The sequence below is a fragment of the Astyanax mexicanus genome, chromosome 20 (genome assembly GCF_023375975.1).
Source record: "Astyanax mexicanus isolate ESR-SI-001 chromosome 20, AstMex3_surface, whole genome shotgun sequence".
Lineage (NCBI taxonomy): Eukaryota > Metazoa > Chordata > Actinopteri > Characiformes > Acestrorhamphidae > Astyanax > Astyanax mexicanus.
Window position 1 is genome coordinate 22,480,143 of NC_064427.1, and position 243,793 is coordinate 22,723,935.

Consider the following 243,793-nt stretch of genomic DNA (forward strand, 5'->3'; position numbering starts at 1 on the left):
ACATACTCTACACCGACATCAAACACTCTACAGTGGCGTCAAATACTCTAAAGCGGCCTCAAATACTCTATAGTGGCATCAAGTACTCTACAGCGATATCAAATACTATACACCAGCATCACCTACTCCACATTGGCCTACTCTCTCTCTCTCTCTCTCACTCACTTTTTAACTTACTCTAAGCTCACTCTCAACTTACTCTCAGCTCATTTCCAACTCACTCTCTTATTCTCAGTGTTTACTCATTCTCTCTCTCTGTAGGAATGTAGGTGTGTGTAAGGTGTGTGGGGTGTGTGTGAAGTGGTTAAGGTGTGTGAGGTGTGTATCATTACCTGCCGTGTCGTACAGGTTGAGCTGAATCTCCTTCCCACCGTGAGTCACCGTTGTTACGTACTTTTCGAAAACTGAGGGGGCGTATTTCTGCCGGACAAACACAGTAACATTAATACCACAACACATAAACCTCTTTAACCCCCTTTATATGATCAATTACGCATGATCAAACAATTAGCATGGACATGTTTGTGAATGACTACATGGATAATGAAGCTAATATTCTTTATTCTTAATCCAAATCATTCCCTACCAATTAGCCCTGAAGCTACCGGGCTAACGTACACAACACACAATACAAGACCAGAGGCGAGTATTTAGTGTGATGCTGTGAACATTACAGTTCATTCTGTTGAAATGTGTGTGTGTGTAATATGTGTGTGTGTATTGTGTGTGTGTGAGATAGTTTGGGGTGTGTAAACCATTGTTTTGCAATTGGATTTCCTTCCTTTAGGTTCATCATTAAGATCTAATTTCAAAACTTCCCTCACTGTAACCAATAAACACTCTTCATACTGCATACTTAATCATTCATGACAGTTCCAAAATAATTCATACAGAATACTAAATCATTCATAACAGTTTCAAAATAACTAATACAGAATACTAAATCATTCATAACAGTTCCGAAATAACTAATACAGAATACTAAATCATTCATAACAGTTCCAAAATAATTAATACAGAATACTAAATCATTCATAACAGTTCCAAGATAATTCATACAGAATACTAAATCATTCATAACAGTTCCAAGATAATTCATACAGAATACTAAATCATTCATAACAGTTCCAAAATAATTCATACAGAATACTAAATCATTCATAAAAGGTCCAAAATAATTCATACTGAACACTAACCGTTTCATAACAGTTCCAACATAATTCATACTAAACACTAAATCATTCATAAAAGGTCTAAAATAATTCATACTGAATACTAAACCTTTCATAACAGTTCCAAAAGAATTAATACTGAACACTAAATCATTCATAAAAGGTCCAAAATAATTCATAGTGAATACTAAATCATTTATAACAAGTCCAAAAATATGAATGCTGAATACTAAATCTATCATAACAGTTACAAAATAATTAATACTTAATACTAAATATGTCATAACAGTTCCAAATAATTCATACTGAATCCTAAATCTGTCATAACAGTTCCAAAATAATTAATACTGAATCCTAAATCTGTCATAACAGTTCCAAAATAATTCATACTAAATCCTAAATCTGTCAAAACAGTTCCAAAATAATTTATACTGACCTCGGGGAAGTCTCCTTTAGCGTAAACCATGAGTAATGAGGTTTTGCCGCAGCCACCATCTCCAACTATCACGAATTTCAGCTGCTCACCGCCGAGCATCGTTTCAGTCGAACCGTTCTGCATCCTGTCCTCTGCGGTCAGCACCCTTATGTCAAAGGTCACACATTTACATGAAAGTTAGGTTAGGTGCCTCAACTTGGCTTATAGCCAATCAGAGCATAACTCATTTACATATATCAGTTTTAAAGGACTAGTGTGTTTACCGTACCCATTCGGCATCTATCAGCACAGGAACTACATGAGGCTGAAGTTTTTGAAATTTCTTATTCCACCATAAATGGTACCAGAATGTAACTGGTGTACAATTTAAGGTGGAATGAATAATTCCAATAAAAGACAAACTTGATCAGCCAGAATGTGACAGATGTACCGTTTAATTCATATAAGAGACCATTTAATTTATATAAGAGACGAACTTGATCAGTCAGAATGTGATAGGTGTATAGTTTAAGGTGGAATTGACAATTCCAATCAGCCAGACTGTGACAGGTTTAAGGTGGAATAGAGGACTAACATAAAAACCAACCATGTGGTGCCAGGATGTAAAAGCATTTACCATTTAAGGTGGAATAGAGATTTAGAAAAAATGGAAAGTAAGGTCAATAGAAGTATAAGACTTCTTCTTTTATTTATTATTTTGGTGTATAAATAAAACACCACCACAGAACAAACCAGAACCAGGGAGTGGGGTTTAAATGTTGAACTGAATCTGAGTGTAATATAATATGATAGTAATTTGAGTTTACTGAAGAGTGAGTCTGTACTGAAGAGTACCTGAGTAAATGTAATTAGTACCCACCTCTCGGGGTCAGAAGGTCATCGGGTCCAGCAGTCCAGCATGGAGCATCTCATGGGGTACAGCACAGACACAACCTCACAGACACTCTCACACACACACTCTTTCATACACACCGCCGTCGACTTCCTCTTTCTCTGAGTTCTACATCGCGTGTGTGAGAGTATCCTCCCAGTGTGTGTGGTCTGTGTGTGTATGTGTGTCTGTGTGTGAAAGCGAGGCAGCACAGTTTAAACTCATCATTAAGTTCAAAATGAGTGTGTGTCTCCTCCCTCAGTGAGGTGTGTGTTCTGCACAGTGCCACTCTCTGCCACACGGGGGAACACTGAGCCACAGTTTCATGGAACTCACACCTCTGTGTGTGTATGTATGTGTGTGTGTATGTGTAATACATTTGTAATACATTTGTAATGGTATTATTTAGTATATTTTCCTCACAGTAATGGTCATACCGAATACACAGCGGATAAACAGAAGTTAAATTTGTGTTTGGGGATCAGAGGGTTAATTATGAGATAAATCACCTTCTGTGATGCCGCGTCAGTTAACTCAGATTAATATAAATATAAAACACTAGAGAAGAAAATAAATTATCAGAATAAACACACGAAAAGTACAGAGCCACTAAGTAGCACATATTGATTAAGCTAAGCTGGCTAAAATGCTTTTGACTAGTCAGAGAGATCGCACAAGATATCTACACACCTATCAACTTTGAGGTACTGGTTAGGGCTGCACGAAATTGGCAAAAATGGACATTAGTTGTTTTGTCTGCAATATATATAGTGATATTTCAAAATGCAGGATATTTTTTTAAAACTTTTAACAGAAGTCAATGATCCAACATATCCTGGTACCATGTGCTCCATACATCCACAATTAAAGTAAAATAAATTATATTTGCCTGATATAATCTTTCTTGCTGATATTTAATTGGAAAATAGAATTTTACTTTTGTTTCAAATAGCAAAAAAGTTGCTCCCTGGTACAATTTTTTGGCCTTAGTAGAAGAATGAAAAACAGATAGTTCCCAGATAGCAAAGGCAGGTAAATTAATGTTGGATTTTGGGGTTTCCTATGGTCAAAAGTTATTATAGGTAGAAGTTCTAAACGTTGTTTAACGTTAAAAGCACAATGTGGAATCAATGTTGATTCAATGTTCCTTTGCTGTGTTTTCATTTCCAGTTAAATATCTGCAAGACAGGTATATCAGGCAAATATACTTTATTTCACCTCAATCCAGGATTTACGGAGTGAACTTGGGCACTGGTAAGTTAACACAACATGCTGGATCGTTGACTTCTGATAAAACATTGAATAGCACCATTGCTTAAAGGTTGCTTTTTTATTGGCAACATTAAAGGTGTCCTTCTGCTAAAATTCACTTTTTCTTGTTCCTTGTAAAATACAATAGGTCTCTCTGAGTTGTATATAAATGCTGCACATGAAACCTTTCTTCAAACTCCATTGTCTGCAGTAGCTAGTAAAAGTCGATCAGGAAAAGCAACCTATCTGCGTCAACCTGGGAATTAGTATTCATGGCCTCGCCCACCTTGGCTCGTGACCGCCTACAGGCGGAGCTAAAGCTAGGCAGGCGGCCAGGCAGCTACATGTCTTGTCAGATAGGAGCTAACAGCATTAGGAACATGGCAGTTTGTTCCTGTGTTATTTGTGCCAATAACACATCAGTGTTATATGCTTTGCCCAGTAATTCAGAGCTAAGAAACAAATGGTTAGAAACTGTCTATGGAACACTACCAGTGAAGTACAATTGAGAGGTAGGTGTATGTTTAGAACAGTTTGCTTACACTAGTTAAACTTAAAAAATCCATGAATGGATTTGTACCTTCTGGACCTGGGCTACCCACCTCTGTGGATGCAGTGTTGTTAGCAAAACAGAGGCAATATGTTTGCACACACACACTTGTCCACAGGACTAAAGAACATTTTACTGGATCATCAGAGCACTTTTTTCCGCAAAAAAACAGTTCACATGGCATTTATTCATACTAGATACCACAACTAGAGATTTTACAATGAATGAATAAAGATGGAATGAGACCTTTAAAAGACCTTTTGAGACCTATGTGCTATTTGGGTCGTAGTGATATTTTCATGAATTGCACAATTTTAACATTTTAAGGTGGAATTCCCTTTAACACATTCAGTAAAAACAGGAACACAGTGTGTGTGTGTGTGTTCACACTCTCTCTCTGCTGCACACACTATTCTACACAGCTAGTGGCCATAGAAGGCAACTGCACAGAATGTTCTAGAAAGAGAGAGAGAGAAAGAGGGAGGGTAAAGCTTAGTCTCTCAGAAAGCTGTTTTGTTCATTAGGCAAGGCAAGGGAGGTAAATGTTTACCCCTGATTTTGGCACATTTCATCACATTTTTTATCATTTTATAAGCTTTAGAAACCATGCATGTTGTTGATTTGTGTTTTTATTCTCATCAGCTCACAACTGTAATCGAAAAGTGGTTAAATCTTTTTTTATATATCTCATTTTTACCATTGTTTTTGTTATGAATATTGTGAGCTATAATGTGAGCTATAGTTCTAAAAATAACATTTTAGCCAGCTGACATACCCACTAATAGGACATTTAACCTACACTTTCCACACGGGTTAAATGTGCTTCGAAAACGCACGAGGATTAATTATAATATATTTTTATATCTTTTCCTAGAGAAAAGTGATAAATTACATCATTTTAAAGAAATGGGACAAAGTTCAAATTGGCTTGTTTTTCAAATCGGCTTGTTTTTCAAATCGCCCGTTCCACCTTAAATGATCCAGCAGTTACATTCAAGCGCCGCGACGTCGCCTGAATGTAACTGCTGGACAATTTAAGGTGGAACGAGATATTCGAAAAACAAGCTAATTCAAGGCTGTTTCGAGTTAAAAATGGTGACACAATCAAGAAATAAAGCATTTGATGCGAGTTTATCCAAAAACAGGCGGTTGTAAAGCACCGAGATATTTACCTCAGAAAATGTTTTTTACTACATAAAACGTGTTTTTTTTTTCAGTTCAGTAACTCGGTGGATTTAACAATATATCGCATTTTTCCTGTTAAATTTACCTCAGAAAATGACTGTAAACACACTATAACACTAATTTCTAGAGGGTATAGTCTGGGCAGTATGTGGTGAATAGTGAATGGTGCTGTTGTTGAGGGGAAGGGCGCCATTTTGCAGCACAGCAGCAGCAGATCCGCCATTAAACAGAACTGAACACACACACACACACACACACACACACTAATACCACCTAAAAACACACAGTAAAGTTAAATAAATGCTAAAATAATTTAAATCTTGATATCTTGATTTTAACTTCATTTGAACACTTGTTAAAGTATAAAATGCACACAATACCCTTTATAAAGAATGTAATAAACATAATTCGGCTTAAATCCCATAATATTCATTTATGTAAGCATATTAAACATAAATAAAATTACACAAATATGCATATATATGCATATTGTATGCTCAGATGGCACATGATTGAGCTCCTCCACTTTAATTAAAGTACACACACACTGTAGTTATACTTAGATAAGAAATAAACAGATAAAAAAGATTGATGGATTTAAAGATAAACAGATTGGCAGAAAGATCACTTTATTAAAAGGAAATGTACCTATTGCAGAAAGAAGTACATAAATGAGCATTAACAATCTAATATTATGTGTACATAAAAATATTAAGAAATGCAAAGAAAAACAAACCAATTGAAAATATATATATAAGATTAACATAAAACAGTATGTGTATAGTGCAAAGTATGTGCAGGTATGGTAAAAATAATGTTATTCCTATGCCTAATGGCTATATAACAGTAAAATGTTTTTTATTGTCATCATTGTTACCTTATCAATAAAAACAGGCAGTCCCCAGCCCACAGATGGAAATGTGAACATGCTGCTGTCTAAAAAATGAACAGCAAATGCTTGAGCAGGAAAAAGAGAGAGAGACTGAAGGAAGGGCGAGGAGACAGTGAGAAGGAAAAAGAGAGAGAGATGATTTGCATATCTATTTTCTGTAAAAGTAATTTTTGCAGCTGATTTGCAGCAGTTTGGCTCCTCAGTCTGCGCTCTGTGGCTCCTTCACTGCTGATATTTTATTTTTAATATGAATTGATAAAGGAGGATTTAGAGCGGGTCTGACCTCCTTTTATCTAAATCAGTCGAGTTACAGGACGGCGATGGGAGTGAAAGCGTACAGTCTCCTGCCTTTAGGCCTGATAAAATTATTTCAGCAGAAAGGCGAAGGTAAATATCCTCAATGGGCTTTTTACGGGTTGTGTTCTCGGGCTGATCTCGGTGGTTCAGCAGCAGCAGGGTAGATAATGTTCTGCAGGATGAGGGGAAAATTACAGATATGAGAATGTGCCCTTGACTCAAGGTCAAACGGGTTAAGAATGCTTTAGAAAGAATTTTAATTGTCTTATTTTTTGTTTTGAAGTACGACTGATGGATTATTAATATCATTACATAATCCTGAAAAAGTCCTTTACTGTAGTAAACACTACTAGGAGATTAATCAACTGAATAAACAGGCTGATCAATAAAAACACAGTGGCAGTTTCTGTAAAACGAGTTACAGGGTTTTAGCAGAACAACCACAGGCTGTGATTCAGCATTTCTTCCTTTCCTTTGTGAAAGGCCGTCGACCTTTTTTCCTCTGGCCTGATTTTTTTTTCTGTTTCCTCTGAAATGAGTTTAAATAGATAAACAGCAGGCTGAGTGTAGAAAAATGAGAAAGGTAGAGAGCAGCCATCACTCAGTGCCATGTATCCTGAGGGACCAGAGATATAAAACAATACAAAAGAAATTAAAAATGGTAAATAATAAAACAGCCAATCCAAGTGAAGTTTGTAATAAAATATATTTATATATGAATACACATTGACACATCTATACATAATAATAATAATAATAATAATAATAATAATAATAATAATAATAATAATAATAATAATAAAGATAATAGTGAACTTACTCTTAGGCACATTCACATGCTCGGCCTTGCGCAGGGGAGGGCCTGCCTACGCAGCTGATGGTAACATTTGCATGTGTATTTTTTTCTCTTTTTCTTTCTAAAACGTTTGTTTTTGTCAATCAGCTGTTTATTCAGTAGCATTTCACTGTGAGAAAGTAGAGTAAAATGCTGTGATATGGGTGTGCCATGACCTAGTTTGCCAGGACAAAGATGGATTCCTGGAAAAAGAGAGAAAAGAGAGAGAGAAAGAGAGAGGAAAAAAGAGAACAAGTTTAAAAAATGTCAAAGGGATTCGGTCCAACATTTCTTCCTTCTTCTCAGATATCCTGCACTCAGAGAGACAGTATGTGTGATAGTCCGTCATGAGGAGCTGGAATGAAGCTTTAGATCCTTTTAGGAACAAAGGAACCGCATTAGGCCTCAGAGCGCGAGCTCAGCGCTCCCACTCTCTGCTGCACGAGCTGCAGGCTGGGGCTCTAATAGGAGCGGCGCATGCGCTGTTTCTAATCTCGCCCGCTTTCCGGCAGGGCCCGCCCCCCGCTCGGGCATTGGCTGACGCCTAGCGGGTACTCGGGGGTCGTCTATTGGACGCGCGCCCGCCAGCGCGAAGCAGCGGCCAATCACAGTACGGAGGAGGCGGAGTTTTGGCGTAAACGGGTGGAAAACGAAGAGGCGATGCTGATGCTCTCTGATTGGACAGAACCGGCTCTGCTGTTTTAACCAGCCAACTGCCCTCAAAACACACACACACAAACATATATATATATACACACACACATATATGTATAAAACACATACAATAGAAACACCACATTTAACACACAGTGCGGGTTTCACGAGGAAAACACTGTTATAAATGAACCAATCCATTAATTAGTCAGTACGTCAGTCTTTATTTTCACACTGAGGGTGACCCTTATTCTAAATGACAGGGATTGAAAGAAAAAAACTAAATACAAATAATATTTATGCACCTTTAAACAAGAGAAAAACAACAAAACAAGTTAAAACCCCTTTAAAAACAATCTAATAATATAAGGTGACCAAATGAACAGTTCGTTAATAACGAGGCTGAATACATTGATCAATTAAAGTGGGTAAAAGAAAAGTTAAAATTAAGCTAAAACTAAATATTGACCAAAATAATACAATAATAGCAATAGTAAATAAAAGTAATACATACAGCTAACAGTAATATAATATGAGAAGATATAGTGAATTTTACACAGTTTTAATTAGAGATTGTAGTTAATGGATAATAAAACTAAAACTAGAGCGTTAAACCCTCTACAGGGTTTTTACCCTAGCATGTACACTAACTCTCAGTACATTATTCAGTATTCAGAATTGTATATGTTTATTTAATGTGTTGATATGAAATTGTGTTTAATGTTGGGGTAAATCGGGGAGAGTTTTATATTTAAATAAACAGAAATGTCCATCTTCTGTTTGCCATCCAGGTAAATCTATCCCGCAGATTCCACGCGCCGCCCAGCGCGCCCGTATTCCGCCAAACCGCGAGCGCAGATCAAAACAACGTGTAGGAAAATACTGCATATCTGCTCGCGATCCTACGCAGATAAATTGAATGAAATCTTAGTTTTTAGCGCGGTTTCTGCGCGTGAAGCGAATTTTCGGTCTTGTGGCGAAAGTGCTGCGGCTGCGCGGCTCGCGGGGCTGTAGTGGTGTATTGTGGGAGAGACAGCAGAAAGCAGCTCGAGACACACAGTATGTGCAGGCGCGCGCCCCGCGGATCCCTCAGCTCCCGCACAGCCCGCAATATAGCCCGCAGCACAGCTCGCAACATGTAAAAGCGCGGCGGCGCGAGCTGGACGCACGGGAACGAACTCACGCGCCTCGACGCTTCACCGTTACACACGGACTCGAGCAGGACGCCGCGCGCAGAGAGAACACACACACACACACACAACAATGTCCAGGCCAGGGGAGAGAGATAGAGGCAGGGTGAGTGAGGAGCACAACCGCAGGACTTCAGGTAAGGATCTCCCTCTGTTTCCCTATGTCTCTCTACTATCTCTCTCTCTCCCTCTGTTTCCCTATGTCTCTCTACTATCTCTCCCTCTGTTTCCCTATGTCTCTCTACCATCTCTCGCTGTTACTCTATGTTTCTCCACCATCTCTCTCTCTTACTGGTTTTCTATGTCTCTCCACCATCCCTTTCTCACTATTTCCCTATGTCTCTCCACTATCTCTCTCTCTCTCTCTCTCTCTCTCAGTTGTGTTTCTGTGAGTGGGACCCCCCCCCATGTTGCCATGTGTTTGTGTGTATATATGTGCAATGTTTGTATACATTGTGTAATAATGTGTAATTGTTTGTATGGGAGCAGCTCCGATGAACGGGATGGAGAACAGTTCGGGAGAGAGACGCGGCCATCACTGGAGAAGCTACAAGCTGATCATTGACCCGGCACTCCGGACGGGTTCCCACAAGCTCTACAGATATGATGGGCAGCACTTCAGCTCACCGGTCAGTCTCACACACTGACACCTGGTACCCTTCCTTCAGCCAGGGTCCAGCAGCGCTTCTGCGGACTTTAGTAAAAGAAGTAGCAGAGGTTCAAGGAAGGTCCAGTAGAATTTATACAGGTGTAGTAGTGTCAGCAAAGTTCTAGTAGAACTTGAATACTGGAAAAACCCAGTAAATGTTCAGTAGAACTTTGACTGGTACAGTATAAAGTTTTAGCAAAGTGGCAGAAGAGGTGCCAGAAGTCTAGAAAGTTCAGATAAGGCACTGGACACCCAGTAAAATGTCCAGGGAAGGTCCAGGAGAACAGGTATAGGAGATCCACAAAAGTTGCAGCAGAGGTGTCGGAGCTAACAGTGGTCCTGACGGAACTTTTGACAGCTCCATCACTGGCTAAAACTTTACCGCCAGCACTTCCATTGTACCTGTACCTTCTGCTAGATGGGTCAGTCTAGGGTTGGGGGTGGTTAGTGATTACAGTGTTTACAGTGTGTGTGTGTTTTTACAGAATTCTGGAATCCCCCCGGTGGACATAGTCAGGGACCCCCGGATCGGCCGCCTGTGGACAAAATACAAGGAGACAGATCTGCCGGTGCCCAAGTTTAAGGTAAGCTATCTCACCCTGCTCTAGGATACTGGAGTGATTCGGGGGTGTGCAGACTGGCCCACACTCTCTCTCTCTCTCTCTCTCTCTCTCTCTCTCTCTCTCTCTCTCTCTCTCTCTCTCTCTCTCTCTCTGTCTGTCTGTCTGTCTGTCTGTCTGTCTGTCTGTCTGTCTGTCTGTCTGTCTGTCTCTCTCTCTGTCTGTCTGTCTCTGGATTTCCTCCAGACGAGCTGTTCAGTACCGGCTCAGATCACTAATCGGGTCCGTTTCTCTGGCAGATTGACGAGTGCTACGTTGGCCGCATCCCCCCGAAAGAGGTCACCTTTGCCCGGCTGAACGACAACATCAGAGAGGGCTTCCTGACGGACATGTGCAAGAAGTTTGGCGAGATCGAGGAGGTGGAGATTTTGTACAACCCCAAAAACAAGAAGCACCTGGGAATAGCCAAAGTGATGTTTGGGTCGGTGCGTGCCGCAAAGGACGCTGTGCAGAACCTCCACAACACCTCGGTCATGGGGAACATTATCCACGTAGAGCTGGACCCTAAAGGTGAGTGGGGTGGGGCTTGGTCCGGAGTGCGAGCACCTGTCAGAAGTTTGTTTACACAAACCAGCGCTTGTTTATTTGTGTAGTTTATTTGTAATGTTGCGGCTGGGCTGAAGATTTACATCGGTTGCCTAGCAACCAGGGTCCTGCTGGCAGAGTGGAGGCTGATGAATGAATGGTTCTGGCCGGGCCGGGCCAGGGGAGAGGGGTAGGAGTGTTAGACTGAGTTTCAGACAGATCCAAGAGGTCTGTGCTCAGCCCAGTTAGTATTTGGTGGGAAGCTGTAGATGCAGAGTCTGGAGGAGTTTCAGTCACTCAGCTGTCCAACTCTTAAAGAGACAGAGCCAGTCTAAGGGGGCGACCGAGGACACGAGGACTCTCACCGTCCCACAGTCACAACATCTCGGCTCCACGTGTTTATACGGCACTGACATCATTTACAGACCAATGCAGTGGACATAAGAGTAAATAGACACTGTTTTAATTAATTTAGTCTCCATTTAAAGTATCTGCACATTTAATTATGTCTATATAATATATATTTGTTTATTTGAGGCTGTTCGGCTGCTATGTATCTATATAAAGTTTTACATGCAGACACTGATCACTGATTAATGTTTATTTCAGTTTATTCTAATGTTATATAGAGTGAATTACAGATAATATTATTGAAGTTGATTGTTTTATTAAAGTTGATAGGTAGTATTAGTAATGTTGTTCATTAGTTAGGATGTTGTTCAGAGTGTATCCCATGTGAATCACTCCCTCACAGAACAGTTATACACACTTCGAAGCTGCCTGACATGGTTCTAGTTGTTTACTGCAGTTCATTATAAACATTAATAACCAGTGTTACTGGATTTGCATGACTTGACTGATCTGGACACCCACAGCTTTCTGTCTCTGGTGTCTAGGTGTTCCAGGTGTTTTGAGATGCTCAGAGAGTAAACTCCTCTGATTGGTTTAGAGCTTCATTTGCATACTGCAGCCTTTTCTCCTGTTAGTAATGGGAACCACCAACAGTTCTGGAATTCTGATCTGAAATTTGTGTGTGTATAGTCTATTATTTGAGAATAAACATTATTAATACTGTGGCATGTTGGATCACTGACTTAAAAATAGCAATATATGTAATAGAAATCTATTTGATTATTGCATTGGCAGTTTTACTTATATCTTGTAGTCCTAGTTCTGTACAGTATCAAAGGGTTCCACTATCATTATGAGCTCAAAACATGTGTGTACAAAACATCAAATCTGCTAAGGCATTTACGCAGAGGAACAAGTACAAGGTTTTGGAATGATCGTCTGTCTCAGTCCCCAGATCTGAATGTTATTGAAAATCTGTGGTGTGATTTAAAGGGGACTATACATGTTAGAAAACCATCAAACCTAACTGTAATGGAGATTTTTTGTAAAGAAGAATGATTCAACATACATTCAACCAGAAGCCAGACTCTCATTGGAAGCTATTGGAAGTGTTAAGAGGCTGTTATTACTTTAAAAAAAGGATCTACTAAATATTGATGTAATTTTCTGTTGGGGTTCCCAAATTTATGCACCTGCCTAATTTTGTTTAAAGAATTATTGCACACTTTCTTGAAATCCTATAAACTTCATTTCATTTCCCAAATATCACTGTGTTCATCTGCTACATTATATGATCAGCCGAACAACCAATGATTTATAAAGAAAAATCATGAAAATGATCAGAGGTACCCAAACTTTTTTATACCACAGTATGATAAGAATAGCGCTGCTGAAGTAAATATATGATTATAATAGCATTGCTGAGGTACATATTTGATTAAAACAGCACTGCTGAGGTAAATCTATGACTAGAATACCACCACTGAGGTGTATTCATGATTAGAAGAACTGTGCTTAGCGAAATGCATGATTAAAATAGCAGTGCTGAGGTTAATTCATACTTAGAATAGCTAGCTGTGTTGAGGTAAATTAATCATTTAGAATAGCACTGCTGAGGTAAATGTATGATTGGAATAGCAGTGCTGAGGTTAATTCATACTTAGAATAGCTAGCTGTGTTGAGGTAAATTAATCATTTAGAATAGCACTGCTGAGGTAAATGTATGATTGGAATAGCACTACAGAGATAAATGTATAATTAGAACAGCACTGCTAAGATGAATTCGTAATTACAATAGCACTGCTGAGGTACATGTATGGTTAGAATACCAATAAATAAATAAGAATATGTTTTACTGTATATATGCTTTTTCTTTAAAAATATGACAAAAGTGACCAAAATGGCAAAAAACTTTTTTCATAACTCTCCTTTTTTTCTTATCTCCTCACTTACCTGTCCAGGTGAGAATCGGCTGCGGTATGTCGAGCGCTTAGTGAATGGCAGTTACACGCCGCTCACGCTGCCGGTGGGGGAGGAGTCCTGCGAGGTTTCTCCGCGCAGCTTGGCTGAGGCTTTACTGGTAAGATGTGGACAAAGGATTTGTACACCTGTGTGGACCTGATGAATGCTTTTACCTGAGAATTTTAATAAATAAAGAAGGAGAAGTTAATGTGTAGCTGTAGACACGCCCCCAAAACCTTTCTGTTGTTAACCTTTTGTGTGTGTGTAGGCGTGTGAGCCGTTGCGGAGACTCTCTGAGAGCAGTTCCTCGGTGGTCGCAGGCACCGTGACTCCGGGCAGCACCAGCACCCCCCTGAGCCTGGACACGGCATACTCCAGCCTGAGGCAGGAAACCCCCCAGTCCCAAGGAACACCCCACACCCCCCGCCCCACTGGAACACCTTTCTCTCAGGACTCCACCTACTCCAGCAGGTATAGACCAATTACTGTACACACATTAGCTTCAATTGATTTGGCCACACCTCAGCAACCACCATGGGTAGCATAGCAACCACTCAGTGATGCCTGGGAAATTAGCCTGGCAACTTTAGCAACACCCTGTAAACCTCCCAAATCCTCAACTGTTATTGAAATGCCACAACAACTTCTTTGCCATCACCTCTGATAGCACATTAACTACTGAGTGACACCCAGATGACAACCCTGTATACCTTGAACTGCTTAGCTGTACCTGTACAACCACCTACCAAAACCCCAGCAACCACTATTCAGTGAAACAATAAGTATTTTATATTGTACTAATTATAAGCAGTCATCAGCTAAACTATGATCCTGTTTCTTTACCCCCTCGCAGGCAGGGCACCCCGGCGTTACAGCCGAACCGCACTGAGGGCTCGGGTGGGTACAAGTCGAGACGACACGAGACCAAATTTCAGAATGCCTACAAACGTATACCACAGAGACACTATGTGCATTTGGCGGGCGGAGCTTACCGGGCCAATGCAGAGCAGTCAAGCAACTTTAAACAGCACCAACCACCTGAACCCCCGTCACCTGCATTTTTGAACACACCTCCGCTCCCGGTCACGCCCAGCTTCAAACCCGCCTCCTTCCCGACCTACCAGCCCCCCCTACCGCCAGTGTACCCTCACGCTGAGCCCCCGGCGTACCCGCCCCAGCCCCTGCAGCGGGAGCTGGAGTACCTGAGGCCACAGGCTCCGCCTCCCTCTACCCCCGACTTCATGACCGTCAGAGACCGACCTAAAACCCCGCCCATGCCCGAGCCACCCCCGGAGCCCACCACGCAGCCCACTGCCTGCACCCCGCCCCCCAGCACACCTGACCCTTGCCCCTCCCCTGCCCCGGAGGTGGAGCGGAACAGCCTGGACTCCCGGATCGAGATGCTGCTGAAGGAGAAGCGGACGAAGCTGCCGTTCTTGACAGACCGCGGCGACTCGGACGGAGAGGTGCGGATGGAGGGAAGCCCCATCTCCTCCTCGTCCTCCCAAATGTCCCCCATCCCACCCTGCCCGGCACAGCGTCCCTCGCGGCCCTCCAGCACTGGTCTGGAGGACATTAGCCCCACTCCCCTGCCCGACTCTGATGAGGACGAGCCAATCGCCGGCACCGCCTCCCTGATGCTCCGCCCCCGGAGTACATCGCCGCCAAACGCACACGGCCTGAACATGACTGGGGGCCCGCGGACACCGACCGAAAAACCTGACTCGGTAAGAGCATCTTCTCATACTCTGCTGTGATTTACTGTACTGTTCTGTACTGTGGAATAGCTTGATGCTGAGAAATTGTGGAAATTTGATTGTTTCAAACTGAATCAATTTAAACCAAATTGTTTCAGACTGAATTGAACCACACTGCAAAATAACCTCAAGCAATTGTTCTTGCTTATATTGCACGGCCAGAATAATGGAAACACCCCAGAGCTTTTCTTAGTAGACCAACTCCACACCAATGTGTGTGATGTATGTGTGTGTGATGTGTATGTAGGACCCAGGGTAAGTGCAGTGGGCGAGGATCTGACCACACAAGCAAAGCGCTAAGCGTGGGGCCCCTGTGCTCAAACAGACAGCGCTGCAGGAAGTTGTGAAATCTGCAGATAGAAATATTACAGAACCATTTTCACTCGCTGCTCACTCTCATCTCATGCTCAACTGACTCTCCTCACACTCCTCTCATGCTCATCTTACTCTCAACTTACATCTCACTCTTAACCCACTATCAACATCCCAACTAGTGCTGTGAATGTCATCACTCAGTTTGATCTGTATGGAGTGTGAGTTTACAGGGTGACCCTGTTCTGGGTGTTATTACAGGCCTTGTGTGTGTCTGTGTGTGTGTGTGTGTTTGGTTAATCATTTCCCCATCTAAATCAGTCAGACTGAACAGCTGAACACCAGCCCCCCACCCACACACACACACACACACACACGGACACACACGTGGACACACACACTCCTGCCCCAACCAGAGAAATGTCTTCACACACTGCAAGTGAGTGTGTGTTAGTTTGTATCAGTCCAGACAGTGTAACTGAACTTTGCTCTCTTGCATGTTGAGCTGTGAGCTGATTGGTTGAGGCAGAAAAAACACTTTCAGTTCCTCTCACTCCACAACAATGAACCCAACGCCTTACTTCCTGCCTTCCCCTCCTTAAACCCGCCCTGTACTAAACACACCTGCAGCAAATCTCTCTCACTCCCTCTCTCACTCTTTCTCACTCACTCACTCACTGTTTCACTGTCTTACTCTCTCGTCTCTATCATATCATTTGTTGAAAAATGAAAATGTTATTACAGACATACGCTTACCTCAGTAGTGCTAAAAAAAAAAAAAAAAAAACCCTAACCAATCGCTGTGTGGACCTGAGGATCAACAACATTGCTTGTTTATATCTATAAAAAACATTTAAAACACAGGAATATTTTAATTATTCAAACCCCCCAAAACATGATACAGTGGGGAGAACAAGTATTTGATACACTGCTGATTTTTCAGGTTTTCCCACTTGCAAAGCATGTGGAAGACTGTAATTTTTATCATAGGTACTCTTCAACTGTGAGTGATGGAATCTAAAACAAAAATCCAGAAAAATACATTGTAGGATTTTTAAAAAATTAATTTCCATTTTATTGTGGGAAATAAGTATTTGATACACCAGAAAAAGAAACTTAATATTTGGTACAGAAACCTTTGTTTGCAATTACAGAGATGAGACGTTTCCTGTAGTTCTTGACAAGGTTTGCACACACTGCAGCAGGGATTTTGGCCCACTCCTCCATACAGATCTCCTCCAGAGCCTTCAGGGTTCGTGGCTGTCGCTGGGCCACACGGACTTTAAGCTCCCTCCAAAGATTTTCTATTGGATTCAGGTCTGGAGACTGGCTAGGCCACTCCAGGACCTTAAGATGTTTCCTACGGAGCCACTCTTTAGTTGCCCTGGCTGTGTGTTTTGGGTCGTTATCATGCTGGAAGACCCAGCCACGACCCATCTTCAGTGCTCTTACTGAGGGAAGGAGGTTGTTGGCCAAAATCTCACGATACATGGCCCCATCCATCCTTCCCACAATACGGTGCAGTCGTCCTGTCCCCTTTGCAGAAAAGCATCCCCAAAGAATGATGTTTCCACCGCCATGCTTCACGGTTGGGATGGTGTTCTTGGGGTTGTACTCATCATTCTTCTTCCTCCAAACATGACGAGTGGAGTTTAAACCAAAAAGTTCTATTTTTGTCTCATCAGACCACATGACCTTCTCCCATTCCTCCTCTGGATCATTCAGATGGTCATTTGCAAACTTCAGACGGGCTTTGACATGCGTTGGCTTGAGGAAGGGCACCTTGCGTGCACTGCAGGATTTTAATCCTTGACGGCGTAGAGTGTTACTGATTGTTTTCTTTGAGACTGTGGTCCCAGCTCTATTAAGGTCATTGACCAGGTCCTGCCGTGTAATTCTGGGCTCATTCCTCACCTTCCTCAAGATCATTGATGCTCCACGAGGTGAGATCTTGCATGGCGCCCCAGACCGAGGGAGATTATCCGTTATTTTGCATTTCTTCCATTTTCTAATAATTGCACCAACAGTTGTTGCCTTCTCACCAAGCTGCTTGCCTATTGTCCTGTAGCCCATCCCAGCCTTGTGCAGGTCTACAATTTTATCCCTGATGTCCTTACATAGCTCTCTGGTCTTGGGCATTGTGGAGATGCTGGAGTCTGACTGATTGAGTGTGTGGACAGGTGTCTTTTATACAGGTAACGAGTTCAAACAGGTGCAGTAAATACAAGTAATGAGTGGAGAACAGGAGGGCTTCTTAAAGAAGAAGTAACATGTCTGTGAGAGCCAAAATTCTTACTGGTTGATAGATGATCAAATACTTATTTCCCACAATAAAATGGAAATTAATTATTTAAAAATCATACAATGTATTTTTCTGGATTTTTGTTTGAGATTCCATCACTCACAGTTGAAGAGTACCTATGATAAAAATTACAGTCTTCCACATGCTTTGCAAGTGGGAAAACCTGAAAAATCAGCAGTGTATCAAATACTTGTTCTCCCCACTGTATACTAGATTGTGTTCTATTTTATATACTCTATATATTGACAAAAGTAATAAGAAAACTGCAGATCTATTGTTTCTTCTGAAATCAAATGTATTAACAGAGTTTATCCTGTTTTTGTTGAAGTAACTGTCTCTACTGTCAAGTCTTTATACTTGATTTTGTAGCATTACTGTGAGGTCAGGATGTTTGACCTCATTTTCTCTTTCTTTTCAGGGTATGCAGTCATCAGGAGAGGATATGGAGATTTCGGATGATGAAATGCCGGGCACGCCCATCTCAGGGGGAGATTGTGCAAAGGGCATCATGGTGAACTCGGCTCTGTCTCCATTGGCACCACAGGCCTTAGGCATCCCTCCCCCCGGTTTCCCCCCACTACCCCACCACCCCCAGGCTGGCTACGCCCTGACCCACCACCATTTAGGCCCCCACACCACCGTCCCCACGCCGCACCCCACCCACCTGGCTGCACATCTGATGCCCCCGCTGCCCCCGTACCCAGGGATGGTGCCTATGATGCCGGTGGACCTGATGAGCTGCTTGCCTCAGTGGGGCAGCGTGCACATGTCCTTCCAGATGCAGACGCAGGTGCTGAGCCGTATCGCCCAGAGCCAGCACCCTTACCCCTACCCCCACTACCTGAGTGGCGCAGCAGGGGCTGGTGCCAGCGCTGGTGCCATGCAGTTCGGGGGTCCGTACCAGCCTCTGTCTATGGTGGGTACCCCCTCAGGAGGGGTGGGGCACGGACAGCAGTGGCCTTTACCCAGCATGCCCAGGTATAACCCCACTGTGCCACCTCCCCGGTACGACACGCAGAAGGAGGACTCCCATAAAGCCACGGTGGACGGAGTGCTAATGGTCATCGTCAAGGAGCTCAAGGCCATCATGAAGAGAGACCTCAACCGCAAGATGGTGGAAGTGGTGGCGTTCAGGGCCTTTGATGAGTGGTGGGAGAAGAAGGAGCGGTCAGCTAAGGTGAGGATTAGGTGGCTATCACTGGTGGTGGTGGTGTTACCATTATTTTTATTGTTGTGTTTAATATACTTAGAACACAGTGCAGCAATCAGGACCAATTTTAGGCAGGAGGAAGTCTCAGCAAAAATAGGGCAGTGTTAAGCCACACCAAGTCAAGTGGGGAAGGGGTCTCTTACTAGTAGTGATTTAGACCAATTACAGTTAAGAAAGGAAACTCATGGCATTGATTCGGAGGACCAGTCATGGTCAAAGAGTCAGGGTCATGGGGAGGAGTCTCAGAATAAATGAAGTAGTAATTACGACTAATCTTGTTCAGGGGAGGAGTCTCCGACTCAATGAAGAGTGCTGATTTAGAACTAATAACAGTCTGTGGTTTTAAATCAAACAAAGCTGTCAGGAGAGGAGTCTCAGAACAGTCCCATGACTGTATATATTGTAACTGTATATGATGTAAATATTATTGGTATGTTTGTCTGCAGGCAACTTTGACTCCGGTGAAGCCGGGCGAGGGTAAGGAGGAGGAGAAGGAGCGGGCAAAACCGAAGGAGACACTGTCAGCCAGGTTGCTTGAGAACTGGAGTAAGGGTGAGGGTCTGGGCTACGAGAGCATTGGCCTGGGCATCGGCTTGCGTGGCGCCATCCGCCTGCCTTCCTTTAAGGTAGGTTTCTGTTTCAGGTTCCAGCACTAACAACACTCTGGTGTTTATTAGATGTTTAACCGATGGTGCTGTTCCACAGGTGAAGCGGAAAGAGCCCCCTGACCCCGCCTCCTCTGCGGAGAATAAACGAGCACGGCCGTCCACACCTGTAGACGATGAGCTGGATGATGAAGGTCAGTCATTTCATTCTTTTCCTGCTTATAGACTGAGGGATCTAGGCATTGAATTCACTGTGTTGTCTGAGCGTGTTGACTCCTGAGTTGTATTACCTATGTGGAGTGCCTGTTGACTATAGTGTCTGTTAGGGATATGATGAGATCTCGCGAGATTAAAACGTGACGATATTTCTCGTTAAGCTTAAACCTGTCTCGCCGCGAGTGCAGAGGCTGAGCAGTGAGAGCAGCTCTCAGCAGAAGAGGAAAATTCGGGCATTTGCATAGAAGATGCTTATGCTACTTTTAAATTGTATGTCTGGCTGCATTTTGGCTCCAGTGGAAACAATAAATTGTAACAGAGTGACCAACAAGACACAAACCATATATAAATACTGTAAGTAAATCGTACATGTGACTATTTCATAGGCAGGTGTACTAATCCCTTAGCTCTGTACTGTATTAAAAAAATGTTCTGTCTCTGTTTGCACTTCAAGCATAGTCTTAATATGACTGATTATGGTTATGCATAGTTAAATTACAAGAGATTTAGGAGAAAAAAACACAAACCATAGGCTTAATATGACTGGTTGTGGTTTGCACTTATTGTTTGCACTATATAAGACCTAGAAAAGTTTTATTTTTTATTCTTATTTTTATTTCTATTTCTTATAGAATCAGTGTGTGAGAGAAACCAGTCTGTTAAGTGTGCATTATATGATTTTGTCAAATAAAACTCTAGTTTTCAACCCATTTTTAATTTTTTCTTTAATATATATATATATATATATATATATATATATATATATATTTTTTTTTTTTTTTTTTTTTATAAATCTCGTCTCATTATCGTGAACCCAGTATCGTGTTTCGTCTTGTCTCCTCTCGTGATATTAGTGTTTCGTCACACCCCTAGTGTCTGTGTGAGCATCTATTCAGCATATTGGCTGAGTGTGTACTGATGAGTGTCTGTTAATTTCAGAGCGAACGGATTTGCCAGCAGATGGCACCAGACTGGATGCTGATAATTCTGCTGCTAAGCGCCGGCACTCCCGGCCGGTGGAGCTGGACAGTGAGGGAGAGGAGGAGGAAGAGGAGGAGGAGGAGACGTCCGGCAGAGAGGAGTTGTCCTTGTCTGACCGGGAGGAGGAGCCTGAGGGAGAAACATCAGAGAGGCTGTCAACTGGCAAGGTAAGAACACACCTGAACTAGGTACACCAGGTAACAAAGGGGTTGGGGCCAAAATTCCCCACGCTGCTCTTCTAGAGCAATGATTTGTCAGAAACTGTCCAGCTTACTGCTGCATGATTATTAGACACAGTAGTGACTCATTTATAGTTAATTATTTCAAATTAAGTAAGTTGCTCAGTTTCTGTCCCTGTGTAATGGCTGTTTCAGGAGCCGGGTGATGATGAGGAGGAGAAGGATGAAGAGAGCGAGTCTGAGGCTAGTTCTTCTTCTGATTCGTCTGATGAAGGTAAAAATTGAGGAGCATAATGAGGGTTTGATTGTACCTGAACTGCACCTGTACCTGAACTTATAACAGGAGTGTTGTATTAGCAGTAGTATAAAGTTGCTATGGTTTTAATAACAATCATATTCTGTTCTGTGCTTCATCTGAATCAGAGGGTTCTTCCTCCTCCAAATCTGGCCCAGACTCCTCCTCCTCCTCATCTGAAAGCTCCTCTGAGTATGACTCCAGCTCGGAGGAGGAACGGGAGGAAGAGGAGGAGGAAGAGGAGGCGGAGGTCGCCATGGAAGTAGGTGAAGAAGAGGAAACGCGTACGTCCTCAACCTCCTCATCTTCTTCATCCTCATCATCTGATGAAGAGGAGGAGTCTGAGGTGAAAGCCCTCAGCACTCCTCCAGGCCCCCCACTGGAGAAGGAGTGCGAGTCCGGGCAGCAGGGGGCTGAGGAGGCGGTTCCACCTAACAGAACGGCGGTAGAAAACCTGCGGCCGCCGTCACCTAAAGGCCTGCCAGGTAACACCTCGCACATCTCACAGCTTATACTTCTACTGTCATAACTCTGTTCTGTTTAAAGTTCTTATATATAAACTAAACACTAAGATACCTTCGTACTGTACTCAATGATTTTAAGCACAATGAAAAAAAATGGGCGAATATAGGATAATAGGCTATGGAGGGAAGCAGGAGAATCTGACAAACTTACTTCTTTTGATAAAAAGGTAGAGAGATGGATTGCATTTATGGAGAACAGAGAACTAGAAGGAGAGAGCCAGAAGGTAGCATAGACACAGAGGCACCCTGAAACACTAACATTGACCTTCTCCATAATGATAGTGTGCAAATATCAGGATGACAGCTCCAGCATTTCGTTTTATCCTATGTGCAGGAACACAACTGTTTTGAACTTGTGTTAACAAGTGTTAACTTGTGTTTCATGTTCACAGTGGAGGAACAGGACGTTGACGTGGACATCCCTAAGGTGGAGGTATCTGTAGAGGATGTGGGAACCCTGCGGCCCCTTACCCCAACAGGTTCTCTAGCTGACAGCGACTTGGACGTCCGGCCAAAAAGCCAGTCAGAAGAGGAGGTACCGCGGACCCCTGGGCGAGATGGCCCTGCACCTTCAGAGCTGGACACCAATACCCAAATGACATCTTCAGGTCAGTCTATTCACCTCCCTCTGCCCACCAGCCATGCTCTCCTGCCCCCTCCCCCAGACTCCTGTGGGCGGGTGCGTCTGCAGACGGATGAGGAGGTCCCACGGACACCTGGTCGAGATCTACGGAAAGGTCAAAGCACTGAGACCGCCCCTGAAACTCCCGGCAGCGATGCCCCGCTCACAGGTAACAGCTTAGCTCTCAGCTTGGCTCTTAGCTCACCCCACGTTCCTGGCAGCCCTTTCTCCTACCCTGCCCAGTCCCCAGTCCTCAGTGCGGGCATTCCGCGGACTCCAGGCAGGGACCTGACCTTTACACCTGTTTTCCCCGACCCTGCTGCCTCCTCTGTCGGCCCCTTGCACAGGAAAGCCTCGTCTGACAGTCTGGAGGAGAAGCCTGTGTTTAAAGAGCCGGCGTTAAAAGAGCCTCCGCTCAGCGCTTACTTACCTACTACCACTGCTGCTTCCCTCACTCTCCCTGCCGCTGCCGCCGCTGCTTCCCCCCAGGAGCTTTCTGCGGTCCCTCAAACCTCACCGCCTGCATCTATAGAAGGTTCCACCCCTCTACCCTCCACTGACCAGCCTATTCCACTCACAGAGATTCCTGTACCCCTAGATGTCACTCCAAGCAAGAAGAAAGCGGGACGTGCCAAGGCTAAAAAGCCCCCGACACCTGTAACACCTGAAGATGCTCTGCCGGAGCCTCCCCCAGTGACCCCCTCGCTGCCTCCGGAGCCTCCAGTAAAGGACCTGTTCCCAGATCGCCCCGACCAAGCGTTTGGGAGGCCGGATGCGGAGCCCCAGCTTCCTGAACCTGAGCCAGACACTGATGACCTGGATGATCTTGGTCAAACAGTTCTGCCCCCTAGTCCTGGAGTCCATGACGACATGCTGTACGAACCAGTGCAGAAGACCCGTCGTCAGCGACGCAGCTGGGAGGAGCTCCTGCTCTCCATGCATTCTCCAGCTGCCTCCCCACCACGGCCCAGCTACGTGCCCCGCTCTGAATTCGAGGAAATGACCATCCTCTATGACATCTGGAATGACGGCATCGACGAGGAGGACATCAAATACTTGAAGATCACCTATGACAAATTGCTTCAGCAGGACAACGTCAATGACTGGCTCAACGACACACTTTGGGTCCATCACCCTAATATCCTTCACTACTACACCCCCTATGCTTCCTATAGTGTATTACAGTCTGTCAAAATGACCATGTGGAGCATATGTATATTACAGAGCGTTGTAGAGCACCCCTTACGCTGCCTGTAGTGTTTTACAGTCAGTGAGCGTGTGGATCATATGTATATTATAGAGCGTTGTAGAGCGCCCCCTACGCAGTCTGTAGTGTATTACAGTCTGTCAAAACGACCATGTAGGTCGTATTAATAATATAGAGTGTTAAGACAAGTGTGGAGAGAAAGTGCTCAGCTCTGGGCAAAACTAGTTTGTGTGGTTGAGCCTGTTTTGGTTTATTGATGGATGAACCTGTATTACTAGCCTTTTTGATTAATGGAACTTTTCTTTTAAAGGCATTTAGATTCATTTAACCAGGCCAGTAAGTATTTCCACATATTTAAAAAAAACTGTTATGGTTTTCCAATGAACTGTTTACTAAGAAACTTGAACTTGAGAACATTTGTTGTTTAATATTGCGTTTAATATTATGTAAGTCTGTTATTGTGTATAGTGTGTGTGAGAGGCTGTACTTTCCTTAACCCCCTGCACCCACCAGCGGGGGTAGTCTGCCCGGCCTGAAGAAGAAGAGGCGTGAGGATGGGATGCGGGATCATGTGACCGGCTGTGCTCGCAGCGAGGGCTACTACAAAATCGACAAGAAGGACAAACTGAAGTACCTGATCAGCTCCCGGCCTCAGTTTGACGAGCCGGACAAGGACACACAGGTAAGCCACAGCACTCCCTACAGGTTCCCTTACAAACACTGAGCATAATATCGACCCATATGTAATTCTGTGTATGTGCATGCGTGTTCTTTCTCTCAGGGGAAGAGTATTCCTGCCCAGCCTCACGCCTCCACCCGAGCCGGTTCCGAACGCCGGTCCGAACAGCGCCGCCTGCTGTCCTCTTTCAGCTGCGACAGCGACCTGCTGAAGTTCAACCAGCTTAAAGTAAGACTGCACACGTGCTACACTAACGGCTTCAGCTGAAAAGACTCATTATAGTCATCCTGTGTATTTATTAATGAATCTATTGGTCACTGTGTAAGCATAGAGTGACGTTACAGTTTAAACTCTTCAGTCATTTCACAAGTTTTCACGAGGGACCGGAGTGCAATGAAGATCATGCTGAACACGGACGTTTTTCTAACGTTTGGGTTTAAACTAAAACTGAAAAAGAATGAATTGATTAATTGAGATGAGTTTTAGTGTCTAAATGATTTTGGTTGGTTAGGAGGTTATTGGTTATGGTTCTGGTGCTGCTGAATTTCTGCAGATTCAGGATTAATATTGTATGTTTCTGTGGTTCTGTTCAGTTCCGTAAGAAGAAGATCCGGTTCTGTAAGTCTCACATTCACGACTGGGGGCTGTTCGCCATGGAGCCAATCGCCGCCGACGAGATGGTGATCGAATACGTGGGTCAGAATATCAGACAGGTGATCACCTGATTATTATTATTTTTATTACTATTACTGATTTACATTGGGGGTCTGCTGCAGCAAGACTGTGGCTGTTTCTTAACTGTGTTCTAATTACTAACAATAGCTTGTATTTGAGTGTGTAGTGTGTACACTCAGAACCGGGTAAGTTTGGGTGTGGGTCCAATGGACACTATTATCACTATAATTTGGGAGTATCAGAACTCGGACCCAGAGGATTCAGAATTTAAACTGTGTGTGTGTGTGTGTGTGTGAAGGTGATAGCTGATATGAGGGAGAAGCGTTATGAGGAGGAGGGAATCGGAAGCAGCTACATGTTCCGGGTGGATCACGACACGATCATCGACGCCACCAAGTGCGGCAACTTCGCCCGATTCATCAACCACAGCTGCAATGTGAGTTTAACACACACACTTTATACACAAACAATATAATATTGAAGCAAATATTTAGAGTAGGGACTGGTTACTGACATCTGGTGGAGAGAACAGGAACTGCAGAATGAACTGCAACATGACTTTTTCTTGTCTTTAAAGCTGACTTTACATTCTGAGATCAAATCATATTGATTTATTGATTGAAGATACAATTAGGATTATGGATTAGTAGACTAGGTTTAGGGATTAATAGATTAGGGTTAGGGATTAGTAGGTTTAAGGTTAGGGTCATGGATTAGTAGATTTGAGTTAGGGATTAGTAGACTAGGGTTAGGGATTAGTAGGTTTAAGGTTAGGAATTAGTAGACTAGAGTTGGGGATCAGTAGACTAGGGTTAGGGATTAGTAGATTAGGGTTAGGAAGTAGTAGACTAGGGTTGTGGATTAGGGTTTGGAAGTTGTAGGTTAAGATTTGGGTTAGGGATTAGTAAATTAAGATTAGGGTTGGGGATTAGTAAATTAATATTAGGTTTAGGGATTAGTAGATTAGGGTTAGGGATTAGTAGGTTAGGGTTAGGGATTAGTGAGTTGAGATTAGGGTTAGGTTTAGGAGAGAGTTGAGAGGGCAAAGGTGTAGCATTACTGCACAATAGTGCTTAGCAGTACATAAAACGTCTGTCTGTGTGTCCCACAGCCAAACTGCTATGCTAAGGTCATCACTGTGGAGTCCCAGAAGAAGATTGTCATCTACTCTCGACAGCCGATCAACGTTAACGAAGAAATCACGTATGACTATAAGTTCCCCATTGAGGACGAGAAGATCCCGTGTCTGTGCGGAGCCGAGAACTGTCGCGGAACACTCAACTAGCCGGCACCACTGCCAGCCCAGACAACAGCCCTGCAGCAGGGACACGATGCGCACTGCCGCCCTGTGGAGAGGCCGGGTGGGGACGGGAAGCGAGGGGTGGCGCCCCCTGGTTGCCAGGTGAAACACAGCTCGGTGGAGCGCTTTATAAACCCGTCTGATGATTGTTTACGATTTACCGGTGCTCTTTCATCCACGTTCAGATCTTTTTCTACCACTCTTCCATTCTGCTTCGTATGGAAAAAGAAAAGGACTAGCCCCGCCCCCAGTCCTTCCCCCACGCCCATTCCTGTGACTGTAGCAATGGGGTGGGAGGTGCTTTTTGGGTTATTGGCCTCCCTGTTCCTTTCTGTAAACCAAACCACCTGTCTCTCGGTCTCTCCCTGTCTCTCTCTCTCCCTGTATCTCTCTGTCTCTCTTACTCTGTCACCCTTATTGTCTGTCTCTGTCTCTCTCTCTATCTCTTTCCATACGCACAATAAGTCCAGCTGCTGCATCAGGAGAACAGGGTTTGGACAGCATCCCACCACCACCAATGTTTTCTTTATATATAGTGCTGAGTGAGGGTGATGTGGGTGGGGTTAATTTGGGTGGGTGCGGTTTCAGTGGTTTTTGCTCCAATCAGCTCTTTATCCCTTGCTGTGTTTTTTATGTTTGTGCGCAGAGAAACTTAGACCTGCATTTTTCTATAATCAGACAAGATCGGACCTACACTACTTAAATTCCCCCAGTACAGTTCTGCAGTGCCCCCTGCAGGCTGCCTGCTGTGACTGCAGCGTGTTGAGGGTCCATTTTTGTAAAGAACTCACATCCTGGAAACTTACATTTCTTACAAGTTTAAAATAACGCTAAACATCCTGTTTACCCAGTTCAGTCCCTTCATAGAAACTCTTTTAAACGCTTTTAATTCACTTTCTCAATTCAGTTTAGCTAAACACATTCAGCTTACAGCAGCAGTTTAGCTCCACCCATTCAGCCTACACTATCGTCCTGCGTTGTCGTCACCCAGCGGAACCGGTCCAGTTAGCCTGGGTTCAAAACAGCGCTGCTGTTGATCATTCCCCTTTAGAGCTGCTTTACCTCCATTCCTTCCTAAAGCCTAGTATTACCTGCATTTGAGTTAAACTCCGCCTAGAACCGGTACCTGCAGCTGTATTGGTTCTAGTGGAGCGCTTTTGGTCATGTGACATCCCGCTGCTACATATATAGTAGTTAAATCCAGATCCAGAGTTTAACTATATGGACCTGGATTTGCTTTGTGCTGATTTGCACATATTGGCTAGCTCAAGGTATGCCCACAGTTTAAATGAGATTCTGTACAGCGTGTGCAGTTTTACAACAGTAGCTGTGGAATAATGCGTTTGTGGGCGGGGCTTGAAGCAGCTCAAGTTGGGTGTTATGCCCATATAAAGAGGTGTAGGCACTTCCCTCTGCTGGTTACCTTTAGTATTGCGCTTTGTCTTGTAGCGTTAAAGCTGTATTTCTGAGCTCCTCGGAGCGGCCAATAGCATTAATCCCAGCTCACCAGGCAAGCAATCAGAGTGCCAAACATTTGCATATTACAGAGGTAATTGGTTAAAGATTAAGCTCTTTCTCCATGTTATTTAAGTGTGTGTGTGTTTGTTGTGTAAACCTGTTGGAACAGCACTGTATTATTCTTGCAATACCGAAAGTGTTTAAAGCGATAGTTTGGTCATCCAACCCCCCTAACCTCCATCTTTCAGCCTAGATTTGTATATTTAATCTGTTTAGTTCTGCACAGTGACGAGGCTAATAGAAGTAATGAAGGTTTATTCCCCACCAATTAATTTAATGCTAACTGTTATCTGTGTTTTTTCAATATTGCTACGTTAGCTTTTAAAACTATTCACAGCTGATAAAGGAAGATATTCTGTCCTTTTATTTTTCTTTCTAAACTATCGCTTTAATAAGGAGCTGTGTACCGCTCTGCGCCGCGGGTCGGAACCGGTCCAGTCTGGCCAGGCGGAGTTTCTTCTTATTTCTCTGTGTTTTGGTGGTTTCGTTTAAACACTATAGAATTGTTGTTGTATTTCCTCCAACCCCACCCCCTACCAGGCCACGCCCACCACCCTCCCCTCCCACCACTTCCTCTACAGCTACGCACTGCAGGGGCAGAGCCTTTTCTTTTGGAAGGTGTTTATATTGTACAGGATTGGATGATTTGTACGGAGGAACGGGGCTTTTTATCCCCACAGGGAGTTACAGAGACGATGCATCTGCTTTTTTTCTTTTCTTTTTTAATAAGCAGAAATCTTTGAGTATCTGATATTTTTCAGGGATCTTTAAATATATTAAAAGGGGGTAAATCTAAATCTCTATGTAATAATAAGTGATGCATCCTGTATATAAGTGATCTGATCTCCCTGTGGAAAGATTGTTTCTTGTAGAAACGTCTTTGTCTTCTGCCCGATTTTCCTTTATAAACTAATGTGTAAATACGCAAACTGTGAATATATAAATATATAAATATATATAAATATATTTTTTGTTCCTGAGGATTTGCTACGGAACGGCAGCTCAGAGAGGTCTATAGCGTGTGGGCGGAGCCGGGGGCAGTATTTCAGCTTGTGTCAAGCTTTATTTTTTATTTTCTGTTGTAAATTCTATGAAGACTTGTTTGCAGTGTGTGTGGGGGGGGCAGGGTCTGATGAGAATTGGCGAGGGGAGCCGTTGGCTTTCCAAGTCTATTTATTACCACAAATGTATGACAATGGAGATCATGGGAAAAATAAAGGATTTTTTTTTCGAAACACTTTGTCCAGAGACTTTCTTTTTAAGAGCGAAACTTAAATCCATACAGTCATGATTCTCCAGTTTAACCCCACCTGTTCATTCAGCCTGTAGCAGTTATGTATTCTGGGTGGAGAACAGCATCAGCATCTGTGTGTGTGTGAGCCTCTGCTGGGGCATATCACTAGCGCGTGCGTGCACACGTGTGTGACTGGTTGGCTGTACCAGGGAGTGATATGCCCCAGCAGAGGCTGATACACACACACACAGCAGGGCACTATCTTAGTGTTTGTTTTCATACAGCCAGTTTTACAAACGTCCTCACAGCCTAAATCTAAAACCACATGCAAATAATTCATATTATTGATGAATGCTTAGCAGTTGCTAGAGTAATAATAATAATAATAATAATAATGATGAATACATTTAACACAGACTGCAGCAGGACACCATGTGATCAGTTTATCACAAATAATGGTTTTTTTAGAAAAGACTTTTATTTTGAAATGAATAAAAGTATATCTAGTCTTGGGGTGCAGAATGTTCTGGGGGTTCTCTGCTCCAGGTCTGACCTTTGACCTGCTATGTCTCGGCCTGTTTCTCCAGTAGAGGGTAAACAGATAAACAACTTAACTACGCTTAATAACACCAGAAGTAAACAGTGGGTGGCGCTGTTGCCAGACGTTGGGCGGATGTGGGTGAAGGAGGGCGGGGCAAGCTGGTGATAAAACCCTCTGAATCCATTTTTTTTTTTTTTACAGTAAATTATACACAGTTCCTCCCAAACACCTGCTGCCAAAGAAGCGTGTCCACTTCACTCACAGCCCTGCCCTCTCCCCCGCTGAGATCCGGTCAGCTAATCAGGCCGAGTGCTGGTATGAGGGTGGTGAGGGTGAGGGTGAGGGTAAGGGTGAGGGTGGTCTGCTGGGGGGTGCTGGAGAGCAGGTGGGCGTGTCTGGAGGCGTAGACGGTGCTGTAGGCGGGGTGAATATGCCTGAAGTTGTTCTGCAGGAGAACCGCATGCTCCGCCCCCTCCTGGGTGGAGTAGATTCCACTGATAAACAGCTCAAACTGAGGAAGACAATGAAACATTGTGATGAAGAGCGTGGTGTTCCCATAAATACCTTAGTCTGGAATGAGTGTGTGTAGGAGTGTGTGTATGTGTAGTAGTGTGTGTGCTTTGTTTACCTGTTGCCAGGAGATGGTGATGGGCACCTCATACACGGTCCACAGGACAGCCTGTGAGCAGGGGGGCGTGGTCAGGCTGCCATGGTAACGATAATACTGAGAGAGGTTGGCGTGGGGCAGCAGAGTGAGGAGGGGGAACGGCCGGATGGACTTCTCCTGACCTGAAGCAAGAGGGCGGAGCCAACAGGTCATAACACTCATTTACACTACAGTACTTTACAGTAAAATACTACACACCACAATACCTTACACTACAGCACGTTACAATAAAATACTTTACACTACAGTACTTTACAATAAAATACTTTACACTACAGTACTTTACAATAAAATACTTTACACTACAGTACTTTACAATAAAATACTTTACACTACAGTACTTTATAATGAAATACTTTACACTACAGTACTTTACAATAAAATACTTTACACTACAGTACTTTACAATAAAATACTTCACACTACAGTACTTTACAATAAAATACTTTACACTACAGTACTTTATAATGAAATACTTTACACTACAGTACTTTATAATAAAATACTTTACACTACAGAACTTTACAATAAAATACTTTACACTACAGTACGTTACAATAAAATACTTTACACTACAGTACGTTACAATAAAATACTTTACACTACAGTACGTTACAATAAAATACTTTACACTACAATACTTTACAATAAAATACTTTACACTACAGTACTTTATAATAAAATACTTTACACTACAGTACTTTACAATAAAATACTTTACACTACAGTACGTTACAATAAAATACTTTACACTACAGTACGTTACAATAAAATACTTTACAGTCCTTTACAATAAAATACTTTACACTACAGTACTTTATAATAAAATACTTTACACTACAGTACTTTACAATAAAATACTTTACACTACAGTACGTTACAATAAAATACTTTACACTACAGTACGTTACAATAAAATACTTTACACTACAGTACGTTACAATAAAATACTTTACACTACAATACTTTACAATAAAATACTTTACACTACAGTACTTTATAATAAAATACTTTACACTACAGTACTTTACAATAAAATACTTTACACTACAGTACGTTACAATAAAATACTTTACACTACAGTACTTTACAATAAAATACTTTATACCACAATACTTTACACTACAGTACTTTACAATAAAATACTTTACACTACAGTACTTTACAGTAAAATTCTTCACACCACAATACCTTACACTACAGTACTTTACAATAAAATACTTTACACTACAGTACTTTACAGTAAAATACTTTATACCACAATACTTTACACTACAATACTTTACAATAAAATAATTTACACTACAGTACTTTACAATAAAATACTTCACACCACAATACTTTACACTACAGTCCTTTACAATAAAATACTTTACACTACAGTACTTTACAATTAAATACTTTACCACAATACTTTACACTACAGTACTTTACACCATAACACTTTACATTTGAGTACTTTACAATTAAATACTTTACCACAATACACTACAGTACCTAACTATAAAATGCTTTAAACCACAATACATTACACTAGAGTCCTTTACACTGCAGTACTTCAAAATAAAATACTTTACACTACAATTATTTACACCACCATATTTTACACTACAGTACTTTACACCACAGTATATAACTATATTGTATACTGTTACAGAAGTTACTGCAGCTTGTAATAAGGTTATTTACTGAGACAGTGGCCGTTTCTCAATACACAAATACACAGCGCATTCGGGTATTAGTTGTGTACTTGGCTAACTGCGATCTTCTGAATGGAACAGTACTTGGGCTGCGATTGATGACGTTTCCCCATTCCACAAGGACACAAGTACAGACAAGAACGTAGATTGCGAAACGGCCAGTGAATCAGTGACGCTGTGAACCAGTGCAGTGAATCTGAGGATCAGTGCAGTAGTGAATCAATTATTCAGTGAATCAGTGGTGTATTGAATCAATGGAGTAGTAAATCAGTGCTGTAGTGAATCAATCAGTGAATCAGTGCTGAAGGTGGACCTTTGTAGGTGATAAAGGGCAGGGCACTGGAGATCTGCAGGAAGTTGTCATTGTCGACATAAACAAGCTGCAGGGCAGAGAGAGAGAGAGAGAGACACCAGTTAACACAGACAACCAATAAACACCGACCATACTAACAGGGGGCGGAGCCTATTTACATCAATAAAGACAGCAAGCACGGCCAGGCCGGTCGGGTCGTCCAGAGCAGCGGTCAGGTTTGGGTAGGTGGACTTCACACTGATGATGTGCATCTGTAACAACACAGTACACACTTACACATGCAACTCTCACAAATCACCATCATCACAAATTAGAGAACACAATAAATACAGAAATACTACAGCTGTTTAGCCTTGCCCACTCAAAGGGTTATTTGTTATGTGAAAAATGCAAAGCGGTTTAAATTTCCCCTCTGGTATACCGGATGAACCGGTAAATTGCCCAGCACTAGTGTGTGTTGGCGTGTGCGTGTTAGTGCTACTGTGTGTGCTAGTGTGTTTTAGCGTGTTTTAGCTTGTATGTTAGCATGTCTCATGCGTCTCAGACCTCCATAGGGAACCGCTGCTGGAGGAGTGTGTGTTCGGAGCCATTGCTGGACGCGCTGCCCCAGTGGAAATGCAGCTGGACGGTCCGATACGATCCAGGAAGACCTCCACCACTCACCGACAGACCACCACCCACCTCCAACACCACTACACACACACACACACAGAGTGGGGGTTTGAGATTAACTAATTCAGAGTGGGGTGTTAAGATGAACTCATTCAGAGTGGGGGTTTGAGATTAACTAATTCAGCTTGGGGGTTTGAGATGAACTGATTCAGAGTGGGGGTTTGAGATGAACTGATTCAGAGTGGGGGTTTGAGATGAACTGATTCAGAGTGGGGGTTTGAGATGAACTGATTCAGAGTGGGGGCTTGAGATAAACTGATTGAGAGTGGTGGGTTTGAGTTGAACTGATTTAGAGTGGGGGTTTGAGGTGAACTGATTCTGAGTTGGGGGTTTGAGATGAACAGATTCAGAGTGGGGCTTGAGTTGAACTGGTTTAGAGTGGGGGTATAAGGTGAACTGATTGAGAGTAGGGGTTTGAGATGGACTGACCTGAGTGACCCTGGTTGGTGAGTCTCCAGCGGCCGGTGGGGGTGCTGTTGAAGCCAGAAAGTTCCAGTGCGTCCAGACCACCATCTCGGATCTCCTGCTGCCCGAGATCAATCGGGGAATGATGGGCGTCCAGCAGTGGGTGACAGGACGGGTAGTAATCTCCCCACGCGTACGGATCTATATATATATTTTTGGGTGGTGGGTGGTTATTCTCAGCACTGCAGTGATTAGCACTGATTAGCATGGTGGTGGTGTATGAGGTGTAAGTGTGTTGTGCTGAAGGTACAGTGAGAGGATGTGATACAGCAGTGCTGCTGGAGTTTTTAAACACTGTGTTTAATCTCTCACTGTCCTCCACTCTATTACACACTTCTATTTACAGCTGAAACAGTAAAGTCAGATACAGAAGCTCTGTTGCTGCAGAGTTAATAGTTTTGCTCATCATTCAGTCCTTTATCAATGGCTAAAGGACACACCACCATGCTTATCAGTGTCTCTGCAGTGCTGAGAACATAAACACACTAAACCCTTTACAACCTCCACTCTTTTCTGTACGCAGGTATACTAATAGGTAGGTAATACTAAAGGTTGGAGACGGGATGCTGGAACTTGAAGATCTGTAATTTAATTCATATGGCCCGAACCCATCCTAATCTACTGGTATATCAAAATTTACACTGCCAAAAGTTTGAATAGCCTGCTGTAAACTCTGATACACACCACTTGAATACATTATTAACTCCAACACACTAAACTATCATCATTAATTGTCCATTATTATCATTTAATAAATAAATAAGACGTTTATACTGACCACACTGACCGTCATCATAACAGAAATCTGAGAAATCAGACAGAAATTAATATCAGATCAATAACCAGAAATAACCATCAATAAGTAACACAGACTGATTGTTACACTCACAAAACATACTGGATAATTCATACTAGATGCTGAATCATTCAGGTAGAGTAATAAATGAGTATACAGCTCTGGGAAGAAATAAGAGACTACTTGAAAATGATGAGTTTCTTTGATTTTATCAAATTGAAAACTTCTGGAATATAATCCAGAGGAAGATGGATGATCACAAGCCATCAAACCAAGTTAAACTGCTTGATTTTTTGCACCAGGAGTGTAAAGCATAAAGTTATCCAAAAGCAGTGTGTAAGACTGGTGGAGGAGAACATGCCCTGATGCAAGAAAACTGTGATTAAAAACCAGGGTTATTCCACCAAATATTGATTTCTGAACTCTTAAAACTATAATATGAACTTGTTTTCTTTGCATTATTTAAGGTCTGAAAGCTCTGCATCTTATTGTATTTCAGCCATTTCTTATTTTCTGCAAATAAATGCTGTAAATGACATGTTTATTTGGAATTTAGGAGAAATGTTGTCTGTAGTTTATAGAATAACACAACAATGTTTATTTTACTCAAACATATACTGAAGTGGTCTCTTAATATTTTTTTCAGAGCTGTATTAGTATAGTTGTATTAGTATAGGACTATAGTAGGAGTATAGGTGTGTAGTGGTATAGTAGGTTAGAAGTATATTGGTAGAAGGGTGAAGGGGTATTCGGTAGTAGTAGAGGGGTATAGTAGTATAGGAGTATAGTAGTAGAGCTAAGTAAAGTATTATGAGAGTTTAGTAGTAGAGGAGTGTAGAGGTATAGTAGTGGAGTATTATAGGGGTATAGTAGTAGAGTATTATAGGGGTATAGTAGTAGAGGAGTGTAGAGGTATAGTAGAGTAGTATAGGGTATAGTAGTAGAGGAGTGTAGAGGTATAGTTGTAGAGTATTATAGGGTATAGTAGTAAAGTATTATAGGGTATAGTAGTAGAGGAGTGTAGAGGTATAGTAGTAGAGTACTAGGGGCATAGTAGTGAGAAGTCTAGAATTTCCCTATCTATCTATCTATCTATCTATCTATCTATCTATCTATCTATATAGTGGAGTATTATAGGGGTATAATAGTAGAATGCTATAGGGGTATATTAGTAGAGGAGTATATAAGTAAAGTATTATAGGGTATAGTAGTAGAGGAGTGCAGGGGTGTAGCAAAGGAATATTATAGGGGCATATGGTTATAGTAGTAGAGTATTCTAGGGGTATAATAGTAGAGTATCATAGGGGTATAATAGTAGAGGAGTATAGTAGTAGAGTATTAGAGAAGTGATGCGGAGTGATACTGACCGGTGTGGGAGAGTGAGAGGGTGATCAGGGTCAGGACCAGCAGCAGCAGCATGCTCCCAGTGTTCCCAGTGTAACTGACCATCAGCACCGTCCCGCAGGGTTAAATACCCGTACTGCAGGACGTCCTGCACCACTGACCTCATCACCCGGCACAGCCGGACACACACACACATGCACACACACCAGCCCAGAGTCTGTGTGTATGTGTGAGATTGTGTGTGAATGTATGTGTGTGTGTAAGAGTGTGTGTGTATGTGTATATGTGTAAAGGTTATTTATTATAATATTATTTAAATCAGACGGTGGTTGATCAGGTATTCCAGCTGGGAAATTGGAAGGCCCATCAATCAGGATCATTGCTCAGGCCGGATCTGTTCCCCTGGTGCTGAATGGTCACACTGTGTTCACTTCATCACGGGTCGGTTCAGTTTCCGGACGCTGTTTAATCCGACAGGTTAGATTACACCTGGCATTCGGAGCTTAACGGACCTCCGGAACCCCCGTCACCGAGCGCCGGGAAACCCAGCAACCTGATCCAGCAGTTGTCAGAGGGAAACCCCCGTCAGAGGGGAACCCCGACACAATCAATAGCAGGGATGTCCCGAAACGTACAAAATTAGGCTGATAAAGAAAAAGCAATTATAAAACTATGATTTAAAATTATTACTAAATTAATAAGTGTTATTAAATTAATAACTAGAGCTCTTTTAATCATAATACAAAGCAGCACTTTCTCACAAATATACCTCAGTAGAGCTATTCTAATTTTAAATTTACCTCCATAATGTTATTCTCAATTTATATATATATATATACACTGCTCAAAAAAATAAAGGGAACACTCAAATAACACATCCTAGATCTGAATGAATGAAATATTCTCATTGAATACTTTGTTCTGTACAAAGTTGAATGTGCTGACAACAAAATCACACAAAAATAATCAATGGAAATGAAATTTATTAACCAATGGAGGCCTTTATTTGGAGCCACACACACAATTAAAGTGAAAAAACACACTACAGGCTGATCCAACTTTAATGTAATGTCCTTAAAACAAGTCAAAATGAGGCTCAGTATTGTGTGTGGCCTCCACGTGCCTGTATGACCTCCCTACAACGCCTGGGCATGCTCCTGATGAGGTGGCAGATGGTCTCCTGAGGGATCTCCTCCCAGACCTGGACTAAAGCATCCGCCAACTCCTGGACAGTCTGTGGTGCAACGTGACGTTGGTGGATGGAGCGAGACATGATGTCCCAGATGTGCTCAATCGGATTCAGGTCTGGGGAACGGGCGGGCCAGTCCATAGCTTCAATGCCTTCATCTTGCAGGAACTGCTGACACACTCCAGCCACATGAGGTCTAGCATTGTCCTGCATTAGGAGGAACCCAGGGCCAACCGCACCAGCATACGGTCTCACAAGGGGTCTGAGGATCTCATCTCGGTACCTAATGGCAGTCAGGCTACCTCTGGTGAGCACATGCAGCCCGTGCAGCCCTCCAAAGAAATGCCACCCCACACCATTACTGACCCACTGCCAAACCGGTCATGCTGAAGGATGTTGCAGGCAGCAGACCGCTCTCCACGGCGTCTCCAGACTCTGTCACGTCTGTCATGTGCTCAGTGTGAACCTGCTTTCATCTGTGAAGAGCACAAGGCGCCAGTGGCAAATTTGCCAATCCTGGTGTTCTCTGGCAAATGCCAAGCGTCCTGCACGGTGTTGGGCTGTGAGCACAACCCCCATCTGTGGACGTCGGGCCCTCATACCATCCTCATGGAGTCGGTTTCTAACCGTTTGTGCAGACACATGCACATTTGTGGCCTGCTGGAGGTCATTTTGCAGGGCTCTGGCAGTGCTCCTCCTGTTCCTTCTTGCACAAAGGCAGAGGTAGCGGTCCTGCTGCTGGGTTGTTGCCCTCCTATGGCCTCCTCCAAGTCTCCTGGTGTACTGGCCTGTCTCCTGGTAGCGCCTCCAGCCTCTGGACACTACGCTGACAGACACAGCAAACCTTCTTGACACAGCTCGCATTGATGTGCCATTCTGGATGAGCTGCACTACCTGAGCCACTTGTGGAGGTTGTAGAGTCCGTCTCATGCTACCACGAGTGTGAAAGCACCACCCACATTCCAAACTGACCAAAACATCAGCCAGACAGCATAGGTTCTGAGAAGTGGTCTGTGGTCCCCACCTGCAGAACCACTCCTTTATTAAGTGTGTCTTGCTAATTGCCAATAATTTCCACCTGTTGTCTATTCCATTTGCACAACAGCAGGTGAAATTGATTGTCAATCAGTGTTGCTTCCTAAGTGGACAGTTTAATTTCACAGAAGTTTGATTTACTTGGAGTTTTATTGTGTTATTTGAGTGTTCCCTTTATTTTTTTGAGCAGTGTATATATATATATATATATATACACACACACCTCAGTAGAGCTATGCTAATAATATATATTTACATCAGTAGAGATATTGTAATCATGAATTTACCTCAGAAAAGCTGTTCTAACTATATATTTATCTCAGTAGAGCTATTCTAATGATATATGTACCTTCGTATCGTAATGCTGTTCTAATCATACATTTACCTCAGTACAGCTGTTCTTATGATACATTTACCTCAAGAATGCTACTGTAATCTTATCTTTACCTTAATAGAGATATTCTTATGTATTTACCTCTGTAATGCTGTTTGAATTAGAAATTTACCCTAGCAAAGCTGTTCTAATCACTTATTTACCTCAGTATTATTATTATTATTATTATTTACCTCATTTTAATGATAAATTTGACCTCATATATATTTATCTCAGCAACTGTGTCATACATATATGCAAGTAGTGCTATTTTAATCTTAAATCTACCTCAGTAGAGCTATTGTAATTATAAACTTAACCCAAAAATGGTGTTTATCAAACAAGTTTACTTCAGCAATGTTGTTCTAATTATATATTTACCTCAGGAAAACGGTGTTAGTCATGCACATATATAAGCAGAGCTATTCCAATCCTAAAATTTTATTTTAACAAATTTACCTCAGCAATGCTGTTTTAATGATAATAAAGATACCTCTGTGATGCAGTTATAATCATAAATTGTCCTTAGGTAACCTGTTCTAATAATTTATTCTAGAGATATTCTAATGATCCTGGATTTACCTAAGGAATGCTGATTAAATAAAAAAATTAGCTCAGCAATGCTTTTCTAATGATAATTTTACCTTAGGAATGTTGTTCTAATCATATATTTACCTCAACAATGCCGTGTTAGTCATAAATATATGCCCAAATAGAACCATTAAAAATATTAAATTTACCTTAGTCGAGCTGATGACAATTGATAAGTGTACTTCAGTAGACCTACTTAAATCAAACATTTACCTCAGAGAGCTATTATGACCATATATTTACCTCAGCAGCACTATTCAGAAACTAAATGTGCCTCAGCAGTGTTATTTTAGCCATATATTTATCAAATAGTAATCAAACACTCAGATGTGCTCAGTGTGGCCTTTACTGTGCTTCACTGGAGTTTTATTTGGCTTTTGATTAGATGTACATCTACATCAGAGTAAATCCCGCCCCTAAACAAAACTTAACAAATAAAAACATTTTACATTAAAAAACAGGAGATTAAAACTGTACTATTTTTACACAAAACATGGTTTTCTGGTTGCACTACGAATGATCTACTTCTAATGTTTCAGCAGGAGGTTGTGGTTGAGGGCGTGGGTCGGGGATTGGGGTTATGGGGATAGGAGGTGTGGTCAGAGTAAAACTGGACAGAATAAAAGTCTACATGCCCGAAAAGCCAAAACATGCACAGCAGCTACAGAACTTTAAAAACTCGATTAGCGACTCCGCCCGCCCCGCCCTTGCTCGGAAGGAGGCAGGACCAGGATGTTCAGCTGACGACTGTCCGTGGTGCTGGTTGGGCAGTGAAACAGGAGGACGGGTGATGGACAGCGAACAGAACCGTCGAGAGAGGAAGAGGGGAGATCCATGGTTCAGGTTTTTGTGCCGTCGCGAGTCCAGCCCACATAAAGCCAAACAGTTCCAAAATGATTGTCAAAATGTCCAAAAAACCTCATGTTTTCTCCTTTCATACAAATCAGTTTAGTCTCCTTTTGTCTGAAACAGCCAAGACTTTTACAGTGGAGAAAAATGAACAGTCTGATAAAGAGACTGCACCACCTTTACAAACCATGCTGTGTTCCATTTAACTCGGAATATGAATTTAGAAATAATGTCACTTCCCAGTTGATAAAGCTCCTGTTAAAGAATTCTAGTAATTTTACACAATTTCTAAACATTTCCTTAGTTTAACACTAGTTTACACTCATTTACTAGTTTTCTTGAATCTAAAGATGTTTAAGGGACAATCAATTTCAAATTGAAATATTATGTTCAACAACGCTGTATTGATTCTCAAAAACACAGTAAATAATTTTAATCCTTACTTCAGATTAGTAAAGACTGTTGTCAGAAGTGGTTCATTTGGTGTAGTGTTCATATTCCAACCACAAGGTAGTAGTGTTTTACTTTTTCTTTACTACGGTCGTTTTTTTTCCTAAAATTTGATTCAAACTATTGCAATATCACCTTGCTTACAGTATCACAATATATTGAAAAGCTATCCCTGCATTGTGATACATATTGTATTACTAATACACAGCGCTAACATCTAACCAGAATATTTTTCACATGTTACAGTCTTCTTCTCCACCAAAGCAGAAACAGGTCCACCGGATTCTTAATGAAATCCGAACTATAGGACTATAGGTTGAAATTTTCTATGTGGAGTTTTTTAACATCCGAGTTTAGTTTAAATGGAACACAGCGTATCCCCGCCCACACGATTAGATAATTTTTTACTACCTCAGAACAATATATGACTGGTGAAATGATCAGGTACCTGAACACGCAAAACAGTTCATAAAGCCTCCACCCTTGAGAGCGTTCGCAAAAAAAAATCCAGTTTATAGTATCACGATGCGTGTGGGCGGGGCCAAAGGGTCTCCACTGAGTATTCACATAATATTCCCATAATAATCATTATAATCAGTTTTGTAGCAAACAGGAACATAAAGTAAGAAGCACACAAACAGCTCTAGTCCCGCCCCCTGTCAAAACCCCACCCCCACCAAATCCCCACCCCAATCTGAACCTTGTCCCAAAAAAAGAAAAAGTGAAGCTGAACCTGTGCAAATATATTTACACCATCCCATAATATTATAACCCAACACGGTAATATAACATCATAACAACCCCACAACTTTCCACACACACTCTCTCTCTCTCTCTCTCTCTCTCTCACACACACACACACGCACACACACACACACACACAATCACTCACACACTATCACACACATTTATACACACACATACTCACACATTTATACATACGCACACACTACCACTCACACTACACACACACACACACACACACACACACACACAGAGACAAACTGAAGCAAAACCTTGTACAGCGCAGTCACGCATCAACAGTGAACCCCTCAGTGACTTCTCAGGTTCTGATCTGACTTGGTTTCTAAAGATCCAGAACATGCACTGAAAGGAGCTCATGTTCTAATTAGAGTTCCAGCCTTCATATTCCTCCAGATCTCTGCCAGAACCAAAACTTCAGAACCTAATATTCAGAACCAGATCTCCAGAACCTAAAAATCAGGATCCAAAACTCCAAAGATCTACATCCAAAACAAAGGTCCAGGAGATCCAGAACTCCAGCGATGAAGGGCGTGTTCCTGCAGTGATGCTGCACTGCTACAGTGTTAAATTCATACCTGCATTCATTACCAGCCCAGTCCCACCTGCCTACCCACAATCCCACTGTGCTCTTCACCTGAGGAGAAAGTGATGAGGAAAGAGACGCAGCAGAACCACTTTGCTCCAGAACCGCTCTGCTCCAGAACCGGGTTGCCTTGGTGCGGGGCTATGCTGGTGTAGGAGAGCAGGGGTCGGGTGAGGGTCCGAGAGGCAAAAGGGTCAGCGTTAGTGTTTACGGTGCGCCTGATGTTCAAGGTGGTTTCGGGTCGGTCCGGACAGAGCAGGAAAGAAAATGATCCAGGTTTAGAACCACACTCCAGAACGTTATCTGTTGGGGTCCAGCAGAGGGCGCAGTGCCACATGCTCAGACAAAAAACTAATGAAAAAAAACCCTCAAAATTAAGGAGCAGTGACTGTACGACTGTATTTACACGCTAACCGTTAATTGAGCCGGAGGCCACGCCTCCCGCCCCTCCCTAATCCCATCATGCTCTAGTGTTGGAGTTTTTAGTGTTTTTAAATTGAGCCCTCAGGTTTTCTTCACCTGCACCGTCAATAGACCAGTCACTCATACAGTTCTCAAGCTCCGCCCCCAAAGCCCCACCCCTCTTGCTCCTCACACCACTGTGCTGAGGGAGGTGGGACTGGAGGGGTCATGGGTGGAGCCCTGGGTGATGTCATGCATCTCTGTGGGCGTGTCTGGGGCCACCAGCAGGGTGCTGCTGTCAATGGATTCCGCTCTTTGCTCGAGGGCATGTTCTGGTCTCGGAGGCGGAGCTGGGGGCGGGACTGGGAGAGGCCTGCAGAGACCGCTCACATCTCCAACCATCTGGGGGGAGGATAGGTTCAATCCGGTCCGGGCTGATAGAAAGAGAGAGAAAGTGAGAGAGAGAGGGAGGGAGAGAAATAGAAAGTGAGAAAAAATGAAGATACAGATCTGTACCTAAACTCCTCTCAATGTAACAAAGCTCCTGTCCCTATTACTCTGACTGCTCCCTGTATGATAATTAACCCCTTTATGATATAAAATAAGCCCCACCCCTCCTGCTGAACTTACAGAGATCCACGTAGAGGATGCTGTCTGGGTTTATTGACGCCTCATACGGAGGGGGCGGGTCATCTGGGTGCTGGATGTCTGGGTATTTGTATGCAGCGTAAGGAGGCGGCGGCTCCTGGAAATGAAAAGCCCCACCCTCTCCATCGTCCGACAGGTGAAGTGGCGTCAGTCCTGTCCCAAACGCGTCCGGACCGTAATCAAAACCCGCCACACGTCGACCCAAATTAAAGTGATGCACTGCAGCACAGAACCACAAACAGACCACATCAATAACACTACTTAAACCAGAACATGACAAAGACCTGGGCGTGAATTACCGAGTACTAATACTTCCAGGTACCCTTCATTAAGTGGTTAATGTGGGTGGGTCAGTGAGGGGTTAATGGGGGTGGATCAGTGTGGGGCTTAGTGAGAGATTCAATGGGGGGGTGGTCAATGAGAAGTTAGCTGGGGTCAGTGAGGGGGTTAACGGGGGTCAGCAATGGGTTAACGGGGTTAGTAAGGGGTCAGTGTGGGGTTAAATGGGGGGTGTCAGTAAAGGGTTATGGGATCAGTAAAGAGGGAGTTAGTGATGCGTTAATGTGGGGTCATTGAGGGGTTCACAGGGGTCAGAGGGGCATTAATAAGGGTCAGTGAGGGTTAAGGGGGTTAATGAGGGGTTAACTGGGGTCAGAGAGGCATTAATGAGTGTCAGTGAGGGGTTGATAAAGGTCAGAGAGGCGTCAGCGAGGGGTCAGCAGGGTTAATGAGGGTGTACTCACGGTTTCCTCCAATCAGAGTCTCGATCCTCTCTCGGCGTCGCTGCCTCAGCCGATGCACCATGAAGAGCAGTAGCGAGAGGATTAGGAACGACGAGATACAGCTGACAATCAGACGCATCCCACTCGCCATGGAGTCAAACAGACTGCTGCCATCTGATACACACACACACACATACATATATATAATATCATTATATACATTCACGTACACATAGTACAAATAGTCACTGCAAATGCATTGAACAGTGCTTTAGTAGTACACACTAAGAGCTCCATCTAGTGGCCACATGTAAACATTACAGCTTTAGACACAGTGTGTGTGTACCTGGGTCAAGGCAGGTAAACTTGCAGCACTCTTTGGGGTCTTTGCGAAAGTGTGTGCATCCCTGTGGCCGGTCGCACAGAGCCGCCACACACATCTCCGGCTCTCCATCATGGCAGGTGCAGCTCAGACATGGATCATCTCCTTTAGGCGTAAAGTAGTACCCCTCACTCACCACGTTATCCTTAATATCCACACACGTCTGTCCTGCACGCGCACACACAGACACAGACACACACACACACACACACATTAAACAACGCTGTGGAGGGTAATAGGGTTATAGTTAATACATGGTGCAGTGGAGGGTAATGGACCGTGCAGCGGGAGGCAATGGAGGGTAATGAACGGTGCAGTGGAGGGTAATGGACAGTGCTGTGGAAGTTAAAGGATGGTGCTGTGGAGGACAATGCAATGGAGGGTAATGAACAGTGCAATGGAGGGTAATGAACAATGCAGTGCAGAGTAATGGATGGTGCAGTGGAGGATAATGGACAGGAAATAACAGAGGGTGCAGTGGAGGGTAATGGACGGTGCAGTGGAGGGTAATGGACGGTGCAGTGGAGGGTAATGGACGGTGCAGTGGAGGGTAATGGACGATGCAGTGGAGGATAAGGGACAGTGCAATGGAGGGTAATGAACAGTGCAGTGGAGGGTAATGGATGGTGCAGTGCAGGATAATGGACAGGGAATAATAGAGGGTGCAGAGGAGGGTAATGCACGGTGCAGTGGAGGGTAATGAACAGTACAGTGAAGGGCAATGGACGGTGCAATAGAGGGCAATGGTTGGTGCAGTGGAGGGTAATAAACGGTACAGGGGAGTGTAATGGAAGGTGCAGTAGAGGGTAATGGAAGGTGCATTAGAGGGCAATAGACGGTGTCGTGTGTGCATAGTGAGTTAGTGTAGGTGTGTACGTACTCCTCTTGCAGAGGAAGGGGTATTGTTGGTAGCAGTTCTCTGCATGCCAGCTGTGCAGTCCGTGTTCGTTGATGTTCTTGTTCTGGAACCGTTGAAGTTGAGCGCAAAACACGCTCTCCTGTGTGGAGCCGACCTCCGCGAAACCCGTCAGACCCTCTGGGGGGAGGAACACCTGCAGAGAACCTGTGTGTGGGAGAGAGACCCAATAATCAGGTCAAGTCTGTAGTATTTACAACATTACAGAACCTGATCATTTATCAGAAGTGTGTCAGTATTGATGTACTGAGATAGTGATGTACTGATGTGGAAATTGTTGGCTCTGTGTTTCTGTGGGTTTTAAACTGTAATTAAATTATATTATATTATATATATATATCACAACAACCGAAGGTGAGAAATATAAGCAGTGTAATTCAACTGTCTATTACTCATCAGGTAAAGCTGAAATGATGAAAGAGATGCTACTGAGGATCTGGTATTAATCTGAGCTCATCCTCACCCACCTTTATAGGCCACCTCCCATCGGCCCTCCAGAGAGTGACTCTGATTAGTGATGACGTACTGATATCCCACCCAGAAACTGCAAACACACACACACACATTATTATTATTATTATACACTGATCCAGCATATCTTTATGATGTATGTATAAGTTGTCTCAGTACAGCAGAGACATTGAGGTGCTTAAAAATTCTACTTGTACAAGCACAAAACAGACTAACACCTTATACACCACCACCACCACACCACGATAATCAGTGCTAATCACTGCAGTGCTGAGAATAACAACCCATCTCCTAAATAATAATAGCTGCTCTGTGGTGCTCTTTCCTGTGGGTCCTGAATATTGAAGAACAGGGTAAAAGGAGGATAATAATAAAGTATACAGAAAAACAGATACAGAACTACAGAATGAACTATATGAACAGTGAGTAAGGAGGTGGTCATAATATTATGCCTTCTTGTTGTGTACGTATTATAACACAAACAGGTAGTGGGGGCGGGGCTTATGGTCTCACTTGCACTGGTCTTTGCGTTCGCACACATTCTCGTCGAAGTCGACCTCGATCCTCAGGATGAACTGCAGCTCCTCATTGGTGACGAAGGTGGCGAGAGATCCGTTCACCCGCTGGCACGTGTCCACCGCCTGCCAGTAATTCTCCTTCCTCAGGTACACTTTATAACAGCTCGCCGTCTTCTCATAGTGATGCCACCCGCTCGGGCACTTCTCTACAGGTCACACACCATTAAACACCCCGTTACACACTAATATATACACTGTTACGCACTAATATACTCTGTTACACATTAATATATATTGTTACACACGAATATACAATGTTATACACTGATTTACACTGTTACACACCACGTTACACACTAATATACACTGTTGCACATTAATATACACTGTTACACACCCTGTTACACATTAATATACACTGTTACACACTGAGTCTGAACTGCTTTTAAACAGTGGCTGACCAGTGTAGCGCCCCCTACAGTACTTACTGTTGAAGCGCACCGGCTGTGCCACCCCCATTACTTCCTCCGTCTGGTCAAAGGTGTTTCCATAGCGATAGCGTGCCTCCTTCATCGCTGTGGGAAAACGGTCAAGAAGCATTAGCACCTTCTTGTATTCTAATAACATTACACTGGGGATGTTGAGCTATATGTGTGTGAGAGAGAATATGTGTGTGTGTGTGTATATGTAAATGTGTGTGTGTGTATGTACATACGTGGACAGTCAAGTTCATCGCTTTTGTCCTCGCAGGCAGTCCAGCCGTCGCACTGCCACTCCAGTGGGATACACTGCATCTTCCCACTGCGACACGCAAACTGCCCTGCATTACAGCGCTGCTCTATAAACACACACACACACAAACACACACACCTCATATATACACATTTACAACACACCTCATACATAATTGCCCCCTTTACTCCCACATCTCTGAACTTACATCTGAATCTGAAAATAATATTCACCAAAAAAAACTATATAAGCTAAAAACAGCCTTCAGATGATTCTAGATCAGATTTAGGATCACACCAGCTTTGTGTAATGACCGTGTTATGAACGTTGGTCAGTGTAAATAAGATACACTAAAATATTGTAGAGCTGCTTAATAATCGCTTTTGTTAATATTTTAACATTTTCTATTGCTATATGTAATGACATTGAATTACTGTCCAGCCCTAAACAAACAGTATTGTAATGCAAACTTTTTAAAATAAAAGGAGTCTGATATTTCTCTGATTGGATTAAATATCGGATCAGAACCATTGACTCTTACCTGAGAGCAGCCGGGCCACAGCTAACCGCCGGCCTGCGGAGAGAACACCACACAGTTACTGACCACAATACTAACCACATCATTACTGACAACACTGGTACTGACCACAATAATGACCAAACAGTAACTAAGCAGACCACCACTGACTACACCACCACTGACCACACAAATACTGACCAAACATTTACTGATCAAATAGTTACTGACCAAACTATTAGTAACCACACCATTAATGACCACATGAACCACTGAACACACCAGTACTGATCACACCACTACTCAAAAAGTTCCTGACCACTCAGTTACTGACCAAACAGTTACTAAGCAGACAGCCACTGATCACACACCACTACTCACCACGCTGACACTGACCACACAGTTACTGACCACACCGCCACTGACCCCGTCATTACTGACCTTACTGGTCACACCGTCACTGACCACATCATTACTGACCTTATTGACTATACCACTATTGGCCACACCATTACTGACCAAGGTGCCACTGACCACACACTACTACACGCTACTGACCACACCGTTGCACACCACCTCTTACTACGCCATTAATGACCACACCACTATTGCCTACACAATTAGTAACCATGCTGCCACTGACCACACTTCTAGTGACTACCAGCTCAGTCCCTACATTTTCAGGTCTCAGACTGGATCGGATATAGATTAGATTGTTAAACCAGTGATTAATTCAGTGTAAAAGTACAGGAGTTGGCATGTGGTGTGGTGGATTAGGCTTGTGGGGGGAGGGGGATTGGCAGCAGGCTGTGTGCGGTGTAATTAATGATCCTAGCGACCTCACCACCTGTGTAACTGACCACACGCCAGTCTGAGTCCTAAATCTCCTGGGTGATGCAGAGTTCTGCTGTGTAGTTTGACCCATAAATCACCAACAGAACCAGACCACACAGATTCATCAGCACTGGTGGAAACCCCACCCATGGTTTAATTATGCTAATTTTCGGCTTAATTGATCAATTACGATATGATCAGAGTGGGTAGAGCTGTCTTCTAATTTTACATTTACTTCAGCAGTGTTATTATAATTATACATTCACCTCAGCAGTGCTATATTTTAATCATGGTTGTAGTGGTGTGGTTCTGGTTGTAGTGGTGTGGTTGCAGTGGAGGTTGTGTGTTGGTGTGTGTGTAGGGGGGGATTAGAGGCGTCAGATTTAGAGATGCAGCAGACACTAACACCGCCCACCTGACCTCCACACACACATACACACACACACACACACACACACCTGTTACACTCCTTCTCAAACACACACTCAATAGTGATTGAGACTAAAGTTGCTGGATTTTTAACTGACGTGATCTGATAATGTGATCTGGAGAAACAGAAATAAGTAACATTCCAACTAAAATATCGAAAATATAAAATGTAGGGGTTTATTATGAAAGAGAATCACATTAATAAAGTGATTAGAAAATGTTTAAAAAATGACTGAAGTGAATAACAGTGCATGAATTGCTTCACACTCTGACCTTATAGTCACACAGACTCAAATGCTAAATACACAATCCACCCTATATAAACAAACTGACCACTGCTTCTTCACATTACCATTCAGCACTAGTGATATCACATGACCAGATATTATACAGCATGCAATTTTATATAATTTTAGCACTACTATTAGATTACCATCATGACTTCTTGTAAAACATGGTAAAATCTGGTATTACTTATTACTATAATATGTATCACAAAATATATTGCAATTTATTTTTTTTTGTATCATGCAGAACTAAGACAGCTTACTGCAGTGCAGTAAGATTCGCTATTATATGTTTGGATAAAATATATTGCGACAGAATTCAGTGCCAGGCAAAATGACCTAAATTCGGATTCATGACTAACTAAACATTTTGCCTCGTTTTTAATTAATGAACAATCCATGGTTATGAAAAGTAATGAGTATATATTTTTTAAATATTATGACGTGGTTCATCAATGAGTTTACAATACATTAAAACAGGTTGACAATCTTTATGATAGCACATACTACAGTACAGTAATTATAGCACAGTGTATTATAAAACCAGACGTTATAACAGTGCATTATAGTGTGCTATAGCACAATACATAATAGTAGAGTACAATATATTGTACTGCATTATAGTACGTATATCGCAGTAGTGCATCACAGTACTGTAGATTATAGTACAGTGCATTATAGCGTAGTGCATTATGGTGCGGTGCATTATAGTACTATATGTTATGGCACAGTACATTATAGTACAGTGTATTATTGCGCACAGCATTATGGTGCAAGGCATTCTAGTACGGTACATTATAGCACAGTACATTGTAGTACTGTACATTATAGCGCAGTGCATTAAAGTACAGTACACTATAGTATAGTGCATTTTAGTACAGTACGTTATAGTACAGTGCATTATAGTACAATCCAGTATAGAAAGGTACATTATAGTTCTGTACACATTATATAGCAGTGCTTTATAGTACAGTGCAGTATAGCGCAGTGAAATACAGTGCAGTGAATTATAGTACAGTGCATTGTAGCACAGTGCATTATAGTACAGTGCACTGTTGCACAGTGGATTATAGTACAGTGCGCTACCGTTACTAGCATGCAGTGTTTATGGGGGACTGGCTCCTGCAGGGCCGATCACTCAGTTACAGCCCGTCTGTCTGCGCTGTTAAGGGTCTAACGCTGCTCTGTCCCCTTGGATCGGCGGAGCGGCCTGCCTGCCTGCCACTGCCAGGTTGACTGACCTGTGCCCGGCGGGTCCGTGTTGATGGCGCCCAGCAGCGCGATGAGCAGCAGCGGGGCGGTGCAGCGCGCCTTCCCCCACATCTAGCGCTCATACCGCGGCTCCGGAGGACAGAAGCGGCCGCGGAGAGAGGGCCCTCCGCCTGACGCCTGGAGCTCCCCGGAACACCGCGAGTCCGGTTCCGCTGGTACCGCCTGCAAATGGAGTGGGTGTTTGTTGGTGCAGGTGTTAGGAGGGTGTTTGTTAGGTGGGTGTTTAGGGTGGGTGTTTGTAGGTTTTCTCCGCAGCTCCAGATCGGCCCAAAACACAACAAGATGGCTGCGCTCTCCACCACCAGCTTCTGCTCACTCCGCCCCGCAACCAATCAGCGGTCAGTAAGGGAGATGAGTCACGGGTCTCAGCCTATCAGCACACAGCGGGGGAAGAGCTACAGGCCGGACAGCCAATCATATTGAAGCAGAATCGAGCCTCTCTGAGCCTGTAGCCGCTGCTGCACAGAGCCGCTCTGTGCTTAGTGATCCGAATCCTGAAATGATTCGGATCTTTGACTCGCTCAATCGAGTCAAAGATATATTTGTCAAAGATATATAGAGTTAAAGATATATGCTATATAAACAGCATTATTTTCTGCATTAGAGTTACTGTGTTTTCTGTGATAACAGAACTTGAATTTTATGAATTCATTAATACATTATTTGATACCGAGGCAGAATAGTAATTATACTGCGTTAAACTCTTAAATGAGTCACAATCAAATGTAGACAATATTTTTTGGTCCACATATTAAAATTTAGTCTCAACTAAATCAAAAAAGCTAATATTAGATTAAGATTTTCAATTGCTTCAGGTTATAATTCTGTGTGATCGCAGGGTAATCGTTTACATTAAGGATTTGAAAGAATAAATATATATAAATAAGTCACACACATCCATGTTTTATAAAAAAAGTGAAGATTTACTGTACAGTTAGATTTAGATCAGCTCTATAACACAGACAACAGATACAGCGTACAGAGTTACTCAATACAACGCTGGAAAAATATTAATATCAAAAACATTCACAGGGAAATAAAATACAGATTAGCAAATTAGCATATTAAAACTCTAAAATAAATGGGGTACAGTCCATTAATAAACGGAGGGCCTAGTTCGTTAACAAACATATGAGTTGGGTGTGGTACAGTCTGTTAATAAACAGAGGGCCTAGTCCATTAATAAATAGGGGTGAAGTGGGATGGTACAGTCCATTAATAAATGGAGGGCGCAGTCCATTAATAAAAAGGGGGCCTAGTCAGTTAAGAAAGGGGGGGGGGGGGTGTAGTAGCGATACTGGCAACCATTCAGTAAATTTAAACTTTAACGATTAATTTAATAATGAATTAACTCAATAATAATGAACATTTCTGGCTGTATGGAACAAAGACTTTCTGGCTCCCTGTTGCGGAGTTCAGGTGTAATGCTGAACAGGAAGTGGAGAAATCTTCAGTTACCTGGTGCAGGTGTGCTGAAACTGTTATACCGCTGAGGGTTTTAAAGCACTGAGCAATGATGTAGAAAACAACACAGTGGAGAGAACTCAGATCAGCCTGACGCACAGTTCACTAAGCTTCGATCCATGTTTGGCACCTCTGTAAGGTACAGCGACAGTCCTGCTGTGGGTGATTAGCGTTGTTAGCTCACGCTCCGTTTATTTTCTAATATTGCACATAAACATAAATCATCTCAGACTCTTTATTAATGACTAGACCAAGCCAACCTGGCTCACACACACTCGTGCACCCCAGGTCACACACACTTGCATACACTCATATGCACCCTGGGTCACACACTCACTTACACTTGTGCGCCTGCGTCACACACACAAATACACTAGCGCACCCCAGCTCACACACACTCGAGCTCCCCATGTCACACACACTCACATACACTTGCGTGCCCCAGGTCTCGCACACTAGAGTGCTCTGGGTCTCTCACACACACACACACTCGCTGGGGTTGGGGTCTGGTGACGGGAACAGAGAACGTGTTTGGAGTCTGATCATCAGAGGCGCACTGTCCAGCAGTAGTACTGTAGAGTATTTTGCTGATCCTCGCAGTCCGGAGCTGAGAGTGTGTGTGTTAAGATTTGAAGACGTGCACGGCTCTGACGACGTACTGCCGACAGATCGGACACTCGTTCATTCTCTTGCCGCACTTGGTGCAGGTAACCATGTGACCGCACTCCAGCAGCACACAGTCGATCACAGCGTCCATACAGATCCGGCACAGGTTCTCATCCACTGCACCCAGCGGTGCCACGGCAACGGCGTCTAAAAACACACACACACACACACACACACATTATTAACACCAAACCATTTAATTTAAAGCACTCCCCACCACCAAAACATCTCTGCTGACATCACCATGAACCAATTGGTGGTACCAAATAATATTAACCAATGATGCTGCCCACCCCCTTCCCACCATACAGAATCATAATACCATTTGCCCCCTTATGGACAAAGTTCTAGACAAGGCTAAATGAGCGGGATTAGACTGCAATAGGCTTAATGGGTGGAGATGAATAAACAGAAAAGTATGAAAATGTTGTTTAAGGAGGTCTTTCTAACAATGGGAGTTTTCTAGCAGTGCCCCCATCAACCTTCTGCCATTAAGCCGCACCCCTTGCCATACATCAATGTAATCAGAACCGAGCTAATTTCCATATTAAAGGTAGCGTGTGTGGGTAAGAGGAGGGGGGTATTAGGATGAATGATGAAGTTTATGAACTTCATTAAGCTCAGGATGAATTATAACAGACTGATGATGTAACACGATGCAGGTGAATGTAAAGAGAATAAAAAGAAAAGAGCACTCCCAGCATGCACTGCGGCAGGACAGGTGTTCTTACCTGCTGCTTCTCCGTCGCATATTGGATGAGGATACGCCACAACTGCAGTGAGAGAGGAGGCGGAGCAGGACTCAGAACCCCACCCCAGATGTAACAGTTCCACTATTCTTAGATTAATCCGAACATTTAACGAGAAAAATACTAACAAGTCACACCATTTAGCCTGAATACCCCAGACTGGCTCAGTGTTGGGCTATGGGTGTGTCCATAAAATAAGTCACACCCCTAACCACACCCAGTTTACTTTCAGAGGCCTAGTTTTGGCAATCTGTAAAAAAATCGTGATTGTGAGTTTCTTCCAAACTTTCTTTTTCACCTTAAATAGTGCAATGCATTCTGGCGTCTGAAGGGTGATTGCACATTGCACATGGTATGCCACGCTGCTTTCCGCTCTGCTGTACGCTGGCCAGTTGTGGTTGCGTTAAGCTGCTGTTGACGCCGATCATCGCCAGGAGATAATAGGCGGAATTTTCTTAAAAACACGTGACATGTTATTCACTAATCATTAATATTACTCATTCGAGAATGTTTTTTTTTTTTTTCCTTCACGTGACGTTTTCTGCCACGTTACCGGTCAACGCGAGGTCAAAGTTGAACCACGTTGAACTTTGACTGGGTGAGAAGTAGCATAACTGTAGTTATGGATGCGGAAATGCTTTCTGTGGCAGCGCCAAACTTCTCTGCTTCTGGAGAAACAATTGAATCCAATAGGGGTCAGCATACAGCTACTGTGTGCAGTGAGAGAGCACCTTTACTTTACTACTGTACCATTTAAGGTGGATTGGAAAGTTCTCAGTAGCGGCATTAGTCTTGTAACTTCAACGCCAACACTGAAGAACTAAATGTGCTGTGACTGGTGTAGGTCAGTACTGTGATATAATCAGAGTAATTCTTTAAAAACATTATGATTATTACCTGCTGTGATGCTGCTGCTGCTGCTAACATTTTCTACTGCAAAGAAAAAAAAGAGAAAATGAAGAAACAGATTAAATACAACACTGATCACAGTAATAAAACACACTGATCAAGTCAAACACACTGGGTGGTGGGTGAGTGGTGGATGTATAGTGTAGTGGGTAGTGGTGGGGGGTGTATATTGTAGTGGGTGTGTAGTAGGTGGGAGGCGACAGGGTGAACTGACGGGAGATGCGGTTGATCTGGCTCTCTCGGTAAAGTCGGTGAACTCGCTCCACCAGTTCCCACTTCTCACAGCATCCCGAGAAATTTACAAAGTTCCGCGCCAGGATTTCCTTTAGCTGCCGAACCGTCAGCACCTCGATATCCTCCTCCCGCGCCAGGTCAGAGAGAGACGCCCGCGCCCGCCGCTGCACCACCGGACTGGACTGTACACATGCATGCACAAACACGCACACATACACAAAAACACAAACATACGTTAAAAAGTGTTAAAGAGAATTCACCACAGTTTACTGTTACTGGGTTTACTCACCTCTAGTAAACGTTCACTGGGTTCCAGGGTCAGCAAAGAGACAGACGCACTGTCGCCCTGTTCCTGAACACACACACAAACCTTAAACTATTGTGCAACATTTAGTGGATATAATGAGTGGGTGAGGCTAAACTTCTGTAGGCAGTATGTATGTTTATGTGTATGTAATAGAGTGTGTATGTAGTTGTGTACCTGGCTGGTTCCTGAGCTGTTGCTGGGACTGGGTGTTTCTCCCTGAGAGGCGGAGACTGAAAGTGCAGAGACAGACTGCTGAGAGGTGGAGCGTGCTGCAGGGGGTGAGGAAAGGTCTGTGGGCGGGGCTAGGTGCAGGCTGTCTGATGCCACCTCCTCCTCTTCCTCCTCTTCCTCCTCTTCCTCCTGATCCTCCTGGTCCTCCTGGTCCTCTGGTAGCTGAAGCTCCGCCCCCAGATGTCTGAGCACCAGCTCCACCAGGTCCTCCTTCTCCCTGCAGGTGTCGGTGCTGATGTTGCGCAGACGTAGGTACTGCCGCAGGTCCTTCACACGCAGACGCATCAAACGCCGCCGCTGGAACGCTGTTCCCCACAGCAGGTGACAGGTAACACAACGGCGCAGGTTTTCCTGCAGCACTGAGCACAGTGAGCAGAAACTCTTCTTACAGTCCGAACACACATGCTGAGAGAAAGAGAGGGAAGAGGCAATCAGTGCATCAGTGTAAACACTAAGGTATCGGGTCAGTGAATGGATACACAAGGTTAGGTTTTTCTAATAAAGTGGCCAATGATGAGCAGTGATTATTGATCAGTTGGTCCTACCTTGCGTCTGAAGACGGAGAAGGCAAGTCCACAGGCTTTACACACCAGGCCGGCGGCAGCGTTGGCTGCGGTTGGGCTGGGGGTCGGGGGGTAGGTGGAGTACCCGGCACTCGGTGCGAAGCGGAAAGGTCCGGCAGCTCCACCAAACCCCGGCTGCTGCCCGCGCACCGACCCGGTACCAATCACCTCATTTAGCAACCCGCAGCACGACGCCCACATGGACGACGCCCCCGCCTGAGACAGGGGGAGGGGCATAATCAGGCAGAGTGCTTGTCTGATCTATTGCATGTAACCATTAGTGTGTGTGTGTGTGTGTACACCACCCAACCCAAACACCACACAGCATCACCCGACCCAAACACCACACAGCATCATCCCAGCACCACCCAACCCAAACACCACACAGCATCCCCCCACCCAGTTTCACTTATCACTAACACTCAACCAAAAGCACTTTCTGTCAAATAAGTGAAAATGCCAACAACTTATTTTTAACAATTTCTAAATTACTTTACTTCATATTGCATTTCAGCAATGGCTGCAGATTTACACACTTTTTTTTTTAGAATACTCTACTGAAGCAAATGTATGATTAGGAGAGCATTGCTGATGTAAATGTATGATTAGAATAATACTGCTACAGAAAATGTACTGCTCTTTGTTGAAGATATGTTACAGTGTTTTCTTTGGAAGACTATACATTAACACTTGTAACATCATTTAGACTACACATACAACTTTGTATTGGTAAATAGTATTAAAAGTAATTAACACCTGGAAACACCCATGTTCAGTACTAATCCTTCAGAAAAATGCTTCATTTTGGTGCATCCCTAATGTAATCCAAACTCAACCCACTGAGCAAAAGACAACTCAACCAATACAATTCAACCCCCTGAACATAACCTCACTGGGCACAACCAAACCCAACATAACCCTGCAGAGCAAAACAAACCTCACAGACCACAACCAAACCCAACCCTACTGAGCACAACCCAACCCAACCCCACTGAGCACAACTTACCCAAACACAACTCAACCCCAGTAAGCGCAACGCATTGCAACTTAAACCCACTCTGCACAACCCAACACATCACCACTGAGCACAAGCCATGACAACTCAACCTTACTGAGCACAACCCAACACAACTAATCCCAACTCAACACACACCACTGAGGAAAACCCATCACAACTCAACCCAACTTAACACACACCACTGAGCACAACCCAACCCAGCCCAACACAATTTAACCCCAATCAACACAACCCAATCCAATACACCCCAACTAAGCACAACCCTGAGCAAAACCCATCACAACAGAACAGCAGCAGAACCGCCATTAAGCAGGCCGGACTGAGCCCCCCTCCTGGCCGCTGCAGCGCGGTTCTGCCGGGGGCTGAGGGGAGGGGGTTCGGGTTGTGGAGGGTCTAGGCGGTACGGGTGGGTTCGGGTGTGTAACAGAGCGCGCGGGGAGACGGTACCTTCATTGCTGCTCCGGGCTGACCGCTCCTCGCGCCGCCGATCAGCCGTTCCGCCGCGCCATCGCGCGCTGTTTGGGGATCAAAGCATGACGTAATTGACCAGCGCGCTCCCGCCAATCAGTGCACAGCGCGAGCAGCTGCTATCTATAGCAACCAATAGCGTCGCATAATCGCGGGGGTGGGCGGGGCTTGGGCGACCGGACCGAGCTGATGATGCAAGCTGATAATCAATCACGTTCAGACTGCGATGGGGCGCGCGCTGTTCAGCTCAATAACAGGAGATTTTATAGTAAACATTTCTTACAGTGTCATGAATATTATTACTCTTATTATTACTACTATGATGTCATCAGCGCTGAGCTGGCCTGCTGCGTGTGTTTACAGCCGAACCGCTCTTAAAGGGCCAGTCCACTTACCTCACAAAAAATCCCCCATAATGCACTGCGATAGATAATCTCATCCAGAGTGGGGATTTATAATAAACTCATCCAGAGTGGAAGTTTATATATAATTCATTCAGAGTTGGGGTTTATATTAAATTCATTTAGAGTGGAAGTTTATATTAAACTTATTTAGAGTGTGGTTTATATTTAACTCATTTAGAGTGGGGGTTTATATTAAATTCATTACATTAAATTGTTGGTTTACAGTGTGAAACACTTAATTGGATGGTTCTGACTTTTTTCAGATCAGTTGAGTTGAGTCAGACCATCACCCCTATTAAACAATAGAAGAAGAAAAAGAAGAGGTGCTGAAATCCATCTCCCCTTTGTGATGTGCAGGAGTATCAAGGCGCAGTATAGGTACAAAAGATTACAGTGGGATTTTGTGTGTACTGTAACTGTAGATTAATCCTTATTTATAAACACAAATCAAAGGAATCTGATGAGAATCTGTGAATCTGGGCAAACCTGCACTCGAAAGATGGAGTTTCAGTTTTACACTGCAGTTTAGTGACTTTACTACATCCTGTCATTACAACCTACATAGACAGAGTCTTCTTATGCTTCACACTGATTGGTTTCTAGAAAGAGTGTACCAGATTCCCCTCAAATTCCTTTTATCTATTTATTTTTTATTTATTTAAAAAGTCTGTATCAATGTTCTGATACCGAGACAGTTTTTTTAATTTGATTTATTTACTTTTTACTGAGACAGTTTTCCATATCCCACCATGCCCCACCCTGAGTAAAACCATTAAGCCCGAGGATCTGCAAACCTTTATTTGTGCATTATGAAAAAACACTAAAAAAATCATTTTAGAAACAGAACCGCAACAGTACCCCTGAGCGGACAGGGACAGATCCTAAACATAAATAAAATGCAGGAGAACACCAACCCAAAACCCACAGTCAGCAGGTCAGTCACTGTCCAATCCTGCAGCAGTCCCGGTCCGACCCAAATAAATAACACTGTCCCACTTGGAGAACCGCAACACTCAGATACTTAGAGATCCTAAGAGTTCTGTCTGTTTTAATGTAGTAGTGTGGAAATTCTCCTCGGATTCGTTAAAGAGATAAAACAATGAATAAAACAAAGCCCGGGTCTAACTGCAGGACTAAGCGCACCTGTGATTACCTGTACTCCCTCTCCCTGATCGAGAGAGCTGCAGTGTAAAAGTGCTGACCACGACCAGCTCTTGCTACAGGTCAAAGTATAAATGCTTCATCTCGCCTGGTGGTGAAGCCATTTCCCTGATCGAAACTTCCCGTGCAAATCCTGATGCTCCTCCGGTTCTTCACCCCCCCATGAGTACTGCGTGAGAAAGGCAGGGTAAGGGCGGACGGCGGAGTGATGGCCGCGTCGAGAGCTGTGTTCCACCGGCCTGCGGGGCTCCGGACCCTGAGGGACAGGCAACAGGCCAGGAGGTCCCAATAGTCCATGGGGTCCTGGGAGTCCAGGTGGGGGTCCCAGGAGTCCAGGCGGGGGTCCCGGGAGTCCAGGCGGAGGTCCCGGGAGACCAGGCGGAGGTCCCGGGAGACCAGGCGGAGGTCCCAGTGGTCCAGGAGGGGGTCCCATCGGGGGAAACCTCAGATGGTGGTTCACAGCCCCCGGCTGAAATGGCCTGAATGAGAGAAACGCCGGACAATTAGAGCTTCAGTTCCCACCTGAAAAAGGATTTAATAATAATACTGACAACCACCCTCCCGTTTCTGCTACTCCACCCCATTATTATTAGGGTTCAAGCACCGAAGGTGCGTAGAACCCTATTGTTTTTGCTAAGATTTTTCTTCTTCTTATTATTATTATTATTATTATTCTTTTTCTCCTGTAAAAACAGTTGTGCAGCCTAAACCGTAAGTCATAGAGAAATGAAACTTGGTAGGTAGATGTAGGATCAGTGCATCTCGGTGGACAACAAAAATGGCACCGATTGGTCAAGTGGTGGCGCTATAAACAAGGAAATTCATTTTTCACAATTTTCTCAATAACTCAAAAACCATAAGACCTACATTCAAAATTCTTTTTTTGATGGATTCCTTGGGTCAATACCAACAACTTTCCAATTTGGACCATGCACTTCCGTCTATATAGATTTTGTGCTAATTTGCATAATATGCAAAACCTACTTTTGCAAACTAGTCCTAGGAATTTTGACCAATCCTGGCATGTTTGGTATCAAAACACTCGTGAGAGCATGCGCTTCAATATTCATTAAGAAAAAGTTGAAATATGTAAACAATATGGCCGCCATATGCAAATTAGTCCTTCCGGATATATGCCCCATTCACTTCAAGAGGTAAATTTGGAGCACTGTTTCTCAGCAACCGTGCAACCTAGCAAGTTGAAACTTTGCATGCAGAATCTATCATACAGCCTCTAAAGGATGTTCAAAGGGCAACTTAATCAATCAACATGGCTGAACACCATCAGCCAATCAGCATTCAGCAGACATTTTGGCAGGCTGAATGTTGCCCAATCTAGATGATATTTGGCAGTTATGTTCAGGTGGAGACACTGTAGTGACCTGCAAAGTGCTGAAACAATCCGCCCACTGGGGGGCGCTGTTCCAAAAAAACGAGTATATGTCAATCATGCTGTACTATTTTGACATCTAATTGTTTTTGCCATATTTAGTACAGTGGCTCTGACAAATTTCTCAATACAACTATGTTTAAAAAGTGCTTTGTTCATTCATAATTGCTAATTTTGAATTGCTAAGTTTGAAAATAGCTATATTGAAACTACTCTCTGGATATTTGGCCTATCACCTCCATTTCAGTCTTGCTGCACACTGTAGAGTCTCTAGGTAAATGTTCATTAAAAACATTTGTGAAAATTTCACATACAATACTCTCCAGGCATCAAGCAATCTGTGCGTCCTTGGAATTTCTAACCTAAATTGCTGTAACTCTGCAGTATTTGCTGTAATCTCACAATGTTAAAGACCTCTGTACAATATCACTCTGATGAAGCGCCATTTAATACAGAACTAGATTAAGAATAACTTGACATTACATGTCATATCAGAACATTCACTCCTTTGTGCCTCTTCTCAACATTAATAACAGGTGAAAGACTTTTGATCATTTTAAATGTGACAGAATGTCTCCAATTGTGTTAGACCTTCTTACACATCACCATCCTATGCTCTAGTAGGCACCATTGTGCTAGTTGGTGCTTGATGAAGCGCCATTTAATTCAGAACTAGATTTATAATAACTTCGTAATTACATGTCATATCAGAACATTCACTCCTTTGTGTTAATTTAAACTTGTTTGGTCAAACATTTCAGCTTGTTCTGCAAAGGTTCAAAGGTCAATCTGAATACCACTTTGTGAACATTCTGGTTGAAGCCACCTGATCAATACCAATAACATGTAGACACCTTTTGACTAGTTCTAACTCACTTAATGAATATCCTACAAAGTTCACTAGATTTACATGTGAATTTAAGCACTGATCAGGTTGAAAGGCCTCTGCTCAACATTAATAACAGGTGAAAAACTTGATAATTTCTAAATGTGACAGGGCATCTCCAATCATATTAGACCTTCTTACACATCACCATTCAATGCTCCAGTAGGCACCATTGTGCAAGTTGGTGCTTGAACCCGATGATTGCCGCTTGCGGCTATATTTATTATTATTATTACACAGTTAGAAGATTAAAGAAGACCTACATTACTTGACCGTATTGGTGTGGTGCTCTCCAGCTGAAGCGGGGGCGCGTGTTCTGGGGGCTGGGTCTGTGTGGTTCAGATAAAGATTCCTGCTGTTCCCCGCACTGAATGGGTTCCCGGTCCGGTGTCTCCATCCCTTCATTACTGCAGAACATAATCAGAACCTTCACACACCTTTACACAACCCTACATCACACAGAGACTCTGAGCAAAATTCTACACATCATCTCCATCCTGTTACACAGTCCAAACTTTTCTTACCCCAATGTTTCTCCAGCAGAGACAATACTATTGTACATTCAGATAATCTGCAGCCATAGCTAACACAGATATGCAAATGCGAACACGAGTTGTCTAATCCCTGTAGTGGAGAAGAGTGCCAATAGAATAGGACCACTCTCTGGAGTAAAAAATTAAGCTGTTGGCATCATGCCTTATGCCAGGCATGTGCTAGAGGGGTCTAAATGAGTGAGTGAGAGTGAGTGAAAGAGAGTGAGTGAGAGTGAGAGAAAGTGTGAGTAACAGAGTGTGAGAAAGAATATGAGAGAGTCAGTGAGTGTGTGTGAGATTGAGAGAAAAGATTGCGAGAGTAAGAGAGTGTAAGAGTGTGTGCATGTGTGAGAGTGAGACTGTATGTGAGAGAGTGAGTGTACCTGCGGATTGGTCCTGATTTCAGATCATCCAGGTAATTCTCCCTCTCTATACGGTGACCCCTCGATGCATTAAACACTGCAACACACACAAACAGTATATAATCTTCAATAAAAAAGAAAGAAATAGATAGGCAGAAAGAGAGTGACAGAGAGAGAAGAGGAATAGAAAATAGGAGGGAAGGAGAGAAAGTAATCAGGGCAAGTAAGGTTTACTCACTGTCAATGGCTTCAGCAGGTTCAAAACCGTCCACATCGATTAGATACCTAATCAATACAATATATCATTACAACATAACCATAATTCACCATAACCACACACAGACAGACACACACACTTATACAGACACACACTCACCTGCAGACGAGGTAACCGGTGCGGTTTAGTCCATGAGTGCAGTGAACGCCGATCAGTTTATCTGTAAAGGAAACCGGTTTATTGACCTTTGCTGTAATGGTGATTGATCTTCACTGTAACTGATGTCGAGTTAAATTCGGGGTTAGACAAAGAGTTAGAGTCGGGGTAAGAGATATGGTTATCTGAGAAACTGAACTTCCTGCTGTTTCAAATCTCAGATTACTGAGATACCTTTGGAATTCTTCCCAAAACTATACAGGCTAAGCCTGAGTGGCCACATTAATGGATACGACGAGTTCTGGGTTCTCCTGGGTTCTGTTGTGTTTCTTACCGTTATCCTGGTTCTCCTGCAGGAACCGATGCACCGCTCTCTTAAAGCTCAGGATGATTTTGTCAGTTGGCACATCATGTCCCACGGTGTAGAGCTTCAAATACTGACACGATTCTGGCAGGTCCTGTATACACACACACACACACACACACACACGTTACACACAAACAAACGTTACACACACAAACGTTACACGCTGTAATAAATAGAGCTAAAACAGTCCTGCACTGCTGTTCGAGTAAAAGAGAAGACAACACAAACCTGGGGGCAGAGTAGTAAAGTGAGGGTCTCAGGTGGAGCTCACCTGTGGTTTGTAGTAGCGGTCGGTAAAGGTGAGGTCGATGACGAGTCCGAGCTCCTGACCTTCCTGCTCCATGATCTCTTTCAGATCAGCCGGCCCGAACCTTTCCGACTGATCAAGCTGCTTCAACATGGCCTAAGAGAGAGTTGTAAAATTATAAACTTTAATATAGTTTAACTATACAGTTAAACACAGGAGGAAAAAAAAGGAAAGGTAAAAGTCCACAGAAGTAATACTGGGGGAGGGCTTGTTAATCAGTAGAGTTTGGAGTTATGGTTACAAATCCTGTATCCTGCATTCGTATTTTGTACCTGTATTTGTCTATTCTCCAATAATTAGCAAACACTTTCCCTCAGTTGGAAAATCTTTTGATCTGTTTACATGCCACTGTACTGAGTCCAAATTCTCTGCATATTTGTAAATTAGTGGTGGTGTGTTTTCTGCACTGTTTAATCCAATGTTAAAATCTCTCAGGCCTGGGTGAACACCAACATTATTCCATTGTATGTATTTACTGCTGCACCAATCATCACATTTACAGACACCTGTTTCAACAGAAATCATCCAACCGGTAATTTTAATTATATCCACTCGTTATATTTCCATATTTGAAAACCGTATAGACCACTGTGACATAAATATGTATAACTTACCAAAAACTCAAATATGAATGTTTTACGTTTCTACACATACTAATAAACTGTATTTATGGTCGAAAACTGACCAATTCCGATATCTGTGGACGTACCCTTTTTAATGGGACTTTAAAAGCGATGAAGCGAGTTCCATAAATTCTCTTCCCCACTGCAGTATAAAGCCTCCACCTACAGTGTAAACAGACATTAATTAATCCGCATTTAGTGGAAATGACCACTAACCTGCTAAAATAAACACAACTCATCCTTACCCGATCGGAATCTTGTTTTTGGCAGGCATATTCACAAACCAGCAGCAGATCTTAACAATAATAGACAAACTCAAATAAATAAAACAGTTCAGCGCTGAATTATCCGGTCCACCTTAAATACTGCAGCTGTTCCTTCAGGTGGACAGAACAGATCTACGGCTGTATTTAAGGTGCACCACATAATGTGATTTAGACTTCAGTAACTTATTAGGTTTAATACTAATAGTTAATATAAAACTTTAATATACTTTTAATATATTATTATATGTATCTATATATTTATTATATTATATTATTATAAATCTGATAGTTAAACTGTTAGCCTCGGTGCTAAAGCTAACTCAAACACACAGACTAACACAGACTTTAGTAAACCAGCGCCAAGTGCTTTCTCCTGTACTACAGTAATCAATCACTAATTATCAGTATTAATATTCTAAATCAGTATTATATACATATATATTATTTTATAATGGTTTAATAAAAATTGAAACGCTGAGAAATAAAAACCCACCCAGCAACAACCTCCACGAGTTCGGTGACGTCAGCAGCCACCTAAAACATTAGCGCGGAGTGGAGCGCCCCCTGCTGGACCCTCCCGGACCCTCCCGCTAACAAAGCGCCGCCACAAGACAGGTCTACCCAACTACACACCTCTCAAAATTCAGAATGGGTGTTTGAGATTTACCGAACTGAAAACCTCTGGAATATAATCAAAAGGAGGTTGAATGATCACAAGCCATCAAACCAAGCTAAACTGCTTGAATTTTTGGCATAAAGTTATCCAAAAGCAGTGTGTAAGACTGGTGCAGAAGAACATTTCAAGACGCATGGAGACTGTGATTAAAAACCAGGGTTATTCGACCAAATATTGATTTCTGAACTCTTAAAACTAAAAAAAAAAAAAATGAATATAAACTGTATTGTTTTTGTTTTATTTAAGGTTTAAAAGCTCTACATATTTTTATGCTCTAAATGACAATATTTTTATTTGGAATTTAGGAGAAATGTTGTCCGTAGTTCATAGAATAAAACAACAATGTTTATTTTACTCAAACATATACATATAAATAGCACCATCAAATAAATAATTCAGAAACTGAATTGGTCTACCTTTTTAAGAGCTATATATTTTTTTACATATTCATGTTGAATAAAATGTACGTTAAGAAATTTGTAATGTAAATATTAAAATATATATTTTTACTATTAAACAGGTCAGAGTGTTTAGTGTAATATACTGAAGTCACAGGGTCAGGACTGGGTTGGCTGAAATCACAGCCGGATGTCTCTGTGACTCACATACCTTAAACCAATAAAACCGTGCACTTGACACACACCTGCAGACACACATGTAGACAGGCGGCTCTCGCTCTGGGCTCTGACTGCTCTGCATTTGACTATCATAAATTACTGATTAGAGACTGATGATGGCAGGCTGCAATCGTGCACTGATCGTGTCGGTGTCGAGTTTTTACCCCGGGGTTCAGCTGAGCGCCCGTCCCGGAGCCGAGCGTGACACCCGCATACTGCACCGTGCCCTGCACACCCGCGGGTACCGCACCCGCATCCTCACCGACCCCGACGCCCAGGACATCTACACAGCCTTCCACACAGGTACCATACACACACAGACAGACAGACAGATGTATATATACAGGTCTGAAAAAAACTAAGAGACCACTTCTCTTTTCAGTTTCTGAATCAGTTTCTCTGATTGTGCTATGTATAGGTATATATTTGAGTAAAATTAACATTGTTGTTTTATTTTATAAACTACCGGCAACATTTCTTCCCAATTCAAAAGCAAAATATTGTCAAGAGCATAAGAGCATTCATTTACAGAAAACGAGAAATGGCTGAAATAACAAAAAAGATACAGAGCTTTCAGACCTCAAATAATGCAAAGAAAACAAGTTTATATTCATAAAGTTTTAATAATTCAGAAATCAGTATTTGGTGGAATAACCCTGTTTTTTAATCACAGTTTTCTTGCGTCTTGGCATGTTCTCCTTCACCAGTCTTACACACTGCTTTTGATAACTTAATGCCACTCCTGGTGGAAAAAGCTTGACTTGTGGTCATCCATCTTCCTCTTGATTATAATTATAGAGGTTTTAAATTTGATAAAATCAAAGAAACTTATCATTGTAAGCAGTATCTAGATAGAATAGCGAAGTGATACAACTGGGGATCCAGTTGCCCAGCCTTTCCTCGTTTATCTTTTCCAGATCTCCAGCTGTATAACTTTACAGGTGTAATGTCCAGCTTATATAAAACAGCTATTACTACAGGGGAGCATCCCATAGCTGGAATTACTTCTTAATGGAAAGAGATGTTACTAGTGTTACAGGATGCTTAAAGCTGACACACCTATGAAGCCCCCATTAGGGTATTTCGTTAATAGACGGGCGGGGGGTTAACTCATTCAGATTTGGGGTTTGAGATGAACTAATTCAGAGTGGGGATTTGAGATAAACTGATTCAGAGTGGGGATTTGAGATAAACTGATTCAGTGTGGGGGGTTGAGATGAACTGATTCTGAGTGAGAGTTTGAGATGAACTGATTCAGAGTGGGGGTTTGAGATGAACTGATTCAGAGTGGAGGTTTGAGATAAACAAATTTATAACAGCTCAGTAGTGATATCAGAACCGTGACATACAGACTCAAACCGAGTAGAGGAATCTTTAGCTCAGAGTTGAGTAACTTTACCATCACCTGATTTATAGGAGGTGAAGTTCATGTTGGTCTAAGGAGCAGCTTTACAACCCTGTTATTAACAGCGGCATATTAATCTGTCACACAAACACACACACTACACATACACACACACACATCACACAAACGCCCTCACTGATGTGCATAAAAACAACCAGCTCAATAATATCAAACACACATAAATCAGGAACTGACCAGTAATGAGTAGGGTGTTTCTGATAAAGTGGCCAGGGTGTGTGTTAATCAGACTGCATATTTGAACAAAGCTGATGTAAAACAGAGTGACAGCACAGAGTTTCAGGCTGTTCAGTCAGATGTGATTAAAGTGATTATAGTGATTAATGTGATTAGAGAAGCTGTTGGGTAATGCTCACTGAAACTATGAGCAGCAGGAATGTCCTGGAACTGCAGAACATCTCCAGATGTGTGTTTATGAGACTCATCACACTGCTGTGGAATAAACGTCCGCTGAGCACAGGGCTTCTATCAGTCCACTCCACAATAATGAGTGTTTGTTTCCCTCCTGCAGAAAGCAAACAGGTGACGGATGGCTGTTTTATAGGAGTTATCTCCAGTCATGGGGAAGAGGGTGTAGTGTTCGGAGCAGACGGGCGCCCGGTCCAGCTCTCTAAAATCTACAGCTACTTCAGTGGACCAAACATGGCGGGAAAAAACAAACTCTTCCTCATTCAGGTTAGTCTATATCCTATACAAAATCAACTACACCTAAAGGCAGATTTTTATGTTATCACCTAATAAGTTGCTTTGGATAAGAGCATCAGCTAAATGGCATAAATGTAAAACCAGCTATTTTCTCAGAGCAGGAGAGCAATGACTGAATGTTTTTATAGGAGTTTTTATTAACTGTCAGTGTGTGTGTGTGTGTGTGTGTTTACAGGCATGTCGAGGACACCTGCTGGATGATGGCGTTGAGGTTGAGGCTGATTCTGTAGGCTGTGAGGATGAAGGATTGTCAGAGTATTCCTCTGTCCCAATCAACACTGTGGTCATGCATGCTACAGCTCCAGGTGACTTAACCACATTACATACACCCTGATCACAGATATCATAGACTGAGTTAGTTTTACCCAGACAGCCAAGTATTCTCTCTTCTTCTGACCAGAATATCCCCTCTTCTTCTGATGCAGTGATTCTGAAGCGGTGCTTCTTAAAGCATGGTCCTGGAGTGTCTTAATGTTCTAAAAGTGCCTTTTGTGTTCATATGTTCAGGTTACGCAGCCTTCATGAACTGGGCGGGATCCATATTCCTGCAGACATTCTGTAAGCTGCTGAATGATGGAGGGACAGACCTGGAGGTGACATGCCTGCTGACCCGTATCAGTTACCACATTGCCCACCACTTCAGTGCCAGGGGCGGAAATCTGCAGGGCAAAAAAGAAATGCCCTGCTTCATCAGCCGCCTAACCAGAGAGTTCTACCCTTTTCGGGATCACCAGAAGAACCGGGGCTTTAGACTTTCAGCTACAGAACTCCTCGATGAATCATACTCCACACGCAAAAACTCCATCAGCTGATTCTACACAACATCAAATTGTAAAGTAATGCACAAATACTGAGCTGGAACATGTCAAAAGCCTTGTATCTCCAAAACATCAACTTTACAGGAGGATTGACTTGCAACTTCCAATACAAGGCAATGAACAAAGAGAGATACTAGTGATTTTCTATTATGTCAAAAAAAGTAAAACACATAAAACATGGAAGTTTTTAGGGTACAATGTTTACAATAACCTGCAAAGTTTCAAAAGTGTTACATGTATTTATTGTTTTATAAGAGACAGAATAACATGGTAACTAAGGGAAATGAAAGGAAGTGGGTAAGATTAGGGAGTGGGAATATTTCTTGTTGGTTTATTAAAGGAAGTGGGTTTTCCAGACAGAACAGCGAAACAAAGTGAGGAATCCCGAAAGGAAATGAAATCTGAGAAGAAATTATGAATTTGGGATGAAGGGCGAGGTTTCCCTGCTGAAAAGTTTAATTCTGATTGGTGGAGAGGACAGTGATGAACCCAATTAATAAAAACACTGAACTGTACAGAATTTTGTAAAGATAACAGGGCGATCTGATTAACTGCAGTCTTTATTTATTTGTATTGTTAAAATTTAGATGAGACTTATTAATATTTATATAACTAGATCTGATTACATATAGTAATAAAGTTATATAATAAAGTGATATAATACAGCTAAGTCTGATGCATGACTGATTAATAACTGCTGACACTAAGGGAAACTGAGTGAACTGGGTGGACTGGGTGTGTGTGAGGGTCATGCACTAATCAGAAAGTGGAACAGAGTGTACTTTACCTGGAATTTCCAGCTGCTATCACGTACAGTTGAGAGACACCTGTAATCAGCTGCTTCCTGTCTGTGTAAAATTTCTTTAGACAGGAAAACAGTTACAACATACACTCAAAAAAATAATTCGTTGGATTTACTTAATCCAGTTATGTCAACAATTTCCACTAAACTGAGTTGTGTTTGATATAATTAAATCATTTATTTAGGATTCAAGTGACTATTTTTTGTAATACCAACATGGCTGTATTAAACACAACATAACTGTATTATGTAAATTCAACATGACTGTATTAGGTAAAACCAACATGACTAGATTATTTACAACCAATATATTGGTGTCAAAGTTAGCTTGGATTAAATTAATAGGTTTGTGTATAGATAACTAAATCGACCAACATAAACTCAACAAAATGCTCTTTCTTTTGTTTTAATTAACTGTGTTGATTAATGACAACAGAAAGGTATTTCATTATACTGAACTAAGTCACTTATGTAAATGTAACATAACTGCTGGTTTACCAAAGCTTAAGTCAGTTAAGTTGAAACTACAAAGTATAGTTAGGTAGGTCTTTCTCAATAGTAATATATGTCTTTCTAAAAAGTATTTAACTAGTTTACAAAACTAGTACATAACTAACTGTTACAACTGCAGTTATTTTAAGCTGAATAACAAAATCTGACAGTCAGCATTTTCCAAAATGTAAATTCAAATCACAATCACTTTGTTTCTGTGAAATAATTATTTAGCACACAGACAAACCATGGTCAACTGCATACATTGCAAAAAAAAAAGGAGTCCTTTATGGTCATTTGCAACATTTAATTGGTATTTTTTGTCCTTTTACAAGGTTGTTTTGCAATGTGCACACAACAAAAAGTACATGGGATCCCAATTTACCTTTACTTACACACAACCTTTAGCTGAACTGTTACAAATCTTTTGAACATCTTACATTTCTGAACTCTAAATCCCTTTTAACTCATTAGCCACACATTAGATAAAACACAACTGCTTCTGAGTTACAATTTCATCCTTCTGAACTGCATTTAAACAAACATTAAATCAGGTCTTTGTAATCCGGATCCAACGTGATACACAGTTAGCCTAAAGAAACACGCTTAATTAGCTTTACATTTGAGAACCCCAAGAAGTATGTCAAAACCTGACCCTGGTTAAGAAACCCTGCATTAGATCATTTTATTTCTTCATATAAAAAAAAAACATCTTCCAATAGAGAATATAAAATTGCCTGAATTGAACTTTCCTGTTTACTTTTGAGACTTGAAAAACATCTGACTTAATAAGAACTTTATATTAAAACATCTCTTTTCAATGCCAGCAGTTTCTAATTATGATAAAATAATTTTTAAAAGCACATCTTCTATTACATTGACCCAATATAATAAGGCATAAAATAAATAAGTAAATAAAATAAAATTTCCTTTGCTTATCAATTCCATAAGTGCAACACATTAGCCAGATCATTATCAAAACACCATGCTTAAACCAATACATGTAAAACATGGTACCAGTGACTTCTGTTCACTTTTCCCCTCACTTTTTTAGCTCCACTGATCCTATTAGACACAGTTTAGTTTTATAATTACAGACTGCATTTAGTATGCCTATTTTATCCTCTTGCCTGTCACAATTATATATTGAATAATATATTTATTTTAAATTATAAATGGACCTCAATCTTTTTTCCCCTCTATTACTCAGTGCTTACTTAAATCATGTGAATTAGTTAGTATATTGACTATTTAAAAACAGTGGTTTTCTTTATCATTTTAAACTTAAATTTTTTTACTCATATTCCAATATCTGAATATTCAAATTAGTTAAACATTTATCCTCCATATAGCAGCTATTTGCGTGGTGGGTCTTTCTGAGCACTGCAGTGACACTGGCATGATTGTGATTGTGTCAAATGGATTATGGTGGAGCAGTGTGTACCTTAATTTTAGTTGGGTTGCTCAAATCCAGTGTGCACACAAAGCCAGAGAGAAAGGACTATAAGACTAAAAAGTGCTACTGTACGGTCAGTGGAGCTGTTCAGATAGACAATGTGAATAGAAACAAGGATGATTAATGTTGTAGCATTAATATAAGGGTAACGGAAACCTTGTATCAAACAATTAAGAAAATTTAAAGTGAACCCCAGCTGGTATCACTTGTAAGCCTAATATGGTGCAAAATAATGGCGGCACCCATATGTCAAATAAGTAGAATAAAAGCACTTCTCAAACTAATAATTTATTGTCCGTTTTTTTTTTTTTTTTTTAACAACACCATAGCTTAGTGATTTAGAGTAATAACAACATATTAAGAAATAAGTGCTACCAGGCAGGGTTCCTTTTAAGAAATAATACCCTTTGATGCATGGCGTTTTCCTGTTCTGGCTTTTAATATCCCTCCTTACTCCCTTTTGTGAACATTTTTAAAACGTTAAAACATCAAACATTAGAACTTCAAACAAAACCAGAACACTAACATTCAAATTGTCCTGGATTTCAAATACCTCAGGTCAAAGTTGTCCTCTTTGGAATACTCTGAAGTGGCACTCACTTTCAAAGTCTACACTTTCCCTTCCAACAGTTTGTTTTTTAACACTTGAGCCTTTCTTGACAGTTGTTTGTCATCCAGTTCCATAACAACTTTCTGCAGAACCTCAAATGTGTACTTAAGATTGGTTGGGTAGCTCAAATCCAGTGAGTACATGAGGCCAAGTAAAATGGCAACTGCATTTGCAATGTTACCAAGGGTGCGAAGTACTTCCACTCCTTCGATGACTATACTGACATCTTCCAGGTCATCAGTGGGTTCTGCCCCCTCCTTCTTTACAGCAAAGACTCCCAGAACTGTCTGCTCCATCTCCTGCTTGTCCTCAACATCCTGAAAGACAGAAAAAAATACACCATCAGCCAAATGACATAGACCCACACACACACACAACCAATTCCAATCAATTTTTTCCAATCATCAATTTGAGAAATGAAACTGCTTTAGCACTGCTGCTAATTAAGTTAGTAAAAAGGAATTTCACTATGCAGTTGTGACAAATATTTCTGTCTTTGTTGAGGGAAGGACGTGAGGGTTAAATTTGCATATGGATAAAAATCAATAATTAACTTCTTTACTTAAAACACTGCATGTAAATACAAAGTCTAAAATATAAAACTAGTGAATCTGTGAATTTTGTGGAAAGCAGAAGAAAAAATCCTTACAAGATACTCCCTAATGAGGTTTTCGGGGTCTTCATTCAGGTAGACAATTAGTGCCTTCAGTACACATGCTCTTCTTGTTTCAATGGCATCATTCTGCAGCAAAAACGCAAGAGAAACGTGCAAGGTATTCTATTATACTGTACAGCGGTTAACACCTTTGCTGATCACTGCACAAGCAAACAGTTTAGGCTACTAAATTGTTACTTCATGATTTCTGATTGCATCATATCTGCATATATTACAATAAGCAACAATGACCTTAATCAAATTAATTAAGGTCATTAATATATTACCTATTGTACTCCTCCGATTGCGCTATACCCAAAATTTGGCTAGTGATGTTTAAGTAATCTGACAACAATAAAGGCAACTAAAATGATCTTAACATGATTTTAATACAAAATAATCTTAACATTTAATTAGGACAAGAAGATTCAATATTGCTAAATGTAATGACTCACCCATCCACATAATTTAATTCAGGTATATCACCTACATGTCCACTACAGGTGTATAAAACCTATAATCACCTAGGCATGCAGACTGTTCTACTAACATTAGTAAAAGAATGAGTCACTCTCAGGAGATCAGTGAATTCCAGCACAGTGAAAGATTGCAACCTGTGCAACAAGTCCAGTCGTGAAATTTCTTCATTACTAAGGATGCAGTCAACTGTCATGGTATTATAAGTGAAACCGATTGGGAACAGAAGCAACTCAGACACAGGACCTTATAGGAGGAGACGTGTTCTATGAAGTGAAAGTTGAAGCTATTACAGCTGCAAAGGTCTATATTATATTACATCTATGAATTAAGAATAGAATGTTCATGTGTGTGTGTAAAGGCAGACAAGCATAAACAGTGTAAATGCACTTTATTTAAAAGGTGCACTGTGTAGGATTTTCTTGATTATTCATCATTTTTAAAGAAGTAAATTTACAACTTCAAAATCACTGTTCCACTCCATTGAGGTGTAATATGCAGAACAATATTCCTCTTATGTCTGATCTGGGCTCCACTGTGTTAAAACAAGGCTATGTAAATATTGGGGTGGGCTGCTCTCAGAACTTACATAGCCTTGTTTTAGCACAGTGGAGCCCAGATCAGACATGAGAGGAATACTATTCTGAATGTTGCACCTCAATAGAGTGGAACAGTGACTGTGAAGTTGCAAATTTACTTCTTTAAAAATCATGAATAATCAAGAAAATCCTACACAGTGCACCTTTAACAGTTTTGGTTTTATTAATTTGTCAAGATGATAGTATATAAAAATAAGCATCAGTTTTAACGAATATTGTGTGAAGAGCTGTGTGAATAAAACATTCTCCATAAACCAGATAACTTCGATATTCAGTTCCATGCATAATTACCTTACTTTGTTTTTGATAATACATTTGTAAGAAACACACATACCTTGTCCACGTCAGCAAAGATATTCTTTATTTTTTGTCCAGCTACTCCTCCTTTCCGTGGCAAAACTTTCATCAGCTGGGAAGAGTGGTAATCAAGTTGCTGCATGAACTTAGATCTCAGTGGGACAGTGGTGATGCGTGCAAACTCTGCTTCAACCTACAAAACATTTAATATTGAAAGCAAAAAGACAAGTTTTGAATGAATCCAAAATATGTCCAACAAAATATTGAACAATAAAAACATACAATAACTTAACTAATTAAATATTTTTTACTTCTTGATGCGTTTTAGATAAAACATTGCTACAGTTGTACATAAGTGTGATCATCGTTGAAATAAAGATAACTTCTCCATAAATGTACAATTTTCATGGAAATTAAAGTCATTTCCTGGTATGATTTTCTGAACCAATCCCAATGACCACAAGTGGCCAGACTTTGAACACATTTACCACAATGCTGCACTTTATCAAACAGCAATACATATAGCAATACCTGAACTTGTATTAGAATAATTTGAAAATTATTTTATTTATTGTCATGTTCAAATGAACATTTGGTTATCCATTTAACCCCAAAAACCTTACATTATTATCAACACAGCATTTAAGAACTTGTCTCTCGCTCAGAGAAGAGAGCTGGCCACCGTTCCTTGAAATTTGCAATGAACGGCTTGTCTTCAATCACCTCATGCCGTCTGTAAGCGAATGTCTTTTCCATTTTCACCTTAACCACCTGTTCATTGTTTTTCTTCGTCACCTCGGACAACAGTGACAGCCTTTCTTGCTCTAGGCTCTCTTTGGTATGGCCGACAGGAAAGTCTGGACAGTAGTTCACCTCTGCTCTTCTAGGTTTCTTCACTTGATTTGGAGATGTGTGCTGACATTGACATTCAGTTCTGAACATCCAATGTTTCGCAGCTTAGTGCGAAAATTTGCCATCTTATATTTTAGACTAATCTTCCACCCAGAGAAGCCAGTAACAGATCCTTGCTCCCTTAAACATGGGTGCTTCTTCACCAGTGCTTCAGCTACTGCATCAAATTCAGCATTTGAGGGATATGCTTTATATTTGATTATTTGTGATGCCAAGCATTCAAGAATGTCAGACTTCATTTTTGGACTAGGACTGAAGAGGGTACCATTACTTTCAAAGTCACTATTTGCCCGCTGGAGCTGGATCTCAACATCATAGATAAACACTGGCACAGGAAAGGCATCTGGCCATGGTGAACATCGCAGGGATGGTGACGACGAAGACAATGACAATGATGATGAAGATGAGAGAATGTCTGTGTCTGACGACATGGATCTGTTCTCATCCTGGGTGGGTGTCTGTGGTGAAAGGCAAGGGCTGCTTGTAGATGAGGCACCTGGGACGTAGATCACTTTGAGTGTTGCCTTGTTTTGAATGTCTGAAGTGGAGGTCAAGTTTAAAAACTCATCAAAATCAATGTCCTTGTACTGCATCCTAAAGTCTCCTGACACATCACATTGTCTCTTTATCTCACTTTTAAGTTCCTCAACAGAGTCTGGTATTCCAAAGGGCAGGGTTAATTTAGTGGAGTCATCTTGCCCTAGGATGATGCGAAGCACAGCTGAAGCAGACATACTGGTCAACAGGTTAATCTGTAAGAAAGGAAAATTATAAAACAGTAGACAGAATTTGATTATTAGTACATATACCATAGATATACATTTAAAAAAAATAATTATTCCCCAAACCATAAAAAATTATCATTATTTACCTTTTTTATTATTTAAATTGGATCTTAATAAAAAAAAATAAAATAAAAAAAAACATATGGTGAAATAAATATTAAGATTTATTACCAGATGTGTATATGTATCTTTTAAGGGAGACCATTCGGTGGATTCCACACTTGTAGTCAACCAAAGGGTAGCTGTCCGTCAGTTCACTTAACTCAACCAACACAATTTCTCTTGCTGAAGATGACTGAAGTTCAAATGCTCTGTAGTGCTCCCTGTACCATGAACACAGTTTTTTACAAATGAAAATCAATGTGTCTACAAATACACACATTTGAAGAATTTCTGCAAAATCAGGCAGTCCACCTACTGATCCATGCACAATGATCATTCCATTTCTATATTCCATGCCACTGCTAGAGACCCTCTGAGCTAGCGTTACTGTTGAGAGACCAGGGTATTTCTGTCTTAGGTGATGTGCAATGTCCTCTTTCATGACATCTACTGGAATTGTTGAAACGTGAGTCACATCAAAAGCTGATCTCCCAAAACTGCTTGTGTGCATGTGATAGCCAATCATAAACTGGTGCTTATTCGCTAAGGACAGTGCAATGTTTTTGAAACACTTGGTGTGTCTGACAACCTGTTTAAAAAAACTATGCTTGGCCTCAAAGCGCATGGTCCAAAACATCACAATGGGGCCAAACTGCTTGATCATCTCTGGATAATGCTCCAGGAAGTGATGTTTTGGCAGAAGAACCTGACCAGGAAACACTTCTTTGTATCTCTGTCTGTGCTCTGAGATTTTACACTCCAAGTATGCCACTGACTCCTCAGAATGGACAGGGGAGACAACAAGCTCTACAACATCTTTTAAGTCCAGAATTACTTTCCAAGCGGGCTCATCTTCAGGGATCAAATGGCCAATCATAAATGGTAATAACTTTATCAAGCACCAATTTTCGTGTGCATTGCCACCGATTGTTTTACGGCGTTCAAAATGAAGTGGCACCAAATGAGGACGATTTTTTTTGTCCCCCCACTTGTACTAAAAGTTTTTAATCCTCGTATTGAGGTCAGAAAGTGTAAACAGCTTTTTGGAAATAAGCTGAGAAAAACAATGAGCAAGCTCAACTGGGACTATGCCTTCAAAAATATCATGAACAACATCAGGGGATACCCTGATGTTACACAGAAATGAGCAAGTCTCTCTGTGAAAATGCACGCTTTTTTCACACCTAAAAAGCTGCTTCCTTTTGTCTGTGCAGTATTTACATGGACTTGGTGAAGCTCTTTGTTTCTGCTGGTGAATGCACCGAATTTTACTTCTTTGACCTGAGTTTCTGCACGCTGTGCTGTGCAAAACCTACAAAAATACTGGCCTGAAAAACTTTCTACAAAGCCAGCTATTCCATGTGCTGCAAGATTGTCTGACACCACACACTGCAGCGTCCCCTTCAAAAATGTACCCAACTGTGAGACAAAAACTCCCTGCTGCTCCAAGGTAACAAGGTCTTGAAGAAGTGGCTCAAATATTTTGTGATAGCCATAGGTCTTCACATCCTCACTTTTACATAAAAGAGCCAGGTAAATTGAGTCCAAAGTAGAATTGCTGCCAGGAATCAAATTCCCCAAAACCCAATAGACAGCTCAGAGTTTGTGCGTTTTACGTGAAGTACCGAGGGGGTTGCAAAGCTCGAAATCATCTACATATAGACAAACAGCAATTCTCAATTCCTCCCCTGAGAGAAAATCATTGTTCTTAAAATACTGCCCATCCTCAGAAAACCTGTAATCTAGATGGTCATGCACTACCTGTTGCTGTCTTTTCTTGTCAACGATCTTATTAAGCACATCTTTTTGATTAACTATCTGGTGTAAAACCTTAAGCAACGGTACATACTGAAAACTTCTTTTTGCCGTTGCATCTAGGACATACTGAACTGGATCAACAATATTGAAATGATCCTTGTAATACTGCTTCCGTTTAAAATAAGTGGCTAATGGTCCATCTTTCCCTAAAGCTTTTGACAATGGGTTAGATGAACAGATTACACTGCCTAACACTTTGATGAGTAACTGATCAATTTGCAGGTTATGATTATTGAAGAAATCAGAAACAATGTTATTAGAAAAAGACGCTGAACTAATCAAATACTGTAACTCATTTAGCAGTTCATCAACGGCAGAGCTTGGTACATGAAAACAGTTTTCCAATTTTAATAAAACAAATGCCAATTTCTCTTCTATAATTTGTTGGAAATTATCTTGTTGTGGGACAAGTGCATTGTCTTCAACTTCAACATCCAACACTTCACTCTCTCTCAAACATGCATCTCCTGCACTACAAAGTGAATCTGTTGTGCCATTCTTCACAATACCTTCTTTAAAATCATTCAGTGTAAATTTCTTGTGCTTTCTGTTCTTGTGAGTTTAATATGTTCCGTAAATGTTTGTTTGGAAAGAACAATTATCAAATATACAACTGATGGTTTCATGCCTTTTTAGATGGCTGTTGACGTGAGCAAAATAATCTCTTAAGGAAGCAATGTCATTACAGGAACAATGATGGCAGCTAAATGTTGTGCAATCTACTTTGTGCATCTAATCTAATCTGTGCATCATCTTTGAGATGTCTGATCAAAATGTGATCTACACAGGTGGCTTCGAAGTGCATTCCAAGTTTTAAAGGTGCAGGGGCAATTTGAATATGTGCATGGATAAGGGTGTCTGCGGCCAAAGTGGCCATGTTTTAACCTGTAGTGTTTCAGTAACTGAGATCTTGTAGCTTCTTCTGCATCACAGTCTTTACACTTCCACATTCATGGTACTGAAAAAAAACAAACATAAAAAAATGCATATACAATTACCATTTGATATCTGTTGCTATTTTTATGCATTCCCCATAGTCCATTTTACTAGCTCATATTAAATATATGTCTAGTTTTAGCCTTTGTTTGTTTATCAAAATACTGACTAATACTGATTAATAGGGAGGCTATTCCAAAGTTGGGGAGCTTTATAAAAGAATGCTCTTCCTCCTGCATAGTTTTTTCTAATACGCGGGACTAATAACAGGCCAGCGTCTTGGGAGCCGAGTGAACGCGGCGGATTGTAAGGAGTAAGGAGTTCCTGTAGATAATGCGGGGCCAGACCATTGAGGGATTTATACGTCAGGAGAAGTATTTTATAATCTATACGAAATCTAACAGGTAGCCAATTTAGGGATGAAAGAATAGGTGTAATGTGATCGAACTTTCTAGCTCTGGTAAGCACCCTTGCAGCTGCATTCTGAACTAGCTGGAGTTTATGGAGTAATTTATGTGGACTTCCAGCCAACAACGCGTTGCAGTAGTCCAGCCTGGAGGTTATGAATGCATGTACCAGCTTCTCAGCATCTTCCAGAGAGAGTATACTGCGGATTTTAGCTATATTTCTTAAGTGGAAGAATGCAATTTTGACTATGCTACATATGTGAGCATCAAACGAAAGAATTGGATCAAAGATGACCCCAAGGTTTCTCACAGTTTTACCAGGTATAATTAAGTGACCGTCTATGTCTACAGTATTAACATTTATGTTTTTATCAATATTAGGACCTAATAGAAGGACCTCAGTTTTATCAGAATTAAGTAAGAGAAAGTTGTGTGTCATCCAATTTTTAATGTCTTTAATACAGTCTGTTATTTGATTTATACAGAGCTCCTCGTTGGGTTTAGCAGATATGTAAAGTTGCGTGTCATCAGCATAGCAGTGAAAGTTAATACCATGCCTACGGATAATTTTACCCAGTGGTAGCATATAAAGAGTAAAGAGTAATGGACCCAGTATTGATCCTTGAGGGACACCATATTTTACTCTAGACTGATAAGAGCATTCGTTATTTAAGTAAACACACTGGAATCGATCTCTCAGATAAGATCTGAACCAGGTGAGGGCTGATCCTTTAATTCCTATAAGATTTTCTAACCTATCAAGTAGAATAGCGTGATCTATGGTGTCAAAGGCAGCACTTAGATCTAGCAGTACAATGATGGCATTACTGCCCCTATCAAGAGCTGAAAGTAAATCATTAGTTACTCTAAGTAGAGCTGTTTCAGTACTATGGTTTTGTCTAAATCCAGATTGAAAAACCTCATGCATACTATTACTTTGTAGATACAAGCGCAGCTGGTTAAACACAATTTTTTCTAGGATTTTGGCTATAAAGGAAAGATTAGAAATTGGTCTATAATTAGCAAGCTCACGGGGGTCCAGATTTGGCTTTTTGATAATGGGCTTAATGACCGCCAATTTAAGAGAATTGGGTACGTAGCCCATGCTAAGGGATGAATTTACTATTTCTAGTAATGATTTTCCCACCTTTGGCAGTTCCTGTTTCAATAATTGTGTGGGTACTGGATCTAATATACATGATGTTGATTTTGATGAGTTAATTACACTAAGTAAATCTTCTTCTGTAACCGGGCTGAAACACTCTAGGTGTGTCTCAGAGCTGGAGCAGCATTCATCGATATCTATAAGTAAATTTTGGGGGTGATACTGAATTTTTTGTCTAATGCTATTAATTTTATCATCAAAGAACTTCATGAAATTATTACTATTAATGTCGACAGGGATAACGGAGCTAGTTTGTTTTTGACTGCCGTGAGTCTAGGATTGTCTCTATTTTTCTCAATAAGCGATGAAATATACTGGGATTTTGTTTTAATTAGGGCTTTTTTGTAGTCTGTGAGACTATGCTGCCATGCTAGCCGGAAAAATTCTAGTTTTGTGTGTCGCCATTTACGTTCAAAGTTACGAGCGGTTTGTTTTAATGTACGTGTGTGGTCATTATACCACGGTGCTAGCTTTTTATCCCTGATTTGTTTTATTTTTGTCGGCGCTACGCGGTCAAGGTTAGAGCGGAGCACAGTTTGTAGATTTTCTGTTTTGTGCCCACCACACCGCTCTATATCCCTGTGCCCACCGCACTGCTCTATAACCCCGTTCCCACCACTCCGCTCTATATCCCTGTGCCCACCGCACCGCTCTATAACCCCGTGCCCACTGGGCCGCTCTATATCCCCGTGCCCACCACTCCACTCTATATCCCCATGCTCACCACACCGCTCTTTAACCCCATGCCCACCAAAACGCACCACTCTATAACCCTGTGCCCACCACACCACTCTATAACCTCGTGCCCACCACAACGCACCACTCTATAACCCCATGCCCACCACACTGCACTGTAACCTCATGTCCACCACACCCCTCTATATTCCTGTGCCCAACAGACCGCTCTATATCCCTATGCCCACCACACGCTCTATAACCCCATCCCCACCACACGCTCTATAACCCTGTGCCCACCACACCACTCTATATCCCTATGCCCACCACACCGCTTTATAACCCCATGCCCACCACACTACACAATAACTCTGTTTTATTGACCTGTAAATCTATCCGTTGTCCTCCAGTCCTGTAGAACTCAACACCACCTGTCAGGTGAACAGTGGAAGGGCTGCGTCTGCAGCAGGGCAGGGTGGAGAAACATCGCCCCCTGGTGGTCGGGGCAGAGCAAGACTGGAGGAGGAGTAGTACGGTAGTTTATTATTCATAGACCTGTGTGTGTGTGTATGTGTGTTTGTGTGTATGTGTGTAAGTGTGTGACGTTTAGTAGTAACATCATACTGGGTGTCTCAGCTCTGACCAGCAGGGGGAGACTCTCGCACACTGCTGGATATATTTTTGCGACTGTAATGATTCGTCTAATATATCTTAATTAAATTATCTCAGCAGTGGTGGAGACCCACAGTAACGTTTATGAGTGAAATAGCACTGCTAAATTACATTTATGAGTATATTATTATTATTATTATTATTATTATTATTATTATTATTATTATTATTATTATTATTATTATTATTATTATTATTACTATTAGAATAGTGATACTTGGCCTGCTACTGAGATGAATATATGTCTAGAATAGCACTGCTGGGGTAAATGTATGATTAGAATAGTACTGCTTTGGAAAATTTATGATTAGAATAGCACTGCAGGGGTAAATGTATGATTAGAATAGCACTGCTGGGGTAAATGTATGATTAGATTAGCACTGCTAAGGTAAATGTATGATTAGATTAGCACCTCTAAGTTAAATTTATGACTAGAAAAGCACTGCTATATGATTACTAAAATGGTACATTATTAATACAGACAGACAGCATTTATAGAATGTGATGTTACAGGTCAAACTGGTGTGTGTGTTTGTGTGAGTGTGTGAGGTGAGTCCTCCTAAATGTAAGAAACTAGTTCAGCCTGATTTTTGGGATTCTCGAGTCACCTGACTGACACTACATCTGAGCTGAAGCTGAGGTCAGGTGTGTCCACGAGTCCACAAGTATTGAGGTATACTGGTAAAAATAGGTACAGTTGTTGAGTTATACAGGTAAACAGGTGTACAGGTGGTTATGGCTGTAAACCTTAGTAAAAACGGAGATTCGCTTTCAGTGGCTTATAAAGAAGTTGTGGACAAAAATATTGACACTGACTGGTAAGTTTCTTCTTTTTCTCTTGTTCAAATCAGTGTTTAATCCAGTGATTATCTGGTGCTTAATCTAGAGTTTAATCCATTGATTAATCTAGAGTTTAATCCATTGATTAATCTAGTTATTACAGTGTTTATTCTCTGATTGAAGGAGGGTTTTAATGAGCCGCTCTGTGATTAGATGAGAGAGCGTTAATGAGCTACTCTGTGATTGGAAGAAAGGGGTGTTAATGAGATGATATCTGATTGAAGGTGAGGATGTTAATGAGCTTCTCTGTGATTGGATGGTTGATTAATTAGACCCAAAATCTTTCAGGGTTTTATTCACTTATGAAGGAAACACCAATGACATCCAGGTTGCAGGAAAAGGGGGTGAGTGTGTATATATTGGTGTGTATGTGTATATTTTTGTGTGTATGTATTTGTGTGTGTTTTTACTGTTTGATTCTTGATTTATTATTACACACTGAACTGGATTCTTAAATCTGATATTTGCTCTGTATGTATGTGTTTGTGTGTAGATGGGGGTCTGGAGGAGATGGTGCAGGAGTTGAACAGTGGTAAGGTGATGTACGGGTTCTGCAGGGTTCTAGACTCCAGCTCTGGAGTGTCCAAGTTCGTCCTGATAAACTGGGTGAGTATTTTCCTTAAGGCATTATATTCAGGAAATGCTTTATTATTTTGGGTAATTGTCCTGTTGCATTACCCAAGTTTTTCAGTTTTAGCTGATGCACAGACACCCTCAGATAATTCTGTAGAATATTTTGATGGTTCTGACTGGACCCAGATTCAGCAAAGCAGCTCAAATCATAATGCTCTCTCTACCATGCTTTACAGTTGGGATGATGTATACATTGTGATGTGCAGTGTAATTTTATAATTTATATATGTGTGAGTATAATGTGTATGTATAAGGTCTGTGTGTGTGTATAATGTGTGTGTGTGTGTGTGTGTGTGTGTGATCAGACGGGTGAGGGAGTGAAGGGTCTACGAAAGGGAATCTGTGCTAATCATGTCCAGACAATGGCCGGGTTTCTGAGGGTAAGTTTCAGCTTCTAACTGTTTGGTTCTATATATGAAGAGAGAGTGTTTGATATATGGAGAGCAGGGTTTTTTTATATGGATAGTTGGAGTTATCTGGTTTGTGTGCAGGGAGCTCACGTAACGGTTAATGCTCGGTCGGAGGACGATGTGGAACCTAATGTTATTCGAGATAAAGTGTCTAAAGCAACAGGAGTGAACTACAGCATCCACGAAGAGTCTGTCAGCAACTCCAGCCAATCACGACCACTCGGCCCTGTGGTGAGAACACGCCCACCCCACACTACACCCACTGAGTAATAAACACAGCAGTGCAATTATTTAATCTAAAGAAATAATACACTCCCACACAATTAATATTCAAAACAGAAAGGGGAAATTAAGAATTGTGTCACGTCCTGGCCCTGTTCCTGTCTTTTCTTATGTCTCTGTGTGTTATCCCCATTAGACCCGTGCTCCTTTGTGTTTCTTCCCCAGTAATTTTCCATCACGTGTGGCCCATTTGGAGCTCTGCCCTTACCCCAGGTGTTCGCGTTTAGTGTGCGTTTCCTGTTTGTATATATAGTCCTCCTGTGTTACTTTGTCCTCGTTGGTCTTTGCACCTTCTCCTGTTGTTTTGTCTCCCAGCGTTTCTTTGTATTCCATAGCCCTAGTTCCTTGTTCCATGTTTATCTTAGTTCAGTGTTTATCTTCTTGTTTTTATCTTGTTTATTTTTGTTGTTTTCTTTGCCCTGTCTAGTTTATTTTTATCTTTTTCTAGTTCCTCTTTTGTTTTGTTTTATTTTGTTTTGTTAGCCTCCCTATTGTTTATATTTTCGTTAGCCCTCATTTGTTTGGTTTGTATCTTTGTTTCTCTGTTTATTTATTTAATAAACCGCCTTACCTGCATTTGCGTCCGCCTCCCCGTCTTCCTGCCTGCCGCATCCCTGATTGGGGGGAAGTTAAAGCTGGACTCTGGACAGAAATAATTGTTATGACATTGCAGAAGCTTGTGGAAATAATGCCACAGTGAATGTGTAAAACTGTAATCAAAGATTTACTGTACAGTGTTCAGTGTATTAGGTTTAGGGTATAGTGTATAAGGTTTAGTGTGCAGTGTGTAAGGTTTAGTGTATAAGGTTTAGGGTGCAGTGTAGAAGGTTTAGGGTGCAGTGTGTAGTGTATAAGGTTTAGTATATAAGGTTTAGGGTGCAGTGAATAAGGTTTATTGTGTAGGGTGTAGTGTACAAGGGTTTAATGTATAGGGTCTAGTGTATAAAGTTTAGTATATAGGGTTTAGGGGGCATTGTATATAAGGTTTAGGCTATGTAGTTTAGGGTGTAGTGTATAAGGTTCCGTGGTTCTGCAGGGTTTTAATGAGTGTGGTTCTGCTGGGTTCTGATGTTGTGTGGTTCTGCTGGGTTCTGATGTCTGTGGTTATGCATGATATTTAATGTTGTGTGGTTTTGTGGTTCTGCAGGGTTCTGTGTATAAGAAGATCAGTGCTGTGGAGGAAATTAAAGGTATCAATAAAGATCAGTTCTGGGAACAAGCAGAGGTAATGTGCAAGTGTATGTGTGTTAATGTTTGGGCCTGTGTGTATGTAAATCTGTGTGTGTTTGTGTTAATATCTGTGTGTGTTACCGTGTGTTATTGTGTGTATGGTCAGAGTGAGGAGAGGCGGCGGCGGCTGCAGGAGAGAGAAAGAGCTGCAGGTGAGCAAAAGCGTTTAGAGGAGGAGAGAAAGCAGAAGGAGGCGCAGGAGTTGGCTGAGCGAGAGCGCAGAGAGAGAGAGAGACACAGAGAGATAGAACAACAGAGGTGAGAGAGAAATATATTAAAGTGATATTCATAACATGACATGACTTTGTGTTGTAAATTTGTGACTTTGCCCTGACTCAGGTTATATGAGAGGAGGCTGGAGGAGGCGGTGCCAGAGCAGAGGCGGGAGCAGGTGAGAGATCTGAAATTCCTGAATTATGGCTTATATCCTATACCCTGGGTAAGGCGCGTTGTTATGCTCATTGCTATCTGACACTCCACCAACAATCTATTTTCACTCCTTCCACCTGCCTCGTTTAAATAGCAACAGTGCTTCTGAATATATGTACACTGATGTCTGGTGCATTGCTATCTTGGCAATGGAAAACACAGGTGCACCACTGACTGAATACAACCTAGACATACATAAACAGTCAGACATTTATTGCTATTTTGTCATATAATGTTATTGCACAGGTGAACACACAGCAGCACAAATCCAACTATCACAGTTACTATTACATATTACTATTACATGTTACATAGCAATAAACAGAATACTAAATAAAATAACATTGCTGTTACTGTAAATGGGCTGCTGGTGCATCTTAACAGCATAAATGAGCAGGTGAGTTTCCTCTGCTGAGAAGTATCAGAAACGTCCATGTAGCTGCGCCGTTAAAATAGCAATACGGCGAAGTCAGAACGTACTTGGCTCTTAAAGGGAATGGCAAGTGACACGCAAATGATTTATTATACATTGCGCCCAAAACATACCCACATTGTATTAAGAGAATTAGTTTGTGCCTTTTGCACGTTTCAAGCCGCGCAAGGTAAACTTTTCCTGTGGTTATGATAGCAACGACACACTGACCCTAAATCTGATGTTGTGTGGTTCTGCAGAGTTTTGAAGAGCCAAGTCTAGTTTAAACCATAACCAGACTAAAAACATTCACAGAATAAATCCTGCCGAGCTAACTCTGTCATAGCTGATCTGCACATGGGGAAACTAGAAACAATTGGAATGAAAAAAAAAAGAATCTCAAACAAACTTTAACGTGAGCTGTGCTGGTGCAGGAGGAGCAGGAGCAGCCGACCAATCAGAAGAAAGGAATACGGAATGCCAAGTCAGTTAAGACAGCAAACGTAAGTAACAAGTGTGTTCAGAGATAAAGAAAGAGAGAGAGTAACGAAGGTGAAAGACACTAAAGCAGTGTGTTCCTGCAGGAGGCGGCAGCCATCATCTCTCAGAGAACCGTAAACCCCAGAGAACTGTTCCAACAGAAAGAGAGAAACTCCGAGAAATTCAGCAACGGAGCTCCGAACCCCATCAGAGGACCAGGCATGAACTCCCAACATCACCAGTTTATTATAGGACACTAAAACAGTATTATAGATGACTATACTTTACTACATGACTCTACACCAGTATTATCGATGACTATATTTACTACAGGACACTACACCAGTATTATAGATGACTATACTTTACTACATTACTCTACACCAGTATTATAGATGACTATACTTTACTACATTACTCTACACCAGTATTATAGATGACTATACTTTACTACAGGACACTACACCAGTATTATAGATGACTATTGTTAATTACAGAACAATACACTAGTTTTATAAATTACTATAGTTTACTAAAGGACACTACAGTTTTATAGATGACTATTGTTTATTAGAGAACATTACGCTGGTTTTATAAATTACTATACTTTACTAAAGGACACTACACCAGTATTATGGATTACTATTGTTTACTACAGAACAGTACGCTAGTTTTATAAATTACTATAGTTTACTAAAGGACACTAAACCAGTATTATACATCACTGTAGTTCAATATAAGTGAGTTCCAGTACATTAATATACGAGTGTTACAGTATGTTGTGATTGTAATAAAGTAAGTGTTTTTTTTTTTGCAGGACGTCTGAAGAGTCCATTTTTCACCCAGCAGTCCAACAACAGTAACAAACCCACCCTTAAAACATCCCATTATTCACCTCCTCCGGCACAATCGGTTCCGACACAACCTGCCCCAGCACAATCTGCCTCATACCAACCTGTTCCCATTGAATCTGCTCCAGTCTTTCCTCAGCAGAATCCAGGTCTAAACTCTTACATTACCTAATTTATTTAATTACATCATCAGCAGCACATCGCCACTCACTGAGGATGATGATAATGGTGGTGATAATCGATGACTGTGGTGATGATGGTGGTAACGATGATGGTGGTTATGATGATAATGGTGGCAATGATGATGGTGATGATAGTGATGATTATGATGATGATGTGACAATAATGATGTGGTGGTGATGGTGGTGATGGTGATGACGATCATGGTGATTATGGTGGCGATGGTGGGGATGATGGTAATGATGACAATGGTGTTTTTGATGATGATGTTGGTGATAATGTTGATGTTGGTAATGATGTTGATGATTTTTTCCTTTTTACCTTGTATAGAAAGTTTTTTATGCCCTTTATCTTTCAATTGCAGAACCTTTTGCAGATGATCCATTTATTACCGAACAAACTGAAGAATCAGACGAAGAGTGGCAAGGTACTGTGTGTGCATAGTGTGTGAATGTGTGTTTTTGTGTATATTGTGTGTGTATAATGAATGTGTAACGTGTGTGTGTATCTGGCGGTTGTGGTGGATGGTGTAGATTCTGATGACGAGGATTTATATGGTGTTGAGGATGAGAACCTCTATGAGACGATTCCCTCGGAACAACAGGTACGTCTCTCACTGAATATCAGCACACCTGTGCAATCTCGCACATGCACACACACACACATGCAACTGTGTCAGTAATGAATTGTTTGCCTGTGTAAGCAGGAGGAGTGGCCTGCAGGTTCAGAGGGACAGGGCGTGAGTGTGCGTGTGCTGTACGATTACCAGGCGGGTGAGTAAATCTCTTAATCGCTGTAAATCATTGTTAAAACATCCTTAAATCTGGTTTCTGTTTTCAGAGGATGAGTCAGAAATCAGCATTAACCCTGGTGATATCATCACGGAAGTGGAGATGCTGGACCAGGACTGGTGGCGAGGCTGCGGTGCAGACGGGTGCTACGGCATGTTTCCTGCTAATTACGTAGAGCTTATTTAAACCTGCGGATCCTCAGGAAGTGCAGAGAGCTTTCTCCTAAACAAATTTTACTGGTTTATGTTAATAGAGCATCTTCTGTCCCACTGTGATACTTGTTTTAATGTTTGTATCAATACATTTAATAAATGGTTAAAAAAATCAGGGAGTAAAAAATAGTAATTACAAATGAGGGATTGGGATTAATGATAAACCATTAAAAATAAGGAATTAAAGATGAGGGATTGGGATTAAAATGAGGGATTAAATATGAGGGATTGGGATTAAAGATAAAGGAATAAAAAAAAGGGATTAAGATAAAGAATTGGGATTAAAGATAAGAGACTGAAAATAAGGGTTTAAAGATAAAGGATTGGGATGAAAGATTAGGGATTAAATTTGAGGGATTGGGATTTAGGATAATGGAATAAAAATTATGAATTAAATTGAGGCATTGGGATTAAGAGATTAAAATGAGAAATTGGGATCCAAGATAAGGGATATAAAATGAGGGATTAAAGTTGTGGTATTGGGATTAAAGATGAGAGATTACGGATTAAAAAAATTGAAATTGGCATTAAAGATTATGGATTAAAAATGAAAGATTAAAAGTTTTTATTCTGTTCCACATGAAATTACCATTCTGAAGACAGAATCAAGGACTGATTTTTTCCTTTACCAAATTTAAAGATTTTGCGAAATGTTTTTTTTTAATGATCATTTTATGTTTATTCATGTCATAGCGTCTTTTTTTATGTAATTGTTCAATGTAAAGAATGGGTACCTTTTTGTTGTGTAGTAAAAACTTGAAAATAATGCCTTTTGTTTACAAAAAAAAAATCTCAGGGAGAGTAGAATTTACGTATAAATAAAACTACATATGTTAAGATGTAGGGCGAAATTGAGCTTCCCCTCCTTGAAAGACCAGCATCCGCCACTGCTATAAATATATCATATCTATAGCTCAACTATATAACTAACAATAACTATAGCTCTTTATAACTATAAATACATTTATAACTATGAAAACAACTATATAACAATTTACAACTAGATGTTTATAATTATATAACTTATATAGTTATAAACGTATAGTTATAAATTGTTATATAGTTGTTTTCATAGTTATACATGTATTTATAGATAGTTATAAACGTATAGTTATAAATTGTTATATAGTTGTTTTCATAGTTATAAATGTATTTATAGTCATAAATAGTTATAGAAAAAAAATCTATATAGTACTATATAGTAACTATATAGTTATAAATATATTAATAAATAGAATTATAGTTACAGATAATAATTCATATAGTTAATGGTCTGATAATTCCAGCAGGGGGCGGCAGGCTATAAACCAGAGCGTTCTCTTCCTTCTTAGATATTATGGGATGTTACACAACTGCAGGTTTTACTTTACCTCTGCCCTCAAAGCTGATCAGCCTGACCTTCTGCAGATTATCAATAAACTCTGGAACATGTTTATAATTCATTTTAATAAAGATTATCAATAAACTACGAGACACGTTCATAATCAGTGTTGGGAAGGTTACTTTTAAAATGTAATCCCTTACAGATTACTGATTACCTCACTCAAAATGTAATTTGTAACGTAATCAGTTACATTACTTCAAGTGAGTAACGTAATGTGATTACTTTGGATTACTTACAATATTGTCGTTTTTTTAAGCCTGAATGAATGTAGCAACCACATATTGCATATTATCCTTTTATTTTTCTTTCCAGTTCTATAAATTGATGAAAAAAATCATTAAAAACCATTAAAAACCAAACAATGCAACAACAACTGTAAGCTATTAATTTGCAGGTTTGCCACTTTCTGCAGGTGGATTATCTAGGGGTGAAAATCACAAGATTCATTATGATATGATATGATTATTTTATTCAGCGATACGATAATGTACGATACCTCAAATTATGTCACGATACGATACGATTCGGTTCAATACGATTTTTACAATCTGTTCCTTTTCTAAGAACTCCCAAATGCAAACAAAATATAATTTGAATGTTTTATTATTAAATGTCAATTGCAGTGTAATCATAAAAAGTAAACAATCATTCACTTCAACACTTTAATTTTCATTCTTTAGGTTCCATTTGAGAACATCAAATGCAGAAGAAAATGTTAAAAAAAATAAATAAAAAAAGCGCCTGTTATAATTAGAGTTAACAATGTGTGTATGGATGTTGGTGATGTATAGTCAATCATTCTCTACATTTCCTGATTCAGTAGGGTCTTGACAAACAAATTACAAAATTGGTAATTTATAGCACAATGCATTAAAAATTTGCACTGCATTATATTAGGTGTCCACCAGGCGTCTCCAAAGTGTTCAAAACCTACACAAAGATACACAAGTAAATTTGTCACTATACAACAACAGTTTGTAATATTTTTGTTTGTTTGTGATAAAATAAATTAATGTCTATGTCAGAGTAATATTAATATTTTTTTGATGAAATGACACACAAAATCACACGTATGCGCGCACCTTTGTTTACCAGAGGCATTTTGGTGACAGCTGTTAGGCATGCCCCACCCCCAGCCATTAGGAGACCAATCAGGGCAAATTACGTACCAGTGTTTTCGTCTAAGGGTGGACTATTGGTTGAAATAGGTGTCAATCACTTTTGTGACCTTGGAGAAAGGCTATGACCGGATTTGATTGGATTGGATTGATCCAGCGCTCACGTTATTGGTTCAAAAGACGATCACTCAAGAAAAATAGTGGTTTGTGGACCAATAAAAACCACAGAATCGACAAGAGGACATCCTTAGCTTTATATTCACGTACAACTTTACGTGAAAACATTACATGTGTGGTCGCTAGGAGTTTGAGAATATGACGTTGCGGTTGCGCTGAAACTAAATGCATGTTTGTGAGGAGAAGTGAGCTGGAGAATAAAGGACTTTATGGATGTTTTATCTGCGGTTCAGTGCTGTATTGTGGATGCTGTGATAGTAAGTGATTTTTCTATAATCTTATATGATGTTATTTCACATATTAATAATATTTTATAAGGCTATTTTGTTGGGGAGGCGTGTTTCACATGTAAACAATGTAAAAATACAGGCTGTTTTCAGTTGGAGATTTCTGGCGACTGGTTTCATGTAGATGTAAATTTGCGTGCAGGTAGTTAAAGTAATACTAAAGAATATGAGTTGGTTAGTTGGTCGGTGTGTTTAGAATATTTTACGCCTTTAAGCATTCTACTTTACATAGTCAGAATGGGCCCGCCGACGGGCCCGCTAGGGGGCGCTTCTGCAGTGAAAACATTCTGATCGAAGGTTGTGAATCATAGAATATTCTGATGTCGTGATTTATGTGAATGTGATTGCGTTTTGTCAGTGTTGGATTGGAAGACCAAAAATAGGGAAGTACCGCAATGTAATCCATTTATTTTAGCAGAGTAACTGTAATCTGATTACCACTTACTGAAGCAGTAACTGTAACGGATTACAGTTACTCATAATTTGTAATCTGATTACGTAACGCCGTTACATGTAATCCGTTACTTCCCAACACTGTTCATAATTCACTTTAATAAAGCTTATCAATAAACTCTGGAACACGTTCATAATTCACTTTAATAAAGAAATAACTCAAATTAAATAACAGGATTTACAGCGTTTATAAGAATCAAACATCAGCATCAGATCCGGAATCTGGATCATCAAGTTAGAGAGGAACCACCTTTCTCTATCTCCTCTTCATCCCTCCCCCTTCACCCCCTCCTCCTCATCCCTCACTCCACCTCTACTCCGTATCCTTCCTTCCCTTTTCTCCTCCTTGTCTTCATCCCTCACCCCCCCTCCTTCTACTCTTCATCCCTCACTCCTCCCCCTCTTCATCTCTCACTCCCCCTCTACTCCTTGTGCCTCCTTTTCTTCATCCCTCATTCCCCCCTTCTCTTCTTCCTTACTCCCCCCTCCTCCTCATCCCTCATTTGCCCCTCCTCTTCATCCCTCACTCCACCCTCCTCTTCATTCCTCATTTGCCCCTCCCTCTCTTCATCCCTCATTCCCCTTCTTCCTCCTCCTTATCCCTCACTTCCCCCTTCTCCTGTTCATCTGTCACTCCCCCCTCCTTCAACTCTTCTTCCATCACTCCCCCCTCTTATGACTCTTCATCCCTCACTCCCTCCCTCCTCCTCCGCTGTGTCCGTTGGATCGTCCCGGTCGGGGTAGTTGAGGATGCGCCGGTTGGCCTGGATGAGAAACTGCTGCTGCTTAAAATAAACCTTCAGTATCCCTTTAATCACCACGAACGCTATCCCGCCCTGCAACACACACACACATTATAAACAAACACACACACATTAATGACCCAGGCTAAGGCACACTTCCTCATGCTCACCAGTACAGTCCGCTGCAGGTTGGACGGTACCCTCCGGAACAGCAGACGACCCACCAGCCCGGCGACAGAGGGGAAGACCAGCGCACCACACAGTGTCCGCGACACTGAGATATGATCCCCCCCATAACCCCCAGCAACCGGCACTCGGGGAAGGGGCCTCCCAATACCTGCTCTCACACACACACACACACACACATTATATATACACCCATTATACACACACATTACACACACTCACACACGCACTGTGTTGGTTATGCAGGGTAAGTACCAGGTACGATGGCGCTGAGCAGCTGTAGTTTGGCGGAGTGACGTTGCCAGAGTCGCACAGCATAATCCTCCCACCGGATCATCTTCCCCAGAACCAGCATCACCGGTATTGTGGGTAAACCCATCAGCAAGAATAGTGGATCCGCCCGCTCCATAACATCCAGCCCCTTCTTATGACCCACCACCTTCATACACATTACACACACACACATATTACACATACATTACACACAAACAGACATATTACATACACGTGTGTTGGGTGAGATTAGAACAGTGTAAGCGTGTTGTGGTTTACACTGTAGATTTGTACTGTTAAACAGAACCGGACCTGCATGACTGTGACGGCTCCATAGGTGACAGCTGACCAGTAAACCGTTCCCACCACCACACCGGCAGCTGCAAATGGACTGACCCGGGACAGAGCTCGGTCCAGCTGCTGCAGGAAATATACTAAAGGTCCTGAAATACAGAAATATAACGGGCTGTTAGCCAATCAGGTGCTTCCGTAATTACACATAGTTACTGTCATAAATTAACATGAGCTTGCTTCGCTTAGACCAGGCTGAAGCAGAACTGCACGGTTCTGTAATTCGATTCTGCAGTGTTTAGCTTCACACTCTCATTTTCAAGGGACTAGGGATATGGGGTAAAAGGTCACGGCTGACTGAAAAGTTTATGACGTACAGTTGATAATAAAAACTACAGTTATGTGGTGGACTCTGGTATAATGTGTGTGTGTGTGTGTATGGTGGGGGATGAGGGGGTTATGGGTTTTATGTGGTAAAGTCACTGTAACACACAGCAGAGTCTTAGCCACTATTTTTGCTGTGTGAATGTAACTGAGATTTATAACATGTTTATAAACACCCTGACAAATAATGATTCATTCTGAAATCAGTGATTCAGGGTTAGTTATGTCGGTGCACCATTATTAAAAGGGAGCATTGTGATTCTGACCCATTTTGGGGAAGACAATACGGTATTCTGTGCCACACTGTGGGCAGCTGACGGTTCCGCCGCTGTTGCCCTTCTGCTTTTCATCCAGCCAGCGCTGCAGACAGGCCTGGTGGATCCACTTGGTGCAGCCTTTACACCGACATGGACTGACCCACTCAGCCACCCGGTCCTCCCTCTCTGTTGCAAAACACACCCAGCAGTGCCTGAAAACACACAACACAAACACACTGACCACAGAGTACACAGCTCCTGCACATAAAACCATAGAAATACCATTCATATTTGATCACCTTTCAGGAGGTTCATCTGCAGAAGCCATGATCAATCACGTCTGACCATCAAACTGATTGATCATCAGTCTGTCTGCCACAGCAGCTGATTTACATAGAGATAATAAAAAACAATTATTGCAACTAATATATTACTAAAATATGAAATATTACAAATTAAAACTGCTGTTAATCATCATTCCTCTCTTATCGGAATAACCCTGCCACCAGATTCAGGTTAGCTCAACTAAACATGAACTTAAACTTCTAGCCGGCGCTGAACTCTGCGGTCCACCTTAAACAGTGCAGCGATCCAGTCAGACTACACAGACACAGCTATTAAACTGCTGCGCTTTTTAAGGTGGAACTGAGAATTAACTACAAAAAAGACTGGAGTCCAGTTTAACATTAATCCGATCCACTTCCCAGTTCTAAACACATTAAACCCGACTAATAAACAATTATACAGCATATAAACCAGCTTAAATTCGCGTTCTTACCTTTAAAAAGCAGATTTAAGATTTAAGAGTTTATAACCTGTCAAGTGTTTACTAAGCCACTTTTGGCAACTTCCGCTTTAACCACCTCACAGAGGAAATTTCTATCGAGCACAAAATAAGAGTCCTCAGCCAACAAACACATAAATATTAGAATTTAAACATATTAATACAAAAGGGTGTGCTGACAGATATATGAGCTTAGTAGTCTGTACACAACTAGTAATTAAAAATAATTGTAATATTTAGATTTATTGTGGATAATGGAAATGTATAGCTGTTTTGTAAAATAAATAAATATAGCTATACAGTAATTGTGAATGATTACAGTCATCGATATTGTAGGCGATTTAATTCCTACTTCTCACAGTTTATAAACTTTTGATTTATTTTTGATAGCCCATATAGCCAGCTAACTTTCAGCTCACATACATTTTTACCCTGTAAACATCTTATAAACCCTTTAGTTTTTTATTTAACCTTTAGTTTAGTTTTACCTATTAGTTATATTATTTATTCTTATAAACATAACAATCGTATCTACAGATATATACTCTCACAGATAAATTTAATCATTTGTTTTTATTTATTCTGAGAAAAATAAACCACACCATAGACCTTTGCAAGCCCCGCCCCCTGCCCGCTGTGCGGGAATGCGGTTGGCTGCTGCAGCTGTCAGTCAGCGCGGGTTAGGTTGAGCAGTGTGCGGTAGGTTGGCGGAGCGGCTGTGTGCGCGAGCTGCAGTATTTATATGATTATCAATTTTTATTTCTCGCGGATTTCTCTCTTTAACAGTTGCGCGAGGAGCCGCAGAGCCGCCCGTTCAGCATGGAATCCTATGATATAATCGCTAATCAGCCGGTGGTGATCGATAATGTGAGTATGATGTCACCCACCGGTCCACACCCTGCGCTCGCGCTAGCCCTTCGGCTCCTGCGGACAATACAGCGCTCAGTTAGCTTAGCATAGATCCGCTCACTGTACACAGACACCGGGCCGGTTCTGGTTTTAATTCTGGTTTTGGTTCTGATTGTATACAGTTTGTATGTTTAGCGTGTGAGGAGATGAATTCTTTGGTCCACCTTAAAAGCTGCAGAAGTTCCAGTCTGGAGTCTGAGGAGTCGCTGCTGAAGCGGCTGCGGTTTAAGGTGGACCGGATATAATCCTAACGTGCGGATTACTGATACACTGTAATAGTAACTGTAATGATAACCGATGTTGCTAAAACACAAATATTTACTCACAGTTACTTTTTATAAATCAGTTATTTTTGCCGAGAGCAGCTCCGCGGGGGCCGGGCCTCCTCCCGGCGGGCTGTTATTGTTTCTGTAATGGCTGCTCTGCTCTGGACCCACCTAATAAATTAAGTCAAGTAGTTTAATTGTCAGTATTGCATATGAACGGGACATACAGAGGATTGAAATTACGTTACTCTCCTCCCAAAGGTACAGCTAAATAAGATTGTAATTAATAAAAGTATGAGAGACACTAAATGTAGCTACAACACAGCAGGGTCACAGATGTAGACATCAGAAATAGACAGACATAGGTGAGACAAGAGACACAAAACTATAGTGCAATATAGCTAAGAGTGAGAGTGTACCAGTTAGGTATGATGGAGGGATTGAAGAGGGAAGGCAGTACCAGTATTAAAAAAAACATGTATAAACATTAGTGCAAGTATAAAGAAATAAATGCTTGGTAAAGTGAACCTCAGTTGTAGGGGGAGTTGGAGTGGGTAAGATGGTGCAAGTATAAGCAGTAGTGCAGGTATGGGGTGTGTTCCAGTTCCAGTACTGTGTTGATTCCAGTACTAAGTTTGAGTACTGTATTGATTCCAATACTAAGTTTCACTACTGTGTTGATTAGAGGGGGGGAGTGGGGAGGGGGAGCAGAGAGATGTTTTGCATCCTCACAGCCTGGTGGATGGAGCTATCCCTCAGGCCCACCTACATGAATCCGTATATTTTTAAAAACAGAGGTTTTCCAGGCTTTCCAAAAACGCCTTCCACGGTGAAGATTTTAAAAAACTTATCCTTCTGAAAATGCTGACCTCACACAGCAACTCTGCGCATGTCTTCTTTTTGTTTACATTAGCTTAGCCTGTTCAGAATGAGCCTGAAACCTGGACAGTGCATGGATTGGTTCTGTTCTCTCAGTGATTTGCAGATTAATAATATGTTCACAGCTTCATTTAATGTTACTCTCACATACCTAACACAGCGGAGGCACCAACATGTGCACCTGGTGGGACAATTTTTAAAATGAAGAAGTAGCTGCTGAGGAGTGGCAAGAAAACTTCAGAATGTCAAGAGCATCCCATGTCCATTTCAGCGCTTTTAGGGGGTATAATGTTTCTGTGTGGATGGGGATATATTTTTGAAAACGCTGATAATTTGGTCAAAACCCCCTGTTTAAAAACATCCTAGTTTGTGTGGACAGGGCCCCAGTCTGCTTATAAAATAGAATTAAAATAAAATAAAAAGCATTACTTTGACAATAATATATGGCCATTTTGTTTCCTGTCCAAACCCACCAGTCATCATACACCAGTCTACTGAGATTCTATCATAAGGAATATTTTTTGACCCTTCTTTGGATATATATTCCTCTACCAGCTTAATAATATTTTATATTAAATAAATGTTTTACAGACCCAGTCTTCTCAGAACTGTGTGTCAGGCATCAGGCAATATTTTTATAACCACTAGGAGTAATAGCTCACTATGAGGAGCTTTTAGAGCTCCAGACGTTCCATTCTCCAGACCTTGGAAAATGATCTTGAACCCAGTGTTCCACACCCAACACTTTGATTAACTTTTTTCTAAACTGTTTAATTATACAGAGAATGACGAAAATAAGTGAGTTTTCCTTTTGTAGGAATTAATGAAATTTGGAAATTGGAAATTGGGGTGTTTTTTATCTTTTGTACGTAAAGCTTTGCTAATTTTGCCCTGAAGATGTGTCTTATGACTAGATAAAAACAAGAGGAGCTCAGAGAGGAGTTTACTGTTGAACTGAATCAATCGGGCTGTTGTGATTCTCCTTCACGTGCTGTTCTTTTCCCGCAGGGATCTGGAGCCATCAAAGCCGGATTTGCCGGAGACCAGATTCCCAAATACTGCTTCCCAAATTAGTAAGTTCTGCTCTTATCATTCCAGCACATCACATAACAGATCTCTATCACATAACAGCTCTCCATCACATCTCATAAAAGATCTCAATTACATCACATCACAGCTCTCCATCACATCTTACACCTTCCACAGATGTTAATCACATCACATAACGGATCTCAATCACATCACATAAAAACTCTCAATCATATTACAGCATAGCTAAACTATGCCACCTTCAGTCTGAAACAGTGTTGATCTGCTGTATTTCTGAATGTGCTGTGTTCTGATCTTAGTGTGGGACGACCTAAACATGTGCGTGTGATGGCTGGAGCTCTGGAGGGGGACCTCTTCATCGGTCCGAAAGCTGAGGTACCGCAGTCTGTATTCACCTTTCTGAACCCGTGGTTCTGAACTCAACTGTCTGAACCCGTAGTTCTGAACTCACCTGTCCAAACCCGTGGTTCTGTACTCACCTGCAGAGCTTGGTTCTTTTTAAAAATACATAAAAACTAAAATAAACTTTTAAACGTTGTGTTTTTGTGTGTGTATGTATGTTTTGCAGGAGCACAGGGGGCTGCTGTCTGTGCGCTATCCAATGGAACACGGCATCGTTAAGGACTGGAATGATATGGAGCGGATCTGGCAGTACGTTTACTCCAAAGAGCAGCTCCAGACCTTCTCTGAGGAGGTGTGTGTGTGTGTGTGTTTGTGTGTGTGTGTGGTTATTCTGACACTGATGTTTGTGTCTCTGTTCATGCTGGTTGCAGGTACGTGGATTTAGTTTAGAAATGTTGTGTTGTCCAATGGCAGGGTTCTACTTTATGCTAATGAGTCTGACAGGTGTGTTGCGTGTGCTGCTCGTTGGAGGACGAGTGATTGGTAGTGAATGTAGATCCTACAGAGCTCAGTTACATTCTCAACATTATAAACTTCAGATAATAATAATAATCAGAGTTTTAGGTGATTCCTGTTTTGATAGTTGTGTAGAAGAGCAGGGTGGGCTGTGAGGGTCTAGTGCAAATGTTCTAATCAGTGCTTGTTCTGCAGCACCCGGTTCTCCTGACTGAAGCTCCACTGAACCCCAGCAAGAACCGGGAGCGAGCTGCCGAGGTCTTCTTCGAAACCTTCAATGTTCCAGCGCTCTTCATCTCCATGCAGGCCGTCCTCAGCCTGTGAGCAAACACACACACGCACACACACACACTTCCCACACTGTCCCCTACTGTCCCCCCTGAACTCCCACTCCCCACCACTGTCTCGACTATGCTCCCATTCACCACCACTGATGTCTGTTGTCTTGTCTGAGGTTTGCAGGTATGCCACTGGTCGGACCACTGGTGTGGTTCTAGATGCCGGAGACGGAGTGACCCACGCTGTTCCCATATATGAGGGCTTCGCCATTCCTCACTCCATCATGCGGGTGGACATTGCCGGCCGGGACGTGTCCCGATACCTTCGGCTGCTCCTGCGGAAAGAGGGATACGACTTCCACACCTCCGCTGAGTTTGAGGTTGTGAGGACCATGAAGGAGGTACGGCATCCAGAAACAGAGAACACACACATTCACACTTATGCTGCACACACACATGCTATGCACGCACACACATACTCGCATACTACACTCAATCATACTACATACACATACTACACACACTCTCTCACACACTCACACAGAACCGTACTCTTACTGTAAAGTCTGAATTATTAGAGTTGTGTGAGGTTTTAAGTGTCTGAATGACATTAAAAAGATACGCTGTTAGGTGATACCTTGTTTTTTTGTGTTTCAGAGAGCTTGCTATCTGTCGCTAAACCCTCAAAAGGATGAGACTCTGGAGACGGAGAAGGCGCAGTACACGCTGCCGGACGGGAGCACAGTAGATGTAAAGTTTGATTATTTTAGTTCAGAATTGGGAAATTATCCATGATTTGTTCATATATAATCAGCCCTTCTTTAAGGTCATTTCCACACCTTTAGTTGGTTTCTTTGGTCTGGATCAGATAAATGTGTATGCTTTATGTGTGTATTGTGTGTGTGTGTGTGTGTATGTTTATATAATTTGTGTATGTGTTTTTATAATTGTGAGTGTGTTTATATAAATTGTGGTTGTGTGCGTGTGGTTGCAGATCGGGCCAGCAAGGTTCCGGGCTCCAGAACTGCTGTTCCGGCCAGATCTGGTGGGAGATGAGAGCGAGGGAATCCACGAGGTTCTGGCTTTCGCTATTCAGAAATCCGACATGGATCTCCGGCGCACCCTGTTCTCCAACATCGTCCTCTCAGGAGGATCCACACTATTTAAAGGTACACACACACTATATATATATATATATATATATATATATATATATATATATATATATATATATATATATATATATGATTGTGGTGATGATAATGATGATAATGGTAATGATTATGGTAATAATGGTGTGTGATGGTGGTGTTGGGTAGGGTTTGGAGATCGGTTGCTGAGTGAAGTGAAGAAGCTCGCCCCCAAAGACGTTAAAATAAAGGTGAGTTGTAGTAAATCTTTAATGATTTTTTTTTATTGTTCTGTTTCTTATTTTTTTCTTAATCTGTGTATTTTGTTTTAGATATCTGCACCGCAAGAGAGACTGTACTCCACGTGGATCGGGTAAGAATTATAATCTTAACTGGTCAGCTGATCCGTTGTGGATAACAAACCACATACAGCCATTAATAACATGTTAACACATTTATAACACAATAATTACACATTAATAATGGGGATAAAACCATCAGCGCATTATTTTATTGTACTGTTTGTTCAGTAATGCCTAAAATGAATGTTAATGTAAATTGAGAGATGTAATGCTGTGTGTGTGTGTGTCTGTGTGTGTGTGTGTGTAGGGGATCTATCCTAGCATCTCTGGATACGTTTAAGAAGATGTGGGTTTCTAAGAAGGAGTATGAAGAGGACCGCGCTCGCGCCATCCACAGGAAGACTTTTTAATAACCCCTTCTCCACCTGACTCCACCCCCAGACCTACACCCACACCCCTGTCCCCGCTTCCCTTCTGTCTCCATCCATACTTTTCCTCCCTAAACTGCTCTGCGTTACTTCCTTTTAGTCTGCTCCCCGACCCCTATCCTACCCCCCACCCAGCCATGGCATGTCCCTTGTAGTCCTGCCGTATTAAAGCCCTGCCCCCTCCTACTGATTGGGCCTGGGCAGAAGGGGGATTGACCCGTGGCCGTTAAGTGGGAATGGTGTTCCCGGGCTGCGCTCGATCCTTCCCTCTCGTTCGCTGAAGGAATGCTCGGATATTTATTACTGTATTTTCTTTCCCGTATCGTAAGCCCGCCCCCGTAGTGCAGCGCTCTCCGGTTCCTGTTCAGCACCGGCGCTGGGACAGGAGAACCGGATCAGAACCGCCGACTGTATTACTGTAAAGTCCATTCCAGAGGCGGAGCGGGGGTGTGGCCGCCTCCATGTGTGTTTGTGGCGTTTCGATTGTTAGTTTTATTTGTTAGCTTTGGAATTGATCGGTGCTTGACGGTTTGGGTCGGCACCAGTTTAAAGGAACTAAACAGAACACACTCTGTTCCAGAACCCTCTGCTTCCACTTGCCAACCTCGGAGCAGATGAACCCATAGTGAGATGCACTCTAATTAAAGATCCTACTTGGCTTTAGCCTCACAGATTCTGATAATGCTCCTAAGCCCCTCCGCCCCCATGCCCCTGGCCCCAAGTCCACGGTCCTTCCCTCATGTCCACGCCCCTTTCCCCACACCCCTTTCCTCATGCCACTTTCCCCATGCCCAGCTCTTACTGATCTTTCAGATCTTTCGTTTCTTGTTGGTGGAGTTCTGCTTGTCTTATGCGGGGCCGGTTCTCTGAAGGGTGAAGAAACTGAATCGAGGGTCCGGTCTCGCCCACTAACCCCCAAACCTGACCCGGCCCAACCCAGCTGGGCGCCTTCAATCACAGGAAACACTAAACAAGAAGGACAGAGAGTAACAGAGGGTCAACCCTTGTATAAAGAATGTGACAAAATAATGGAAACAATAGGTCGTCGTAACGGAACCAACAGAAACCCTATCAGAACCCGACCCGAGGTTCTGCAGAGACCCGACACCACAACCTCCTTAACCTCCAACCCACACACTCACAAACACAGTGGAGCGCAGAGGTGAGAGTCCGAGACAGAAGCACGGATAGACGGAGAGTGGTTTTGGTTCTGTTAAATGTGGTTTAAGGAGATTTTTTTTAAGCCTTTTCAGCTGTTTCCATTATTTTGTCTTCACAGCTGGTAAAGAGGCGTGGCCGTTTAGTCTGTGTGATTGGTCAGTAAGAAAGTTCTTCTCATTTTATTTGTTGTTTCTAAGATATAATGATGATGATAATAAAGAGGAGAATGATGATGATAATGAGGATGATGAAGGTTAGCCTTGTGTACAGTGGATTTAAATAAACACAAATGGACTAAAATGTACCAAATTGTTTCTTCAGCTGTTGCTTTTTCCATTTTGTAAAAAATGATGTGCGATAAATAAACGTAGGCTGTCTGATCTCCGACTAAGGGCTGTGTTTCTCACGCTGAAGTTCAGCATGACCAGATTAACTTTGTTTCTTAACAAAAACATACAACATACACACATTTCCCATTATATACACAGACCCTTTATTATATACACATCCCATAATATACACACACCCTTTATTTTACACACATAATATACACACCCCATAATGCACACATCCCATGATAAACACACACAAACCATTATACACACATCTTTTAATATAAACACACCCCATAGTACACGCACATCCTGTAATATACACCCCATAATACATACACCCTATAATAGACACACATCCCATAATATACACACATTCCAATATGTACACATTTCCTATGATACACAAACACGCCTTAATATACACACATCTTATAATACTTAGTGGTGTGAAAAAGTGTCTCCCTCAGTTAAAATAACTTCACTGTAGTTTATCACACTTAATTTCTCTAACCACACCCAGGACTGATTACATACACCTGTTCTCTATCAAGAAATCACTTAAATAGGACCTGAAAATCTTTTGGGGACCGAAATGATGGTGGCAGTCTTCAGGCAATGAGAGAGGCATTGAAGATATCCGCCAGAACATATGAGAGCTGATCAGCACAATCCCCTAGCACCCATCTGGGGATGTTGTCCAGGTCAGCAGCTTTCAGGGCGGAAAAAATTCTCCTCAATAATAAAAACCTTTATTTAAAAACTGCATTCAATTCATATGGTATGGCAGTACATAAAAAAATATGTAATAATAGGTTAATACCAGATGAACCGCTATACCACCAAACACTACAAGCCTAGCACGACTATTCCTTATACCTTAAACCCTATACCCTAAACCATAAACTCTTACCATAAACTTTACTGCACTAATCACTAGTGTGTTTGTGGGTGTTTATTGGCATTAGTGTTAAGAATTAACTGCACTGATTATTGATTTGAGCCCTCAAAAAAGTTTCTGATTTTTTTTAGTTTAATAATGAGCTTCTTCACCTGCATTATCATTTACCCCTTCAGAGAGAGAGAGAGAGCAAGTCCAATTGTGCTCTCTCAGGGCTCTGGCAGCTGATGGCAAACTGCACAAACAGGATTCAAACTGGCGCTTAGCCCCCCTGTCAGAATAATTTTGAGCCGGTGAAAATGCTGAACTGGCACTGGGGGTGCCGAGTGGTCCGGCGGTCTTAAGCGCTGCCACTAAGAGCGAGAGGTCGCTGGTTCGAACCCCTACTCATACGGCTTTGCCATCAAGCTGCCGGCGCTCAAAGGAAGCAAATTGGCCCTGCTCCCTCCAGGTGGGTGGATGGTGCTCTCTCCCCACATCACTCCTAGGGTGATGTCTGCAGCACAGGGCGTCTGTGAGCTGCCGTACCGGAACCAAGTCGCTGCGCTTTCCTACAAGCACGCTGACTGCTCGGCAATGCTGCATCAGCAGCAGCTCAAAAAAAAGTGGTGGCTGGCTTCACATGTATCGGAGGAAGCATGTGTTAGTCTTCACCCTGGTGTGTTGGGGAATTACTAATGATAGAGGGAGTACTAATGACTGGGTTGGGTAATTGGCTGTGTAAATGAGAGAAAATGGGAAAAAATTGAAATAAAATTAGAAAAAAAAAATTGTGAACTGTAAAAGTGACCTAATGATTAAATGATTTTGTTTTATTGTTAAACTCCTGAATTAAAGCCAATCTTCTCCACTGTGTTTCATAACATTCTTTGCTGTGTCCAAACACTGATTAGTAATTTTAATGCAATAAAATGTAAACAGCTGAAACTCTTCTCTTGTAAATCAGCATTTATTAAACACATTAATTATTACAGTTATTATGAGTAAACATATTTATTGATTATTATTATTCAATATTTAATAGATTAATATAAAGAACAATCAGTTAGACACAGACAGAATATTGATTTGGCTCCGCCTCACGTGCCTCTGAGCACAGGAACACCATTTGTGGAAGAGCTGACGGATCTCTTTGGTTCTGAAGAAGTACAGGAAGGGGTTAAGGAGAGGCGGGATCAGCCAGTAGGTGAGTGTGAAGGCGATTCGATGGTTGATGTCAAACTTGACATTGGGCAGGTACGGCGAGGTCAGGACAACGAATCGTGGGACGTAGTGAATGCAGATGATGCAGAGCTGAGTTCCGCAGGTGGAAAAGGCCTTGGTTTTGCTAAGGCTGCTGGACATTCTCATGACGGACACCACGATGCTGAGATAAAAGAAAGTGATGATCAGGAGAGTCAGCGAGATGATGCTCGTCACTAACGAGGTGAAGACGAAGCTCTGGGCACTGACGTTGGAACAGACCAGGCTGTATAAGAACGCTGTGTCACAAAAGCAGTGGACGATCCGGTTCGGCCCGCAGAATGGCATCTGGGACATCTGAGTGGTGATGAAGGCCGGGATGATCATGGAAACGGTCCATGAGATCCCATTTAGGAGGATCATGATCCGGTTGGTCATCAGAACAGGATATCTGAGGGGGTAGCAGACCGCCAGGAACCGATCCAGAGCCATCGTCGTCATCACCAGGAAGTTGACGTTGGCGAAGTAATGGACCAGCAGCCTCTGGAACATGCAGGCATGGAAGGAGATGGTGCCGCCGTCGAGGAGATACCGGGACACGGTTTTAGGCAGGACCACGGTGCAGAACCCGATATCCGCCAACGCCAGGTTCATCATGATAATGTACATCGGCTTCTGCAGCCGCGGCTCCACCAACAACATCATCACGAACACAGAGTTACTGACCAGCACCGTAATGTACACACTCAGGAACAGCGCCCCCACCAGTCCAAAATACTCCGCCTGCAGTCCGGCAAAACCCAACAGAATAAACTCGCTAACCACCGAAACACTCGTCTGATTCTTCACTGAAATGCTGCAAATAGAATAAGAAAATATATAATAAGCTATATCTTAACATATTCAGCTCTGATATAATTATTATTACACATGTATAACAACCACACAAAAAACAGCAATATTAATAGTTTTGCTTTATTTAAATGCTACTGCATATGTTGTATGAATTGCAGTAATATGTATCTTTATTTTCACTATGAGATACTATAAGCGTTAATTTTCACATTCACAATAAAATACAATAAAAATGAAATCAATGTTAATAAATATTAACAGATAATAAGATTTAATAACAGGCAAAACAGATAAAAGATAAAAAATAAACAAACATTATATAATAATAATAATAATAATAATAATAATAATAATAATAATAATAATAATAATAATAATAATATATGCAGACTGAAGGTGACTAGAATTGGTTTAAAGTTTACTGCAGTGGATTTTACATTACTGGTGTTACTGCGACTTAATGCTCCCAGTACTGGGCAGCAGATCCAGCCACTACAATGGGTCTGATAATTACCTTTATTTATTTTATTAATTATTTATATTATTTCTAAAAAATATTAAAAGTAGCCCACTACAGACAGTCCAGTTTTTCATTTATTATAATATCATATTCTAATTATGATTAGAATTAATTACTAATTAATTTATTGATGAATTAATTTATTGATTCATTTCTTAATTTATTTATTTATTTTAGTGAGTTTATAATTTAGACAAATGCAAGGAAAAATAATATTCTGTAAATCTAGTTGGATACTGCCAAAAAAACACTTACTATTCACAGAATTAAAATCAGTAAACAGCATGAACTAAAAAAAGATCTTATACAGAGATTAATCAGCAAGAGTCAACTCTTTATATTCTTTAAATATTTTTTGTGTTCTTTATTTTCACACTCTTCGTATTCTTTATATTCTTTATATCCATACTCTTCATACTCTTCATATTCTACATATTCTTTATATTCTTTATTTTCATACTTTATATTCTGTATATTGTTTAAATTCATACTCTTCATTCTCTTTATATTCTTTATATTTTTCATACTCTTCATAGTCTTTAAATTCTTTATAATCATTACATTCTTTATACTCTTTATATTCTTTATAGTTAATATATTCTTAATATACTTTATATTCTTTGAATTCAATATATTTTTATATACGTTATATTCATTAAACACCTTATACTCTTTACATTCTTTATATTTTTTACAACTTTTATTCTATATATTCTTAATATACTTTATATTCAATATATCCTTTATATATTTATTATTTCTTACATTCTACACTCTTTATATTCTTTATATTCTTTATTTATTTTATATACTTTATATTTATACATCATTTATATACTTAATATTCTTTATACTCATATTTTTATATACTTTATATTCAATATATTCTTTATACTCTTTATATTGTTCATATTCTATATGTTGTGTGTGAAAATTATAATCATATATTGATAAAGTTTTTAAACCACAAACTGTTATTTTACCATACAATCATTACAATCCATTCCCATTGTATATTTATAACTGTTATAAAATTCATTGCTGTTCTGCAAAAACATTGAATTTGTAATTTTTCTTTTTTCTCTTCATAATGTAAATCTGTTTATAATTTATAATGTAAATAAGTCTGTTGTATTTGACTTTGGCAAAGAATGAACTGGAGGAAATGCTCCAGAATTACCTGTAATAAAATATATTTACTTTTTCAGAAATATAAACAGATTTATTTCTATGTTGGAGATACAAGATTTTTTTCCCACAGTGATGAATAACATTTTTTATCATGAATATTTAAATATTTGCAGGTAGATGATTACCTTTCCATTTTCACAAATAATTCTGAACTGCCTCTGAGAATCTGAGAGAAATCTTCTTCAGTAAAACAGCATAGAAATTAAAAAATCCCAAAATTCATTTGTTGTTTCAAAAGAAACAGTTTGGTCACTTTACCTGTACCTCACCTGTACCTGCACAACCCTCACCTGTACCTCACCTGTACCTGCACAACCCTCACCTGTACCTCACCTGTATCTGCACAACCCTCACCTGTATCTCACCTAAGCATAGATAATGATCCCACAACACTTTAAATGCACAACGTACCTCACCCCAACTGTGCGCACCTCACCTGCACTTTATCCATATCTGCACTAACCCCACCTGTACCTCACCTATACCTGAACTCACCTGGATCTTTTGCAGCTTTACTCTCTTTTATAGGATGAAGAGGTGTAAGAATGACCCACATAGCAACACCTCCACCTGTCAGAGGCCAGTTCAGACCCCACCCTAATTCTATCCTGAAACAAACAAATTAACTGAACATTTAATAAGATAAAAACAGATTTACAATAAAACAAAAATATAAAACTAAATATAATAATGGTTATTATATTATTATTAGATAATGGTTTTCTTCAGATAACTAAAGGTCCCCAGGGCCCCATCCTCGCAATTCTTTTTCTTTTTATAAATACTTTTTATTTGGCTGACACAAATAAAAAAGCTTGAAAAAAGTATTTATGCCCCTTGAACTTTTTCACATTTTGTCACCTTACAACCACAAACTTAAATGTATTTTATTGACATTTTAAGTGATAGACCAACACAAAGTAGCACATATTTGTGAGAAGGAACAAAAATGATATTATACATGGGTTTTAAAACTTTAATCAAACTAAAATCTGAAATGTGTGACTCGTTAGTATTACAAGGTCTCAGGTGTGAACGAGGATCAGGACTGTTAAATTTGGTGTTCTGGGTTAAAATCACTCATGCTGGCCATTGGATAGTTAACATGCCACCTCATGGCAAAGAGCTCTATGAGGATGTGAGAAAAACAGAATCGTTGCTTTACACATAGATGGTCTAGACTATAAGACGATTGTAAACACCCTGTAACTGAGATACAGCATCGTGGCCATGGTCATATAATGTTTTTTCAGAACAGGTACCACTTAGAACAGATTTCATGAGGTGGTGCATTGGTGAGGAGTACCACGACAACTGTCCCTTGCATACAGTCAAACATGGTGGTGGTAGCATACCTGGTTTGGGACTGCATGAGTGCTTCCAACACTGGGGAGCTGAATTCCAACATGTACTGTGACATTCTGAAGCAAAGCTTTATGCTGCCTTCAAGTCCTCCTCGGAAATTCCTACTCACGAGGTTGGACGTTGTAATTATGACTTAACATGCGTTCAAGTAGTTTTTGATTTGGTGGAAATGAACGCCATTAGAAAAATAATTTTGTTTATACTTTTGGTTTATCATCATAAAAAAACAGGAGGTATTTTGCCATACCCCAAGAGCATAAGGCAAATAGAATAAAAATAAAAAAAACTGTTTAAAAAATATGTTTTAATAAAATAAATATATGTGCACAAGGCAAGACTTGGGTCCTTCTAATTGGCTTTGTTGCTTAGTAACATTAGTGCAAGTCACCCTCAAAACTAAACTTAAGAACAACCTGTACAGTTTAAAACCATAGCTAATAAGCTTTACCGTTTACTGTAGGAGCAGAATCCATACTGGCAGCCGCCATGACGTCTTGTTCTGGGAAACTCTGGGCTTATCTTATAATCCGAGTTTCCCACTGGTGATGGCGTTCACCTCCTCTCATCTCATAAACACAGTTCACGATTTCCGACACGACTTAATGGCAGCATTAGATCACATCCATACAATAAAGACCCCAAACACACCTCCAAGGTCACAACCGCCTTGCTGAGGAAGCTGAAGGTAAAAGTGATGGATTGGCCAAGTATATCTCCAGACTGAAACCCAATTGAGCACCTGTGGGGCATCCTCAAGCAAAAGGTGGAGGAGCACAAGGTCTCTAACATCTATCCACCGGCTCTGTGATGTCATAATGGAGAAGTGGAAAAGAATCCTGTAGCAACCTGTGAAGTTTTAGTAAACATTTCGTAAATTTAATTGTGTAGATATTTAGTTATGTCTAAGAGTTAAGTTACCATGCGTACGTTAACAAAACGAATGAAATAGCGAAAATTTAAAGTGAAAATACATTTTCATTAACTAAAACTAATAGAAACGGTAATTAAAAGAGAAATATGAAAATTGAGAGTTTATAAAACTATCTCAAACAAACTGAAATTACAAATAGAATGCCCTTCGTTTTTTGTGTTTGTAAATTTTTTTAGAAGCGCTGTTTCCACTCGAGCAGTTTGCAGCACCTCTGCACCTCGCTGTCCGTGACTTTACTTTTGTTTACCATCGCCAGCTAGCTGCAAAACAGCGACAGAAAACACAGAGAAAGCTGCAGAATTCTGCATAGGATTAGAATATGATAATTTGGGTGAAAATGAGTTAATTGGGTTTCTGAGTTTGTTTTATTGTGTCTCAGATTCAGCTCTCTATATGGGATGTGTTTCATGTTCATGTGTGTTTTATTGGCTATTTTAATCAGCAGTATTACATATACTTTGCACTTAAGGCTGCTAGCTTGTGGACTGTTACAGTCTTGTGGACAGTTGGTTGTTTCACAGTGACAGAAAATGTATTTCTAAAATGGTTTCTTTTGATTAATTTTATTACATAACACCTTTTTAAATCCTGCACCTCACAAATAACCCTAAGTATGAAAAAACAATTTAACTAATACTAGAACTAATAAAAACTAAACCTAATCACTAATAAAAAAACACAGTAAAAACTAGTAAACCCACTTTAAAAACGAATTAAAATGGACTGAGTTGGAAAACGAAAAACGAGTTGGAAATAATTACAATTTTAAACTATTATAACCTTGGTACAAACTGCATCACTAGAGGATCAGCTTGTTTCTGTGCAACAAACCATTAATGTCCCGACTCGATCCAAATTCTCACAGATGCTGGGGTGGTTTTACTCAAAGGGAAAACGGACTGGACGGAACTGGACTTTTAGAATGGAAATCAGTTTAGAAAAGTCCCACTGGTTCTGCTCTTTACTAAGTTTTAATCTCTCAGGACCCATTTCCTGTCAGACACTCAGGATTCGCCCGCAGAGAATAAATTAAAGGTTTAGAGACAAACAATCCTGACTGTCCCACTGGTACAAAGACTTACACACACACACACACACACACACACTCATGCACACACACTACATTGATTTGTTTTAAATGATGCCATAGACACAGCAACAACCCAAACTCACAATATAAACGAACATTCTAAACAACATCAAATCAATTGATACAAAATTATTACTGTTAATACTGTAAACTGATTAATCAGATAAAGTAATATGAATATGTAGAGTTCAAATAAATATCTTTATTTTACAGAAATATAATTTAGTAATTAGAGTTAGGCACAGCACTGATATCAAAAACATAGAATACCGTACAATATTAATACATTAATCAGAAGTGTCTGAGATCAGAAGTCTCTGAAGTTCAAGTTTTCCACTGGGATCCAATAGTCCTTCTGATTAAATCTCTATTCTTCAACTCTGTTAATAGAATTATTATTGTTCCGTTGGGGGAAGAAGTGGGAATATGGGAACTCGCGCATACATACATTTTCTCTTAATGAGCTATTAATGAGCTTATTAATACCTTTTTAATAGTTTATTAATACCTTCTGACCTACGCCAAAGACATTTAATATAAACTGGCTAAATGTAAAGGAGAAATCTGAATCTTATGGAGAGTCCTGACCTCAACCTTTGGGATGAATTAGAGTGGAGACTGTGAGCCAGACCTTCTTGTCCAACATCAGTGTCTGACCTCACAAATAAGCTTCTGGAAGAATGGTTGAAAATTCCCATAAACACACTAAACCTTGTGGAAAGCTTTCCCAAATGAATTAAAGCTGTTATAGCTGTAAATGGTGGACCTTAAGGATAAAGAATGAAGTGTCACTCAAGGTAATATGCTTGTGAAGACAAATGAGCGAATACGTTTGGCAATATAGTGTCTCTTCTCTTATAAAGTTACTAAAACAGGTACTACCAGATATAAATAAACCACTGTAAATGCTTTGCTCTTACCTGCAAAAAAAAAAAAAATCTATGAAAAATTCCAATCTGGATTTAGGCCTCATCATAGCACAGAGACAGCTTTAATTAAAATACCAAACGATCTGCTGCTTGCCGCCGACCAAAGGCTGTGTTTCCCTACTGGTACTTCTCGATCTGAGCGCAGCCTTTGATACAATAGATCATACTATCCTTCTAGAAAGATTAGTGAACATGGTCGTTGTAACTGGAACTGCTTTATCGATATCAGCTTGTGAGAGTAAATTATAAACATTCCATTTAAACTAAGGCTGACAAACCAAGTCTCCCTGAAGCTGTGGGAGTCTCCCGAATTTCGGTAGTGGCTCCCTGATGCCCGCGAGTCACAAATAATCAACCGGAATTCAGAACGAGAACCTCCCTGAAATCAACTTTTGCAACTTGGGATGTCTGCTAAGGTAAAATATGGAATTACACAAGGTTCTATTATTTATATCATACATGCTCCCACTGGGCAAAGTCATTAGAAAACATGATGCTAATTTTACATTAAGCAGATAACACGCAGCTCTTCATATCAGCCAAACCTGATGACAAACTGAGAATAAAGAAAATCGAGAAATGTGTAAAAGTTTGAAATCATAGATGTCAAACAACTTTCTTCTTTTAAATAGTAATAAAATAGAAGTTCTTCTATTAGGCCCCAAAGCTGCTACAAATAAATAATCAGACTCGGACTCTGTTCGACTTCTCTGTCAAAAACGGTTCAGCAGCTAATAATCTTGGCCTTATCATAGAGTATTTGCAAGACCTCATCTCCTATTATGAACCACGACCTTTCCAAATATATTCAAGACTCAGAACCTGTTTCAATCTTTAAGTCTAGATTAAAAACTAACTTGTTAAGTTTGGTGTTCAGTGTTAATTTTCGATGTTTTGTCTAATTCTCTGTTCTGTGATCACTTTTCTGTAAAGTTGCTTTGTGACCGCATGAGTTGTAAAAAGCCCTATACAAATATATTTGATTTGATTTGAATTTATATTTATTAATGACTTTCATCATGGTGTCATCTTCTTCTGACTAAAGATAATCCCCACAGTCCTGCCATCACATTTTTTTATGATCATAATTACTGTGTTCACTCAAGTCTAATGAGCTGAACTCTAATTAGCTAAACACTAATGAGCTGAGACACTACAGTTTTCAGGTGAATCTCTCAGGTATCTTTTCCATATTGGTTCTCTGTGGAATTGTAAGAAAAGGAGCACTAATTAGTGATGTTTTGTTTTATTGGCATGATAACCTTTATGGCATGATTTATAATTTATATATATATATATATATATATATATATATATATATATATATATATATATATATATATATATATTTTTTTTTTTTTTTTTTTTTTTTTTTTTTTTACTTTTCTTATTATTAACCATTCTGAGAGTATGCAATAGTGAGACAAAGCCCATTAAAAATATATTAAACTTTTTAATTGTTGTATTGTTATGAAAAATCAAAATATATTAGTGTATTAAATATATAAATCATGATTTTTTAACTTTTCTCATTGTTGACCATACTGAAGGTTTTTAATAGTAAAGCAAAGTCCATTAAAAAAAGATATAAAACTTTTTTTTTGTTTTATTGTTGTGAAAAATCTAAATATATCAGTGTATATATTATTCACAGAATAAAATCAGCACCCCATTCAAGTTTCACAGTGACACGTAAGAGGAGGACATGACGTCCAGTAAAGCCTTTCTTTCTAAAAGTCCCTGAATAAAGAAAGAGAATCCATCTTTTTGGAAAATAAAGCACTGTGGTTTTCAGGAACAGCAGCGGTGGGCGACTGGATGTGTTTAGTACTGAAGAAAACCTAAAAAAAAATCCCTTATGTGAGCTTTTATTCCTGTGGAATCTCCTGTGCGAAGGTAACAGAGCTGGAGGGGCTCGAGATGCGGTTCTTTGTTTTGTTAGCTAGCGTTAGCTTAGCTGTGTGGCTAACGGTTAGCACCTCAGCTAACTAGTTAGATACTTAGCTTAGCCAGGCTAGCTGGCGTTATTTATTTAACGGTAGACAAAACCTAAATTGACATACAGATAGTACAGATATATTCTCGTATATGTTATCTATAATACTGTATAGATAGTTATTGTTAGTGAGTAGTCTGGGTCTATGCTTTAGCTAACTAAGCTAAGCTATTCATAGGACAGACTGATGCTAAAGTTCCGCTTTTGCTTTCCTATCGGTTCCTCATTCGCTGACCTAAGCTAGGTTATCTAGCTTCATATGTTGCTATGAGAAAAGCCAGACGTGCTTTACTCTTGATTAAACACCTAACTTAAATAGGTAAATACGTTTAATGTAAATAGCTGTACAATCCCTGTTAGCTTATCTTAGCTCAGTAAACCAACACAGCTTTCTGAATATGAATATAGCTATGTTAGAGCATGGAGGTGAAGTGCTGGCTAGCCAATTAAAAACACAATGCACATGAGCTGATGAGCATGAACTTGTTGAAGAGTTTGTTCTGTTTTTGTCTTTTCCTATCCAGATAGATTCCTCAAAAGATAACTGATTAAATCGTATTTATGAGCCCCCCCTTCAAAAACATTGTTAAATAGATACAAGATTTTAGGGGTGGCCCTAAATGGCCCTAAAATAATAATATAATATTTCATGGTATTTTCGCGATAACGATACTGTGAACACTGAATTGAAACTAAAATTCAATAATCCACTACTACAACAAAATGAATATTTAAGTTTATTATTGTGTACGATATGATATGGCACACCCCTGAGATATTAAATATATAGAAATATAAATACAAGAATTTGTGCAACAGAAGTCAGTAATCCAGAATGTCATGACACTAATAATTAGGGATGCAGTGATTAGTCTATAATCGAAAATGTATTTGCTTAAAGAATTAGGTCAGCTGACTACCTGAATATACTGAATATAACCGGTTACTCCATCAGATTTCCCATTACTTCAGAATGATACAGTAACATGACCTGAAACATAGACTTTGAAAACATGAGAACGAATTTAATGGCGTGTTATAACACTTTAATTTTAACGTTATATAGAATTTCAAACTCCCCTTCCCTTTAATTCAAATTCTATTACTTGAAACATATATATTGAATACTATTATGGGGTTCTTCAAGATTTCAGAAGTGCTATTTGATAATCCTTTGATTTTCTTACTTGACATGAGTCTAAATTCTGGTGTATATACAACCAAAATTTAAACGGGTCTACTAGCAAGACTGTCTGTGTGCAACAGGGGCTTCACAGTGCACATGCACCTCCAAGCCCCAGAAATGCAATCTCAAGCCCCAAACCTTCAGTGGCCAATGAAACTGGGTGTGTTCAGTCATAGAAGAAATCAGTATGAACATGTGGGTAAATTGAATGCTGATATCACTTTAGCCAAGTAGCTAACTACTTATTAAATGTAAATGTATCAACGTTTCAGGTAGATTGTTTTAGCTTCTATGAGTAGCTAGCTAGCTAGCATTAAGCACATTTTATTGCTAAATTGCGACATGTCAGTTATAAAAGTAGTAAGAAGCTAACTGGTTAGGTTGGCTAACTAGCTTACCTAACTGCTAATCAAGCTAACTAGCTATCTACAGCGTAACAGTAAGACAAAACATAGACAATAAAGCTTAAAACATTTACTATTCATGGGTTTACCTAACAATCAGTCCACCCACAATGCAACAACTTGGGGCTTGAGAGCGCATTTCTGGGGCTCGGTAGTGCATGTGCACTGTGAAGCCCCTGTTGCACACAGACCCCTCTCTACTAGACCTTTGTATACAAGTTTACATTGAGTTGAACATACATGTGCTGGCCATACTAAGGGGAGGTTCCAAGCCCTTGCACTTTACTTGCATAGCTTTTTGTGCTGTAGTTCATAAGCCATAGGAGCAGCAACAAATCCCTAAATGATTATGTAATACATTGGAAAAGGAATATAATACGTTTTTAATAGTCAACAAAGATTTTAACCTTATTTTGTATCTTCTCAGGAGGCGACGCTCATCATGGACGACTGTTTGCACACCTCCACGGAGAGCCTATCGAAACTAGTGAAGTGGGCCCACAGCCATGGGACGATCTGCACACTCATCCCTAACCTGAAGCACCTGCTTACTGAAGGTGCCCACGGAAACCTGACTGCGCTCTGGGGTTGCAGTGCTGGCCATGCGTACCACTGGCCCTTAATGAGCTCCTGTAAAACAGCCCACAAGGAGCGACCATGCTACCCGAGCAGCAGCCGGGGTATCAGCTCGAATGCCCTCATACAGGGAGCCTCATCCATGCAGAGCAGCCAGGCAGAAAGGTTCCTGAGCAGTGCGGGCAAGAACAAAGGCGGTGACTCCAACCAAACCCGCGACTCCTGCGACTTCTCCAACTGTAGCGAGCCATCCGAAATAGACGACAACACAGATGAGTACAACAACCACTTGTTCGACATTGTTTGCGAGTCTTCTGCCACAGACGAAGAGGGAGACTCCGAGCCAAGGGTTGCTCAAAGAAAACGAGGCCCCAACGGGCCAGAAGACACTACAGACCCAGAAGCGAAGAAGATCAAGCAAGAGAGGGCTGAAGACTATTACACTGTGGCTAACTCCCAAATTCCTGGTGGCTCACAGGGTCCTCATACAAGTAGTGGGGTGCCCCAGTTACCCAAGCCCAATTCTCAGACTAGACCCTCATCTAGATCATCAGCACATCAGCGGTCCTCCGACATGGACGGGGAATCAGGAGGTATATCTTTATCACCACTAAATAACGCCTCGCCATCAGTCTCCAAACCCACACGCACCTCTGGAAGCAGTTCCCACAGCAGAACGCACATAAACTCTACCCCAATGGCCAGTCACAGTGCAGCAGCCTCAAACCGACCTGGAAAGAGCGACATGTTCGAAGGTCTACCCAACGGAGACATTGACGTAGCCTTTGGAGATGCATCCGGCACAGTTAACACAGAGATGGACATTCTAGGAGAACAGGCTCTCGGAGAAGATGCTAAAGGAGAAGGCACAGGTAAAGTCTTAATGCACCTCATATATTAATTACAGATGATAATTATAGATGGTAACATAGATAACTACAGATAATTATAATACATTTCTTTCTCAAAACAGGTTTACACACTGTATTTACTGGTACATTAAAGGCGCAGAGGGGGTGTTTGGAAAATAAACAAACAGAAAATATAGCCAAACCAATCAAAACAAGTACAACACATTTCAAGTGGAAAATATAAGGCCTGGGCAGTATGACAATATTTTATTATATTGCAATAAATCTTATAATTATCTGAGACAATATACTGTACTTTTCTGACCATATTGTTGTTAACCTAAAGGACACTGATCTACTGCATGTAGATCAGATGATTACAATTCTTAAGGGGAATTATTGTGCTAAATGTATTGGACAGAATTTGGATAGCAGTTTTATGTATTTGCCTCCACTGGCGTATTCCTTTAAAAAAATATTGTTCTAAATCTGATCTGTCCTGAAGATGTCGTTGAAAATTGTGATACAATATTTTTTGACCATGTTGCCCAGCCCCACCAATTGCAATTTAAGATATTCGTTTTATTTTTCTGTAGACATGTCAGGAAGAGATTTTTATTTATTGTCCAGGGCACAGTGCTCACACTTATTGTTTTCTTTACATTTCTACACTTATTCAGAACGTTTACATTTTATCATTGTTTTAGGTTCCTAAATCTGATTTTGGCACGATACCATATTTTGCTTATATTTTTTAAGCTATTTAATACTTAAGTAGGCTGTCATGCTTTATTGTACTTTCTCTCAAACCCCTTAGGAAAGAAACTGTGGGGTAGGAGAGCTTCCCCACCTCAATTTGAGTTATTTCCAGTTCCCACCCACTAGTTAGGACTGAGCAGTTATCCTTCACGTGAACGGAGAAAGTGGAAAAACATGCAGACATGAAAAATGTTGAAATGAGAATCTGTAAAATCTGAAAATCATGCTTAATGGGTTCAAATGCAGGGATTTTACTTGGAATAACACATTGAGTAATCTATCAACAACCAGCCTGCTTTATTATTAACTTCATAATTAATAATAGTAATTGTCAGAATACAATAGTAGTAACTACTGGTGGTCTCTCCAGGCAGGCATGGGATTTTCTGACCTTTGCACGTTACAATTTAACAGCAGCAATCTGTAAAACAAACCAATCTATTCATAATGCCTCTGCTGAATGTGTTACATGGCAATCAAATGGATAAGCTCATGGCAATCAAATCATAAGTTGGGTAGCGTGCGTGTCTGCTTATGTGAAAACAAATGATCACATGCGCACATTTCAGAAGGCTGGATGTGTCCCTCTGTCAATCTGGACTGCAAAATATATTATTTCAGCATTGTTATCCCAATGTGCATGTGCAAATAAGCAAGACATGCAGTATCAAATTTAAAATGTACATTTCTTTGCTGGAAAATTCCCCAGTTTTTGTATCTGCCTAATGTTGTTTATTTTCTTTTCATTTTGGATTCACACAATTCATTATTAATATCTCTGAATGTTGAATACTTGACCTCTGGTAAAATCAAAATTTTGGATTTTTTTTATATTATATATATATTCTATACACAGGTCAGCCATAACATTATGACTACACCATTATCAGTTTCATTAGCTCCGCTGATCATATATAAAAACTTTATAGTTCTGTAATTTTAGACTGTTTTTTTTCTGAATAGGTTAATATTATCCTCATTCCTTCAAAGGTCAGGACGCACAGAAGAGAGTCCACCACAGAGCAGATAGTATTATTATTTGGGTGGTGGGTAATTATTCTTATCACTGCAGTGTTAAGCACTGATTAGCATGGTGATGGTGTATGAGGTGTTAGTGTTTGTTGTGCTGGTACAGTGAGTGGATCAGATAGAGCAGTGCTGCTGGAGTTTTTAAACACCTCAGTGTCACTGCTGCACTGAGGATGTTGTTTCTATATTTTGTTTTAAACAAAACATTTCAAAACAAAATATTTTAAGTTATAACCCTAACCTACAGGAGACAGTTCTGCAATCAAATTGTGGAAAAAGTAACAGATAAAAAAACAATTATGATTGTCATGTAAGTCTGATTGTCTCGTTAAAATATAGTTAAAAGCGTCTGTAACTCCATGTATCACGGAATACGAACATGTTTATCCTGCTTGGATGCGAAGCTTAATTTATCTGCGGTTAATTTTAAAAAGACTGGACTCCTTCCTGCTCCCTTCATACTCCAAAAACCTTTTTTCTCAAGATGTTCTGTGGATATTTGAAATTACCCAATCAAAATAACACAAGGTGAGTGTATTTTACGCAATTTCTCTTTATACCAAGAGACAATCTCACCGTTTGTGTAATGCATATAATGAATAAAATATATTATTTTATTTGCATGGAAGAAATATTTGAGAAAAACTTTCTGATGCTTCGTGTGGATAAAATATATTTTTTGGTCATATTTTCAGGTGGTCTTGAAAAGAAGACGGAAAAAACGTTGTGAATGCCTTCCATGGTTAGTTATTTGTGCAAGAATTTTATGTTACATCTTCACTGTATTACCATCAAGTTGTTAATTCTTTTGTTATTATTTTAGCTAACATGGAACATCATAATTTTGTATTTCAGGTGCATGTCCTTGAATGAGGCAAATGAATTTGGAGGACTTTGCATAATTGCAAATAAAACAATTCCAGTTTCTTTGTTGAAATTGCTTTTTCTGTTTTGTTTTTAACACTCTGTCGACCGGCCGAGGTTCTTAATGCGCCGTTTCTGTTTGCGATTTGTAGCAGTCCTCTACTAACAGGGACACGGTGTGGCTATTGCATTGGTTTATGTTGGTCAGAAATTAAAACAGGGCTGAAGAAACTCTCTTGTATGTCATTGTAACTGCCTGATGTTTAATTTAACCCCTTAACCTTTACATTTATGATCAACCTTAAGACATATTATTCAGTAAGTAGTCGGTAAGGGTGTGTAACTATGAGGGTGGGGAACTCTTGCAGTCAAACTGCTGCATTAAAAAAAAAGTGTATTAATATTAATATAATATAAAGTGTAAAATATTAATAACAGTTTAATTTCCATGAAATTCTGTCAGCCCTGGAAGTGAGGCAGATTGGTGTTAAACTTGCTCACTGGGTGTGTTACAGGCTGCCTTGCACCATCTACTATGAATTCAGAGGAGCACTACTGGCCTTCTGCATCCGAGTTTTCCCCAAATGCTGAGCGACCGGCTGAAGAGAGAAAAGAGCTGGAGGATTTCATCACAACTATCGGTGAGATTTGAACCTGTACCTGATACAGGAAAACAGTTCTCGACTGTTCTGTTTTAACAATGTAAACACAGTGCCCAATCAAATTTTAGATTAAGGAGGGCTGCTCAGAGAATAAGAGTAAATTATGCTAATGACATGACGTTGTAGTATAATTCTTTTAATAAAATATATCATATAATATTTGTAATACATGATATATAAAATACAATATAGTGGATTGTTGAATTAAGTTGAACAGATTTTCCCTATTCTATTGTTACTTAAAATGTTCAACACATGTTTCCCATTGCAGTATTTTCATTTACAATATACAAATTCGGTAGTTAGTAAACAGTTTATATACATTTTAGCAAATTATGCCAATGATGTTAAATTTGACAGATTATGCTGATGCTAAATTGATACATTTTTACCTATGACAGCATTTGTCAGTTTAAATTTATTTGACAAATTAATTAAATTTGACCTTCATAGTGTTGAAATAAAAAATAAAAATTAAATAATTTACTAAAATAATTTACTAAAATTTACATTTATTTTTTTTTTTTTTTACATTTTGTCCATGTCAATGTTGTCAATTGAATTTTTTTGACACTGCAGCTAAATGATTTTTCTATTCTTTTCCTTGCAGATCCTATAACATTACAGAACCTGCAGGCGGTAATTTCCAGGGTTCTCGTGATTCACGAGAGAACCCGTGTTCCTGAGGTCAGCCCTCCGAGGGTTGGGGTGCAGGAGCTTTTTCCGGGCTGTGGACTTTACCTCCCCACGTCCAGACTGACCACCATACACCAGGAGTCCAGACAGGACAGCATGAGGCTCTTTCACCTGCTGTTTGAACACTTCTTCAGTGAGGAAGATCTTATAGGAGCTGTGGCTTTTGGAAAGAGGGGGAAGGTGCCAGATGGGAAGAAAATACTAGATCGAAGAACTGTTGATGGAATTATAGGTGAGTAGTTTTTTATGGAACAATTAGGGTATCTGCAGATACTTAATCCTTCAGGATGTTTGTCAGTTTTTTCCAATGACTGAGTATTCTAAATAATAATAAAAAAGTCACTCTTCAAAAGAGTATAATTGCATTATAATGCTCATATATTATCGTAATACAGTTGACATAAAATTATCTTGGGTAATTTGAGAATGTAATATTTACAGAAAGAGGTGCATGATCAGAAATAACAATAGAGTGGTAAACGGAGAAAGGCAATCTGGATAAGAGGACTAGCAAAGAAAAAATAATCGAAGTGAGATTACGCTTTGTGTGGGTGGAAGTAAAAACAAAACTGTTTATTGTTTAGACAAAAGGATCCATGGTGCAATTAAAATCCACATATTTGTACTCTTTCAGAAATAATTATTTATATATATATAATATACACATATATTATATATATATATATACATACATACACACACACACACACACACACACACACACATATATATATATATATATATATATATATATATATATATATATATATATATATATATATATATATATATAAATTAATAAATAAATAAAAAATGTATGAATAAATGTAAATTTAATGTAAAACACTTCTCAGAAAATACAGCAAACATAAGCTTAATATAAAATCTGTGAACTTAATATTGTTTGTTTGATTGGTGTTCATTTGAAAATTGCCTTAATTGATCCATACCTGCAGATACCCTGAAACTATTGTTTTTTTGTTACTTTGCTCCGCCCATGTTACAAATAATGATACTTTGGTCACTGAAACAGTTTGTAATAAACATTAATTTAATTTATTTTTTCAGCGTATGTGCTGCATTGCTCCAGTTTGGATGGATGGACACCTGTGGAATCAGCCAAGCTGAAGAAAGCCTGTATCAACAAGTGCAGATTAAGAATTGGTCAGAGGAAAAGGCTGGCACAGGAGCCCTACCTGTTCCACAGTCCACAGAAATCCGGGCCTTCTTATATGTGAAACCAAACATCCGAAGGACCTTCACTCGGTTCAGTCCCATCTCTCCATCGTACTCGTGTGATCAGTGTTATTTACTGCTCATATTCTGTAAATGCACAAGAACCAAACAGCGTACTCACTTTATTTTCTTGGCCACTGGTCAGAGCCCAGATCCTCATTTCCTGAGTTTTATGAGTTTTGAAGACGATTTGATTTGAAGACAAATATTTGAATTTCACTTTGAAACTGGTGTGTTCAGATCTTCCACCATTAGTTTATCAGGTGACCGATGCAGACATAAAGAACTGTAAATGTGGAATACACATTAGGCTTTTTCCACTGCAGAAATACCGGGACACACATTTTAGCACAACACATTCAGTGCACACACACACTTAATATCTGGTTACTGCTCAATATTTTTTACTGATGGAAAAGGTACACGCGCATCTATATGATGGGTGTTTATGATAAATTGGCCAATTAATTTAGGTTGATGGTAACCCTGTGTGTTTTAATTTCTTAGACTTTCCTAGACTGGTTTCGTTTTCAGTAAATCAGAATTAGGTCTGGGCGTGTTTGTTCTATTCAAGATTTTCTTTTATTTCTATTCTTTTGATAAATTTAAATTCTTTTCTTGTTAAGGATTTTGAGTTTATATAACCTCAACAAATTCAACCTTACTGCAGTGAACATTTTGGACACACTAGTTCCCATGCAGTGCCTGCATAGCTTATTCCATTTAGTAAAGACTGTTTTGGCTAATTGTGACCCCTTATATTTGAAGTGTGAATTTAATTCATGTTTTTAAGCTATTTTGGTATTGGAAAATATTTTAAGTGGTGTAAATTTGCAGTGTCAGTTGAATATTTTCTAAATTTAGCTATTAAATTTTGAATTTTCAGTCAAACTGTGGTTCCTCTGAAAATATGTACACACTGATAAATTCATAACAAGATGAATTGTTAATTTTAAATTTCACAGACATTTTAGAAAGGGCAGTTTTGGCAATTTTTTATTCTAAAACAAGTCACATACATAGAGTGTGTGATCATCGAGATAAACTTTAGCACTGATCACTGACTGTGTTTGAGATTTATACATTTTAACCAAAAGGCCTAGCTCTAAGTCTGCATTGTGCTTTACTATGGCAATGAAAAGCAGTGGTCTCCAACTTATCCAGTAGACTTTAGCTCCAACTACTAATCAACCCCACCTGTTTCATCTGTTTACTGCCTCCAGGAGTGCTTGATGAGTTAAATGGGGTGTTAGGCTACATTCACTGAGCGGGTAAAAGTGTCTCAAATCTGACATTTGAATTTGCTTGAACAGTTCACGTCCTTTAAAACGCTTCAAGTGAAGTTTCGGTTGCATCTTTCCAGAATTACAGAGAGAGAGAATATACAGCGTTTCAGCTTGTTGTAAAGACTATGGCCACAAATTTGGTTTGGTTTTATTATATTGTTCTTAAGCCCTGTCCGGACATTAGAATTAGTTTCTCAGGGGGACATCTGTAAAAAAAAAAATCACACTTCTACTCAGTGATAAAACTCCTGCATCTGGACTCTTGGTCACATGACATCATATTCAGTAGCTTCTCCATTTTTACTCGCTGTTGTGTTTATGTGGATCTCTGTGGAAACATGCACCCAAAGTGCAATTACGGGGCGCGGCAGTGGACAAATAGCTATTTTATTAAACGCGGAGGGACGGAACTCAGAGATGTGGATCCAGACTGGATTATAATTACCTGAGGACCAGAGTTCAGCCAAAAACAGTAGGTAATTCAGCCTGTAATTTTTTTTAAAAGACGTCTGAGAAAAATACATATACAGTCATTCCACATGGTAATTAAATCATGGGACCCTCCATAAAAGAGAGAATTACCCTAGTACCCCCTGAGAAACTAATTCCATCTGAATAGATTTTAAGATTTTTACTTGGAAGCTGCAGCCATATTCTGTGCCTGTGTTCTGCCAATTAATATCCAACTCAGTATTTTGTCATAGAAACCCTTACTGACTGCTGTCATCCATTTTCACATCTCGCTGCATTTTATCATTTCCCTTGACGTAAATTTTTTCTTTATTTTTTAGACTTTACTGATTTCTGAAAGAAATTTAGCAGCAAGCAGCCAGTAGTGTGTGTCACATGGCAGAAATTGTGCCGCTCATTCCTGCTGTGTGAACGTGTATCCTTAGATTTGGGATGGAGGTGTAAGCTGCAGAACAGTAGCTCTCCAGGAATAGGGTTGGATACCCCTTCTAAAATAACCAGGGTTCGTCCTGCAGCATCCTGTCTAGAGTGGACTGGTTGGGTTCATTTTTGCTGTTATTTATTTCTGTTTTAGATAAACCCTCTTACAGACTTTTAAAGCTTTGAACGATTTCGGTACATTGTGTGAACTCTACTCCAGTGTGAATTGCATAGCCGGGTCAGATCATAAACTGTTGTCCACTGCGTAAGTTACCCATTTTTAGCTGTACATACATGGGTGTGTATATATATATATATATCATTTGCTCTGAAAGTGGTGAGTACATCTGAAAAGACTGAATCCTCAAGACTGTGGTATACTAACAGTCCAGTATTGCAGATTCTGTGAATAAAAAAAATGACACTTTTATCCGATTTATGAAAAAGAGTGAACTTTGTCCGTACTGCAATCTCTATTCGATCTCAATGTGTAAATAGTTGGTTTTTATATTTGATGCATCATGAGTGGTCTAATTTGTTATTTTCTAACAAGGATTGTAATAAAAATATTATAGAACAATTATGTATGGTTTGTGTGCTCATTTAGAAAACGTGTGGTAAACATACTGTACCTACTTCTCTCATACACTGGTTCTTCTGTCAGACTGTCGGACAAGAATATTGGGATACCTGCTCATTCATTGTTTCTTCTAAAATCATGGGAATTAACAGTCTTTTCTTTCTGTTTGTTCGTTTTTATTAGAGTAACTGGCTCTACTATCCAAAGAAGGATTTTTAACAGATTTTTGCAGTCACTGAATGCAGCCAAACCCTCACAGCAATGCTTCAGTATCTAGTTATAATAATAATATCTGTAAAAACAGCACCAGTAGAACAGGGTCTTCTAGAGCAGTCACACGTGTAAAATAAAGATGTATCATATTTTGATATTTGGTCCTGTAATCAAACCTGTATTGATTCTCAAAAACATTTTTTTGTTTTTTAAGTTATTAGTTTAGATGAGTTTTATTGAGAAGATTGATTATGTTTTTAAACCACTCCCACTAGAGGGCAGTGTTGCTGCCTTTAGATCCCATTGTTCTAATAGGGTAAAAAGTAAACTTTTTTTTTATACTCAGGTTTTATAAACATGATACTGTTTTTATTAATGGTGTCAGTTGATTAAAAAAAATTATTCACAACACTATTCTATAATTAACTACGATTAATCGTACTTGTTCTTCCTTAGACGCATGTTTTTATAGAGTATATTTAAGTATAAATAAAAGAATGAATGTGTATATTTATAATAGTGTTGTCAATTAAAATACTAGTATATACTTTTAGTACATGTTTGAGGGAATATAAAGTCAATGTGAAATGCAGGAATAAAGAATGCATAATAAATTGGATAGAGGAACCTTTTTTTTCCCTAAATTGCAGGACACACCGACCAACGGAGTCGTAGGTGTGGAGTTCAGACATTGGGCTCAAACTATGTGGCATAATTAATATGCGTAAAAAAATTATATATTTGCAATTGCAATATATTTATTTGCTTATAGTATCACAATATATTAAAACGTAAGGCCTGTATTGTTAAGTTCTTTCCAGTACACAGCACTAGTGTCTAGAATCCTCTCAAGACAATCGTCAAGATAAATATTTTGTTTGGATGGTATTTTGTACAAGATATAATAGTAAATAATAATGATACTAATAATTTTATTACCATTTGATGCCATTGATGTAGTAGTATAGGAGTAATAATACAATAGCATATTAATGCAATTACATCCTTTTAAAGAGCAATTATAATATCATAATTCTTAAGAATGTTCAGACATTAGGACTGAAATACAAAAACATTTTTTTTTTTTTTTCGAAAGACAGGTTCTCCTAGCCTAGAAAACTGTATGATAAGTCAATAACATGATTAATATTATATTTCTGCATTCTTTATATTTTTTTTTATGCAGTGTCTCCGGTGTTATATGAGATCGAGAAGCTGAAGACTCTTCTCCAGGCTGAAAGGTCTAAGAGTTTGATGTTGGGTGAAACCATCAGCAGCCTCAAACAGGATAAAGAGCTGCTGCAGCAGGAACTCACCAAAAAGGCTGAGCTCATCTGTGAATTCCTGCAGGACCAGCTCCGGCCAGGTAAACGCCTGCACCTTCACACTGCAACAGAACTCACATAACCAATAAACGAACAGAGAGCAAGTGTTGCACCAATCAGCAAGAAGGCTACACAGTAAATTAATTCATTTGCATTCATTTCATTTTATACTGCCTAATATTCGCAGGAAAATATTGTAATTTTGGCAAAACCAAAGAGGGAAGAACCAGCATGAGGATAAAACAGCATAGTGTTTTATTGCGATAATGACCCTGCAGCATATAACCATTAAAATCTGTCTTTTTTGTGTCTTTGCAGAAAAGAGAAGAGGTCATCCCTCTAATCAGATGGAAGCAGGAACCTCCCATCAACTGATGGGGTCGTTCCCAGAGGAGACTGCTCCTTTTGAGCCCCCTGCGCTCTTTGATTCCTTCGAAGAGGTGGAGCTGCATCCATTAGAACGACAGAGAACCATCAAGATTTCCTCCAAGAGAAGCAGGGATGGAGAAAACACACGAGTCAGAAGTATGTGATGGGTTCAGTCACAATCAGTCATATCCGTCAGTCGTCATTTTGTCCCATTTTGTGTAATATTATATGTTTAATTTTAGTCCTTTAGTCCGATCCGGACAATATTTTGCCCCAGAAATAATTGTGATAAATGTCCAGCGGGCTGCCACTATGAGCGGGAGATTTCTGGTTTGAATCCTGGTCATGCAGCTTACCATCAGCTGCCGGAGCCCTAAGAGGGCACAATTGGCCTTGCTCTCTCTGGGTGGATATGTGACGCTCTCTCCCCACATCACTCCAAATGGTGATGTTGATCAGCTCAAGGCATCTGTGAGCTGATGTATCAGAACCGAGTCACTGTGCTTTCCTCAGAGTGCGCAAAGCTACTTGATAATGCTGCATCAGTAGCAGTTTAAAAGAAGAGGCAGTGGCTGACTTCACATGTATCACCTGAGATATTGGATAAAAAGCTTACCTAATTGGTGGAGAAAAAAAGAGCAGCGCATTTATAATCATTACAAATATTAAGACATTGGAATTGGAACATACATTTTTTAATAAGTGAACAAATGAGTTCAGCAAACAATTTTTGAGGTTGTGTTTATAAATAATAATAAAATAATGCCATACACATTTATTTGCCCATTAATACATTTTATTAGTTTTTACATTTAATTGAATGTATTTAGTTCATTTTGTGATAATCACCATATCTGACCTTCTCTCCTCTGCAGTGAAGAACGTGGTTGGGGTGATCGCGCGCTACATGACGGCTCTGCAGGAATTCCGCCGGAGCGTCTCCATGAAGGTGGCGTTCGACCGGGTCGGAGTGGACCGCAACACCATCTCCCGCACGGCGGCCATCGCTGAGCTCAGCCTGGCCGCTCCTGAAGTCTTCCACGCTTTGCCTCCGTGGGACGAGAAGGAGGAGACGCTGGCCCACTACGCCATCCGGTGTAAGCAGGCCATGGACGACAGCATCAAGGCCAAGATTAAAGCCATGAAGGCGAAGGGGGAGCTTTTACCCATCGTCAGTAAATGAAACCCAGTAATGAACTTCAGTGTGGCTTCATTATACAGTATGAGAGACACTGTAACATGCTCAATGTGAAAAAAAGCTTAATGTAGCATAAATTGTTCTAAAACACGGACAACTTTAATTAAAAAATCTCTTAATTCAAAACCAATATTACTCAAAAATTGCTCATTATGTGACCTGCACTGCTAGCTGTTCCATGAAAATTCATACCAGATTTCAGATTTCTGAATCATGCTTCAAGACCTGACACAATCATTTTTCTGACCTTAGTATTGCCCACCATGTTTTTTTAGTGAGTAAATGAACCGGTATATCCTTGTTTAAAAACAGTGGTTTTATTATATTTTTATTATATTTTTATTATCGATTGCAATTTAAATGTCAGAAAAGTTTAATATATAAAGCTCTTTAAAAGGTTGTAATTACACTTTTTTTTTTTGCATTACATTTTTTTCCGATGCTAATTACCCAACCTACTTCTTAGGCAGCCCCCCCATACTAGCAATGCCCCAAACACTAGTAGTTAATACTGATGTAGCATTCCCAAAATATCAGCTTACAGACACCCTGTGCAGACTGACATCACGCTGGGGGTGAAGTGGGGAGAGAGAGCATGGCCAATTGTGCTCTCTCGGACTCCAGCTACTGATGGAAAGCTGCATGACTGGGATTCAAACCGGTGAACCTCAGATTGTGGCACATTTAATATGGGTATTAGACAGTGCCTGGCCAAAGAAAAGGTCACACGCACTAATATTTGTTCGGACCACCTTTAGCTTTGATTACGGCACTCATTCGCAGTGGCATCAATTCACAAGCTTCTGCAATTTCACTATTTCATTTATTTCTGGACAGTACTGTGTGTGCAACTGATTTAATTAGACACTTGTAGATAGCTCTCCAAGTTTTTAAAATAGGAATTCCAACTTGTGGGTTTTTTGTAGTTACTTTTTCCTGCTTGGAGCTCAGAAATTCCGACATCCCTGTTTAACTGGAACACATACACGATTTTAAACTATTTCTTCACTGTGAGTTTGAATGGAGAGAATATTCTTTTGTACACTTTTGTTGTTTTGCCAGTAGACAAAAACATTTAGTACAATATGGGGTTTCCTAGATAGTGGGTAAGGCTAGTTTTGTACTACACACTCATTTTGAATTGAAATTTTCTCGTCCAAGACTGCTTAATCCCTGTCTGGGAAACTGCCCCTATGCTACATTAAGCTTTTCTCATATTGAGTCACATTTTGTGTTGCCCTCTCACAGTGACTTAACCCACCTTTTCCTGGACACTTTCCCGTGTCTCCCATTTCCTTTGCCTTATTGGGTCACTTCCAGGTGAGGAGTTTCAGTTGGTTGGGAAAAAAACACTAAAATTCACTCCCCCAGTGTTCCGCTTGGTTGGTGGTTAACTGTTCGATTCTCCACACTACACTATATGAAGTTATCGTTTTGTGTGTTTTATGTATGAACTTGACTATGACTGCTATGACCAGTATTGACCTCAGTGTCACACACTCTTCTCTGGTGAACAGAAGCACTTTTATCAGTCTGTTTGTATCATTTTTGAATAATGCATGCTCACTTGTCACAAGTTGTCGCAACACGTGTGGCCAAGGCATTTTCCCCTCGTTCACATAGTATTGTCTCAAGGTTCGAGTATCACTACCACACGTAATAGTTAGTGGTTTTACTGACTGCCAATAATAAACTCAACTTATTGTTTGTCCTTCCACTCAAAATACTGTTATGTGTTTATATTGAAGAAATTGGGCGTTCCTAAAGACAGGGCCAGCTTGGATACAAGAAACGGCTTTCTTTTAAATGATCTCTGTGCCACATGAAGATATTTGCTGGCTTATATCTGATCGGCTCTTATATAAAACCATCAGCACTGCAGGTTCTGTCAGTGTGAACAGGAGAAGTAGGTATACGGTATATAGGGGCAAATTAAACACTTGTTCAAGTTTAAACTGACTTCCACATGGTAAAGTTGGCGTAACTGTGGCGATTCATCGCTTAATTTTACTTGCTTGTTGTATTTTTTTTGCTTAACTTATTTTATTAGCAGTTAGAGCTGAAGTACAGTAGACAGGAAAACATACTTATTTTATGTATTTCCATAAATATCCCTTTTCTTCTTCAGTACAAAAATCAGGTTAATACTGTAAAAAACAATCTGTAAATAGAAAAAAATCAGATAAATATATTTTACAGAATTACATTACATTTATTGCATTTATCCACAAACTCTTATCCAGAGTGACTTACAAGGTTATTACCAATACAGAATTGAGCCAATGTAGTGTTGGGTTTCTTGCCCAAGGACTCATGTTCACATTACAAGCCACATTACTCAAATCTGATTTTTGGCTCAGATCGGATTTGGATTTCACATTTGGAAATGTAAGTAATTTGTATCTGTGTTTAATGTGAATGAATCTGTCCCTAAAACGTCTCACATGCTCACATTGATACGTGTATAAACATCGCCTTCTTTAAAAACAACAAAAAACAGAGTAACCAGCTGGTCTGAAGTACATGCTCAGGTCCAGGAGGTGAAAAAAGCACAGGCGGTTTGCTTTTGCTGTTTTTGCAGCTTTAGCTGCACAGCTGCACCAAGAGATGTGTGGGTATGAGAGAGAAGCACGTAACGCATGCTTAAAAACAAAAAGATGCATGAATTCCAATTTGACTGTTCACTGCTTTAGGACCACATATTAAAGAGACTCATATTAAAACTCAAACTCACATATTAAAAAATCAGATCTGAGCCACATTAAGCAAAACATTGGATTTAAGTCACTTCAGCCTGGTAATGTGAATGTAGGAATTTGAAGGTTTTCTTTATTTTTTAATTTCCATACCAGTATTCACACCTTTTCTTTTTTCCCCATTTTAAATATCATACTCTCAGCCTGTGTCTAGGTACATTTTTCAGCTTTAATTTAAGGTTGCACTAAAGTCATCAACTCAACATGCCTACCCATTATATTTCACTGCCTCCTCAGGAGCAGAGATACAGAAGTCCAGTCCTGGAGGATCGAAATCCAGCAAATTCTCACTCATAAACTCATCAATTATATAATATTCATTTTAGTTTCAATTTTGTGGTCTTTTGGTTGAACCTTAGGTGTAGAGATGTGCATTGCAGAGTATATATAAAGACAAATCAAGCTCCTGAACCACCACTCTATGACCACTACCAACATTTGGTTAAAATTTCTTTATTTTATGTAAAATACAAAAAAAAAAAAAAAAATCAATGTACAATCAGTATACACAACAGTCTATTTGCTGAGTGACATGAATTAATCAGAGGATGTAATAACCTTTTAAAGACTTGAATTGAACAAACAGAGAGTCCTTGTAATGCATGGTATGGTATTTTATTTCTTCATCACTCTGGATCAAGCCTAGGCAGGACGGGAAGAATGAGGTTTCCGAAAGAGGAATCCTGAGTGATAAAAAAGCCTGAAGAGTGCGCGTGTGCATGCTGGGGAAAAAAAAAAAAAAAAAAACCCTTAAAAAACAGATTTAGTTAGACCTTCGTAAAATCTAGTACAAAAATGGATCTATACTCTTTAATTAGTATTGCACAATATAGAGAATGACTGTTAAGTTGGTGCTTTTTCACTGCATGATTCCTAAAATATAAATACTATTAGTGGAAGAGCAAAAAAGCTGAGTGAACTGGGTTCAGACACCTAAAACAAAAATAAATGTCAGTGGCTGAGCCTTAAATAATTAAACATAAAATAAATTAATAAATAAAAAAATTCAAGCGCGCGCACACTGAATTCTACATTAAAGTGTAAAAGACACTGTTTTAATTAAATATATTTTAATTTATGGCGCTTTTTTCTTTAAATCCGAAAATCTTAAGTTACTATTTTCAAAAGAATGTCTTAAACAGTAATTTGCAGCACCCTGCACAATGAAAAAAAAATGGCTTAAAATTCTAATTTATGAAAGCTGCAGTCAAGTAAATTTCATAACACAGATTCAAATCAATAGAAAAATGTCTCCTCAGTACTGACCTACAACATAAGCAGCTTTTAAATAATCAATTTCAGCAAAAATCAAGGTGTTTATGTACAATTCTAGAATTCTCAACCCCTCAGTGCTGAAGTTCTGACCTGTAAAGCTGCTTTCTGCTGGGCAGCGATGTGCTGCTGCTCCGCATGGTCCCGGAAATCCTTGTTCACCGCCGGTCTTGAGAGAGGGATACTGCACGCGCAAACCAAAAGAAATCAATACTGATCTTACACTGGCCAGCAACTCCTGAGCATTAATTTAAGAAGAAATGCAAACCGATCAAATCGTTTGGCTAAAACATAAGTTTTATAACTTTTTTTTTTTGTAAAAAATAACGAACAATATAACAGATTTAAATAATCAGGTTTAGATCTGCTGTGTGAATGTACAGTGTGTTAAAACTGCTTTACCTCGCTCCTGGGTTGTTCATGGACTGGTTCTGTATGAGGCGTCTCTTCTCCTTGTCCAGTTCAGCTAAAATCGCCACTCTGTTTTTATTCTGAAATCCTGTAGAAATTATAAGAATACATTTCATTTGAAAATACATACATTCGAAAGTGAAAACTATGTTATATATATTGCGATAATTATATTTTTATATATTTTGATCCAAAAACATATTCTACAGCTACTGCATTTGATTTTGTTGAGGCACTAAAGCTTTTGAAATAATTAATCTATGGGCTTAAAAGCATTAGTTTCAATCTGAAACTGGAGGATGAAGCTATAAATGACCAGCCTGATACCTCCAATGAGCCATGGTTTATCAAACAATGATTTGGATGTCCCAGCTCTAAATGTTTTTACATTCTGGTTAAAAGCATCGACATTGAAGTCGATTTTAGAATTATAAACAATATTTAAATAAATGAGCTTCTACAATGTTTTTATGGATCCGTCAGAAATGTAATTTTTTCATTAAAAGCAATAATGGAGCTGTGGTATAATCGCGATAATCCACTTGAGGTTCACGCTATAATGTATAATATTGGCACTGCTGTGTATATAGCAGTTGCAATATTACACATTATAGCACTCCCTGTCATGTATTATTGCTTAAAAAATAAAAATAAATTCACTGTGTTTTCAAAGAAGTTGTTAAATGTAATTGTCATTAAAATTAGTAGAAATATCATCAGTATCGGTATCGAGTGAAGCTCATAATGTAAACATCAGTATCGTGCCACCTCTAGCTAATAACTATCAGCCAGTGCAGGATGCTGCTGCTGTACACACAGTCCTAAAAGTCCTAATATTATTTATATCAAAAACAGAGCGGGTTAAATCTAACATCACGACTTTCTACATCCCCAAGAGACTTTATTCCTCTAAATTACACCTGCTTTAATAAATCTGTTTAATCAGAAATCAGTTTATAAGCTGAAAGAACTGGAGACACAGTGCTGATCCCTAACCCCAGTGTTACCTGCTCCCGGCGGGTTAGAGGCCATCTCTCCGAGCTCCAGACTAAACACACTGAGCTGAAAACCGCTGATAAATAAAGAGAAATTAATAAACTACTGCATTAATATCAGAATCATACTGCTGCACCTCTAAACTCGGCGAGGTTTGTATTGTTATTCTTCCTCTACGGCTTTCTGTCCTCCTACCGCCACACTGCTCCCTACAGCCCGGGCTGATCCCTGCACTCTATACTAGTGCATCTCAACACACTACAGTATCACTGAGTTAAGAGTTAAAGTTACTTTATTTAAATAATTCAGTTCAAAATGTGAAACTCATATATTATATAGATGTATTAAACACAGCGTGATCTATTTTAGGGGTTTATTTCTTTTATCATTGATGATTATGGCTTACAGTCAATGAAAACCCAAAAATCAGTGTTTAAAAAAAGAGTTATAAATAAGACCAATTGGTACTTTTGCAGTGTGGGCAGTGTGCCAAGTCCTGCTGGAAAATGAAATCCATATCTCCATAAAAGTTGTCAGTAGCAGAGGAAAGCATGAAGTGCTGTAAGATTATGCGAGAAAACACTGCACTGACTTTAGACTTGATAATAAAACACAGTGGATCAACACCAGCAGATGACATGTTCTCCAAACCATCACTGACCATTAGTAAATTTTACATTTCATTTGTAAATCCAGAAAGCAGAGTCTGGAGGAAGAGTGGAGAGACACACAGTCCAAACTGCTTGAGGTCTAGTGTAAAGTTTCCACCAATCAGTGATGGTTTGACTGAGACATATCATCTGCTGGTGTTGATCCACTATCCACTAAAGTCAGTACAGTGTTTTCCCACAAAATCTTACAACATCTAATTTTCTGAGACACTGACTTTTGGGTTTTCATTGGCTGTAAGCCATAATCATCAACAATAAAAGAAATAAACACTTAAAATAGATCACTCTGTGTGTAATACATCTATATAATATTAGTTTAACATTTTGGACTGAATTACTGAAATAAAGTGTAGTATCTTGAGCTGTGATGCCATGTAGATGCATGAAATAAGTCTTCGCTGATACTGTTCTTTGTATATAAGAAAATTTATTACAGAAAAAAGAATAATTAGTACAAAAGATAACAGCATCATTAACAAGCAAACCGGTTTTGCAGGGAGAGAGCTCTTTTCCCAAATCTGATCCGTAGCTCTCTGGCTGGAATTGCTGAAGTCCAGCCTTTATGTTTGAAAAACACCTCACAGCTGGAAACACTTAACATACGCTCCTATAGCGCACATACATAGAACATACACAAGTTAGTCTGACGCAATGCATGGGAGGGGAAAGAAGTGCTCCCCCACACTAGCCTATGCTTGAAAAAACAAATGTGTTTAAGTTAGGGCTAACTCCATCTGTTCCCTGTGGTCCAGTGGTCATTCTGTGTGGAAAATATATATGATAATGGTGAATATGGTGAATATCCCATGTGTTTACAACTGTGTATGCTCAAATATACGTCAAAAGTAAGTTCTCAATTATATTCTAATTGTTTGAGATGCACTAATACTTTGATGTTGCATTTCCTGGTTCCACAATCTGGTAAGATTGAACGCTCCACCTAAACTCAGATGTGAGCTACAAAACTAAACCTCAGTACACAAAAACAGCAGGCAGTGGTGCACGTCCATGTCCAAGTGAACCCCCTGTTTCAGTTCTCTTCTTAATGGCTGGATCAGTTGTTAAGTGCCCTAATTATGTCTTTCCAATTCATTGTATTTCATATCTACCTCTTTACAAAAAGTGCCACAGCCTGAGCTTTATTGACAGCTCCATTAACTCTTAAAGCAGAGTAGGAATTTAGTTCGTATGTAGTGTGTGCACAATACAATGAATACAAATCTTACTTTCCGAAATATTTGTTTGGAATTGTTTTCTTTTTATTTGGAGCGTCAGATACTCGGTGTTATCATATTAAGGAGAATAAACAGGAGATAAATTAAATAATTAGACAGAAAAATAAGGTTTACAACAATAATGTGGGAGAATATAGAAGTAAAAAAGAAAAAAAAAAGAAAAAGAACCTTGATTTGATGTGTACAGAAATACAGCGAATGATCACGCCAACATATACAGCCCAAAACAAACAGAAAAAAAGCAATCAAAATACACTAGCGCTGGTTAAGATTTTCCTTACATATCTGCAAACAATAACAATAATTTATTAGTTAGGTGGTCTAATTTGTGGCAAAGACGTTTCGTATTGCAATTTTACAAAAGGAGCACTACAGATCTTCATTTCATTTACATTTATACATGTATATTATAGAAAAGTACATGGTCATATTATTTGGAAAAGAGGTGACAATTCTCCTGAAGAATGAACTGATTACACCCACCAAGAAGCCAAATCTAAAATATCATATACATTTTATATTAGTCTCTTAAACCACAGCTATTTTGTAGAGGATTCGATTGTGGGATCCGTTGCAGTAATCTGAACAAAAGTGAACCTCCACAAATCCCCTAAAAGACAAAGACAAACGAGCAGATGCAGGCTTGGGATGGCACAGGTGATGTTCTCGGGAAATCTGGATTGTAGCAGCTCACAGTGATTGTAAATCAGAAGGATAAATTATCAGACTAAAGTCCTCCACGAGGCAAGATCTAGCATCCGTATTGTGATATTTTAGAATATTATCCAATTTTTTAATGATCAATTTTTACATGTAAAGACAGTGGTTCACTTTGTGTTGTTTTAACTCTGACCACTAGAGGGCAGTGTTGTACTCTTTCATTAGATCCCACTGTTCTTATTAGTTAGAAATGTTACTTTTCTTTTTTATTTATTTAGTTATTTAGTTGTCCAACATAATATAATGCAATATATTAAATATACTGAATTGTATTGTACTGTATTGTGGTGCACATCACATATTGCCATGTTCTTGCCAGTACACAGCCCTACAATGAAGATGAACCTAAGAATGGGTAAAAATTGAGAATCTGCTATTAAAAAGTGGATGATACAGTTTGGTCCAAGCCCATTTCACTACTTCATCACAGTCCATCACATTCCAGCATACAAACCAACTGGTCTGACTAGTTTCAAAGTTTCATACTATCAAAAGCAAACTACAGAAAAACCAACAACGCAAACCCTGAGCACTGAGGTGGCAATTAAGGCTTACCAGGATACATCAATTACACGATTCTTCTCATTCTTTGTGAGACACAGACTAACCTGTTTTTTGTGTTTAGAGGAAGAAGAGTCTGTAAAATTTGTCAGGAATTTCACATATATAACTTATTACAAATAACCAGAAACAAAATTGGAATGGTGATCTAGGACCAGTTTCTATCAGTAAGGTGGTCAAGGGATGTTCTTTGATATAATTAGAGAATAACATTGGTATTAGCACTACCATTAGCACCACTGGATTGCATTTATAATCTACATATAATTAAATAATTAAATATGTATAATATGTGCCAAGATACTATATCTGTGGACACCCCTTTAAATTAAAAATGCAAGAAGCTGTTTTTACTTTTACTGGCACTCATTCCTTATTAGACAGCTATGTCAACAATAGAAGGATCAACTATAATAAACTTTATATATATATATATATATATATATATATATATATATATATATATATATATATATATATATATATATATACAGCTCTGGAAAAAAAAGAAACTTAAAAATTATGAGTTTCTTTGATTTGAATCAAGAATCAACGAATGATCAAAAGCCATCAAACCAAACTGAACTGCTTGATTTTTTGCACCAGGAGCGAGTAGCATAAAGTTATCCAAAAGCAGTGTGTAAGACTGGTGGAGAAGAACATGCCAAGATTCACGAAAAACTGTGATTAAAACCAGGGTTGTTCCACCAAATATTGATTTCTGAACTCTTAAAACTTTATGAATATGAATGTTTTATTTGCATTATTTAAGGTTCAAAAGCTCTGCATCTTTTTTTGTTATTTTACCCATTTCTCATTTTCTGCAAATAAATGCTCTAAAAGACATATACACGTTGTTCATAGTTTTTAGATAGAAAAAACAACAATGTTCATTTGAATGTTCAACCGATTCAGAAACTAAAGTGGTCTAAATGTTTTCCAGAGCTGTATATCAGTGCTGCTGTTTTAAGTAGATTTTTAGTAGTATTTTGTTTATATGTCAGCATCAACACCAGGGGATATGATATACATCAGCCTGTCACATTAATTACATGACCTCAATAATATTTGATAATAGTGATATGATCTGTTGTTTGTATGCATATATAATAGTGAACAGTATTTTAGCCAGTCATGCGAAAAGACCAATCAGTGCTTCAATAACTTTGACTCCATACACAGTGTGGACTGCAGTAGGTGAAGAAAAAAAGGATTTATTTCCCAAACTATGATTAATTACTAATTTTGCTGTCTCTAAAATGGTATAATTGTTGTGTTATGCTATTATTATTATTATTATTATTAATATTATTATGTGGCATTTAATGCTCTTAAACTGAAAAAAAAAAAAAAAAAAAATAGCACTATAATTTCTTGGATGATATATTGTCCACCAAAAATTGTTACGGTGACAGGCCTATATATACATAAAACAAATTGGAAAAATCTCGTAATTAGACCACAATTCCCATATCAGAGGAAGAATCCGATCCTTTATCACCACTCCTACTCAGATAACTTTTAGTGAACACAGGCCCAGTTACAAATACCTCAATTCCCAAATTAGTTAAAGTTATGTGATTAGATCATGCATTCTTAGCTATGAATCATGCAAAACATATCAACTCCCTCAACATTTTCATTGTAGTCCAATCAGAACCAGCAAGACATAAACAGGTTTAAAACTGTGTTCAAATTCTACACTATCTGAATCTGAATCGTCCAAATTTGGATTTACATTAGTTAAAATGACTTCATTAAAAATGACTGATGGGCCACATTCTTAAATCTCTTAACTGCTTTCGTGCTACTCTTTAGGAAGCTTTTGGAATGCACACTCATATCTCCATTAGCAAAAACCCCACACTGAACAAGAATTCAAAATTTATCCTGCGACTTGAGAAGGCACTCTGAAACAGAACATGTACTACAAGAAAAGGACTCTTTAAAAATGCGGGGTTACACCTGCTTACAATGTGATTTGTATCTGGATAGTATCCATCTAAGATTTTAAACGACATGCATTTATACTTTGCAGCCAAATCCAACTTGTTGCATGGTGTTGCATTGTTTTACTGGTGTCTGGTTTGTACTTGTTTGAATGTTTCTTGGAGAGACAGATGTGTTTACGATGCCATAACATATCTTAAATGGGTCTCAGCTTACCTTTAATGAAGTGATTTGAGTGATCAGATTTGTATCTGTTTTGAAATGTGTACTGGGTGTGTTCACACTTACAGTGAATGTGATTTGGTCTTACTCAGATATAGAAACTAGATATAGATACTCAAGCCTGATTGATGTAAAGAGTTCTGATCAATTAGCACCTGGATTATGAGTATCTGGATCAATGAGCATCTGGACTATGAGTATCTAGATAAATAAGCATCTGGATTATGAGTATCTGGATTATTATGAGCATCTGGATTATGGCAAAGTCACATAAAACCAGTGTAAGTGTGAACACACCCAATACATTTTTAAAACGTACAAATTCAATCACTCAAACAACTTTAGTAGCTGGTCTGAGACGCATTTTAGACACGTTTAAACAGTGTAAACTCATTTGGCTTTCTAAAAACAAATACATTTTTTATCAGTATAACTAAACACCATTAATAATTGATGAGCAATGAGCTGATTGGAATATTCTGCTCCACACAGCAATCAGATTATGGTGTGACTAACTGAATCGGCATTTGTCTAACAAGTGTAAATGCATGTGGTTCCAATCCAGGTACTAGTCACATGACTAGTCAAAACAGTGCAATTTATTGTGACTGTATAGTTTCCAAATCACTTGGCCAACAAATTAATCTTTAAATTAAGATTTGGGTGATGGCAAACAGATTAGTATGAAAACCTGTAAACGACCACCTGTGCCACCTGTGGTTAAATAATGACTCTTGATGACACCATTACACCAAAATGAGCCAACCAATCAATCTGAACAGTCCAAGTATGCCAAGTATGCATAATTCTGGTTCAATCAATTTCTCTATACACTGTTGGTTTGGATGCGTCAAACTCAAAATAAATAAAGATTTTAAACCCCAAAGAAAGCAGAAAGACCCTGAAGTCCCCATACAGTCGCTTTCAGTATATTTGCATATTTAATCAGTGGGCTGAGAGAGTGAGAGACCACTAAAACTGACTGAAAAATAATAAATAAATGAAGCCTAATGACCCCTATACGACTCAATAAACTGTGCAGCTATACTGAGCATATTGGAGCACTTCATAGTCCTACAATTCCAGAATGTAGTCCTGTATCTGTTTCTCTGCATACTTTATTATTATCCTCCTTTCATACTGTTCTTCAATGTTTAGGATTAGTGGACAGCAGTGCTGCTGGAGTTTTTAAACACTGTCCACATTATTAGACACTGCTATCTACAGCTGCTCCACTTTGTAGATAAAGTAAATTCAAAGACAGAAGCTCTGTATCTGTTGCTGCACAATTTACAGTGTTTATCGTCCTCTAGTCCGTCATCATTGCTCTTTTAGGACGCTACTGGCTACATACTTTTGGTTGGTGTATCCTTCTCAGTACAGCAGTGACACGGAGGTGTTTAAAAACTTCATCAGCACTGCTGCAGTGTCTGATTCACTTATATAAGGACAATTCACACACTAACAAACCACCTAAATAATAATAATAATAATAATAGCTGAGTATTGAACAGTGTGAAAGGATAATGATGATAATGAAGTATGTAGAAAAACAGATACAGGACTACAATCTGTAATTACAGAAATACAAATTGCTCCTATATGATCATTGGAGCTGAAAAATGATAATAGGTGCGAGTATGTTTATGCTTGGTAATTGTATACATTCTGCATGTATAAATAACGAAGTGAAGATGTAGATAAATTAGGGCGCTGAGTGGGAGATTGCTGGTTCAAATCCTGGTCATGCAGCTTGTCATCAGCTGCCAGAGCCCAGAGAGAGCACAGACCTGATTCACTCCAGGTGGGTAGATGGAGCTCTTTCCTCTCATTACTACAAAGGGTGATGTTGATCAGCACAAGGTGTCTGTGAGCTGGTGTATCATAACAAGGGAAAAAAAAAAAGATACAGGTGAATCTTGTTTAACAGTTTGGTCATGTTTGATGCTCCTGGTCTTTACAGTGTGGATATTCTGCTCTGTCAGCACTGTATTCTGGTAATTCTGTATGCAGTGTAGATTTCCACCTTCTCAACTAATGCCCAAGCCCTGCAGGTTTTTAAACAGGAAAAGCATTAGATGACCAAAACAGGTAAACCCACCAAAATGTGTAGTGCAGGGTGTGAGTGTGTATGTGTTTGTTTTGGGGGGGTGTAGCTGGGACTAAAAAGCACCATTTTCTGACATTAAAAGAAGAAGACTTACAGAGTGATCAGACAGTCCCCTGAAGTTGTGTGTTATTCTGCAGTGCTTGTAATGACTGTTTTTGGCACTCTGGGATTAACCTTCAGTTTCAGATTGGCATATGGACTGGTTTCCTCAAGAGGGATTAAGTCTAGACTTGGACTACAATTTCTGAATGCAGCTTTCTCTTTAAACGAAAATGGAGTCTACATCTAGGCTTAATCCCTGTCTGGGAAACCAATCCAATTAAGATGTTTCCCCAAATAGGGCTTAAGCCTAGTTGTAGACTGCATTTACTTTCAATGGAAAATCTGCATTCAGAATTTGTAGTCCAAGACTAGATTTAGACTATATTTAGAATTAGATTACATTTAGCAACATTAGTATTTTGACCCATAAACATCCTCAAACCAGAAGATTTAGTTCAGATGTTAAATGAAAATGAGAAGCATATACTCTAAACAGAACAGAGTTACCACAACCACAACAGGCCTGTCATTATCATTACTTTATCAAATTATCATACAAAAAAGGAGCATGACCTTAATCAATTTTGCTGACCTTATTATCGTCGAACATGTTATTCTTAGGAAGGAGAGCCCATTAATGTGAATGAGCAACAGAGATATTATTTTATTGATGTATATATGTATTCTTAGAATATTTAAAATATTATATTCCAACCCCAATGTCTAAATATTTTTAATAATTAATATTTTTCATTTTCATTAAATTAATGGAATAATATGGTCTCAAAATTACAATATCATTTATCATAATTATGTTTGGGACACCATAATCTCCAAACAAACAGTTAGTTATCATGGCCTGCTTATATCACAGGATGCAGTAATATCTTCCACTGAAAACTAAGGGTAGACCCAGCGTGCCAAACCTGTTAACAAAAAATAACACCACAACTTCTATTAGGCCAAATACAGAAATTGTGAATTAATGGCGTACCCTTTCATCACACCAACAGGAACCTGTTAATGCAACCAAGCTAGAAACTACTGTGTGATGCTTGGACTCAGACACAGTCAGCTTCTTTGGGGAGTTTCTGCAGGCCAGGAAAACAGCAAATAAATATCAAGAACATAATATAATAAGAGGCTACAGTATAGGCTACTTACTGTATAACAAATCATGATTATTGATCATCTGAGGTCATTGGCGGTAAAAATGAAAGAAAGAAAACAGACCAGGAAATGAAAAATAAAAAAACAAGAACTGATTAGTATGAATGAAAGTCTTATTTTAAAAGAGTAGAGTATGAAATGTCATGATTGCAGGTTTAAAACAAACAAACAAAAAGGAAAAACAAAACCCTAAAAATCTCCTCCAAATTAGCGAACTGTGCAAGCCCACACACAAAGGCTACTGTGATGCAGGAGAGGCAGATGGATGGCGTGGCCAACCCCTATGCAGTCCTCTTCTCCTCCTCCTCCTCCTCTCTGCTGCTGCTGTACAGTGTGTAGCTCCTCTCTGCCCAAAACTTCTCAGATGAGTCCTCTGTAAACCACCCAGAGTCTTTCTCTGCATCCAATACAGCCCATCCAATCCCTGCATCCACTGATCCCGATGTAGGATCAACCAAGAAGCCCCTAAAAATCTGCAGCAGGCCTACTTAGCTTTTTTATGTGAGTCAAGAAGCAGGAAACACATCCAGGAAACTCTGGAAACTCTGTGGCTGGTGGGGAGCATAAGGAGTTCGGCCAAGCTCTGATCCGGGGCCAGTCAGCCAAGGACTAAATAATAGCTGAAGCCTTGGTTTGGCCCGGCCCAGCATATCCCAGTGCAGTGCAGCTGTGTCTGGCAGGTCAGTTGTTCAGTCAGTCAGTCAGTCAGTCCTAGCAGTTGATAGAGCAGTCCGTCTTGGCTTTGCTGGCAAAGCTGATGATTCTGCGCAGACATCGTCCAAACTCCTCCAGGATGAGCCTCTCAGCCAGGACTTGTGATTGGTTGGTCAGCTCAGCTTTCTCGGCCTGCTCCAGCAAGCAGTCGCATGTCGCCTCCGCTACTTCCTTTGTTACGAATGTGTATGGCAATCTGCGTGAGACAGAGGAGACAGGTGAAGACCATCTTACCAGTGCAAATGACAGGAGAAACAGCACACTATCAATTTCGGGTAGTAACACTGCATTTACAAGACTCCGTGGTGTCAACGCATATAAATACACTGCCACCCCTCCAACTGGTCACATGTGGGCTTTGCAAAGGCGTTCCGTGCGTCGTCCACTTAAATTGTTTTATTCAATAGAAAATAGTTTTATACAAGGTTTATTTCCCATGAACTAAAATATAAATATATAACACCGTCTAGTGAGCAGGCCACCTGTAGGTTACTTGCACAGGCTCTAGGCAGAAGTCTAGATATTACATTACATTACATTACATTACATTACATTTGGCAGACGCTTTTGTCCAAAGCGACTTACAATATTGAAGTGCAAATCAAAAAGCTTGAAGATTTGATATAATATACATTTCCTCCTGCTCTTTTTTTTATTAAATGGGTCATGTTATACCTCTAATTACACAAGTAAGGGCTATACAAAACATTTTCAAGTTCTTTACACAAAATCACTCTCACATAAAGAAATATCACCAGTTTCAGTCCTTTTAAGAAGGAGCTGTTTAAGGGCTCTGTCACTTTTATGCAAATAAGCTGTTGCTGGCTATGCCCCATGTGCTTTTCCTTTGGCTGTAGCAATAGCGCTTGGCGTCTTATGTATGGTGCTTGTAAAACCAGCAGACTGAAATAGCAGATCATTAAAGTGATCCAGTGGGTGGGGCTTTGGTGTGGAGGTTGATGAGGCTTTCTGTACTGTGACATCACAAGTGGAAATACAAAAGCATGTAAAAAAGTGAGTTTTGCATAACATGTCCCCTTTAATTTTTTCCAGATCTTAAGGTAACTGTTCAGCACAGCTTTTAAAACACATAAAAAGCAGCTGTAAAAAGCAAAACAATGTATAAAACCAAAAAAGTTTACTTACTTCCCCCCTCCGCTGGTGATAGCTGGTGTAGTTCTCGTGAGCAGGTCTGATATCTGAGAGGACAGCTTAGTCTTAGCTGCTGTCTGCTGCTGCACCCGCACTTCTGCAGCATCGGCCAAATGCATCAGCGTCTTCCTCTCTGGACTCTCCTCAAAGTTCTTACAGCCCACACACTTACAGATTGACGAGCACATGATCTTTGCCTAAGAACAAAAGATATTTTTACATTTTCACTTGTTTCCAAATTCCACCCATCAATCAGAGTAAAGCCATGCAACCCATCCAGAGAGAGCTAGGCCAACTGTGCTCTCAAGGCCTTCTGGCTATAAATGGAATCACCAGATGATGGCACCACTGCTTGGATAACTGTGGATAATATCGCCACTTGGAAGCAAATAGAGCAAAAACAGCAAATCTCTGTATAAAATAAAGGGCTGAATTACCTCATAGCACTCGCAATAATTCTTCAGACAGCCAGACTTCTTGCAGTTGCAGCCTTTGCTGTGCCGTCTGTCTGATTCTCCCTCTTTTCCTTTGCCAATTTTGGGTTTAAAGGCTACTGGGTTTCTGTCCAAGCAAGCCTACAGCACAAGAACATATTTTATAGCTCATCATTTCATGAAATGCCTAAAATCTGTTTTCAGTTTTTTTCATTGTGTCATGTAGGAACTACAGCTACTCTGTACCTTAATTGCTTTGAGTCGTTCACTCTCATGGTCGAGGTTGTTGAAGCAATTTACGCAGTTGCAGTTATTACAAAACTCCCCATTCGCAAAGCAGTCACAATACCTGCAGGTGAAACACGCAGCTTTTACTAAGCTCTCAAACCCAGACAGAAGTCTGCTCTGCAGATGTTCTGGAAATTAATAACAGCAGCCAGAAGTAAAGGCACACTTACAGTTTCAAGCACTGTGACTTTGTGCAGTTGCAAGGCTTTCGTGGTCTTGAGGTTGTATCTGGTGCTGATAAACTGCAAAAAGGACAAAAAAAAAAGTGTTAAAGCATAAAACAAAATAAAGAATTAAATCAAACAAATACATAAACCAGTGTACAGTATGTTTATATGCAGAGATGAAAACACATATCTACTTTGCAACCAGTCAATAATGTCACAGAAGAAAGCAGCGTAAAGTACAAACTTTCTGCCTCAGCATTTCGTAAACATTCACCCACTATAGGTTCCAATAAAAATATTGATATTTTACACCATGTATCGATGCGATCAATATATCGTCCCAAACCGTGAAGACAGAATTTCTGCTAAGAGAAGAAATGATCTTTAATGCAAAAACTGAGAAATCCAATAACTGTGCAAAAATCTGCTTTTGTCTTGGCACCACATATCACAGGACGTGTTCAGATCTCTTGCAAAAGGAGTATTACAGATAACTGCAATAATAATTACAGATAATATATAATTACAGTAGTATTACAATAATAATGTTTTGGCTCATCAGTGCATAACTTTTTAAATGAGTTAGGCAGATCATCTGATTATTTAAAACAATCTGTCAGTAAGCTGGAGAGAAAAGCCACTTTTCAACAACAACAAGCGGATTATGATGTTGGACTGCTTTAGACTGCTGGTGCATTTCTAAATTTCATCACAGCACAAAAACAGATGCAGTGCATGGTGGGTCATTTACCCGTTGAGAGGAAGCCTGGCTTGGGTCTGAATGGAGGTTGGGGCGGAGAAACCAGAATTGCTGGCCAAAGTCACAAATGCCGATTGTGGAATCTACAAGAAACAAGCAGAATCAATTAGACACAAACTGGCTCACCTCAGCTGCACTGCATGCTCTAAAGGGTCTTTAAAACATTTTCCTATAAAATACCAAGTACATAAAAACAATCTTTGCGTTTTCTAACAATCAAATATTGCAAATATAATTTAACATTTTGCAAAAAAAAATAAAAATAAATAAAATCTTCTTTAATTGTGTCCGGTGAAGACCTGGAGACAACCAAGCTGTTTTTTTTTTTTTTTATTAAAGGGGGCACATTATACCCACGTTATTATACCCAAGTTAGAACAGGTCTATGGGCTTTGTTCTTTCAACAAAATCAAACAAAATTCAACAAGATCTCTCCAACTATATTCTTCTTAGTTTCAGTCCCTTTCTGAATGAGCTGGACAGTAGGTATAGATCCCTCCCTCAGACGAAGTCTACATGCTAATCTATTCCAAAATGATGTTTCTTTAACTGATTTAGTGGGCAGGGCTCTGGTGGGCATTGACAGATAAAGAGGGTGGAGCCAGGGTGGTTCTATGCTGGATTCCTCATTGTGACATCAGAATAAGGGAGCATCCAAACAGAAAGCAGATAGATGGATTTTTTTTGTGCTTTGAGTGTTTATAGGAGCAGTCAAGACCAAAGTAGAAATACAAAAGCATATATCCCCTTTAAACATACACTTCCCATGCCCTTAAATCACTAGACTTTATTGTTATCTTATGAAATTTGGTATTTATTGTTGGTGGCATTTTTAGAACCTTTAAGAAAAAATTAAAGCATTTGTTTTAGCTAAAAAGATTTAAGAACCTTTAAAACTTTTTTTAAGGATGACGAATAACACCTGACGTGTGTAATTCAAAACAATCACATTAAATCAACAAAAGGAAGAAAGCCTATATTAGTCAGAAAGAACAAAATGTTGGATTAACTGTGCTGAAGTACAGTCTTTAGACAATGTGGTGTAATATTTTCTAGCCAACTAAAAAGGTAAGCACACACACACAGACCTGTGTAACATATTGAGCTGGCAGCACAGCGTAGCCCATGTTTCCAGCACCAGGGGCAGGGGCGAGCACGGTGCCCGGGGGCAGGTTGGTCAGGTTGGGCTGAATCTGAGGCAGTGAGGTGGCTGGCATGATGAGTCGCTGCTGCGTCTGGCTGGTGGTCACCACCTGGGCTGCTGAGGTCATGGGCTTTGGAACCACCTGAGGAGAAATTAAAGCAGATCAATGCAGGGTTAAGGCTAAAACATCTACTAATTTAAATACTATCAATCTCACACAGCAACTGGTCATCTGACCATGGCTGAAATCATCAACTGAAAGAAGCCCAAACAAAAGCTGCATAAGGGAACTGATATAGATAGAATTGATAGATTGATTGATTGATAGAATGCATGAGGTTTGTCAGATACAGGCAAAATTTAGACAACTGGGGAAGTAAAAACACCTTGTTAAAATACTAATATTAGAATAAATAAATCTGGAAAAAAAGCTTTTTCCCTCTGACTTAAAAACTTTTTTAGAATAAGATTTGTTTTTTATATGCGCTGAATGTAGGTTTATCTACATCTGTTCTAATATAAATATCTTTGGGTTTTAATTAATATCTTGTGCATTTGTGTCAACAATGCCAAAAAAAAGTCTTGCAGCTACAAGTGGCATCAAGATAAACACTCTCTTATGAGAGTGGAGTGTTTGAGATGAGAGGTTACCTGTTTGACGGTCTGTGCTGGGACTATGGGAACAGACATCCTCACAGCAGCAGTGTTCATCATCATGGGCTTACCTTTAGAAAAAGAAAAGGCACCCAAACATTATAATCTCCTCTTATAAACTATATTGAACTTTTTAAACTAAAGAAGCAATAAAAGGGCCAAAAACTATTAAAGTACTGAGCTTAGAGTAAGGATTCGGCTTAGATTCCTATGGCATGTAAGTCACATGATACATGTAACACATGCAGTCACATGAGATGAAAAATATTTTCCTATAAACGTTTCCTGGAAAACCAACCCACAAATATAATATAATATAAATATATTGGATATTTCAGATATGCCTTTCAAAATAATTAGTAAAATGTAATCAATAGATGTTTATTTTGCCTAATGTCCCCATGACTGATTTACAAAAATTGTACTGGGTTTTTTTTTCTATTTTTTTTCCCCCCATTTTCACGGCCAATAACCCAACCCATTCATTAGGACTCCCCCTATCACTAGTAATGCCCCAATACCAGGAGGGTGAAGACTAGCACACGCCTCCTCCGATACATGTGAAGTCAGGCTACGCCTCTTTTTGAACTGCAGCTGATGCAGTATTGCCGAGTAGCATCACAGCGCACTCGGAGGAAAGCGCAGCGACTTGGTTCCAATACATCAGCACACAGATGCCTTGTGCTGATTGACATCACCTTTTGGAGTGATGAAGGGAAAGAGAGCCATCTAACCATTTTGGCTTACAAACATAAAAGCATCATCTGTATGTTGGACTAGAGCTGGATGATATGCTCAACATGAGATATGCTTTATACATTCATAACATACTTAATTTCCGTCAATATGATCTAATTCCAATATTTATATGAACATTATAAAAGTCTCTGTCCTTGACGTACATAATCATGCACTGACAGAGCTGGGTGATTTGGCAAAATATGATATCACAATATTTATAGATTATCTTATGATACACAGTATTTATTATGTATTGACTGGCAGACAAAAAGCACCTGGAGAAGCCGATTCTCAAAAAATATCCTATTTAAATATTATTCTATGTGCATTATAGTGATTTACATTACATTTTTACTTGACATAATTCAATTAAACTGAAATTGTACACTCTCTGTAATAAAATACAGGGTTGGGTTGTGTATAAAACTGTAGAAAATAAGTTTGTTTTACATCCCAGTACCTGGCTGGATGGAAGGGTTGGTGTTAGTGCTGGGACTGGCGGTGTGTTGGGTGCTGCCCCCCGTTGTAGCTGTGACCAGGCGCACGTAGTGGAAGCGGCTGCCGGGCACCTGTATCTGCTGAACGTTGGGGGGTGTGGCCAGGGGGATGATTGTTTTAAATTGAGGCGTGCCACCTATCGCCACTGTCTGCACTGGCTTTACTGCCTGTGAACACAGCAGAGGGAAAACATGGTATTTCATTCAGAGTCCTCTATACGCATGAAAACATCTGCAAAATACAACATGCTGCATTATTCAGACATGTAATTTTCCATTTAGTATCAATAGTACCCTTTAGTTTCTAAAATAAAAGGGGTTCCAGCTACGTTTGACTTGGAAAAGGTGAATAGTGGCCTACTAAAAACACAACAGCAGCTCTGAACATGCCAAAACATTAAAAACAGTATCCAAAGCCCTGGGCCTGGCTTGTGTTTGGTTAGTGCCCTGAAACAATGTGATAGTGAGTGAGCTACCTGGGCAGTGGACTGGCTGGTTCCTGCTTTAACTGGGGAGGTTGTTGAAGTCTGCTGCACAGTGAGGATCTGCTGGCCAAGAGCCACATTTAAAGGCAGTGTCATGGATTTCTGAGGAGAGTTTGGAGGCTGGCTGGCCACTGAAACCACCGTCAGCTGTATGTTGAGCAGAAAAGAAAAAACAAAGGAGATAAAGTTTATTCAAAGACAATTAAAGAGTAGTTTTCAACCCTGGAGGACACATGGAAGACACAGTTTAGTGATTTCTACTCCAACAGAAGGGCTAGTTCTGGATTTCAAATTTTATTCTATTTTCCTCACCAATTTACTAGGCCAATTACCCAACCCAACCCAACTAGTGATGCCCCAACACCAGGATGGTGAAGACTAGCACATGCCTCCTCTGACACATGTATAGTCAGGCTCCGCCTCTTTTCAAGCTGCTGCTGATGCAGCATTGCCGAGTAGCATCACAACACGCTCAGAGTATAGTGCAGCAACTCGGTTCTGATAAATCAGCTCACAGACGCCTTGTGCTGATCCACATCACCCTTTGGAGTGATGAGAGGTAAGAGCATCATCTACTCACTCTAAGAGAGCAAGGTCAATTGTATTCTCTCAGGGCTCCGGCAGATGGTGGCAAGCTGCATGAACTGGATTTGAACCAGAGATCTCTCGATCACAGAGGAAGGGCTTGTTAATTAGATAATTAGCTGAATTAGGTGTGGTTGGAGCATGGTTAACATCAAAATGTGCAGAGTCAGTCCTCCAGGACCAGGATTGAGATCCAGTGCCTTATAAAATTCAGAAAATTCATTTTTTTTTCCCTTTTAGCTCAACAAGGCATAGTTTTATTTAGTTTAAAGCAGCATTTCATACAGTTAACAAACTTTACATAATTCAATTTGCAGAGATACTTACAAGTATGTGAGAGGTGTACCTACTTTTGGAAGATACTGGAAGTTCACTAAATACATATTCTTTGGTACCTTTGACATCTTAAATTTTAGAAAGCTTTATTCAGGTGTCCTCTAAAAAAAAACCACCTTGCTGGGAGATTTGAGGGGAGATATGGCGACTTTGCTGCTGCTGGAGATGTTCTGTGGTGTGCTGACTGCTTCCCCGACAGCAATGCTCCGTGGAGGAGTCAATGGCGTGGTTTGTGAAAGCACCCTCCCTGAAGGAAAGAAGCACAGAAATATTTAAAAATCCAAAATTTACACCAATATATTAATACGTTCCCATTTATACACTTATACCAAGTCATTTTCAAACTCCCCCTGGATAACTGCACAGTCCTACAGCCTACAACTGCAAGTTACTGACAATTACAACTTGCACGCTGTGCTCAAGGTAAGAAGAAGAACATCACCTGGGACCATGGGAGCCTGCACTGCAGCCTGACCTGTCAGACCCTTGCTGTTTAAGGCCTTTGTGATGATCAGCTTAGTTATCATGGGCCCTGCTGTGGAGACCGGTGTCTTTTTTGTTATCTGTCAAAAGAAGGACATCAAATTAAAGAAGATACATAAATAAATCAGAACACCATATTTTAGCTGAAGCTGGAGCCACAAGAGAAGAGATTAAAAAAATTAAGATACAACATTCTTGTCTTGAAGTTTAAAGACCATCAACTACTCTAGGTTTGTTTTTTTTTCTTTTTTTACTAGTGATGCTACAAAAATAAGCCATTCTTCATCTCTATTTCCTCCTTATTTCTTTATTTTATTTTTTTCCATTATACACTGTCATTTTTATTTGCAGTATTAACTGCATTATTATTGTGTTTGCATACATGCATGCTTGTCTTAATGTTCCTGCTCCTGTTTACGCCTGTGTTGTTAAGCACTTTGGAGTTTTCAGGGATGTGCTATTCATATAAATAAAATAATATTACTAATATTACTATCATTATTATTATTATAAATTACCAGACATGTGTAGATCTGGCTGGCTTTAAAATAGAACATTAATAAAAACATTATTAGGACTGTTTTAGTGTTTCTGTCTTCATAAACAATCTGCTTTATTGTGATACTTTTAACATTTATGGATTTTCGGCAAATAAGTTTACTGTATGAGCCATTCTACCATCATAAAAAAGGTTGCCAATTTTACATTAGAATTTCAATTATGATTTAAATAATTAAAGGTAACAACCTGATATATTTTGCTTTTACTTCTCACATCCTGCTTAACCTGCTGATCGAGGAGGAGACAAGCACCTCGTATATTTACACAAATAACAGACAGCCAAAAGTTTAGCTAACTATGAAACCATAAAAAAAAAAAACATACAATGATTAATTTGGCCTTAAAACGTTAATGTACACTGTAATCTAGTATTCTAGGAAATATGAAAATAGTGAGAATAAATTTAGCACAGAAGTAAAAAAAGTAATGCTTTTTAAATTCTAGATTTAGACGATGATCATTTCATTCGTTTTCTTGGTGTCCCATACCCAGCGCTACCTGTGTATGCACACATACACACCTGAACAGTCTTGAGCTGCTGTGCTTGCAGAGACGTTGAAGACCCCAGAAGCTGGCTGGTCGATGTCACAGCCTGCACCCCAATGACAGGCTTCGCCCCTGTTGTCACCACTTTAAACTGCGTGGGTTGAGCTTTGCCGTCCCCCGTGCCCTGAGACGTGGCGGGCTTGCTCCACGTGTGAGGCAGCGCCAGCACGAGGGGCTGCCCAGATTTACTGAGTCCAGTGACCAACAGTTTCTGGCCTTCCTGCTTGAGGACAGTGGTGCCTGGAGACTTGCCATCAGCAGCCACTTTGCTGAGAATCAGCTGGTGGTTGGCTGGGAGCGTCAAAGGGGCCGAGAGTTTGGGAAGGCCCTGGCCCACTACAGCACTGCTGGACTGAGTGGTGGAGGAAGTGACAGGCTTAAGGCCAGCAGAGGAAGCAGAGGTTACAATAAGCTGCGTTCCAGAGCTGATGCTGCATAAAGTGGAGTCCGTGGTGGTGGATGTGGTCAGAGCTTGCGTCTTCTGTGTTGGAGCGGTAGCAGGACACAAGCTGACAATTTCAGACACCTCTATTTCCATTGGAACCTGAGCTGGCTCTGGTTCTGACTGCACGGATGGTGCAGGAGGTTCATTGGGAGGATCCTCCTCCATGGCAATGGCCTCAGTGTCCATGATCTCATCAGGGAGGATACTGTTCAGATCGGGCGACACCACGTCCATCCTTTCACACGCACTCAGTCACTGAAACAAAGACACATTATACAGGTCAGTGAAGGGAATGACCGCCAAACACTTGCTAAAAGGAAAACTTCACCAATAACAATGTCATATTACAGGGTGCAGCAATGCCCTCTAGTGGGTAGGTTTTAAACACAACACTAAATGAACCACTGTTTGAAACCAATCTTTAAATGTAAACAAATACTTGAAAAAATGAATAGTGTTTAAAAAAAAAAAAGTATTGCAACACTAAATTTTAAGTAGGGCTCCAATTAAACATGATAATGTGGCTTAAAACAAACAGATGCTATATTGGTTTATCATATTCATCAGAAAAGGGTGCCTGGCTTTTTAACAGCTAATAAATTCATTTATAGGTTTGGCACACCTGATTAAAACATGATTAACATTGTAATAATACAGTCGAAGGCAAATATTAATTTTGATTCAGTCACAGATTTAATTTAGCACAAACAATTTCTTTATGGGGTACTGTCACTGATATTAACTAAAAAATATTTGGCCATTAGTAGAAATAATTTAATTTCAAGTAAAATTTGTAAATAGATGTTAAGAAAAATTGGTATTAACAGTAGTTTTGTGACAATAAACCATAAGGGAAAAGCCCATAAGGGAATATTATCTTTTTTTTTTAATAGTAATGCATTGCCACAACATATTATTTAAAGAGTGGGAACAAAATTATTAGCAGTGACCACAACATATTTAAAAAAATTTGCCACCAAAAAAAGGTCACGCACTAATACTTATGCTGGACCATATTTAGCTTTGATTGCGGTATTGTTTCGATAAGCTTCTGCAATGTCAAGATTTATTTCTATCCAGTGTTGCATTCATTTTTCACCAAGATCTTGCAGCATTGATGATGGTAGAGTCTGACCACTGCACAAAGCCTTCTCCAGCACATCCCAAAGATTCTCAATGAGGTTAAGGTGAACAAGCCATGTGTGAAAATGATAATCTCATGATCCCCTGTCTTTTTTGGGATAGTTCAATCCAGATGGAGACTTTTTTTGGAAGGCTTAATTATCTCGTTCCCACATAATATTTATTTTTATTTTATTTTTTACACAATTTCACCTTATATGCTCCATACTAACATGCAAACAGCATTTATTCAAAAACAAATATTATATTGAGCGTCAACAGTGGCCTTACTGTTGTTAGTTACTAATCAGCAAGTAAACAAACTGAAATAGAAATAGTACAGATTCAAGAAGAACTGTTTTTTGGCCAAAAACTAGGTGCTTATTTGGCGAATGGTGCGCTATTAAAACAGACACCGTTTTTACTTAATAACTCTCTGCTTGTGTGGATTAGGAAATAAACCAGATTAACATTAACAGGGCTGTAAAGGGGGATGAGCTGTCAGGGCTGGCTAATATTTGTGTGGCTAGCTTACCTACCTAGCAGGGTTAGCTAACCTAACATTAGGTTATAGGTTTCAGTACATAAAACTGTAGGAGCCAACAGCCTCTGGCTAAAGAAACACGGACTGGTTTGCTGGTAAATTCCTGAAATTTGATCTTAAAACTAACGCTAACTTCCTAGCTAGTTAAATAATTAATTCTATAGCTTAACCAACCTGACGCTATATCTAAACGCAGTAACGTTAGGTTAGTTACCAGAGGCTTTGTTTTTCTAGCTGTTTTAAAGCTAAGGGTCTTAACATATATAAAATACGGTGCCTGTGAATGTTTAAAGTATTATTTAAAGGCTTATTTGGATGTAATCTTATGGTATATACGGTTTAGGTCTCTTTAATCAGCTCAGAACTAACAAAAAAATTACAGTTTGTGTCCTACCTCCTCTCTCTGTGAGTGTGAGTGCTGGTCAGAAAGGCGAGTCAGGCAGCTAGCGTTAATGTTTTTCAGCAGCGCTGCTCCTGTTTAAATGACATAAATCGCGACATTACTCTGCATTCTCTGAATAATCATTAGTCGATATAAAAGTACACATATCCAGGCTGAACAGGGCGAGGTGTGGTGATGAAGAGCCCTGCGGAAAGCGGGCAGCGGGGCTGTGTTTCTATTTCAGGCCCGGGTTGGATTTCGAAAGATCCGCCATTTTCAACTCGTCATCAGTTCATTTCCAGACGCGAGAAAAACAACAGCGGAGCGGCTTGGTGCGTTTTGGGTGGGATTTGGTTAGTTTTGGTGGGTTTTTAGTGGGATTATCGTGGAGGTAAAGAGTTTAAAAAGCATATTCAAACGTGCAAAAAATATATACATAAAAAAACAATTACAATAGTTTATTTGCTAGTATGCAGAGTAGGTGTGGTTAAAAAACGTTAAAACAAAAACGAAATATTGCGAAAATAGCAAAAATGTTCAGTTTATTTGCACTTTTTGTAGTTTAATAATCTATAAATAATCTGCACATTAGTATTCTTGTAGAGTTTTGTTGTTATATTACTTTATATTGTTTCATACACAATCTGGTTAAAGTCTGGGTAAGTTATTACAGACAAAAGTTTAGAGAGTTGTTTTTCTACATAATGTCTTTACATTTATAATAAGTAAAATATTTAAAAAATAATTTAACAAAAAAAAACAATGTTTGCTCATATCTGCAAGAATATCCTTACTGCAAAAATACCCTAAAGAATTGCAATGTTAAGAATCATAGGGCTGCAATGATTAGTCAATAAACTCGATAATGTTGATTTGACTACAAATGTTATTGTCGACTAATCGTTCATTTGCAACAGTGCCGTATTACACAAGTGCTGGGGACAGAAACGCAATGGGAGATGGATAAATGTCTCACTCAAACAGTTTATGCTCAACTCCAAAAGTGCCCAAACACAACAGATTACATACTTACTCACTAAGTGTCAGTATCTTTTTACATTTATACAACATTTAGACACGTAAATTCCTTTTAAATCTCATGATCAGCTGTTTTAATTGTTTTTAGAAGTGGAGGACATAGCAGAAATATTTGTTGACTAATTGAAAAAAATAATTCAGATTAGTTGAATACCATAATAATCATTCGTTGCAGACCTAAAAATTTGTGATGCACAGCATCGGTTCTGCTTAGCACTAGCTACAAAACTTATTATATTTTATCTTGATTAAAATAAGCTTGATTATTATTCAAACCATAATGCATGCTCTTATTGACACATATTTTGCCGCATGTTAGCATATTTTTAAATGCCAGGTGATTTCTTTAAAAACACCTAATGCCAGCTATTAATCTCAAAATACATTCCACCTTTCATCATTAATGCATTGAATCAATGTTATGGTTTGCAGTGAAGAAAAGTGTTGAAAAGCTCATCTGCTCAAATATTTTAAATCTTAAATTACCCCTTAAGCAATGATAAATAAATGTTATTTTAAGGTTGTTTTTTCATTGTCAACCTTAAAAGATGTAATGCAACTAAACTTGTAAGTTTATTCTGTTAAGCTACCAATACAATCAGTTTACAGCACAAATAAAAAAAATCTGATTCTTCTCAAGCTCTAACCTAGTAACATTATAGTTATTTTAATTAATTAGTTAATCAATCATAATAAAAGATCAATAAAAATAATTGCCTCGATTTCACACTATTAAGGGGTTAAAATGTTATATATTACATTAATTAAATGTAATATAGCCCTCCTGTTTCAGAAAAAACACATTAACTAGCTATAGCTAACTCACTAAATAGCTGCTGTCATTACTGTCAACTCAGCTAAGCTAAGCTAAGCTAGCTAAGCTACCAGAAAAAATGTCACAATTTCCTCCCTCAATTAGACTGTAAATTAACTGATATATACTTATATTATAATCGTATAGTCCTATAACATTAATCAGTGGTCTGCAGCTCTATTTTGAGCCACTTCTATTCAGGGTGTCAGCAGTTTTACAGCGAAGCCGCAGCTGAACAGAAAGTCCGCCCTGCTGAACCTAAACAGCGCATATCAGCTGTTAGCTCGGCGGCTAACCCGCTCCGATCCCCCCAAACCCGCAGCTCAGCACCGGGAATCTTACAGTTCTATTACGGTCGCTTCCTCGGGAATGTGGACGCTTGTCGCCGTGTTCGTGCACGGCCCAGTCCGGTCCGGTACAGCTGGGCCCCGCACCGCTTTTCTCTCGCTACGTTTCCCGAAACAGATCCGATTGTTTAAAATACCGCGCCGAGCGCCATTTCACCCCTAACATCCCATAATGAGGCTCCGCCTCCATGGGAACCCGCGTGTTACGTCTACAGGGAACGCCCGCGCGCAGGAGTTGGCTCCTTCTAGTGTCTCATCTTCCACGCTACTCCCTACGCCCTACTCCCTACAACTACCAACCATATTCTGCTCACTATTCACTACACCCTTTCTACTAACTACACAACACTTCTTCTACACTATTCCCTACTCCCATATACTGCTCACTATACACTACACCCTATCTACTAACTACACCAAATAACTACACAACACTTCTTCCAAACTACTCCCTACACCCATATACTACTCACTGTACACTACACCCTATCTACTAACTACACTAAATAACTACACAACACTTCTTCCGCACTACTTCCTACACCCATATCCTGCTTACTATACACTACACCCTATCTACTAACTACACAACACTACTTCCACACTACTCACTACACCCATTTCATTGCTTGCTTTACACTACACCTATAACTACTAACAATACCATATACATACATACATACATACTTTTTTACATTACTCCATGCACCCAGTGCCACATATACAACTGCTCCCTACACCCTAACTACTAACTACAGTATCTTCCAAACTACTCCCTACACCCATATACTGCTCACTATACACTACACCCTAACTACTAACTACACCATATACACAACATATCTTCCACACTACTCCCAACTCCCAGTGCCACATATACAACTGCTTACTACACCCTAACTTATAACTATGGCATATTCATAACCCATCTTCCACACTACTCCCTCCCTAAACCCTAACTAGTAACGACTCAGAGGACCAATCACAGCTGCTGCTGTCCGCATCGCACAGTGCACTGTTACACTTTTGGGTAGGGTCTGCATAGGGTATGGCATAGGTTTGCTACAGAAATATAAATTGGTCTTTAAGAATGTGAGGCCATCTGTACAGAAAACTACGTGAATCCTCACACAGCAGAAAGACTTCTGCATGGAGGAGTGGGAAAAACATTTCAAATTTCATTGTCAGGCAAATGGGGATATACCGCCTATTATTTGGGAGGTAAAATGAAATGTCAAAAAGCTATTTGCCATTTTAGTTAAGTTTTTTTTGGCCGGGTATGAAGTGGAATTAGTGCCAAACTGAAAAGCAAACACCAGTGTGAAAAATTGTAAAATGCAATCCAGATGTATAGGGGTCATACCTTTTTCCTCTGAAGACTTTTTTTTTATTTAGTTTATATGTTTAGTTATATTATAGGTAGTTATGAGTTATTTATGAATTTAGTATGAATGTGCATATTTGAAATTTCTGCTCCTTGTTATTAGTTTGGCAAATCTGTTGTATTGAGTTGATATGTAAGAACTAAAAAATCTAATCACTCATATATATTTGAAGAATATCGAAAATCGATTTTATTATTTTACCATATCGCCTAGTCCCTGCCACCATCGGGTAATTGATTGGAGGGCCTGGTGTTCTGTCGAGTTATGTTACCCATCGATATATGCTTCTTAAAGGTACTGCGCATGCGCTGACCTACTTTTTTACTTTTACTTTTTGATCTCGTGTTTTTTTTATATAAAAAATATATTATTTGTTTTCTTGGACTCACTGTCATTGCACAAAAGTGTGAATTAAAATTATTAATAATAATAAATACAATAATTATTTTTATTAAAAAAGCTTTCATTGCCATAACCTTAACATGATATAGTGATTTATGCTATCCAAATACATATACTAGCCAGCGACATCTACTGGGACTTCTACTGTGAACATGCTGTAATATGGTGCTTCTTTTGTATTTTTACAGTTAAATATACACGAGGGTAGCACGGTTTGACAAGATAGCACAACTCGACAGAACACCGGCCATTGGTGGTGCTGTACCCCGTGGAGAGTGCGCTGCCCTTCGGCCTGTCAGAAATCAGATCTCCGCGCTGCTGGTTGTTGTGTATTGGGGAAGATGGCGTCCGGTGTGCGGCAGGAGCTCGCCCAGCTGATGAACTCCAGCGGATCTCACAAAGACCTCGCTGGAAAGTACGGATTTCTACTGCGGCTTTTATTTATTATTCCCTTATGTGCAGATCCAGCCCAGCAGCTTTATTACAGCGGGTTTAATATAGCTAATATAGATCCAGGACGTGGCTAGAAGGTGCAGCTACATGCTAGCTAACTCGCTCATGCTAACTGTAACAGCTAACTGTAGGAGCCTGCTTATGCTTATGCTAATGCTAATCGAGGAGTTAACTAGCTAGCTACCATAGCTAAGCCGGTGAGCTTATTTTTTTTTAGAACTCCGACTTTTGTGAAAGCTAGCTTTTACAAAAAAACATATTATATAAGCTTTTAATAATCGTTATACTCGGACACTTTTTGTTTATTTTATTACAGTGTATCTGCACCTAGTTAACCACAGACCTATCTGCATGGTTGTTAGCTTGTTAGCATGCTAAGCTAAGTAGCTTTGTTGATTCTAATTCTGGCTAACGTGCAATATCTATATAGTCTATAAAGATTTTAATAAATTAATATTTGGTGCAATAACCTGTTTTTTAAATCACAGTTTTCATGCATCTTGGCATGTTCACCTCCACCAATCTTACACACTGCTTTTTGATTACTTAATGCCAGTCCTGGTGCATAAATGTGGCTTGTGATCATCCATGGATGGCTTGTGATCATTCATCTCTTGATTATATTCCAGAGGTTTTTAACTTGATAAAATCAAAGAAACTCATCATATTTAAGTGGTCTCTTGTTTTTCCCAGAGCTGTGTATATTCACTAAGTTAGTTATATAGTTAGATAGTTAGCTAGTTGCATAATTTGTATGCATCAACATTGATTCAGCATTGAAATGCCAGCTGGAAACCTCAAAGTAGCTCCGCACTTTATTGGTACAATTCTGACATTTAAAATGAGGCACTGAGAGCTTTAAAAGTGTACAGATAAACAACAGCTGATAAGCCAGTATATTGGTTTTCGGACTGCATTTTTAATGTATAATATGCATTTATTGTAGGTATCGTCAGATTCTGGATAAGGCAATACAGTTCACAGATGCAGAACAACTGGAGGCACTGAAAGCATTTGTTGAAGCCAGTAAGTATTCCAACACACATTTCATTAGAGAACACCTTGTAGCTTTAAATGGTCTTTTCACAGAAGAAGGACAAACATTCTCAGATTTAAAAAGAGTCATTTTGGAGCATTTCACTTGAAATGCAATAACACTAAACGGGAAAAAAGAGAAAAAAAAATAACAACGTGTGAAAGGGTCTGCAAACAACAGATCAAAGAGTCCAAAGGACAAAATATACTGATTAATGGTTTGGTCCATCTTCAGTGTGTAAACACTTCTAGATGGTTTCAAACGTTTGGACCAATTACTGGAAGCTGAGGCAGAACTGGTGTTGTGCTGAAATGCGTGTCATTGGCGTGCAGGCACGTCATGCAGACACATGGATGCAAACACTTTCGCTGGTGATTCCAGTATCTACTGTAACTGTAGATTAAGCTTTATTTATAAACAGAAATGAAAGCAATCCGAGGGGAATCTTTTATCTCTGCGATGGAGAGTTCAATTCTGGTAGAGAGGTAAACTTTGGCACAGCACCTGGAAAAGCAGTTCACAGAAGTAACAACATTCTACAAACTAATTAATGTGAAGTTTAGGGAGATTTACTACAAGTAGGTGATGATGACGGACCATACTTAAACTAACCGGACCATACGTATCTAATGTAACAAAAACGCAAACCTTGGTGTGGACTCTGCTCTGGATTTTCAGGTGTTAAACACCCTTAGCTGTTATTTAACCTCTGGTACACCAAGTTTATATATTTCTCGCTGTGAGATGTTTCTGTTGTCTTCTTCCTCTGCAGTGGTCAATGAAAATGTCAGTCTGGTGATATCCAGGCAGCTACTCACTGACTTTTGCACACACCTACCAAATTTACCCGACAGCACAGCTAAAGCTGTCTACCACTTTACACTGGAGAAGATTCAGCCAAGAGTTATCTCCTTTGAAGAGCAGGTGCGTTTGGACAATTATACAGTACTGTGCTCAAACATGCACACTCATGTTGTTTTCACCAATATTTATTATATAATGATTATACTTTGGTTAGCAAGAGTGCTACATTAAACCTTCCTATTTCTTTCAGGTGGCTTCAATCAGACAGCATCTAGCCACTATATATGAGAAAGAAGAGGACTGGAGAAATGCTGCACAGGTTTTAGTGGGTATACCTCTGGAGACAGGACAGAAGTAAGTCAGTCTACCTTACCTTTGAATTGATTTTTTTTTTATTCCCATGATCTGTGTGTCATTTGAAAAGCAAAACCTTAGAATTGAAGTGTTGATTAGTATAATATTGTTTAGGATAAATACAAATACATTTCTTTTTTTTACATAAAAAAATCTTACATTTACAAAAAAAATGTGTATATTAAAATAACTCCAAAGCTCTTCTCAAGATGAGAGTCTTGTATTATTTATAGACAATATCAACACATCTACACTTAGTTTGGTAAAACAGTTGAGCTACTCACAGAATTGAACACATCCACTGTGGTGCTGGTTGGGGGCATCCAGGAGAAATCTGGTAGAATCATTGTTCCTTAAAGTAGCCCACAAGATCTCTACTACTTTCTTCAAAATGAGAAATTCTTGTTACATTTTACTGAATTAAATTTTCTGTGAATCATTTAGTGGCAAGATGAACTTAAATATCGTAAAAATATAAGGGATTTCTTCTGATCACTGCTCCCATGTATTGTGCCTTGATAAAAACGTAGTCCAGTCTGAAATACTCAATATGTAAATGCAATAGTTTTATGGCATCAAGAAACCAACGAATTTAAGACAGTTCAAATACTATAGTTTGCACATAATGTGATGCTGCCTGAAAATAATAGTCTCCTGTGTGGTTGTTTTCAGACAGTATAATGTCGACTACAAGTTGGACACTTACCTGAAGATTGCCCGCCTTTATCTGGAGGATGACGATCCTGTTCAGGCTGAGGCCTACATTAATCGTGCGTCTTTACTCCAGAACGAGTCAACCAATGAACAGCTGCAGATCCACTACAAGGTGCAGAATGCACACTGTCTAATGCAAAGATAATATAATGTACTCATGTACAAATGTATTATAACACTGGCAGTCATTGTTATTAGATGCTCTAGAACATTTGAATACCTCCTGGTTTGCGAACAGGCTCCAGCATACCAGTTCTATGATACTCTTCAAACTATTAAACACATCTTAGTAGACTGCCATGCACTTTTAATCACCAGTAATAATTTTTATACGGTTACATATATGAAAGAACTGTTTAAAAAGATTCCAACAGCTAAAATACTTAAAGTTCTTTATATGAAGAAACTGATTTAAGTCTGTGACATAGAACATTGTAGATGCCTTAAAATAGCCAATATGTTGCTGATATGGAACAAAACATTTTAATTGTGTATTCTTAATTTTTACAGGTATGCTATGCCAGAGTGCTGGACTACCGAAGGAAGTTCATTGAAGCTGCTCAGCGCTACAATGAGCTTTCATACAAATCCATTGTCCATGAAAGTGAACGGCTGGAGGCCTTGAAACACGCTCTCCACTGCACTATTCTGGCCTCCGCAGGTATGTAGGTGTTCCAGATAGCACACAGATGTCCAGTCTTATCTGTAAAGGGCTGAAGTGGCTGTAGGTTTCTTTCTAAACAGCTAGTAGCACACCTAACTAATAATAATCTTCAGTTTGACAAAATTAAAAACCTTTAGCTAGGCCTGCCTCAATAACTATTCGTGTTTGGATGGTAATTGTTTAAGAAATAGTCATATTAAATGGTATTATTGTAATTTTATGACCATTATAGCCACAATATTCAGATATTGTGATTTAAAACAACAAAACTAAACGTAAAAAATGTTTAATTAAAATTAAGATGTTTTTAAACAATGTTGACATGTTTGCCTCTCGTTGCTAAAAAAAAAAAAAAACATAATGGGCAATAAATTATTGAGGTCATGTCCATGTATTGTACGATAATTTGATTATTAATGATCATGTCAGGTCTACCTTTAGCCACACAGCAGATAAAACTGGATATAACAAATCTATGCTGTCGTTTTAATGTCAACTCTGAATTGAAACTGAAAAGAAATATTTGTGTGAAAAGATTTTAATCAGTGTAATTTTAGAGCATTTCTATTGGTCAATTCATCATAAAAAACTGACCTAATGTAATAAAAAAAAGTCAGATTCAAATGCTTAAATGATTCAGATGTCCAAATGTAATATAATTAAATGATATGTAAAAGTGGTATGTAATTTTAATTACAACATTGACAATATATTATTATTTAAAGTGTTCTCTGTCATGCTTTTGAATTCATACTAGTTTGAATCAAGCAGTTCAGTACATAGACTCAGGCTGTCTGTTATGTGTCTGTAGGGCAGCAGCGCTCGCGTATGCTGGCCACACTATTTAAGGATGAACGATGCCAGCAGCTGGCTGCCTATGGCATCCTAGAGAAGATGTACTTGGATCGAATTATCCGGGGGAACCAGCTGCAGGAGTTTGCAGCAATGCTGATGCCCCACCAGAAGGCCACCACAGCAGATGGTAAGCTGTAAAAGAATAGCATTCATTTTAATTTATGTCTTTAGTCCAACCATTTAATGAGTTTATTTTAAGGCCATTCCAATTTCTGTTACAGTGGCACTGTTAAATCAAATTAAGTGGAATAAATGAAAGTATTTTTGTATCTTTTTTTCAGGGTCGAGTATTTTGGATCGGGCTGTCATTGAACACAACCTTCTATCTGCTAGCAAGCTGTACAATAACATAACATTTGAAGAATTAGGAGCACTTTTAGAGATCCCACCTGCAAAGGTAAAAAAAAAAATACAGTGTTTAAATTGTAAAAAAAAACTTAATTCTACAGCTTTAATAGGGTTACTTTACTAATGCACCATTTTCAATATGAAGATTGTGTATCTGTATATCATGATGAAATGCATATTTCTTTGTTTTCTCACTAACTGCATGTTATTAGTGTTTTTGAATTTACCTGCAGTAGTATTGAGACTTTTTGTACCATTGGGAATTGTTTTGTATTTTTTTTATGTATATAAACATATACTGTACTTTTACAGCTTGCTCAGTACTCAGATGTTCCCCAATACTTTTATTCCTTTGCAGGCAGAAAAAATTGCGTCTCAGATGATCACAGAGGGCCGTATGAATGGCTTCATCGACCAAATAGATGGCATTGTCCACTTTGAGAGTAAGTGGGGTCTTCTCTAACCTGCATCACCTGCCTTTGGTGCCGTATTGTATTAAACTGGACCAGGTATTTGCTGGGCAGCTCTAGTCTGAGTATAACGGCTAGAAATTTAGGAAAAGCAAAAAATAGTCATACTATGTCACAAATATATATAAATAGATGGCTAGTCTCATGGTTGTTGTTTAACTGTACACATTTCCTAGTAGAGAGAGTGTGTGTATGTCTCTGAGTTTGCATGAAGGTTAAGATGTTGACAGCTGTGTAGTCTGCAATCTGTAACATTTCAGACTCTATAAAGAAATCAGTAGGAAATAAAGAGCATGTGATTTCCAGTCAGTTTATAAATCCAAGGGGACTGTAACATTCATGTAGTGAATTAGGATTTATACACACCTGGAAAAAAATAAGAGACCACTTAAAAATGATGAGTTTCTTTGATTTTACCAAATTAAAAACCTCTGGAATATAATCAAGAGGAAGTTGAATAATCACAAGCCATCAAACCAAGCTGAACTGCTTGAATTTTTGCACCTGGAGTGGCATTAAATTATTCAAAAGCAGTGTGTAAGACTGGTGGAGGAGAACATGCCTATATGCATAAAAACTGATTAAAAGCCAGGGGTATCCCACTAAATATTTATTTCTGAACTCTTAAAACTTTATGAATATGAACTTTCTTTGCATTATTTGAGGTCTGAAAGCTCTGGATCTTTTTTGTTATTTCATTATTTTTCATTTTCTGCAAATAAATGCTCTAAATGACGATATGTTTATTTGGAATTTGGGAGAAATGTCTGTAATTTATAGAACAAAACTCAAACATATACCTACAAATAGCAAATCAGAAAAACTGATTTAGAAACTGTGGGAGGTCGCTGAGTCACTTAACTGTTTGAGAAGAATGCCAGTTTATCCAGCTGATTGATTCTGCAGCCGGATATGGTTGACACTTTGCTTAAATAGAGAATTGGTTTGGTCTACTGCTTGGTTTGACGAACCAAAGTCAGCTGTTCACTTGGTGGTCAACTTCTGTCTCCCATCTGTTTGAATGGGGAGAGACCAAAATACTGTGAACTGAAGATTCGAATATTTTGTAACACATTTTTCATCACTAATAAGATCTGAATAAAAACCTTTTGAATAGTTTGTGGCTTTTGGCTTAAGAATGCACCATGGCTACTGCGCATGCACAGGTCTCCTTATTAATAACGTCTCCGCCCTTGTGCTTCTGACTGCCATTATATAAAAGCTTTAATTGCTTCTCTTTTTGTCCTTTTAGCACGAGAACCGCTCCCGACCTGGGACAAACAGATCCAGTCGCTCTGCTTCCAGGTCAACAACCTTCTGGAGAAGATCAGCCAGGCGGCACCGGAGTGGACAGCGCAAGCTATGGAGGCACAGATGTCCCAATAAACCTTCCACTCCCTGCCGCTTTCTGCCATGCCATTGCTCCACCTCTAGATCAAAAATGAGAGACGCTTTCCAAAGACTTTTTTCTTGAGAGGCCAGCCGTGTGCAGGCTGCCTGAGTTCTCTGTTAAGACGTTGTTTTGAAAGCAGTTGGATCAGCTGCAGCACATACAGTATGTGACGACATATTCACAGTGACTGTTTTAGGTTTTGAGGTTCACGTCATATTATTATGTCATGGATATAGTATGTGAAGATGTCTTAATAAAACTTGTGTATATCTGTTGATGTTTGTCAAGCACTTTATTTTACACCACAATAAGAAAGGCATGAAACAGGGCAGCTGCCACCCCCTCCCCTGAGTAGACTACTGCCCTGTATGTAAGCTTACACTTAATTTTACCACTTTTAATAACATTATCATCATAGTAAACATCAATTTTATAGGCCCTTAAATGGAACTTCACACGATATCATAAACCAAACCTTTACAAAATAGTTCATAACTGTTTTTTTATTAAATTTAATGGATGAATATTTAATCTACAGTTCAAGAGGTTCAGCAGGCATCCTGTCTTGCTATCTGAAGTCGAAGCTGCCCAGAATCCAGCCCACATTCCCAGAATTCCCTCCCCTTCTACAACCCTGTCATAAACATCCCACACTACAGCTGTAGACTGGATGTGTGTGGTGATTACACTGTAATAATCTGAGCAGTAATAATAATATCATATGTTAAGGCACACGAGTTAATGTGACAAAAGTAGTAAACAGTATTTTACTGTTCAGCAGTTTAAGCAGAGATAAAACAATAAATGATTTACTGCAAGTTGAGTGTGCACAGAGTGTGACGGATGACATGAGTATTTAATATGACGCTAACTTTACAGAGCTCAATATGTACACAATTAGTTATGAGCTATCAGTTTTTGATGATGAAATAATGGCATATATATATATATATATATATACATGTAATGTGTGTGTATAATGTTGCTACCAGGCAAAATCACACATCTGCCTATTCTAAATCTAAAGGATGGTTACTGTTCATTTGGTAAAATCAATATATTAAAAACACAAGATTATATAATAATTTGGCTGTAAAATTAATGCTTGAAAGTTATTCACTCATTTTTACTTCAAGCACAAATAGAATTTGTTTAATTTAACCTGGGGCACCAAAAAGTTAGCATTAAACCTTTTTGCTTTTTTTTATATAATCTAGTTTAAATGTCTGAAAATGAATCAGTACTAGATAAAATATTAATCTTTTTTACTTGTTTTAAGCAATTTAATATACTAAAAAAGTCTTCTTCTCTTGGCTACTTTTCAATAGAGGTAAAAGTGTTATTTATTAGTTGTTTGTTATTTCCTGAATTTCGCAACATTGAATCACTTAAAACTAGTTCAAATTAGTTAGAAATAAGTTAAAAGACTTATAATATTACTTAAAGTATCTCAAAATGTACTATATAACATAATTAGTCTACATTTAATAGGGTTCCATGTGTTTTGCAGTGTGTACCATAGTTTCATGATTAAAAATGAAAGTTTTTACATTAAAAGTTAAGTTTTTTTTTCTTGTAAAGTCCTCTATTTGGATTTTTTTTCTGACTGTTATGATATAATAAAGATACTGTATGTCTTTACTATCTCAGTTAAAAGTCATTCAATCATTCACATCCACACGATTCACACAGTGGACACATTGATCTATTTTATTAATATTAATTCTGATGATCACATTGCTCACATTTTTTTTTATTATACAAATTTACACAGTATCATCCCATTAGACCAGTGTGAAGACCATGTCAGTGAGACGTCCCTCGGGATCAGGATGGACTCTGAGATGAAGGCACTCACTGTAACAGTGTTATGTGAGTGTGAGGGTTGGTGTTATGCTGTGTGCTGGAGTCTGGTCCACCTTAGAAGATCCCCTGCTGCTTTCTTCTGTCTATGTCTCTCTTTAGCTGACAGGCAGCACAGGGCAGGCAGAACTGACTGATACAGAAGTCTTTACACATGGAGCCCTGCAGAACAAAACACACAGCAGAGGGAGCTGTTCATTCACATCTACATCATGCATCACACATCATACTACTCATATCCACTACTGTTTATAGCAGGTACTGAATCAATTAGAATAGCTACTGAATCAATTGTAGTAGTTATTAAATCATTTATATTATCTACTAAAATAACTGTAGTAATTAATGAATCATTTACAGTAATTATTAAGTCATGGTTAAATCATTATAATAGTTTCTGAATCATTTATAGTTGCTACTGAATCAATTGTAATAATTGCGGAATTATCAAAAAATAGTTCCTAAATCATTTATAGTAGGTTCTGGTTTGTTCATAGTAGTTACTGAATCATTTTAAAAAGTTCCTCGATTATTTATAGTAGATACTGAATCAATTGTAGTAATTACTAAACAAATAGTAATAGTTACTAAATCAAGTGTAGTAGTTATTGAATAATTTGTAGTAGCTACTAAATCAATTGTAATAATTACTGAATCAGTTGTAGTAGTTATTAATTCATTTAAAATGACTACCAAAATAACTGTAGTAACTTCTAAATAATTTATAGTATGTTCTGATTTATTAATAGTAATTAATTTACCATTACTTTACTTTTATTTAAAAATAGTTACTGAATCATTTACAGTAGCTACTGATTCATTTGTATTAATTACTGAATCAATTGTAGTAGTTACTGAATCATTTAAAGTGTCAACCGAAATAACTGTAGTAGCTAAGTTCTGATTTATTTATAGTAATTACTGAATCATTTAAAATAGTTCCTGAATGACATAAAGTAGCTACTGAATCAATTGTAATAATTACTGATTAATTTATAGTAGCTACTCAATTAATTGTAAAAATTACTGAATTATTTATGACAGTTACTGAATCAATTGTAGTTGTTAGTGAATCATTTAAAGTGTCTACTGACATAACTGAAGTAGTTACTGAATCATTTACAGTAGATTCTAATTTGTTCATTGTAATTACTGAATAATATAGTAATACTATTATAGTAGTTGTGAATCATTTAAAGTTTTACCTAAATCAGTCATAATAATTACTGAATTATTCATAAAGGAATTGTAGTTAGAACTGAATATTTTATAGTTTTTATAGATACTTAAGTATGCACAGTTATTATTTAATCATTTAAACTGGATACTAAATTATTTAGTTTAATCATTTATTTCATTACTCAATCAGTTTAAGAAGTAACTGATTAGTTTATAGTTGTTATTTAACTATTTATAGTTAATTCCTCATATATGAGTATATATACATATTGAATCAGAGCACTTACAGTAGTTCCTGAATCAATGACCAATAACCCAAATCTAGCTTAAACTAATCTCATTTACTGTAGTTACTGATTTATTAAGAGCATGATAAGATAATGAAATGTTTAAGTGAACTCTTGTAATAAAGATAACACAGAAATATTATCCATAAAATAAAACAAATCGAATCAATCCTGTGTACTGTTAGAAACCAGTATTTTAAGAAAGCTTAGTTTAGTTTAGTGTGTGTCAGAGTGTGTGTTCTGCTGACTGACCTTAATGTTGTATTTGGTTCGGTACACGCTGCGTATCGGCATGCCTAAACCACACAGACAGCACTCGCCCATATCACTGGCGATGGAACAGCCCAGGCAGGGCAGGCAGAAATAGCCGTACATGCCTGCAGAGAAAAGAGGAGTTAAAGCCAGAGCTGCACTGAAGACCCCTGCTGAAATAATACTGTAAAAAAATACTGTAAGGTGTGTGGGGTCTTAATCAGAGCACTGGACAGAGCATTACACAGTGATCAGACTTACATGTGCAGCAGTCATCACAGCATTCAAACAGCCCAGTCTGGAACTCTGTGCGAGCAAACGGGCCTGGCTGGGTCGTCACCTCCATGTTTCTATGTGCATTAAACATAGATAAAGGGTGATTATCAACAAAGACAATTTCAGGTCATTTTGAAGCATTTTTATTGGCCTAATCCATCTGGAAAATGAAGGTGCCAGGTTTATACATACTAGTGCATCTCAAATAAGAATATCATTGAAAATTTATGTGAAACTCATATTATATAGATTTATTAAACACAGAGTGATCTATTTTAAGCATTTATTTATTTTATTGTTGATGATTTTGGCTTGCAGCCAATGAAAACCTAAAAATCAGTGATAGTTTGTAAAGCCATGGTATCTGCTGGTGTTGATCCACTGTGTTATATCTATAAGTTCAAAGTCAGTGAAGTGTTTTCCTGCAAAATCTTACAGCGCTTCATGCTTCCCTCTGCTGACAACTTTTATGGAGATGCAGATTTCATTTTCCAGCAGGACTTGGCACACTGCCCACACTGCCCAAAGTACCAATTGTCTAATATAATATTCAGATTTTCTGAGATTCTGATTTATAAGTTTTTTTTGGCTGTAAGCCATAATCATTAACAATAAAAGAAAAAAACGCTTAAAATAGATCACTCTGTATGTAATACATCTATATAATATTTAAGTTTTACATTTTGAACTGAATTACTGAAATAAAGTAACTTCTTATTTTTTGAGATGCACTAGTATATCACCTTAAATATGTTGTTTTACTTTTATTTTTTTCTACAAAGAGAATATTAAATATATGCATAAATATTTTATTTTATTTTATTAATATTTTGTTTAGCTATTAAGTTCATCAGAGAGAACTGTAAAACTATACACAATAGACTTCAATAGAAGTAATTTTGGAGCATTTCTGTTGGTCCAGTCACACTTATTTACATTTACATTATTAAGTGAAAAATGAAAATAAATAAATAAATAAATGTGATACAAAATTTAAAAAAGATTATTTATCGTATATATATATATATATATATATATATATATATATATATATATATATATATATATATATATATATAGTAATGTAGTAATGCATAATAATATATAGTGTTTTTTTTCTTATTTATAATAAAATTAATAAATAAAAAATATATATATATATGAATGAATTTGGACAAAATGTGAATATAAAAAACCTGATAGATTCAAATTATTGCTGACAACTAATAACAATACTTAAATAAATATAAAATAAAATTAATATACAGAATATATTAAATAAATTGTGAGCAAAAAAAAAATACACAGCCGAGATTCAGTATAAGATAAACATAGCCAATGGAAACTAAAGTTTAAACAAAAAAAACTGTTAATATTTCAGCAAATATAATTAATTAGTTTCTTACCTGCTTGTAGATTCTGTTCAATCTAAAGACACTCTTCAAATATCCACTGCAGTGTCCACATGCACACTGTCAAAGCCAGTGGCCCTTTATATAAGAAGTCACCAGCTGTAATCTTTACAGCTTAGTTACCCCACGCAGACAAAAGTCCACTAACTGGTGAATCGATCACTTCTGGCTTGCAACATCACTTTACCCACACCCACTTCTGCCATTTATAGCCCACACCCTTGCCTAATTGCTATTTTATGGTTGAATCTAAGTGCATGATTTATAACACTCGTGTATAAGGATTATAAAAAGAGTTCCATACGTGCATCAGATTATGTCTTTAAACTGCAATTAAAGCACTGGTTCAGTCTCATATTTTGTATATGACCGTTATCTTCAAACACCAACGTGACATTATATTGATATTATATAGTAGATATTATATAGTGACATTATTTTGTCAAGTTTTTATACAAATTGTTCTGTCCACATGCCTGTACTCTGTGTATGTACACTGTCAGTCAGTCAAACAGACATGCTCAAACATCGTATAGATACAAATGCAGGTAATGGTTAGCAGATACAGTGCTTTACGACTCCTCCTGTGGCCAAACTTCATTTGAACACACTTTTTTTATTTAGTTTATTTAGTCATCTGCTGTCCCAAAGGGCTATTATTATTAAAAATATTTGGTAAATCTGGTGGTGAAGCTGTAGGTAGAAGTGTCGAATAGAGTGGACCGTGATTTAACACAGATTTTAAAAACTCCAGTAGCACTGCTGTGTCTGATCCACTCATACACACAGAGCACAACTTACACTAGCACATTAAAGGATTATATTTTCAGACATCCCAAGTTGCATAAAATTAATTTTAGGGCGGTACCCCTGGACCTGGACTTGGAACCCCCCCTCATTGCACACACCAAAGGATAATAGAACTTTACGTTTTGGCCCATATATATGTATATATTCACATAAACTCACCTCAACATGCCTTTTGCAATCATTTAGGTCCCTGTGGGCAATGCTAAAATCACTATTACAAACTATACAGCAGGAAAGACTTTCATTGTTTTTTACTTTAACCAGACATGGATATACTTTATAGTAGTCAGAGGTGAGATGGGTTTTGATGGGATCCATGGTGCTCCTTCTCTTACTTGTAATCGCTTGTCATCATTGTTTGTTGATCTGGCAACCCGTGTGAGCCTCATGTCTGGGGAGAAGTGCGTGGGGACTCCTGTAACCATTTCATACAATCGCTTGAATTTATTATCGATTGTTTGTTTAACATCACCAGCATGCTAGTGTTACTGCATTGCTGAGAATGATAATTACCCACCACCCAAATTATAGCTGCTCTGTGATGGTCTTTGGGGTTCTGACCTGATACAGGGCTAAAGTCTGTAATTATAGAACTACAAGTGTCCTTTAAAATCAGCGAATAATGGGTTTAGAAACAAGGTGGCCATAATTATATGTGATCAATGTGTAGACAAATGAGCTGCGATGGACTCAAATAATATACTGCTCCTGGCTGTTCACCAACCTGATGGCCTGAGTGAAGAAACTGTCTCAAAACCAACTGCTTCTGTGCCTCTAGCTTATCTGCAATTGATCAGCTTTATGGTCATAAACTGATTACATCTGATGATGGACCATAGGACAGCTAATATTATGCTATACTATACTATACTATAAGTGTGTCATTGTCACTTATGTACTGTAAAAAATAAGTCTATATTTGACCAATAATTATTGGGGTAGAGGTTGGCAGACAACAGCAATAAAGGTCTGTAAGTATAAATGTATTGGATCTATAGGAAGGCCTTAATGGATGCCATGCTGGAGTTATGTAATGTTGTGGTAGTGTTGCAATTTTTATGGACCAACATTTATGTTCCCAGTCCTGGAAGGCCACAACCTTTTACAGTTTATTGCTTTCCTGTTCCGTTACCTCCACACCGCAAAATTCCCAGAGCTGTTAGGACACCCACAGCGTCACCAACACCCACAGCATTTTACTGTATACCTTTGAGTTTCACTTTAAAATGTTCCTGTTCAAGTTTAAGTAAAATAGAAAAAATTGGCACTTTTTCTGAGTGGTGTGAAGTTGGGAAATACTGTTTACTCAATCCTGGGATCCAAAAAAAATTCTCATGTTAAAATTCGGTTACAGTGTTTACGAGGAACTCCTGATTTAAAAGAGCTTTACAACTGAAATGTTCTGCTTAGAAATCTTGGACCTGCTGCAACAATCACGCTTGGAGGAAAATGCTAATCATCTATTTATTTTCATATTTTCATTGATTTCACAGACATTCAGACTGATTTGCATCATGATAAATGATCATAGAGAACGGGAGTGGCTATGAAATCACCAAGGACCTCTGCCAGTGAAATAGCCACTAGTAAGTACACTCAGAAGATACACAGTGATTTTGTGAAAACACTTGCAAAACACAGTAATATAGTGGATTTATAGTGGATTTCGTAGCCTATCATAGCTCTACTGATTGGTGGAGATGGCACAATAAGGTTGTGTTCAGTTCAACAACACCTTTTTATTATAATATAAAGTGACTCAAACATACCAAACTGTTAAGCAGTTGTTAAAATAGTTAAAAAACATTTTTTGTTAGCTAACGCTCTCCAAATCTGCACCAATAACTATAAAATAAATTTATGGTCAGAACATAGGCAGATCAATTATATGCTAACCAGATCTATATAGATGGGCCTACCAGTGTCTCTGAGGCTGCATAGCCCTATTTATCCCACCCATAATGATGAGCCTTGCTGTATCTAAGGGAAACTCGAGTACTAAGTGATTCTGAAGTGTACTTTGGTTCGCAGACTGTTGCTTTTCGTTGATTGTACTGAAATAATGCACCCAATAAGCCCCAATCCCATGGACACTGTCTGCACGTCCATACTACGCCGCTATAAGGTCATCCTTCAAATCAGAAAGTGCACTTAGCGCTGATAGCAGCAGCATAGCACTCAGACCTTCAGAGAAAAAACTAGGTAGCAGCACAAAAGAGAGAAAATCCAAGACCAAACCAGAGAGAGGGACAAATTCTCCTTAACAGCTTTATCCGTCCTCACAGCTCTACACGACCAGCAGACCGGCAGCAATGGCTGATGTCCACACATGTGAGGGGTATTTTAAAGAGGGGGTCAGCTTTGTAGAGACCTTTATGTGCCCCCAAGATCCAGGGAGTCCAGAATTGGAGTACTGCTGTGGATTTGAGGATATGAAGTACTGCTGTGGTGAGCCTGGAAACTACTACCCGTACAAACACGCCTACATGTGGACCCTGAGGTAAGAAAGTGAATATTTCGTAAAGCTTATTTTTATTAGCTTATTAGATTAATGGCCAATATTGTGTCTGTCCAAATGAAGGAGTCTCTTTGGACTTTTGAGGTCATTGCAGGACCACTTCAGGTCTTTCTTTCACTCCCTCTGTTGTTCTGTCCTCTCACTGCAGTGCTGGTCTGCTGGTTGGACTCAGTATTGCCGCTTTGGTTCTGCTGGCGTTCCTCACCAGTGTTCTGGTGCTCTGCGTCCTTTTCCTTCGCACCAAACCTCAAAAGGCCGACACAGGGCTCAAATTGCGCAGCCAAACCAGCAGCCACAAAGCTGCAGGTAATGCTTTAATGTGACAGTGTTTTGGGTATTTTGGAATTTGGGAATTTGTGTAAAATTCTGTAATTCTGTATATTGTAATTGAGTATATTGTTTTGTTTAGTTATTTCATTTATAATATTCTGTCAAAATGTAGTTATAACATCCAACAAACCTACCAGACCACAAGTTTAACAATTCATATATTAGACATTTTGGGGATACAGGTCTGGAAAAAATAAGAGATCACTTAAAAATTGAGTTTCTTTGATTTTACCAAATTGAAAATCTCTGGAATATAATCAAGAGGAAGATGGATGATCAAAAGCCATCAAACCTAGCTGAACTGCTTGATTTTTTTTTGCAACAGGAGTGGCATTAAGTTATCCAAAAGCAGTGTGTAAGACTGGTGGAGGAGAGCATGCCAAGATGCATGACAACTGTGATGAAAAATCAGGGTTATTCCACCAAATATTGATTTTTGAACTCATATACCTATACATATACCTATACCAAAATCAGCTAAACTAATCCTGAAACTGAAGCTGTATTTAGTACCCTCCCATTTAAGGAAATATACTGCTTTTATTTTAAATGAAAAGTTAGGAGAAATTAGGTTCTGCTGCTTTAAACTGAATAAATAAACTGATCAGAATGTGTTATTTGTAGCTCACATTGGAGGTAGAGAATAATAATGAGTACCTGAACTACACAGAGCAGCCCAACCCTGAAACCATAGGCATGTTTGACCTGGCCCACCAGAAAGTTACACAAACCCCTCCCTTACCTGTACTTTGTTTTTCACCTATACTCTCTACATATATACCCTTCACCTATATGCTTGTTCAATATACACATATGTTTTTCATCTATGTACAGTGGCATGTTTTCTTATATATATATATATATATATATATATATATATATATATATATATATATATATATATATATATATATATAAGAAAACATTTATTGGTTTGTAATCTTTAAGCTTCTGTGGGAGTAATTGTGTCTTACTTAATTATAAACCAGCTCATTTAGGATTAGATAGCCCATTTACAAACAGTTTCCTGTAGAGTTCCCCACCCGGACCTTCATACACCCCCACTGACCCACAATCAGCTTTTCCACCTAAGCTATAAAAACAGCAAACAGCATCATCACGCATCACCACACTTACACAACCTGAGTTATTAACACATCTCGTGAATACAGTTTATGATCAGGTGTGACATCACATGAACTCATCAGCTGAGTATTTCTTTCTCCTGTTTAACCCTCAGATCCTCGAGATGCATCACTAAGAAGAGGCAGCAGAGGAAACACACAGCTGGAAACAAGAGCAACACTCACAAATCTAGAAAATGTAAATACTCAGATCTAACCATGCCATGCTGCTGGTGATTCTGAAGGCCAAAGTACATCCTCCATTCCTGGAAGATAACAGAAGCTTCCTTGTGGAAAGATATATGTGTATCTTTGGACCTTTGAGCCTTTTTTATTTATGGCTCTTGTTTTTGTAGTTTTGTGTTTTCATGTTTTACGTAACAGTTGAGTTAAAGATAAATAAATCTGTTAAATTCAATTATTTCTGCTATTCATTTGTCACTGCCAAAAGAAAAATATTAATCTTCATTTTTGTTCATTTAATGTTTACTACATCATTTGGCAGCAGCAGCTGATCACAGTCCTCCACAGACCATAGACCAATAGAAATGCTACAAAATGGTTTGGAATAAAATTAGTGGTGTCACTCGAAAAAATAATTTATTATTAAACAGAATTTATTACTTATTCTTTTGAGGACTAAGCTTTTAATAATGCATATGTAATACAAATTAAATAAACAGTGATGGATTGGCAAAGTTAAATTCTTTTATAATAGTAGTGTCAAATGCTTAGAAAATTAACTGTATTAATTACAACAATATTTAGTGATTAACCATTATTAAAAATCAGAGAAAGAGACAGAAAAAAAATCAATCTATATATCAGCAGACTAAGGCGCTGCCACTACTACAATCAGAGGATACCCAGTTCAAATTCCAGGCTATGCAGCTTGCCATCAGCAGTCAGAGTTTGTCACCAGGCTCTCACAAATGAGTGATGCGAGTAGTCTGCACTCAAAATACTTTAACATGCTGAAGTCTTCAGATTACTTGCACTTAATAAAATTGCATTGACTTCCATTGAATGGTAAGGGTTTTTTTTTTGGTAAATTTACCATTTTGACTGAGGATTTGTGGGTTTTGGTGAATTTACTTGTTCATATTCTTATTTCTCTTAAAAAGTAAGTTGTTAATTTAAATAAAGGTAGGCATTAATGCTTAGCCAATTATAAATAACCTAGAAGGCAGTAAAAAATATCTGAGGTAATGATTGTGTTTTCCACAAAAAAATAGAAGAGGCAAACTGGAAATTGCAGACTTAAACTCTTAATAAACTCTTAAAAGACTTAATAAACTCTTGATTAGGTAACATAGCTTTTATTCTGTGTCTGTAAGCTTTTAGAGAACATGTAAAAAAAACGATAAAATTAAAGCACAGTACAGATAAAAGCCTCCATCTGTATTTATGCTCATTTTCGCTCAATGTTAAATGTGGATGTGGATATGGATGGAGCCTATTGTCCATATATTGCATTAATTTAATCTGTATTTGTGCACATTATATAAAAGTTTACGGATACAGTCTGAATGTAGCACTTCCAATGGAAACAGTGGAGACAGTGTAACCAATAATTTATATAAAAATAGACCACTGCCAAATGAGCACTTATAAATATGATTCTACACTTATAAGAATAAACAAACATAAGTTCACATTATAGAAAAGTAACAGCCACATGTTTTTATTTACTTTCTGTACAAAATCATAATTGCATCAAAAATACACTAAGAAAGGTTACCTTTCCACCAGCACAATAAACCTCCATAAGAGAACATAGCTACCAATGTCAGGAGAAAGATTCACTGCTTAAACAGTAACATATCTATACACGGCTCTGAAACTCCCCTAGTCTTTGGGTATTTCAGATCATAATTATTTTAATTAAAATCTGCCGCAAATGTCTGAGCCTTTACGTTCATAAGAAATGCTGGTCCTGGTGAGCCGACATCAAAAATAACAACATTAACATCTCAGTCTGTGTCTGAAGATCCGCTGGAGCTGCTGGATGAGGAGGTCTGTTTAAGTTTCTTCTTGCTCTTTTTCATACGTCTTTTCTCTTTCTCTTTTTTTTCCTTTTTGCCTTTCTTCTTATGGCTCTTGTGCTTTTTCTTTTTTTTGCTCTCCTCTTCCTCCTCCTCCTCATCATCATCATCACTAGATGAATAAGACCTGAATCAAAGTAATAAGAAATTAATAAAACATAAATGACAAAAAAACTTTCTATTGTTATTTTTTATTTAAGGCAAAATATATTATTAAAAATGTTCTTTTTATATATTTTTAAACATTTTTATAATTTCAGATAAACGATTCTTGTGCGACAGGGTCATGTCAGCAAATTACTTATAAAAATGTATAATTTTACTTGTAATAATAGAAATATATATATTTACTGATTTTAAGAATGTTAAGAATATGTTATGGTAGTTTACATACTGCTCTCTCATTTTTTTTGGCACAACAGTGTAAATATTTTGCAGTGAATTTTACTTATTAGAGTATGTACAGCTAAAATATCTTCCACAATTCACAATTAAAGCCCCTATTGACACTGAGAATGTATACCTAATGTGAATTGTATATTATAATTATATAGTTATATACACATTGCTTTTATTAAATGAAGTAAAAATTTAATGAGATCAAATCAAATCCCACAAATTTCAAAACTAGTCCTAAAATAATTTCTTTAAAAACATCTCAGCAACTCAAGGTCAGCTTCAGAGATGCACCCTAACTGACCACTTAAGGTAAATGGTTATCCATTAACTGTCCATTAACCTCTGAGAGGATAAAAAAAAAAAGAAAAATATGTGGCATCCAGTCCAGTTATTTTTTTTTCCACATTTAAAATGGTACCACTTTATATTTTTGCTTTACTTTATTTGCACTTTAAAATAAATGTTTATTGATATAAAAACACAATCTATGATATTTTCATATTTCCTATTGTTACTATTATAAATACAAATTACAGTTTCAGCTTTGCTTACAACACATTGAATTTAACCTTCTATAAATGTATTTTACAGCAACAATATGCAACATTTTTCTGTTAACATCAGTATGTTATTATCAGTAATATAATAATATCAGTCAACACTTTATGCTGTATACAATACTGTAACAGCTGTATCAGTAATATAAAATGGCATACTTCTCCAGATATGCATTTAAATAATAAAAAATGTGTGTTTGGAAGTTTTGCAGATTGTACCTCTTTTTTGCTTTACGGTGGGATCTTTCTTTACTTTTCTTTTTGTGCTTTTCCTTTTTTGAGTCCTCCTGAGAACCTGCAGAGGAAGCAAATATCAAACTCTGATTATCAGCATTCCTGTCATTTTCTACACTTTCCATTTTAGAGTCCAGAAATAATTAACACTATAGCCATCAGTGATTGCAAATCTAGAAAAAAGTTATAGTTAAGCAGATCAAACTAATTATCAAATAATGCCCAAACCTTTAGAATTGCTCCCAAAGATCTTCTCCTTGCTGACAGCCGCCTGCTCTTCTTCCTCGCTCTCTTCAGTGCTTGTGCTGCTAACGTCCAAAACGATGTCCTTCCTGGGGTCCACTCGCACAAAGTTACGACACTCGAACGTCAGGTGACCCGCTGGCAAAGTAAGGAAATCATTTGTTTTGCAACAATAAAGAATTACAGTAATAATGCTAATTAAAAGCTGAATACAAAGTAAATATGATCCAAACGGATCATTCTCAATACTTACGATAGCCACATCTTTTACATCCAGCTCGAATATTATCCTTATTAACACCTGTTTAAAAAACAATTATAAACCCATTAGTAAAGATATGCAGTACTAGTCAAAAGTTTTAATACACCACAATTGTTTAATTGTCCAGAATATCTTTGGACTTTATAACTTGTTTGACAGTAGACCAACACCAGCAGATGACATGCCTCTCCAAACCATTACTGATTGTGGAAATGTCACAGTAGATCTCAAGACTGTGTGTCTCTTCACTCTTCCTCCAGACTCTGGTCCCTTGTTTTCCAAAATGAAATGCAAAATTTACTGATGATCAGTGATGGTTTGGAGAGTCATGTCATCTGCTGGTGTTGGTCCACTGTGTTTTATTATCCAAGTCCAAAGTCAGTGCAGTGTTTTCCCAGAAAATCTTACAGCACTTCATGCTTCCCTCTGCTCATAACTTTTATGGAGATGCAGATTTCATTATCCAGCAGGACTTGGCACACTGCCCACATTGCCAAAAGTACCAATTGGTCTTTTATAATATTTTAATTTTCTAAGATATTGACTGTTGGGGTTTTCATTGGATGCAAGCCATAATCATCAATACATCTATATTATATATGAGCTTTAAATTTTGAACTAAATTACAGAAATATAGTAACTTTTCATTGAAATTTTTATTTTGATGCACTAGTATATGTACAGCTCTGGAGAAAGACCACTTAAAAATGATGAGTTTCTTTAATTTTACCAAATTGAAAACGCAAGATGGATGATCGCAAGCCATCAAACCAAGCGAAACTGATCCAACCCCAACTGCGAAACTGCTTGACTTTTTTGCAGCAGGAGTGGCATTAAGTTAAACAAAAGCAGTGTGTAAGACTGTGCATGAAAAATGTGATTAAAAACCAGTGTTATTCCACCAAATATTGATTTCTGAACTCTTAAAACTTTATGAATATAAACTTGTTTTCTTTGCATTATTTAATAATTTCTTTGCATTTTATTTGGAAGCAATGTTGTCTGTAGTTTATAGAATAATTTTGCTCAAACATATACCTATAAATAGCAAAATCAGAGAAACTGATTCAGAAACGGAAGTGGTCTCTCCAGAGCTGTATATACGCACTAGCGATGAAATAGTGAACGTTTATTTAACGTTTTTTTTGCTGAATATGGTAACGTTAACTAACTAGTGAGCTGGCTAGTTATCTAGCTAACCTAGCTTTACATAGTTGCTGTGAGAACAAAAGCTATTTAAGATAACCTAGCTATTTAACTAAAAGGGATTTTTTAACAAGGCAACGTTTAAATGACACCGTGCAACATTCATATATGTATTTAATAAATATGATCAAAACTAGTGCGCTAACTAGCATCAGTAGTTAGGTTAACTAGCTTAGCTCAGCTAGTTAGTTAGTTAATAGTTATCTTAGCTACATATAGTTTTGTATAGGAGCTGCTACTGTAAGCCTAGCTAAGCTAAGCTAAGCTAAGCTAACCTAGTACTGTTCCAGAATGTTCCGGGCGCGCGCTTCCCGCCAAAACAGGAACAAACGGGGTAAACCAGCTAATCTAAGCTAGTCAGATCTGTAGCTAGTTTTACATACCTGGAACAGCCATTTCAGCTGAGTATAGAGATTTTAATGTGAAAAAAATGCAGCTCGTCCTCAAAACACAACAACACACACCAGGCTCTTCTCCTTCTTCTTCCTCTAGTAGCTTACGGTGAGCATTACCGCCACCCGCTGAAAGCCGGGGAACTTACACACAGGCGTTTATTCAATATTCCCTTTGGCTCTGATACTGACATTAGGCTGTTATCTATGTTATCAATTTACCTGATAATGTCATACATTTTACTTGTATTAGTCTGTTATCAGTGCATTAGGTTCAGTTAGCACTGCAATAGGCAATAATAATGCCTGATATATGTATAATAATGCACGTATAGTACAGATTGCCTTTAGTCAGCAACTATATTTAAACTATTATTAACATGTTAGATTAAGTATTCTAACTCTGTGCTCCAGGCATTTGAGCTTATTATATAAGAGAAAGTGGAAGATGTGCATCCTAATAGGAGGCGAATATTATGGTAAAAAGCCTGACCCAGCATTATACTCATTATATTTTTCTCCCTATAATGACCCACATGTAAGGTTTGTATGGTTGTTAGCGTTTTGTAGTTTGCCACCAGAGGTCTAAACAAGCACATACACACTTTTGTTTATTCAGATATGCACCACATTAGTGTACTCTCAGTTTAAGTGAATCCCTAATACATAAGTGAGGAGTTGAAGACAGGCACACAAAAACACTAACTGTGTCAGTCCCTCAAGGTCAGGCTCTTTTAAAAACACAGTAGTGTTTCAATTAGCTTTTAAGTAGCATTTAAAGTAGTCTTAATCAGTTAACGTAAATCAGGTTATAAATGAACCCTTATTTTTAAACTTCTCAATGTCACTGCTGGACTGAAATAAGTCTACCAGTTGTTGTGTCCCGTGGGTAATGTATGTAGAAACAAGGAGGTGGTTATGATGGTATTCTTGACCAGTCTTTGATGTGTAATGATAACAATGGTTTTAAAATGTGATATTTTGTTCGTTTTTAATATTAAAAGATTTGTTGGAGAGCCTACCCACTTCCTATAATTTCTATCAGAAAATGACTGTGAATCGCTAGAGGGCACCCGCGAGTGAGATCAAAATAAATGGGGGTGAATGGAGCTAAACCGCTACAACTCAAAATAAAAATAGTAAGGTAATTTTATATATATATATATATATATATATATATATATATATATATATATATATATATATATATACATCTCCGGTACATTCCTTTAATTTTGGAAGTCGGAATAGTGTATTTTGCTAATAAAATATATAGAACTCACCTGTATATTTTATATTTTCTACAGTAAACTCACTTGGGTGCGCCCTCTGGTGGTTAAACAAACCTTTCTATTATAGAGATTCTCTGGCATAACTATCTTGGGCCTCTGAACTGTAGGTTGGTTCGCTAGCTTTAGGTGGCAGCAGTGCGGTTAGCAGTGTTTTTCCCCCAGTCAGGATGTTAAAGAAGGAGAAGTCTAAGCTGGCGGCGGTGTACAGGATTTATTAGAGTGATATTTTATGTTTATGCGAGTTTTTTGCCGTTTATTATCGTTTTTTTTTTCAGTACGGTAGCTGGCGTCCTACTAATACTGCTTCAAACATGAGCAACATATACATCCAGGAGCCTCCGACTAGTGGCAAGGTGCGTAGCCAGGGAGCTAACTAACCTAACCTAGCCTTAGTTCACTGAGTTTTGTTTCTTTAAATATAAAAAATAAATAATATGACGAACAAACAAGGTTATTTCCCAAACACCGCCCTTTAGTGTGTGTTTCTGACTCACTGACTGTCTCAAAAAACTGCACTGTACTGTAACTCTAGTTAGTTACTGGGTTAAGTTAGCTAGCAAAACATAAATATTCAGCATTAAGGCTTGGCGATATGGCCCTAAAATAATATCACGATAGGGTGCTCAGGGTGTTTTTGCTATATTTTTTGACGATATTACAAAACATTATTTAAAAAAACCCCAACATAATTTCAACTATGAATGTCCTAATCACATCACAGGCCATTTAAACTGACATAATGATAATAGAATAGCATAACAAAGCGTTTCCATATTTTTAAAGACAAAATTTGTAATTAATCATAGTTCAGGATGTATAGCTATACTTTGTTTTTACCTAAGTTACTGCAGTCAACAATGTTTGTACTGTGTGGAGTCTCAATTTTTAAAACATTGGTCATTTAGCATGACTAGGTAAAATACTGTTCACTGTTAAGTTATGTAATATATGTGAACACATATTCACATAATAGAACACAATAGATTTTACAACAATTAAATATTATTGAGGTAATGTCCATTTAGTTTATGATAATCACAAGTTTTGTCATTAATTACTTAAATCAATTTGTGTTGCCAGTTTAAACTTATCCAGCTCCAGGCTTTGAGACCTGTTCAACAATGCTAGAAATCTGATCCTGATACCTTAAGAGCCTCCTATCGCTCAGCCATTTTATGCAACCAAAAAAAAGTAACGTTTCTTCAATGTTCTTTGCTATCAGGGGAGATTAGCAATCTGAGACAATTTTTAAAACTGTCTCCATTTTATTTTTCTTAAAGGTTTTAATTAAGACCTCTGCAGGTGATATTGATGTGGAGCTGTGGTCAAAAGAAGCTCCCAAAGCCTGCAGAAACTTCACTCAGCTGTGCATGGAAGGTAAGTCTAGCATATTTAGTCTTTTTACCTCTTTGACATTCCTTTATGTTTAAATGTGTCTGTAGTAGTACACTTCATTCTCAATTTAAAAAATAGCTTCCCCAATTTAATAAATGCAAGGTTTGGTTGTTAAACGTCAATCCAACTTTCACTGGCTCTGCAGACTAAGATGCTCAAGTCACAGATAATGCTGCTTTGTGATCAACAGCCGGAGTCTAAATGTCCTGGAGGACTTTCTTGCACTCTAGCCAGTGCCTGTGGGACAGTGGGCAGTGAAACAAATACTATGTTAGTAATGTACATGTTATAAATTTTCTTCTTTGTCAGGTTACTACAATGGGACCATATTCCATCGTGTTGTGCCAGAATTTATTATCCAGGGGGGTGATCCCACCGGCACTGGAACTGGAGGGGAGTCTATCTATGGCCGTCCTTTCAAGGTGATTTGTCTGAATTGCTTGATAAATTGGTCCAAACAAGTAGTTTGAATTTGTAAAAGTGATTAATGGCTTATGTTTGGTTGTTGTGTTTCAGGACGAGTTTCACTCCAGATTACGGTTCAACAGGAGAGGTTTGGTGGCCATGGCAAATGCAGGACCACACGATAATGGAAGCCAGTTCTTCTTCACACTGGGACGGGCTGATGAGCTCAATAACAAGCACACCATTTTTGGAAAGGTGACAGTTTAGTTTTTTCTGCTTTTGCATTTGAAATTTTGTCTGTCATTCCTTCCTTTTGTCATAAGAAAAGGTGGGCAGTGAAGAAGAAATGTTATGTACCTTGTTGCATAAAATAAGATTTTCTTTTAAGTATAAACCTGATGAAGATTTTTTTCTTACCTTCAGTCTGTTGCTAAAATCCATCAGATGATTCACTTAAAGCTGCACTAGGTACGATTTCCTTGATTTTTTTCTCTTTTGAAAAAAGAAAAATTACAGCTTGAAACTCACTGCAGCGCTGCATTGAGGTGTAATAGGAGGAATAGCGGTGCTCTTGTGTCTGTGCCGGAGCTCCTCTGAGCTCAGACCAGACTCTGTAAGTTTTCCGAGGCTGCCACGACCAATGCTTGCGAGAACTGCAACCTGCTTTCCGACCTTAAGTTCTAATAGTTCTACAAGGACTACTGGTTCATTCTTTACAAACTAACATACAGACACTCTGTCAGAAGCTGGAAAGAGACCGAATATGTCTGTAAAATCCAAAAAACAAGAAAGAGAAACTAATCTGCCTGAAACATTTATAACACTCTACAACTGTAGGGTGAGCCCATGAGCACAAAATCTCAATCCTACCTAGTGGAGCTTTTACTAAGGACAAACGATAAGGGGTTTACTGCAATAGAGTTTTAATGTAACCACAAGAACAACTTGTCAACAAAAATAACTGTTCACCGAACACCACTGTTAGAGAGCTGGTGTTGCTAATTTAGTGATTTTTTTGCAAGATTTAGCAACTTTTGAGCCCCTTTAACAAATTATCTTACCCCTCAACCTGTCACGCTTGACAGAAACATTCTGTTTCTGAAGTGAATTGAACATATTTGTGGCAATCCTGCTTGATATATACCTTATTAATCTTGTCAGTTTTTTGGGAGTTAAGGTTTGGTTTTAGGTCCCTTAAATAAATCTAAGGGAATTGACCGTTAACAGACTTTATGCAACACTTAAGGAACTACCTAAGGGAACTTCAATACTTAAAGAAAGATTTAAGGGGTTTTCCATTAAGAAAGCTCTTGGGTAACACGTTTATAATTTTTTTCTGCAACAAACTTGTCTTTAAGGGACTTGTATTTTGTCTTTGTTTTGTATTGGCACAGTCTGTCAACATCAAATATTAAGTCTGTCATGATTATTGTAATTGGCACCTAAATAAACACTGGCTCTGCTCTTGGTTCCAGGTCACAGGAGACACAGTGTATAACATGTTACGGCTGGCAGAGGTGGAGTGTGACAGTAACGAGCGGCCGCTAAATCCCCACAAAATCCGATCTACAGAGGTATGCCCAGTTCTTCTAAGAGATTATGATTTATCTGTTTACTTCAAACTTTAAGGATTCGATCTGTCTCTTGCAGGTTTTACATTCTCCGTTTGATGACATTGAGCCTCGTGAAATAAAAGGCAAGAAAGAGAAATCCAAAGAGGAGACAAAGAAATCTCAGTCTAAGGCAACAAAGTAAGACAGTGCTGTCTTAACATTTTCTGCAGAATTTGTATTGTAAAAAAAAAAAAAAAAAAAAAAAAAAAAAAATATATATATATTTATTTATTTATTTATTTATTTATTTATTTATTTATTTATTATTTATTTAACAAATCAAGCTTTTTTTTATTATGACCTTGATTAGTTCATAAATGTTGGTCTGTGGTGTGAAAATCACTTATCTTGCAGTTTTAATAAATAACAATAAAATACGAAACAAACCATCACCACTGTTATGAAAAATATTTAGTGCATTCTAGTATATAATTTGTAATTTATAATTTGTATTTGGTGTTTTCTGCAGTCATGTTCTTTTTATATCTTTCAGAAATTTCAGCTTGCTCTCGTTTGGTGAGGAGGCAGAAGAGGAAGAGGAAATGGTCACTCAAGTCAGCCAGGTAGTTCTATTTTTATATGTTAATACATACAAAATTAGTTTCAATGCTTTATTTCTAATGTTGTTTAACTGGGATTGACTCTTAAAGTCGGTTTTAAAGAATGTAATTTAAACAAATGGTCTGTGTCCTTTAGAGTATTTATCGTGTAGATATGTTTGATCCAGTGATTTAGATATTGCTAAATGTAATGAGTATCAGTGACACTGTGTCCTCTGTGTCACTCTTACAGACAATGAAGGGGAAAAGCAAAAGCAGTCACGACCTTCTAAAGGACGATCCGAAGTTGAGCTCAGTACCGGTTGTTGACAGGTAATTAAACCTCATCCTCCAAAACAAGTTTATACCTTAATTATTTTTCATATTCAGAATGTCTTTCTTTAGAACTTGTTATTGAGTTTTGTGCAGTTTTAAAAATGCATGACATGAAAAAAGTAAATAAAAATGAGTAAGGAAATAAAGAAGTAAATAGTTTAATTTAGAATAGAATGTAGATATGTATGTTCAACTGGATGTTAAAATGAAATATTTTTTTTATTGCAGAAAAACAGGTCCTGAAGGAAGAGGGGAAAATTCAGAGGTTTGTGATCTTAATATGTATTGAATTCTCTTTCCACGCTAACGTTTTATACCATGAAAAAAAAAAATCTGATTTATTTCTTGCTGGAGATGAAAGATATTAAAGTAATTTAGTATACATTTACCTTAAGGTCTCTATTTCATTGTACTTGTAATGTCAATTAAAACCTTTTTCCTTTTTATTTTTATTTTCACTCAACCATGCCTCAAAATCAAACAAGTTCACAGATTAAAACAAAAAAACAAACACAGCAGGGTAAGGCACTTGGAAATACAATAGAAACAATTCTTCTCTTTTTTAATAATTAAAAATAAATTCTGTCATGAGTCACAAGTGTTTTTTCTGTAGAGGATAAACTTACACATTATTTACCTTGAAACTCAAAACACATGAATTGAAGTGCCCGAATGTATATAAGACGTTTATATGAATGTATATAATATGTTTGCTTGCTGTCTTGATGTTCAGGAAGATGATGAAATGAAAGATAGAGACGATGATGACGAAGACGATGAGGATGCAGCTCTGAGGAGAAAGGAAATGAGAGACCGCATCTCAAACAAACTGAAGAAAGGAAAAGTGGGAGAAGAGAAAGCTGAGGTCGGCGAGGAGAGAGAAAAGAAGAGCAGTCGCAGGTAAGAACATGGCACACTCTGGAGTGTAGACTAGGATTAATTCCCACTATAGGAAACTGCCCCTTAATGATTTAACAGTCAGCTGTGCAGATAAGAAATGAATGTTTATCCAGCCTTAAAAATATATGTTTTAACCTGATGATCAAGGTGATTTTAATGATATTTTAGTACTTATATTATAGTGATTTCAGGTTTAGTTTTAAAGAGATGCTTTTTAGTTTGTAGCTCTGAAGTCCTTTCACAGGTTAGAGAAATTTCTCCTCTCTTTCTCCCACTTTCTCGCTTTCTGTTTGATGCTCCTAATCAGAATCCTTCACAAAGAACTTGTCCACAAATTGTACAAAATATACATACTTATCTACAACTACACACACACACACACACAATACACAGTGTTATATACATATTTGCCTCTCTGTGCTGACTGTCCAGTAATTGGGAGCATACTTAACATTGTAGTATCACTTGTATGTAAATTATGTAACAGAAAACAGTATCTGGGTTTTTGGAATCAGGACCAAAAGTAAGGCCGAAAGTACAAAAACCCAGACATTGTTTTCTGTTACACAGTTCAGTGTCTGAATGCTGAAAGTGAGTGATTAGTGCTTACTGACATGCCTTAGTAAACGTATCTTAGTTTTTTCCCCAGTACAACCAGTGACCTGCAGGTGGCAGCATTGTAATAAACAGTAAGCAGAATTTTGCTTTGCTATTAATTGACTTGAGCTTTTTTTTGCATTTGGGTTTGCCTTAAACTATAGACTTACACTATAGACTTATGTGTATAGGTGAAACTCAGTTAGAAATAGATAAGAGAAGATATAAGTAAATAGGTAAGAAATTACTGTATCATCTTTTTAGATGTTTCAGGTGTCAGAAAAAGCAATGTTCTCTCTATGGACAGGTGATGAACAGGTGATGTGGGGACCTGTAAAGAGTCATTAGGACCTAATTAGCAGTAGTGGCTTATTTTATGACCCGACCCAATATGTCCAGTCTCAATAAAAAAAACCCTTCTCATAAATTCTATATATTATTATATATTTATTTATATTTATTTATGCAAGTTACACCTATTGCTGACACAGATGTGCAAACACACACACACAGCTTGTCTAGTCTTAGAAAAGAAGTCCTGCCAATAGAATTAAACTCCTCTCTAGAGCAGCTAATCATGGACCTGTTGGCACCATATACCTGTCTGATGTTACAAGTGTGACAGAGGTATATACACCCCCCCAACATTGAGCTGTGCAGCACTCTATACAGTACCTTCTGGATGAGTCGGGGAGTTGGGAATGAGGTCAAGTGCTGATCATCCAATATTCTCACTTCACCAAAGATATCTGATTACAATCGATTCCTCACAGCAGTGATTAAAATGTAGTAGAAAGCATTTCTTAGATAGTAGAGACAACAAAATTAGAATAGCGTGTTGTATATTGCCAGTAAAATCCCAATTTTACCATAAAAAATGGATTCATCACATTTTATTTAATGTTTGCATGAACAATAATGGCCAAAAAACTTGACAGTTTAAATGATATATGAAATGACAATTTGAGATTACAAAAAATCATGGAAATAAATTGGCAAAGTAAAAAGAGGTCAGCTTTATTGTATTCTGTTTGATTTTAATTAGTTTTTCATGTGACGTCGATTGACTTCGTCTCTAAATTATTTACGTCTATCGGTTCATTTGAAAGTGCTGATTCATCCAAACTCCCACAGAAACCTAAGCAGAGAACCTTTGATTGCTCAGGATGCTGAGGTCAGTATTACAGAGGCCAGTCTCATGATAATGATTAACAAACACAATCATGTGAAGTCTCTGTCTGTTTCTTCTTACTTCTGTTTGGGTTTTGGCCTTATTAGGACAACCTGGTCCTGGGATATGAGAGTGCTCTACCCCGTTTAACCCCCAGGGATGCAGTATGTCAGAAAACCACATTCATTCCATTCTCAATGACAGTTTCAGCTAAATAAATCACTTCAAGCAGCTGAGCTCTGTTAGGGCCTGTTTACAGTGAGAGGCTTTATGCCTCTGGTCAGTGGAGGCTCTATAGGGACTGGATTAATGATGGTGTTTACTATAGATCAAAAGGATCACCCATTGCTTTGTCTCCTTCAGAGGTGTTAATGAGCACTAATGACATGCTAAAGTCCAGCTGAATGCTGGCCCAGCTGCTCCTGATGTGCACGCCAGAGCCTTGCGCTGGGCTCATTTCGCCGGGCTGAGTCGAGCTGAACCAGGCTGAGCTGGGCTGGGTTGGACCAGGTCCTGCAAGGTGAAATAAAAAAAGCTGGCATCAAACTCAAATCAGTCTGCCATAGAGAGGGGCAAACATCACCCTCCTGCCAAGCTGGCAAGACCAACACAACTGCTGCGAGGCTGGAGTGCGTAATTTTGTCTTTTCGCAGAAAGTAATTATGAATAGGCTTTTGTAATTTCTTTTTAAGTGCTGTCGGGCATTACAGCGTGTTCTGACACACCGTCTATTCTTGACTTTGTTAAATGGCTGTATATTGGTTGTACTCCATCAGGAGGAGGAGGAGTGTGACGGATGGTTTTGGCTTTTTTTCTTACACCATAGAGCAGTGTGTTGAAATGTGACGACATGCTAAGACTAAAACAGGCTGAAATAAAACCTGCTGGATTGCTTTTAACAAGCAATGGCAAACGTAGCTAGACAAGTGCATTTCCTGAAGGAAATGCAGAGTAATTGCCCAGCTAAGGTGGATTTAATTTGCAAGCAGTTACTAACTGTTTGGTTACTGTGGTATCTCTGTTTTTTTTTTTTTTTGTTTTTTTTTAAGAGAAATTCAGAGTGGAATGAACTTGGTGTGTAAATAGTGAAACACGATAATGAGTACGAACCTTTGTCCAATAGCCCACCTCCACTGACCCCCAGCATCTGAAATACAGTGCTTTTAGCCGATGCTCCCAACAGACTTACAATGCTAGCGATAGGGGCATAGCATAACCCATGCAAAGAAATCAATATTTTTACACCGTTAAAAAGCTCAAAGTAGCATTTCCCATGTGCCTGACATTTAAAACGAGTCACTGGGAGCTTTTTGAAAGTTTACAGGTCGTTTATGGTGGCTGTAAAATTGCTAGATGGTTAGTAGGGGTGTCACGATTCTCTAAATCCTCGATTCGATTTTATATCCGATTTTAGGGTCACGATTCGATTCGATTCTCGATTTTCTTTTTTCTTTTTTTTTTACAGCAGAGAGGCCTATGCCAGTTTTAGATTAGTCGATGGTCAGTCATTGGGTTGATTCATCAAATTTACAATATCTTATTTTAAAAGGTGGGCTTGATATAAGTGATACAAAGTAATCTGTAATACACCACATTAGTCACTAATGGTCAAATTTAAATTATTTTTATTAAGATATATGTAATGCCATCTAGTGGCTTTTTTGGTAGCAGCAGTGTGCACTTAAAACAGCAATGTGCAACATAAAAAAATAAATAATAAAAAATACAGGAACAGTCATGTACAAAATAACAGAACAATTAGAGCCTTAACAAACTGAACTCTATCCTACTATAACAGTTAAACATGAAAAATAAGACTTTTTCGGTCCCTGAGAATGACATTTTTTTTTCTTAAACAAAGATATATTATTAACTTTATCTAAGAGAAAGATGCTCCTTAAGGTACCAAAACTATTAACATGTTTGAGGCTAGATGGAGATGAGAATGTCCACATTCTCTGGAGAAAGTCACAATGTATGTGGCGTCGGCTACAGTGTGCTGCGCCATTTGCCAATCAACTAATGTCTGTCTGAGTAATTTCGTAATCCTAATGAACTTGTTCTTTAGAGACTGATTTTGCGTAATGAAGTAACGTCCAGACCCTCCATGCCCTGCTGTTTTGATTGACAGCAGACAAAATGCAGTCTGACTGTAGTATATTAAACACAAGCGTAGTGTTTGGCTACAAGTACTGTAACCCAACACAGTGGTTTGTCTTGGCCGGGAATCAAAGGCTTGGCTTGTAGGTACAGTGTTGGTGTGGGACAAAGAGGGAATTGTTGCAGCGGAGCGAGCCGCTTCCCACTGAAGCTTTCAGGAGCTTTTAGGTGCGGCATGCGTGCTTTGGTGGCCAGTCACCTGGAGAGGAAGCGCGGGCTGCGGGGAGGATCTGACGGAGGCTGGGGGAGATGGTCTGTGTGGCCTAGGATGGATTTACTGCTGCATGACTGTTGTTTTTTGTTCTCAGGCTGTCTCTGTCCTTCTCAGCTTCTCAGAAGGAAGTTCCCTTCATTGAACACCAATGGATGAAGTCATATGACAACAACGTTCTTTTTACCAAGCTCCAGAAGCTGACTGATTTAAAGCTGACGGTCTTGAGTAATATGTACAACAGATCATGCTGGATTCAGTTTTAGTTTTATATTCTTAGAAAGTCTGTATGCATGTTAAGCGTGCTTGTGAATTGACAAGAACTTAGCAAGACAATATGTATCACTATATAGTAATTACAGTTTATTATGTATATTAAAATTATAAAGCAGAGCAAAGCAGTATATTGCGGTTTGAATACAGCTTTATGAAAACTGTATTCATATTTATTACATTTGAAGAGTTTATTTTATTTTATTTTTTTGCTATCAGAACAGTGGGGTCAAATGACTTGAGTTTAACTCACTATGACTAGCTATCTATTTAGTGTGCAGGGTTTAAACACAACAAAAAAAGAACCATTCTGCCATAAAATTGATACAGCATTATAAAACAAAATATTATAAATATTGCCATACACTCCCAATGTAAATGGAAAGCTATTCTGCTAAAGTTACAGAATTGTTGTTGAACAGTATTTGTATGAACAGTATTCCATTGATTTTTATTGATTCTTTGATATTTCATTGGTCTAGTTATAGGCATTTCATTGATTTTCAATTATTCTTTGATATTTCATTGGTCCAGTTATTGGTTTTTCATTGATTTTTATTGATTATTTGATATTTCATTTGTCAAGTCACTGGAATCCCATTTATATTCATTGATTCTTTGATATTTAATTGGTCCAGTCATTGGTATTTCATTGAAATTGGTCTGAAATGTACATACATTATGTACACCATTCCATTATTTAAAACCACCTTCCACCATTACAACTCTGACTCACTGAGTTATGGACTTCCACCTCTATACTTCTGAAGGTGACCTGTGGCATCTAGCCCCAATATATTAGCTGCAGATCCACAAGTTATGTGAGGTGGTATAGAACAACTGTGGGCCTTTGTCATCCTTGTTGCCAGTTCACCTGTTGTCCTCGCTTGGAGAATCCCAGAAGAGATAGCTCGTTCTTGTTTTCTAGCCATCACAGACTGTCTTTTTTCAAATTGGTGCCAGTTGCTTGTAATTTTTTAGGGAATATATTGAAGAGAGGGGAGAAAACTTTAAGAACATTGGAGTTCATGTGGCTTCTGCTTGTAGTAGGAAGCCAAGTAGGGGATATAATAGTTAAAAGGAAGGAGATGTGGTGGTAGAGGGGTGCAAGGACATGACGTACGTAGATCGTATTTAAAGACATTCAGACAATTGCGAGGAAAGGCCTGGTGCATGTTCCTCTTCCCAAAACTTATTTCCTAACACTATTAGCAACTATGCTAATTCCCTGAGCCATGTTTGGAATTAAAATATTGGGTTCTTTCAGAAGATTTATACAGTTAATGCCATGAGCACAGTGACCTAGAGGGGTGATTCTGGGGGGAGAACAAAGGTGAAAGGTTTTCTGTACAATACCCAACTTTTGAAGTCTGGAAATGTGGCATGAGGAGTCCTTAAATTACATTTTTATGCGACCGCTTGCATATTGATCACATTTACGTTAATTGCGAGCATTACCGAAAAGAGGTAAACACTTAATAAGCGTTTAATGTCATTGTCAGTATCACTCTATTGAAGGAGTCAGGGGCCTTTTTTGTGGGGAATTAATGAAAAAACAACATGTTAGAGGGAGTCCCGGAGCAGTGTATGTGGTAGCCGCCACTTTTGTTAAACCCGACGGGGCATGACTGAGGAAGCAAAATGCTTCCATATGGGTTTGGGACATGGCGTTTACTGCTCTTGCCAGCAGGCCGTACGCTCTTCATAATTCCTTATGCTTTACATGTGGGATTTAGCAGCGCTGTGATTGGGGAACAGAGAGTGTTTCAGATTATATCGTTGGGTTTGGGTCTTGCATCATGTCTGTGTGCTCTGAAGGTAAATTTGATCAACAAACAGATCTGTACAGACTGTAGTCTGTTGCAGCCAGCCTGAGTCACCACTGTTCCACTGTTCCACTGACCTTTAAGAGAAACTTTACGAGAACTAAACAAAATGGTAGAAAGGTCTCTTTGATTTGTTTCACTTATACTGTGTGTTTAAAGTTCTGTGCACCTGCTCATCATGCAGTGTTTCATCTGAAATTAAGGAGGTTGATGGATTTATTCCCCCTTTACAGCTACAGTTAGACTTTTTATTCTTCAGGGCTTTACACTAGAGTTTGCAACATTTCTGTGAGAATTTGATTGCAGCAGTCCTGAGAGCATTAGTAAAGCGATGTAATGATGTTTGGAAGGTCATACCACTCCTACTCATGGCAAAGGCATTAGTTTGAGCTTTATTGATGATACAGATATGCAAATGACCCCCACCCACACACACCCACACACATCTTATCTAGTCTTTAGAGTCTGTAGAGTAGTACTACTAATAGAAAAGGACTCTGAGGGGCAGATAAACATTAACATATTCTCCCCATGCCCTCCAGTACTTTAGAGATCAGTTGGGGATGAGTTGGGATGGTGATCATCCAACATCTTAACCTCTCTGTGTTCCTGAATACGGTCAAGCTCACAGCAGTGCTCCAAATTCTAGAATAAAGTCATCCATGGACTTTAGAGACAGTTATTCCAACAAAAGCAGGATAAAATTTAAGAAACAAATTGCGTATCGTAATTAACATTGAGTGTAGCAAATAACATTAATAATGCTGCTAGGACTGGACAATAATTCAATTCAATTCAAAAATGGTCATAGGATTTTTAAAAATACATTTCAATATCATTCGGAGCCCAGCCTAATGAGCACAGTGACTTCATTTTATCAGCAAAAATCTGTGATTTAATTCAGCTTGGGGAAAAAAAAGGAATTCCAAAAAGTCTTTTCGGATCCATTAAGAGAGCCAGGTTCACAGATCACATGTTACTTATTGCTGTCTTAATTAAAGCCTATAGTTCTCTTGTGCTTTTGACCATCAAAAAAGACTAAGAAGACTTGCTCCAAGGACCTGAAGCTGGGATGAACTTCTCTTAATAAGCCTGTGGTAATCTCAGAGAGACTTCTGTCTTTGTATAAGCTTCCCTTTAGTTCACAATGCTAGTCTGCCCTGCTTTTCTCTTCCTTCACCCCCTCTCTTTTTAAAGTGAAATTCCTGCAGCTTCTGGACAATGAAAACGTCTCCCTAGTGGCAACCCAAACACCCAATTATGCTCCTCGAGTCGCCTTCCTCTGGACCCGGTGTCACAGCTGCTAATTGGCTGCACCTGTCACTTGTCATCTGTCATAATCCGGTGCTTCTCTGACCTCTCAGCGAAAGGTGGCCTGGATCAAGAAAGCACTGCCCCCTTCTTGTTTTTTTTCTTAGTGTGTATGTGAAAGACCACGAGAGGCTAGTAATCCAGCTCTTGGCAGCTGCACCGTGTGTGTTTTGGACCTGCCAGGTTTACGGATCTCTGGCCGGCTGTAGCATGTCTGCCCTGTATGGGGCATGCTCGGGAAACGGCTCCAGGTTGTGGCGTGTTGGACCCTTTAGCGTTCGGCAGAGCAGAGCTAAGGCGCTGTTGGTCGTCTGTTAATCCAGCCGTTGTTTTAGTGATAATGGTATGCTGTAGATTTGGCCAGCATATCCATTACTTCAGATATAATTGAAAACAGCTATACAGCTCTGGAAAAAAAATAAAAGACCACTTAAAAATGATGAGTTTCTTTGATTTTACCAAATTGAAAACCTCTGAAATATAATCAAGAGGAAGATGGATTATCACAAGCCATCAAACTAATCTGAATTTATTGAATGTTTGCACCAGGAGTAAAGGCATAAAGTTATCCAAAAGCAGTGTGTAAGACTGGTGGAAGAGAACATATCAAGATGCATGACAACTGTGATTAAAAAACATGGTTATTCCACCAAATATTGATTTCTGAACACTTAAAACTTTATCAATATAAACTTGTTTTCTTTGCATTATTCAAGGTCTAAAGTGTCTGAAGTGGCAATATTTTGTTTGGAATTTGGGAGAAATATTGTATGTTTATAGAATAAAACAAGTGTTCATTTTACTCAAACATATACTTAGAACTGAAGTGGTCTCTTATTTTTTTCCAGAGCTATATACTTTATTGCTTATTTTTTTATTTATTACTGTTAAGGTGAAATCCGAGATTTGTCGTTGTAAACGTATCTACTGGCAAGGGAAGGCTTTCTTGGGGCACTGATGTGACAGTTTAATTCAATCAGCAACAACTGTGTTATTGAGGTCAGAGTATTGTAAAGGATGCTGAGGCGATATGGCAAAATATAAAATAAATATTTAAAGACATTTAATTTAATAATTATTATCATCTTATCTTTAATTCCTCTGTGATGGGGAGCTAAAATGAGCTTTTAATAGCTTTTGTTTTTTTTTCGTACCATCATAAATGATGTAGTCTCTGTTCTTTACACCATTTAAGGTGGCATGGGGAATTTAGCTAGCTAGCTAACTAACGAGACACATTAGTAGTGTTTCATATGCTTGTTATGAAGGAAATGGTTATAAAACATTTAAACTTTGGGAATATAGCTGGTGGTATTGTGATAATTTTTGGTCACGTTTGCCACTATCTTGCCAGTAATTTCTCATAGCCTTCAGATTAGAGTGTGCGTTTGGACAACATCAGTTTGAAGGGCCATATTCCCACATATTTACTTTAAACTTGTCTTTTCGCTCATTTATTATAAGAATATCAAAATTTTATTTTTGTATAATATCGCTCAGCTCTATTATACCTTATTGACAGAATGCCCACATGTGACCAATATGGAAACATGCTGATGCTTAGCTAAGAAAGACCAAGAAATGGCTTTGTCTTAATTGTTATAAAAAAATGTCAGTCTCCATTCTACATTGGAAAGTATTTGGTGCCTAAAAAATTGATTTGGCTCTGAACTTTTTTTTTGGTTTAAGAGCTAATGGTTCTTAAGACAATTTTTTAGTCTGGAGCCATGGATAATTATTAGGTTATAGTGTGCTCTAAGAAGAAAGATCGCACAATGATAGATTTCCAAACAAACCCTTGTTTTATTCCATTCGTATAGGAGTAAAAAAGGGTCTGGATTTATTTTACCATTAAATCACATTTACCATGCTCACTTACGAATTGATGGATGTGGAAAAATATGCCACCTGGACAAAGCAGCGGTGTAACGTTTCAAAAGCAGCACCATGACAGGCCTACAACTGGCTTTTTCACTAAAGGTGGGATTAGGAAGCGTGGAATGGCAAAGAAATTACTTACCTGATTTACCTGGAAAATATAGTAATAGATTGTATCTTACAATCTATTACTGTACTGAAATCAAGACTTCAGTGCTATAATTTGAGCACAGTTCACTGCAGTCATTCTGTATCTCTATATTTGAGTTTTTACACTTCCATAGCAGCGTGATCCTTGTGTTTTGTTTTTTGGTAAATGGATTTAAACTGTGCAGTAGTATCTGGCTTGTTTATGTGTTCCTTTTTTAGAGAGGCTACCAATTAGGTTCAGTAAATTTGCACCATCTTTTACTGTTTTAATGTGGGGGTGCCTCAAGGCTCAAATTTGGGCCGTGTTCTTCCTTCCCCAGTGTATGTGGTTCCTATAACCCAGTTAATCAGTTACTTTTGGGTGTATGCTGTATGTCAAAAGTATCCAGATACTCTTTCTAATTAGTAAACTCAGCTACGTTTTTTGCTGACACAGGCAACCATTTCTACATGTGTGTAAGTCCGTAGAGAAGCAATGATGAAAGAACAGGGTCCTGAGGCTCATTTATAAGGAGATTAAAGTTAAATTTATACTTTTACACCTGTGTTGTAGCTTTGGTGTAACCTACGCATAGCCAGGTTCCCTATGCCGTAACTTTTGGTTCTAGACAAAAACATGCTAGAGATGTATAGGGTTAAGGAATCTTGTAAATTCTCTTTTGAAACTTTTAATTTGAGCATTTTTCACACTTACATTCCTGTTACAAACATTGTTCTTTGTATGTGTCCCAACTCTGCTCCTGTAGGACTCGACGGCCTGCACAGTTTATGGCTCTTTTTCTTTGCATGGTATACAGACTACTCGGCTCTAGTCAACTCTGCTTGCTTATTGGTACCTGGTTTGTTTTCCACTGCCACATCTCCTTCCCAAAATATAGCTAGTGACATTGATGAAAAAAAGTTCTATTTAAATCTAGTTTAATTTAATTTAATTGATGTCGCACAACACCAACACACATCTTCTTCAGGTGATTACAGCATATTTTTTTAAACTAACAAAAAAAAAATCTCTGCTGTTCAGATTTTGTAAAGCTACTTTGTGCTGGATGTCTGCCTTCTATTGCATTGTGTAGAGTGATTATTGTCTCTGGCCAATCAGCACTCTGGAAGGTCTACACTTAATGTCTTAGTCCCTAAAAAAGTGTCTTGTTTCATAGTAAAGCAAAAAAAAGCTGAGTAGAGTTGAGCTCAGTAGTGTAGGTACCATATAGCGAAAAAACACCATTGTTCAACCTAATCCAGCTAATCAACTACAGGTGCTGGTCAACGAATTAGAATAATTTGAAATAGTGCAATCATGAAATTCTTTGAATGCATTTTTTGTGCAGAAAGCAAATCAGGTGTTCACCGCACCTGTCCTACTCGTTAGACTAATCACAGAACTCGTTACCTGGAAAAAAAAATTGCTCAGCTGAGCTTTCCAAAAGGCCCATTTAGGCCATTTAACTGTGACACTGTTGTTTTATTGAATTAGAATAATGGAGAAACCGTTTCATTGAATTAGAATAATTTTTATTATAATTACAATCATCACTTTCTCAGTATTTTGTGGCTGCCCCCTTGGCTTGTATGACTGCCTGAAGTCTCCGCGGCATCGATTTGACCAGCTTGTCGCAAGTTTCCGCACTCACAGCTTCCCAGGCAGTGGCGATGTTCTGCTTCAGTTGGTCCAGCGTAGTAGGCTTTCTGTCGCGAATTTTCCGCTTGACGATGGCCCAAAGGTTTTCAATGACATTGAGGTCAGGCGAGTTGGCCGGCCATGCCAAAACTTCAAGCTGTTTTTTAGTGAACCAATCTTTGGTCGACTTTGCCGCATGAGCCGGTGCAAGATCCTGTTGAAATATGAAGTCTTCTTCGCCGAACTGTTCCTCAACAGTCGGAATCAGGAACGTTTCCAGAACATCTTGATATACGGCAGCATTGACCGTCTTCTTGAGGAAGCAGAGTTTCCCTACACCTCGAGCGGACATGCATCCCCAGACCATAACGCTCTGGGGAAACTTGACGGATCTTTTCACGCACTCGTGGTTGTAGGTTTCGCCACCACGACGCCAGACACGAGGACCTTGGTCACCGAAGGAGATGCAGAAGCGTGATTCGTCACTGAAGACCACTTTCTGCCAGTCTTCAGCAGTCCACTCGCCGTGTTCTTTGGCCCACTTCAGCCGTTTCTCCATTTGTTTCTTGTTCAGCATCGGTTTTACTGCTGGAACGCGAGATTTGAAGCCGAGTTCGCGCAGATGACGGTAAGTGGTTGATCTGGAGACGTCAGCGCCGGTCTGCTTGTTCCACAAGTCGGTGAGCTCGGAAGTGGACTTGAACCGGTTGCTGACTGCGATCTTTCTCAGCTGCTTGTTGTCGCGAGCAGAAGTTTTTCGGACGCCGGAACAGTTGGTGCGCTTGCTGCAGTTTTTCTTGAGAGCTTTGCAGACGGAAGACTGGCTGATGCCGAGCTGCTCAGCAATTTTAGTTTGGGTCAAGCCTTGTTGGCGAAGGGCTTGAATTTGAGCCACTATTCCGGTTGAGAGGTCGCGCTGCTTACCCATGATTGATTTTACAACTTAGAAATTCTACTCAACCCTGACTTTATACTGCACAGTGAACACTCTTCACAGAAAACAAAAATTCGAGCATTTATTCTAATTCGATGAAACGGTTTCTCCATTATTCTAATTCAATAAAACAACAGTGTCACAGTTAAATGGCCTAAATGGGCCTTTTGGAACGCTCAGCTGAGCAAATTTTTTTCCAGGTAACGAGTTCTGTGATTAGTCTAACGAGTAGGACAGGTGCGGTGAACACCTGATTTGCGTTCTGCACAAAAAATGCATTCAAAGAATTTCATGATTGTACTATTTCAAATTATTCTAATTCGTTGACCAGCACCTGTAAGTAAAAATCTCTTTCTGAATTTACAGTAGTGTAGAAGGTAAAATGTGCTGGGCAGGGAGTTCTCAAGGACCGGGGTTAAAAACCATTCTTCTATAGCATTTATTAAAGAGCTGTTTGTAGCACATTTTATTTTATTTGAAGAGTGTAGCTCTATTAATGCTTTTAGATGAATCTCCTGGTGCTTGCTTAGTGGCCCATAGTTTTAAGTAGCATTTGTTTGTTCTTATTCTGCTCAGGCCTCCCTGCCTTGCTATTAATTCCAAGCTCATTACTTCACCAAGACAAATGATTTCATTTTGTTTATGGGGGGCACTTAGATAACCGGACAGCTCTGTGTTTCAACATTTGTTGTGCAGTTTCGTTGCTCGGCTGACTTTTATCTGATACATTTTTACTCATTACTCCCCTTTTCAGGATGAATAGCTCAGTGGGCCAATAAGGAATTCTTCTTTCCCACAAATCTTTATCGTGAAACTTTGTATTATCTAATTATTCAGTCTCCTGTCTATCAGTGGCGGTAGAGTAGGCTTGTGGGTCGTTCGGGGAAACCTGGAAAACTAATATTCTTAACTATCCTCCTTGAAACGTGATATCATGTTATTATATACATGCTCTGCTTTTGCAATTCATTTCGGGACCTTGACGAAGTGTCCCCTCTGTCTGCTGTGCTGTGTGTAATTATATTACGACAATAAAACTTTTAACCTTGCGTAAAGGCTAGAAAGTCATTTGCGAGGGACGGCGGGACGGAGGCTGACTGTCCGCGGCGGCAAAATATGATGATATGATGAGTTGATCTGTTTAAGGGCCGCAGGGATATAGAAGGGACAGCCTTCCAATGACCTCCTCAAGGAGAGACGTGCAGAATGAGAGGGTGGATGACAGGAAAAGCGAGAGAGGAATCTTCTGACTGCCGGTCTGTCCGTGCCGGCTGAGCGAGAGTTAAACCGCTCACGTCCTGATTCATGAGAAAGATTGGTTGGCGGCCAGTCACTTTGTGTGCTTTCTTTATGAAAAGTAAATCATCCAGAGCTCCCTGGGTTTCGCTTATTTGAATTGTCTGAATGAGCGACAATCGTTGGCAGGCCTGGAGAGCTGCGAGTGACGAAAAGCTTTTCCTCTGCTAAGAGGATTCTAAATGTATATGTCGGGCCCCATCCAGCACCTCATGACTATATCCAAAGATCCCCCAGCCCTCAACACCCCAACACCACCACCACCATCACCATCACTGTCCCACCTCCTCCCTCTTTCTGCCGGCTATCCCCACTGGCAGCTGGAGGGCCTGGAGAGTTGAATGGCAGTCATTGTAGCTCTGGAAGGGGCTGTGTGTGCCCCTTTGGCTGAGGGAAGCTCAAGACAGTGGGCACAGTCTGGCTCCTCTTCAAAGCTTTCGCTCATTAATGATCCCTCAGAGCCTCATCTCTTCCCTCAGCACAAGGACACTTTCTTCACACTGCTGCTTTCTTTCTTTCTTTCTTTCTTTCTTTATGCTAACAAATCCCTTGCTTTCTCTCGCTCATTTTCACTCGTAGTTTGATTGCCCAAGCCACCTCTTTATGCTCACTCTCTTGCCGTCTGAAGCTTTCTCTCATTTTGCATCCAGTCCTATAGGACCAAAGTTCTGCCTTTTTTTTACTGTCTGCCACATTTGAACTTAGCATTGTGGTTGTTATTAATGTGTAAATATTTTTGCTCCTTTTGTTTGTGTTTCCCCTTTTTTTTGCAAATGACCAGTTTTCTTGTTTAAAAAAAAATATGTGCTACTTTCAGATACAGTAAGGTTGAGACAGAATGTTGTACTGTCTTGAGTTCAGGCAGGTTCACACAGAATATTGTTGGGTTCAGACATAATTTTGTTGGCTACAGTGAGATTCAGACAAAATTTTGTTGGGTTTATACAATTTTGTTGGTTACAGTCGCTTTTAGGTTCATATAGAATTGTGTAAGGCTACAGTTGATTTTGGATGTAATTTTAATGTGGCAGAACTGTGATGGGCTGCAGTGAGGTTTAGATCATTTTCTTGGGTTTAAGATTTATTTTGAAACGGGTTCAGACCAAAAATGTTTGGGAGACCGTATTTTATAGCTGGAATTTTGTTGAGTTCAATTAAGTTCAGAACAAATTTTGTTGACTACAATTGTAGGGTTTGTAGGTGGGATTTTGTCAGCCTACAGTCAGGATCAGAGGTAGTTTTGTTAGACTTTAGTTAGGTTAGATTGAATTTTGTTGGTCTACTTTTGGGACATTGTGGAGTTTGTCAGACAGTCATCATTACCTACCAATCTTGAGTTCAATTGTTTTTTCTGTGAAATCTTTATCTTTAGTTGTATATTACTTTCTGGATTGTTTGTGTAGCCTTGATGCATCTGGAATTTGGTTGCAACCATACTCTTTATTTTGTGAAGACAACGTTTATTGAATCATGCACCACAACCCCCCTGGTCATATGATTGGTGGGGTGGGGAGATGAACTTCCCCTAAAGAACAAAAGGATACTTCATGGAGGGAGAAGTATCCCATGTTTTTTTAGAACTATGCCAAGCACCAACTAGATATTTAGCAGGTGTTCTCTTGTGGCTTTGCCTCTCTCAGTCATCGTTTTTGCTTTTATTGGCACCGAAGCCTGGGTACTCATTGTTTTGTCGTAGCCAAGGATACACCTGTCCTGTTTTGTGAATGGTAACATGTCGGAGCAAGCTAAATTATCACTTGGTTTGAGGTGCTTCCCCAGAGAGCACATCCATACACACCTTGGAAAGCATATGGTCACTTCCTCTTGGGTGTTATGTTTATCTTCTTGGCTCAGCCTCTTTTTCCTTGTTCTGACATCTTGCTACATCTGAGGTGTGTAATGAAGGATTTGTGGTTGATCCCCTCACATCTCACATCTCCGCTATAAATCTGATTACGTCATGTTGTTTCACTGTGTACATAATCACTGACGATGAAATGAATGACTGTACTCTAACATAGGGGCAGTTTCCCAGACCAGGTTCAATCCTAGTCTTCAACTAGACAGTATTTTAATGGAGAAATTCCATTAAAAGGAAAATATAGTCTATGTCTAGGCTTAATCCCTGTCCAGGAAAATACCCCATAGTCTCATTTGTATACCGAAGGTGTAAATTTAACTTTAGCAGTACGTTTACTGTCTGTGTGACAGGCTGTTAGTAATAGGTCAGCTTGAATTGCACGTTTTAGCTTGCCTTTTAAGTCGGCCTCAGTTAAAGAAGGAGTTCTGTATGTCTCTGTTTGGAGAGGGTTTGGCAAACCCATAGGGCACCTGACCCAGCTGAGCTGACCTGACCCACTCACCATCTCCGTCACCTCCACACTCCCTCTCTAAACAAACAGGGCTTGGGCAGGAAATGAAATTGTCAGTTTGAACCAAGATGGAAGACTCAGCTTTTAGGCATTTCCAGAAGTTTCAGCAGCAGCGTGACTACAGTTAGTTCTGACATTCGTCTTTCACGACAAGTCTTCACGTCAGGGTATGTTTGGGTGTAGACATCATTTATCATATTCTCTGGTCTTGGACCAGATTCATAATGATTTTTTTTTTGTGTGTTTGTTTCATTTGGTTCAGATACAGTCTTTCACATCAAGTCTTCACGTCATGTTAGGTTTGAGTATAAAAATCACTCTCCGTAATCTTGGGTTTGGATCAGACTTGCATATATTTTACTCATTTTAATTTTTTGGGGGGGGACTTTTTCTAATAGTCTCATCTAATCATGCTAATTATGCTATATCAGCTAGCAGACAGAGTTGAAGTGGAATTTTGTCAGGAAACAGTTGGATTCAGACAGAATTATCAGATTCTGAACAAAATGTGTCCGGCTTACATGTAGTTCAGATGGAATTGATCTGCCTACTGTTGGGTTCAGACTAAACTTTATTGAGCTTCTCTTTGGATCCTTTACCATGGGTTCAAAATAATTTGTCTAGGCTACAGATTTTTGAGGTTTAATAACGTCGTTGTCCAATGAAAAGCAAGTATCTCCAAAACAGCAACTTTACAAAAGAGAGAAAAAACCTTCTAAACTATTAATGGAAGGCAATGTAAAAACAGTTTATTTCAGGTCATTTTTGAGTATTTCTATTGGTCTGTTCGTCAAGAAATTGACAGTGTAAGGAACAGTTTGTCTGTTCGAATTTGTAGTAAACTAAATCTACAAAAATGGAGATCCTTGTTTTTCATTGGACTGTGATGTTATAGTAGTATTGCAGTTTAGTTTAGTTCAGTTTGTATCTGAAATGTATCTGTCAACAGATGCCATTTGTTGGGTGTTAGACAAAACTGTATTAACTGGACTGTCTGGTTCAAGCAATTCTGTTGGGTGTAAGTCAAGTTCAGTGAGAAATGTATCTTGCTACAGTCATAATCAGATAGAATTTTGGGTGGGAGTGTTGAGTGGGAGTCCAGTTCATACAATTCTATCTGACCACAGACAAAAGTTTGACTAAATTTGAGTTTAGATGAGATTTTGTTGGACTACAGTTGAGTTCAGATAGAATTTTCAAGTTTAGTCCGATTAATCAAGTTCTGACAGAATTTTGTCAGCCTGGGGTGATTTGTGGATTTGGATAGTAGAAGTGGTGATTAGACTCTATCTAGCTGTGCTAGAGCTTTGCCTCCAGTCCTCCCTTTAGGACGGGCAGGTGAGGAGTTGTCAACAGGGTGTCTGTAAGGTTTTGGGATGCATGCTGGAGGACCGACACACAGTGGCCTCCTCATGCCTGTGGTGATGCTCCTCCTCACCCCGTTAGCAGTCGGGAGGCGACCGCTACAGACAGGAGATGAAGTCACTCAGTAATTAGCTTTTACTGAGGGCCTCTGAAGGTCGCCCTGTTAAGCGCCCGGTGCCCCGATGCCTCACTTTTTCCCCCTGAGGCCGTCCGGAGCTGGAGACTGGGCGGTCAGGGTCCAGCAAACTTCAGGAGGAGGAATATCAAAGGGCTGCAGGAGAGAGAGTGTGTGTGTGCGTGCGTGTGTGTGTGTGCATGTGTCGGCTCAGAAGAAGCAGATGTGACGAACAAAGGTGGCCATTGTTACAGCGCTGGGCTTGCCTCACGTGTTTCTGGGCTGGGGGCCCGCTCAGCAGCTTACCTGTGCTCTGTGGCCGTATTTGAGCCTGGCACCAAAGTGAAGCTGTCAGTTCCTATGAAAACATTATTATTTCCCAATACAAGATACCAGCACTGGAGCTGGCAGTGCTTTCAATCATCCTAACCCTAAACAGGTCCTACTGTCCCTTTGATACATAAGCAATTTATATAACATAATTACTTACTTTTTAATTATGTAATTATATTCTTTTCTGGACTACAGGTACACTGTATTTTATGTACCATTGTTATTGGCTGTGGCTTTTTGAAGCATTTAAACATTTCCAGATTGTTCATTACTGCCACCCACCCAAGATGGCGGCGCGTTAACACGCAGCGGCCGCTCCGGGTCCGTTAAATGGTGCTTTTGTGTTACTATTTGTTGTTTTTTCCGTTTATTTCCTGCAAATATGTGCATCGGAACACCCGTGCACATGTTCTACCACCGCCAGACCCTGCTACAGTGGAGAAACCAGCCAGAAAACACGCTACCGGACGAGGTTCTGCAGACGCTACTTGAGCTTAGCCTGCTAAGAGACCCAGGCCGCCAGCCCGCGGTGTTTCCTGACGCCGGAGCCCAGCGGAAGTGCCATCGCAAGCGGTGCGAGCGTAAGCGTGGAAAGAGAGCCGGGATCCGCGCGAGGCTAAAGGCTAGTCCTAGCCGGCCGGCTATACCATCGCTCTTTCTTGCAAACGTCTGTTCCCTTGACAATAAACTGGACTACATCCGACTCCAGCGAACTACCCAGCGTGATGTTCAGAGATTGCTGTGTTTTGTTTTTTGTGGAATCGTGGCTTAACGACAACATTCCGGACAGCGCCATTCAGCTAGCCGGGCTAACCGCGTTCAGAGCCGATAGAAGCGCGGCTCTATCCGGGAAGACCCGCGGTGGAGGCGTGTGTGTTTTTACATCAGCACGGAATGGTGTAACAACGCTGTGACTGTCGCCAAACACTGCTCTCCGCTGGTGGAGTTCCTGATAGTCAAGTGCAGACCTTTTTATTTAGTACGGGAGTTCTCCGCCGTGCTAATAGCTGCTGTCTACATTCCACCCAGCGCTAGCATTGGTGCTAATGCTAAAGAGGCCCTGTGTGAACTCTATCGGACTATCAGCGATCTGCAAAACAAACACCCAGACGGACTGTTTATTATCGCCGGAGATTTCATCCACGCAAATCTCAAGTCAATGCTCCCTAAATTCCACCAACATGTGTACTTTGCAACGAGAGGAGCGAGCGCGTTGGATCTTGTTTACACAAACATCCCCAGCGCGTACCAGGCGGAGCCCCGCCCCCACCTCGCTTTCTCGGATCACATGTGTGTTTGGCTGACACCAACATACACACCACTCATCAGATGCTCCAGACCAGTTCAGAAGCAGGTGAAAACCTGGCCGGCAGGCTCCATCTCTGCCCTTCAGGACTGTTTTGAGTGCACTGCATGGGACATGTTTAGGGAGGCTGCTACTGAAGGCGATTCTGTTGATTTGGAGGAGTATGCAGCATCAGTCACTGGCTAGATCAGCAAGTGTATTGATGATGTCACTGTCTCCAAGACCATCACCACACGCCCAAACCAGAAGCCTTGGAGGACTGCTGAGGTACGTGCGCTGCTGAGGACCTGCGACTCCGCCTTCAGAGTGGGTGACAAGGTGGCCCTGAGGAAAGCGAGAGCCGACCTGTCAAGAGCTATCAGAGTGGCAAAGCGCGCACATGCCCAGAGAATCCACAGCCACTTCAAGGACACGGGTGACGCGCAGCGCATGTGGCAGGGCATCCAGGCAATCACCAACTACAGGACAATGCCACCGTCCTGTGAACGTGATGCATCCCTCCCTGATGCCCTAAACAACTTTTATGCACGGTTTGAGGCACAAAACAACACGATGGCGAGAAAGACCATGCCCAAGCCGGACGAGCAGGTGTTGTGCCTGACTGCAGTGGATGTGAGGAACACTCTGCGCAGAGTCAACCCACGAAAAGCTGCAGGACCAGACAACATCCCCGGCAGAGTGCTCAGGGAGTGCGCAGACCAGCTGACAGATGTTCTCACGGACATCTTCAACATCTCCCTGTGCAGCGCCACTGTCCCAACGTGCCTCAAGTCCACCACCATCGTCCCCGTGCCGAAGAAGTCCACAGTGTCCTGCCTCAATGACTACCGTCCCGTTGCACTTACACCCATCATCATGAAGTGCTTCGAGAGGCTAGCCATGAGGAACATCAAGACACAACTGCCCTCTTCACTGGACCCCCTGCAGTTTGCGTATCGTCCCAATCGCTCCACGGACGATGCCATCACCACCACCCTTCATCTCTCCCTCACCCACCTGGAGAAGAAGGTCACTTACGTCAGAATGCTTCTGAACTTCAGTTCAGCATTCAACACCATCATCCCACAGAACCTCACCAGGAAGCTAAGCTCGCTCGGCCTCAACACCCCCCTCTGCAACTGGATCCTGGACTTTCTGACGGGGAGACCCAGTCAGTCCGGTTCGGGGGCAGCACCTCCAGCACCATCACACTGAACATGGGGGCCCCCCAGGGCAGTGTCCTGAGTCCTCTGCTGTTCACCCTGCTGACTCATGACTGTGCTGCAAAACACAGTTCTAACAGCTTTATCAAGTTCGCCGATGATACAACCGTGCTGGGTCTCATCACCAAAGGCGACGAGTCAGCATACAGAGAGGAGGTGCAGCGGCTGACAGACTGGTGTACAGTCAACAACCTTCACCTGAATGTGGACAAGACAAAGGAAATGGTTGTTGACTTCAGGAGAGCACAACACACCCACTCTCCACTCAACATCGACGGGTCCTCTGTGGAGATTAAGAGCACCAAGTTCCTTGGTGTCCACTTAGCAGATAACCTCACCTGGACCCTGAACACCAGCTCTACAGCCAAGAAAGCCCAGCAGCGTCTCTACTTCCTCCGGAAGCTGAGAAAGGCCCGTCTCCCTCCACCCATCCTCACACTCTTCTATAGAGGGACCATTGAGAGCATCCTGAGCAGCTGCATCACTGCCTGGTTTGGGACCTGCACCGTCTCTGACCGCAAGACCCTCCAGCGTATTGTGAGGACAGCTGAGAGGATCATCGGCGTCTCTCTCCCCTCCATCACGGACATTTACACCACCCGCAGCATCCGCAAAGCAACCAGCATTGTGAATGACCCCACTCATCCCTCACACAAACTGTTCTCCCTCCTGCCTTCGGGAAGAAGGTACCGCAGCATCCGGTCCAGCACGACCAGATTCTGCAACAGCTTCTACCCCCAAGCCATCAGACTCCTTAACTGCAGAGACCGAACTGATGGTTTTTCTGTACATGCACACACACTCTTACCCCACTTACCCCAGAAAATGGAAAGCACTAAAAACCCTACTACCTCACTGGACTCTATTGCACACTGTGTAATAGAGTAATTACTACCTCACCTGGTACCTTTTTGCACACTGCAAAATTTGCACACTGTCTTGTTATTTATTATTCTTTGTCTGTATGGTGTTGTATTGTCTGTCTGCACTTTTGTACTGTTGCACTATTGTTCTGTCTACACTGTGTTTATGTGCACCATGGTCCTTGGAGGAACGTTGTTTCGTTTCACTGTGTACTCTGTATATAGCTGAAATGACAATAAAAACCACTTTGACTTTGACTTTGACTAGTAGAAGAAGGGCACTACCTTTGAGAATGGGATGTGTTGTTAGGCCTGTCATGATAACCAATTTTTTGTTTCAGAAATATGTGCTATTACATGCCACTAATATGTAATAATAAGACAATAGTTTAGTAAAGCTTTGTACACATATCTGAAAAAAAAAAATAACTTCTAATTATTAGGAATATTTAGGTATTGGAATTAGAACATGAAAATGTTTGAATAGTAAATAAATTTGAGGTTATGTAATCATAATGTAATCATTATGTAATCATTCCACTCTGCAATACATTTTCAATGCAGCCAAAACAATTTATGCCCCCAAAAATTATGTCTATAAAAATGGTAAGATTTAATTAAGAAAAAAAAAATAAAAGGATAAAAAATAAAAGGATATGCAAACAGGCTAAAATGTAAAGCAAAATGTTAAGCTGATAATATTGCTAACTCTAACCCAAGGGTTCCCAAACCTTTTAATGAAAAGACTTACCTATAATGTACCCGCATTTACCCATTTTAGAATAATACATTTTTATAAAATAATAAATAAAAATGTAATAATACTATATATTTTTTTCTGTATTCAGGTCATTTAAGCATTTACTCTTTCATTTAAGATTATCTTATTCCAGTAAATCTGTTTACAGCTCTGTATTTGATCACTCTGATCACTCTAACCGTCTGATTTCATTTTACTGTTATGTTATTGAGCATTAACCAGTCAATGCACACTACACAGATAATTTTATACACAATTGTGGTAGAGGGGAGTTAACGACATGCATCAAAATTGAGCTTTTACTCCAGGCACCCAAAGAGCTCCACATTTCAATGTAATTACATCGTAATCGGACCAGCTATTTGTGTGATGTTCCAGTCAGGTAGATCAAACTGTACTTTTGGGAATAAATGAAAGGGTTTAATAGGAATCGGCAATCTTGCTGCTGTTTATCTACTTCCTCCAATGTCTCTGCAGCCTCAGTCTCTCAGTCTCGGCACTGGTCCAGCGAGGACCTCACACCCAGGAAATGTGTATCTGCCTCCGCCTGCTCTTATCAGCTGTTTAGTGGTTTCGTCTGGGAAGCTGCCAGTCACATCTGCCTGGCTCTTTTCATCTGGTGCCATGTGAAGACAGGCAGCCCTTTGAACACAATGGAAGCAGTGAGCTGTCGTAGTTTCTTTTGGTTTTATTACTTTAAGTGCAAGACAGCTGAAAGCGAATTTGATTAAGTGTTATTTGTTATTATGGTCGGTATATCACTTTTGTAACAATATTGTCATTGTGTCATGACAGATGGTGGTGGTAGATTGAGAATCTGCTGAATACTCACCTGTGAGCCGTGTATACTTGTTAGTACAGCAACTCATATTTTCAGGCCTGCTTATTCGTCTCTCTCTATTTTTTTTTATATATCATTAAAAAAAAAAATCTCTATTTTCTCCCCAATTTAAACGGCCAACCCCCTATCACTAGTGATGCCCCAAAAACAGGAGAGTGAAGACTAGCACATGCCTCCTCCGACACATGTGAAGTCAGCCACCGCCTCTTTTCAAACTGTTGCTGATGTAGCATTGCCGAGTAGCATCACAGCACACTCGAAGTAAAGCGCAGCAACTCAGTTACGATACATCTACTCACAGACTTCAGCCTTGTGCTGATCGACATCACCCTTTGGAGTGATGTGGGGAAAGAGCGCCATCTACCCACCCAGAGAGAGCAAGGCTAATTGTGCTCTCTCGGGGCTCCGGTAACTGATGGCAAGCTACATGAACAGGATTCGAGCAGGTGATCTACTGATCATAGTGGCAGCACTTGGCCCCTAAGCCCCCTTACTCGTCTTTCTTTTATAATGCGTTGTATTACATTATGCATCAATTGCTGCATTAAAGTGTCAGCTTGCAATGCTGTTTAAAAGGAAGCTCAAGATTACCAGAAACAATACATGATTAAAAATTTGACTTGATTTTCCTGTTTTACCAGCATATCTGAATATCATATAAGCATACCAAGAGCCAGTGCACTCTTTTTTCCAAGAGGAAAGTGCAGTGACTACACCATCTACACCCTAAGAGCTCTCTCTCTCTCTCTTGGACTCTGGCTGCTGATGGCAAGCAACATGATCCGTGATTTAAACTTGGATCCTTGGATCACAAAGACAGAACAAACAAGAAATAAAGATCTTGATCTCTCAACTAACATAACTTCTTCATCTTTGTTATCTAAAAACTATCTTGTGGTTCTTTTATAACACCTTTATCTTCTTCTTTCTTATTTTGGTCCTTATTTTCTTCTTTTTTGTCTGGTCTTGTCTTTCTTTTTTTTCTCCTAAATAGAAATTTCTACTCTCTTCTTCTGTGTTTTTTCTTTGCCTTCCTCCATCTGTGTCTCAATCACCAGTTCCACCATCACTTTGGTACGGACCACACTTTGTTGCTCTGAAAGATATGAGGCGTTCTCGGCTGGGGTTTTATGGGTAAGCCGTGCGCCGGCTTAGCCACAACATCCCTTCTAGCAGTGCCAGAACCCCAGCCTGCCTGGAAGCCACGCCGAACACTCACTCTAATAAGGCGCCACTCGATTTATTAGAGCAAATCATACTTTTATTGTACATATTTGCTTCTGACACGTGTGGGGAGCCTCTGCCTGAGGTGATTGTTCGGTTTTTATGCACGTTTTATGTGAACACACAATAGGAGTGTTAATTGCAGTACGTGAGGCTTAGCCGTCTGGAACGTCGCTGCGGAGTTCAGCTGTGGAGATGTTGGCATACCGTCCTCTAGTGCTCCGCTGACTCTCTGATTCACAGTTAAAGTGTTTTGAGATGAATAAAACTTACTACTCACCATCGGTGCCACATTCCTTTCCTTTGTGTGCGCTTTTACCATCTATGGGCAAGCGCAGTGAAATGAGTAAAGATTTGCTCAGTTGCTCTGCACCTCCTAATATCCCACTTCCAGACAGTGTGCGCGAGGGGGTCTGAGTGCAGCTCTGTTATGTTCTTATTTCTGTGGATAGTTTTGTCTACTGTCTGTTTTCCCCCCTCTTATGGTAAAAGAGGTTTTACAGGAGGATATTTATCCGTTGAACCCTTGTCCCTTTTTTCCTTATACACCAATCAAGCATAACATTATGACCACTGTATAAAAAATTGTTTTGTACACCATTATCCATTTTTTTAGCTTCACTGAGCATATAGGAGAACTTTGTAGTCCTGCATCTGTTTCTTTGCATAGTATATCATAATCCTCCTTTTACCCTGTTCTTCAATGTTCAGGACCCTTCTAGGATAGACCACCACAGAGCAGCAGTGCAGTGGTTAGCATGGTGGTGGTGTATGAGGTGTTAATATGTGTTGTGCTGGTTTGTACAATTGGATCAGATTCAGCAGTGCTGTGTTTAATCAATTACTGTTCTCCACTTTATTAGACACTCCTATCTAGCTGCTCCACCATGTAGTCGGAAGGGCTACAATTCATATAAGGTGCTATAACGTAACTATAACATGATCCTATATTTTCAGTGTGCCTGATGTTATGGTTGATTAGTGCATTAGGAAGATGACTTGTCCTGAAAAGTCTGATTTCTTTTCAAGTATATTTTTAAGATCACTGGACATTGTTGGACAATTTGATGTTTTTCTAATAGTTTTATCTCTTGTTTACAGTGATGAACTACGAAAAGAGGCACGCCAGTTGAAGAAAGAGTTGCTTGCAATCAAGCAACGGAAAGAGGAGAGCGTGAAACCGGAGGAGGTCGAAAGTGCTGGTACGCATCACTCTGCAATCACAATCGTCCACTTTAAGTCAACTAGTTAATGTAATATGCCTTTAGAGATCTGCACCGACAGAGAGTCAGCCAGTCACTCAAAAACACCTGTGAAAAACAGCAAAACAACAATAATCGGGTATTTTAATGACCTTTTAAAAGATTGAAAAGCATTTTTCTGGGATTAAAAGTGTAATTTCGGCTGTAACTGGAAATATTGGTGCAAAACTGTGCCGAACAGATGTGCACAGTATTGGACAGGCTGTCTGCAGCTGCATTTACGAGCAGGTGCCCAGCCATGTGGAGGCCATGCAGTTACTTTGTTTACGCCTTCTCCCCCTCGCACTTCTCAGGCAGCAGCATCCTGTCACTCACACAGACTCAGAGACAACACTGTTCAGACAGAAAATTACAACACTGTATCCTCTTTTTGTGTAAAGACTCAAAACTTTGCAACAAATGTTTCATTTAATTGCCTATGGTGACATCGCCTGGAGAAGTTTATCAGTCACTAGTGTTAGTACTGGAAGCTGCAGTTTAGCCGTATACTATGCTGTGTACTCTCTATGTGAGAAAGATTACTTTTCTCAATTAATTATTGAAGACCGTCACGCAACCAGTATATTTATACTGGTTCCCTAAATCTGCGTCCAACGTTGTGCTTTTTGATGTGTAATAATTTTCTCCATTTTGAAAAATCAGTTCAGTGTAAAATACCTTTGATTTCACAAGAAACTATGAATAAGCAGGTGTCCCAATATTTCTGTCCATGTAGAGTGTCTTTCCCAGGGTTTTATTTAAAAACACACACTTTTTATTATATTTCTCACACTATTCTGCAGATGATGTACAGCTATGTAAGGATTCTGGTGCGCTTGTACTTTAAGAGCTCACTCTGGGAAGACTGCAGACTGCCAGAACGGACTTGCGAAAGGATTGAAATTTATATCAGACAGTTAATATAGCAGACATGAGTAACAAACCAATGGATCACTGTTTGTCTGCTCCAGGCTCTGTGTTTTTAGGTCAGAAATAGCCAAAATTGCTTGAGTGCGTTTGAAGCTCAGCCAGACTAAATGTGGCATTCTAACTATGTCTACTGTGACCAGGCTTTTCTCTCCTTCACATTATCTCTTGCTTCATAGGGTTCAGGCTCTGGTGTTTGTCAGTGCACCAAGTGATGATGAAACATAGTTTTGGTCAGTCGCTTTGACCACATAAACAGAGACTGTTGAAGGCAGATATTCTCCTTTGCAACCAAACAAACCCATTTATCAAATCTGTGGTTGGCAGAGCGCTTTAAAAATAATCACAAATTTCCCATGTGTGATTTCCTACAGCTGTACGCTCCAGACAGTATTTCAGGGTCGAGCATCCGGCCCTGTGATGTCTACTGGGTATAAAGTAGGGGTGGGTAATACGGCCCTAATTTTCCCACTGGAAAATATTAGTTTCTTTCCAATAATATACTATTGCAAATATATATATAATTTATTTATTTATTTATTTATTTATTTTTAACTATATGCGTCAACATTAACGCATTTATGTATGTGATTAACGCATGTAAAATTAATAATTTCAAAAGTTTTTCCCAGTTTATTTATTGACTCCCTTTTTACAGAGCCTGCTGACTTATTAATGTTTTTAAATAGCAATGTATACACAGTGTCAGTACTGTCGAGTAAAAAAAGTGGATTACTTTGTATTTATGCTGATATGTCGACTAAATCTCATTACTATCTCTCACTACACCTCTATTTCTCTCTCTCTCTCTCTCTCTCTTCATAAGCAATAATTTGTTATTGACAAAGCTTATATTAATATTTCTATTTGCCAATCCTCCGTTTATTATTTTTATTAAATAGTCAGGTCAAATAGTTTTAAATCTAAATATAAAATATGTTAATATAAATGAAAAATATATATCATATACTATAAGGCGCACCGGATTATAAGGCGCACTATCAATAAACATCTTTCATTTATAAGGCACATTAAGAGGCAATAATAAGGATGCCTACATTGAAGTGAGAAAGGTATTTGCCATGTTTTCCTTCTAATGGGGAAACTGGGGAAAGTGCCTAAGTAAACAAAACTGTGATTCTTAAAAAAAAACTTTTCTTTTAAAGCCAAACGAGCGCTGCATGTTAATCTACACAGATTTTTCTCCTAAAAACTTGTGTATTAGCTACTAACCGCAGCGCTAGCGGGATGTAAATGCCACCCAATAGAGCTGGACTGAGGAACCTTGAGTGTTCCAGTAACCCAGGGCACTATCAGCTAGTGCAGTTCTCACGCAGCTTGTTTTAACACAGTAAACACAAACACTACAGTCCAATATATTTACCTCTGAACAGAGAGAGAGCTAGTGCTGTGATAAGCGGCTAATACTGCTGCACCCAGCCTTAGTGCTGGAGAAACTTAACTAAAAACTCCTTTATAATGCTGTACTTCAGCGGAGTGGCTTTACTGCTCCTTAATACCTGACTGGGATATTAAAACGCCAGTCTAAAACAGTGTTAAGGTTAATTGATTGACACTACTAATTATAACAGTTTTAAACATTCAGTAGAAACAAACAAATTTTGTTGGCTTGTATTTGTTTTGCAAACAATAACTTACAAAGGCTCTAAATATATAGTATATAGTTCATGCATATAAACTGCAGTCATAAAGTATAATTTTGTTATCTACAATATGGTATGGCTTGTGTAAAGTGTAGCAGATGGTGTGTGACTGTTGTACAGTACTGTGTACTAAAGCAGTGTGATGGTGTAAACTCTCCTCAGGAGAGCATGAGGAGAACTTTTGCGTTTACATATTTGTCCTGACTTGAACTGTTTTGGCAGAAGAGTGAAATGAAATACTGTAGTGACCGCTCCCCATTTGGACTGTGTCTTGCCTGGGGGGTGTAACTGTGCACATATTTTCAGATTAATGTGCTTGTGTTTTTGTGATTCTGAGGTTGAGATTTGATTTTTGATATTGTATGTATTAATATTTCTGCAGAGCTCTAATTATATGCTGTACAGATTAGTTTGGCTCACTTACGGAAACGTTTTCTAAATAATAAGGTCCAAAAATCTCAACCTCAGCCTGCAATTAATAACCGATTGCAGAAGAAATTGGTCATTCAAGCACGTGCAAAGTCACTTGCGCAGCGAAATCCTCCATTCCCTCTGTGCCCTAATCAGTCTAGAGTATTAGAAGAACTATAATATTTGAAAAGTTATATGGGACAATAATATTACAATATAGAAAATGTACATCCTCATATTTAAATATTTCAGTCGCTGCTACTATGATCAGGAGATCGCCGGTTCGAATCCATGTTATGTAGCTTGCCATCGGCTAACGGAGCCCTGAAAGAGCACAATTGGCCTTGCTCTCTCTGGGTGGGTAGATGGCGCTCTTTCCCCACATCACTCCAAAGGGTGATGTCATTAAGCACAAGTTGTGAGCTGTGAGCTGATGTATCGAAACTGAGTCGCTGTGCTTTCCCCTGAGTGCATTGCGATGCTACTCAGCAATGCTGCATCAGCAGCAGTTCAAAAAGAGGCGGAAGCTGACTTCACATGTATGGGAGAAGGAGTGTACTAGTCTTCACCTTCCTGGTGTTGGGGCATCACTAGTGATAGAAGGAGTCCTAATGAGTGGGTTGGGTATTTGGCTGTGAAAAATGGGATAGAAATTTGAAATATTATAATATAAAAAATATAAAAGAGTTCATAGGAACGGCTTTAAATAACAACTAAAGAAGTGTTTCTAAAGAAGCTGAATAATCTTCCTCTGTATTAGCATTAGTAACACTGCACAGTGTTTGCTTCTCCAGATCCTTTCTCACTACTACATTTAGATTTCATTGTAAACCCAGTAGATTACATCTACATAAAGATTGCCCTGGTGAGGCATGCCTTCAAGGGCAGCGCTGTACAGTCTTTCCACAGCCCCGTCCCTCCCGCCCGCCTCCTGCTTAGCGGAGAGGTTATTCAGTGAACCCTAATGTGTGTCTCGGCCAGTTCAGCTGAGGGCAGGAGACTCTTTGAAGGTTGCTCTCATTACATGAACGTGTAGGACTGGGGAAGTTGTGCTCGCAGGGCTGCGGCGCTCTGATCTGTCAGTGGACACCACAGGGAGGCTGGAGATCCGCTGTAACGATAGGGCACTGGTGTGTGTGTGTGTGTGTTTGTGTCAGGTGAAAAGGACAGCTTAATTTTACTGCAAAGGGTGGAAGAGGGAGGGAAGTTTTTAAGAGAGAGAGAGATTGAGGAGCAATGTGCCAGAGAAAGTCTGATTGAAAGCAAGGCCAATTTATGATTCTGTGTCAAATTCTACTACATAGCCTACCTTTTATCTTACTCATAGCCATGGACTCTTCACTGTTGCCCACAATGTAACCTCTCCCCAGAAATATGACTACGAATTGAGGTGATGCAGACTAGGGGTGGGCGATATGGCCCTAAAATATTATCACAATATTTCATGGTTTATATAACGATGGTGATGGTGACAAAACACTGAATTACAAAAACTATTTTAAGAATACACTTTTCCAAACAAAAAAATAATTGTATTATTGCATATGATTGCAAAAATGAGACCCAGATTTGGTTTATTAGGGGTGGGTGATATGGCACAATATTACAGGATATAATATTGTTCATGATATTCAAAAATGTTGGCGATATTAATGCGTATTATCAAAATGGCACACCCCTAATGCAGACCATAGCAGCCTTGATTGGTCCGTAATATTCCCACCTACTCATTCCTGCCTTTGGTGTAAAGGCCAAGTTATGCTTCTGCATCCAGTCTAATCTGACACACACCTACCTAGAAATGTAGTGCCTGGTTCATACTTGATTATATCATACTTAGGGACACAACCCCCTGTGAAAGCTCCATGCATTGGTCAGTCACCTCAAATGGAAAACTTTATGGTGGTGCAGATGCAGACACCAAGCAAGAAAATTAAGAGGCAACATTGATATGTACCACACCATTTCTCAGTCAAGAGGATGTGCCTTAGTTCCACCATCTTTTTACGCATCTTTTTAACACTCGATCTATTAAGTATAATCCTGATTTTTGCCTCAACGCAGTCTAATAATTTCAATGGGGATAGCTGCTGCATTCTGAAGTTCATGATGAGATTTAGCTTTCCCTTACAGCAAAAATAAGTCAGATTGTATATAATGCAAATGAACATGGCCACCACGCTGAATCTAATCTATCGGGGTAAAGTAGACTACTACATTACACACATACGAGCTACAAACAGAAAAACTTTGAAACTTTCAAACAAAGAAGATAAGTTATCAGTAGCTGTATCTGCATTTCCAGAATTTTAGATTAGATTAATGCTTAAAATTAGCTTACTTTCAGATTGTTTAGTTAGTGGTGCTCCCAGCTTTGTGTTGCCTTATACCCTTGAATCTACAAAACACCATAGGCACTCTATTGACTTAATGCAGAAGCATAAATTGGCCTTTACTCTCAGGTTAATACAGATGAGCTTTATATAAGTCCTTATCTTTTGCTCCTGGGCTGAAAGGGCAAACCTTGGACCTGCCTCAGGTTTCTTTGAGGATTAGTGCTGGCAGGAGCTTTGGATAGCCTGACCTTTTAGCCTTTCCAAAGCTTTGTGTCCTCAAGTTTTCTGAGGTGCGTCACCCTGTTCATCTTCTGTCTTTTACTTCTCAAACACCACACACACACTTTTCCTTTTTAAAGCCAAAAGTGGGGTCAGATGTCAGGCATAACTTGGTAATGCATTATTGTGCAGGGCTTTTATTATGTTCCGTGTCTCTCGTCTCTCAAGATTAAATGCACTTTGCAGAAGTTAAAAAAGGGGTGGTGTCTGAATTCCTATGTATCGGAGGAGGCACATGCTAGTCTTCACCCTTCTGGTGTTATGGTATCACTAGTGATTGGGGATATATAGCTGAGTAGCAGCTGGGACAATTGGCCTAGCTAAATGGGAGAAAAAAGGGGGACAATTAGAAAAACAAAACAATGAACTATGGGGACCAACTGAGTTGAATTCCTGTCCAAACTGCCCTGTTGGGCTCACATTGTTTATTGTTAGGTGTTTTTCTGATACATACTGTACTGGACTGAGCAATGTACTTTTGAGAGGGGTCTCCAGTTAGTGATCGTGATAGGGTTCACTGTGCTTTCCCTGAGAGCCATTTTGGTTTTAAATGTTCTACAAATATGTAAGTCAGATATGAGAAAGCATTCCCCAGGTGGAGCAGATACTGAACCGGATATCATTCATCTCTTAAAGAAATTAATAAAGTTTAAACCAGCTTGAGAATTGAATGTAAATGTGAGAAGTTACAGTAAATTTTAGAAATGTTTCTGTATAAACGTACAGTGTAATAGTAAAATCACTGTAGTATGTTCCTCCACTCCCACGTTGTCATAAACTTCCACGGGAGTATTCTTATTTCATCTTAAATCTTATTTCATTTTAACTTCTTTGACTGTCCCTGTTACCACCACAGTAGCTCCTTTTTAGAACGCTTAACCAGAACCTTACGCCAACACGCTGTTGACATTCCTCACATTCCTGTGGGAAAAGTGGCGCGCTTTTTAATATTCAGAAGATGTTTAAGAGAAATAAATCAAATGGAAGTGTTCGATTTCTCCACATTGCCTAAGGGTATGGTATGTTTAGAGTCCTATCATTTAGGGTTTTGTGACGGGCCTTTGCGGTAAACACGAGAAGCAGATTCCGCCAGGATGTAACGGACCCCCGTCCAACCCTCTGGTCACCATTGAAAGATCCGGTGATATTTCTATATTTATTTAATTATTTAGGAGAATGAAATTACAGAAGGAGGAATTCGGGTCCGGCGTGTGCTGGTGTTTTGGTTGGACGGCGTCCCCTCCCCTGCCGCCGGACCAGAAGAGGTCACGGGCCGTTTGGAATAGGCATGTTCACCGTGTGCTTGGCAACCTCTGAGAAAATACCAGGGCTAAAACCAAGAGTGTGAGGGGGGAAAACTGCTGCTGCTTTGAGAAGAATTTCAGTTCAGTCTGTGATATCTTTGCTTATCGAGCGATCTGAAGCACACAGAGAGGAAAAGGCATCGACTGGGAATGATAAAACAAACAGTGCGAAAGAGGCACTGTTTTGAATGTGCCATTTTTATGGTTATTAGCTCACATTGGTGGTTCTCTTCTGGCTTATCCATCACTCTTACATTTTCAACAAAGGAAGAGACTGGAAGCCCAGACTGTTTTCCATCCAACCACAATCATTTTATTTTAAAGCGACTGGAATAGCTCGCAGCTTCCAGCTCTCGCTTCATTTTAAAAGCGAAAGTTGGCTTCCTCCGCAGCCTATCTTGTCCCTCCTCCTCCTCCTCCTCCTCCTCCTCCCGCCGGTCGCAGTGTTTGGTTTTCGAGCCCAGCTTGAAGTCGGCTCTTTCCGCAGCTTGTGTGTACTCGGCGTGCGAGTCCAGCTTTGTGTTAGGTCACAAAAGCAAACAAATTCCTGCTCCATATGCTATTAATGGTAACCCACTTCTTTGGCAGCTGTTGTCTTGTTTTAGAAAGAAGCCGATTGTCTGCGCCGTCCTCAGTTTACCGGCCCCGGCTAAAAGAGACATATGTACCTTTTTCCTTTTTTCTGCAGTTATTATTTTCGACAGACATCTCTTCAATTTTCAGGACATAAATTATAGTATGTTCGTCTGGTCTGGTTTTCTCCTTCTTGGCATGGCCGTCATGTGTAAGAGCCAAAAATAAGAGACATGCTAAAAATGCTATTCGTTTTTACCCACCCTAAATGATGTGGCAACATTCTTTTTACCACTCAGAGTTATTTATATGGGTTATGCCTCTGTGCATGGGGTGTTTTATTTCAATGGCGCCCTGTCAGTCAAAGCTGTTGATGTGGAAGAAAAATTGTGAAAGACTAATCTTTGAAAAGCATTTGTAAGTGATGCTTTAAAAAAAAGAGAGAAAGAAGAAAAAAAATCAGGGCAGTTCAGCATATCTGAAGCGTTTGTGTGGGTTCACAGGATTTGTATGCCACTGAGGATTAGCATCTCAATGAAGAGCGTTTTTCCAAAGGGCCTGAAATCAAACTCTTTGCAGCGTGCCAAACCACCATATCTGCTTTTATTTCCTGAAATGATGCTATTATACTTGTCCTGTTATGTCAGTTTTGCGCCCAGCGCTGTGGTTGTTCACCAATACTTGCTATTTTAAATAATATTTATTATTTCTGTATTGCTATTTTCTTCCATTAATCCAAGACCGTTTTGAGATTCAATATTTGAGGTACCTTCTGTAATTAAACTTTCCTTATATAGTCTCGAGGCACTGAAAGCAGGTCTGACCGATATATTGCTTGGCTGACGTTGTGATTTAACAGATTTATGTACTCATTTTTGACGACTATAATTGTCTCTTACCACTCCTGCACCACTTCATTCCAACCAACAAATATAATGCCATATATGATCCTCTAAGAATCTCAACCCTCAAACCATCAATACAATATTTATTTTCAAAACTTAAATATTTGGGCTAGGCACTTAGTTTCATGCTAGATAATTCTTTTCCAGAGAAATATTTAATTTTTTTTTAATCTTTGTTCAAACAACTTTATGTAGCAACTTTAAAATCACAGCTTCAGAATCATACAATTGTACACTATTTTAACTGTAATAACGCTGTGTAATCTAAGCCAGGGGTTCTCAACCTTTTCTACCTGCAGCTGTTCTGTGCGTGAGGGTCTTATGTGACTCTCACACACAGCTGAACTTTTTGCCGGAGGGCGGGGCTGCGCTCTTGCAGCGGCTCTCTCTATAAATGAATAGGATGCGCTGTGCTGGTGGACGGGGAGAGGGTCCGTTTTTCTTGCGGGCGCGCCGCACTAACACAAAAATTTTATTTCATATCGTGACCACAAAATATCGTTCGGGCCACGAGTTTGAGACCCCTGATTTAAAGCGATCACTACAGACTACTTTCTTGCTCTGAGGATGAGCCTGCGGACCCCTGGAGGGTGCTTCGTGGCCCCCGGTTGAGAAACCCTGATCTAAGCTACTCCACTGCCTCAGTCCGCATGCTTCTTTTACTTCAGGTCATTTGTATGTACTGCAGTTGTGTAAAAGTGAAGAATGTTCCAAAACTGTCGGGAAGAGCATTAGTGAGGTCAGAATAATGCATGGATGATCACCACCTCACCATCTCACATCCTAAATTCCCCAACTCATCATAATTATTCTGGACAGGTTTTTTTTAGAGGTGTATGAAAATATTAGTTCATTTAGTGTTATGTCATCAGATACCCACTGTTCTGAATGGATACAAATAAAACTTTTCTTTTACTCAGATTTCAAAATATGATGCTGTTTTTTTTATAGTATGACATTTACTTACAGTATAGCAGTGTTCTTTGATATATTGAATTGAACCTCTGTATTGTGATGCTTGTAGTATCGGCCACTTCTTACTAATGCACAACCCAAACCCGTATTATTGGTTATTGAGTTTTAGATCAAATTAGGCTCTAATGTAAACACACTCCTCTGGGTGATTACAGATGACAGCTGGGACTCAGCTCTCATCTCTCCTCTTCAAACAGTAGTAATGGCTCAGGCCAACAGGTGTCAACCTCCAGCAGTGGATCTGAGGAGCGTTCGGCGCAGTGCTGATCGATGGGAAGCGCTTAGTACAGCTTTTGATGCTTCAGGGCTCTTTGAAATCTTGCCCTCTTTTTAGACTCTTCAGGAAAAAAAACAGCAGTGATTGGCAAGAGGGAAAAATATAATCCTCCCTCCAAACGATGAGGCGTTTGTCATCCACAACAACCCCCCGGTTGCCACAACATGAGGTGGTGATTTGTAGCTTTCTCGGGAGCAAGTGACAGGAGAAGGGAGGAATGTTGTTAGAATGGCCGTCAAACTCAAAGATAGTACTTAGCGACAACAGCTGGAGCAGCGGAGGCGAGCTTTTCCTGCAGTATCCTGGGGGCGTCGTCACTCAGCGGCCTGCGAGTCCTGGACACATTGCTTTTTCTCTCTCATAAATCACGCAGGAAAGCCGTTGCGCCAGTGTCAAACTGCCTTGCAAAAGTGCCCCTCTCGCTCCGCTTAACCCTGTGAGGCTGATCACAATCACTGCTCAGGAGTTTAGGACCTTTAAAGACTGAACGCCTTGTTAAATAAATAATTGCGCGGTTTCCTGGAGTCTAATGACAGCCATTCAGCCAAGTAACAGCCAAATAACCTGTTTGACTCTTGACTTTTGTTACTTGGTTAAGTTGCACTTAAGTGGAGCTGAGCTGCTCTGGGAAGTCCAGGCTGTTCATTACAGAATCTGGTGTGCAGGCTAATACATATTTATATATAGGTGGTGTCAAATGATTTAAAAATGTAATCCAATTAATAACAAGAATATTCTGTGCTTAACTGCGATTAACTGCACTTGTTCTTAAGACGCACGTTTTTATAGATGATGTTTAAACATAAATAAAAGAATGAATGTAAGAAATGTAAAATGAAATTATATTTATATTAGAGGTGTTAATTAAAATACTAGTATATACATGTATGTTTGAGGGGAGATGAAGCCAACATTCCTACAGCACGACCAACAGCAGCGGGAAGTTCATAACGCAGTGCGTTGGTGGCCGTCTGGACGGACTTGTGATGTTTCAGTCATTCATTGGGCAGGGGCAGGGCAGATTATGAAAAATTGGGGCCAACGTTGGTTGCATAATTAATTAGCATTAAAACAATAATAGCGTGTTACCATTTCCAAACTAATCAGGTGCGTTAACGCTTTAACATTGACATAATATATGTAAATATATTGCCAAAAATATTTGCTCACCAGCATTGCTGTTTGGTGATGTGAGGCTTGGATGGATCTGCTCAGCCATAGAAACTCGCTACATGTAGCTCTGTACGCTCTACTGTTCTTGAGCTAATCTGAAGGCCACATGACATTTGGAGGTCTGTAGTGATGGACTGATTGACTGCTCGCTAAGGCTATTAAAATTAGGATCCGTTTTACAGATTGGTTATACCCAATATTGTAGTGCTTGAAAATAGCCTGCCACAGTAATCCACACCAATCCTTCTAAAATCTATTTAAGATTTAAATTGTTTTTAAACATTTGAATCTTTTTCTCACATATTTGTTATAAACTGGAAATGCTCTGCCCATCTTGGCTCCACAAAAAGTGAGCCTTTTATGAATACTGCCTTTCTACCGAATCACCACATCACTGTGTTTAAAATCTCAATTACACATGATTATTTAGATTTTTCATTATATTACTAGCTCTAAATTGCCTCATAACATTTTTTAATGTTTCAGGTCTAAAATGCAGGAATGCAGATGCCTTATATATTTGGTTCATACTATTGTTATGAGACTAATCAAATCAATTGGATTAATTAAGTTACTGTATTAATGTGGGTTTTAAATGACATAATGAAGATTTTACATCTATTACATACAAAAGCTCAAACTCAAGTCAGTGGTAATCTCAGTAGATAGATTTTTCATATTTTACACTTAAATAATTGAAATATAAGGAGGTTATTTATTCTTGCACCATGTTCAATATAAAAGCTGCTTGTAATGTTGAAAAGAATTGCTTTATATTCTTAAAAATAGCTATTTTGATGTTTAAAAATAATTGAAAAATAAACATTAATTTGTATATTTGGTAGCTGTAGATGGTGCTGTTTTGTTACTATTTTGCCATCTCTATATTTTTGTTTTTCACCACATCACTCAGCATTAGTTCATAGTAACACTATCGCTGTATTTTTAATGTGTATATTTTACTTTCTATCCCATTTTTTTTTTAAATTTAGGGTTGTAAAACAAATTACACTTGTACGGCTCTGAATTCAAGTTAAAAACAATGTTCTTTATGTATGATCAGGTCAGCATGTTCTGCAGCAGTTTTATGTAGTTTAGTTCAGTTGTCACTTGTATGTAGTCCTGTATACTGGCAGCTTTATCCTGTAGTCACTGCAGTGGAGTGCTCTGCATTAACATTGCTTAATGTTCTGTAGTTAAAACGTACTCTAAACACACTTTTAAATAGATCACACAAACAGACGGTGATCTTGCCGCGAGACGCCATCTTTCAAGTTCTGGCCCGAAGCCGTGATAAACATGTTAGGTGCAGTGCTTTCTATAGATTTAGAAGGCAGTGCAGTTTTCGGTGCGTATGGATGTGTTTTAGAAGTCTTCAGCTCATTACTTTTTCTGCTGTCTGTCTATTTTTCTATTAGCTCAGGCCTCAGACTAAACATTTTCAAACACAGCCAACTCCAGCCAGTGGCTTTCAGACTAACACATTCTCTCAATGTTCTCTCTCTCTCTCTCACTCTCTCTCCCTCCCTCCCTCTCTCTCTCTCTCTCTCTCTCTTGCTCTTTGTATGTCTGACTCTAACTTGCTCTCTCTTTATTGCTGAAAATAGAATCTTTCATAGCCATGCGTTTGTAATGTTTGCAGCATGTGGATTAGCACTGCCTTGTTGAAAATAATTGGAAATCTCTGGTACTAATTTAATTTTGACAGCAGATTTTGATGTCTTTTGTAGGGCTGGACCCGAATATTCGGGTATTCGGATATTCGTTCGTTGAGTAGGTATTCGGTTTTTAATTTTGGTATTCGGATATTCGTTTTTTTTCTCCTTTCCAGAGTTCCACCTCACTCTAACCACTTCTGTTCTCGCGGGTCCCGTCAGAATATCTTGCGCGCGGGACAGAACTGAACTGTTATTGGCTGGAGCGGGAGTTTAATCCAGACAATGCGGGAGCAAATTAATAAATAGTTAAGAAAACTGTAATAATTGTAAAAAAAAAAACCTAAAGAAAACTCTCAACGCGCAGGATGGACCGACACACACACGCACACACCGATGGTGTTTGGACTGGGGTAAGGAACGGGACCGCACTATTCAGCGCTGCTGTTTTAATAAATATATAAGTAAATTTGAAGCATTAAATGTAGTTTATTTAATTTATATTAGGAACGTGGGGCGGGAGCGGCAGAAATGTGTATGTGGTGGGCGGGCGCGGGATTAAAAGAAGCTATTTTTTTGCGGAGCGGTAACGAGACAGAAACGCGGGATCGTGGAAGAGTGGGTTTAAAAATCAGTCTCGCGCAGACCTCTATTATACATGATAAAAAAAAATGCAGGCTCTTCGAAACTGATTTATATAATAAAACGTAAGGGGTAATGTGGCAACAGTAGGGGCTAAATCGGTTACAAAAGCCTGGCCTACAAAAATGATGTCTGAACGAATTTCCTCTTATCTAATATAATTTAAAATGGTTTAAAAATATAAAATAATTTCTAAGCAAACGAAATATTTAATATTGAGCTTATAGCCCAAGTGCAAAAATACAAAATCAGTAATACGGCTATGCCCTGCACAATCCTTAAACCGAAATAGACCAAGTACAATAACGTCATTAACAATGACTTTCCTCTACTCTAATATAATTTAACATGGTTTAAAAATATAAAATAATTTCTAAACAAACGAAATATTTAATATTGAGCTTATAGCCCAAGTGCAAAAATACAAAATCAGTAATATGCCCTGCACAATCCTTTAACCGAAATAGACCAAGTACAGTTTACAATGACTGTCCTCTAATATAATCAACAATGTTTAAGAATATAAAATACTTCCTGAACAAACGTTTTTTTTGTTTGTTTTTTTAAGCAAATAGCCTAAGTGTGAAAACACAAACAGCAATTTACTGGGCTGGCTTGCGCAGCGGAGAAACCGTGCAGCAGCAGCCTCCTAGCCTGCTTAGGCAGCGGATAAGCTGCGGTGTGGGGCAGCAGAAATTCCGGGATGAAAACACAAAGAAATCTGGGATAAAAACACAGAAAAAATATGGGGTGAAAACACAAAAATCCGGGATAAAAACACCAAAAATCCGGGGTGAATATGTCTCGTCGGTCAGAGCAAATTGAACATTTTTCAGTGGATTAAAGGGGCCGTGATTTGCTTTTTTTATTTTTATTTTTTTACCTCTTTTTTTAAAAACGAATATTTGAATATTCGCTTCGAATCAGTGCCGAATATCCGGAGCTCAAAAAACGCTATTCGGGCCAGCCCTAGTCTTTTGATGTCTTTTCCTCCATTCCTCCATAAATCACAGAAGTGACTCTGACTCTCTCTTGCTTTCTCTCTCTATATCTCTCTACATTGCTGAAAAAATAATTTCCAGCATGTTCATCTCTTCTTCTGGTGCGGTGCAGTTGCAATGTCTGCCGCCTGTGGTTTTGCACTGTCTTGTAAAACTTACTGGTCACTTACTGGTAAAAATATAATTTTGACTCCAGTATATATGTTGCTTTAAGATTTTAATGTACTTTTCTATTAATGCTACATCACAGAAGTGACTCTCTCACTTTTTCTGTCATGTGTATGCAGCATGTGGTTTTGCATGTTCTTGTTGAAAAATAAATTGACGTCCTGTACACTGCATTTACACTGCTCCGTCGCATCAATGCACAGCAGTGTATCCCATTCATTTTCATTGGGAAGTGTCGGCTCAGCCACAATCACACAGTGCATCATGGGTCCGGCACGTCGAGACCAGAGGATGCGATGCGATGAAAAGTTGAACCGAGAAGAACTTTATGCAAATCAATCCATACAATGAGATGCATCTATCCAATCAAAAAACATTTCCTCATTGCAGTGTATGAAAACATTTAAGTTCTGCTTTCAAGCACTCCAGAGAAGCATAGAGGAAAAGCTAATCATTGCGGTTTCAGGCTTCCCTGTACTTTGTTAAATCCCTGCTGATTTACAGGGACTCTGATCAGCGTAATACAGTGTGGAGAAAGGTCATCGAGATTGTTGGGGTCTCTGGTGGGTTTTGAAAATATTAATATACAATTTAATTGGAAAAGTTTGCTTTTGTTAGCCTATATTCTGCTCACCAGACAGCGTTATGAAGAGAACATTTATATTTATAAATTGACATTTATATTTATTATTTTCCCATTTAATAAAATTATTTAATTGGACGACACAGTGAACGCCCACATGCAAACAGTTGGAGGGGGGACATGCGTTCATTTTCGTTGACAGGACAAACCCGTGTGCATGCAGTGTTAACAGCAACATATGTTATTCTGGGATTTTAATGTCGTTTTCTGCATTACAGAGGTGACTCTCTCACATGCTCTCTCTCTACATTGCTAAAAAAACACATTTCCAGCATCTCCTCTGTGTGGTTTTTAGTGTGACACAAAAATACGAAGAACAAACAAATGTTCCATTTGAGAGAAGATGAGGGGGGGGGGGGTGGAGTCCAGGGTTAGCAACATGGCAGAGCTAGAGTGAAATAAATCAGCCATGCCTGGAGGCTTTAGCGTGTGATGTAGTTTGTTTGTTCCACCTTGAACGCTTTGGTTTTGGCACTGGCTTTGGCTTTGGCTGGATTCTGTCAAAGTCTCCGTGACCTGAGTGTCCAGGTGAGGCCATTTGTTGCAGGTTAGATGAGAGCTGTAGTGGAAAAAATCTCAAGAGAGGGTGAGTACTGTGCACGCTCTGTCCAGCCAGTTTGTGACATCAGTGCCAGGGCCGTCTGCTTTTGCGGATTTTTGCACCAGCACATTAATGCTTCCAGACAGCGGTGTCAACAGAGCTGCCCTGCCGTTACCAGTGCTTCCAATTCCAAAAATGAAGCATGTGTAGAATGCATGGTGTTTACACTTCAGACCCTGTTTTTAAATAGTACGGTTAGTCAGTGCACTCTAAAGAATTAGAGAAAATTTGATATAAAAGAATCACCACCTTGATACATACCAAGACTCATACAGACAGAGAGGCCCAAGATAAAACCAGTAGCTCTTGAATTACTATAGTCTATAGTCCTGTATCTCTTCATTTCTATTCATACTTTATTGTTCTCCTTTCACCCTGTTCTTCAATGGTCAGGACGCAACAGGACCACCCAAGACAAGCTGTTATTTGTTTGGTGGGTCATTGGCATGAGTGAATCAGACACAGCGATGCCGCTGGAGTTTTTAAACATGGTGGCCATTCATACATACACAGAGTCCTTAAGGAACTTTTAGGGCTTCTTTAATCTAAAGTTTGAAATTGAAGAACCTCTAAAAGTTTCTCAAGGAACTTATATTTTTAGCAGTAAACGGATAGGCCCACTATATAGTTTTATGGCTCCAACCAAATGAATCCAACCAAAATACCACCAGTCATTGCATTTGGGATCTAAAGAATGAGAGAATATTTAATATATGAGCATCACTCCTTTAATACATAGCAAGACTAATACAGACAAAGAGGCCCAATATAGAACCAGTATAGACTGTAGTCCTAAGTCTATTTCTCTGCATAGTTTATTATCCTTGTTTCACCCTATTTGTCAATGGTCGGGATCCCATAGGATAGACCAAAACAGAGCAGTTAATTGGGTGGTGTGACTCTCTGTTATGGGGGTGGTGTATTAGTGTGTGTTGTGCTCATCCAAGTGGATCATACACAGCAGTGCTGCTGGAGTTTTTAAACACTGTGTTCTGCACTCACTGTCCTCCACTCTATTACACACTCCTACCTGCAGCTGCTCCACCTTGTTAAGCCAGAGACAGAAGCTCAGTATTGGCTGCACAGTTTGTGCTGGTCATCCTCTAGTCCTTCATCAGTGCCCAAAGGACCACATTAATACATACCCAGACTCCTACAGAGAGGCCCAAGATGGCTGAGTTTGCTGAGTGGCTGCCACTTCTCAGCACTTAATGGAATTAGTCCAGTCCGGCCTTGAATTAAATATTTAAAAAAGGAGACGTGCAGAAGTTGCATCATTTCGGGTTTGATAAAATGGCCTGCTTCTCATTTGTAGCCTCCTAAAATACTGCATCCTGTCAGGCAATGCTTCGTCCCTCGCGGCCCGAGCCAGGTTTTATATGTCTTCAGCCGTTCTGACAGTAACTTGGTCACTTCTTCCGTCTGTTTTCCGCTCTCTCTGATATGTCCCGCTGTAGGACACTTCTGATATTCCTTAACTGCGGCAATCAGCAGTCTGCTTCTTTTCGTCCAATCCCCAAAGCTGTGGGAGTTGCTTTTCCATTTAAGACCTTCTGCCCAGAGGTATCGTTTCCAAAAGCTTGTGTTTAGCTTCAAGGCTAGACTGAAGAATCCAGCACACTTTTTTTCCCTCCTGTTTTCAGAAAGTGCTTTACATTATTTGGAAGTCAGCAAGAGGTTTCATGGCACTCCTGAGTCAGTTCTTCTACATGCTCCAAGGCTGCATGTTTGGTGATTCTACTGTGCAATGTTATTCCTTAATTTTTACAGAAACATTTGCTTCGTTGGGACTAGTGTTTTAAAAGCAGGATAAACAATACCAGGATCAGTAATTGATAAATTATTTAGACAGATATGAGCGCAACCATTGGTCGTATTTATTGAGCTACATAGTGTGAAATGCATGTGTAATTCAACATGCCAGATGTCTCGATATGGAGTTTTAGAGGCTCCTTATGGTGTACTGTAATAATCCCTCTCATCCAGCTTGCATCCATTCCTGTAGCTTAAATATTTTGTGGTAGGAGAATAGGGGTGTTGATAGTGCATCCAATAGAATCCCACACACTTTCAATCAGGGATAGGTTTGGCAGTGCAGCTGCCATGACATAGCATCTGTGGTTTCAATGCAAGCTCTTGAGATGGTAGAAGTATTTGGACAAGCATTGTCCTTGTGAAACAGCTCATCAGAGTGTGCATTTAGATCATGGCGCTAACCACAGTACCTCATGGATCTGTTGATCTTTTTTTTTTAACAATGGATAGATATGCATGAAATATCACAATTTGATAGTCCAACCCAACTTACTATCTTGACCTTAGATTTACTGTCATAAAGACCACAGTCTTTAGATTTACTGAGCAAGTATCCGTCTTTACATTTGCAGAAAGTGGACAGCTCCATACATTTTTGTCTCTAGCACTGATGAGGGTCTTGGGGCCTAACTCTTCTTTCTTTCTTTCTTTCTTTCTTTCTTTCTTTCTCAAAGTATACTGTGATATATTTTAAATGTATTTCCAAGTAACATTCTTTATGATGGAAGTATATCAGGCTGATGAATTTAGTGTTTTGCATTCTTTTGTTTTACGTCCATTGGAATTCTTATTGTGAGGGTCAGTTAGATAAAAACCTTTTTTAATCACTCAGGGTTATCATTTAGTTATGATTTTAGGGTTATCATTTAGTTAATTTTTAAGCATTTTCTTATCATTCCTATCGGTAATAATGCTGTGTTTCATTCACCTCGGCTGTTGCCCGTAGGAGCTGGGAATTGTGTGGTTGGTGTGGTGCAGTGGATTTTAACACCACCTGCCAGTGAGGGGTTCTGAGGTTTAATTCTTTATCTAGGTGGCTATGCTGTGTTACACCAATGGGCAAGATAAGAGCGTCTGCTAAATGCCGTAAATTACAAAGTGGTCATTCTGATTTTTCACACTCATTTTATTAATGTATAATCTCCTTTATTTTTTGTTGAAGGTGAAAAGAAGCCAGCTAATGAAGCCTTGGCCGAGTACATGGAAAGCAAGAAGAAATACGAGGAAATGAGGAAGCAGAAGCTGAAGAAAGGCTCAAGTCGCGAGGCACAGGTTAGTTATTTTAAACGACCATTTCAGACCATTTCCGATTCATGGACATGCTACTTGAATTTGAACGATCAAATCAGAATTCATGCGTTTTTTTTTTTTTTGGTTTTTGTTTTTTTTTAAATGCGTGCGCTACATGCTTCTCTCTCGTACCCACACATTCTCTCTAACATGATGTTTTTTTGTTGTTGGTGAAGAAGGAGAGGTTTATATATAGGTATTAGCGTGGGCATATGAGGCATTTCAGGGACATATTTGTTCACATTACACACGGATACTGCTCACTTACATTTGTGAATGTGAACCGTCAAGATGACCAAATCCGATTTTAGCAAAAAATCGGAATTGAGCAATGTGGCTTGTAATGTAAACGTAGCCTTTGTGATTGCTTTTTTAACATTTGCTTTTGAAAATCAACACCCCTGCACATTTAGACAATTACTTAATCAGCCAATTGTGTGGCAGCAGTTCAACACAAAAAACATTCAGATTCGGGTCCACAATATCTCATTAACCATCAGAATGGACAATTTTTTTTTTATATTAGATGTGGCATTGTTGTTGATATAAATGTTTGAGGTATGTTTTTTCTTTGTCATTTTTTCTCTTCGTTTTTCTCCCCAACTTGGCTAAACTAGTTTATCCATCCACTCACATGAACTCCTCCATCACCAGCTCATCACAGAAGGAGTATCGAGGGTTTAGTGTGCCATCTAACTACCCAGAAAAAGCATGGTCAGTTGTGCTGTCTCTGACTCTGGCTGCTGATGGGAAACAGCATGACTGACCTGGGACTCAAACTCTTGATCCTTAGGCCATAAAAAGAAACATACCGGTACTGTTGAAGAGAGAGTTCAACAGAGAATGGTCAGACTGATTGTGTTTGGAGCTAACAGAAAGGCTACAGTAACTACAATAACTTTACTTTACTTTACTCTATACTAATACTCTTTCGCTCAGCACTGTCATAAAAAGTCCTGTTGGTGAAATATATTGGTGTCCCTGTGCTTTTGTCTATGTAGTGTTGATTCAAGTTTAAACACATTATGACGCACTCTTCTCTATAAACATGGACCAAAATATCCTGCATCTGTAAAATTCATCAAAGCCTTCTTTGAAGAGCTGATGGCAGAATTGTGTGACTAACTGTTTGTGATCTTCATCTCTGCTGTTTTGAAGACTCTCGCTCTTCTGGACCGCTTTAAATCCAAGCTGTCGAGTGCCATTTCTGAGGCCCCAGAGACCTCTGAAGATGTGGAGGAACTGGGAGAGGATGATGATAAAGGATGGTGAGTAATTTTTTTCCTCCATTTGTTTGATTATTTCGAACAAGGATTGTGTCAATGTGTGTTTCCAAGAGAGGCACGTTAAAGGAGAACTCCGGTGTAAAATGGACTTTGGGTGTATTAAACGTGATAAAAAGTACTTACCTTTGTTGAATAGCACACCTCCGCTCTCCTACAGCTTTTTGAGATGTAGTATTTTGTGCACTTTGCCCAAACAGGGTTTAATATAGATGATATGGGGCATGTTTTGCACCTGCAGATGAATCGCTTTTTACACCGTTACCCGGCTCAAAGTAGCTCCACACTTCATTGGTAGATTCTGGAGAGCCCTGACATTTATAATGAGGCATTTAGAATTGCACAAGAATCTTATTAAAAAACACTGTTTACAACCCATTGCCATCTTCATGCTTTTATCATTAGAATAGGTAAAAACTGACCAATGAGGGTCAAAGAAAAGAAAAGCACATATAGTGCCCCATCACTGAATTTAACTCTACTGGAATGTTACGGATCCATAAATTTGCAGTTGTCTGTAATAAAATTGTATATTCTGTCATTTATGCCTCATGGATTTCTCCCGCTACACGGCTACTGTTCCATGTGAAGTTGTATTATTTGTTTATTTGAAGTCGCACAATGCTCTCAATTCAACTTGATCCACATTGGGTCCAGCTGTGTGTGCTAAGTTTGCCCGTGCCTAAGTCTATTTCTCTCTGTCTCTATCTCCCTCACTCTCTTCCTGTCTCTCCATCTCTCTCTCTCTCTCTTTCTCTGACACTCTATCTTTCTGTCTCTCTCACTCTCTTCCTGTCTCTCTGTCTCTCTTTCTTTTACACTCTCTCTTACTGTCTCACCATCTCTCTCTCTCTCTCTCTCTCCCTCCCTCATACACTCTACCTTTTTTTTCTTACACTCTCTTTCTCTTACACTCTCTATCTTTCTCCCTCACTCTCTTCCTGTCTCTCCATCTCTCCCTCTCTTTCTTTTACACTCTCTATTTTTCTCTCTCTCTCACTCTCTTCGTGTCTCTCCGTCTCTTTCTCTTTCTTTTACACTCTCTCTTACTGCCTCGCCATCTCTCTCTCTCTGTCTCTCTCTCTGCGCCAAGTAGCTGGTTTGGCTCCAGGCAGCACTGACACCATTTAAACAGTATGTGCTGTTTGTTTTTGCTGTGCACTTGTGGAGAAGTCGTTCTCTCAGCTGACTTAACTGAGTAAATAGGCGGGCAGCAGACGGAGGGTCCAGATGAAGCACATCACACCCTGAGTGGCCTGGTTTGAGTGGCTGCTGTGCGAGTGTGTGCACGCCTACTCTTTCCTTTATATTTTTATTTAATACGTAGGTTCAGATCCAGAGCATCCCATCCTAATTTTGATCACTTAACACAGTGCAGACACGTGCAGAGTGAGTCAGAGAGTAAGCGCTTTTCTTTCTCCCTCACTCTCTTATGCCCGGAACACACTACACAATTTTAGCCCGATTTTAACCCGATTTCGTTGGCGCCAACAAATTGTGTGCGTCGCATCCGAATTTCAGTGTGGCGAGGGACAAATGTCCGTGTAGTGTGACACAGTCAAAGAGCAGTAATTTGACGTGAGCAACGCCGTCGGAACGTCCGACAGAAATACTAGCATGTTAGAATTTTTTGTATTTTATTGCCTAGTTTGACATGATCCGCGACGAGCTCCCTGACGCTGACCAAGACAGAGCGTTCTGTGAAAAAAGAAAGCAGCACAGTGCTCCTGCAGAAACCTAAGTAGCTACATCTTTACCATACCTCAAGTTCTATTTGGGTCACCAACGAATGAGCCCACAGTCGCTTTTTCCCTATCACGCAAGGGGCTTCTGTAGCCATGATTGTCAGATTCTATGCTTTTCCCCCCGCGATGACCTACGAACTCACGCGAGGACGCGGTTTATGATTGGTGGGTGACTAACGTGTAGTGTTGCCAGTCCCCCGAGAACGACACAAAGCGAAGATAACTGCTTAGTCTGACAGTGAAAATCGTGAGGGATAAAAATGTTGTGTAGTCTGAGCTTGGCATTACTATATCTCCCTCTCTCTTTCTCTCTCTATTTCTCTCTCACTGTCTCCTATTTCTCTCTCACCCAATGTCTTACACAGTTACTCTCACACTGTCTTTCTCTTTATCTCCCACCCTATGGTTCCCTTTTTCCATCCTATGGTTCCCTTTCTCTCACTCCTTCACTTCCACTTCCTCGTCTCCCTCTCTCTCTATTTGTCTCTCTCTGTTTGTATTTGTCTTGAATTTCACTTCCTGTATTACACTGTGACTCTTTTATTCTTACACCATCTTTCTGTTTCACTCTTAATGCATATGGTTTCTTTTCCTTCACTCACTCACTCACTCACTCACTCTCTAATGCCCCATGTCTCTCTTTCCCTTACTCCTACCTCCCCATCTCTCTCTCTCTCTTTCTCTCCATCTCTGTCTCACTTTCTTGTTTTTTTTTACTCTATATCTCTTCTTCTATCTCTCTCGCCATTGTTCTCACTTGACTTCTTAAGTCTCTCTCTCCTTCACTCACTCACTCACTCACTAATGCCCCATGTCTCTCTTTCTCTTTCCCTTACTTCCACCTCCCCATCTCTCTCTCTCTCTCCATCTCTCTGTGTCATTTTTCTTTTTTTTTTTTTACTCTACATCTCTTCTTCTGTCTCTCTCGCCATTGTTCTTACTTGACTTCCTGTGTCTGTCTCTCCTTCACTCCCTCACTCACTCACCATATCTTTCTCTCTAATCAAATTAAATCAAAAATATTTTATTGGCATGTAAGGATAGAAGACCCGTGTAACCAAAGCTTAACAGTACATGTAAATTAAATTGTTAATTAATAGAACATAAGAGGTTTATAAAGAAAATTAATTGGAACATAGCTATAAAGTATAACTATGCTAACGCAAATAAGCATAGAGTTAAAATACACACGCAACGAAAAAAATAATACTATTACAAATGCTAAAAATATAATTTATCGTTTTGTAATAATAAAAACTCTCATTCTGTCTTTCACACACATACATTTCGCTCATTCCCTCCCTACCTCCCTTCCTGTCTTTCTCTCACTATGTCTCCTTGTCTCTCACACCACTCTCTATAGCAATGTCTCTCACACATACACGCACACGCACGCTCCATGTCTGTCAGTCTCTCTCTTTGCGTGCAGCTACCCCTCCCCTCTCTCTCTCTCTCTCTCTCTCTCTCTGTCTCTCTTTCTCTCTCTCTCTCTCTCTCTCTCTCACTTTCTCTCTCTCTAACAGACACGTGCTGGTTTGACTTGTGCAGTACTAATGAACTTCCACACTGTTTGTTTTCATAGTATCACCTACTCCTGCGGCTGCTGCGCGTCCTGTGTGTGTGTGTGTTGAGCAGCAAGAGAGCAGCCGTCTGCTCTCTCTCTCTCTCTCTCTGTCTCTCTCTCTCTCTCCTGCATACCTTCCCGTCCCTCCTCCTGCTACTACACAGGACGACAAAGACAAAAACGAAATAATTACTGTGTCAGAGCAGCAAGAGGACAGTAAATCACATCCACACACACACACATACACACACACTCACTCATACGCTTGCTGAGCAAATATTGAGTCTGCTGGGTCTCATTTCACACTTGGTTAAATATTAAGACTAAATACTGCATATGTTTTGCTGCTCTGGTCCTGCTCTGATGTGAGGGGATTGGGTTTCAGTGAGAAGAGGCCGGTAGGAAAATGTAGCTAAATGCTGAAATAGAAACAAAAAGAGCTAAACAACATATACTCTACTGTTCTACTGTTCATGTGCAATACTGCAGATTCTGGTTTTGACTCCCCTTCTAAAGAATGCATTCAACTACTTAAGACTGCATACATTGCTGACACAGATGTGCAAATGCACAGGGACACACAGTTTGTCTAGTTCCCTGTACAGTAGTCTATCAAATACTTTTGGGGTGGGTTGGGGAATTTATAAGGTGGTGTTAACCAAACATCCTGACCTCACTTATACTTTTGTTACTGTGTGCAATCAAATTCTCACATCAGTAATCTAAAATCTGGTTACTTGCCGTCCTTGGACATTGGAGGCATGGAGTAGATGTAGATACATTCTACTCGTATCTTTTCCCATGACGTTCGCCCTGTCCTAAGGAAGCTAAAAACATGCTGCAGTGACCTTTGGGCTGTGTGTGTGGGGGCTCCTGCATTAAATGTGGATGTGATTTCTGCCAGTGTTGCTTCTCTGTTCACATAGACAATTCGAGCCAGAAGCGACTGATCACAATCATTACCACCTACTGCACTACACTGTCCACTGTGGGTGGTAATATTAGCCCTCTTTAATGGATTTCTGGTACACACGTAATGTTAACGTGAGGTTAAATACCTTCAAAACATCAGAAATGGAATGTCCTTTTATCCATCTTTACAACATGATCAGTCACATAACTCCGACTCCCATAATTCACGTTGCTTTGCCCTGAGGATGCTTGCCAGTGTTCAACATCGCTCACAAGATAACACCTCACAGTGTATAGGTGTGGATTGTGAACACTCCCAGGTCGTCCTCTTGAGGTTACACTTCATGACCAGTTTACATACTCCTGTCCCATGACTTTTTACTGTAATAAACTACATTTATAAACACGTTGTTCAAACACAACCTAAAAAGCTTGATGTTGCCTAATTATACGCTTTTAGAAGGCAGTAAATTGTTCAGACATTTGCACATAGTGCACATTCACAGTCTGCGCAGTCTACAGTATCAAAGGCATATTTTTAATTTGATTAACTCCTCAGCTGTCTCACAAACGGACGTTCAGAGAGTCGCCGGTTTATTCCCAAAGCCGTGCTGAGCCCAGTGCCTCTCTCAGAACCCTCCTGGTATTTCCAGATGATTACAGGAAGCAGGCTGGCAAATCATTCCTGCGTTGTCAGTCGCAGTTAAAACATATAGCTTTAGTGGTTGGACTGGCTTGCTTTTCTGAGTCCTGCCTAACTATATGGCCAATCCATAGATACAGTCCATTGCAAGTCCTAGCTATTTTTTAAACCAGTGGAAGTATTTGAAGTAGCTTTGCGGCTTTAGAGTTTGGATTGAAGTCCATTTGTGTTCATAGCTTAATGGCTTCTGGGCTGTTTGGAAGAAATCTGCTTTTGTCATTTCTCCTTAAAGAGAAACAAACAGAGGGACGCTGTGTTTTACTTGTTTTTATGGATTTAAATGGAATTTTATTTTTAATTTTGTCAGATAAGCCTTTAAAAGAACTCTTTAAAGAAGTCACTATCACAACAGTGGTTGCTATTGAACTCTGTCTGAGTCGACACAATCAATCAAACTAGTTTACATAACATAAATGCATATTTATGTACATTTTCTACAAAGGGTTCTTTAAGTGATGCCACAGAGCAGAGATTACCAATCTTTTGCAATATGTGGCACACAAATGTGAAGGATTTACATCGACCATTTAAAATTAAGGGAAAAGATCATCAGATATTAATTAAGTAGCTAATCCACCAGCTAGCTTTGTCAGTCATGTGACTATACTTGACCTAAATATATTGTTTAATTTTTTCAAGCAATATTGGGCACATCATAAATTTGCAAAGCAGAACTTAAGATATATTTTCGCCATCTGAACTACTGTGGCCAATTGGAGGACAGTTACTCAATCTAAAGCAAGTTTTTTTTTTTTTCTTCCTTTTCTACAAAATGTTGACCCATATTGACCCCTTTATTATGATACATATATCATTAAGTTCTTGCCAATACACAGCCATGTTAACCAGTCAGAGAACCATTTAAGGATCCTTAAACCACTTTTAACGAGTTCAGAACTACCCAATATATTATTTATTGATTAATATTATCATTATGTTGATATACTCTATAAAGGATCACTCTTGGCTCTTGAATTCCAGACGAGATCTCTGTGTGTTTGGATAATTAAGGCATTCAGGGATCAAATAATGGAGCCGAATTTAGTCGTCCATCGCCTGCCTCTCCAACGTCTACAGCGCAGACCGCAGCAGGGAAATGAACCTTGACACTATGAGCGTTTGCCTCACATTCTCCTTGGCATCAAAGAACCTCAAACCTCGGCCTAAAATATACCCACTCTGGCTTTCAAACCAGCACCATGTGTGTGTGTGCGAGAGAAAGAGGGAGAGAGAGTCTGGAATGGAGAGAAAGAGAAAGAGAGAGAGAAAAAAACTCAGTGTGTCTGAGTGCACGTTTTAGAATAACAAAACCTGTGCTTTCTATCACTTACTTCATCCTGGAGGTAGACCGGCGTCGCAGTCTCAAGGCCCCCAGTCTCTGGGGTGGTGGTGGTGGACCCCCTCACCAGGGAGACAGTTCTGGGGGCTCGGGGGAATAGCGGAGACGGGAGGCCCCCCTGGAGGAGTGCAGTGGGAGAAAAAACAGCAAGAGGGAAGTCTGTACCACTCTCTGAACGCCTGGTGCACCCCGTGAACGGAACATGGGTTACAACAGGTCAGACACTGGAAGTCAAGTCTGGGCCAGAAGTGTAAACTATTCCATCTGTGTCTGTATCTACAGACCGCCCCCCACCACCACCACCAACCCCCCTCTCCCTTTCACCCAGGAGTCAAGGCCCCCTCCTGCCTCTCTCGTCTTTTTCTTTCTTTCTTTCTCTTTTTGCGAAAGCACAAGGCAAATAAATCTCGGGAAAAGGCTTCCGAAGGTCTGTGCATCACAGCACAAACAACAAAAAAAAAAAACATACGAAGAATGGGATTCCTGCACAGCCCATAACTCCAGGCGAGGAGGCTGGCGGGCTGTCATCACCGAGACTGCTAGACAAATTATCAGAGTCGTCCGCGTCGCGCCACAGGAGTCCTTCTGGGCCTTCCAGATAATAGCCATGACATCCTAGATGAGCTGCCACCGCTCCTACACATTTCTAATGGATGCTGAGAAAGAAAGTATTGCACATAAGGGGTGTGCCTTATATCATACAATAAAATATGCTGTCATCATTATGGATAAAATGATGATAAAAAAAATCTATATACTGATAGTGGCACTCGCTATTCCGTCTTGAAAAAAGTCCATTTTGTATTATTGCTATTGACAGTGAGGCTAGATATTGTTGCCTAACGTTATGTTGTTTTGACAAACTGTATCAATTTTTTAAATGATTAGTTTACATGTAAAAATTGGTGTCAGACAGTGTTTCATTTAGTGTTGTGTTTAAACCCCTCCTGCAGTGTTCTGAAGGATTCTGATTGGATAAGAAAAGAAAAAAAAAACGTTTCTTATATTCACATTAATAATACCACAAACATTTTTTCAAATATTGTGAACGATATCATACCCTGAAATATCGTGCCCACACCTAATTATCAATTTTTTAGCAAAAGAAAAATTCACACTGTTCTCATTTCCTAATATATATCTGGATCATTGACTTCTGTTACAAATCTGATAAAATTCTTGTATTTATTTTTTTATATCTCAGTTAGAGGTGTGCCATATAATATTGAATGCAATAATAAAAAAAAACTTTTATTTTGTTGCAGTAGTTTATTCTTGAAACTATTTTTTATTTCAGTGTTTTGTCATATATATTTTGCCAAGAGTATGGTTATCGCAAAAATACCATGAAATATTGTGATATTATTTTAGGGACATATCACCTACCCCTATATGATATTGTGCTTTTTATACTTTGACAGTTTATTAAATTGTAAACAATTGCAATATATTGCCTTTCTTATAGTATCGCAATATATTGTGACATAATGAATCGTAACGCCGGTATCATAATATCGAAAACACAGACCTAAATTTTTAATATATTTTTTTGGTTTTTGTTTATATGCATGCATTAAATATTCAAAACTTTTTGTCTTATTATTTTATTATCAAGTTTTTTATTTAAAATCAGACAGTTTTTTCTACTAAATGATTGCAACTTTAACATATATATTTTCGCTGTAGTGTATTATTAATGTTTTTTGCAGTCGTGTGAAATATTGAGGTGTAATTTCATTTCCTATTGCACATACGCTCTCACACACACGCATTGTTGTCATGATTGTTCTATTTAAATAAGTAAATATTGATTAAAATTGATCTTCTCAATAATTCTGCAGTGTAAATGTACTGCCAGTCTTACAGTAAAGAAACAAGGCCTGATGGGCTCAACTGTTTATATGCATTTTTTACCACATGGTGTTTTTATGAGCAGCCCTGTTCAAAAGTCCCAGGCAGTCTTAAAAAGTACTTATCTCAGTTTATCTCAGCTGTAGATGTGTTGGCCTATAAAATGCTGCATAACTGTGAACTCCAGCCACTGTCGGATCTCCTCAGTTCCACCAGCAGCTCTTCTGATTCACTTTAATGAACGACTCAACAGTACAATCAGAAATATTGCTTCTATATACATTGACTTGCCAAATGTCATGGAAAGTGGAACTAGTATTTGGCCGCATGGATTCAATTCAATTCATTTCAGTTTTATTTATATTGCGCTTTTTACAGCAAAAGCTGTCACAAAGCTGCTTTACAGAGAGATTGGGTCCACTCCTCTTTTGGGCGAGCAAGACAGAGATGCCAGTAATTGTGGTGACAACAGTGGCAAGAAAAAACTGCCTTACATTAAGAGGAAGTAACCTTAGGAAGAAGCCATCCCCATCGGGTCGACCTGGACAGTACAGACAAATAACATAACAAAAACAACAGTACAGAGAGATAATGTGGAGATATAGTTAATGTAAAAACAGGTTCTTAGTTGTAACAGATAATTGAAAGCTATGGTTAATGTAGAGACAGGTTATGAGTTAAGAATGTGAAAAGGTGATGGGCACATAATAGATACTAGAGAGCTATAGCTGATGTAAAAATACATGTTGTGTTATGAACGTGAGTAGATGATAGACACATAATGGATAATGGAGAGCTATAGCTAATGTAAAAACTTCTGGTTCTGAGTATGAGTTTGTGTGATATGAGGTATATGCTCAGTGTTAATGTTGATTAGGTAATAATGGATGACCTGCAGGATATGCATTGAATGTAAATATGATTACTTTGAGGAGTTGTTTATCTGATTGCACGAAAAGTTATAGCCAGATGCCAACGGTCCCAATTATTATTACTAGTAATATAATACAGGAAATTGACAAATCCTGCACCTAACAACTGGGGTTATGCATAGGGCTCAACCAGGATCTACTACCCACTCAACTAACAACAATAGCCACAACCACTACCATCTGATTTCATTTCATTTCAAATGCCCCCAAACAGAAAAGGAAGAGCAAGAGCCTCAACCAACCTTAAAAACCTCAGCACCTCAGATAAAAGCACCTAAATGCTTCAACACTTTTAAGTTACTATATGATTTGTTATGTATCTGGATAACTTTAGTATTCATTTACAATGTAGGAAAAAAAAATGAATGAGAAGCTGTGTCCAAATTTTTTTTTACTAAAACTCTACATAAGCGAAGCATGCATGTGCTCCAAATGAACTACAGTTCTCAGACACGCTCACTGCATGCTAAAGGCTTGCTCATATTTGCAGACACACTAATGTATAATGTATGTAATTTTTTGGGCTGATTCCAGAGGGTTCTGTGATTGCTCAAAAAGAACTATATGTTGGATTACTCACCAGTGAGAGACGGACCGCTAAACCCGCTCCAGTTTTTAACCCCCTTTACGTGTTTTTCTTAAGTCAGACAACCAGACCCAATTTAAAAATCCTCTCTCCTGCAGCTGCTTCAGTTACCTTTTACACACTTCTGTTTAGCCACCAAGACCTGCACCATATTATATGACCTCTCCGAATGTTATGAATCACATGGCTGGAGCTAGTTCCTCTCAAACATTTAAAAGGGGCATTATAATTGCAGCTACTGCTACTGTGCTGTCCAATGTGGGTGGTAAGTAACGCCTTCTATGATGTATGCCCAATACACATGTGACTTTCAATCGAGGAATGTTAAAAACCTGCACAACTTCAGAAATAGAATGTCCCATCCATCTGACACCCACTATCAAACATCACCCCAACTCCAACTCCCAAAATTAACATTACCCTACCATGAGCATTACTCATAACCTAAGTTAAGTTATGCCATTTTTAAGCCATTTCCTGATGTACCACTTTATTAATAATTTAATTTATGCTATCCTATAACCTATAAGCAGTGTATATGCTGGTTTATAGAAATCGGTATACAAACCTCATTAAGTTTCATTTCACATTTTTATATATATATATATATATATATATATATATATATATATATATATATATATATATATATATATATATATATATAATTTTATTTCAAATTTTTATCCCATTTTCTTCCAGTCTACATGGGTAATTACCCTCCCCCTTGGGGGATTCCCCCTAAAGAATCCCCCAACACCAGGAGGGTGAAGATTAGCACATGCCTCCTTCGATACATGTGAACTCTGCCTCTTTTAGAACTGCTGCTGATGCAGTGTTGCTGAGTAGCATCACAGCACATTTGCAAAAAAGTGCAGCGACTCGGTTTTGATACATCAGCTCACAAACGCCTTGTGCTGCGGACATCACCCTTTGTATTGATGAGGGGAGAGAGCACCATCTACCCAACCAGAGAGAGCAAGACCAATTGTGCTCTCTCAGGGCTCCAGCAGCTGATAGCAAGCTACATAAACGGGATTTTAACCGGCGATGTCCAGATCATAGTGGCAGTGCCTTAGTTCACTGGACCACTAGAAGCCCCACTGTTTGTTTAGTACTGAATGTAAAATATATATTTTAAGCCCCTGGAAACCTTAAATAGGAGCTTCTTTCTATATATGCTATTCTGGCTCCCCAGGGCCCACACTGTAAATGTGCCAAATATTTATTATGATGTAGAATGGGCGGGCACCTTGGCCAATCACATTGCTCCATGGCTTCATCCTCTCTTCGAGTCTAAGTAACTTGTTGAGCTAAAACTACAGTAACTACAGTAAACTACACTAAAACTGAAAGTTACAGCTAAAGCATCAAAGATACAGCTAAAATGGAAGAACTTAAGTTTAAAACCTAGAGGATTGTCAGTCACACACATTTAGTAGTATATTAGAACCACACCCACATAGTTCTCAGAAAGCTCATTTTGAGGAGCGTTTTATCAAGTTTCTATTGTGTTATATCTTTTTTCAAATACCTAACTGAATAGATCAAAATACCTTCCCAGGAGCTTTAAATCTAAACCCTCAACTTGGTACTGCAGTATCGTGCAAGCTGTTGCTCTTTCTGGCTTTTTTCCAAAATGTCATAAACAGCTGTGGATGACGAAGATTCTTGGAAAAAGCCAGTTTCATTTGATTTCCTTTTAAGATCCAAAGTGTGAATTTCTCAGTCGTAGTTGCATTCAGAGATTCCTACAGACGGGACAGCCTTTAGGCATTTAACAGCCAAGAAATCTAGCTTTCCACTTCTACTGCTGCATCCTTGGCTTTGAGACGCTGCTTTCAGTTTTGCAGGAATATTTGACAGATGTGTCTGCAGAGAGCCACGACACATTGGCTTCACTCCACCACGCTTACCTTCACTCATCTGCTGTGCCTGGTGTGTTTCTGTGACCGTGCCAGGTCTGTGTCTTGTTTTGGCTTTTGCATTATGGGTAAATTGTCTTTGGGAAGCATTTTTTTTGTGTGTTTTTCTCAACAAGCGCCCGTATGAAGCAGCGTTGGCCTCCTCTTTGTGGTTCTTGGTTGGAAGAATGTAAATCTCTGCATTTTTTTCATGGCTCTGTATTGTCCTCCTGGCCGTGGAATGCCAGACCTGTGAATAAGAGAGGGTTATCTGGGAAATGAAAGACAGATGAGCATCTGTTGTCTGACTGAGGCTCCAGTCGGGGTCATCCTGCTGCCTCAGTCCTGTAGAAAGAAACAGCCAAAACTCCTTTCAGCCAACCAAAGCTGTGCTTTCCTGGACTGCAGCTGCATGGGCAGTATAGTATATAGTATATAGGCTCAAAAACATACCTGTACTGTTTATACATTCATTCTTCCTGGATTTGAGGTCAGAGATGGATGCATTAATTTTTCCCTGAATAAGAAGTAGATTGGTGTGTGCGTTCAGTGTGAAAGTTTACCCTACCAAGGTTCCCGCAGGTCCTTACAAAGTCTTAAAATGTCTTAAATTCAAATATTGGGAATTAAGTTCGTAAAAATTGTCTTCAATTTGCTGTAAATTTGTAGTAGGTATTACATTTTCAGACGATGTGTAAAACATACTAACTTTAGTGACAAGTTAGCTAACATTACCGGGGAGAGAACTAAGGTTAGCGGAGAGCTAGCTTATATTAGCGGCTAGCTAGCTAACATAACATTAGCTGCGAGCTAACAAAAGTACTAATGTTAGCAGCGGGTTAGCTATGTTACCGTACACAATGGAACAAAATTATTTTTTTAATAATGAATAGGAAATGGTAAGCTTTTATTTCCAGTAAACAAAAGAAATTGACATTTGTTTAGCTTAAATTTTATTTATTGAGGTCTTAAAAAGGTCTTAAAAATCCTTACATTTGACTTTCAAAATGATGCAAGAACCCTGCTTACTCTACCTCCTTTTACCCAACATTCTCACATACCTCACTAATGTGCATTTTTTTGTCACTAAATGCAATTAGATCTTTACAGCAGTGCTTTAAAATCTAGTAGATAATCTTCCCTTCATCTTAACAAACAGATATTCTATCAAAAAACAGGAGAAACTCATTTTTTATTACCATTGAATTTGGATAAAGCAATGAATAAGCAGATGTCCTTTACCTTTTTTAAATACTTTACATCCAAAGCAAGAACCACTTAAAGAATGTTCCTACTTAATTCTCTTCCGTTTGAGGACTAGAATAATACAAAATGAGATGTAAACCTGCGTAAAAATGTACACAGTTTTGAATCCAATAAAAACTTAACATGTTATTTGTTACTTTAGCTCTGCATGGTAGAAACAGCATTTATTTATGGAGCTTTTTGCATGAAGTTTAGCTCTGAACCCTTCCAGAAGAAAATCCTTGTACTGATAAGTCAAAGCCTGGTGATTTAGCGGGCTGGGTGCTGCATGTTGCTGTTTTTTTGAACTGCGCTCTGTTTCCTCGTTTTGATTTAGGATGGCCCATGTACTGCAGTTTGATGAGCAAACCAGAAAGGTGAAGGATGCCAACATGCAGGACGAAGACACATTCGAGATCTATGACCCGCGCAACCCCGTCAACAAGCGCAGACGAGAGGAGAGCAAGAAGCTTCTGAGGGAGAAGAAGGCCAAGAGGTGAGGAGGGAGTCAGTGCTTTGTTCCTGTGTCTCAGTGACCTTCTCTCATCTGCTGGATCTTCTCCTGCTGCCTGCTCACTTTGGTATGAACTGCAACCCTGGATCCTGTTGAACAAGGAAACAAGAAGGGACTAATGAATGTGACCTGCTTGAAACAAGAAGGCTGGTGTACAGACTTTCCCTAAGACATGGTGTACAGTATAATCTCTCAAACAGAGAATCTCAGTCATTCACACCAATTAAGGTTAATAAATGATTTTTTATTACTGCAAATATTCTGAGTTTGTTTAATTTTGTCAAGTTTGTATCATGTTTGTACATGTTGTCTCTGCTAATAAAACTGGAAACAAGACCCCCTGCTGAATTGGGATCAACTGGGAAATAATAATAATAAAAAAATTCATTAAAAAAATAACTATATGTATGTAATGTTCCTGCCTACTGGTACTGTCTAATGCATAAACTACTATCTTAGTAAAAGAAAATTTGAGATTTATGTTTTTTTTTATTAACAGCAGTGCCATAATTTTACAGCACACTCAGCCCACTGTTTGGTTTAATTTGAAGTAAAAATAATACTCCAGTAGATACACATACAGCATTTAAGTACCAACGTACAATGGTGAAGTAAAAACAATAATCCAGTAGATTCAGATACAGCATTTTAGTACTTAAGTACAGTAGTGAAGCAAAAATAATATTCCAGTAGAGAACAGATACAGTAGATCTACTTTCTTACTATAAACCTCTGACTGCAAATAAAAATTTGCGTTCATATT

General features: G+C 39.5%; 19 protein-coding genes across 31 annotated transcripts in view; 8 read left to right on the forward strand and 11 right to left on the reverse strand.

Moving 5' to 3' along the window:
• rhof (ras homolog family member F) overlaps positions 1-3,015 on the reverse strand; it is a 7,643-nt gene extending 4,628 nt beyond the window's left edge. Inside the window, exons 1-3 of the mRNA XM_007254986.4 lie at positions 2,468-3,015; positions 1,609-1,753; positions 333-420 (exon numbers count right to left, since the gene is read on the reverse strand). Coding sequence (XP_007255048.3) covers positions 333-420; positions 1,609-1,731 — 211 coding nt within the window. The 5' untranslated portion in view covers positions 1,732-1,753; positions 2,468-3,015. The remainder of the gene's footprint in view (positions 1-332; positions 421-1,608; positions 1,754-2,467) is intronic.
• Positions 3,016-7,451: 4,436 nt separating this feature from the next.
• setd1ba (SET domain containing 1B, histone lysine methyltransferase a) lies at positions 7,452-29,051 on the forward strand. 3 transcript variants are annotated; one of them, XM_007254984.4, is made up of 20 exons: positions 7,452-9,470; positions 9,823-9,962; positions 10,468-10,566; positions 10,842-11,112; positions 13,440-13,558; positions 13,709-13,911; positions 14,294-15,167; positions 18,230-18,988; positions 19,468-19,647; positions 19,727-19,820; positions 20,782-20,990; positions 21,198-21,276; positions 21,426-21,782; positions 22,214-22,429; positions 23,024-23,581; positions 24,157-24,332; positions 24,432-24,557; positions 24,923-25,042; positions 25,303-25,440; positions 26,116-29,051. In XM_007254984.4, exons 1-20 carry the CDS (start codon positions 9,407-9,409, stop codon positions 26,287-26,289), a joined length of 4,956 nt encoding a protein of 1,651 aa, XP_007255046.3. In that variant the 5' UTR covers positions 7,452-9,406; the 3' UTR covers positions 26,290-29,051. The 3 variants fall into 3 exon arrangements, with proteins under 3 accessions (XP_007255046.3, XP_007255047.3, XP_007255045.3); XM_007254985.4 differs by having other exon boundaries at positions 23,042-23,581; XM_007254983.4 differs by having other exon boundaries at positions 22,214-23,581.
• Positions 29,052-29,522: 471 nt separating this feature from the next.
• car15 (carbonic anhydrase 15) lies at positions 29,523-36,263 on the reverse strand. The gene is made up of 8 exons (XM_022681190.2): positions 35,578-36,263; positions 34,193-34,219; positions 33,379-33,555; positions 32,824-32,969; positions 32,436-32,528; positions 32,278-32,344; positions 30,226-30,386; positions 29,523-30,108 (listed from the first exon to the last, which is right to left on the reverse strand). The coding sequence occupies exons 1-8, from the start codon at positions 35,657-35,659 to the stop codon at positions 29,890-29,892; spliced, it is 972 nt and encodes a 323-aa protein (XP_022536911.1). The 5' UTR covers positions 35,660-36,263; the 3' UTR covers positions 29,523-29,889.
• A 2,818-nt stretch (positions 36,264-39,081) lies between these two features.
• Positions 39,082-49,838, reverse strand: dgcr2 (DiGeorge syndrome critical region gene 2). The gene is made up of 11 exons (XM_007254987.4): positions 49,489-49,838; positions 46,722-46,754; positions 46,164-46,286; positions 45,937-46,023; positions 45,444-45,654; positions 44,927-45,003; positions 44,424-44,606; positions 43,508-43,711; positions 43,183-43,335; positions 42,422-42,658; positions 39,082-42,225 (listed from the first exon to the last, which is right to left on the reverse strand). Exons 1-11 carry the CDS (start codon positions 49,568-49,570, stop codon positions 41,981-41,983), a joined length of 1,635 nt encoding a protein of 544 aa, XP_007255049.2. The 5' UTR covers positions 49,571-49,838; the 3' UTR covers positions 39,082-41,980.
• A 583-nt stretch (positions 49,839-50,421) lies between these two features.
• On the reverse strand, positions 50,422-56,547 carry rnf34b (ring finger protein 34b). 4 transcript variants are annotated; one of them, XM_049468778.1, is made up of 8 exons: positions 56,108-56,546; positions 54,625-54,858; positions 54,023-54,484; positions 53,831-53,911; positions 53,522-53,723; positions 53,296-53,331; positions 52,381-52,422; positions 50,422-51,796 (listed from the first exon to the last, which is right to left on the reverse strand). In XM_049468778.1, exons 1-8 carry the CDS (start codon positions 56,111-56,113, stop codon positions 51,606-51,608), a joined length of 1,254 nt encoding a protein of 417 aa, XP_049324735.1. In that variant the 5' UTR covers positions 56,114-56,546; the 3' UTR covers positions 50,422-51,605. The 4 variants fall into 4 exon arrangements, with proteins under 4 accessions (XP_049324735.1, XP_007255057.2, XP_049324737.1 ...); XM_007254995.4 differs by having other exon boundaries at positions 53,831-53,893; positions 56,108-56,260; XM_049468780.1 differs by lacking the exon at positions 52,381-52,422 and having other exon boundaries at positions 56,108-56,547.
• Positions 56,548-57,310: 763 nt separating this feature from the next.
• On the reverse strand, positions 57,311-63,369 carry dusp11 (dual specificity phosphatase 11 (RNA/RNP complex 1-interacting)). Its single transcript, XM_007254992.4, has 10 exons — positions 63,294-63,369; positions 62,780-62,829; positions 62,621-62,696; positions 61,876-62,007; positions 61,572-61,695; positions 61,241-61,301; positions 61,103-61,149; positions 60,886-60,961; positions 60,233-60,376; positions 57,311-58,172 (listed from the first exon to the last, which is right to left on the reverse strand). The coding sequence occupies exons 2-10, from the start codon at positions 62,806-62,808 to the stop codon at positions 57,773-57,775; spliced, it is 1,089 nt and encodes a 362-aa protein (XP_007255054.3). The 5' UTR covers positions 62,809-62,829; positions 63,294-63,369; the 3' UTR covers positions 57,311-57,772.
• Positions 63,370-64,098: 729 nt separating this feature from the next.
• LOC103034500 (caspase-3) lies at positions 64,099-67,704 on the forward strand. Its single transcript, XM_007254990.4, has 4 exons — positions 64,099-64,396; positions 66,028-66,191; positions 66,397-66,526; positions 66,729-67,704. Exons 1-4 carry the CDS (start codon positions 64,207-64,209, stop codon positions 67,031-67,033), a joined length of 789 nt encoding a protein of 262 aa, XP_007255052.3. The 5' UTR covers positions 64,099-64,206; the 3' UTR covers positions 67,034-67,704.
• Positions 67,705-80,494: 12,790 nt separating this feature from the next.
• dbnla (drebrin-like a) lies at positions 80,495-87,598 on the forward strand. Of its 2 annotated transcripts, none has more exons than XM_007254988.4 (15): positions 80,495-80,717; positions 81,028-81,083; positions 81,233-81,345; positions 81,678-81,752; positions 81,864-82,013; positions 83,212-83,289; positions 83,401-83,552; positions 83,634-83,685; positions 84,570-84,638; positions 84,720-84,834; positions 85,433-85,615; positions 86,011-86,073; positions 86,180-86,250; positions 86,350-86,419; positions 86,487-87,598. In XM_007254988.4, exons 1-15 carry the CDS (start codon positions 80,635-80,637, stop codon positions 86,621-86,623), a joined length of 1,467 nt encoding a protein of 488 aa, XP_007255050.3. In that variant the 5' UTR covers positions 80,495-80,634; the 3' UTR covers positions 86,624-87,598. The 2 variants fall into 2 exon arrangements, with proteins under 2 accessions (XP_007255050.3, XP_007255051.3); XM_007254989.4 differs by having other exon boundaries at positions 86,353-86,419.
• A 2,596-nt stretch (positions 87,599-90,194) lies between these two features.
• marchf5l (membrane-associated ring finger (C3HC4) 5, like) lies at positions 90,195-94,269 on the reverse strand. Of its 2 annotated transcripts, none has more exons than XM_022681191.2 (7): positions 94,222-94,269; positions 92,502-92,586; positions 92,212-92,414; positions 91,583-91,713; positions 91,253-91,436; positions 90,982-91,148; positions 90,195-90,904 (listed from the first exon to the last, which is right to left on the reverse strand). In XM_022681191.2, the coding sequence occupies exons 2-7, from the start codon at positions 92,528-92,530 to the stop codon at positions 90,752-90,754; spliced, it is 867 nt and encodes a 288-aa protein (XP_022536912.1). In that variant the 5' UTR covers positions 92,531-92,586; positions 94,222-94,269; the 3' UTR covers positions 90,195-90,751. The 2 variants fall into 2 exon arrangements, with proteins under 2 accessions (XP_022536912.1, XP_007255060.1); XM_007254998.4 differs by lacking the exon at positions 94,222-94,269 and adding an exon at positions 92,981-93,088.
• Positions 93,651-100,627, forward strand: actr1b (actin related protein 1B). Its single transcript, XM_007254999.4, has 11 exons — positions 93,651-93,853; positions 96,049-96,113; positions 96,390-96,465; positions 96,659-96,784; positions 97,144-97,268; positions 97,411-97,627; positions 97,884-97,976; positions 98,221-98,395; positions 98,546-98,607; positions 98,689-98,729; positions 98,966-100,627. The coding sequence occupies exons 1-11, from the start codon at positions 93,806-93,808 to the stop codon at positions 99,066-99,068; spliced, it is 1,131 nt and encodes a 376-aa protein (XP_007255061.1). The 5' UTR covers positions 93,651-93,805; the 3' UTR covers positions 99,069-100,627.
• Positions 100,628-102,410: 1,783 nt separating this feature from the next.
• LOC103047514 (olfactory receptor 10A4) lies at positions 102,411-105,589 on the reverse strand. Its single transcript, XM_007255034.3, has 2 exons — positions 105,354-105,589; positions 102,411-103,518 (listed from the first exon to the last, which is right to left on the reverse strand). Exons 1-2 carry the CDS (start codon positions 105,359-105,361, stop codon positions 102,522-102,524), a joined length of 1,005 nt encoding a protein of 334 aa, XP_007255096.3. The 5' UTR covers positions 105,362-105,589; the 3' UTR covers positions 102,411-102,521.
• A 5,652-nt stretch (positions 105,590-111,241) lies between these two features.
• Positions 111,242-127,388, forward strand: LOC103037213 (uncharacterized protein KIAA1958). 2 transcript variants are annotated; one of them, XM_022681192.2, is made up of 5 exons: positions 111,242-111,439; positions 113,557-114,577; positions 123,959-124,138; positions 124,416-124,622; positions 125,342-127,388. In XM_022681192.2, the coding sequence occupies exons 2-5, from the start codon at positions 113,572-113,574 to the stop codon at positions 125,647-125,649; spliced, it is 1,701 nt and encodes a 566-aa protein (XP_022536913.1). In that variant the 5' UTR covers positions 111,242-111,439; positions 113,557-113,571; the 3' UTR covers positions 125,650-127,388. The 2 variants fall into 2 exon arrangements, with proteins under 2 accessions (XP_022536913.1, XP_022536914.1); XM_022681193.2 differs by lacking the exons at positions 123,959-124,138; positions 124,416-124,622; positions 125,342-127,388 and adding exons at positions 117,724-117,849; positions 118,481-118,798; positions 119,635-122,559 and having other exon boundaries at positions 111,245-111,439.
• Positions 127,389-128,857: 1,469 nt separating this feature from the next.
• LOC103037757 (ints3 and nabp interacting protein) lies at positions 128,858-131,297 on the reverse strand. Its single transcript, XM_007255002.4, has 4 exons — positions 131,111-131,297; positions 130,095-130,191; positions 129,786-129,876; positions 128,858-129,142 (listed from the first exon to the last, which is right to left on the reverse strand). Exons 1-4 carry the CDS (start codon positions 131,133-131,135, stop codon positions 129,047-129,049), a joined length of 309 nt encoding a protein of 102 aa, XP_007255064.1. The 5' UTR covers positions 131,136-131,297; the 3' UTR covers positions 128,858-129,046.
• A 4,325-nt stretch (positions 131,298-135,622) lies between these two features.
• Positions 135,623-154,205, reverse strand: lin54 (lin-54 DREAM MuvB core complex component). Of its 3 annotated transcripts, XM_007255005.4 has the most exons (15): positions 154,015-154,204; positions 151,833-151,912; positions 149,302-150,027; positions 148,180-148,300; positions 147,854-147,984; positions 146,808-146,963; positions 146,295-146,499; positions 145,091-145,164; positions 144,384-144,581; positions 143,287-143,378; positions 142,539-142,610; positions 142,327-142,429; positions 142,084-142,221; positions 141,641-141,843; positions 135,623-140,690 (listed from the first exon to the last, which is right to left on the reverse strand). In XM_007255005.4, the coding sequence occupies exons 3-15, from the start codon at positions 150,004-150,006 to the stop codon at positions 140,492-140,494; spliced, it is 2,397 nt and encodes a 798-aa protein (XP_007255067.3). In that variant the 5' UTR covers positions 150,007-150,027; positions 151,833-151,912; positions 154,015-154,204; the 3' UTR covers positions 135,623-140,491. The 3 variants fall into 3 exon arrangements, with proteins under 3 accessions (XP_007255067.3, XP_007255066.3, XP_007255065.3); XM_007255004.4 differs by lacking the exon at positions 151,833-151,912 and having other exon boundaries at positions 154,015-154,205; XM_007255003.4 differs by lacking the exon at positions 154,015-154,204 and having other exon boundaries at positions 151,833-152,101.
• A 1,823-nt stretch (positions 154,206-156,028) lies between these two features.
• Positions 156,029-163,172, forward strand: cops4 (COP9 constitutive photomorphogenic homolog subunit 4 (Arabidopsis)). Its single transcript, XM_007255006.4, has 10 exons — positions 156,029-156,221; positions 157,206-157,285; positions 158,068-158,219; positions 158,350-158,453; positions 159,126-159,279; positions 159,678-159,828; positions 160,643-160,813; positions 160,968-161,083; positions 161,393-161,477; positions 162,757-163,172. Exons 1-10 carry the CDS (start codon positions 156,148-156,150, stop codon positions 162,888-162,890), a joined length of 1,221 nt encoding a protein of 406 aa, XP_007255068.1. The 5' UTR covers positions 156,029-156,147; the 3' UTR covers positions 162,891-163,172.
• A 1,412-nt stretch (positions 163,173-164,584) lies between these two features.
• On the reverse strand, positions 164,585-168,263 carry plac8.2 (placenta associated 8, tandem duplicate 2). The gene is made up of 4 exons (XM_007255007.3): positions 168,161-168,263; positions 166,740-166,828; positions 166,479-166,603; positions 164,585-164,922 (listed from the first exon to the last, which is right to left on the reverse strand). Exons 2-4 carry the CDS (start codon positions 166,822-166,824, stop codon positions 164,818-164,820), a joined length of 315 nt encoding a protein of 104 aa, XP_007255069.1. The 5' UTR covers positions 166,825-166,828; positions 168,161-168,263; the 3' UTR covers positions 164,585-164,817.
• Positions 168,264-171,157: 2,894 nt separating this feature from the next.
• shisal2b (shisa like 2B) lies at positions 171,158-173,326 on the forward strand. Its single transcript, XM_007255035.3, has 3 exons — positions 171,158-171,476; positions 171,643-171,800; positions 173,065-173,326. The coding sequence occupies exons 1-3, from the start codon at positions 171,289-171,291 to the stop codon at positions 173,163-173,165; spliced, it is 447 nt and encodes a 148-aa protein (XP_007255097.2). The 5' UTR covers positions 171,158-171,288; the 3' UTR covers positions 173,166-173,326.
• A 1,279-nt stretch (positions 173,327-174,605) lies between these two features.
• Positions 174,606-178,403, reverse strand: srek1ip1 (SREK1-interacting protein 1). The gene is made up of 5 exons (XM_007255008.4): positions 178,278-178,403; positions 176,680-176,727; positions 176,412-176,564; positions 176,169-176,244; positions 174,606-175,120 (listed from the first exon to the last, which is right to left on the reverse strand). The coding sequence occupies exons 1-5, from the start codon at positions 178,288-178,290 to the stop codon at positions 174,922-174,924; spliced, it is 489 nt and encodes a 162-aa protein (XP_007255070.2). The 5' UTR covers positions 178,291-178,403; the 3' UTR covers positions 174,606-174,921.
• On the forward strand, positions 178,268-243,438 carry cwc27 (CWC27 spliceosome associated cyclophilin). 3 transcript variants are annotated; one of them, XM_049468458.1, is made up of 15 exons: positions 178,268-178,395; positions 179,854-179,931; positions 180,859-180,955; positions 181,283-181,395; positions 181,490-181,633; positions 182,854-182,952; positions 183,029-183,129; positions 183,485-183,554; positions 183,784-183,863; positions 184,095-184,131; positions 184,600-184,766; positions 209,674-209,772; positions 228,317-228,434; positions 229,611-229,720; positions 242,854-243,438. In XM_049468458.1, exons 2-15 carry the CDS (start codon positions 179,890-179,892, stop codon positions 243,014-243,016), a joined length of 1,440 nt encoding a protein of 479 aa, XP_049324415.1. In that variant the 5' UTR covers positions 178,268-178,395; positions 179,854-179,889; the 3' UTR covers positions 243,017-243,438. The 3 variants fall into 3 exon arrangements, with proteins under 3 accessions (XP_049324415.1, XP_049324416.1, XP_007255071.3); XM_049468459.1 differs by lacking the exon at positions 179,854-179,931 and having other exon boundaries at positions 178,273-178,395; XM_007255009.4 differs by lacking the exon at positions 178,268-178,395 and having other exon boundaries at positions 179,695-179,931; positions 209,674-209,774; positions 228,325-228,434.
• The last annotated feature ends 355 nt before the right edge of the window (positions 243,439-243,793 follow it).

What these genes read in the sequence shown, in the direction of transcription:
- setd1ba (XM_007254983.4), top strand. Translation starts at nt 9,407, where the DNA reads ATGTCCAGGCCAGGGGAGAGAGATAGAGGCAGGGTGAGTGAGGAGCAC. An exon ending in GCTTGGCTGAGGCTTTACTG is followed by an intron (nt 13,559 to 13,708) that starts GTAAGATGTGGA and finishes GTGTGTGTGTAG; the next exon opens with GCGTGTGAGCCGTTGCGGAG. An exon ending in TGGGTCAGAATATCAGACAG is followed by an intron (nt 25,043 to 25,302) that starts GTGATCACCTGA and finishes GTGTGTGTGAAG; the next exon opens with GTGATAGCTGATATGAGGGA.
- car15 (XM_022681190.2), bottom strand. Translation starts at nt 35,659, where the DNA reads ATGGTCAGTTACACTGGGAACACTGGGAGCATGCTGCTGCTGCTGGTC. An exon ending in CCTCTCACTCTCCCACACCG is followed by an intron (nt 34,220 to 35,577) that starts GTCAGTATCACT and finishes CTGATTTCTCAG; the next exon opens with ATTTCTGTTATGATGACGGT. An exon ending in TTATGATGACGGTCAGTGTG is followed by an intron (nt 33,556 to 34,192) that starts GTCAGTATAAAC and finishes ATATATATATAG; the next exon opens with ATCCGTACGCGTGGGGAGAT.
- dgcr2 (XM_007254987.4), bottom strand. Translation starts at nt 49,570, where the DNA reads ATGTGGGGGAAGGCGCGCTGCACCGCCCCGCTGCTGCTCATCGCGCTG. An exon ending in CGATGAACTTGACTGTCCAC is followed by an intron (nt 46,024 to 46,163) that starts GTATGTACATAC and finishes GTTTTCCCACAG; the next exon opens with CGATGAAGGAGGCACGCTAT. An exon ending in ACAGCCGGTGCGCTTCAACA is followed by an intron (nt 45,655 to 45,936) that starts GTAAGTACTGTA and finishes TGTGACCTGTAG; the next exon opens with AGAAGTGCCCGAGCGGGTGG.
- rnf34b (XM_049468778.1), bottom strand. An exon ending in CCAGATCAACCGCATCTCCC is followed by an intron (nt 53,332 to 53,521) that starts GTCAGTTCACCC and finishes TTTTCTTTGCAG; the next exon opens with TAGAAAATGTTAGCAGCAGC. An exon ending in CAGCAGCAGCATCACAGCAG is followed by an intron (nt 52,423 to 53,295) that starts GTAATAATCATA and finishes CTCTCACTGCAG; the next exon opens with TTGTGGCGTATCCTCATCCA.
- dusp11 (XM_007254992.4), bottom strand. Translation starts at nt 62,808, where the DNA reads ATGCCTGCCAAAAACAAGATTCCGATCGG. An exon ending in AAAAACAAGATTCCGATCGG is followed by an intron (nt 62,697 to 62,779) that starts GTAAGGATGAGT and finishes TTTACACTGTAG; the next exon opens with GTGGAGGCTTTATACTGCAG. An exon ending in TTAAAGTCCCATTAAAAAGG is followed by an intron (nt 62,008 to 62,620) that starts GTACGTCCACAG and finishes ACTCTCTCTTAG; the next exon opens with GCCATGTTGAAGCAGCTTGA.
- LOC103034500 (XM_007254990.4), top strand. Translation starts at nt 64,207, where the DNA reads ATGATGGCAGGCTGCAATCGTGCACTGATCGTGTCGGTGTCGAGTTTT. An exon ending in CTACACAGCCTTCCACACAG is followed by an intron (nt 64,397 to 66,027) that starts GTACCATACACA and finishes TCCCTCCTGCAG; the next exon opens with AAAGCAAACAGGTGACGGAT. An exon ending in CATGCATGCTACAGCTCCAG is followed by an intron (nt 66,527 to 66,728) that starts GTGACTTAACCA and finishes TCATATGTTCAG; the next exon opens with GTTACGCAGCCTTCATGAAC.
- dbnla (XM_007254988.4), top strand. Translation starts at nt 80,635, where the DNA reads ATGGCTGTAAACCTTAGTAAAAACGGAGATTCGCTTTCAGTGGCTTAT. An exon ending in AAAAATATTGACACTGACTG is followed by an intron (nt 80,718 to 81,027) that starts GTAAGTTTCTTC and finishes AAAATCTTTCAG; the next exon opens with GGTTTTATTCACTTATGAAG. An exon ending in AGTTCTGGGAACAAGCAGAG is followed by an intron (nt 83,290 to 83,400) that starts GTAATGTGCAAG and finishes GTGTATGGTCAG; the next exon opens with AGTGAGGAGAGGCGGCGGCG.
- marchf5l (XM_022681191.2), bottom strand. Translation starts at nt 92,530, where the DNA reads ATGGCTTCTGCAGATGAACCTCCTGAAAG. An exon ending in GAGCCGTCACAGTCATGCAG is followed by an intron (nt 91,437 to 91,582) that starts GTCCGGTTCTGT and finishes ATGTGTATGAAG; the next exon opens with GTGGTGGGTCATAAGAAGGG. An exon ending in GCTCAGCGCCATCGTACCTG is followed by an intron (nt 91,149 to 91,252) that starts GTACTTACCCTG and finishes GTGTGAGAGCAG; the next exon opens with GTATTGGGAGGCCCCTTCCC.
- actr1b (XM_007254999.4), top strand. Translation starts at nt 93,806, where the DNA reads ATGGAATCCTATGATATAATCGCTAATCAGCCGGTGGTGATCGATAAT. An exon ending in AGCCGGTGGTGATCGATAAT is followed by an intron (nt 93,854 to 96,048) that starts GTGAGTATGATG and finishes CTTTTCCCGCAG; the next exon opens with GGATCTGGAGCCATCAAAGC. An exon ending in TCCAGACCTTCTCTGAGGAG is followed by an intron (nt 96,785 to 97,143) that starts GTGTGTGTGTGT and finishes CTTGTTCTGCAG; the next exon opens with CACCCGGTTCTCCTGACTGA.
- LOC103037213 (XM_022681192.2), top strand. Translation starts at nt 113,572, where the DNA reads ATGGACGACTGTTTGCACACCTCCACGGAGAGCCTATCGAAACTAGTG. An exon ending in TGCTAAAGGAGAAGGCACAG is followed by an intron (nt 114,578 to 123,958) that starts GTAAAGTCTTAA and finishes TTTTTTATGCAG; the next exon opens with TGTCTCCGGTGTTATATGAG. An exon ending in AGAAAACACACGAGTCAGAA is followed by an intron (nt 124,623 to 125,341) that starts GTATGTGATGGG and finishes TCTCCTCTGCAG; the next exon opens with TGAAGAACGTGGTTGGGGTG.
- LOC103037757 (XM_007255002.4), bottom strand. Translation starts at nt 131,135, where the DNA reads ATGGCCTCTAACCCGCCGGGAGCAG. An exon ending in ATGAACAACCCAGGAGCGAG is followed by an intron (nt 129,877 to 130,094) that starts GTAAAGCAGTTT and finishes TTGCGCGTGCAG; the next exon opens with TATCCCTCTCTCAAGACCGG. An exon ending in AGCAGAAAGCAGCTTTACAG is followed by an intron (nt 129,143 to 129,785) that starts GTCAGAACTTCA and finishes TTTTTTCCCCAG; the next exon opens with CATGCACACGCGCACTCTTC.
- lin54 (XM_007255004.4), bottom strand. Translation starts at nt 150,006, where the DNA reads ATGGACGTGGTGTCGCCCGATCTGAACAGTATCCTCCCTGATGAGATC. An exon ending in GCCAGGCTTCCTCTCAACGG is followed by an intron (nt 142,611 to 143,286) that starts GTAAATGACCCA and finishes TCCTTTTTGCAG; the next exon opens with TTTATCAGCACCAGATACAA. An exon ending in ATTATTGCGAGTGCTATGAG is followed by an intron (nt 141,844 to 142,083) that starts GTAATTCAGCCC and finishes TTTTGTTCTTAG; the next exon opens with GCAAAGATCATGTGCTCGTC.
- cops4 (XM_007255006.4), top strand. Translation starts at nt 156,148, where the DNA reads ATGGCGTCCGGTGTGCGGCAGGAGCTCGCCCAGCTGATGAACTCCAGC. An exon ending in CCTCTGGAGACAGGACAGAA is followed by an intron (nt 158,454 to 159,125) that starts GTAAGTCAGTCT and finishes GGTTGTTTTCAG; the next exon opens with ACAGTATAATGTCGACTACA. An exon ending in TAGAGATCCCACCTGCAAAG is followed by an intron (nt 161,084 to 161,392) that starts GTAAAAAAAAAA and finishes ATTCCTTTGCAG; the next exon opens with GCAGAAAAAATTGCGTCTCA.
- plac8.2 (XM_007255007.3), bottom strand. Translation starts at nt 166,824, where the DNA reads ATGGAGGTGACGACCCAGCCAGGCCCGTTTGCTCGCACAGAGTTCCAG. An exon ending in CTGTGATGACTGCTGCACAT is followed by an intron (nt 166,604 to 166,739) that starts GTAAGTCTGATC and finishes TTTTCTCTGCAG; the next exon opens with GCATGTACGGCTATTTCTGC. An exon ending in GAACCAAATACAACATTAAG is followed by an intron (nt 164,923 to 166,478) that starts GTCAGTCAGCAG and finishes TTTGTTCTGCAG; the next exon opens with GGCTCCATGTGTAAAGACTT.
- shisal2b (XM_007255035.3), top strand. Translation starts at nt 171,289, where the DNA reads ATGGCTGATGTCCACACATGTGAGGGGTATTTTAAAGAGGGGGTCAGC. An exon ending in GCCTACATGTGGACCCTGAG is followed by an intron (nt 171,477 to 171,642) that starts GTAAGAAAGTGA and finishes CTCTCACTGCAG; the next exon opens with TGCTGGTCTGCTGGTTGGAC. An exon ending in CAGCAGCCACAAAGCTGCAG is followed by an intron (nt 171,801 to 173,064) that starts GTAATGCTTTAA and finishes TTTAACCCTCAG; the next exon opens with ATCCTCGAGATGCATCACTA.
- srek1ip1 (XM_007255008.4), bottom strand. An exon ending in CTTTGGGAGCAATTCTAAAG is followed by an intron (nt 176,245 to 176,411) that starts GTTTGGGCATTA and finishes CTTCCTCTGCAG; the next exon opens with GTTCTCAGGAGGACTCAAAA. An exon ending in CACCGTAAAGCAAAAAAGAG is followed by an intron (nt 175,121 to 176,168) that starts GTACAATCTGCA and finishes ACTTTGATTCAG; the next exon opens with GTCTTATTCATCTAGTGATG.
- cwc27 (XM_049468458.1), top strand. Translation starts at nt 179,890, where the DNA reads ATGAGCAACATATACATCCAGGAGCCTCCGACTAGTGGCAAG. An exon ending in ACAAAATCCGATCTACAGAG is followed by an intron (nt 182,953 to 183,028) that starts GTATGCCCAGTT and finishes TGTCTCTTGCAG; the next exon opens with GTTTTACATTCTCCGTTTGA. An exon ending in TCTCAGTCTAAGGCAACAAA is followed by an intron (nt 183,130 to 183,484) that starts GTAAGACAGTGC and finishes TATATCTTTCAG; the next exon opens with AAATTTCAGCTTGCTCTCGT.